Source organism: Ciconia boyciana, chromosome 5 (genome assembly GCF_034638445.1).
Source record: "Ciconia boyciana chromosome 5, ASM3463844v1, whole genome shotgun sequence".
NCBI classification, from domain to species: domain Eukaryota; kingdom Metazoa; phylum Chordata; class Aves; order Ciconiiformes; family Ciconiidae; genus Ciconia; species Ciconia boyciana.
In genome coordinates, this window is record NC_132938.1 from 1,934,506 (window position 1) to 2,205,894 (window position 271,389).

General features: G+C 51.2%; 9 protein-coding genes across 24 annotated transcripts; 4 read left to right on the forward strand and 5 right to left on the reverse strand.

Annotated features, from left to right (window-relative positions):
- Positions 1–1,162: 1,162 nt before the first annotated feature.
- SFXN5 (sideroflexin 5) lies at positions 1,163–105,014 on the reverse strand. Of its 8 annotated transcripts, none has more exons than XM_072862773.1 (15): positions 104,918–105,014; positions 92,769–92,837; positions 81,121–81,198; positions 64,696–64,722; positions 63,297–63,351; positions 61,305–61,330; positions 57,002–57,055; positions 54,292–54,348; positions 53,366–53,431; positions 38,883–38,973; positions 34,102–34,217; positions 31,920–32,005; positions 22,809–22,926; positions 22,640–22,710; positions 1,163–2,315 (listed from the first exon to the last, which is right to left on the reverse strand). In XM_072862773.1, exons 1-14 carry the CDS (start codon positions 104,972–104,974, stop codon positions 22,663–22,665), a joined length of 948 nt encoding a protein of 315 aa, XP_072718874.1. In that variant the 5' UTR covers positions 104,975–105,014; the 3' UTR covers positions 1,163–2,315; positions 22,640–22,662. The 8 variants fall into 8 exon arrangements, with proteins under 8 accessions (XP_072718874.1, XP_072718876.1, XP_072718873.1 ...); XM_072862775.1 differs by having other exon boundaries at positions 22,640–22,724; XM_072862776.1 differs by lacking the exons at positions 22,640–22,710; positions 104,918–105,014 and adding exons at positions 100,673–100,726; positions 101,413–101,507 and having other exon boundaries at positions 1,164–2,315.
- A 5,246-nt stretch (positions 105,015–110,260) lies between these two features.
- RAB11FIP5 (RAB11 family interacting protein 5) lies at positions 110,261–152,859 on the reverse strand. Of its 5 annotated transcripts, XM_072863263.1 has the most exons (7): positions 152,337–152,859; positions 136,064–136,503; positions 133,954–134,692; positions 121,865–123,715; positions 121,142–121,282; positions 115,085–115,274; positions 110,261–113,958 (listed from the first exon to the last, which is right to left on the reverse strand). In XM_072863263.1, exons 1-7 carry the CDS (start codon positions 152,720–152,722, stop codon positions 113,749–113,751), a joined length of 3,957 nt encoding a protein of 1,318 aa, XP_072719364.1. In that variant the 5' UTR covers positions 152,723–152,859; the 3' UTR covers positions 110,261–113,748. The 5 variants fall into 5 exon arrangements, 4 of the variants coding, with proteins under 4 accessions (XP_072719364.1, XP_072719363.1, XP_072719367.1 ...); XM_072863262.1 differs by having other exon boundaries at positions 121,142–123,715; XM_072863266.1 differs by lacking the exons at positions 121,142–121,282; positions 121,865–123,715.
- Positions 152,860–168,428: 15,569 nt separating this feature from the next.
- Positions 168,429–170,814, forward strand: LOC140652430 (uncharacterized). Its single transcript, XM_072863175.1, is given in 4 exon segments — positions 168,429–168,453; positions 168,456–168,680; positions 169,893–170,077; positions 170,581–170,814. Coding segments are annotated over 4 exon segments (669 nt in total).
- Positions 170,815–185,537: 14,723 nt separating this feature from the next.
- LOC140652319 (homeobox protein not2-like) lies at positions 185,538–186,781 on the forward strand. The gene is made up of 2 exons (XM_072862947.1): positions 185,538–185,738; positions 186,623–186,781. Exons 1-2 carry the CDS (start codon positions 185,607–185,609, stop codon positions 186,779–186,781), a joined length of 291 nt encoding a protein of 96 aa, XP_072719048.1. The 5' UTR covers positions 185,538–185,606.
- Positions 186,782–190,125: 3,344 nt separating this feature from the next.
- Positions 190,126–198,300, forward strand: SMYD5 (SMYD family member 5). The gene is made up of 13 exons (XM_072861131.1): positions 190,126–190,277; positions 190,476–190,584; positions 191,292–191,431; positions 191,658–191,779; positions 192,504–192,573; positions 192,992–193,096; positions 193,562–193,624; positions 193,847–193,917; positions 194,217–194,323; positions 194,900–194,956; positions 195,809–195,903; positions 196,162–196,232; positions 196,820–198,300. Exons 1-13 carry the CDS (start codon positions 190,182–190,184, stop codon positions 196,956–196,958), a joined length of 1,245 nt encoding a protein of 414 aa, XP_072717232.1. The 5' UTR covers positions 190,126–190,181; the 3' UTR covers positions 196,959–198,300.
- Positions 198,301–198,656: 356 nt separating this feature from the next.
- Positions 198,657–202,885, reverse strand: PRADC1 (protease associated domain containing 1). 2 transcript variants are annotated; one of them, XM_072861132.1, is made up of 5 exons: positions 202,615–202,885; positions 200,905–201,005; positions 200,090–200,199; positions 199,490–199,657; positions 198,657–199,234 (listed from the first exon to the last, which is right to left on the reverse strand). In XM_072861132.1, the coding sequence occupies exons 1-5, from the start codon at positions 202,868–202,870 to the stop codon at positions 199,114–199,116; spliced, it is 756 nt and encodes a 251-aa protein (XP_072717233.1). In that variant the 5' UTR covers positions 202,871–202,885; the 3' UTR covers positions 198,657–199,113. The 2 variants fall into 2 exon arrangements, with proteins under 2 accessions (XP_072717233.1, XP_072717234.1); XM_072861133.1 differs by lacking the exon at positions 202,615–202,885 and adding an exon at positions 202,255–202,346 and having other exon boundaries at positions 198,666–199,234.
- CCT7 (chaperonin containing TCP1 subunit 7) lies at positions 202,704–215,822 on the forward strand. The gene is made up of 12 exons (XM_072861130.1): positions 202,704–202,832; positions 204,246–204,399; positions 205,828–205,934; positions 206,382–206,507; positions 207,165–207,217; positions 208,246–208,417; positions 209,989–210,153; positions 211,233–211,421; positions 212,027–212,124; positions 212,834–212,966; positions 214,097–214,303; positions 215,198–215,822. Exons 1-12 carry the CDS (start codon positions 202,827–202,829, stop codon positions 215,420–215,422), a joined length of 1,635 nt encoding a protein of 544 aa, XP_072717231.1. The 5' UTR covers positions 202,704–202,826; the 3' UTR covers positions 215,423–215,822.
- Positions 215,823–218,191: 2,369 nt separating this feature from the next.
- FBXO41 (F-box protein 41) lies at positions 218,192–237,921 on the reverse strand. Of its 4 annotated transcripts, none has more exons than XM_072862611.1 (13): positions 237,408–237,921; positions 234,181–235,109; positions 230,887–231,115; positions 230,456–230,535; positions 230,017–230,327; positions 229,623–229,864; positions 229,080–229,195; positions 228,672–228,824; positions 226,540–226,635; positions 225,388–225,506; positions 225,002–225,160; positions 223,775–223,855; positions 218,192–222,740 (listed from the first exon to the last, which is right to left on the reverse strand). In XM_072862611.1, exons 2-12 carry the CDS (start codon positions 234,900–234,902, stop codon positions 223,815–223,817), a joined length of 2,268 nt encoding a protein of 755 aa, XP_072718712.1. In that variant the 5' UTR covers positions 234,903–235,109; positions 237,408–237,921; the 3' UTR covers positions 218,192–222,740; positions 223,775–223,814. The 4 variants fall into 4 exon arrangements, with proteins under 4 accessions (XP_072718712.1, XP_072718711.1, XP_072718709.1 ...); XM_072862610.1 differs by having other exon boundaries at positions 218,193–222,740; positions 223,775–223,890; positions 230,905–231,115; XM_072862608.1 differs by having other exon boundaries at positions 218,193–222,740; positions 223,775–223,890.
- Positions 237,922–241,443: 3,522 nt separating this feature from the next.
- Positions 241,444–243,245, reverse strand: EGR4 (early growth response 4). Its single transcript, XM_072863057.1, has 2 exons — positions 243,107–243,245; positions 241,444–242,771 (listed from the first exon to the last, which is right to left on the reverse strand). The coding sequence occupies exons 1-2, from the start codon at positions 243,243–243,245 to the stop codon at positions 241,444–241,446; spliced, it is 1,467 nt and encodes a 488-aa protein (XP_072719158.1).
- Positions 243,246–271,389: the final 28,144 nt, after the last annotated feature.

The window sequence follows — 271,389 nt, forward strand, 5'->3', positions numbered from 1 at the left end:
TGTAACCGGACCCACTCTGTGTTTCCACCAGTGTCAGGGACTGGGAGCTGGCCCATCAACAGCAGCTATGGAGAGCCCAGAGCCGGCCTCTCCTCCCCTGCACGCTGGGGTGTAAATCCATAAAATTTATTTGTTTTGTGCAATTATTTCTGATTTACACCAGCGCGGGGACAGAATCAGTCTTCCTGAGCTGGCCTGACCGTTGCGTGACTCCAGTTCCTACTGGTCTGACTCCAGCGGGGAGCGAGAGCAGCCAAGGGTGGAGGAGCACGTGGCAGGGCTCAGGCCTCCCCATTTCAAGCATTGCAATAAAACCTTTTAATACATTCTGCGTCAGTGGCGATTTGGTTTCCCCTGTTCCCCCCACCCTCCCCAAAACCCCCGACAAACTGGCATTTGAAGGATGACAGCCTGTGCGTTCGGCTGTGTCCATCCCCACCGTGGCTCCATCCCTACAACGATTCCGGAGGCAGGTCTTGATGTTGGCATGGTCTTCTGCTGGTGACCATGTTCAAAATCTGCATGAACTCCTCAGGGAGTCACTCGGGGTTTACCCTGGGGTACAAGATACCAGAAAGCCAAATTACGGCCCCAAACCCATGTGAGGGCAGGATTCAGTGCAGTGCTGGGGAGACTTCCTCCACCTCACTTTGTGGAGTAGTTGGAGAGACAGACAGACGGACAGCCATCTCCAGAGGGCAGTTCACCCCTCTGAGGTTGCAGTCTCACGAAGCCATCAGCTTGGCACAGCTGCTAGGCAAAGCCGTCCTGCCCACTGCTTTCTGCTTTGGGTCTTCCTCTGCACTGGCACAAGGCTTTGCACAGTGTTGGCTTTGCTGTCTGAAAGCATTGGCAAAGATAGAGAAGAAAAGAAGAAGGAGAAGGAGAAGGAGAAGGAGAAGAAGGAGGAGGAGGAGGAGGAGAAGAAGAAGGAGAGGAGAGGAGAGGAGAGGAGAGGAGAGGAGAGGAGAGGAGAGGAGAGGAGAGGAGAGGAGAGGAGAGGAGAGGAGAGGAGAGGAGAGGAGAGGAGAAGAGAAGAGAAGAGAAGAGAAGAGAAGAGAAGAGAAGAGAAGAGAAGAGAAGAGAAGAGAAGAGAAGAGAAGAGAAGAGAAGAGAAGAGAAGAGAAGAGAAGAGAAGAGAAGAGAAGAGAAGAGAAGAGAAGAGAAGAGAAGAGAAGAGAAGAGAAGAGAAGAGAAGAGAAGAGAAGAGAAGAGAAGAGAAGAGGAGGAGAGTTCCAGTTGGAAGGGACCTACAACAATCATCTAGTCCAACTGCCTGACCACTTCAGGGCTGACCAAATGTTAAAGCATATTATGTCCTCAGACAACTAGCTCAGCAAAGTGTAGCTTAGCCAATTAATTTAGTTTAACCACCTTACTTTTAGAGGGTCTACGTTAGGTGGGACAAACCCCATCCTTCCTGTCCGTGCAAAGGACAAGAGCAGATCAATCGTATTTTTGCTATAAGATCCCTTCCGATTCAATGTGTGGGCACGTTGGCTTTCCAGTATCTTGAACCCTGGGCAAAAGCCCTTGCAGATACGCCCGCCGGTAGGGTCCTGTGACACAAAGTCTTGCAAGTGCAATGCACGGCAGGATGCCACCAGGACCGTCTGCAGAAGAAGGAGGGAGGGATGGAGGGCACGCAGGCTATGATCTTCGCTGTGCTAACGGAGCGTTGCACGTCGAACCATGGAAGGCTGCTTTTGCGCATGATCACTGGGGCAGGATTGGCATGAAATCAATACAGGACACTTATCAAACACCCTATCAAGTGCTTCACATTCATGCACCCGTTGATCTCTACGGAATTATTTTTGTGCAGCATCAGTGTGGAGATTTAATTCGCATTGAAAACAAAATTTGCTCGGTGAAGCCTACTTTCATGTAGTTAGGTATAACCACGTAAACACGCCGTTAAACATCCCTCCATGCAGTGCTATTAAGTTCTGAGATTATTCTTTAGCTAGTTCTCTAAAGTGTTTGAATGTAATTTTTTTTGTTGCTGTTCTTGTTGCTAATTTAAAACTTTTAATATTAATCTTTTTGACTGGTGTGAGGTGTCAGTTCTCTGCAAGTGTTAATTTACTCCCAGTTCGCCGGGAGCGGTAATACGTTACTATCGCTGAGCTCTATTATTTGTTTTCTCTTGTTGTTGTTTTCTTTTTCCCAGTCGGGATCTCAAGTTTCCCCCTTTCCCTCCCCAAATCTTCTGGGCTGAGATTGTCCGCTTCCACTTACAATCCTTTATTGTAGACTACAGTCTTACTGGTGGTGGCCATTGCGATTTCTGGCTCCAGCCGAGATGTCTCAATCTGTGAAATCAAAGAGGAGGCAAGATCAGAATCGGTATCGTGGTGTTGTGCTGCAGCAGGAGCTCGACAGATCAATAAATTAATGTGGAGAAGTATAATATGTAAATAATACAATGTCAATCATGCCTTTTCCGTGTCATTTTAATGTGCTTTACTCTGCTCAAGTCTCAAAACAACCCTGTTTGGATTGACTTATATTACATGAAATGATGCACGCTCGCTGCCTTGCAATAGTCAATGAATTATAGAGTGTCTCTGAGAATCAAATGGATCCCACCCATCATTTTCCAGCAGAGATCCCTTCCTTTTCCTGCAGCCAAGGTCCCTTTGCATGGTGCTAGAAGGAATCCAGTCCCCGAAGCTGCAGTTTGCACCCGCAGGGACCCGGCAAAGCCAAGGGCTGCCTGGTGACACGAGGGGACAGCACACCCTCATTTGTCTCCTGGACCAGGGCTCTATATCCTCCAACGAGGATCTACCTACTCCTTTCTCTGTCTCCATAAAATCTCCAGCCCTTTCCTAATTTTTTTTCCTTTCACCGGCTTCGCACGAAGCTTTCCCTTGCTCTGAAATCACTCCGAACCTTTGCATCCCTGGGAGGGATTCGTGGTGCACCCGCTTCCCGCGGCAAGCAAAGATCCCGCTCCCGGCCGGGACAGGGCACCTTGCAAGATCAGACTTTTAGAAATCCTATACATTGAATTGATGCTGTTGCTGACACAATGCTAGGAACCCACGTTAAAATCGAAATGCTTTTGAAAATGTTTAACCTAGTTAGACAAATTAGCAAAAATTTGTGCAAAACAATTTAGGTATTTAAAATATTCAATGTTTTTAAAAACTGGAAAAACTGTTCTTAGCTTTCAGCTGCAAAAACCCAACAAAATATAACATCAAAGCAATCTTAACATGAGGTGCAACATAACCCTTCAGCAAAGCTGTTAAACAGCTACTGAAGCATCATGGGAAATAGCACTTCATTTATTCAAATGCACATATGTCAGGTTTTTGCACCATATGTCATTCCAAGCTATTTACAGTAATAATTAAATCTTAATCAACGTTTAACCTCTGTAAAATGTTTGAAGGGATCTAATCACCCTTCAGACTGCACTAATGAAGGAGAAATATATAAACATAAAAAGAAAATGATGCATAGATAGCACACCAGAAAGAACAGTAATTGTAAAATTGTATTTCTTTTAAATATAATCAGCAAATTATGTAAAGTAAGCCAACGAGTATTTTAAGTGAAGACATCTTGGGTGTCAGAGGTGTGATCAGCTAATTTTGTACTGCTATCCATAACAGATGTAGCATATTTTCTTTTAGTGCCATTATTAGCAACTTCACCATTTCTTTCTGTGCTGAAACACAAAGTGAAGCATTGTGCCGGGAGAGTACCCAGCAAAGGTGCAGGAGAGGCGATTCTCACATACACCGGCACTGACGGGATCCATTTTGAGGGAGGATTAACTCCGATCTGCCTGGCTCTGACGCAGCTTTTCTTCCTATTGTTTTCTTATTTTCCTTCCAGAGACAGAAAGAAAAGCTCCGAGGTATCGGGGCTGGGCGGTTTCACCCACTGGTATGAAAATATCAAGGTGGGAAGCGCTTTAAAATGATGTGGAATTGGGTGGTCCAACCCTGGCCATCCATGCTGGTGTCAGTAGGGCTTGGGGACGTGGGGCAGCTCGGACAGAGCAAAACCCAACCTACTATAGGGATGTCTCCGCAGAAAGCTAATGGAGAGCCACCAACAGTCCCTTCCTCTCTAATGGGGGATGGAGAGGTAGGAGCTCCATGAAAAGCCACGTCTGCCTTGGTGGACCCCAGATTAGTGGTCTGAAAGCAAGACCTATGGGGAAACGTTGAGGATTTGGATGTGCCAAGTCTAGCAGAGAGACGTCCAAGGGAGGCATAGTGGTATTTGCTGTGCAAGAGGCTATGGCACAGAAGAAAGGAGTAATGTTTTGTTCACGCTCTCTTGGGACACAATTCAAAAAGCATCGAGTAAGATCCAAGCTGAACAGCAGGAAGAGTATCCTAGTGGGAAGGAGCAAAGTACTGCAACCAAATGCTTGGGGAAGGTGTGGTGTCTCTGTGGTGGGAAGTTTTCAGCACAAATTAGATGAAACCCATCAAGAATAGTTTAAGCAGAATTGAGCTTGTCTTGGTGGAAGGAGACAGATGAGATAACTGCTTGTAGGTGCTTTCGGCTTCCTTCCCATGGGTCCGGGAGGGAAACAGCCTCTTTTCCCTGTGTGGCTGAGCTCTTCATTCATGGCAAGGCTGCACACAAGGCTGTGAGATGGGATGGCTTTAGGAGGGACAGGATTGAGGTGTGATAGTTCAGAGACAGATTATGGCGTCTGAGCAGAAGGACAAGGGAATGAATGCCTAATGCAAGATGGACACATGGTCAGGGACTCCTCTGAAGAGCTTGCAGGAAGGTCACAGGCATTGGTTTGGAGCTGCATATTACTGAGCTCACTTAAGCCCATTTCTGAAGCCTGGGAAGACGTGAAATAAATTTTCTAGGGGGTGACTTGTTGCACTGGAGCAATCTCTGCAGATCCCCTTCTGGTTGCCTTTAATAAAGCAGATATTAAAAACTGCTCTAGAGCCTCAACTACAGGAGCTCCAAGGGATGCGTCTGCACCAAGGAGGCAGGTACAGGAGGACATACTCCACAGCAGCACTGGCAAAGCCATTCAGAAATACATCAGGAGTAACTTACTCCTCTCACTGGGAAATCAAATGCAGAAGAACAGGGAGAAGCATTTGGGTGGCAGGCTACAGATATTTAGGCAACATTAAGACACAGTCTTACTGTGTATCAGGTCAGTCTTTGAATACGTCAGGGGTTTTTGTCGGAAAGTGTAATTTCACCTATTTTGGTGTAGACTGCTACTCTAGCTGTTCAGCATCCTGGACCTGATCAGCCAACCTTCCACTGGACATGCCATTGTGAAATGGATCTGGAGACCACAGTTTCTTGTCAAGTTTCTTGTGTCTCAGCTTCAAAGACGACCCCCAGCAAGATCCTTCTTCATCATGGCCATGCTGGGAACCCCTCTAACAGGCAACCCTGTTGGGACTACACTGATGGGACCTGCCCCACTCCACACGGGGCAACTTTGTCCTTTCAAACTGAGTGCCCACCATGGGACTGGGTTTGAATTGTGTCCATCCTCTTCCTCCCAATGAGGTGGATCTACCTGTGCTGGAGGAAAGGATGGATCCCCTTCCTGGCTCTGGGATGACAGCACTGAGGTGCTTACGAGAAAAGGACCTTCAAAAATGAAGCCAGGAGAAAAGTCCAGGAGGGACGCAAGCTCACAACAGCACCGAGGGAACCGTGGTGTAAAAGCACCACTCCCAGAGAGAGCTACAAGGGGCTGGTTTGGGAAAAAAACACCAGGCTTTCAGGCTGATGGCTGCCTGAGCATCAGTGCAGCATTGACTGCTCAGGATCCTGACATACCAGCATAGGAGACACTATAACGAGGCAGCGGGAGAAGGGGGAATTGCTTCACCCCGCTGTGAGGCTACTGGAAGCTTTGCTATAGATGCAGGGAGATCCTTGCTGGGGACACGGCCAAGGTGCATCTCCAAACTCATCCAGAAACGTGGCCGGTGCTAGCCACAGCCCATCGTAACACCTGGGAGCTGGTGCAGCCTGAGGATGCTCCTCTTCCCTCTAGCAGATAGCCAAGCGCATGAGGAAAAAAGGGAAAAAAACCCAAGAAACGGTGTCCCCTGACCTTATTCAAGCAACTGTTTATAAACCAGCATCACCCAGGTAATGCAGGCAGGATGACAGCGCTGGCTTTTTAGCGGTGCTCCTGACCCAATGAAATCTATCCCTCCCAGGGAACAAAGCCACCATAAAGGGAATCGCCTCTCGCGGTGCCCACCGCGCGCCAGCTCTCTTCCCCCCGTCTCTGCCTTGCAGTGGAAGCCTCTCTCCTCTCATCAGCACAGACAAGGCTAATTGGGGTGATAAAGAACTGGCTCCGAGTGCTGGCGTGGGCTGGAGGAACAAATGGTGCGGTGGTCACAGCTGGTGCTGCGGAGACGGAGAGGGAGAGGGTGTGAGGCAGGCTCCCGGCGCCCAAAGTTTCGTCAGCCCATGTTGGATGCGGGGCGGCGAGGTGGGGGGTTGTGTGTGTTTTGCATTCGCTGCTGACACGGGTGTAGCGTACATGCGCGTCCGGTGAAGCAGAAGCAGGCAGAAAGCAGATGCTTTTTGTTTGGGGTTGATACTCATTTCTATCCCAGCTCGGCAAAAGGTGTAGAAAGGAATGTGCTCCTAAGAGTGCAGGGAGAGAGATAGGTCTAGGCTCGCTGCCAGAGATCCTGTAATGATATGGAAGGCAGCTAGGGGAGACAGGAGCAGATGGATTTGGCATACAGCTCATCACTCAGCCAAAAAAAGGGAGGGGGGGGGAGAAGAAGGAAGAAAGCAGCCAGTTTTGGTAGGGGGAGGGTCATGCGGACTGACGGATGCTGCACCAGGAGGAGGGGGAAGGGAGGATCAGGCTGGTCACCGCGTCTTCTGCTGCTGCCTCGGCAGTGCCAGCGAGGTGGCTCGGTGGTGGCCCTGGTTTGGAGCCCAGGAGGGCTCTCACGGCCCTTCCGGCAACCCTCTGCCATCTCCTCCTGGGCCATCAGACATCGGGGCAACGGCTAAGGGCAACGCCAAGCTAACCGAAGCTTGGTGAGGTGTACCAGCAAGGACTACGGTTAATAAATGGCACCATGAGGCACCGTGAAGGACCAGCAGCTGCTGCTTCCACGGTGGTGGGCTCTGTGCACAGCTAGACGGAGAGGTGGGGCACATCCAGCACCGCTAACAGATTCTGCTCTGTCCTCGGTGTTTGCAGACACGATGAAAAAAGATCATGTTTTTCCTTGGATAGATGAGCTACTGCTCATCAGCCACGCCATGATCACCAGGCACCTCTGCTTGTAGCTCTGTACAGGTCTACCAAGGCTTCCTTTCACCTTCAACCCATGGTCACCTAATGCAACTCTGCTGAGAAGCAGAACCTCATTAAATTTGGTTCAACATGCTTACTAGGGTTTTTGATGGTCTTGTTCCCACGGTAAGACTGCCTAAATGTTCTTCTTTCAGATATTTCAGATCTTCTTTTCTTCTTTTAATTGACAGTAGCTGAAAGAATGCTGATGGGGCCAAAATGACAAATCTGAACCTGTGCTTAATTTTATAAGGCTTTCCAAAATTGGAAAATGTATACTGAATGATTTAAAGACAGCACAATTTTTTCCTCCTCTGTTCAGATAAACTCTTTCCAAAGCTTTTCCCAGGCATCAAAAAATTAAAGTGCTCTCCATGGATCCACTTGCTAAGGAATAAGATGAGGAAATCTGTGTTTGCTAAGGAGCATCTCTTGGAAACGCTATGGACCTACGGCCAACTGAAGGTGACCTGACAGGTGAGAGAAAGTTTCAGGAAATGCCCTCTCTCACCCAAACCCCTTCTGGTTAAATCACAGAAGATGTTTTTCAAAAGATATCCAGCCTCTGGTTAAGGAGTCCAAGCAGCAGTGGAGCTACCAGACCTCTCAGTATCCCGCTTCAAAGAGCATCAGCCATCCACATGGTTTGCATTTTTCTAAATTCAGACTTCCAGCTTTGCATTTATCTATTTGCTGCACTAAGGAGCTCTACCGTGCCAGAAATTTTATTCCCATGAAAGTATTCAAAGATTATTAAATCACCTTAATTAAAATGTATAGATAAAACTCATGCTTCTTCTCTGCAAGGCAGATTATTGTGTGAAATACTGGTGTTAAAGCTTTTTTCTAACCACTTCCCAGTTTTTCTACATAGTTAAAAAAACTACCTACCCCAAAACTGGACACACTGGTTGAGAGATGGTCTCATGACTAACATACATGGTAACAAATAACTTCATAAATAATTGATACTCAGTTTGCTGGCTAAATCACAACGCTCGGGAAAACGATTTTGAGATAAACCTGAATTTTGTTAGGTTTTCCTTCAAATTAATAATAAAAATTGAACTTAAGAGTTGACTGGTACAGTTATCTTCATTTTTTGTGTCTCTCAAGTCTTTTAGACCTCCCTCTTTTAAAGAAATGTTCAGTTTTCATAAGAAAAAACACCATATCTAATCAAAATGCTTTCCTCAAAAACAAGGAAACAAGTTTTTCGATTCCGTTTCCATCCTTGATGCTGGCTAAGGTGTTAACAAAACTTAACCAGAGCCTGGAAAGCCACCGCTGCCACTTGCAGCCCAGCAGACAGGTGTCCCTCCATCCATCGCTGGTCACAACGTGTCCGAATCCGGCCCCACCTGGGGTGCGAGAGCCCCGTGGCTCAGTGGGAGCCCACTCACAGGTTTGACACCATCCACCTTTCCAAAAAAGTGCTGACTTTGGGGTTGGTATGGGGAGGGAGGGCTGGACCCCCCGAAATGCAGGGATCAAAGAGCTGTGCACCTGCTGGCACGGAGGCACCGAGCGCTTCCCCGGCGAGGGGTTAGAGCCTCCTTTCTCGCCATCCCTGCTTTGATCATCTCCTTTTGTCTGACACGCCAAGGTATGCAACTGCACCCGGGGACTGACATTCCCTAAGAGCCTTCGTGACGCTCCCCGGCCATGATGCTGCAAGGAGCAGGGCAGATCTGCTTTTCCAGCCGGGGCTGCGCCGAGGAAGCAGTCTGGCCGGTTGGGCAGAGCCTGTGCACGCTGCAAGCAGAGCGCCGTGAAGGCTGTGCATCCGCACGGCACGTCCACACAACCTGGGGTGTGCAACCGTGTGGTCCAGGGCAGAGAAGAAACCACCAAAAGATGTTCTGGGAAGGTAGCTGCTTTGGAAAGAGAAGACACTGAGGGCTGGGAGCTGCTGCACAAGCAAATAGATTAAACATCTCAGGTGCTCTAGACCCATCCATTTAGGAAAAAGATTAAAATTTGTCACGTACTCCTGCATCAAGACAATCACTACCATTAGTGCCTGGCTTATAATTCTAATGAAGTCATGGCACAGCCTCACCTAAGTGAGCAGAGCCTACAACTGTGGATACAACTAAACCCCTGATGCACCACGCCGGGCGAGCAGACATACTCACGGAGTAAGAGATTCCTCTCTTAGGTGCTTGGAAATAAAGCAAAGCCAGTAGCAGATAAGGACAGCTCAGGAATCAGCAGATAAGAACAAGCTCAGGAGTGAATTTGATTTATACTACCCTTTCACTGCCATATAAGTGGATTCACGTGTAATTCAGCATATATGCAAAGTAAGGAACTATCAGGCAGTCCAGGTAATTTGCAAAGTTTCTTGTTTGACTGCAAATCTGTAACTACTGCCATGTGTCTAGCAGGTGGGTAACCTGTTAAATCCCTGTAATGCAGTAGTTTTGTGGGGGATTTCACACAAACGGCTCTAAACTCAGAGCCCTGTTTCCAATAGTAAGTTTTTAGGGATATATCATTTCTCTGCAGGCAGTGAACCAGACTTACACTGAAGTGCAAGAAAGAAATGCATTGCCTCTGACAGGACCTGTGGCCAGCACATTTGCACCAAAGATGTATCTCAGCGCTACTGTCTAACCTGCAGTTGGACATACCTAGAACTGGCATTATAAAGGACCATAGCTTGAAATTAATTTTATCTCCATTTTCTCTCCCCTCCTTGAAACAATAAAAAGGAGGAAAGTTGGAATATTTGGCTGTTCTGGCTCTTGAGGGGTATCCATTTCAGAAGATTTTTCTGGTTTTTGCCATGGATGCTTTGACCACCAGCATCTACCTTCAGCTGTCTGTAGGACAGGGCAGAAAACAGAGGTTCTTCTCAGACCAGGCTGGAAAGGGTCTGAATGTGGCAGCACGCATACCCCGCTATGACATCTGTTAGATATAAAGTATGTCAGTGACGGTGTTAGTGCCACAAGCTATTCACACTCTATCACATCTGCTGACACCTCTGCACCGTCCCCTGAAAACGTCACTGCTTTTAGCAAAGCACGAAATGCAAAGTGTGAGCAGCACCTTGGGTGCCATCAGGTTTCTGTATCGAGACGAGTAGGAATATTCCTCGTGCTCAACAGATGTTTGGATAGAGATGTGCAATTGCTTTTGAGACAGCTACAAAGCTTAAGATGTTACTGCCCTCACCTTAAATGGGAACAATTGACCCTGCCCTGAAGCAGAGCAGGAGAGTTTGCAGGATTTAAGGTTTAAGAATTTAAGATTGCAAGTGACCCCCAGAGTTTGGGTCACTTATGGGACAGCAACTTCCACCACTTCATTGGTGGACTGGGCAGTGTTAGGTTAATGGTTGGACTTGATGATCTTCAAGGTCTTTTCCAACTAAATTATTCTATGATTCTATGATCAAGGGTGGGAGCTTCTAAGTTCAGCTTCAGGAGTTGCGAACTGGCGTATCACAGCTTCTCTAAAGAGAAATAATATGCATATCAAAAAACCCCCAACATTTTAATCAGATGGGAAGAAGGAAAACAGGGCATTTTAGGCTACTGCCCAACCAGGCTGGAGCAGAGCACGGCTGCCCACATGGCAATGAGCTCCCCTCGCCCAGCGGCACGTTTGTTTCCGGTGCTCTAGAAATGACTGATGATAACAGTGTCAGCAGGGATAATATATGAGAGCAGGCACCTAAGGCTGCAAGGTAGCTTCAACTGCTCAGCGTGTCCCTGCCTGTCCTGTAGCAGAGCAGTTCAACAACCGCGTTTCATTGCGGTGCTCCGGCCCCCCTGTTCATTCACTGCCCCAAACCAGTTCACCAGTAAAATACCAGCTCTAACCTTCCAGTTCCCCATGGGAATCCTTCTGGTGTCTCAAGACGACATCAGTGATGAACAGACATGGTGAGACGAATGAAAGCCACTCCTAGGAGCTGGGTTTGGCGAGCACTGGGCTCACACGGCTCTCAGACCCTCTCAAGTCTTTCAGCTTTATAAACTGATTGAAAGGTCAACCCCCCGCATGACACTGTCTCCAAGTCATTGCAAAATTGTGGGTTTGAGTCTTCTGGGAAAGAAGAGGGTCACCCAGAGCACCAGAAACCTCAAGTATTAAAATAAAAAAACAAGAAAGCAAATAAAGGCTTTGAAACCATAAGGTTTCAAATAGCAAGATCAAAAAAAAGTTCTGTCTGTCTTTCAGAGAAGAGAGACATTTCCAGTTCTCTCGAGCAATCCAGGAAGGCGAAGGGCTTTCCTTCCTTTCACGCAGTCACTGCTATCCAGGAGGTGCCAGCCTGTGTCCCCAGTGAGCACGGCACCCTGTTCTGCAACGCTTCGCAAGGGACCAAGGGGTAAGACACAAGTAAGACAAACTTACCACCCGTACAGAGAAATGTAGAAGCTCAGGCACGAGACTGAACAAAGAATCAAAGTGAAGTTGTGATGGAGAGAAGCTAAGACCATGGCATGATGTGTCTTCCATGAAGCGAAGAACCACGCAAAAGGCCTTTGCAGGAGCTAAGATGCCTTTTCTCCTTTACTCTGGAGAAGAAGGTCTGCTCATGTGTAGGAGATAAGTGCTCATGAGGTAAACTCTCAGTTTGCCACACTAAATTAATTTCTACAGGAGCTCTGGAGAGCTGGATGTCTTAGGCTGGTACCACAGCAGAAACACAGGTGTTCTGACCTCAGGTCACCCAGCCTCATGGGGTAAGGACCCTTCTTCAGGAGAGGACTTTCTCCCAAAACTGTTTGTGCACAGCATTCAGTCTATAGCGTGTAGGGCATAAGAAACTTCTTCCTGGTCTCAAGGAAGAAGCCTCACGTTACATGATGTAGACTTTGTTGGGGAACACTCAAGCCAACTGATGGATGGAAAAGTCATCAACCCACCTAAAATATGATCTTGAGAACCCCCAAAATTGCAGAGTTTAGGGTCACTGCTCCTTGCTGGAATGAAAGGCATTCACAAAAAGAGTTAGAGTCATCTCTCCTCATTTGGAAGAAAAAAATCCTACTTTTGAATATGGACATTATGAGTATCGCAAGTTTCCCTTTTGATGAAAATGAGCTGTTAGATCCATTCTGGTAAGGATCCCTCCAGCAATTCTGTCGAGGAAGAGAGCATTTGTTGCTATTTGGTGAGAACATCAAACCCAGCAATTCTCCTCTATTAAGAAGGAAGGGCATGATGAGTATTGCAGGATTTAGGGACGTCCTTGTTGCTTTAAAGAAGCTAAGCAAGTTGCTCAGGATCCCAACCTCCATCACATTTCCTTCTCTTGAAGGACCGACAGCCTCACTAGAAACAGGCTGCTAGATCCAAATGATTTAAAAAGCAATTACAGATAATTATATATACCTGTGCTTGGGAAATGTGATTAATAAGGCATTCTCTGCAGTAAGCAAGCATGCTTACAGCAGGCAAGTCTCGACAACTGGCCGCCTTCCTTAGCTCGTATCCTTAACGTCTCACTTGGAGTAGTCTGAGCTATGGCTGCTTCAGATGAGCTAAAACAACTGTCTCTGAGTATGCAGAAAAGGACATATCCAACGCTATGCAGAAAGAGAGGGGTAAGCCAGGCAACAGCCAGGGAAGAGCTGGGGACAAACCCGGTTGCACCAAATAAAGAGGCTGATGGCAACCAAGAAAGGGGACTGAGTTTTCAGGGTGGGCTGGCAGAAAGAGAGGAAAGGTCTTGGCTTTCAGGCCAAGAAGAAACCAGCAAAACCAAAGACCCGCAGGAGGGCTGTGCAGGGCAGGAGGAGACGGGGATGGCCGTCTCCCCGGCAAGCAGGGCAGGAATCCCTGGGGGAAGTGCTTCGGGAGGAGCCGCTCTGTTTATAGTAGGTGCTGCTGAAAGGTGTCCTGAAGAAAGACAGCAATTAACAGGCCTGGAAAAAAATGGCTTCTTTCCACAAAGTGCCTTTTAAGTATGTTTTTCGAGCCACTTTAAGGGTTAATGTTTAGCTGTTTATCCGGAGTTGTCGGATGTCAGCTCTTTCCTTTGACTCCTAATGGCTTATAGCCATCAGGAGGTGAAGACTCCTCAAAAGAGATGGTGTCAGGAATGTTTTTTTATGCCCACTAGCACCCACACACCTGCAGGAGCCTGTGCTTGCAGGATAGATAGTTTACATACTTGAACCTGTATCCCAGGGACAGAGATATAAACATGAAACCAGATCCCGTCTGACACCGCTGCTGAAGCCCCTGGGCAGTACAAAAGGGTCCTTTCTCCCACACCCACCTCGAATGACCACAAATAACAGTTCGGTTCAAGCCGTCGCTTCCCAGCAAGAACAGGCTCTGCTGGTCCAAGTTATGATTTTAGGGCCAGATCCTGTAAAGTTTTCAGCACCTTTGACTCCTGCGAACGCTGGTCGTGAAACAAAGGACCACTCTCACGAGCCGACTTCAAAAACCAGCTTGGTCACAAATCAAAGCCTCTCGGACAGGGAACGTGAGAACAAAGACACAGGCTCCAAATCAATCAGAGCACTGCTCACTCATGACCTTCCCCAGACGAGAGATGTCATTGAGCCTAGTAATTACACCGCGAGGTGCAAACAGGCTGAGCAGTTGTAAATCTAACCACCCCAACGTTTCCTAGGGGCTTGTAAAGAGTGATGGTGGAGCTGATGCCCCTGAAGACCAGATCTTTCCTCCTTCTATTGGAAAGAAGGACATTTGCTCCCAGAAGAAGTGACTGAGACCTCCCAGCCCACTGGGGAGCGAGGAGGCATGTGAAATGTTTTGATTTTGAGAAAGACACAGGGGGGGAAATCATGGAAAGGGGAGATGTCCTGATCCAGAAATGTTCTTTGCTTTGCGAAACTGGTTCCCTCTCTCCTGGTCATGTCTCAGGGGAGTGACCCCACAGCAAGAGGCGTTTCAGTTGTGCCAGGACATGAATCAAAAGGGCACGGTAATGAAGCATGCCATGAGTTTGGGAAATGGGAGGTGGCCCTGCGACAAGGCAGATGCTGCTTCTGTGAGATTACCACCCATGGGTTTGCAACTGGAACTGCCGCTGCATCCAGCTGGACGAGGGCAGAAGGAAATTACTGTGCCACAACATCTTCCCTATCCTCCTGCTACAGTCCCAGAAAAAGAACTTGAAAGAGCATCACACAGTAGTGATGAGGAGTTACAATACAATAATGAGAATTTGGGGTTTTTCATGACTTGGGGTGAACAAGAATGTCATAGTCACGTAGAATCTGGAACTTTTGGTTTGTTTGGTTTTTAGAAGCTCTCTGCAGAAACATCAAACACTGAATTGAAGCCCTCCCTGAAACAGGAAGGCGCTTGTGGCTGTTGGTTCAGCAACTCAGGCTAAAGCATCACTGGAAGCGGAGGAAAGGACTGCTAAGCCTGAAGTGTCCCCATGTGTTTAGGAATACCTTCACCTGGGAGATGTGCTCGAGAAGCGGGTTTAGAGCATGTGAGCCTGGCTATGTCCTTGCCTTGAATATGCCTGAGCTCCCCAAAAAGCTCTGCTGCCACTTTGACTTGGGAGTTTACAGCATGGAGGGTGGTCTGACCTTGCAAGCTCTAAAGCAAATACAGCTCTAGGCTTCTTTCTGTCTGTGTCACACTGGAGACGATGGCAGAGAGAGAGAAACTCAAGGGGGGAGCAGGAACCGGGGCAAGTCTCTGCACCCAAGAGCAAGTCATAGAATCATAGAATCGAATCACAGAATGGTTTGGGTTGGAAGGGACCTTAAAGATCATCTAGTTCCAACCCCCCTGACATGGGCACGGACATCTTCCACTAGATCAGGTTCCTCCTGACAGAAGAACCTGTGTAGGAGCCCTACGATGGGTTGGGAACAGTCCATGGGCATCTACAGAACACCGACAACTACTGTGATAGTTACTGATAACAGCTCATCCCTATCCTCTGGAGACACCCTTCCAGCTCCCGGCACATCTCTCTGCAAGCCCAAGCACAAGCACGAATCCAGCCAAATCATCTCAGGCCACCTAAATACTTCCAGTAATGCAGAGACTCCTCTGTGCTAGCGGGCTCCTGGGCAGCAGCTTTCCTGTGCAATGCAATTAGAAGGAAACTAAAAGTTGTTGAGGGAATCTGCAGCACAGGAAACAAGCTACTGTGATTTTTTTTTTTTCTCCTGGTTGCTTTGACAGGAAAGGTGTTCTGCAGATGCCAGGTTGCCGAGGGGGGTGAGGGGGGAGAGCAGTGAAGGTGTAAAGGGAAAGCCAAAGGTTAGGGCCAAGAGGGAAGTGGTGTGTGAAGTCTGGCTCCTCGGGAAACACACGCCGGGTCTGCAAACCCTGCCCCGACAGCTGGTGCAGGTGAAGGAAAACCTGAGCTAGGGGCTGAGAAGGGGGGCTAAGCCGGGAACACATCATCTTCTCTTCTGCTTGATGCTCTCAACCAGAGAGGGCTGGTGAGAGCAGGGAAGGAAGGGATACATCAGAGAAGCAGATGGTAAAAGCACTCCTGTCTCAAACCAAGGAAGACTGAAACCTTGAAAAAAAATTGGCTGGTTAGCCCCGAGTCAGGTTCAAGATCACTGCTCTTCTCTTAGCGTGCAGCCTCCGACCAACCTTCCCTGTTCGGCAGATTGCAGTTACTGTGCAGTCGCCTTCTGGAGATGTACAGGTGAGGATCCTGTTGTGCTGCATGACTAAGGTCCCATCTCTCTGCATGAGCTACCGAGACCAGGGCTGAAATCACGGCTGAGTACTGGGGACTGGTCCCACGGTCCTTTGAGCTGCTCTCGTGACTTCATGAAGATTCATGGCCAGGGCTGTGATTTGGTTTGGAGCAGGGAAGGATTTGTCACAAAAAGAGCTGGTGACAAACACTTTGGTCTCCAGACTTCAGGTCCATGCCCAGGCTGACAGCAAGGGTAAGCTCCATCAGAAGTACGGGAGGACAGATGTACCCTTCACTTTGTGTGCAAGAGTCTCAGACACTTAAAGCAAAGGCTAAAGAGATCTTTGCCTTTCCACTGCTCAGCGGAGGCATGGTCCCGTCGTGGTGCAGGAAGACACGCCTCTCCTGTAATGCAAGATTAAGGCCATGGTCCTCTCATGTCAAAACTCAGATCAAATAAGTCCTAAAGGTCATAAATCAAATTAACCTAGAGAGGTCCCAGACTAAAATTATCGCACCACAGCTTCCTGAATACTTGCAATGGGACAGGCAGGGCTACAGCTGTGTGAAACAACATGAACCAGAATCCAGTCTCAGGCTCGGGGGACAACCGGTATGGCACAGCTTGCATCCATACGGCCAAACTCTTCCCCCAAAGAGGGAGGCTCTATTCGTGGGAGCAGTCCCTGGGAGCGCTACCCTCCAGCATTAGCTGGGAAGCCAAAACTGTCCCAGGGAGGATGCAGGCAATTAACCAGGCTGGACACCATGGGCCAGTGAGACCCAGACTGTGCTCAGACCCTGCTGAGCTTACAAGTATAGACTTAGTTTATGATTTCCTTAGGCCATTATTTCTTATAAAAGATGGGCCAGTAACTTACATTTGAGTGCTGTGCAACTGTGTCCAGCCTTTATGTGTAGTCACGGCAGTTTCATTCTGCTGTTCCCCAAACGTCACCTCCTCTCCCATCACTTTCCCCTTCCAGGCGCAGGACTACGCTCTGAGAGGGGTCACTCATTTGTACTCCAACCTCTGACAGGAACGAGTCCATCCTTACCAAAGAATGCCAGATGCAAACCTAGTCAAGCACCATCGTTCATCTGAAGGCCAGAACAGGGCTCAATACATTTCCAAATACCACAGCTTTTCTCTCCAGCCCTACTTGAACCATATCAGTATTCAACCCCTCAATATCATATAAATCCTGGGGCTTTCTGCTCAAGTAAAAAGTTTCATGGGTGTTAAAGAAGCTCACACAGATCACCTCTCCATTTTAAGTTCATGTGGAAAATAAAGATACTCTTGCCTACATCAACAGTTACTTTGCCAGAAGAGAAACTGGATCAGTACATAGGAGAGGAACCTCAGATGAACCTCTTAATTCTTCAGAAGTCAACAATGGAGCATCGCCTGTGTGTCAGTACGAAACCAAAGCTTCAGGGCACAGCTTGAATCTTCTGCAGTCCTTGGGAGACACATACCACTGAGCTTCCGGCCTCCTGCCAGTTCTTAAGGACCTCATGCCACTTCTTTTCTAAGAGGAGTTCCTTCCAAGACCAACCTCCATCCCAAGGATAGACTTTGGCCAGCACACTCAGGTTACCAGACTCTCAGGAAACCGTTCCTCAGACCCAGAAGCAAAGAAATACCAGAGAACTTCTCACTTCTCAAACATTTTTCCCCATGGCAGCTGGCAAATCCTTTCCTTTGCTTCTCATCCAAGTTGGACAAAATTACTGCAGAGAATCCCTCCTGCTCCCCTCCCCCCGTGCAATGTAATCCCAAGGGAGAAATGGTTTCATGGGGACCCCCTGCTGTCTTGCATCTGATTTCCCTCCTAAGTATGGTATAGGGAAGCGTCTCGAGGGCTATGGCTGTGACCTCCATACAGCTCTTTTGTCAAGTGCCATTTCATTAAAAAATCAGCCTTTTAACTGTGGACACATTTCAACCTCACCAAATCTGCTAATTATTGACAGTTGGTGAAGAGGAGATTTCACTTGTTCCTCCTGTTAAACTGCATCTAATTAGTAATTACTGGTTCACTGTCATCTTTACTGCAATAATCCCACTGCACATTGGCTCATTAACCTTTTGCTTTTCTAAAGCAGCCTGCCAACAAGATGAAGGCTAAAACAGATTGGAAAACAATAGCTCAGCCTTGGATTTTAGGCTGTTTATTCCCCTTGTCCTGGAGATCCAAAAGGAAGATTATTTTTAAGAAAAGGCTTTCAGCTGAAATCAGCCTAATTCCAGAAGATGGCTTGTTTTGCCCTAACCAGCAACCAAGGTCCTTTAAACTTAACCCGGGGTGAGGGCATGTGTATTATAGCTAGTGGAAGGGTTTGCTCTGCCATCAGCTCTTGCTTCAGCACCATTTCTCACCTGGGTTTATCCTTCTTTATCAGCACGATCCAGCACACTGGGCATGGGATGAGGCAAGTTTCGGTGGGTTTTCAGCACCGTGGAAGTTCAACAGCATCCTCTTGGATGCTGAAAAATAAATGATCTGGACGAGCAGGGACCAAAGGGTGGAAAATCAGTGGAGCAACCCCATGGTTATTTCTTTTGCTGCTACACTGAATTTCATTTGCACAAGTCCCATTTTCAGTTTGGAACTGTCACAGCTGTTTCTATTGGCAGTGCATAGCTGAGTAGGAGTTGTCAGTGGGGATGCTGTAGGATAGGCGGCTAGAAAAGAGATTCCCCGGGGGGCATGGGAGGCAGTTGGAGGTTGTGGGCTAAATGCATTAACTAGATGTTTCTCCTAAACTTAACAGCAGTGAATTACTTATTGCATATTGATGCATTTAGGTACCGGAGTTAACACTATACTGTGATGAAAAGTGAATTTCTCAGCATCTTAAGCGTGCTTAGTCTCAAGGACCCATGTCTTTACGGCTGACACTAGGGTTTTATTTTTATAAGGTGATCTTCAAAACCATAACATCTAGAAACAAGCTGTCATTCTGGAGCATGATTGCATCATCGAAGTGGATTCCATCTGCACAAAATCAAGGAAGGTATGAGGTCTTAGCTAGCCTAAATACTGACCAAAGAGAAGATCTGGACGCATTATCCTTCCCAGGACATGAAGGTTGTTCAGCTCCAGAATTTTCATTTAGTTGATATTGGTGTTCCTGTATGCAACCAGAGCTGAATTCTGATTTCTCTTATGTTACTTTAAAACAGGTATAACTCTGAAGCAGCTACAGCTGATGTGTTAAGGTGGCTGCATTTATCTAGCACATCTATTAAATCTATTGCAAGGCTTCAATTCTGATTGAAAACTAATTGTAAGTTTGAGCCCCTTTAGAAGAGTGGATCAAAGGCGGCCAGTCAAGCTCCCATGCTAAAACAAGTGCTTAATAACACATCAGCTTCTGTGTTTGCTCTCTGACTAAAGAAAAAGGACTGTGAATGTGTGATTAAGGGCAGAATTTGGCTCATTTACAATTCCTGAATGGGTTGCTGCTCAGACCATAATCATATTTTTGGAACAGAACATGCCTATTACATCTTGTTGTTAATAATTTATTCCCTGGGTAGTGCTCATTACAACAGCATCGTCTCAGCCGTGTTATGTTCATAGCTGCTTCACCTACTGCAGTTATGGGAAAAAGCAAATACACACATGCATACATATATACACATGCATATACATATAGGGAGAGGTCAATGTTCGAACACTCAAAGTCTATTAACATAGTTACCTGACAAGTTCATGGACCAGTGATGCGTGATCAAGAAGTGACACATTTTGAGAAGGCTCTTTGCAAAGAAACTCAGATTTCCTATCCAAGACTGTGAAGAAATGGCTCTGGAGAGATTGTTTCAGATAAATCACTTGCTCTGCTCACTTGAGCATCCCCATAGTCACTGACCACTGAGAAAGTCTCAGGGACATTTCGCAGAATGGGAGGAACGCCCTTTAGACACACACTCCCACGCGTTTATAATTGAATGCAAACATAACTGGAAGACTGACCAGACCAGGCTGCCATGGAGAACTTGATTCCTTGGTGTCAATACATGTGAGGTCCAGCTATGCATGTGGAGCTAAGTCCAGCTGAGCGGAGCCGAGACCCCAGTAGGTAATGAGCTGTAATGGTTTCTCTTCATTGACATGAAGCATGGGCAGAGAGCACGTCATTCTGTTTGATCTACTAATCAGCGCTGATTCATGTTTACACTGCAGATAACATTTCATCTGCTTTTAGAAGGTCATTTTCAAAAGATGCTGTATGGTTTCGGCATTGCCTGATGCCTGCAATTTGAATAGCCCTTGAAGGAAGCCAGACCTTAATTTTCCTTGTGGGCTAGAATTCATTCAGCTGTTAGCATCAACACAATTTCTCAAGCTGCAATATCAGATACTATACATTATAAATTATCTGTCACCCATCAAGCTATAATACAAAAAAGCAAAAAGACCTTGTGAGCTTCATTTTTAGATAAAGAAACTAAGGCAATGAATAATTATTTTTGTAGAGCCTAAAGTGTTTACCTCTGAATGTCTCAGATTCTGGTACCAAAACTTTAGTTCCCACTGACCTTAGTAGGCACTTACTATTTCAGAGAAGCCCACACTAAGCGATGACTACAGAAAATACTGGAAATGTACAAAATGCTAAATTTCAAAACAGAATTGTAGGGTGAGTTTCCTGTCTATGTTGAAAGAATGGTTTGGTTTGGCCAACGCTATTAAACATGTGCGTCACCAGTGAAAAGGGAGAAAATACACAATGACTGCCACTTAAGGCTTGAGATGACACAAAGTCTGGGAAAGTGGTAAGTAATTAAGAGCCCAGGTCACTGATACAGAGGCCTCTAGATATGTGGAAAAGAAGTCAATGTGCAACATACTACGGTCAAACATAAAATTGCCTCTGGACACAAATAGTGTACCTATGGCATGGGGCACCATTTTGGGAGAATGGTGGCAATGTCACCTTTGGAGTAAATGAGGTCGGTGGTACCTCCCGTGGTCTCACTTCCCTGATTATCTTGAAAGGAGACCTCCCAGGAAAGGCCATGGCTACCTTCTGGTGGGTGAAGCTCCTGTCCATGGAAATAGGAGCATAAGGGATGCTCTGTGTCCAAGTCTCCTTCCAACAGGAACTTTGGACATACTCTGGGCATCTACCTTGAACGGGTGTGAGACCTGGAACTATTCCTCAGTCTTTCATAACCAAAACCTCTGAGCAGAACTTGGGATCACAGCAAAAAACTGACGGACAAGGAGCTAAGGTTGAGCTCATGCCAAAATGACTAACATGCTCTGTGGATGTATGAATTCAAGTAGAAGCAGGCAAATCACATTGCTCCTGCAACTGGTACTTGTGCAACTTCTTACTGGAAAACTGTGTCTGGTTCTTATGGAAGTGCTCCAAAAAGGATGTTGACTAATTAGAAAAAGTTTAAGGAAGAGCCATATGAATCATTAAAGCTTCAGAAAACATGCCTTTTAGCAAAAGACTCCAAGATTGAGATATATTCAGTTTCTTAAAGAGAAGATTAAGGGACAGTTTTATCTCAGCCTGTAAACAGCTAGAAGGACAACAAAAAATTTGTAACACGTTTTTCAGTCTAGCAGACAAGTGTACAACAAGATTCCCTGGCTAGAAGTTGTGGATAAACCCATCCAGGCCTAAAAAAATGAATTAACCAGTAGAGACTGCGATACCAATTTCTGATCAACTGTTCTAGTTGACATAAAAAGAACTTCAGCAAAGTCCTTTGCTGTTTGATAGAGGTTTTACCACTTGATAATAGGGACCCTCCCTGTAAATGTACAAATTTACAGTCTGCCAATCTATAAGCTCCAAACACTGAATGGTCAAAATTAATGACTTACAAAAAAGTACACCTTAGCAATTTGTTCAACTACCTTAGGTACGAGTGATTCCATTAGTCATTCTGCCTGTTCCCTTGACTAGTTTTCCTCTGTTCACCCCCAGGCTGTGTCTTCCCAGAGCCAGGCTAGATGATGGAAAGGCAGAAACCCTCAAAGAAGCTCTGGGAAAGTACATGCACATCAAATGTGTATCCCAGGCTCTCTCCTTAATGGACAAAGACTTGTTTTCACTATGTTAACACCAAGGAAACACCACTGTCATGGGAGAAGGTGAGCTGAACCATGTTCTCCCTCGTGCAGCTCAGCTCTGACTAAGTTCACATCCCCAGGCAAGACAGGACAAAGCCAGCTGGAGTCTCAGAGCAGAAGTCACCAGTCAGAAACACCAACATCCCTTGACTTGTGATCTGACCAGACCTGACTTGGGTATCACTAAAGAGAGACCAGACCTTCCATGCTAGCTGAGACACTCTCCTGACTGGCGATCAAGCAGGCAGAACATTATCCTCATACATTTATAAAAACGCCTTATTCCAACCTGGTTGTCCCCCTGATCGCTGGTGTTTTGAATACTATACAGTCTAAATGTCCTCCACATGGGAGAGGCCTGGAGCAGACCACCCCTGTGAGAGAACAACGGACGCGATGGAAGGGAGGAGGATCACACATGACCATCCCTTGCTTGTAAAAGGTACATTTGCCGGGTGGAACAAAGGTTCCTCTGTTCAGTTCTTCCTCTGTTCGCTTGGAAGGTACATCCCACCACATGATCCAAACACTGGTTAAAAGCATGGAAAAGCTGTGTGATATTAATCTACACTAGCATGCGCTAAGAGGAGGGACTATCATAACCATCACCTGGCCAGTGAATCTGCACTTGTTCAAGTGAAGAAGACAGCAACCGACTTCATCCAAAAATGGAGGAGGCCCTGCAGGAATGAGACTATTATCCAGGAAGGCAAAACAAGCAGTGGCATTGGTAAGCCCCTCTGAGATATCCCACTGCAGTGACCAGACATGTACTGACCTCGGACATCTGCGGGAAGAGACTGATGGCCAAGGGGAGGGCCAGGCCAAAGGCAGCGAGGCACACAAGGCTTTGGACTGGGAGAATCATCCGGGGACGGGACCTCAGGAGTGATGTTCTGGAAAGGAAAGGCTTCATTAGACCATTTCATAGACCAGGTGAGTGCATGCCATCATCAGAACAGACACTGGTGTTCACCCAGACCCACCGGTCTCCCTCTCCCTAACTGATCTAGGTTCCTTCTTAGTAGGTCATCATCAAGTTCACCCACAAAAGATCCCGAGTCCTGCACACTGTGCTTTTGCATCTGCTGGGGTTACACAGCCCACGCCAACCTAAGTGCTCACTTCTCCTCCATTAAAACAAGATCACCTCACACACGCTTCCCCCATTTCAAACCATCTCACACTGGAGTAAACGGCACACGAGGTGATCTGGCCGCTCGCAGGTGTCACCCGCATTGAGGCTTTGGAGACTACGTTGAGTGAGCAGAAGGAAATTAGGTTCTTGAGAGATATCGTGAACCTTGTCGGCCCTATCACGCAGTGGTACTGAAAAAGGCACTCGACTTTGTTAATGGGGTAATAAAGTAGTAAACTTGACAATACCTTAATTTGTTAAAAATCTAACATCTGCAGAGTGGGTGATAAGGATGTTTTAACACTCGCTGTCCCCAGGGGATATTTATGAGTTCAAGACTTGTTAACAGCAAACGCTTTAAGATACCTGCAAGGTCAGGTTCGGATAATGACCCATTAAGTGACCTTTCCGATGTAATTAACACCGAACGACAGGGACAACATTGAGCTGGTAGAAGGTGGCATGTTAAGTATATTCCCGGGTACAGGACCTCAGACAGTTTACAAATGTTAAGAGGGAAAATTTAATTCTTGAGGGGTTTGTTCTGGAGCTATTTACACCAAAAGGACACCTGCCACTCAACTTTTTTCTACCAATCTGAAACAACTGGGAATATAAACCAGCAACTTGATAGCGAGTTTCATGTGAATATTCAGTGTATATTAGCAATGTAGAGGGTCAGCAGATTCACTGCTGGGTCATCAGCTATGGCCTTAGTCCCAGCGTGCATCTCTCCTCTGTCCATCCTGATCTTGAGGATGCTGATGCCTCACGGTGTCCTGCCATCAAACGTGGGCAAAGATTTGCTAGTTAATGCCCTTGCACTGGGGTGACAGCACAGGAACTCTCTTTTGGTCAAGGAAGGTACAATCAGATTACACTAACCGCTAACATCACTGTGGTTACCATCACCGGGAATTTCAAAGGCATTTCTAATCCAATGCGCGCCATTCACAAGGTGCCCATCAAAGCCGAGACAAGCAACCCTTCCCACATCAGGGCATGCCGCTAGCCTGCTTTGGCACACGCACAGATGATCTGGCAGGCACATTTCCCCGTGCAGCCTGTGCCTGCAGCCAATGCAAGATAACAGATTACCTCAACCCCCATCTACTCCACGTTTACTGCAGGCTACAAACATGCACCTGATGAATTATAACGGAGCAGCTGATGTGTGGGAACTTGTTACCCTGCTGTACGTTGCCTGTGTGTCTGAACATTCAGACTCTTCACCCTTTGCTAGCGATGCTTGCTGAAAGCTGTCTTCATCTTGAGAAGGTTTGGGGGAAGTGGGGAAGGAAAACAAGATCCAGAGCCTTAACTCCTCCAATATCTCAGCTCCTCACTAATAAGCTATCAAGACAGAGTTGATCCTATCAATTTGTGCTGTGAAAGCCAAGCTTCTGTTCTCCAATATTTAGCTACTTTGTTTTGCATAGAGCACAATCTAACCTAGAAGACTCCTGCAGAAGTCCACAAGGATTTTGTCCAAGTCAGGAAAGCAGGTGACCTTGCTCCATGCTCTTTAACAAATACAACATTCAAGAATCGCCATCAATAAGCTGTGATAACTAGTTCCTGGGATGCAGAGGGGCAACTCCTGGAACTGATTTATTCTCCTGCTTAAGCTGTCGTGATCCATGAGAGCCCTCGCTGAGAAAATCATACGACCAGCATCCTTCAAGCCTCCCTGGAGTACAGTTTAGAACCAAGACATCACTGCTTATACCACCCCTGACATCTTAATTTGGAAGCTGCACCCTCTTTAATTACTACCCTGTTGGGGACCTTATAATCACCCAAGTAAAAACTCAACCAATTTAAAATGATCCCCAGTACAGCCCCCAGGTGTGATTTCCAGGAGTGCTTCAAACTCAGGCCAGTTCAAATTACAATGGCTAACCTCCTAATTAAGAAGAGTTATGGCTTGATTTAAAAAGGAGAGGGGCCTAATTAACACATGTAGTGTAATGTCTTAATTGGGATTCAGATTCTAAAATTTGTGTGGTTCAGAATAAATGACTCGTAATTAGTCAAGAGGTCCACTTTTCTTCTGTCCCTAGGATCTTTGCTCTCGACACAGCTCTCGGAAGAATATTAAGTTAAATATTGCATGCTGCATTTTGTTAGCTGTCAAATGCAATCAAAAACCCTCTTTTCACCCATTAGCCCCCCATCGGAAGTGAACGATTAGATGTTTCCAAAGGGTTTAACTGCAGAGTATTATAGCAGATTAAAAATAAATAATATTAATATCCATTTGTTGAAGAGCGAATTAGTTTACAACACTGTCCTGTGTGCTCTGCCAAGGGGTTTGATCAGAGAAGTGGAGGCCTGAACCTTTAGATCCCCCTGACAGCCCAACTTTGCCATTGGCATCTTCTGAAGCAGACTGCTATATTCACAAGAGCAAATAACATCTTCAGTAATTCTGCAAAAGTACTTGAAGCTATTTTCATACGAGAACAGTAGTTTTACAGTCTGTCACCACGTACACAAGACAGGACTGGCCCGGCTCTGGTGAACTAAACCTTGGTGCTCAAGATTAGACAACAAGGGATTGAAAAGTCTCCACCAAGAGAAGGTCTCACATTGGAAATCTGCAGGAAGACAATCATATGTATGTTTTATTGTTCCCAATTCTAGAAACCAAATTTTTGGCACCAATCATCTGCTTCACTAGTGTAAGTGATCCATGTTTATACCTCGACCTTTGGCCGGCAAGGAACAGGCATTTTTGCAATACTTCCCTCCTCCTCTCTCGTTATTTCTTCTTTTTTTTTTTTAAGATTTATTTCTTCACCCCCCTTCAAAATCCCCTAATGCCTGTTCTTTCTGCAATTTGCCTTCGTAAAATCTGCCTAGCAGATATTAAAAAGGCAGTAACACGCTGGGGAGCTTCTGGCTTACTGATCCTAGGTAGCGCTTACCGTTAATGGATATACCTAAACCAGCTAGACCTTACAGATAACATTTCAATATGTATGAGTGTGCATGTACGTAGGTATATACACAGACACACGCATACTTGTACAGACAGTACATCTGCTCCGCAGAGACAGTGTGTTGTAGATCTTGTAAATACACCTTCATTCAACTTTCATCACATTGTTCATTAGTGGTTTAAATTTTGCATAATTTGGCAGCTGCCTCTGGCGTTTTTCAAGAGGTACTGTAATTTATTCCATATGGAAGTCAGTTGCTGTACTAAAAAGGAGTTATCAGGTTCAGTGAACCAGAGCTGTATTTGTCTAGAAGGAGGTGTCAGATGCTAAACTAAATATGACAGGAGTTAACCAAAGTCTCCCAGCTGACAGATTCTGTGGGGTTTCTGTAGTGTTTGGTATAAACAGGTTCAAAGCTAATACATACTCGCAAGACGTCGAGGATGCCGGCAGGGTAAGAAAAGTGCTGGAGGCTTCAGCTCTGGCTATCCCAAGGCATCCCAGGCTCCTCAGAGCCCTGGGTTCAAAACACCCCTCTAATGTGCAAACAAACTTCGGGGTGGTTGTCCTATCTCGGATCCCAGTTCTGCTGAGAACCTCCCAGAGCCAGCATCGTACCACATCTTTGCTTCAGAGAGCCCGTCAGGTCTCTCTGCTATCTGCAGAGGGTGTTTCTGAGCTTTTCTCACTTTTTTGGGTCATTTTAGGAATGCTGAGCTCTTCTAGCAACCTCTTCTAGTAGCTCTGTCTGCTGTCCTGTCCAGCCAGGCCACGGCTGTCCTCGCCAAGGAGCATCTCCTGCTCTTGGCTTAGCCCCAGTGCCCCCTCCAGAGGACACAGCAGATGCAAACAGAGTGAGGCTGGGGGATTTTTGTGCTTGATTGACATAATTAAAGGAGCAGTTTCAATGTTTACTCTGGAAACAGCCACAGCAGTTTAAGGTGTCACTGCTGGCAGCTGTTTAGTTTAAACAAACTTCAGCAAGGGTTTAGCTGGACGGAGAGACTTTGCACTTCAGAGGAGGAAGAGCACCTGTAGGAAACGTTCTGCATGCACTGTCAGAAGGAGAATATCTCCAGCAAAAGGCCATGAACACGAGGTCCAGGAGGGCCTCCTACCTCACAAACATTTCTGCAGTGAAAAACATGGTTTAAGCTGAAGAAAACGCCTTTCTAGCACCACAAAACCATGGGCTGAGCCCTGGCTATCCATCAAGATAATCCATTTTTCATGGCCAGACTGACTTAGCTAAGCCAGAGCAGCTCTATAATGTTGATCCAGCCTGGGAGCGTCCTAATTTTATGAGCTTTACAGGAAAACAGCCCTGACAACTGCTGCGTGAGGATGCTGACATGCTGTGGCAGCTCTGTCATAAGATCAGGATGGTGTGGAGATGAAGTGGAGTGGAAAGAGTGTGGAAGTAGGTGTGGAAAGAGTAGAAACACTCCTCTTTCATGGACACAACTGTTCTGCTCCCTGCTTCTCTCTCAGCTCTTGCCCATTGCGAACAGGTCCAGCTTTCTCTCTCCTCCATAAAGACTACACAGTCAGCTCTAGGGCCTCCTCTTGTCTAGCCTGACATACATGAGCTCTTGGAGCCCATCCTCAGACCTTCTGCTGCACTTCAGACCCTCTGAGGTTGCTTGTATGTGATGCAAAGAGGCTTTAGGATAAGGAGATAAGAAGTGCTTATGTTCTTCTGTTCTTCAATCTCCACTGCCAGCTATTAGCTCAAAGTGTCCACAGCAGACATTGCTGGTGGACTGAACTGTGGTCTGCTTGTCCACCACTTGTCCAGACCACACGAACCAAGTACCACTGGATTTGGGCTCTCCCACCACAGAGCTCAGCCTACAGGGGAACCTGAGGCTGCACTTACACAGAGACCTGGATGGTCTACACATAGACCAGCTGCGTGATGGACTTCAACTCTGCAAGGAGTCAGAAGCTGGACAAAAACTACTGGAGAAGTCTTGGATGATGGCTGGGAGAAACCTGCACCATTTCCCAAATTTCATCGTAACTACCAGACAAAAGGATTCACGGAAGCATCTGAATAAAGAGAAATGTCTGAGGGACGAGAGTCCAACTTCATGCAGTGGATGTAGTTGTCCCCCCATCTCTGTGACATGGGGGTACTAATGAAGTTTCCATTGTCTGCTCCAAAGTCAGCTACATCTCATAGATGAGTCGTCTTCGTCTCATAGATGATGTGAAACCAATATTTTTCCATATTAAAGTTGCCAACATAGATATTATTTATAAAACTTAAATGAGAATACATCTGCACAAAATAACTGACACCGTGTTCCCCGCATGGCATATGTAGTCTCAAAATAAACATTGATTCTATATGTTAGCTGCTTCAACAGAGCGTCCAAGCAGCAGGAAATGCATGAAACATGGGGAAAGAATGGCGCGCTGCGGAGCTCAGCAGTGGGAGGTAACATTGAATTACTTGGAGAGCAGAGAAGGCGGCCCTGGGAGTTAAAATACACAGCAGGCAAAGAGACGAGAGAAGCCAAGAGAGCTGAAAAAAATGGCACAGGAGACGAGAGAGGCAGCTGGGGGAGTTAAAACATGCAGATGGAGAGATGGCTGAGAGAGAGGAAAGACCTGGATCCAAGTGGAAAGACGACGACCAGGAACTGGCCACTTAAAATAAACTTTTTGAATACCGAGATGAAAACAAGGGAGCGGGTTTTCTATGAATCCGAAAATTGCTGCTGGGAGCACGTAGCTTGCTCCTGGGGTGGTGTAACTCCCACCCAACTGCAGCACTGTCACCCACTTCCACCCGAACTTGAACGCGAGGCAGGAGAATCACTCTCCTCCTTCGCCACAACCCCAAATGCAAATGACTTAGTAGAGGATCCAGATTGCGACTTCTGATTCCAGATCTCCAGCCTCCAAATAATAAGCCGTCACTCTCGTCTTTCTCATTTATAGACACTGTAAGGATTTCTATAAATAAATTGATAATGCATGCCTTGATATGACTCCCATTAAAAACGCCCTAGTCTAACTAAAATTCTACTAAATTAAAAAAAGTTAAACTTTTCACCAAATGCTCCAAGTTTTTTTTCCAAAATGAGATTTCACCGCTGACTGTGTCCTTCAATAACCACTTCAAAAGATCTGTGAGTCGACACCTGGACTGCGAATCCCTCGGCTATGGAAAGGGACTCGGCTATGGAAAGGGAGGCTCTCCGTATCAGGGGGACGCTCCCATGTCCTACAGGGATACCACCTCTAGCTGCGTGGCCAAACCGCACCCTGCTCCCTACCCCTGCTGTTTCTTACTCACAGGTTTCCAGTAATCCAAAGATATTTGATGGAAAATGAAACAGTAGGCACAAAGCTCTAAGTAGAATTTAGGCAGGCAAAATCAGTGACCAGATATTTTTATATCTACAGAGTTTCATTTGGGGGTGGTGGGGAGGAAAGTATTCTCTTGCAAACCCAAATTAAGTCTTTCTATTAGTTAATATGATGACTTTTTGAAGACAACCTCCTGTATGCCTGCATTTGCTTGACAGATAAAATTAGTTTTGATAAGTCTTGCACAGAGCACAGGCGCATTTAGTAAAACTCATTATATCAGCACAAGAAGTTATGATGCCCCCAAGTGCGAAGCAAATTTTGCTATTAGTTTTATCTGAGCTTGTGAGTGCTTAGCAAGACCCATGATGGTCCTCAGTGTTTCCTGTTGACGACAATCATTTATAGACCAGATTTCGAGAAACTTAGAATTTTTGCACATAAAGATTTTTGACTGTTCATGTTGATAAGCAGAATAGCAAAGATCCTCTGAATTATACAGATAAAATAGTTTGCCCTCTGAGGTGATCTTTGCTGGATGAGCTAATCACCAAGGTATAGCTAGACTGGAACCCGTGCCCGTGTTAAGCCAGCGGTGACACACGCAGCCACTTCGATGCAAAGCCTCAGTGTGACAGAAAGGAGAAAAGAAAGAGCTCTGTGGTAAGAACATCACAAATCAGTGGCATTTCTGAAGTGTCTGGCATGTGGACAGATGAAAACAGAAGTCCTCTCGACTGACAACAGCAAAGCAGCTTTGATGGGATTATAAAGGCTAGAATCACGCGTCTGAATTTGCAGCAGGGAAGCTGCCAAGATGCTGGGGTACAAAGATAAGTGACAATCCCTGTTCTTCTTACACACGCTTTTGAGCAAGCCCTGAGTAAGGTACTCCAGAGTAAGACATGGTCACTCCTGAGCACCCCTCCTGCAGGTAGATCATGGGCTGGGGGACTGTGCGGGTGACACAGGGTCTTGGAGCAGGAAAGAGGCTGCAGAGCTTTGGCCAAGGAGGAGCATGAAGTGAAAATCAAATGTTTTGCATAAAATTAGGGGTATTGGAATCTACCCCTTGTCCTTATGTGTCTCCAGCAGCCATCTTCAAACAGTGGCTTGCAGCAAGTGTTTCCAAGACTGTGCCCTGTTGCAGGGAACCACCACAATCCCTTTGAAAAACAGAGGAAAACAGTGTATTTTGGCCAAAAAGGGCTGAAATAACTTATTTTAGAGTTCCCAAAACAGAATTTGTTGCTCTGTTTCTCCCCACACCCAGGCTATGGGAGGAACCAATCTTGGTGAGAGCCTCTAGGTGCTAGAGAGGTACCAGACTATATCTATATTTTTAAGTTAAGATGTTAAAAATCAGTCTCCAAATCTACAGAAGCAGCCCGACCCGTCCGTTAGGAGAGAAGATTGCCCAGGGGTGTTTCTACAAGGGTAAACAAGGCTAACCAAAGTTATGGGTCAATCCCTAATCGTACTAATTGCTATTTACTTTGTCAGTGGAGTGCTTTAGAGCAGCTATTATCAACAGATTTGTTTAAAGAATGCTTCCAGCTTGGCCGTCTGGACAAAGGTAGCAAGCCCTTTAGCACCCCCATCTTTCAATGCGCTAATCAGTCTCCAGAGGTTGGCAAGGTGATCCCCACCCCACGGATCATTCACACCGAATGAGCCACTGATGGGTGTCCTAAGGAGCCACAGGCACCCAACAGCTCCAAACAGGCTCACAGCATCTCTGGGCAGCAGAAAAAGCGGAGGTGTTGGAAAGCAAGGTGGGAGAACGGCCAATGGAAAGGGTGGTTTGGGGGTTTTTTGCTATTAAGAACTCTGATAGGAGACGTGTTTGGACGTGAAATTATAACCCTGCCCTTTCCTGCCCACTCTCCTAGCACTGATGCTCCACAGAGACATCTGACAGGAGAGATTCTGGCTTAAACAGTGATGGAAAGCAAATTTCTGCAAGATATGTGAAGCATGTATTCTTCTGCGGAAGTCCAAGCCACAGGACTTTATTGCAAGAAAGTACAAGTGAGTTCAAACAGGGCATAAGCAAGTCCAACAGCGGCCAAGGTGGCCTGGATGCAGCATGTGGTTAGCAAGTCCCTGCACTCCCCACCGTTGGCTGAACACGAGCCAAGACCTTTCGTCTGACCCCACGTGGCAGCTCTAATGTTTGCTAAATGGAGGACTGAAAACTTACAGACATTTTTCCACTGAATTCAGAGAGTTTTGGCTCACACTGACCCTACGGAATAGGGTTATTCAAACTGCTGAGGTCTCAGAAAGATGTATTAAAATAACCACATAAATATAACACTAACAGCCTACAACAATGGTCAAAAATGATGAAACATTAAAATTTTAATAAGCAAAAAAAGTCTTTGATGGACTAATGCTAAGAAATATCAACGAATAACACCTACTGAGGATCTTTTCTCCCTTCCCCTTGAACAGCCCCCTCTTCATATTACCCAACACTTACTTTTCCAGTATGGACATAATAATTGGAGGTAGAACCAGTATAGGCATTGGCAGGACCACTCTAGTCAGGGCCGTTTCTAGCAGTGCCTGAAAAGGAAAAACAAACAAACCAACCCAAGACATTTAAAACAAATCTCAGGATGTACCTGCGCTGAGCAATCAACGGGTGGGCAGAGGAATGGTTTGGCTGGCCTGTCTTGTGTTGCATATATGAATAAATGTATCGACACACACTTTCAACTTTGCTATCAGCTATTTGTATACAACCCATTTTTGCTCTGTTGCTACAAACGGCGGGCTGGAGCCCATACTTGGTCACAAATCCAGCGGAATAAACAGAGACAACTAATAACTTCCCGGATTTCACTTTATGTGACCAGAAGTGCTCAGACATCTCATCATATTCCTACACAAACATGTTAGTGCTGCCTGGGGCAAGAAAGAGAAGCAAAACAGCTGCCTGGAGGATGCTGTAAGGTGAAATATCTCAGTATGGGCTGAGCAGCAGCTTCAACCCTTCCTCTCTTAACTGAATTTAAATTTCAGTTATGTGCTGGGGGAATACAGCACCTTATTGCCTGCTCCAAGACTTGTTTCTATTTTTTAATCACTGGTGGTTTATTGCAAAGCATCGTAACACACAGGGCTCTCCTCTCCCAGGAAGACACCCAACTGCGGAGCTATGGTGGTGGTTTCTCCCCGGCAAGAATCACCAGGAAGCAGCAAACAGAACAGCTTGGCAGCATGATATATATAAATTACCCCGAGATAAGACCTAGAGAAGACCATGGGCGCTCGCTCTAGCAAGGTGTTTAAGCACCACTGTGTCTTCATTTACTTCTTCCAACCACCTTTGCCAGCACCTACCTGGGATGCTCCAAGCCCTGCAACCACGCGTGGGAGTTTGGCAGACCTAGGCAGAGGATACTATAGATTCTGGATGGAAACGCTGAAACTTGTGCATACGGACAGGCTTGGGAGCACTCACTCCTTCCAAATGGAGAAGGTCTCAGAGAGGTGCAGATGTGTTACACTAAGGATCTGCCAAATTTTACATGACAAAACCCAGTACTAAGCTATTTAGGAAGAAGCATCGGGATTAGATGGCAGCTGAGCAGAGGTTCTCAGAAGTCCCAAATTTGATGTTTAAACTCAACCTAAATCACACTTACAGTACCTTCACTTTTAATATTTCTTTCCTATGTTGTCTGTCTTCCCCTTGACCATTAGGATGGGGAGGGGAAGCTGGGTCCTAAAGTCAGTTAATGTAAGTGAAGAAAACTGGCTCAAATAAGTATCTCTGAGCCCTTCAACAGATTGTTTTAAACTCCCTGTTAAACAACAATATGGAGATGTATTAGAGATCTCCCATTTCTTGCCGAGGACTGTAAATCTGTACATTAATTGCTGTCTACGAAGTGCCTTAAGAGCCTTGGACAGAAGGAGCAAGAGAAATGCCAAGCATTATATTATTAACTCCTCTGCCTGGGCGTGTGCTTCGGTACATGCTTTACATTTCAGATTAAAGCCCACTTGGAAACAACATGCCTCAGACAGTTAGATGATGCTCAGAAGACAAAACTATGTAAGAAGGGAAGAAAAGGGAATAATTGCAGGTAGATAGCAGAGAGTAGAAGGTTACAGGGGAAAACAAACCAGGTGTTAGGACGAGGATAAAGACATCTGGCTACCCTCACAAAGCTTTGGTTGGCAACTGGTAATGCAGCTTTGACATGGCAAGGGTTAAAAAGCTACTCAGCTCAAAAATGAAGTCTTCCTCATTTAGAAAAAGGTGTAAGTTATCTTTGCTTCATATTCAACATGAACTGCTTACAAGTTTCCACAAAGAAATCCTAAGGCTGTGAATGTATCAGAGTAGTACAGGATCTTCCTGATGTCAACCTGCGCCCTTCCAAGCCATCCAGGTCAGCCACCGAATTTGCCTGCGTGACACGAGCCTGTGTCCGCCAGCACACTCAGTTTTGTGGCCATGCAACTGCATGCGTGGGTACAAAGCAGGCATTAAGTTTTGCCGCTTTGTTCTTCCTGCATGATGGGGAAAGCTCATCTGTTTCTAGCTCTTTCAAGTCATTGATTCCTACGGCTGTGGGATTCGTTGAGCCTGAAGGCTAGCTGTGTACGAGCTCACCCGAGTGTTGGCCAGGAACATCACAGGTACATACGTGTTTTGCAGCAATTCTGGAAGACCCGACAATGTTTCCGTTATTGTCCAAAACATCAATTCCTTCTTCCAGCTCTGTGTGCCTCATCAGGACAACATTGCAGATATTGGCACTAGCTGAGGATGAGAAAAGCATGATGATTAGCAACGCAGCCCTGGTCAATACCAAATGGCAGGCTTCTGTTTGCCGTGACAGCCCTTCAGCTTTGCTTGCATCAATCTGCCAAGAAGTTTCTGCAAGTCAAGGAGCCACTCTTACACCGAGACAAAGATGTAATTCTCCAGAGGAGAATAATAATCAAGATAATTTTCTTTTACTTGCAAAAGGATCTGCTGCCACAATCAGAAATGTATTCACGCAAAGAAACACCAGTATGTCCAGACGTTGGTGTTCGGACATGCTCCCAACTCCCATAGTTATTTTTCACCCAACATTTTGATCTAAGTCAAACATGTCCTTGCACTGGGCTACCAGTTGGTCTTGGCCAACCAGGCACTGCTGATTGACAGCTGCCTCTTCTGACGGTACATCCCAGAGCTGGTTTTAACTCCCCTTACTAAGCCAGCAGACAAACTCTTCTTAAATAATGGCTTTTAGCAGGTATGATGGAAATAAATACATTGCAAGGGATTAGACTGAGCTATGAAGGACAGCTTAGATCTGAGCTCTGGAAGAGGACAGAATTATTTTTTTTAAATCAATTAAGACAAGGTTGGGTTGTTTCCATGGACACGTATCCCATTAGCAGGGGTCCTGCTGACTATTTGTCCTTATTTCACATGTTTTAGCAGAAAAATGGCTCTGTGGACTTATTTTCTATTAGACACCTGCTTGTTTGCTTTAACAGTATTTTGCCAAACTGCGACACAAACCAGCAGCGCTTTGGAGGACTCTGGTTCCCAACATTCACATTTCCCAAATATCAGCCCTGCGTTCGCAGCGGAGGCAGAGGCAGCTCTGGGACCCTTTCTGACAACACCCCCCTTGCCCAGCCTGTGGCTTTCGTAGCCTTCTCGAAGTGACCCCAAATTCTGCTCCTCAAGTAACGTGTTAAGAGTTGGGGTTGAGGAACATCCTTCCCAGACTCAGCTCCTCTCCACGGCCCAAGCACTTTTTAATTTTTTCCAAAGAAAAGCTGCTAATTCCTATAAAAGTTTTGGTTTTGATAAACTGGCATTTTCCAGCAACCCCCCCACCACCACATTTTGTTGCAAACTTTCCAACCAGAACTAACACAAACCTACTGTTGCTGCAAGTACCACTGCTTCCAAAAATGTGTTTCTGTACTGCTTGATGGGTTAATATTCGCTAATTAATCTCAATTCATGTCATATAACAAATGTCTAATTTTTTGAGGGTGGTGGGTGGGTGAGCCCTATACGAATGCAGCTCTCTGCAATCAAGGATGATTTGTGGTGACAAATGCTCCTTACACTCGAGAATAAGAGGAACATACACACACGCACACTCTGTCTCTCTCTTTAATATTCAAACTACCGGACCACTCTTCCCATCTATCAAAATATCTGTGTTACCAGCCCTTCAGCTCCCGAATCCAAGATAAAAAAGAAAGCAGACATTTCATTTAAAGCAAGTTTAGCCCCTCTTTTTTTTTTTCTTTTTTAACACTCACATGTCCCATCCTTCTAGCTTTCAGTCAAGACTGAACAGATAAAAACACGCCAGCAGAGATGCTCTGGCCAAACCAGGATGCACCGGCACAAGGGTCTTGTGAGATTCATGACGGGGTGCCCAGACCTGAAGCTCCCACCACAGCTAGATGCTTCTCCAAGTCTCTGGATCCTATTAGGGCTTTGTTGACCAGGTCCCAGATTCAAAACCTGATTCCAGCCCAGTTTGTCTGAGACAAGCAACTATCTTAGTTGCTCCCGTCCTATTTCAGTAAAACACTGAGAAAGCAGAAAAAGCCGCTAATTATGGGTAAACTTGGATTTTATGGAAGTCTCAAATACAGGGGGGAATGAGAAATAAATAAATATATATGTAGACAATTGGATTTTCAGAATTTGGGGAAAAAAACGTGATAATACAGCCTGGAAACTACTTCTGTGAAAACACTTAGTGACATATTAGAAACTGGGTTCAGATACAAAAGCAATCCACTACCCCACTTCTATATGTGTATAAATATCCTTTCTAAACCAGGGTGCTCTCCACACACTAAATATGCCCTTGTGCACCACCTCATGCACCGTTTAAAAATTTTAACCCCACCCACAAAAAAAAAAGCCCAAGGAGAAGAAATCCTTCCTCATCCTCACCTCCCTTCCCTCCAACAGGTATCCTTCTACCAGCTTTAACTTCCTTCGGATCAGGTTTGGGATGCCACCTTTGGGGTTTTCTGTCATTTCTTTTTGCCACATACACCTCCAGTATAAAGCACACCATTGCCAGCGACACCCCTTACCTTCGTGACAGCTATCCACACCCAGTGCTTGGGAAGAAGCGGGTAAATTGGGTTCTTTGCAATAACTCTGGGCATTGATGTACTTCACCACCTACACCTCCAAGACAGGGTCAAGCCCCTTCTTGTTCAAAATTGGGAATCACAGCTCTCCAGAACACAGCGTAGACACACTCCTTCCCTTCTCCTGCACCGAAAACCTTCATGGAGAACGACTTCACCACCCGGACGTTGCTCTGGGGTGGCCAACATCAAGCATGAACCCCTCTTGCATCAAGCCAGCCACTGGGTATGCAGAGCCTTCGCCATTTCCATGAGCTCTTCCACCCAGGATGGTTTGCTGGATCCGTCCCCTGGGGCTGGGGAGGATTTTTCAGACAGCCTGTGATTTTCAGCCACTACAAAGTAGTAGAGGTGGAGGGTGAGGCCACAGCCTGACCTCCCGGCACCTTGCTCCAGTAGTGGATCAGACTGCACCAGCTACCTGGGTGCCTTCATGTCTGGCCACAGTCTGTGTTATGACAAGTGAGGTCTGGAGGCCCCTGCAGATACATCCCCATGCCCTGCCCTCGTCTCGGGGTCCCATGGTGAAAGTGGATTTGAAGGAGGAACCACTTAGGTTAAATACGCCCTACAGGCAGCATTTCTGCAGATATGGTTTAGTTTATTGGGCAAAGACAACTGTTACATGACCCAGAGAAGACAGACACAAGATGTGGAGCATCTCTGAGGGCAGTAAGACCCATAGACCAGTTTTCCCAGTGCCTACCCCAGCTTCCCAAGGCTTTACAAGGCTCTTTAACGACATCCCTGCTGGGACTCTGCCTTTCACCTGAGCAGTAGCTGCGCTTCCCCAAGTCTCTATCTCTCATGATCCCTTGGGATGAGAGACCATAACGCTTTGATGCATACCTCCACTTTTCCAGCTGCTATCAACCAGCACAGCTCAGCCACGGTCAGTGGGAGAGGGAGGCAAGGAAGGGCAAGGGGAAAACTGCTTAATGGTAGTGGAGCAAGAGCTTTACACCAGCGTCTGGCTTTTCATGAAGAAAAGGTGAAATTCTGCCCTTTTGCTGGGAGCTGGCGGTTCAAAAGCAATGGGAAGACGCATCTTAATTAAACAGTTTGTCCAGGTCTGCAAACCAATAACTCGCAGCTTTCAAAACCACAAAACAGCAATTAGTGGGAGGATTCCTGATGTCCTGGCACATAACGAAGCATGACAGTACACAAATAAAATAAGAACTAGAGAATTAATTACGGGCTAAACAATTTAATTATGGGTCCTCAATCAATGCCAACACAAGCATAACCTCTTTCTCCTTACACCTTGGTATGAAAATAGATTAAGCTGGCAGCAAAGACTTGCCACATGCATCTCTGACTCAAACCCAGCCTCAGAGCTGCCTCCCGGGTCCTGAGCTCACCTCTAGTGCCCTCCTGGTTATAAAAATCAAAAGAAAGCTGAAACCCTCTAAAAATATATACCAGGAAAGTTCCAGGAAAACAATAACAACGTCCACAGATTCCCTATATAGAAGAGAAGTGCTCAGAAAAAAGACTGACTGCAACCTACAGACCACAATCCCTCTTACCCCCTGCTCTGCAGACAGGGCAAGCAGCTGTTTTTCTGGCAGAAAAAAATTTTAAAAGCCCCAACAACCTGGGGCCTTTATAAATGCGCAAGCTTATGTAAAAATTACCCTTACACCACTGGCGATTTCTTCACGGCTAAAATAACTCATCATTTGCTGAACATTGTAACCACGGGCTTCAGCAAAGGCTGAGTCCAGCGTGTCCCTTCCCTCAAACACTGAGCAGTTAGCTGATAAACTGCAGAAAGGTTTATTTTATGCTCCAACAAGCCAGCAGCAGCCTTAATTCTTCACACACTTTGGTCTTTTTTTAATCAGTGGCTCTTACAAATCTGTATATTCAGAGTAGGAGCATTTAATTGCATTTTTATTGTAAAAAAAACCCTAATGCTACCGCTTATTTGAAGATTTGATTTGACATGATTCAAACCAGATCTTGCAAATTAAATGCTCTCGAATTTGGACGATCAAGGACCAGTCAACATCGACCATTTTTTAAACCACTTGAGAGTGGAAAGTGCAGCTTGATAAAGCCTCGTGAGCTGCCTCTGCCAGCAGCTTTGCGTCGTTTTCCTGCCGAAATGCTGCTTTGCACCATCCCGTCGCTGTCTGCACTGACTCAGCAACCCACCGCCGAGGGGACAAGGCAGCGACAGCGTAAAGCAGGAAGGCATGAGTTAGGCGTCCATCCCAGTGGCTTTTAGCCACCGGTAGGTTTACAGCCAACACTTTGAATATAGAGAAAAAGCATTATTTCTTACCGACAGCAGGGAATGGCACAAACCTCTGGATCAAGAGACGAGTGGCGGGGGTAAACTTGTTTGCTCTCTGAACCAGAACATTAAGGCCCACCTTTGAATAGAAAAAAAAAAAGAGAAGCAGAAACATTTCGCTACAAGGAGCAGGGCAGATGCCACAGCTTACGGACAGCAGCAGAGCTCTTCTGGGGGACAGATTGGGGTCTCTCCCCATGCAGAAGCGTTTGAGAACTACGCCCCACACACACTGCAGGCTTTAGCTGCGTTGGGTTCAACCCTTTACTCAATGAAGGGTTCAACCCAACCGTTGGGTTGAACACAACCATTGGGTTTAAATGAAGGGTTGAACCCAACCGTTGGGCTGAACCCAACCATTGGGCTGAACCCAACCATTGGGTTTAAACCTTTTCCAGCCAAAAGACAGGCTAGAAACAACTGCAGTGATGTTCAGTCCTTCTGGAAATGTCCCTAAGCTGCATTTTTACCCAGTTCACCGGCATTTTCCCCATCCAGCACAAAATCATTAGGGCTAGGAGTCATCACCCGGCTAGGAAAAAGCCAAATATCAGTGGTGGTGGTTGGCCCAAGACAATTCATTCCTCCTCCCAGGGTCTGTGCAAATTACACCACCCCACTCCATTGCAAACATTTGGGCTACAAAGGAGCTATTAATAGAAACAAGAAATAGCAGGCAGTTTATTATAACCATGGATCATTTTTTGGTTGCCTCCTCCAATGCTTGAATAATGCAGAGCTCTCCGCAGTTTTGCAGGGATCTAAGTCATTGCGTATGTTAATATAAACAGCACGGAGGAGAGTTGCTGCCTCGTCAGCCTCAGCGTGGTTGGATAGTAGTGATAGTCGGAGATTTTCCATCAAAATTTCTTTCAAGGAGAACTGGGGTTATTAATTAAACAAACCTATTCACGGGGAATGACTTCTGTCTTCAAATTACTCTCCCCTACAATATTTTCTCTTTTTCATCAAAAAAACCCCAATGCGCAAACAAAACCCAACAGCCCCAAACCCGGAATTTTAGGCCGAAAGTGGAAGTCTTTAGCAATGCCTGGCCAAAAAGTTTTCAGCCAAAAATGCAGCAAAATTAAAAAAAAAAATTCAGCCAAAGCCAAAAACCTGCCAGCAAATAGTGATTTGGGGGCTTTAAAAAAAAAAAAAAAAAAAAAAAGCAAAGCAAAGCAAAGCAAAGCAAAGCATGGGAGAACATATTTTGCAAGCTGCTACATTATACATGCATCCGCAGCGCATCTCGTCTTTTTGGAGGCTGAGAGGAAGATGTTGAGAAGCACAACTGCTGGGTAAGCCCTGCATAAGTAGGGTGCTGGTTTTCAAAACCCGTGGAGTGTTTCCAGAGCCCCACGAGGCTTTCACCAAGACCTCAAGCAGGAACCCTTCCTCCTCTCCTTGGCCACCGCGACTCTAGCACTGAGTCCAAGAGAGCCATGGTGGCTCTTCTTAGTCTGGGCAAGAATGAGGGTTTTGTCTTAATCTTCTTCCCCCTCAAAAATGACTGAATAATATTTTTTTTTTACATTTTCCAAGTACTGGGATGGGTATTTGCAAAATCTGAATGCTTCCAGAAACTGTAAAGCAGTTTAAAACAGGTGGCTTTAAGAGTAAAAGTAAGGCAGTCTTAAGCCTGGCTTTGCTGGTCCTGCCCCATGGATTCAGGTATTTATAGCCTGGATACAGTTCATCTGTGTAGATGACGAATTTTGTTGGGTTTGCAGCCTCTGCTTGTAGGTTTGATGGAAGGATTTGACCGTGAAGTGGAAGAGCAGCAGCTTTTGAAAAAGAAGAGATGAGTCTGGGAGAGACACCGCTGTGAGGCTAGTGGTAATAAAAGCATTTTACTTTCAGATTCAATTTGGTGCTGCAGATGAACTCGCTCCTCCACTTACAGCAACCACCCCGCTGTGAATATGAAATTAAATGTTGCTATAGATTTAAATCCAATCTCCCAAATTCCCAACATGAGGACTAGATTTAGAAAACTAATGAGGGTTTGTTTTTTACAGTTTTGAAATTGCTTTAGCCAATCTGTGAACTCTTTCCCGCAGGTCACAAAGTGGGATGAGGGTAAACAGGTCAAGGAGAGCATCCAACAACGAGCAGGTACTCCTCAATCTCAGACCACTGTAAGCAAAAGGGCCATCAACAATGAGAGCTTAATGAGTTTAATTCCTAGGGGATGGCCAAAGAACACTGACTATCGAGGCAAATTCATCACTAAGAAAACAACCACAGGAGTATTATCATCATCCTCACCCTGCCTACAGCCTGAGTCACAGATCTGGGATCTACAACACTGGTGCTGCACAAACACGTAACAGAGAGTCAGGTGGGATTCATCACACCAAGCGTGGTAGAATCATAGAATCATAGAATCATTTAGGTTGGAAAAGACCCTTAAGATCATCGAGTCCAACCGTTAACCTAACACTGCCAAGACCACCACTAAACCATGTCCCTAAGTGCCACATCTACACATCTTTTAAACACCTCCAGGGATGGGGACTCCACCACTCCCCTGGGCAGCCTCTTCCAATGCTTCACAACCCTTTCAATGGAGAAATTTTTCCTAATGTCCGATCTAAACCTCCCCCAGCACAACTTGAGGCTGCTTCCTCTCATCCTACGGGCTCCCTTTGCAGCCCAGCGCAGAGAAATGAGCCTTTTTAAGGGTTTTTATTCTCTTCCCGAGACAGACATTTATGGGTGCTCACGTGAAATGTCCCCAACAGTGCCCATTCATCCCTGGTGACTGTCAAAGGAGTCCAAGGCTGCAGCTCAGATATCTACGCTGGTGACATGCCAACTCAGGCAAGACAAGTGCTCCTCCTTGCAGCTGGGAGCTCTGGGCATGGATTTGCAGGACTGGTTTCAGTGCAGTACTGGTTTGAGTGCAGTACGGGTTTGGGATATTCCTGCACTGTGACCCAGATTAGGGGACGAATCCAGCTTTTTCAAACTGCCTGGTTTTTGGCAGTTTCCTTCTCCAGAGCACTTCCTCGATCCGGCTGACAGAGCATCCCGACAAGCCGGGGAAAGCCGGACACGGGGGATACATTACACCGCAACTGCTGCTAACATCCCGCAACACGAAACCGGGGCCGAACGCTGTCAACGGGAGAGCAACCTTACTCAGGGCTCTACTATGCCTCCGGCAGCACTCTGCCCTTCCTCCCTCCCTCTTCTTCAAGCGCCGAGAATTCCTGCTATTTATTTTGCTACCGGTTTTGTTTTCAGCATCAACAACATTATCTCAGCAGAAGGACAGAGTTTGCGGTGTTGCCGTACTTGAAGCCGTACCATCAGACACTGTCACAGAGTGCCTGTGTAATAATAAACCAAGATTTCTGTTTCCTTTTCTTTTCCTTCATGTCTTAAAAAGTTCTGACCTCATGTCCACTGAGACATGAATTTTAAAAGCACAGGAACTTTTTAAAAAATCCCTGCTTTTTTTTTTCCTTTATGACTGTGAAGATTTTTGAAGCCTGAGCGATGGCTTTTGAATGCCTGAAGTTGGCAATGACGGAGCCATTTGATAAAGGTCTAACCCTACACCTCTTAAACCAGTTCTACAGCAGTAAATACATCAGCAGTTCAAGAAGTTATTTCACTTAATTTTGAGAGGGAATATTTATAAAATAAAGGAATATTAGGAGTCCAGCGAGCAAGGTGGACATTGGTCGGTAGATGACGCCACCTAAATGTCGCTGAGCAGCTCTCCAGACTTCATTAACTGCGTTGGTGAGATCTCCACCGTTTTAAGGGATTCAACTTTCCCAGGTTCCAGTAGCATTGGGGCAACCCTGACCATTGCAGTTGGAGCTGGCTGCTCCAAGTGACCGAGAAAGTCAACTTGGAAGGAGGGACTGGCTCCAAAGCAGCTTATCCTTCAGCCCTCAAATCGCCAGATTGCTGAATGAGAACACTAATTGGATCTGATGAGTCCCATACAGCTGAACTAAAGAAAAGAGCATTAGGAGAAGGAAGGAAAAAAATCATTCATTAGGGCTGAGAGGTGAAGATGGAGGCAGAGATGGAAAACTGGGCTGTTTACCAACTGGAGCTTTACCAAGTCAAGGAGAACAGAATGGAGGAGTATAAGGGAAGGGAAAGCAGTAACAATCTGAGTGGAGAAGGAAGTTAGAGAGGAGCAAGAGTAAGGAAAGGAGGGAACTTGAGTGACACCCAAGATGACTGCAGAAGGCATGACCGCAGTATCACAGAATCGTACAGGTTGGAAAAGACCTTTAAGATCATCAAGTCCAACCGTAAACCTAACACTACCAAGACCACCACTACACCACGTCCCTAAGCACCTCATCCAAACGTCTTTTAAATACCTCCAGGGATGGGGACTCAACCACTTCCCTGGGAAGCCTGTTCCAATGCTTGACAACCCTTCCGGTGAAGTAAAATTTCCTAATATCCAGTCTAAACCTCCCCTGGCGCAACTGGAGGCCATTTCCTCTTGTCCTATGGCTTGTTACCTGGGAGAAGAGACCGACCCCCACCTCGCTACAGCCTCCTTTCAGGCAGCTGTAGAGAGCGATGAGGTCTCCCCTCAGCCTCCTTTTCTCCAGGCTGAACAACCCCAGGTCCCTCAGCCGCTCCCCATCAGCCTTGTGCTCCAGACCCTTCCCCAGCTCCGTTGCCCTTCTCTGGACACGCTCCAGCCCCTCAAGGTCTCTCTTGGAGTGAGGGGCCCAAACCTGAACACAGCATTCGAGGTGCGGCCTCAGCAGTGCCGAGTACAGGGGGACGATCACTGCCCCAGTCCCACTGGCCACGCTATTTTTGATACAAGCCAGGATGCCATTGGCTTTCTTGGCCACCTGGGCACACTGCTGGCTCATATTCAGCGGCTGTCAACCAACACCCCCGGGTCCTTCTCTGCTGGGCAGCTTTCCAGCCACTATTCCCCACAGCAGCCCCACAGCTGGATGCTTCCATGGAAGAAAATGGTGTAGTCTTGAGAAAGAAGCAAGATTGCAGGAAAGGTATGAGCAGGAAAAGAGGGGATTAATGCTGATAATGAAGCAAACTTGATTTGGCAGATGATGGAGAAAGGAGGATGGTGGGGGCCCATGCCCAAGACAAGAGGGTGTTGTTTCAACATTGAGTTTTCCATGCTTCTGGATCCTGTACAGAGGCAACTCCAGACCTGGACGCTGTGGGGCTGGGCTGGGGCAGAAGGAAAGGGCACGGATGAGAACAAATTTGCTGGATACAAAGACACACCAGTGAAACGAGAGAAAATGCCGCAGAGAAGCACAAGGAGTTTGGAAGGTGGCAGTCGGCGAGGACCCAGCGGTTGCCATGTACTCCTGAGCCCAGAGGCAGGGTGATGGGCACCGGGTGCCTCCGCAGAGCATACCACGTCTTTGCCTCCGCTACACCAAAGGCTCAACACTGTGCCTTTGGGAAATGGCTGCTACAGCTCCAACGATTTGAGGGCTCGATGGAGGAATCGCCAGGCTGGGTTTCCAGTCTGCGTGATCATACCCCTCTCTTCTGGTGTCTTCTGGCATCTGGACTTGGTATCTGTGAATCATTAGAGAAGAGGAGGTGCAGGAACGGGAGCTTTTGAGCACAGGTATCCAGATTTTAGAGCCGGGCACCGCTTCATTTAAAAACTTTAAGCAGCAAACAGAAGTTTATCACCAGCTCCTCCAATCTACTGTGATTTTCCTCCTGCTCCTGGCTCCCCGCAACGGTTCACCGAGGAGGAGGCGCCAGGCCATGCTCCATCCCCTCCCATCCCTCGCCCTACTTTGCACTGACTTCCTCCGGCTTCTAAGTGTTTCTTGACCATCCTAAGCAGCGGATAGTCCTGAGGGCAGTGGGTGGCCTCCCGCACCGTCTCACAAGCTGATTACGGGCATCACACCAAATTCGCAGGCTGTCAATGCAGCCGCTCCGCACGGCTCACAAACAATTATCAGGAAGAAGGAGCTGGGATTAGAAAAATCCACAGGGGCACCTCCACCTAGAGAGGAGAGTGAAAAATTGCATCTGTGTGTGTGTGCGAGTTAAGTGTGCGATGGGAGCGGGAAAGGAGGAACAACCCGTGGCCGGTGGCACCGACGGCATGGGAAGGAGCAGGGTTGCTGCCCCGGGGTGCTGCGTGCAAGGTTGCTCTCCCTTCCCGAAGTCGCACACAGCCAAGACTGAAAACGTGGTCCAGCAAGCTCCTGTCCTTCCTGAACATGGGGCGGGGGGGGGGGGAAATCAAGATCCTATTTGTTTATTGCTCATGAATTTTGTAAGTGTAATGAGCCAGACCAACTCTAATTCATCTAATTAAAGTTCTTGGATTCTCCTTCTAGCTTTGGTTAGACACCCTCAAGCATCGCCTGGCTTTATTTTAAAGGACAGAGCTGTAAATGTAACTTTTTCTTCTTCTCACTCCCCAGCACCAGAAGATTTTTAAACCTGCATATCAGAGCAAACGTATGCCTTGTAAACGGTATCAGCGATACAGTTCGCTGAGTTGTGGGAGTCAGGGCTGCAAGGGCAATACCTGCCCTTGCAGGTTGTGTCAAAGCCAGCTGTGACACAACCATTACAATGCCAGTATTATTTTACAGCGATAATCTCAGGCTTGAACAGTCTTCATCTCTCAGCTTTCTTAGGAGAAGGAAAATAAGATCTTTCTGCTGAAATCCTACGTGGTCGTGAGAATGTCTTGGATTGTAAGGGACGTTTTCAAGACAAAGTACATTCTGATTTTGCAAAATGCTAGCTTTTTGGGGGGGAAAATCCAGCTCGTTCAAAAATACCATTTTTGCAATGTCCATTTGTCCAGAAGCAGCTTCTGCTTTAATCTGATCTCTCAGACCCACACTGGGCTTTGCTGATTAGACTCCTACACAACTTTTTTTTTCTGATACAGCTAAATATAAAATTTAGGAGTTATAATTTTTGTGTAACCTTTGCACTCAACCAGTTCCAACTGTGGCTGAGATTCCTGCATGAATTATAATCTATGAACCCTGTGGGAATACAACCAAAAATCTCAAAGACAAATTACAGTTTTTCAAGAATTCAGAAGCTCTGCAGAAACCCTACAGTAACTACAGGAGCCCTCAAAAAGCTGTATTTTCTTGGAAATAACATCACCAAGACTTCTGTACAGGAGCAGGTTGCCCCAGGACGACTTAATAAGACCCCTGCATTGGAGAGGAGTGATTTCCCACTGTGAGAGCAGGACTTTGAGTCCTGGAGCATCTAGGTTTGAGTTTCTGCTCCGAAGAGCTTCCTACATCGGTCCCGACATGAAGTTATGTAGATTCTGCCTCCGTTTCCCAACAATGCAACAGAGCTGAGAACGAAGCCCAACCTCCCAGGGGCACCCCAAAGATCTGCAGGGGCTCCCATACAGCGTGCTGGAGGCTACTGCAGCACATACGCTACTCCATAGCGAGTGCTCTGCCCTTTGCTCCTGTCCAAGTGATCTAGTTGCATTTAACTTCAGCAGATTGTTGCTGGTTTCTTCTTTGAACTCCTGTGGTGGGCTTGTGGAGGCACTAGCCTTCAGTGGGCAGGTAGGCAAGAGCGGCTGGAGGGACTAACCTCCACCTTGGCTCTGCTGGTTGCAACCACAGGCTCACCTAAGCCATCTGTTTCTTTGCCCAAAGCCAAGAAGCAGTCATACACTCCATTTCTGCCCAGCCACTGTAGGGACAAGAGGGGTGACAAGCAGCTGAAGGGAGGCAACATCTCCAATTGCTGCAGCAGTTCGCTGGATGAAAATGTGTCCGAACCCACAAACCAAGATCAAGAGTGTCAGGGCTCCTAAAACTGATTTATACAAAACTCTATACTAGCAGGAATGACTTTTTCCCTTGCATTTTTCCAGGGAAAAGAAGTATCATGGGATACCTCAGCAAACCAGATTAGGTCATTAAAACTGTCTTGTTTCTCTTGTGCTGGTTTTGGCTGGGATAGAGTTAGTTTTCTTCATAGTAGCTAGTATGAGGCTATGTTTTGGATTTGTGCTGAGAATAATGTTGATAACACACCGATGTTTTAGCTGTTACTGAGCAGGGCTTACACTAAGTCAAGGACTTTTCAGCTTCTCATACTGCCCTGCCAGTAAGGAGGCTGGAGGTGCTGGGAGGGGGCACAGCCAGGACAGCTGACCCCAACTGCCCAAAGGAACATTCCAGACCATAGGACGTCATGTTCAGCGTATAAAGCTGGGGAAGAAGAAGGAAGGGGGGGACGTTCGGAGTGATGGCGTTTGTCTTCCCAAGTCACCGTTACGCATGATGGAGCCCTGCTGTCCTGGAGATGGCTGAACACCTGCCTGCCCATGGGAAGTGGTGAAGGAATGCCTTGCTCTGCTTTGCTTGTGTGCGCGGCTTTTGCTTTCCCTATTAAACTGTCTTTATCTCAACCCACGAGTTTTCTCACTTTTACTCTTCCGATTCTCTCCCCCATCCCACCGGGGGGGAGCGAGCGAGTGGCTGGGTGGGGCTTAGTTGCCGGCTGGGGTTAAACCACACCACTCTCCAGTTTTAGCCTAGTTTGTTTATATACATATTCAAGTTTAACTCCCTATACTTTCACAGTTTGTGAAAGCACCAGGTGCACACCATACAGTAAGCCAGAGCATCACTAAACCATACTGGCACTGGTTCCCTACCTCCACTGGCTTGTCTGGAGTCAGGATTTAGGGTCAGGAAGCAAGGAGGCACTTTTAAAATGAAAACACCTGGATCTGCCTGTGAAGAGATGCTTTAAACACCCTCCCGTACACCGCGACCAGGAGTGACTCCAAGGTGAGTCGTTAGCTGATAGCACCAAAGTTATTAATGGCATTAATCACCTGATTTTTTTAACCCAATGTTACTCAGTAAGGTAAGCCAAAAGGAAACATCCAGGTCCTGGGCAGGTACATTTTAAGTGTATAGATCACCACAAAATATACAGCCTGGCTGGCAGTCATGGTTACATGACATTGCATCTCTGTCTTTTATACAAAAGAAGACAAAACACCTACTTTTGTCAGAATTTAGCTCAGGTTGCTAAGTGAGAACAACGGATTTATTTGCCTCTGTACTGACAAGACCATAAATCCCAAACTTGCACTTAATAGAAACCTTCTGAGAAGTTACAAACCCGAGTATAATTGAAAGGGGAAGGAGGGAGCCTGTCTACTTTATTAATTGGGGAAAACCCCACCGTCCCTCCACTCAAGAGGTGCCTGATGTCATGCACGTGTTTTTGCTTCCCCTTTCATCGGGGGAGAATCGAACCCCTATCACAAGGGGGAAGATCAGTGCCATTGTGCCCAGGCAGTCACGACAGACATTCCCTGGTTAAGTTACATACACCTATATATGTAAAACACACTCTGTATGCCTGCCAAGCTTGCTGCGGTCTAATTAGAGCCCATCCTGTCAAGAGGGGAGGACAATGCCAGCAGTACCGATGTACGTGGCACCTCCGGGGTAACATGGAGTGGACAACAGATGGACAACGAGCTAATGACCTGGAGACCAAGCTGAGCGACAATACACTGCTTACTGGGAGACATCAGATACGTGGCCAAATGATACTGGCAGAAGAGAGAAACCCCTTTGAGAGTCTGCACGGGGTCTTCAGTATCACAAGGAGCAAGATTTGGAGCCGGTCTTGGCAGAACCTGAAGCTGTGACTGTGGAAATTAAAAACCTGATGTATAAAGCTCTCTGATCCACAGACTATGGAAACCAACAGCAATAACACCACTGCTGTGAAATGCTCCAAGGAGGGCATATGGAGAAACCCAACAATTCACCACCACGAGCTCCAGGTGAGGCAACCTCTGGGCTAACACCACCGGTCTCCAGTCTGCTGGTCTCAGCACCAGTGACAACCCAGAAACTAGAGAGCATCTGCTCACAGCCCTTGTCTGGATCTCATTTAATTTGCAAGCATTTAATTGCAGCCACAAGAATCACTTCTGACCTCAAACCGAAGTTACAGTCTAAGGCCATAGTAGTGAAGAGCTGAATTGGATGCAGAAGGAGTCAGCAATACAGTAGCAAATCGAGTTTGGATCTGAAACTGAGAAACCTCCTTATAAAATACGTATAAAACAGTTATTAACAATAAAATTGGTTTTGATTACATAGCTTTTTTAACCTTTTAAAAGTGTGACAAAATTAGCAAAGAGCAAGAGTGTGTGTGTGCGCGCGCGCGTCTGCTAGAAAGGGTTTCTGTATAATTACAAGCCCTCCGATCAGTATAGCTCTTGGCGCTAGAATACTGGGGGGGGGAACATTTAAAATATGCTTGGTCTTTCTCAAGTCTTTTTACTACTCTCTGCCTTTGTTTGCCTTGCTTAGGAAAACCAGCTGGTATTAATTGCACTTCGTACACCACCATCGTGAACAGGAGCCAGATATCAGAAAATAAGGCCTAATCACAGGAATCCACTCAATTGTTAAAAAAAAAAAAGAAAAAAATTACTGCTTAGCGTTCGGAAAAGCAGTAAAACGAGAGCAATCAAAAGAAAAGGCAGGAAAGAGGCTAGTGTATGGAGAATGTGATAAAAATAAACTACAATCACAGAAGGAGAAACAGAAATCTAGGTTACTTAACGGTAATCAGACTCTAAACATATTGTCCGCCGCAAGCAGAGCTCGGAGATGTCGCACGCTCGTGCGGAGCAGGTAGCCCAGGTCTCAGCATGTGCCCGGTGGCTGAGACGGTGCAGAAGTGTCATGTAAGAAGTTAGAGATGGAAGAGATCTGTTATCTCAGCCTTTTCACCTCTTTTCTTACACTCAAGTCTTAAAATTATCCCTTCTGATGTCTTTGCTAGCCTTACTTCAAGTGATTGCTTCTCTGGCAAAATTCTGGACCTGGCATAGCTTTCCTTGCCTGAAGCTATGCTGTGAATTGTGTTGAGCTGGGAGTAGGTGGGAAAAAAAGGAATATTGGGGGAAAAAAAATATTGAAATACTGAAAAATATTGGAAAAAAGAATATTGATGCCTCAAAAAACTCATCCTGAAGGGCTGCAAATCAGGAGTCCCAGATGTGGCACTGGATCCAAGAGAGATGTGTTGCCTCTCTGACAGCAATTCCTCTCTCTCTAAAATGGGAAAAGAATCAGGCTATTTGCAAAGATTTGCTAAGACTTCTAGTTTAATTGCAGGAAGTGTAAAGCCAAAATCTGCTCTTCTGTACGCATGAGAAAGCAATTTGTTTGTCCCTCTCGTTAGATAAAGACATGGAGGGTGAAGGCGATGGGAAGCACAATCACAAGTCAACTGATCTGTCATTTCATGAGCCTTCTCCCCACGTCGCTTGCCAACTGCAAACATGGAAGGGGCTCGCTTTAATTAATACCGGGTCTCAGCAGACCACTGGAGGCAGTGGCACTTGTTTTCAGGTCATCTGGTCCTAATAGGCTCACACTGGGAGGTGATTTGTTGCTAACTGACAGCAGAGATCAGTTAATGAGGGTTGAGGCCTTACAATCCAGCGTAATGAACCTCAGGGGTATTTCTATATTATTTGTCATCATCATTTAAAAAAAAAGCTGCTCGAGGAGATGCTGGTTATTAATCCAGGTATTTACAATATAAAAATCACTCCCTGCTCTGCAGGATTTTCTCTCGGCTGCTCTGCATCAGGAATTGAGCACCCAATAAGCGGTGCTACGGATTATCAGGACACAAGCTATTCTGCGGTAACACACACATCGGTAGCGTCCCCAACAGCTTGTCTACGCGAGGACATCGGTGCACAGCGACTTCATCTCATTTTCGCACACCCTAAGCGCCATAGCATGCTCCACTTTGGAAGCAGACCTCCTTCCAACATCAGGAAGGAGAAAATATCCATGAAGGCTTCCGCCCTTCCCCGCTCCCCCAGCTACATCAACGGATCTAAGGAAAGCTCCTGCCTCCCCGTAACAATATTCTGATTCTCAGAGCACCAAAGCTACAAAACCACTGCTATTACAGAGCTCGCGGTACTCTTTGCACATGCTAAGGGCATCCCAGTGGAAGCCCAGTCTGGTGGGGCCATCGTGGCACCTACTTACACAAGAAGGCAGCAACACCCTCTCAGCATCCGCACCACTGAAGGAAGATTTCCTCTTGCACAAGCTTGAAATGTTGTAACTACAGAATACTGTGGCATCATCTTTCCTCGTGGTGCTTTTAAAACTGTCCCTGCAATCGACAGCCGAGGTGCACAAGATAACCAGGCACTGGGGCTCCTGCTGGAGGTGCATCTACAAGTTATGTGGACAGATAAATCCCACCGTTGTTTCAGTTTCTGCATTTATTCAAAGGTTGTTTCTCTGCACAGACCACCAGCTCCTTCACCACCAGGGACTAAACGGTACAACTAACGGAGGTACAAACCACCACGGGATGAAGAGCTGATCTACCATCAGCAGACTGATGAGCCACGCACGCATCACCAGCGGTGACAGCCACTCTGCAGTAACAGCAGACCACTACTGGTTTGCTGTAATTTCTTTTATCTACAAGTCTTGGTGTGGTTTTCACACTGCTTCAGAGAACGAGTGTTTCTCACAGCACCACTGATGGTCACTTCTGCACTCCGAACCTATCTTTCTGCTTCAGCTCCTTTGTAGTCAGCCTAGGAGGAACCAGAGATTTAAGACCTGCATCAGCTGTCCCAACATGGACATCTCCGCTCGCCGCCCAAGTGGTATCCTTACCAAAGCCTGTCAGCTTCTTGGGGTGACAAAACTCTGCCAACATCACTTCTCCATGTCTCCTGCCCTCTATCTGCCCCTGTTGCCAAAATGGAGAGGAGCATTAATGCCAACACCATGGAACCAGTCACCATCCCTCTGCTGCAGCTGTGCTGGGAGTTGGAAGGCAGGTCATGAGCGGCAGCAGCACATCAAGCTGAAGAGCTTCACTTTACTAATTCACAAGGTGGAAAAAATTCTGAACTAAGAACCGAGGAGGACAGTCAAGCTCTCCCATGCTACACTGGGAAACAGCGGACAGAGAACAGCTGCTAACTGAAGTGTTGAGGTTGGTGGGATGGGGACTCAGATTGTTCTTCAGCTGCAAAAGCGTGGGGCTGGTGTGGACACATCTTCATGGGGTTATGAAGCATGGGAGCTCACACCAACGCAAGGTTGGTCTGCGTGCACAGTCTGGGTTAATTCTGCAGTGAAGGGATAATACAGGTGACACAGAGGAGCAGTACGGCAACCAGTGAGCAAGCCAAGCCAGCAATACGGAAAACTATCAAGCAGAAGCATATCCAATAAAATTGACAGTTTCCACTCAAAACTGCCAGGCATTTCACCAACTCTACGCCCTTTGCTACCACTGGTGCAAAGCTGTCTGGCAGCTGCAGGAGAACACAGAGATACGCTTTGGGCAGGCTTTCTGTTGTCCACTGTGGACGTGATGTGCCAAACTGCTCACTGCCAGTTCCCAGCCAGGAGCTCCTGCCTCCATAGTTCTCCTAACAATCCGCAGCCTGCTCCAGACAAACATTTTACCTTGTAAAGAAATCTAAACAAGTCCATGCAGCTCTTTCGTGAAGGTGAATTGGGGAACCTAGGTACAAATGGCATGGTGAGCAGGCCGAGTGCTGACCTCCCCCCACGGCACAGCCTGTTTGCAGAAAAAATGGATGCAGGAAAAAGGATGTCTGTGGCTTGAGAAAAAGGAAAAAAGTCTTGCCCAGAAGAAAAAAATACAAACTGCTGTGGGATCTTTAATGTTCCAGCAGAAAAGGTACAACCATATGTTTCAGAGGCTTATTTGAAAACCCAACGTAAGAAATAACTTCCGTAAGTTGCTCCTGAAAAATGTAGCTGCCTCCTTGGGAATTAGCTGACCCTGCTAAAGATGTCAGCTTGTGTTTCTGGGGAATCCGAGTATTAAAAATCTGATGACTGCACCACAAGACCACAACTTTAGCCACGTTAAAAGCTCCTCTCTTACAGATTACTTCAGATATGAGTTGAACGCCATGTCCAGCTTGAACACCCTCCATAGGTGAAAGATGTCATTTCGAGCACTGTGGTTCTTTCAAATCAAGGTGTTGACCCACCAGGAGAATATCTTCAAAAGCCTGCCTCTGTTCAGCATGGCAGCTGTCACACTATCACTCTGCAGCCTCAAGGCACTCTTTTAACTTGGACTAGGCTAATTCACCAGGAATTAATGCACGTGTGGATAATCTGAGTTCACCCAGCAGCAAAGCCACAGTGCAGAGACCCATGCAGTGCACGGTGCAGAACGTGCTGGAAGCCATCAGCGGTAGAAGTCTCCTTCTATTGAAAAGTTTGGGCATGCATGGACAGAGACACCTCACGGTTAAAATATTTTCTGGTTATGTAGACTGAATTCTGTCAATTAAAAGATAAACGTGCTTGGCAATTCAAACATCCCAAGAGCACTGCAGTAAGGGAGCAGTTACTTAGTAGTGAAATATATAGATATAAAGCGTTACCCACTGCTATTGAGACAGCACTTATGACAGCTCCCAAGTAGCCCTGGATGAACTTGGATGTCGGAGAAGGCTTTGGAAAGAAAAACAAAACATATTTTCAATAAACAAACTTCTGGTTATTAAAATGCAACTGAGCTTTTTTGTTTGTTTTGTTTTCATTTGTTTTAAACCAGAGACAGGTTTAATTTTGTCATATTGTTCTGTGACACATGGTCTGTCATCTAGCAGCGGCAAAAGCAAGGAAAATTGTAGCCTCATGAGCAAGGTTAAAGGGAATGGAAAATTAATTGGCATCAGAAAATTATAATAATAGCAGCTTAAAGGAAGTATGTGAATGAAATTCAGCAAATGGTGCAAAATTAGCATTCTTATACACTAGTGATGAATCCCAAACTATCCACGTTAAATATTTGTCTTTGAAATGTTATCTCAATGAGCTGGACAGTTTCCAACTCAGCTTCCTGTCTTGAGCTTCCCACATCCTGACATGGGATGAATGAAGGCTAAAGTGATGGAAGAGAGCAGGAACAGCCCCACCACTTCCCAGCACCACTGCTGGTAGCGCATATAAAGTCCTCGGGACACGGCAGTGTGATTATGAAGCCGCCTTCTGCTATCCAAAAACGCAGATACCATTTTGCTTTGTGCTCCTTTACATATCCAATTAAACCATTTCATACCAGTTAGAACTATATACTGGTTCAGCTCAAAGACCTTGAGCGTTACTTATGCGCCTCGAGTGATTTCGAGATCCTCATGCCATTTACAGCTGAGATTTAAAACGGAAGTCTACACAGGAGAATGGCCAATCTATAAATTCATCAGTGCCGACTCCAGAGTTTCTATTAACAGCGAAGAGACAAGACTTATGTTTCCGTGTCAAAACAGACCTAACGCGCTGCACACGCTGCATATGTTGGGTCTCCTCACCTTTGTCGCGTTGCGGTTTGCATAGTTGACGCAGGCATTGTGGCTCTGATTCAACCACTAAAGAGGAAACAAGAAGAGACAGGCATAAACATAACTTCACAAAAAAAAAAAAAAATCCATAAAGGTGGGAGTGCTGCGGGAAAACTCATCTCCCTTTGGACCTGCTCACAACTTGCCACCTCTTTTCAAAGGCTGATGCATGCCCTACACCTGATTTAATGCCCTTCAAAGTGAGGGACAGAAATCCTAAGGCACCCAGTACCCAGAGGGCAGCTCCGCATCCCTGTACACTTGACGTGCAACACTTCTCCTGGCCCAATCCACCTCCACACGACACCTCGGTGCTACTGGTCTTTATTTTTGTCAGCACCAAATCCATACTGCTGTCAAGACGTAGCAGTAAGCCCAGCAGGCATTTCGCCCGTCACTTATTAAGCTCCATGGTTCGCAAACAGAGGGTTGTAGGAGGCTTCAGCTGAGGAACAGGAGATGAGCGGATGTGCCATCTTACGGATACGGATGCCACTAAACTGGTATTTCTGTCCACAACTTTTTGAAGCAGCATTTGTCACCAAAGCAGCGTGGCAGCAGCAGGGGATGAGTAGCACCATGCTCCTGAAGGGGTTTCACCCACAGCAACTGCTGGCAATGTAAAGAAAATTATAATTTTCATGCCCAAAACATCATGTTCCCAGCTCAGAGCGTGTCAGAACTGGACTCCTCTCCAGCCGTGGCCAGAACTAAGAGGGAGGAGGAGGAGGAATGAAGTGAGGGTGAGGAGAGAGAGTGAAACGAGGCACTAAAACACGGGGATCAGCCCAGTCATTGCCTAGTTCACAGCCCAAGAGCACGTTTTTCCTGATGACCAGCTTTCTAGCCTGGAACTTTGGACCTAGCAAACCTTGCTTTTTTGTTTTCCTTAAATAATAATTTAAAAAAATAAATTACAAAGTCAGCTTGCCAATATGTGCTGGAAATCTGCCTCAATTTTCCAGATGTGGCTTTTTTTTTTTTAACCCCCTCAGCTCCTATCTACATTAGCAGGTCTACAGGACCAGGCTAGAGCTAACTTGAGACATGTACATTTTGGGCATCACCAACAACTGCTTCACTGTACAAGGCTGCTCCTATAGGACCCAGTGTTTGTTAATGCAGTAATACGCATTGTCCCTAAATCCTATGCTATTTACCCGGATAAATCTCCTTTTCAGAGATGTAGATATATTGCTCAGATATTGTCCTTAATCTAGAGTTTAAGCCTTCTCTAGTTTGAAGACATCCCCACTACCCATTTCTTGACTCCATCGTCTTCCCAGGTGGCCACCTGACACCCTCCTGGGCTTTTTGGGTAATGTCGTTCTAGGTTGCTGCTCCTCCTACTTGCATTTTTCAGAAAGGGGTGACCCATGTGCCCATCATGGTGGAGGGAAGAGTTTGAGAACCACTCGTCAAGCGGCAGCGGCCTAGACAGGCTAAGACTGCTGGACTTGCCTGCTACGACTCCCTCCTTGAGTGGGCTCGTTTTGGTTCTGCATTTGAAATATTCTTTCTAGTTTTAAAAGCATTATTCCATCCTTTTAAAGCCAAAAGTTTCTCCCAGCTATGCCGTGATGATGGGAATAGGAGTTCCTCATGTAAGCCATTCATGAGGCACCCAGCCCAAGCCAGCTATCCGGGCTGGCTCACTCCTCACTTGCGCGAGAGTAACTTCTCCAAAAGCCAACTCCTTCCATCGTAGATGTCTAAAAAGAGGTGAGGCAAGTTGCCTTCAAAAATATGAATGAGTCTAGATGTCTCCAGCCACTATCCCACTGCCAGGAGGTAAAGCCACATGGCACAACTTATAGCTAAAGACACCAAACCCCAAGTTACTGGCACGTACCAACATATTCTCGGTTCTGCAGACTTTCTAACATACTAGGCAGATCCCATTCTGCTTTGATATTTCTTAACTGCATAATTCTCTATCATCACTTACACTGTAGACAATAAAAAGACATTCACAACTAAAAATAAGTCTGAAAGTAACTTGGTTTTGCATTTCAGTTAGTGCTGAATTTATACTTAAGTGGGGTGTTTACTATGGATAAAATTCATACACGTGCACGCTTCCTCCCCGTACTCTTAATTCCCAGAATTTTAATGGGAAATAACACCAACACCTCCCTACACACACACTTTTTTCCCCCAAACCCCCTGTAGCGCGTTGAACGCAGAGGTCCTTGCCTTTGCAATGCACAACTATTCCCAAAATTCCTGGGCACGGGGCCTCCCCCTGCGCCCAGCCCTGCGCACAAGTTGCACTTCCAACTGGAATTCACCAAGGAAGATCCCAACTACTTGACAGGGTGTCTCAAAACAGCAGATGTGTGAGCTTAAGGGCCCACATTTGCATGGAATTATCCACTGTGCAATCATTCACACCTGTACAAAATGGGTCCAAAAAGCTGATTTTGAGATCCTGGGCTATTTTGCACCTCCCTTGCGATGGCATAAATAGCCGGGTGCTGGCAAGCGGACCCAATAGTTTGCTTGTAGCCCCTTCCAGACCTACCAAACCTTTCCCTAATTATATCCAGCCACATCATCTCCCCATTAATTAAAGCACTGCCAGCGCAGAAAAGCCATGTGCATCAGTTTGTCCTCTAGACACAAGTCAACCGCTGCTCTCCTTTCCATCACATTCTCCACCCGTTCAGACGAGTGTTACCTGCCAAAACACAGTGGATGCCAGCGTCTGGTTGGGCAAGAGAAGACCAACAACCTGCAAGAGAAGAGATTTTTCTCATTAGCAAATGCATTGCTGGTTTGCTCTCAGTGCTCTTCTAGGCATGCAAACAGCAAGCTTATTTCTAACGACTTAAATAAATCATCTTCATTTATGGCTTTATTTCATTATAGTTATTGAACTTCTCTTCAGCCTATTGTCTCTCAATTTTCCAGTGGTGAAACTGGGTAATATAGCTGCCTGTGAAAGCTTTGCATTTTTAATTATTGCTTGCAACACACCTTGAAAAGAGTCTGGCAGCAAATACTGTCCAAAGACTAGTTCATTAAAACATAATCAATTCTTTAATCCAGGTATTTCTGGAGGATAGCGCAAACATTGCATGAAGGCAAGAGTTCAAAGTTGTTACTATTGGCTGTGAAGGGGGTTTTCCGTATTTTGCTTTGGCACATTTGCTGTTTCAAGCACAAGAAAGAAATCCGGTTTGAACATCTGAAGACAGGAGTGCCACCTGGAAGCACATGTGCTCCTGTTTAGGAGCCTGAATTTTGTTTTAAGAGAAGAGAATTGTTGATGTGTCGTACTCCGAGCTGCGAAAACTCCTGCTTGGGTTATGAGCTCAGGCTGATGATCGCCGTCTCCCAGGGGCTTACAGCAGCTTGTCTCAGCACATCTGGCCAGGTGCTGCCTGCTGCTGCGCGAATGCGAGATGCCACAGGCTTTGCAAGGTCACCCATCGCAGGACCCAAGGCCTCACACACCTATGTTGCCTATACGGTCCTGAGAGCATCCTTGGGACGTCTCAATGTACCTCACAGGCACAGCCTCTGCAATTCTTTAAAGGCCCCATCTCTTACACAAAACGCAGCACTGCCAGGCTCCTTCCTACCTTGTTTTATGGCAATCTTTCCTCTTAAAGCATAAGAAGCTGAAAAAGAGGAAAGGGATGCAAAGCAAGGGGACTCTCAACAGTAAACCCAGCAAACACGGACAGGAAGATGAGTTCTTGGGTAAGAAACAGGTAAGATGAGATACTTCCTAACGTCACTGTCCTTTTCTCCCATCCTACACCTTAAATGTCTGATAGTTTCTGAAGAAGATGGGCTTCTTGTTGCAAAATCACACTTGCATCTTTGTTAGGAGTATAAAGACTGAACAACTCCTTTTAATTCCAAATACATTTATTTTCAGGACACTCATGTGAACTGAAACGTTTCTGAGGCATCTGAGCAAGAAGACAGTGAGTTCATTCCCACACTCAGACCATCTTCTGCACCATTTTCTTTAAGTTTATCCCTATAGAAGCTGAGAAGAAAGAAAACTTCCCTGTTAGAGCACGGCGAGCCTGCCGCAAGGAGGGATAAGCTAAAGCCATCTCTGCACATCTGCAGCAGCATCAGTTGAAGAGGAGGCAACTTCTACTCTTAAGGACGTAAGAGAGAAATAACAACAAACAAAAGGGTAATCGGGTTGGAAGGCCTGATTTCATTTACATCTTCTTTCCTTTCTCCTCCTCCTCCTCCAGCTTTTCCTCCTACAGCCTTTCGTGAAGTTACAGCTACTTTGTACGCTGGCCGAGCGCCAATCTGTGCAAGTTACACTAATTTACCGCTTCCATTCAATATGCAGATCTTGTCATTAATTACTCCGTTGCCGGTCTTAGCCAAACGAATTCAACAGGCGATGAACCTCCTCACCCCGGGACTGACTTACGCCCCTGAAGCCAGCGGGCTAATGAGGCTCCGGAGGAGGGAAGACTGCAGGCAGCTACTTACATTGTCAGCTGAAGCTGAGGGCCGAGAAAAATAAAAGAGGAAAATAAATAAATAAAAAAGAGCACCCAAAATCTGTATGACTGAAAGAGGCACGTTTAAATGCAAACTCTCCATATGTGCAAGAGTCTGTCAAGAAATGTACAGTTTCACTTTTAATTACTGTCAGGGGAAAAAATAACTAAGAAGGAAAACAAAATAAAAAAAGCTTCTAAACACTAGAAAAGTACCAGCTACAAAATTTAATTGCCTATCAGGTGTGAACGGCCCTTCATGGCCCCAAAGCCAGGGTTAAAGCCGCCGCTCGGACATCTGTCGGCTTTGAGCAGCCTCGCGGGGCGTTTGCATTACGAGCTCTCCTCTTGCAAGCCCCACGTCCTGCCTTGTGTGTCAGCGAGAGTCATCTGCGACCCCACATTAACACCCGTGTCTTCTCTATGCACTTCAAAACCTCAACAAGACCCCCCCATTTTTAAATGGCTGGGGAAAATAAGGTGCTTAAAGCTGTGGGTGGCAGCTGGGAACAGCAGCATGGCTTCTGCTCCATCTTCACTGCCCGAGTCTTAGGCTGAATTTCCTAAATGCGGATAAATCTTGTCCTTGGAGCCTTTCATCCTTGGGATGAAACACAAACCCAGGGTAAAAGGCTACAGCCCAGCAGCTGCCTTGCACATCTCACCCCTACAGCAAAGGGAGGTAATGCGAGCGGCTGGATTTGCTCCCTCCTGGATGGAAATCTAGGTGGGCAAACACAAACTCTCCCTACACTTACATATACTCCATCCCGTTCCCGCTCTGCCACTGCAACCGATTCTGGGGTTGAACCATAAACCTGAGCACGGAAAGGACAGAGGCTAAAAAGAAAAGCAAACGATTGCAACTCGGGGAAGAATAAACAGCCGCAGGATTTGGTTGTGTCAGGGGAGTAGCTGCTTCGGCCAGAAAAGAAACGATTATTTTCAGCAAGACCTTAATCTCTTTCACAATGAGCTAAACCATACTGAATTATTTTGCATTAGCTATAGGGGGAAAAAAAAAACCCAACACGTATATAGGCAGCATCGTGTATTGACTGATTGGCAGTAAACCTGTTAATACATAATCTGATCACGTTTCTGCCGGAATCTATGCAGGGTGTTTAACTGACCCCCAAACACCGGGACAATTAGCGCGGGTGCAACGGCACGCCGGCACGGCTTTGCGGGCAAGGACAGCCGCGCTCGCTCAGCCAGAGCCCACCGCAGGCACGCTAAGTCTCTCTTGAGGAAATCCCATCCCCCTATGTGAAATGCAAGACTCAAACTGTTTTTATGCTAGAGCAGGCTGCCAATTTTGTCACTAAATTTCACAGATCGATTGGCATAAATGTTACATTTTAATTTTAACATTTGAAACGTTTGGGTTTTTTTTTTTTTTTTTTTTTTTTTAAATGACAAGAGGTTCCAGTTTATCCTTTACAGCTAGTGAAATTGGGCTCATCTGACAGCTCTCGGCTCCTCTGACAGCTCTGGATTTGGGCCGATTTCATTGTCAATTTGATCGTTAACTCATTTTTGTTTAACCTTTTCTTTTAAAATGCCCCATACATAGTTACCACCAAACCCTTACGCACGACAACAAATAGTAACAGCCACGATGATTTCTGCTTTTAGAGGTGCTAGCAACCCCACTATCGCTGTTTGGGAAAGGCTCATTACCTTTAAGCAAGTACTATGCCACGGTCCACTGTGTTTAGGAAGATTAAATTTAGCCAATTTTGCTCCTTCAACCATTTTAATATGCGGGATCTAATAAGCTGAGCCAAGAGCTGGCAGCTAGGAGGACCAACTACCTTCTGGCACCAACTTTGGGCGATTTGGGGCAAAACTGTGTGCCTCAATTTCCCCATTCATAAAACAGAGTTAATTAATCATTCCTCTTCCTGAAGACGAGCTGAGCTTTCAGCATTAGGAAGACAGGCAGAATTCTCTCCCTTCTGGCTTTCGCTATCAAGAGCACCCAAATGCTTACAAATTTCACAATAACAAGTACAAACTAAAAACGCCCTTAGCAATCACCCCATGGAAAGCACTCGCTGTTTTAATTAATCAAGACGAGAGCGCACGACACTGGCCTCGCCGTGCTGTAGCTCGTCACGTTCGGGAAACAACTTGTAAAACATGCAAATGGAAAAAAAAAGTGTCCAAAGATGAAATCCAAGAGTTGCAGAAGTTGCAATTTTGCAGGCAATGAGCTCATCTTGGTCTTCCCTTTCCAGAAGGGAAAGATAAAGCTGAAGACATTGCAGGGGACTGGGCAAATGACGTTAAACAGATAAATAACCTTGAGCAGAACGTCCGTAGGGCAGGCTTTGCACGATGAAGCCCTTGCTAACGTGCGATGGGAAAGGCGGGAACCCTGTGTGAACGTGTTGCGAGGAGGTAAGGTGGAATTTGGAGAATTGTCTGTGAGTGCTAAAAAATGCATTTCTTGGTACTCACAAACAAAGTGGGGAGAGATGTTAAAATACTTACGATGGGTGTTCCAAAGGGAATGTAACCTATTAAAAAAAAAAAAAAAAAAAAGAGAGATGCATGCATTTAATACACAGTTTTGGGATGGAAAAAAACCACATCTAAGACATCTACCAGTTTAGGGTAGAAGCCACACCTGGCATGACGGGCTGCACTCATTTCCACCAGCTCCATACCACCACAGGGACATCTGTGGACCTACACCTGATGCACCAAGCATCAACTAGAGCAGCCTCCTGATTTTTGCCCAGTCTCCTTCCCATCCTCTATTTGCTTTTCTTGGGTTGCGGTCTAAGAGTTTCCCTGAAACTGATAACATCTAGACCCTAAAGCTTACTTCAGTAAACCCAGTCTGTGCCAGTACATGGGATTAGCGCTTCAGAGGGCATCGTGTTGTTGAGCTGGGCTAGGCAGCCAGCAAAAACTCAAATCAGCAGAAGCGAAGGGATGACAGCTCAGACCAGGAGCTGCTCGGTCCGGACCAGGAGGAGCTGGATGCTGCCGTGGTGGTGCTAACTGAGCTGACCTAGTGGCTTGCTGCCATGGAAAGGGGGAGATATTGCCCCCCTTCCTGGGCTCAGTCACGCAATCTGTTCCCTCCCTCGTGCCAGCTCTGTTGCTCATCAGACCCTCCCACAACCTACCCTCGCTAACCCAGAAGAAAACTCTCCAGGTTTCTGTGCCCATTCCCCTCTTGTTGAGCCTGGTCCCACCAGGACAGCATGCTGAAGACGCTCATGAAGCCATCTAACAAGCTGCAGAGCCCATGCCAGTTCAGGAGCAGGACCATGCCACCATTGGTGGGACCTCCCTCTTTCACCATCTGTTTTATCAACCTCTCGACTAGTGATTTTATACCAGGAAAGCTCATTTATTTCTAGGTCAGTAGAAAAAGGAACAGGGTATACACTGAAGAAAGTATATTTGCATCATGGAGAAGAGAGGGACTATTTTAATCATAGGTGTAAGTTAAAGCTCTCTAATATAGAGATAAGCCTTTACCCCAAATCTTATTGAGCGCCACAAAAATCAAATGCTTCACATTTTTCCCCTGCTAAGTCTGCCAATTTTTGTGCTAATTATAATTCATCTCTATGACTTCCACTAGAAGGTCTCAGAGCATTTTACCAATATTACTGAATTAAGCCTCATGGATCCAATTTACAGTTGGAAAGGGCAAAGACCTGAGAGGAAGAAAAATTTTTAAAAAAATACAGAACAAGGCAGCAAAGCAGTGGGTCCTGACTTTTCTCCCCACCACTTCACCCTCAACATCATCCTTCTTCAAAGAACCGGAGAACAAAACCCACCAACCCTGTTATTTTTCCCCTGTGCCCAGTATTCAGGTGAAGATGTTCCCCCAAAAAATATGGAGAAGGTTTTATGTATTTAAATAGGTCCTCTGAGAAAGGACCGAGGCTGCACTTGCATCCTCAAGAGAGCTGCTATTCAACCCACAGCAGAGGTAGCTGTGGACCTGTGCATGGCAGAGGGACACCACAAAATGGGAAGGAGGAGGTGACAATTTAATAATTAAGCAGCCCAGTTAAGCCATGGACAAGTTGATCCTTCCTGGGCTCCCAATGCCATGGCTATTAGGTACCACTGCAAATGGAAAAATAGGGCTCATCCCATCCTCTCCTGGAGAGTAAAACCCTGAGCTGCTCTCTGGGCATCAAGCTTCACTGTTTACTACAAAATTAAAATGCCCATTATAGTGACAGATACTTCAAAAATGCCAGAAAAGATATTAGCTTGAGTCCACGTTAAAACATCTGAAAGAAAGGAAAATATTAAGCACTAGATCTCACGTAGGCATTTAGGATCCTAATTCTCCCTGATTGCAAAGGGATTTAGGCATCTGAATTACTTTCCGATCTTGGTCTAAATGTTGACAAGATGCAATTCAAAAATAGGAGGGAAAAAAAAAACCCCAAACGTTTTGTACAAATTCCCAGAAAAAAATTAATGATTGATCGGGACATACTATACCTGACATTCGGAAAGGCATGAAGATGGTCTCGTTTGTATCGGGATGGATGATGGCCTGTAAAACGGTCAGCAAACAGACACAGTGAAGGCACAGCAACAGTTGGCAAGGCGCAGCGATTCACTCAGCCTCTACGAACAGCACCTCCAACCAGAGAGCACCGGAGGACTACGTGCGTCTCAGCACCCTCCTTGCTTTTGCAGCTCCGACCAAAAGCAGTTATTGTTCGGTAGCCTCCCCAAAACCTCCTTCTACCCCTGCTTTCCCCTCTCCTTAAATAATTTCGCATAAGTTAATAATTTAGAAGTAAATAATTTAACCTGCAATATAAAAAGTGGCTCTGTCTTGGTACTATAATGTCCCCAAAGGCCACCCACCACTGCACCTTAACCCCGGGATGGGGGGAAATGTAGATTTAGAAGGGGAAAAGGGAAACCTATTTTCTGTCCCTGCCCATTTTCAGCATCTCCACCGAAGTGCAGCTTAATGTCCTGGCTGAAACTCTGCCCTATGACAGACAAAAAGCGCTCGCTGTGGCAGAGGGATGGGGAGGGCAGGACCACCTGCTCGGGAGGGAATGAGGGTGTAAATCACTTTATGCTGCTCGTGAAGTGGATGGGTCACAGGAGACGCCCTGTAAGGACTTGTGTGGCTTAGTCACGGCAGACGGATTCAGACCAAGGAACATCTTCCCCATCTACAGGTACGCCTGCACAAGCTGGCTTGGCACATTGTAGGAAACCTGAAATGCTGCTTCAGGATCCGGCTGAGTTGGGGTAAAAACGTGCAGGCATGGCCCACTCCGGTTGAGACCATAAGGGTCACCCAAATAAAATCCCCTCACATGCCATGGGATTTGGATTTGCCAGATAATTCAACCTTTATGTGTATCCACAGCTTCTCAGCCAACGCGGGCGGCTGTGGACAGCCCAACCTCCACGGAAATCCTAAATCTGTTTTACCGATAAGCAGACAACAAAGCTCCCTTGGCTTATTTTTACCTAATTTTACAATGAGCCCAGGAGGTTTCACTGGCATTAACTGGCTGGGGATGAAAAATCAATCCCCAAGTGATCCAGGATTGCAAAGGAGGAAGGTACGACACAGTTACAAGCCTTACCAAAGAACTGTCAAACTATTTTCAAAAGACTGGAGACAAGAAATCTCTTGACTAGACAGGAAGGAGAAAATGAAGACATCAAAATATATAAATACAAAAAAAAAAAAAAAAATCAGACTCTTTCTCTGGTGGCAACAGTGTTCTCTGCATTTACATTTCTGTGGCAAGACAAAACAGCAACTGGCAAAGTCAATAACGGAGAAGAGGACAGCATCACTTACAAAAAGGAAAAAAGCAGCAATAGTTGCAAACAATAATGAAATATAAAAAAAGTGTATTACCTGCTTTATTTTTTGAGCTCCCCACAGCTAGAAAAATAAAAGAGAACATTGCATTTAAATAAACGAGCAGTGTAGTTTTATACCAAACCCCAAATATTCATCTTTTAGCTGCTGTAGTAAACGAACACGGGGACTGCTTTAAAACAGACTCTTTTTCTGCATCCTTCCAGGATGTATTTAAAGATCCTTTACACACACCGAGCTCCTTCAAATCGGTGTGGCCAGTAAGACCAGCGAGGCAGAGAAGATATTCTGTCTTATATTGAATGGTAAGAAAGAATAACAACAGCCAGACTTCACGCTCTGCTATAAGCTTTACAAATCGAGAATTATCTCAGTAACTCTGCCGCACGTAGATCTCAAGGTAAATTTAGCACAGCCTCTCCTTGGACGAGCTTCCTGCGGAAATCGAGGCTTGCTGGGGAACAAAGGTGGAGCAAGCCCTGCAGGGAAAGACAAGAAGTATCTCTTCAAATAAAACCTGGATTCAGAATAAACCACCACTAGTTTTCATTTTTCACAAGGCAAACACACCGGAAAATGCTCGTGAAGAGGTAAAATCTCATTTAAAACTCTCACGAGCGCCTACTGTTATTTACTGACTGTAATTCAGCAGCATCAAAAAACCGCAAATCTGGCTCAGACAGCGGAGATCTACGAGCACCGAGGAAGAAACATCATCCGTGAGGTGCAGGTAGAGCTAATGAGTAGGTGCACAACATCAAGAGATAGTTTGCTCCCTGCTTATTAAAGCCAGAGGGCTTTCCTCTATGAATTATACCTAAATGTAAATTATAATGTTAAAAAAAAAAAATAATAATCCCCATTTTGATGTATATAATTCTAGAGAAGGATGATAAAACAGGACTCCTGTAAAATATCACGACAGATCAATTGCTTTTACTATTAAGAACTGTTCTGTTCAGCTCAAGTCTGGCTTCAACTTCCAGGCACCGGCTTGTGTTACACCTCTGTCTGACAGCCTCCAGTCTATTTTTGTTCTTCACGCAGGTACTCGGAGCTGCTAAAGCCACCCTTTAACCTTCGCTTAAAGAAAAAAAAATACAAAATTCATCCGAGCCAGGAGACTGGCTGTTTCGTTGGCAAGGCACGTTTGCCAATCTTTTAACCACCCTCGTGGCTCTCTTGCATCTTTCCAATTTGTCAACATCCTCTTGAATTGAGGACGCCAGAAACCAGACAAATTATTCCAACAACAATTGTACCACTGCCAAACCAAGGGTAGGCTAACCTGATGAGTTCTGCTCTTGTTGATAAATCCAAAGACGGCGATAGCTCTTTTTGCTTGGAGAGCTCACGATTACCCACCAGAATACCTACCCAAGCACCGTGTGCGTATTCTGCAATACAGGCATTCATGCTTAAGATTTTATCATTATTACGGTATAAATTAAGCCTCATTCTGCCATTCTTCTTCACCCAAGGTTTACTGCCTTCCCCAAATAGAAATCCATTAAAATACTGTTGGAATAAGGTAATTACTCTATTATAAATAACATAAGTTGACCCACTGATACCAGCAACCCCAGTATTTCACTCCAAATTCAGCTCTCACTCCAGAACTGAAGCTCCGTGATGAACTCCGCTGCGTGCGATGAGTTACTGGGATATCTAAATGTCACAGGCTGATGCATATATCCACAGGGCTCTTTCTTGAGGAAAACTTCCCCTTTTAAGGAAAATCATTATTCCCCATTTTATAGTTGAAAAACAGAGGTTGAGGGACACAAAGAGACAATCTTTGCGGTTGGCAGAGACAAGATGTGTCTCCCCTCACCAATCCTAAAATCCAAAGGGTGGGAGGCTGCACGCCCAGCTACCAGGGCTGTTCTGTCCCTGCCTGCCCACCAGCTCGAGAACTTCCATGGGGTGAAAGTGGAAGTCCTCGAGCTGCAGGTCACTACCCAAAGAATCCCAGTAACCCTGTGGCTGCCCAGGTCTTGGATATCTTAGATGCGAAACGAAACCACAGGATTTTCCTCTCCAACTGCAAGCACCAAGACTAGCAAAAAGGAAGAGGGATGGTTTCTGAGCCAGCGCTATGGCTTTTTTGGTCAAATTATCTAATTTCATTAATTGATCCCAATATTTATGCATTTTCCTGCTGCAGTGCAAATATTGTTAGAACATGCGATTTCATTACTTCTCAGAAAGAGACTTTACAAGATGCACCTGATGAGTCACCTAAAGATTCTGCCAGCTCATTTTCACTTTTTTATCCTCTAATTCATTTTCTGTCTGCAGCATTTTTCAATAGCTCCAGTACTCTGACGAGTCTTGCCAGCTGGGGGGCTCGTTTCTGAGACCAAGTCTCTCTTTTTGCTGGAGATTTCATTCACCCTCTCTCCGGCCATCTTCGAGAAGCAGCCAGATTTTGATCTCATTTACGCTAGCGTGAATCCAAAGCATCTTCGCTGGAGCACGTGGAATGACTCCAGATTCGTGCTCACTTTATGTTAGATTTAGGTCCATGTTCTCTAAATATAGTCAGCCTATACTGGGTGGGTCTGCTGTAATAGATTATCTTCCTTTACATCAGCTTTGCTGTATATTACTGCCTCAAAGCTACCTAAGGGTTTTGCCACCATTCAGATTTGGGTGCAAGAACCAAACCTGCTCATACATGGGTTTACACCAAAGCAGCCCGGAGGGCAAGGGGGCAGGAGTGTTGGAGCACTCTTAACATATTTCACTATCTGCCCAGCAACCTGAGCGGGCAGCGATGGACAAGTTTCTCCAGCCTGTGCCCATTGCAACCTTCCACCAGGACAGATCAGGCTCTGCTTCATGGAGATGTCCTTCACGGTCGTGGAGGAATCGGCTGCAGGACCATTCACAAGTGCTCCCAGCACCAGCATTTCAGGACATTGGACTCATGGATGAGATTTCCATCCATCGTTCCCATTGTCCCATCTGGTTTTTCTACAATTTTTCGAGGAAGAGATACCACTTTGCTCACCACCTACAGCAGATAGCTTTAAAACCCTGAACTCAGGAACTGAAGTCAGTTATACAGAAATATTACGTGCTTATGACATTTAAGGAAGGGTATCAAAGACTGCCACAACCTAAAGAGAACCAAAGCTGCAGTAAGGAGCTAGAGACTGGAATAACTCTTGGGGAATGATCTTTGGTTGACAGGACATTCATTAGCATTCCTTATTTAGCAGCAGAATCGCAGCTTAGAGATAGCTTTCAAAAAAAAGCATTTATTTAAAGAATATATCCAGTCCGTATCTATTAGCTAACACCTGCCACTATCAAAACAGTACAAAGGGTACCAGTTATTCTTAAGAGACTAACTTCCCTCCTATTAAATACAGTAAGATTTCATGGTCCTGGACTCAAAGATGGGCTTTTCTTTTTCCCCCTCTGCACAAAGTTTCACCTAGATTAGAAAACCATGTTTACAAATTGTTCACCCTTGTTTACAGCTGGCTCCAACGCCGCTAAAACAAGCGGCCAGCTCCACCTTACACAAGTGTAGTCGGCTGTATCCAGACCACCTACTACATTGCTGAAGTTGGCCTCGGGTGCCTAAGGTCAGGAGAGCACCGACAGATTCACACCACCTACTCCCTTGCGTTGCCAGCAACCACCTCCCTACAGTCAATGGAGACGCAAAGGCAGATTTGATGTTGGGAATCTGTAATAGATGCTCTAACGCTTCCCTCTCTTGACTGTACGAGCCAACAGGATCCGAGTCCCTTGCACGATACAGTAGTAGACATTGAAATGATCTTAAACCCACGGGTGCGTGCTCTGGATATGCCATGTCAGGAATAACTCTACGGAGAAAAGCCCTTACTGATTAATCGCACGTTAATCATGCATAATGACAAGGCACAGTTACTTTCAAAGAGCTAATGAGGAGTCACATGGTAGATGAGCCCTACGTGTAAAAGAAAACACATCAGTTTAAGCTCTGCAAAGACTAAGTGGTCTACCTGTGTTAGACTTTGCACCAGCATCACTCTTAACAGTTTGCAAAATTCCCCGAGTAAAGACAAGGTCGAAGAGGGAATTCTCAGAAGAATGAGTATTTTCAGTTCATTTATTTCATCTGTCCAGCCAAGCGGAGACAGAGTTCCATCTCAAAATCTGCTCGTCCCCTTCCTACTCCATCAGGGAGGTTCTCACCCTTTCACGAGACCCCACTTGCACCCATGAAATCTTGATTTTAATAACGTAACAGCCTGGAGTTTGCACCCCATCAGAAACTGCCAGTAGTTTCACACTCCGGGAGTTGCAAGGTTTATTAAAGCAAAGCTCGGATTACCTATCCCACACTGAATTCCAAATGTCAGGTGTCAAGAGCAGAACATATGATGTGGCAAAGCTCATTCTGAAGAAGAAGAGCAAGCTGCTTTCACATGTGTGGCCATTCAGAGGGACAGCCTCCAAAACCAGATCCCAATTGTTTAAATGATACGAAACCGGAGGAAAAAAATAAAAAAAAAAAAAAGAAAAAATAAAATCTTGCTCAAAAGGCGTAACTTACTGTGCTTGGAAAATTCACTGAGGAACACCTCGGATCAGCAACAGGGATCTGGCATTGCATTAGTGTCAGGTGATAATGATGACTCTGAACAAGTTTTAATTCCATTCTAGATCCCTTAACTGGTAGTCAAATGGCCAGAGTAAGCCACCAGAGGTGGGACTCATTCCATCTAACAGAGGTCTACAACATAATAAATACCTACTGCAGCAAATTCTCTGGATCTCCTTTATGTCAGTGGGCAAAAACAAGCAGTTCGACTCATCACAACTAGATGACCAGGACAGGCTGGACAACCTGCACTCCAGCAGTGCTTTCTTCTCTCCGTTGACTTTAAGATGGGACCTACGTGATTAGTTCTGGCTCAAATTTCTTCACTATGAGGGTGGTGAGGCACTGGAGCAGGTTGCCCAGAGAAGTTGCGGATGCCCCGTTCCTGGAAATGTTCAAGGCCAGGTTGGACGGGGCTTTGAGCAACCTGATCGAGTGGCAGGTGTCCCTGCCCATGGCAGGGGGTTGGACTGGATGATCTTTGAAGGTCCCTTCCAACCCAAACCCTTCTGTGATTCTATGAAATTGGGTTTGGCTCAGGATGTAAAGACATCCCAAAGCATCAAGCACCTACAGCTTGTACAGACTTCAGCATGGCTTGCAAAGATACGGTTTCTTTGGATTCCAATGGGAATTTGATGAAAGTGGAAGATTTTATGTTAGAACATTTAGGAATCACAGACTTAAGCACTACACCTTTTCCAAAGAGATCTCCCATAAATCTAGCTGAGCAGATCTGGTCCTTCCCCAGGGCCACCAGCTTGAACCAGAAGCACTCATCAGCAGCTCCACCACACCCTGTCAGCAGGGTTAGCTCATATTAATCTTCATTATAAGGTTAAACGTACTGGAAAAGTGGCACAATCACTTTTGCCAGCAGTACCGTGGGACACTTCCATTTGAAACTGCTCCTCGTGGCCCTTTTGGCAGGAAGGTAGAGTCTGCAGCAAGTGCAGCTAGAGAAGAACATCCATCCATGGCTTCACCGCTGAAGGCCCACTTGCTGAAATAGGAGGTCCATCTCGCACAGCAGGTGCTTCTCACTGGTATTATTTCACTTTTATTTCACTATGCTTCTGAGATTTTTTATTGTTTTTAAGTTTACACAGTCATGGACAAAGATCTCGCAAGTGCCCACTGCATTGCACTCTCCAACACATCATCCTCTTACAGCACCACATTTTTCCCTCCTACCTTCCTAGTTACTAAAGGCATTTACGGTGGTCTGTCCACTCCGGGCAGCATCCCCAGAACCTCTCAGCAGGTAACATGAAAACAAATAAGCATCTATTTTTAGTATTTCACTAAAACTAAACACCAGTGCCAAACTCAAAGCAGTTTGGTGCAGCCCGACAGAGCTACCACGCATTCTGCTTCACTCTCCACCCGTACTTTCTCCCCCAGGAGTGCGATCACTCATGCTTTGCGTGGCTTTCTCCCACTTCTCTCCAGCTTCAGTCCCAAAATCCCACTTCTTGAAAAGTGATATTTAACATAGAGACAAATGCACATCACAAGCTCCAGCCAAAGCATTCAGTTAGGGCTGAATGCTTTTAGCAAGATTTATAGATTTACAATGGTGGAATCCTAGTCCTTTTGATTCCACATTTAATGTCACCTGAATGTCTGTAAACCTGGCTGATGTGCCTAACCCTACCTGCTAATATATATGGAATCTGATGTCTGGCTTTACTAATAAACATGGAAAACAAGGTAACATAAACCACTATCTACACTTGCTCCTTAGTAGGAAATCTCACCGATGGACCTTTTACAACCCTTCTCCTAATAATCTTTACATTAAAAAGGTTTTAGCTCTAAGGAGGTAAAGCTCAAATGACCCAATGCATGGGATAAATCACAAAGGGTATCTATACATTTTCTGCCCCGCACCTGGCACTGAAATAAGTCAGCAGAAGAGGCACCAGAAGCCACTGCTCTTCTTGGATGCCACTGGAAAACTCCTTCCCTGTCCTAAGCACCGCTGAGTCACAGCGCCACGAGCTGCTGCCCATCTGCAGAACCATAAAGCCTGCGAACAAATCCACATGTTGAAGAGCATCAGCTAAGATACCTGCCTGCACCGCAGCACGGCAAGGCAAGCGCCTCGGCGTTGGGAACCAGGTTGGAAACCACGAGCAATTCCAGTGCAATACACAGATTTACACAGATACAAAACCAAGTGTAGGTGGAAACAGAATCAAGTCCTGACTGATAAAAAAAGATAGCACTTAAATAACACTTTGCAGCTTCGCAGCACTCAATAAACATTAACTAATTAATCCTCACAGCATTCTACTGGAAAGACTTAAGCAGAGTAAGAAGCACTCACAGAAAACCATTACTTCCGCCAGGGCTGCAGAAGGACCTAGGTGCCATTACATGGTTTAAAGGACAGCTTTGGAAGCCAGGCTTACTAATCCAACTAGGTTGCTCTAGATCAGACTTGTTTCAGCTTATTTTAGCCATACGGAGCTTGCGAATCTAATTTGATTTGTAATCTAGATGTGAAGTTAGATAAACTCTCTTAATCCTCAAATGATGAGATGAAGCAAAGCCGGTTTGTAACTGAGTAAGAGCATCAACAGCAGCATTTAGCATGGTTTCTTTAAGGTGCATTAGCCTACCACACTTCTGCCCAAGCTCCCTAGGTGCCTTCTGTCCCCTGACAGTCTGGAAATGATGCCTAAAACGTTTGGCCCATCTTAGACCATCTTAGTGTCACAAAGAATATTTAGACTGCAGAAAACAGAAGGTCCAAGTTCAGCCCCTGGACCAGCAAACAGGCTACTCTCTCGCAAAGAAAAGGAAGCAGCAGGACAACCGATATATCTACGTTTTATCGTATCCTGCAAGAGACCAGAGAGAAAAAAAAGTACAGTTTACTGCAAATGGACCTCTTCGCTCTTCATCAACACTGTTAAGAAAAGCTATTATTCTCCAAAAGGGATGCTGTTTAGACTCTGATAGATTCATTGTTCTCTGCTGTGTCTGGGACAGCATGAGCGGCTCTTCCCGCTGCTAACATGATTGAAGGAAGAACACAGTAATAAATATATGCCCATTAAGCTGGTGAGCCTCTTTTCACTTCACTGATACTAATGGGGAAGAAATGAAACAGTTTCAAAACAGCAAGTTGCCAAAACTGCATTTGGAAAGGCTGAAGAGTGAGAAGTCACAACTGACACCACAGTTCATGCTCCGCCAACGCTCGCAGGAAGGGGCTGGCTGGAGAATAGCAAGTGTCTGTCTCCAAGGGACAATTTCGAAAAGCTGCATTTTTCCTCTCACTACAGATCATTCAGTTTGGGTTTATTTTTAATTATTTTTTTTTCCCTCCAACGACCCCCTTATGCTGAAGGGGTGAAGCTTTCAGGGTGGAGTTTCTAAGGGTACAAAATCGGGTAATAGAGCTGTCTCGCTGCTATCTGGTTTTCTAACAGATAGATATTCAAGCATCTTAACATGCATGTATAAGTAAACATACAGTCAAAGGAGCAGACAGATTTCCAACAGTAAATCCAGGGACCTATGTTGGACTAGATGACCTCCTGAGGTCCCCTCCAGCCTGAATTAGCCTACGATCCTACAGCAGACAAAGAGGAAGATTCAGATGGATCAAAAACCTAAACACCTGGTGTCTCGGAGCTACAAGGATTTTAGTCAGCAAAAGATCCCCAGCTCAAGATGTTTAGTCTTGGTCTTATGAAACCTGGATTAATTTCCTACCTCCATCACAGACTTATCTCATCTGCAGCAGCTCAAGCTGGTATATGTTTATAGTACCACAGCCCCACCATCCCTCCCCATCCTAGGCGTGCATTCCATCCCCTACATTGTACAGACAACGTAGAGCAGAGAAAAAATATAGGGAGCTGCTCAAGTCAAAAAATGAAGCATTTTGGGAGTGGGGGAAGGGAGTTTTAGTATTTATTAAGATCAGCTCTCTGAACCAGCTGTGCCAGCGCAAGCCAGCAAGGAGGTGGGAACACATGGCCGGGAGGAGAGGAGGCAGAGACATGGCAGGGCTGACTTAGATCAGCTCACGCTGCCATGGCATCACACTTTCCCTTGCAATATTCTGGGCACAGAACAAATTTGTACCAGTTCACATATAAAGTTCAGGGAATGATAAATTTAATAGGTACCATCTTTACTGTGGGTGCACATTTAAGGACAGCCTCACCTCCGTAAGACTAAGGGCTGCATATGTACGAGGGTTGCATTTAGTTAATTATACAAGTTTTTAAACCTCTTATTGACCCCACGCTGGCATTAAAAAATAAAAACCTTGCACAGAAAAAGCATCATTCACTCTTGCAAGTCCTCATTCAAGGCACTCGAAGTGCCCTCAGACACTTCTGCTATTCTGTGGCTCTTTACCTCTCTCTGCTGGCAGGACCACAGGGAGAAGCCAGGGTGCCAGCCTGAGATGAGGACCAAAGGGACAGAGGGGAGGTAGAAGAGGACAGTGAACCTTCATCGCCGTATTTCTTAGACTGTATTCTACTTCCTGTTTAGATACTAAGTTTTTAGGACGGAGTGGTGTGAATCTACAAATGGAGCAAATCAGGGCTCTGATCCTAACTTGCTCATCAGCCGAATATCGCTCCAAATATTGAACAGCAGCAGCCTAGGCTGCTGCTGTTCAATATTTGGAGCGATATTCGGCTGATGAGCAGTGATACTAGGCAGTGATATTAAGCTGAGAGCAGCTATTTCTACCCCATTTTCAAAGGCAAAAATGATTCAGCGCACAACAGAAAGGACACGTTTTGCTGGGCCTGCCAGCAGCGTAGTTCAAGCATGGAATTACTGCAGGGAATTCTAGCAAAGAAAATAAAAATATAAGGCATTTTGGGGGAAGAGCTGAAAGACAAGAGCAGCCTGAAGTTCATAATGAAATCTCCCCAGCACTGACACCTTACTGAAGTCCTTCCAAGGCAGATCTTCAGTGCCTGAACATCTTTGTCCACATCTGATGTTCATCGATGTTTAAGAGGGCTTTTCTGGCATGCACATTTCTGCAGCACTGAGCACAAAAATCGCACAGTAAAAAGCAGCTGTGTCGTAAAACGGGAGTGATTTAAATCTCTCTGTATCTGATAGCCGCCGAGTGCTGCTTCTCTTAACTTTTACCACTGCTGACATGCCAGCATCAATCTGTTCCTCCAATCTGTGCTGGTCTGTTGGACAGGTTGGGAAAGGGACTCACACACACAGAGGACACAGATGCAATCCTACAAATTAGTGAAAGAAGCCTGAGGATAAAGGACAAAAGCCACATCATTATGCCCTGCAGTTGGTACAGCCTTTTGGTTTGAGGCTAAACCTCAGCACCGACCCTCCCGAGCTAGAGAAAACGTCTGCTTTTAAGCAAGCTGGCTCTTCATCCTTGTTTATCAGGCCACTATTTTACCACCCCTGTTTTTATAGGAGAAAGTATTCCCTCAAATGAAACCTTTTTACTCCAGCAGAGATTCCCTCCAGGAGGCAGTTTGGGGAATTGCCTGCCCTGTTTAGAATTGGATATGTTACAGTCTATACCTTCTGCTGCAAATTGGCTCCCAGTGCACTTGTGTGTGTCATTTTCACCTACCCACTCGCAGATCGCACCAGCCACCGGAGCTTCGTGTGAAGGGCCGGATTCTGCCAACCCCGGGAGCCGCCGGCGGAAGCCGTCATTAAAAACGGCTTGCAGCAGTGGGCTTTTTAACACATCTCTCTCTTGCCACGGAGCGGTCTGTAAGGAATGCAAGCTAAAAAGGTTGCTTAAGTATAAGGAGAGACCACTTAAATGAGGAGGACAAAGTGCAAAGAACATACGAGACGAAGAAACCCTCATAGAGGGGCAATAATTCAGCAATACCTACGGAGCTGGAAAAGACAAGACATAAATGACAACTGAACCAGTATCTCCCATCAACATGAATCCTACACATTTCCTTTTTTTCCCCCTTCTAGCGATCCTACTGCTTTTTAGCTTCCTCCAGGACCAGGAGATGAAATGGGATACATGCTATCAGATGACACGCCGGCACTTCAAATGCATTTACCCTCTGCAGAAGGAGCCAAACGAAGGGCATCGATGGATGCGGTCACCAAATGGAACCGAGCAATAGGAAGTTTACTAAACTCACCAGTTCTCTTGAAGCTTTCACAGCAAAAATTTGTACTTCTAAACCATTATAAGAAACAACTGTTTCTTCCATCAAACACTTCTGGATCCGTGGAGTTCAATCACCCAACGCAGAGACATGCAACCACCCAAAATCCCCCACCAAGAGACCAAACCTCCCCAAAGCCTACAGGCAGTTTGTTCTCCAAGCGTGTTCTCCAATCCTGTTGAAATATCTAACCTAAATGACCAAGAGGACAGAAATACACCCCAAATGGTTGCATTACCAATAATACCTTTTTATTTAGAGACAAATTATGAAATCGTAAGAGCTTGTCAGAGAGGGGGCTTAATTACAGTGCAGAGTATTTCCACTACACAGAATGTTTTCGGTTGGTGGGATTTTAATAAGTGGAATGTGAAACACTCAGCTTCACAGCTAATAAAAAAACAAGTCTGGCTCTTAAATAGTCAAAGAAAAAGTTGGGTAAATAAGCTAAGCTGAAGAAGTGGAGACTGGAGCATGTCTTCTTGCTCCAATACACAGCAGTGAATAAATACTTATCAAGCAGCTATTCATCCTCTGTTTTGCTGAGTACATAATTGATAGACCTATGATAAAAATCATGGTTTTAAAACATTTTTCTAATGTAGGAAAAAACCCTATAGTTTCCCTCAATAAAAAGCTATCAGCAGTCTAGCAGCTATTGGCAGTTAAGAGATCAATTCTTCATTTTTGCTAATGACGCCCAAGAAATAGGTTTTTACCACCTTGAGTTAATGGTCATTCTCCCAAGCGGTGAAATCACTCCAGTTCAAGAGCAAGTACAAGAGCTACTGGATGAGTGTGAGAGACCTGAAAGTGGAAGAGATGTAGGTGTTGGCAGTGTTGGTGTCCATGAATCATCTCATAGAGAGCAAGTGGAGCGAAGCAGCATTTATTCTGGAAACTGGCTTAGAGATGGTCATGGGGAACTGGAGCAACGTACGATTACAGCTCCTCAGAGTTTTTTTCTTTAGATGATTATGGCTCTTCAGAGGTTTTTTTTTTCTTTAGTTAGTCCATAATTGTTCCATTTCAGCTCATTTTGAAAAATCTGCTCTGAAAATGCAGAAGAGAAAGACTCACTCTACAAGAACCCTGTCAAGAAGATAACTGTGGAGGAGATACTTGACGTTACATAGCTTTAGGCTTTTTATTTTCCATTTTTCATGTGGTGAAACCATTTCAGCAAGTGATATAGATTGTGCTGAGCTGTTGTTATGCTTTCAGCTACTGCCTGCCATCCTTCATGAGAACCACGAATTTCTGAATGAGGGGAAAAAAAAAAAAAGGAATTTGAACACTGTTAAACGCGCCATACCACAAAAGTGGATCAGTCAGGAGATCAGTGAAACAACTCTGTCAAAACAACTTGTCTTCTTGATCTCAAAGCTGATATTTGGGGGGGGCGGTGGGGTGTGTCTTAGAAAGCTAATGCATTAAAACTCTGCCCAAACTGTTATTTTTAAAGGCTTCTAAGGTGATCATGATTTTAATTCTCATTATGAAGCCTAGAAGACCATTCAGGCATCTCTTCTATGCACGTGCTATACCCAATCCATGCCTGAAGAGCCTGCTACAAGGGTAGCAATTGCATCTCTAAGGGGCTCTAGCAACCAAACCTGAATCAGCTCTTAAACAAAGAGGATAAAGCTGAGTGCTTCCCTCTTGAGCACCACACGAAGTTCTACTCAGCCTTTTTGATGAGTAATAATAGTGAATTAGCATCTCTCAGACACAATTGCCTTACCGCGTCAGATGAGCCAAGTCACTACTCCAGTATACACTTATTACCCACAGTGAATGCGAGGCGATTAGCTCTGTTCACAGTCAAAGAGGGATTTAAAAAAAAAAAAAAAAAATCAGCCAAAAATCAAATTACCTCTCATCTGCTGGTCTTCTGCCAGCATGTGGCAATTTCATCAGTGCATCAGAGGTGTGTGTGACACTCAGTTATCAGCTACGTAAAACATCAGACGGCTCAGTCTTTTATTCCAACATCAACCCATGCACGCGAGCCACAAAGTGGGCACCTCTCCAGAGCTGCATTGAATCCCTTTCCCGAATTTGCACTACAACAACTGCAAATTGTGAATGCCTTGTAGCCAGAGTCCATCTTGCAGATAGTGGTGCACAGAAAAGCCATAAAACCGGTAAAACTTAGCTTGAGTAAAGCAAAAATGTATTCTCCAGGCATCTTTGATTCACCGGTAGAAAATTTGGGGTGATATCTATGCAAGTGAGATGCTTCCCCTCCCCCAAAGCAATCAACCGGCACATCGTATGTTCTGCAAATGCACCAGTAATTAATGAGACACTTACAGCTGTACATATCTGGCACACTCGTATTTAATTCAGCACTGGCAAGCTTGCCAGCTACCCAGACCTCTCCACACGCTCCCCTCCACCTTCCCCTCTGCCCTCAGAGTTAGAAAACAACCGATGCTCAGAGTGCAAGTTTCGTGGCATACACCAAGAGCTGCATCCAGCCCTACGTCCTCCATGCAGAGACAGCAACCACAGCCCTGTTTCCATCAGATTTACTGCTAGATCTTCCTCTCCGTCTCAGAGAGGGAAAGGAGAGTATTTGGCTAATCAATATGAGAAGTACCCAACGCCTGATGCCACCACAACCTCAGCATTCAATGAAACCCCGTCTTCATACAGATCATCTGGGCCTTGTAGTTCTTTGGCAGAAATGGTCATCATTGGCAAAGCTGAAAATTCAGCATTATTTTGGGACTGCAGCACAGCAGTAAACACAAAGGCGGAATGATACCACGTGAGCTGCATGACAAGAAGATGCCCCAGGGAATGGAAACAACTAATGCCAATAAAAGACTACAAAGATCACCTTTGATGCAAAGAGAAAAGCACGTAAGAATATCCACGTGTGCAATGATTAATTGCAGTTTTCAATGCCACAGCTTAAAACTGTGAAGTAATGCCCTCCTACAGGAGAAATTTGTTTCTAAATTAGTGGCTCTGCTTGAGAGGATATTCACCCATTTGGCAATAATGATGCTCTCACAAGAGATAGTCAACAACCACATTTTGAAGATTTTCACCTGCTTCACCGCAACCATATGCAGGCAAGTAGTTTATTCAAGTCCACTCACGAGCACACTTGGGAGAAGAGCATTCAGACTAAAGGGACTCAGGGTTTTCAGGTGTCCCTCAAGGAATATCACCATCATGGCCCAAGAGCTGGCCAGCCCAGCATGCCACGCTGGGAAGCTCCCAGTTAACCCAGTCAGAAGTTCCCATTCACCTTCACCCAGATGGATCGCAAGAGTGCCAAACAGCATTTGGTGCTTTTATTGCCCAATTTACCCCTGCTAGTTCAACTTCCCATTCCATTACAACCAGCCAGCTCCAGGAGTGAAGAAGGACCTGCTGGCTTCATGGATCCTTTCTCCAGGTTGACAAGGCAGCTTCGGCCACTGCATAATTGTGGTTGCTCCCATCCCGCTGCAGCCCGAGCACACCAATTGCCATCTGCTTTCAGGTCCCTTCCATCTTTACCCTTTTTAGAGGGGTTGCAGTATCATGGGTGAACATTCAAGTCTCACAGCCTTGGTGGGATCTACCCAGGCCTTACTCACCTCTCTCTGTGGTCTGGTTTAATTAATGCAGCAAAGCATAGTTAAATACAATAACAAGCACATGCTGCAATTCCACCCCAGGCTCCTCCTGGGAGAGCTACTTTATCCTACAGTCAGCAAAACTACATAAACCCCTCTAACATAATTCACACTGTGATCAAAGTGAACCGTGTCAAGATTTTACTACAAAAAATATTATTTTTTACACTGATGTGCTAACATTTCCCTAGGAAAGGCATTTTTGGCATCATTTTCTCTCTCCTCCTCCGCCCCATACCTTTATTTAACACTCGAAACCCTCCAACTTGCATAACAAGGTTCACCTCCTGCATACGTTGTCATGACTAAGGGAAACAAGAAGCGCGATACTTTTGTTTGTTCTCTCTCAGTGCAATTCTGAATGAACTCTGGGTATATCCTAGGTTTGTCACTACGCAAACCCAAAATGTAGGTCAAAAGTCTGCGTGGTTTGCCACAGCGAATGACTTGTATTTCATCTGCCTGAAGGCAGATGGGAACTGAGTCATCTGCTGCTGCATCATTCTTTGCTTTTCTCCTTTCCTCAACCCCGGTTTCTTTTTTCTTACCATCACATTATGGTTGAAAGAATGCAGTGACATCAAAAGACCAGGAGAGCAATGCCTCGTACCGCACATCACACAGGGAGGGGATATTTCCCGTTTATTGTTTGTTGAAGCCATGCCTCTTTCCCAACACAGCACCTACCACACAAGTAGCCACTTTCGAAAGTGAATGCAAATCTCAATTTTCTTCATTTACCTGCTATACTTGTCTTTCATGAGAAGAAATTATCACAGGTGAACAGGAAAAAAAAAAGGGGGGGGGTTATTTGACCTACAGGGTATGGAGAAGAGCGCGCTACCATTTCCATCACTGTTACTTGGGAGGTGCACCGGTCCTTTGGCACGGCCACTTCTTAGAGGTCCTGAAGCGGGTCTGCCAAGCAATTCATGCTGTTCTTTATACTACATTAAATTACACAGGACTGAATTCTTTTGTGCTAGATGCACAAACACGCACCGCAAAACAAGCCCCTCTGTCGGTGTTATGGTCGAGTGTCCACACACGGACAGATAAGGAAAAGAGTTCAAGATAACACTCACAGGAAAAAATCAGTGATTTTTGTTTCACGCTACTGATTTGGAGGTAAAAGGCTCAAAAAGCAGTCTAGCCCCTCTGCAATACTCCTCTCTGCTTTCACAAGTTTTATGCGTTCATATAGATGAATATCAGACACAAGTCCAGAAAACAGGACTGACAGGGTCTTGGAGAGATCACCCAGCCCATCCCAAAGCAGAATCAAGTTCTACCAAAAATCACCCTTTTCTCAGCAACTGCCGAAACTCTGTGAAGACCTTCACATCAGTGGGGTTCCCACAATCTCCTTCAGCTTCCAACCCAACAGTAAGAACATCACCCAGCAAAAAGGACCACTACTGATGGTATCATCTACAACATGAGGACATCCAGGGGGTTATATGTAGCCCAAACAACATTTATTTCAGTGAAGGAATGGCAATTATTATAACCAACAGGAACACAGTAGGAGAGGGGGCTGATGCATCACAGTTGCTAGTACAAGAACCTACAGGACTGATAGCAAGGTTTCCTTCAGCTAAAAAAAGAAAATTTCTTTTTTTTTTTTTTTAGTTTCACAAGCACGTTTTGCAAGGGAAAGGAAAGCAATAGCGTTGGCCAAAGGTAATTGATAACTCTGCAAGTCAGAAACCCCAAACTTTCTACTTATTCTAAATAAAAAACTTGTATGCTTGTACTGCAAGCCCCTTGCTATGACCTGTTCAGCAACATTTATAACGTGGGAACTTCAGAACAACCCAAATTCACTATAACACGCAGGCAGTTGAGCTGCAAGGGACCGGAAGCAACACTGCAGAAGTCAGCACTCAACTGAACAGAGCCGGTACAGGATTTTACCAATAGAAACACCAAAAAAGCCCTACAGTAGTGCATTTGACTGTAGACACAGCCTAAAACACCACCTCCTTCCCCCTCCTTTAGACTTTAGCAGGAAGAAGTAGAAATTTAACAAAAGGTTTTTTCCTCTTACCTCTTTGTTGGTGACTCCCGGCGGCAAAGTCCCATGCTTGTAATCCTCCAACAACTGCACAGCTTCCTTCAGACGGCTCTGCAAATAAAACAGTAGCGTGGTCTGCAACATTTGTCCTGCACTGAATTGTTTTATTGAAGGCAACGAATTTAAGTTATAGAATTATATCTTCTGTCATGCAAACCTTATGATGGATCCTTTTACCCATGTGATATTAAAAAAAAAAAAAAAAGAATGCATGGACACTTGTTTTGCTGGTTGGCACAGCCCTGCGCTTTTGTATCTAACTACAGAAGTGGTATAGAGGAAGAAACGATAGAGAAAATACAACACCCCCCCCGCAATGCATCTATAGAAGACATCATAAAAACTTGAGAGTCTTCAGTGTGGTACCAGAGATTTGATAAATCTCAGAGATGAATGAGTTCTCGCTTAAAGTTAGAAAATAGTTTAAGACAAAAAGGATACATTTAGGTGCAACGTAGAATACCCATCTCAGATATTGGTATCACTCCATGCCAACTCTCAGACTGGAATCTCCCAGTGATGTCTACAGGGAAACCCCTGAGATTGAAGACCTGTCTTTGCCCCCACACCCTCTCCCAGTGCAGGTACTGGGGAGGTATAGCGGAAGGGAAGAGCAAGGTAGAAGCCTGCACATATTAAGCATCACCACTATCGCTCAGTGCCCACTAAAAAGTTACAGGGCGGCAAGTTTTAGCCCCATCTCAGCAGAGCCATATAAAGAAGAGCAGCTCCGCTGGACCTAGCGTTTAGCGGCACGCAAGGTGACCCAACAGCACCGCTTTGTAACTGCGCATTGAAGTTCAAGTCAGTTAATTTAGCTGAAATACCATGACATTTTCATAGACTTCAGGCGGATCTCAGAGTGTCACTACGCTGAACCACTGACCTGTGCTGCTTTTTTACGGTGCCTGTTACACACTCGTTCAGACAGGGTTTTTGCAACTGATTACGTTCTCTCTAAAAATACTAAAGTCAGTCATCAGTGCAGTTAAAGTTAGAATCCGACTATCACTAGTGATTCAAATACTTGCATGTGTAAATAAAGATCTTCCTCACATTGTGATAAAAGAGAAGAATAAATTCACTTCATGTGTTCAAGAGATCACAAGAGCACTAAGCCATGCTACCAGCCTGTCAGAATCATCAGCTTACTCCCAGAAGAGTTACTCACATATATAGAAATATAAAAAAGCATTCTGCAGTTGAAGCAGTCAAAGTTTATACATACATATAATACTTTCAAGAACTATATATAAAATAATTTCAAGAAATATATATATAGTGTGTATATATATACACACACTATATTATATAGAATGTGTGTATATATACACTTTATATATATAATATATAAACATTTCTTGAAATAAAAAAAGCACAGGGCAGAAGTAGACAGGTAGAAAGATTCTTTGACTAGTCCAAGCTAAAGAGGAACAAGGCAGGATACACAGAGCGGCTTCGGTGGGGTTAAATCTGCTTATCCAAGCCTGCAGAAAGCACCAGATCACCGAGTAATGGCTCCTAAATATTTGAAGCCAAACAAATCACTCAGCTAAACGTTTTCAGAAGCCTCCTGCGGGTTATCTGTCATCCAGATGAGTAACACTGACTTCAGTTTGACATTTCTGCACTAGCTCTGTTGTTTTGGCAGCTTTTATAATATTACTGCCGGAGGACATTTCATAAATACAGAATATTTTGTCTAAAATAATATGCAGTGTGATGGTGGCTCATCTAAAGCCCTGTGGTTTTAGTATAATCGTGTCAAGGCTCCTCGTCGTCACTGCAAGCTCCGCTCTCACAACCCTCCTGTAAATAAGGCGAGCGTCCCTGAGCTCATTACGAGCTCGCATCCATGGGATCGGTGGCAGGGAAACTAGTTTTCTCTCTTTCATGCAAACATCAAAGAGTACTTTGTTGTTTCCTTGGAAGCGCCAGCAGTTACGCCAACCTGAAAGCAGCAATTAATGAATGACTATTGTCCTTAAAACATTCAACACACAGGACATGGAATAGTGGCAATTCCTTCACTTTGCAGAGCAAGCGGGTTGGGATCAGATCCATGACCATTTTTACACTGGCTGAGTTCACATCATCAGTGCCCCATTATTTCCAGCCCTGGTATTTTATGTATTTTATATATTCTCACATTGATTAGCAGCTACTCAGCAGAAGTGGAGTCTGTACAAAGACGCCAGATGAGGTTTAGCATCAGACAGGAACGAACGCTGCAAAAATCGATATATTCTTGGCAAAATGTGGGCTCAGACATGGGGCTTGCTTGTGTTGGGTGCTAATGCCAAGGTCAGTGCTACCAGCCCGAAGTTCATGGCCCTGTGTCACTACACACATGTAACAAGTGATAATTTTTTTGTTTTCTGCCATATTTCTGGGTGTGTTGCCCTGAAATTGGCTCCCTCTTTGACTCAGCCTGTCTCATGCTCCATGCCTGACACACCGCTGCAGAAAGAACTGCCGATCATTCTTCTTGCACTCTGCTAAGCCACTTGGCTTGGGACTTCCCAGAGCTGCTCTGGATTTCTCTTACGAGATGGGACTCAGATCCACTCGCAGATTTTGGCATCATCCTCAACTGCTGGCACGTTCATTCCCCATCCCGAAGGGGACTAGGCTATGTTGAGAGCATGAAGGATCTCAAGGAAAGATGGTCAAGGCCAAAACTGGACTATATTTTAGTGCTAAGTGTGAGCACTTTCTTTTGCTCTTCTGTTCCCATTTTATTGGGCAATTAGGAAGACCAGAAAACTATATTAATCAGTTTTTACAGATTTTACAAAGAGTATCGAAGATGAAGGATGTTTGAGTGGGTTCAAGAATCTTCCCCCCCTTCTTCAAAGGCTAGGCCATCACCCATTCACCTAAAAAGCTGGCTGTGGAAACACTGTGCCTTACCCCCAAAATCAGAGAATGACTTCATATAGAAAAGCTTTCATTACTGGTTCAGAAAAAACATCCACCCAACTCAAACTTTCTCCAACAGTGGCCACAAGCAGGCGCACAGGGAAAAGCAAGAAGGCGGCAAGCAGAAATAATGTCTCCCCTAAGCACCTTCCCAGCCTCCCACTGCTTTCAGCCAAGGCAGGTGAGGTTTCTGTGGATTTAGTGATCTTCAGTGGATTTCTCTTCCACCTGCTTGCTTGAACCAAAACTGACATCATCCAAGAAGACATAACAGACAAGCTGTATATAGCAACAAAACTTTGTGTCTTAGCCCCCCTCCCTTATGTATACATATGCTAAATCTGTCTTAAAATTTAAACTTATCTTAATAAAAAATAATATGCAAGTGATAGAGTGAATACGTGGTCCTCTCCTGCAAGGAGCTTGCATTCTTTAGGAGCATAAGTAAGTACATCCTGAACGCTTCAATGGATAAGGCCAGTCACTGGTCAAACTTTTCCACATCTATCCAATATCCCAGACAGAGAAATGAGTCCTTGTTATTTCAGCCAAGTCCTCTGGACATTGGACAAAAAGGAAGCATTATGAATTACGATGATATTTTCTGGTGATGCAGCACTAGGTGATGCACTGTTCCTCCAGAAGGGCTGAAGATCTCATACAGAAGAAAAGCTGACCTTGAGAAACAGGCACATGGGATGAAATCCAACAGCACGGACTCATGGCCATGCTCTTCTGGGCAGGCTCAAATTTCTGCAAGACCCTCAGGGCTCTGTAGCTGGAATGACCAACTACAAGAAAGACCAGTTAAGGGTGTTGGTTGATCACCGGAAAACTATGAAGCACTGCAGGCATGAGAAACAAATAGGATTTTTAGGCTGCTTCAGACATTTCCAACCTGTGAAGAAAGTAATCATACAATATCACAACAGGACTTGAGTTTCTTGACGTTGTTCTTGATAGCTCCTTGCCCGATCAGCCTCATGTTTGTTTAAAAATATTGTATTAGGAAAAAGCTATTACCTTGCGTGAGTATCAATAAAACATAATTGTATATCATTTTAGATAGCCCAATAATCCAGAGGTGAAAAGCCAGACAGCTGAATGACTAATGACTGCAGATCCAGGGAAGACAACCCTTCTTGCCTCCAAAGCTAGAAAATAACCCAGGAGTGCCAGCACAACATTCTGGAGAGCCATTTGTGCTCATTATTGGTATGTGTTTTTGTCACTGAAATTACCTACACTGTGTGTCTTGCAAATTATCTACACAGAACAGCATGTAACTCTGAATGAAAAACTGGAAGTAATAGATGAATGGGTCTGTGTTCTATTTTTTTCTCCTTCTCTTGAGGAAATCTTAGTAGTTACTATAACAACCCTGGCCAGATCCCATCTTGTTTAGTATGGTAACAAACAGAAAACAAAAAAGCCCGATTTTGCTTTTAAAATTTCAGTCTTCATGAATTTCCTCTTTCAGCTCCATGGGGAGAGAGGGGAACTTTCGCAAAGAAAAGAGTCCTAGACCAACACTGCTGATGGTTCCCGAGGTTGACAAAAGAGTGGTACAGAAAGCGAACAAAAGCATTAAACTCAAGGACCACATAAAGAAGACGCCTTTCACATGGCTTGGAGGTGTTCAGGTAGTTTTAGCGAATGACCCACAGCCTCAAAATTTCGTTAGTGAAAGTGCACAGTTGCCTTTTATCCCTTCTAGAAAAGTCAAGCACGCTCTTTTAACCAGAGCCTCCAAAAAATAGGAAGTAGCTTTACAGCGTGCAACAGCTCCAAATGCCAACCAGCTCCACTCCCTGGCTTTTAGCACGATACAGCATTATTATGATAGTTGATAATGTCTAAGATTACACCTCATTTCCATTTTAACAGGGAAAAAAGAGGTCTGCCTACAAGGTTGTGCTACTGTTTCAATATTTATTGTTGCTTGATTTCTCTACTGCTATCTGTAGGAAGAAGTGTCACTTGAGTTTTTACAGCATCACTTCAAAAAAAAAAAAATGCAACCACAGTTTTTACTAGTATGTATCATTTCTTTCATACCCCTTTTCTCATAAAAACTAGAGCACTTCTAGTGGTGGATGATGGGGTCTCAGCTCTCACAATAGGGTGCTAGACAGACCATCTGCGCCCGGAGGATGTTCTTACAAACCTAAGCCCAGAAGCAGTGCCAGGGATCTACCGTGCTCAGCGATTCAGAAGCACAAACTCCACACTTGGTGCTCCACCACAGCAGCCTAAGCCACATCCACCTGGGAAACACCACCCAACAACAAGAAGTCTTTGGGAAAAGGCTCAATCATTGCCTTGTGCTGAACACAGCTGGAAAACACCCAGTTTTTGAACTACAGCTCGGTTCACTAAGCCCGTAAGAGGTATGCAACGGGCTACCACTGATCCGTGAGCCTGGGTTTTATGGTTATGGCTGTGCTATTAAACAAATTGGAGCCCAGGCATGAGCCTGCATCAGCATGATCTCTGGCATAGTTTTGATTCAGACCATCCAGTCCTCTGCCAAGTGATTCCCAGTCACAGTTTGGGAGTTACCACAGGCCAGGACAGCTGCCAGCAGGCACTTTTTGGAGAGGAAGAGCGCTCAGCTGCATGGCACAAGCCACGTCAGCTGGCTGCACAGCCAAAAACCCCTACCTGACTCAGTTTGGATGAACCAGCTTAGATTTAACCCCTAGGTTTTAGTGCAAAGAGCTAATGTTCTGCCCTGACTCAGGCCAACAGGCATTGACTCAGAAGGTCATTGCCTGGAGTACACCTGCAGGACTACATCAGCCGAATGTTTCAGTCTTTGTAGAAAGAGTTGCTGAAGGATCATGTTATTAGGGGCTTAGTTTGGCATGCCAACGAAAGGAGGAGAAAGAACAAACCCAGAGATGCCAGCAGGACAGTAGCCCACATCACGCTGAGCTGATGGCCACCTCCAGGAATCCTTCGTTGGCACCCCGAGTCCCTCATGGCCATCACTCTAGCACCCTGGCAGGATTAAGGACAACTGCGTTGGGTCCCATAGATGACTGCACACATGTACATGCGTCAGACACCTCCATCCAGCACGTAAGCTCTTGTACTGATTTTTCACCTTGTCCTCCTTGCTCAAGGGCACACTGTTTCTGTCTGAAAGATCTGTGCCTTGTCTTCTCTTGGATCTCAACTGATGCCTACACATGGCTTAGAGCTGCCTCCAGAAACCCATATGTGCACATACAGACCGTAATAACAGTCATTATGCCAGTAGCACTACAACATTACTGTTACAGAATCAACAGAAAGAAAGTCGAGTTTTGCATTCGAGGCTTTTCAGAGAAAACCCACTGATGGGACAGGGCACGCTGGAACAGTCTGCATCTCACTCTGCTCATACGGGGCTGGTATTGGGGTTTCGAGGCCGCATTACCCAGTGATGATCCGCTGTGTGCCTGCGAGTTTCACTGGTTTCAGGTTCGGACCAATGATGACTTACTGGCACGTGATCCAGAGCAAGAGTCTTCTGGCCACCAGCACCACAAATTCAACGTGGGACAGGGAAATCCAGCTGTGCTCTGCCATCAGCAACTCAACAGTTTCCGATTTTGTCTCACTACTCTACGGATGATACATACGGCAGACTTGACTCCAGCTGGCCCTATTGTATTGGATCTACAGTGACAGACAACAGGAGCCAGAAACTTTTTGTTCAAGTAGAGCCAGCAGATGTGACACTGAATAAACACAGACAGTCAATCTGCTGAGTAAGAAGGTATCGTTCATATAAATAACATACATCTAATCCTGCTTCCATTTTAAACCCAAATATGGGAACGCAAGATGCTCAGCGCTCTGCAGATTTATGCTTTAAACAATGAGATAAAGCAAAAGCAGATAACACACAGCCCCTCTGAGCTCAGTTTAATTCTTATTTCACTTTTGCTTTGAATTATTATCAGATCCACAGCTTTCTCCATGAAGAGCTTCCCACAGAGCGTTAACAGTCTGTCCAGACTGATGTCAGATGGGATAAGTTAGCCTTATCAAAATATCTGCTGGTCCCTACTGCTTCTCCCGATGGACCTTAATTACAGAGCAATTAAAAGTATTATTCTAATCATTTTAACCTCACACATTTTGAAAATAGGCATTACACCCACTGAGGGGTTTCTCATGGTCTCAGCGACAGGACTTGTTGGGCTTGACCTCTAAAATTACACATTTCCTGCTTCTTGGAAAAGTTTGCAAATTTGCAGCTGCCAAAAAAATTATTTCATTAGAAAGCCAGTAATTATATGAATTAGCACACAAGAAAACCTCCTCTTTAGAGGTTACGTGTCAATATTGACACAAGGTCGGTGCCTTGTTTCAGTATCATATGCACTCAGAAAGCAAGTAAAATTGGTAGGTAAGTTGGATACAGGTAATTATCCTACCAGAACCCACTAAAGATAAAACTGGAGCAACTGGCTTCCAACCGCCCCTGCCACGTGCCTCGCACAAGCACACGCTTTCTTTTTGACAGTTTACAGACGGCAAAGTTTGGCTACAACATAATCCAGTACTCAGTATGCATCCCTTGAGGATTAATGCTTAAGAACCTCTAAAAGACAAGGAAGTTTTTAATTGTGTTAAGAATTTGCTTTACTGAAAAAAACAAATGAGTAAGAGAGGACTGTCACTGAGACTAATTACACTTGATATCACTGTGCTTGGTTCGCCCCACTCAGAGGGATCACTGCATCCTTCCTCAAAACACAGCCACCAGTAGGATGCAATGATGTAACACAGGAATTAAAAAAAAGGATGTAGGAAAAAAAAATATTATTACATTTCCCAGCATTTTCCATGGGATTAACCTCCATTCTCATTACAGCCTCATTTATCTACTTTTTTTTCATTTGCTAGAGAGCTTCTCCAAGACAAACAGCAATTTATTTGTTCCCCGAGAACCCCGGGCCTGAAAGATGCAGCCATCTGTCAGCGGGAAGGAGCTCTCCGTAAACGGCTGCTTTCTCATCAAACCCTTTCTACATCTTAATTTGCCACCTAAATTATTAAATGAAACCAAACAGCCTTTAGTTACACATATATACAAAGTATTTTAAAGCGCAAGATCAGATACACAGAGCACAGCAAGCAGGTCAATCAAGAAAGCAGCTTTTGTGCTCCGAGAAGTGCTTCCCATGACCCCAGGTGTTCATATCTGTTTTGCCAAGAGACTTCTCTAAGGAAAGAGAGCTCATGTAGACTTCACAAAACGCACGGCAGAAGGACTATTGAAGTATCACTATCATATAGTTCAAACTTCCAAAGAAAACGGGTGGAGGGCATTTCCTTTTTGGACAGCCACCAAGCCATTCCTGAAGACCATGAAGCCTAGATCTATGCTTATTAGACCCCATAGAAGGACTTGTTGAGGTTCAGCTTGGGGTCCAGAATTGCTTGAGGCACTCAGATCTTGACAGCTGTCTCCAGGATAAAAATGGGCCACTTGGATTTTGCTCTTTTTTCCCTAGGTCTCACTTTCTTAGAAGAACCTCATCAAAAGGCATCTGGAAAAATCGTTACACCAGCTGGCCACTCCGTACCCCCAGTCTTACCAACCCCTTCAAAAAACTTCTCACGATTTGAAAAGGAGACAAAGGGAAGGTAGAAAAGCATGCAGCTGAGCCACAGGACGGATCATCTCAAAGTTCAGAGCAGGTACCCAACTCACAGAGAGCTTACCCAAAAGTCTAGACACCCTCTATATTCAATGGAGCATGACAAGCAAGATAATTGCCCTCAAGGGCAGAAGAGATTCAGCCCTTAAAAAAGTAAGAAATTCACAAAGGAGGGAAAAAGTGAGCCTTTCAGGAACCTCAAATACCTGTTCTGGAACCAGAACTGCTTGTTGCTGAAGGTAACAAAACGGGTAGACAGAATTACAGGTTTTGGGTACACAGTGAAACCAGACTCAGTTATAGTGCTCAATTTTAATGGTTTCATTATAATACCATAACCATAGTGTGAAAGTGCTTACCCCATCCCAAACGTGAGCACAGTGCATTCTCCTTAAACCTGTTCTGTCACTGCAAAAAGTAGAATCACTAAATCAATCAAGTTCACTCATATCCCCCCACTTTGGAGATACACAAGAAATAGGTTTGAGAATTTTGTCTTTTTTTCTGTATTAGTGCCATTGTAAAAAACAATAGTTTGGTCTTGCATTATGCACAGTGGGTTACCCAGCTTAAAAAAAATAAACTACATACACACACACACTATAGGCTTAAATGGAGATCTGAGAAAGGTGAGGATTATTAGAACATGGAAACTTTCCTGACGGAAGAGAAATTTTAACTAAACAGAACTGGATGGATGATCTCTTCCCAACAAAATTTTCCTCCAAAAAGAGGAAAGCAAAACAAGCTGAGGCGTAACAAAATCCACCGAAAAGATGAGCAGAATCACCTGTTTCTTGTGTCCTACCAGAAGCAGTTCTCTCCCGAGTGACTTCAACTCAGGACCTCCTGGTGCAGCTGCCTGGAGCCCAGGACCCGTGTTCATCCTTGAATATCCCAAGCACATCCTGTCCTGGACATCATGCCCCAGAGCAGTAGGCTGGAAAGCACACGCTTATGGAAACCTACCAAATACCAACTCTGCAAAGCTTTCTAGTGCAAATTAGCCTGATCAGAGAGGGGCGTTTCAATGTTTGTCTGGATCCATATATTTCTGAGCCTCGGTTTCCTCACTGTCTTTAGGTGTTTAATTAGCATTCTCAGTGCATGACAAAAATGGCCAAAGACAGTCTCCCTTCTCCAGCATCCCATTCCGTTTTGCATGCGAAGTATCCTCTCCTTCCCTCCAAAAATTATCATTAGGTAGTGAAGGCCCTTCACATCCATTTATGCATTTCAGAATCAAAATTATGAAAATATACAAAGAGAGCTCACAAACTACATACAACAGCCTCTGCATCACCACAAATGGGGTTGTTCAGCCTGGAGAAAAGGAGGCTGAGGGGAGACCTCATCGCTCTCTACAACTGCCTGAAAGGAGGGTGTAGAGAGGTGGGGGTCGGTCTCTTCTCCCAGGTAACAAGTGATAGGACAGGAGGAAATGGCCTCGAGTTGTGCCAGGGGAGGTTTAGGCTGGATATTAGGAAATTTTACTTCACCGAAAGGGTTGTCCAGCATTGGAACAGGCTGCCCAGGGAAGTGGTGGAGTCGCCATCCCTGGAGGTATTTAAAAGCCGTTTGGATGAGGTGCTTAGGGACATGGTGTAGTGGTGGGCTTGGTAGTGTTAGGTTTACGGTTGACTCGATGATCTTAAAGGTCTTTTCCAACCTGTACGATTCTGTGATTTCTGTGAAATGTACACTGGAGGATTCCCTACACTGTCAAACACTCTCCTTCAATACGCACTGCGTTGCACTTAACACTAAATCTCTGCTAAGGTAAGAGCAGCACCAAGCCTTTAATGTGTAGTATCATTTTTATTCTGGCGTACATGCTTACATCCTCTTTAAATAGCAGCTCTAGCATGTGCAAAGTGCACTGCATCCTCAGGTAATACTGTGATTTTCATTCCCTTTTACCATGAGACAATGATGGCTAACAGTCTCTTTGGAATTACGACATTCTTTTGCTAGCAGGTTACCTCTCCAGGCTGAGCTCCATATCAAGGTTGGTGGCTTTTGAAAATTAATCTCAGACTTGACCTGAACCAGTGCTTTTACAAGGGAAAGTATAATCTTCAATGTAATGGTGTAAGAACAGCTGCTTTATTGTCTGCGGTTCTCTTGGGCACACATCCAAAAGGTACTCAAAATGAATGGCACGATACATCTTAGCCTTATGTTTTTGAAAAAAGCAAGCTGATTTTGAAGGAAAAGATTATTTAAAGTTGCATCGGGTCTTTTTCCCTCCCTGCCATCTCAGTGTGTAAGGAACTGGACTCAGTTGACCACCAGCTACAGTGAGCAGTTCAGCTTCCTATGTTTTCAGAATTGTTTGCACATATATTTTAATCTTATGCTACTCCACCTCAAAAAAAAAAAATTAAAAAAGAAAAGAAAAACGAAAAGGCAAGTGCCCTTCACTGAAAGCAAATTCCTAAGTTTTCTGGCAGACAGGCAGCATTTAAGATCACCAGTAGAAATATTTATTCTAAAGGATTCCCCACAAGTATTAGTTCAGTATTTTATGAAAGCAGGGAAATGCAGTAATGCTGGACAACACCAAATGAAACAGAAATGGGCCAGAAACCCAAAAGCCTGGGATAATAACTAGGAAAAGGTCTTCCTGAGTGCAGCCACTGAAAAACCGCGGTGCAAGCCCACCCAGCTCATACTGCAGCTCTTTTCCTCCACGAAGCATTAATTGCTCTCTCATCTACTCACCTGCATTTTTTTCTTGCAGGAATTTTCCTTCTGAGTAGAAGGCATCACTGGCAAGTTTGACTGAAACCAGTTCAGGGTCTCACCAATTACTAGAGGGAGATGGGAGATTGACTGGTGTGGATTCACTGATGTCTAACAAAAAGCAAGTTTCTGCTATGGATTTAACAGAGCTCAGTTGGGCAATAGATCAACTGTGAGACACAAATCCACTGGAAATCTGGCTTCATTACTTCTGCTGTTCACAGAAGAAACTGTTTTTAATCCAAACCTGTCTAATAAACAATACTTTCAGAAAACAAGGTGTGTATACATTACCTCAGTAACAAAGAGAGTGCGCGGATCAATGATGTCCAAGAAGTGCCTGAATCTGCCATAAAATGAAGTCTGGAAGACAGGAAAAAAAAAAACAAAACGTGTTCAGTTAGAAATTGCTTTTCACCTGCTGCAGAGAAAGGTTTTATTTCCTCTGCAGAACTAAGTAGCAACTAAAAAGAAAGAATATAGAAGCTATTCACTGGTAATTTATAATAGAAAGTCTGAAAGGAAAAGATGAGGACTTGGACCCTGCTAATAGGATTGTTGCTATTAACAGGATACCAATATAAATGCTTTAATAAAAAGATACTGTCAAGCTGATAAAATATCCTTTACTTTTTCTCCCATAAAAGACATGTTGCCTGCTTAACCCTCCTTATGGGACTCCTGGGAGATGTCTCAGGCCACAAAAACCCAACGGCGCCGCTCCAGACCTCCCACACCGAGCGATGCTGTCGAAGGAATTCCCACCCTGCAATGTCTTTAACACCGTCCCTACGCTGCTTGTCCTCATTCCCACTAGCACCCATCTCATGGGACCAGCGGCACCACAGGGTTCCTGATTTTGGGGAGAGACTAGTGTGAAGAAACTCCTGCACCCATACACTGCTGGAAAAAAACAGGTATGTGAAATTTTATTTTCAAATGCTCTAAAAAGAGTTTAAAGTCTCAGCAAGGGAAAGAGACGTTTTCTCCTTGATGGGAAGAATGAGAAAGGTAAAAGATGAGACGAAGTACAAACCCAGTTTTGTATCTTACATTTATTGCAGAATTGTCCAGGCACTAAAATAGGCCTGGGTTTCATTGTGCCAGTCCCTACAGAAACACAGAGCAGGAGATGGATTGTGAACCTTAACATATGTAAAAGAAACCATAACTTTATGGTTTGGGCTTGTTTGCAGTTGCACGTTTGGAAAAATCCAATCTAAACATGCGTGCATAGAGATAATGCTGTGCAAAAGCTGGTGAAGGTGCCTTCATCTGGAGCAGCAAAAGTGTCTGAAGGACCAGAAAGGGATCCAGAGAACTGGGAAGAGAGTCTGAAAGAAAGGGGAAGGTGTCTGTGAAATAGGCTTGAAAGATCATGGGCAGCTCCAAAGGAAAGGAGAACAGTTTTGACTCAGTATTTAGAAAAAAAATTACAAATAAAAATTGAATTTAGGCAAGCCCAAAGCACCGGACCATGAAATATTGATATATTAAGAGCACTCAGGATATATGTACATCATCACGCAAACATCACTCTGGATTCTTTCATCTGGATGCAGATGGAGGCTGAATGCCAGAGCTGCCGTAGTGCAGCCTAAACTCTCATGTGGGCATCGGCAGAGCCAAATGGACACGGGGCAGCCCGGTCCAGCGGCTGCTCTCTCTCCCGTGGCTTCTCCCTAGCAGAATTCGCACCAGGAATTTGCAGCCCATCGCAGATGCAGAAAGGACACAGGTCACGGACCTCCAGGTGCCCTTGACTATTGGGACCCCTTTGCCCTGGGTGCTCCAAAGCCACGCGCAGGCAAATCTCTTCTTGCGTTTGTAATGCAGAAGAGTGCTATAAATAAAGGACTGGAATATGGATAAAGCAGTGAGAATGGCATTTAATCACAGCCTGGCATAATTTTATGAAACATGCTGGTTCTTCTCGGCCGAGTCCATCGAGCACAGAGAAATACCAATAATACTGCCTACTTATTCAGGCAGAACTCCCTCTCTAATGGCAGTTTCCAGCAACACTGCTGTCCACCACCTCGCGTTGCAACACCCCATTCTCAGCTGCTTACAAAACTCTCTGCTGTTATTTTTCCATGTTCTGTACTAAAAAAAGAAAAACCCACAACTAAACAAAATAGCTTCACATAACTTCAGAAAAAAAAGCCCAGTGGTTTTTAATTAGCATTGATTTAATTAACACTAATTCTGGTACTTTCTAGCTTTTGCGAGCTTGACATTTTGCTGCCTTACTTTTATTTTCAGTATAAAGATCTCTGCAGATGCCACTGTCCTCCACATCACTACTGCCCGATGCCTGCCAGTGGTGCAGGGAGTGACATGACTAATGCATGACTCACTTGGTCCCTCGTCACATCATCCTGAGCGCTCCCACGTACCATCGTCCCTCTCCCACTGCCCATCCTTCTGCACTTGCTCGACGCTGAACAGCAATAAGAGAATTCAGAGCAGTTTTAAGTACATGGTTTAAACAAGAACAAAAGAGGGGGATTTTTAAATTTAAGTGGTCTCAACTTCTCCACTGCCTTCACCGTTGTGATGGGCATTTCACAGTGAGAAAAACAAAATTAAATCAAATTAAATAGAACATCGGTATTTCACACCCACTTTACAAAGGTAAAAATGACAGTACAAGGCACAAGGAAGGGGGAATGAGACCATAAGTTCAAATGTGCATTATGTAAATGTTATTTTAGAAGTACAGATTTAAATTTGCAAAGCTGCAGAGGCTCTCAGGAAGCTGGTGTCATAGCCCAGGGTCATTGTTCATTTGGCTCAGCACTGCTCTCCTGCTCTCGCCTGGTGCAACCTCAGCGATGCCCAGCTAAGAACACGTTTCAGCAGCTCAAACCCATCCTGCCGCAATCCCGTTCCCACACCCCCTCCTCCTCTCCAGCGCTGACACTCACCCAACGCTGCAACCGTCTGATCAGGGAGCTAGGAGTGCCAAAAGTCTCCTCCTTAAAGGAGGGATTCATTTTCAGGTGGTGGTGTTGCCTGAACCCGTTCCTTCTGCGGTCAGACAAGCCCCAGGGCAAGGGCCGGACCATTCGAGCGGGGTCAGGACAACAGCCCTCACTCAAGCTCCCATGGAACTGCACAGTAAGGTCCAGAGCAAAAACCATAAAAATAAAAAAGCTATTTATACTCTGCAGAGCTGCTGACCATTCCTTCAAGTGCTTACAGCCAACATTCATATCCTTAAGTACACATACACATAAAACCAACCAGAAATGCTGCAACCCAGTAAGGGAAGAAGTGCTTTTCCAGGCTCATTAGACTTAAAAGATCTGTAGGAAAAAGTCTTGGGGCTTTCTGAAGCCTTTCTTCAAGAAGCAAAATTGCTTTATACTCCTAGCCTTCTTCCTGGAAAAAAAAAAGTCTGAATACACAGGCTAGGCTAGGAACCAAGAAAATTAACACGGACAAATAGCAGACACTGTGCTATGGACTTGCTAGGAGATGATGGCCAAAGTGTCCTTTTCTCAGATACCATAAGGCACTTCATGGTGCAAGGTCACCTAGGGCCAACTGCTTGTCTGCTGGCAGACAGGACTATTTCAGTGCTTGCTTCTTTCATCCCCACTTGTAAAAAAAAATAAAGAAATCACCCTCTTGCTACTGCTACTTCAAAGAAAGGACAACAGGAAGGCAGATGTACTTCTTGCCTAGGCCCAAACACAAGGCAGAAGGCAGTTCTCAAGAACGTCTCTGACCATCAGGGATGCACAAAGAGACCAGGCAGGGAGACTTGAGCTCGAGTCTGTCCTCCCTCCCCTAAGGCAGGCAACAAGACCCAACTCATCGGCTGTGGTTTCCACTTTCTTTTTGCATTACCATGAGCTCTCCACAATGCAATTACATGAACGTGCTTTTCCTTGTCGCTCTTACTATGAGCCTCTGGGAAGCGAAAACCACTCTTAAGTCTCCCACGAAGGGGATTCTGGTGCTCAACCACCACCCAACCTTTCCAGCAGAAGGGCTATTGCCACCCTGGGGCTCAATCTCCGTCACAGCGATTGACACCAAACTCTGCCTGCTCTCTTTCCCAGTTCCCAAGAAACAGGATGAGCTGCAATCCCATAACAGTGAGTTATCCTTTAACACATCCTGATCAGCTCTGCACGCTCACGGGTCGGCTCAACAACATCCCTCATCACCACCATGGGACAGCACAGCAGAAGACAAGCCATTAACAAACTTCTCACTCTGCTGCCTCTAGTCCAAGTTCCTTCAAACAAGGCAACTGCATTAAACCTCATTCACTCCCACGTCCAGGCCAAGATTTTAAAGAGAGCAGCTTTGTTAATCAAGCAACTGGGGAAAAAAAAAACCAAAACGCATTCTAATTGGTAAAAAAGCACTTTTCCCATCCAGCTTCTCCCCCTCATGCACATGCAAGCTGGGCTCGCTCGCAATCAAAAAACCTAGGGGGAAAAGAAGTGAATAAAGCTCAGCCTTGGACAGGGGAGAGCAATGTCAAAGTGAGATGAGTGGCAGAGTGGGATGGGTAGAAGTCCCCAGTTCTACATCTAAAACACCTTGAAGTCAATTCACGGTGCCCCACCTTGTTTCATGAAAAAAACAGCCCAAAAAAGTAGAGGAGTACGAGTTTAAACAAGTTTTGGTTGTTGCTTTTTAAACTCTGATGAATGAGAACCTCATTTCTCCACAACAAAAGCTCTCTTTCTGTGGTCTCTCCGAGAACCACATAAAATGGAACCAAATTCAAAACAAGAGCAAAGTTGTCTTCTTGAGGCTGCATCTAAACATCACCACTGCGTATTTCACTGCTCAGCCCTCCTAAGCAGCAGTGTATTTACCACCACTGTACATCCCCTGAGCAAAAAATACCCGTTGTTTCTACTGCTGTCGAGCCATGGGACTTTGTGTTTTTCCCTTTTAGATGACTACGGAAAGCTGCTTCACTGCTAGACCTTGCTGGTTGCCTTTCCATCATCCAGGTCAGTTCCTGCTTCCCGGGTTTAGTCTCTTGACTAGAAGCCATCAGAGTTTTTTTAATTAAAGATTGGTATTTGTTTTCACAGAGCTGCATGCAAAACAAAAGGCAAAAGAAAACCCCAAATCCTAATCATTCAGAAATTTAGGGGCAAATTAAATCAGATCCCACTGTTACACCGCAACTGCAATTCAAGACGCCTTCATGAACAGAACCACAAAACTGAACTCACAGAACAGATCAGGATTTTCCTCTCCAATCCTGATTTAAATACTTTCCTGCAAATACCGAGTTTCTACAGGATAAGTAGGAAATCAATAGCCAAAATACAACAGACTGTTTTGCAGACTGACGACAGACAAGAAGCCTTCAAGAAGGGCTTATTTGGCTCTAACGAACTAAAAAAATGGGTTCCCACAGTGGGGCTACAAGGAGTCGACCCAGAGACCCCCTGAACACCTTTATTTTCATTTACGCACTGACACTTTACACTCGGGCTTCACTGAGCACTGCAGCGCTTTGTGTGATGGGAGTATGGTGTTTAACGGTGAATACAAGTGATGAGAAATAAGTAAATAAGAACATAACAAAATTCTTTCAGCTTAAAATACATTCAACTCCCAAATTATTTTCCAAGACCAAATGAATCCATTGCACGTTACTGGTTATCTTTGAGCACTCCAAAGCACCAGGTAAAGCCAAGTGATCGAGCAGGCACTGACCTGATCTTCTCAATTTTCCTGCAGGACCTTTTGGCTCTGCTAAGAGGAATGGAGAAACCCCTATGAAGAAGCTAATTGAAAACTACTGGAAGAAATAAATTCAGAAATATGTTACAGAGACATTTTCCTTACTCCTTTCTCTTTATATTAAAAAAAAATATATTTAAAATTTGGTGTTAATCTAGATCAGACCAGACGCTGCCATGTCATCTTGGGGTTTCTACAGCAAAGAGATGCCCCACTGAAAGTGTCAGGAAAACAAGAGACTGACCTCAGGTGAAGCACAATATTGTAGTTTCTAGTTTTTATACTTTTCTTCTGTAACTGCCTGAAGTTCTGCCATTGCTAACAAGCGTTTACTTTCCTGGGTTATAGCTGCTTTCTTTTTAAGCTCTGTTAGTTAAAGGGCTTTAGGATAAACAAAGCAGCCAGCGCTCTTGTACGTAACAGAATTCTCTGAGCAAAGCGGTGCTACAACAAACTCCTGGGGTGCAGGACAAGCAGGGAAAGGCCAGGCATTGTGGCAAGTACTTGCCCACGGTCCATATTGTAAATCCTTATACTTAGGGAACCACTTTCTGCAGGTCCTCACGATGGATCATCCTGTTATTCCTGCAACTCAGACAGCCAAGGCACTGCTCAGCCCTTCTCCCACCAACTACTGCCTTGTCTCAGGCTCTGGCAAAGACATCCTCATTCGTTAATTCATTATTACAAATTCTAAGAAGAGGGAATTTGATTTTATTGGCCTTTTAGATGCCATTTCAGTGCTAAAACAGTGTTACTTGCTGTTCCAGTGTGTCTTCTTTTGCTGTACATCACACATGAACTGCTTTCTTTTCCCATACCTACTTCTGACCCTTTTCCTCCATCCCTTCTCCATCACTCCATGCCCACTATCATCTCACAGGGGGAAACCAAGGTATTTCCACCTCCCTCCAAGGTCTGAACTGGACACACCAACTCTGCACCCATCCAGCAAACCAAGAGTTGTTAGGACAAGTGAACGGGATGAGAGGATCAAGCCCTGGGGCACAGAACAGCCAGGCACTGTTCAGTGCACCAGCACAGCAGCAGCCCTGCGGCACACTGCAGTCAACCAAAACCAGATTTAAGTGAAAATCCAGGCTGGTTCCTTTTTAACAGGATCATTTCCAGCTCTGGCCGTCATACTCATGCAAGGGATGGAGCTTGCAAGACACCCAGAAGTTTAACATTCAGCTCCCAAATATCCATCCGTGGTCTTTGTCACCATTTTATTCCTGTAACTTCTGTTGTAGTAAACAGTTATCTGGAAGAAAACTGAATAACACAAATTTCCTGTGATTAATCGCGGCTATTTTGGGACCACTTCTCACCAGCCTGCAAGCAAGATGAAGTTCTGCAAAGCAGCTGGGAATATTAATTCCCTTTCATGGCACAGGAGTTCATAGCGAGCACAGGACTACATCACAGCTCCAGGTCATTTAAGCGGCTGTGCTGCGGGCCATGCAAGATCCAGCTGACTCCGACATAAGAACCAGAAGGAAACCACTCCTTGCAGGCTCAAGAAATTTGGAGAAGGGCAGTGAGTGACAGGTAAGTGACCATTAGCAAGCACTTGCTTATCACCTTAAAGAGGGAAAGTATTCCTCATGAGTATATGCTGGGCAGCCCTGGCAATAACAGGGATATGCACAACTTTACCAATTTAATTACAGTGTGATTTTAAAAAGAATTTAATTAAGCCAGAGCAAAAGGCATGCAGACTTGGGGGGGTTTTTTGAGCTAAAAATCAGGCTTACATCAGCTTTAAATTAATTAGGAAGAGATTTAAGCTAAACCAAACAAAATTAAGAAAATTCAAGCCACTGAGCAATGGGACTCTGGCAAGGTACGGCCAGACAGCAGAGCTGTGTAATTGCACACACGCTTGCAGTCCACCCCAATTACAAGTTTAGGCTAAAGCTACGGACTCTCAGCCCTTCAATATTTTCAATTTGACTTTACAATATTAAAGGGCCAAGAGTGTGTATAGGAGTAGCTCCTGCACCTCAGTAACTTTGGTTACCTGCAGTGACAGATCTGCTCATGAACACAGATAGGACAAGACATGGAAACCTTTCACGGGCATCGCATGGAGCAGCAGGGGCTTACATCTTGTAGCACAAGACGCAAACAAACAAACTCCTTCTTTAAAACCCAATCCTGGCTGATAGAGATGTAAAAAAGCCAAGGGATGGCTTTTTTGGCAGGTTCTGTGCAGTTAACAGATAAACATCAAACCCAAAGGTGTCTGTATTTCCTCTTCTCCTCTGCAATTCGTTTTTAAGCATGTGTTTGCAGGACCCAATAGATGGCATAGGATAAACAGGGTCAGCCCATCTTCAGGGCTGAGAAAGCCACGTTCGGCGACAGCAAACGCCATTTAGCATATGCCAACCTCATCTCAAGCAGCTTGTACGTGCTGGGCTGGACCTGCACATACACAAGAGCTAAAGCAATTGCAAACCAACCTTAAACATCCTTCTGCAGCCTTTTAAGACAATCCCTTCTCCATAACGATGACCCTTTAGAAGAGAGGAGTTTTCATGCATTTTTTGAAGTGAAAAATAACATTACACTGAGCAGCATGAGTAGGAACTTCTGTGTTAACTTTACGCTGTTACAATACAGCTCTGGTTCCTTCCGCTGCCTGTACCAGGGCTTTCAGCAATCACAGTATGCAAGCAGCAAGCCATTACGCTCCTGAGAGGCATATCTAATCAACAGCGTCTTTATCTGTGTGTTATTGCAAGGGTTATCTTGGACACAGGAGGCACGTGGTTTTGCTAAGGGGGGTAACAAACCCTGATTGTGCTTTAAGCTTACCAGATTAAAGTATACAAAGAGCAGGAGATAATGATTTTTAGCCCTAATGTCCTTATAAGACATTTCTGAGATTAGCATGTGTTGAGTTCCAACATTTAAAATATCTGCAAGGTCAAGCTCTGACAACAGCATATCTCTAACGATGCTGTTAATATCGCAGTCATAGAAATGGCACGTTTGGCCAACAGAATAAAATACCCTCAGCACATCCTGTACTCCATGATCGTACGTACACGCAGAGCTGTTCAAGGGATAAAAGATGTTTACGGTTCTGGTTTGGGTTTATTCCCCTTTCTTTCCCTCTCCTTCCCCTGAAGGATCTAAGATCTGTGATTATTTTTTTTTTATTATTTCCTACTTAGCAAAGAGGACAAGGCATGCTCACGAGTTCTGCTTGTTGAGATGACTTCAGCCGTGAAGGAAGCCAGCTCTCTTCTTGTTCGGTTTCCCCCGTACTTGCAGTCCTCCTGCACTGGCTGAGACAACCTCGTGTTACTTTTTAGAGGGCTGACCCCAATAAAAACACCAGAGTTTAACTGGTGCTATCTTTCTCCAGCAGTTAACACCCCTGGTTAGCAAACAACCGCACCCACACCTTATTTAGACCCTTGCTGGAAAGGTTTCCTCAGCTCTTCTGATAGAAAAAAAAAATGCATCTATTTTGCCCAGGGTAAATGCCTGGGATACAGGCAAAGACCCCAGAGCACTGGGAATGCACATTTAGTGCTCTGGCTCTAGTAGAGGGAGCGCTTACCGAATCCTTAAAGGAAAAAAAAAAAAAAAAGGAGTATGCCTAACAAATTAGAACTACTCGTCAGAAAATTAAGTCCCTATCACACATTCTCAAGCTTAACGTCCTCATTTCTTCTTTTACCTAAAAATAGCTTGCTTCCATCGGGAGGCAGAGGCTCTTCCCAGCAAAGAAATAAAAAATTTTTTAAAAAATAAAAAGTGACTCGACAAAATGCCACTTGCCCGAAGATCAAGAAAAACAAGTGAACTGCAAAACAGGGGATGGGAAAAGGGGAATTTAATAACCTCAGAGGTGGTGCTGGGGATGGATGTCTCCCGCCTGCTGTCCTAAATTCTGCTCAGCCGCTTTCCGGGGACTCTGGGGTCGCGGCGGGGGAAGGAAACCACCGTGTCTCCTCTGAACCAAATCCCCAGGCAGCCGAGTCTGCTCTCCAAGGTTTTTGTTCCTAACACACAACTTTTCCTTGTTTTCCCCCACAGGGACAAAGATGCTTAGCACAGCTCCCTGCATCTCTCCCAGCCCCAGTTTTAGTCAAATCTCCCCTTAAATAGCCCCAGACCTGCTCCCAGCCAGCGTTTCAGAGGAAAAGTAAATGCTGTCATCACACAGGGCTACGTCTAGAATTTAAACAACCACCCGAAGCGTCACTAATCCTTTCCAAAACAAGTAAGGCATCCTTTGTCAGCTGGACCACTAAAGCTGAGATCTTATAAACAGATAAAATCCCGCAGCAACAGGCCACCGAAAGAATGGGAAAGGCTGCGGAGGAAACGCGCTGACAGCTGATAGAAAAGGATCATGGCGTTTAAGGTGCACCGATCCCTCAGGCTTGCGTAGGCGTTCTTCCCCAGCACCATCCCACAGCCCCGGAGACTGAAGTTTGGTAGCAAACACCAAGGTCAAGATGGGGGAAATAAATAACCAGAACTGTCTGACCCAGAGATGAAGGACCTCGGCTCTGCCAGGTCGTGCGATGGGAGCGGGCACGTGGCTGCAGTGCTGACGGGGCAGGCTGCTGCGTCCCAACGCGAGCAGAGCCGACCGCAGGATCCGACCGGGTGCCCTAACCCCCAGCAACACTCAACCCTCTCTTGCTCTGTGACCCCACAACGCTGCCGGATCCCAAACTGGGCTGTCCAGCCGCGCTTCGTACGTGGGCAGACGGAGCAGGAGAAAACAGGGGAGCGTGGGGCAAGAGCTGGCAGGACACCAGCACCACGACCCATCCCTCAGCTCCCACCAGACCTCCACGCTGCTTTGCAGAAATTTTTACAGGAAAGGAATAAAACCACTATGAAAGAGAAGGAGAATGATTTCCAATGCTCAGTGTGGCCCTCTGGCAAAGCACCCCTGAACCATCCAGCCCAAGGGTGTTTTTGCTGACGGGCAGCCCTCACCGGGTTTACACCGCAGCCCGGCTCATCTCCCAGGAGTGGCAGCGAGGACAGAGGACTTCTCCGCTCAAACGCGCATGCAATCATTAACATCCTGCCATACCCCTCGAAACATTTTCTAAATGTTGCTACAAGTGACAGTCGCTCCTTAATGAACAGAACGCACCGATTCTGTGCCTGACTCGCTGCCAAGTGTGCCTCGAATCATCTGTGGTGTCTAGAAGGGAGTAGCGTCTCCTCCTCCTCCTCCTCTCCTTATTAAAAAGCTCCGTCTCCCCAGCCTGAGCATCCCTCGGCTCGCGCAGCCGAGCAGGCTCCCGGCGCAGGGAAGTCACCCCTTCCTTGCTGCGGGGGATCTGTCGCTCTGAGGAGGTCCCATCACGACCTCCCGAAGAGGGATAAAGCGGCGGGGGAAGAGGCACGTCGATCCACCACCCGAGAGCTGGCTCCCGACAGGAAATCAGCAACTGGACTTCTCAGCAACCCAAACGGGTGGCTTCGGTCAAGCCAAGCTCTACGAGCTGCAATTAGCAAGTCAGGCGGTTGGCAAATAGCGGTCCCGTACAGATTTTGTGTGGATGGTAGGAAGAGAGTCTCCTTGGAGATTGCCCCAATGGGGGGGGGGGGGTGGACACCCCTATTAATGAGCAGACTCCTGCTGCTCATTCTTGATTTCGTAATTGCAATGGCTCATTCCTCTCCAGAGGTGTCTTACGCAGCTCGAGAGCAACTGAAGGAGGTTTTATGAACTTTGCCAGCCGTATCAGAAGTCTGACACGGCTCCACGAGAACAAAGAGGGGTCTTTGGCCACCATGCCATAGCGGGGACCCCGCAGAGCGCTTGTGAACAGAGGCTGTGGAAGGCGGCAGCAGGGAGAAGCTGCTCTGACCCCTGCACCAGCTCTCCTCGCCCGGGGACAACTGCTGCGGGCCGCAGGCCTTCCTCGCCATTCCCCAGACACCGGGTACCGAGGACGGGGCAGCTCTGGTGCCGCTTCCTCACCTCAGGCGTCGTCCCAAACCACGTTTCCTCGGCGGCCACCTCACACACCCCACACGACGCCATTTTGTGAGCGTCAACCCCTGCCCAGCCATCACCCCGACCCCGCGGAGGCAGCCGAGCGGACATGTGAACCCGCAGCCCAGACAGCCCGTTGTGAGGCGGCCAAAGCGCCCACCCGGGAGCGGCCCTGGCTCCCACAACCACTCCGTCCTCCCCACGGCCCGGGGCCCTGCCCTGGGGACCCCGCTCCCTCCCGGCACAGCTCCTCACCTCCCCGCAACCTTGGGCTCGCCGCAACCCTCGTCGGGGCAGGGCCCAGCCCTCGCACCGTCCCACGGGGGAGGAAGGACGAGGCCGCGCCGTGCGCTGGCACCCAGGATCCCCACCCAGCCCCGCTGCCCCGGGCGGCGGCCACGGGGCTCGAACCCGCGGCCCACACGCTTCACACCGCGCCCCCCCCCACCCCAGCCCCGAGCCACAGGGGCACGGCGGGACGCGCCAATCACCGCCCGCCGCGGGAGCCGCCGCGGGGCGGGGGGCGGTGGCTCTGAGTGACAGCCGCGCGGCCCAACGGCAGGGGGGCTGCGCACCAATCAGCGCGCCGCCCTGGGGGTGGGCGGGGGAGGGGGAGAGGAGCGGGGCGAGGGGGTCTCTCCTCACGGGGGGGGGGAAGCAGCTCCCGCCGCCGCTCCCTGTCCCCCCCTCCCGCCGCCCCCTCGCCCGCCGGCGGCGGCGGTACCTGCTCGAAGCGGGGTTTCCCCAGCTGGAACGGGGGATAGTCCGCCGGTTCCGCCATCCCCTTCGCGCGCCGCAAGCGCCACTTTAAACAACCTCCCCCGCCGCCGGGCCCGCCCCTTGCGGCGCCGCCGCGTTGATTGGCCGCGGCCCACCGCAGCTCCCGCACGGCACGCCGGGAGATGGAGTCCGCCGCCTCCCGGCGCCTCACGGGAGGTGGAGTCCGAGCGGCGGGAGAGAGGGGTCCGCTGGGACCGGGCGGCCACCGGGGCGGCGCGGGGCAGCATGGGAAGTGGAGTCCGCAGCGGGGCGAGGCCCGCGGCACGACGGGTAACGTGGTTTGGCGGGAAGCTGAGGGGAGCCCCAGGAGGGAGAGGGGGCTCTCCTCAGGTCGGGGGGAGCTTGTACGAGGTGCCCCCGCCCTGTCTGCGGCGGGGCTGAGCCCTGGGCTGGCTCCCCCTGCCCAGGCTGGCACCGCGACCGTGCCTTTGAGGGGAGCGTGAGGCCCTGAGGGAGCGGCCAAAGGGTTGGGGTGGAGCGGGGCCTCCCTACTGCTCCCGCACAGTAGTCCCGCACGGCATCAGGGCTCTGCGAGGGCCATGCACAGCATATATGAGTCTTCCCCCTGCCTCTGTTGCCACTTCTGCCTGCTGTCCTCCTTTTTGTGAAATCCCCGTTGAATTTAGCAACTAACAGAGATATCTGAGGCAACCGGCCGCACCCAGATGACAGAGCTCTGTTCTTCCTGCCCTAAAAGCACGTACACCTCGTGGCGCACGTTTCTGACTTCACGAGGGACTCGCTCCAAAATGTTCTTTCTTGAACACAAACACCGTTTTCTCAGCGACACCAGCCCGGCAGCCGGAATATGGGTGGTGATAGAGGGTGCACAGGAATGTGATGTGGAAAGCATACGTTTGCCTTAATTCCGAAATTGTTTGAGCAAATAATAACACATAGAAAGGTGAAAGCCCAAGCGCTTCTGAAAAAAAAACCCTCAAATTTCATAATTTCCTTGTGGAAATACATACTCTTACTTCGATGGGAGCCTAACAATTGCTATTGACCTTTAAAATACACGATTAAAAATAAAGAATAGGAAGCCTGGAAATAAGAAGTTTACTTTGATGCAGACTTATTTGTCCTCTTCCTCAGTGTGGAGATTTGTGGAGATAAAGGCAAGGTCATGCAGGGCTGGGGGCAGAAGGGGTGCGTATGAAGCGATCTCCAGAATCCTCATCTCTAGATTAGTGGAATGAGAAGTGTCTGGCCCTTCAAACGCTGGTGCAATTGTGCGGAGGATTAGGATCAATTCTCCGAGGAAGAGCAAAGGGCCAGCAAATAGACTGGAGATGGGGATGAAGCAGGGATGGCAGTCCGGGTGTAAGAGGAAGGCTTGGCACCGCAGAAGTAAAGGCAACAGATTACAGAGCAGGTCAGAAACAGATTTTCCATGTAAGGAGGAATTACCCAATATACCTGAAAAAAAACCCCAAAACCTTAATTTTTGCTATGCAGGGAAAAACATGAACATCAGAACGTTTTGCTGTGGGGATGTTGCTGTTCTGCTTCATGGATGTGGTGCTGATTTTTCTTCCGCTCTCTTTCCATCTGCAAAACCAAGTTCTGTTTTTAGGCTAATTCACCACTGATCCCCTTCACTGAATCTCAAATCTCCTGCAGCTTCGGATAGAAAAGGGAAAGAGAAGGGGCCCGGCGCAGAGCCTGCCACAAGGACGATACCTCCGGTCATGTCCGAAGCACGCACCCCATCGCAGCTGGCCGTCACCCAGGCACGGAGCTTGTGCCGTCCCCCGAGCCTCGTGCTGTCTTGCTGTCACTCTGCTGTGTCTCAGACTGCCCGCTGCATTACGGCCTCGGCCCCTTGGCCATGTTTTCTTGAAGGGAAGTCCCGTGGTATCACTCAGGTTATATGGGAAGAGGTGAACTGTGCTTTACCGGAGCTGTAACCTGCCGTGGGAGCAGACGCTGTAACACACAGCCCGAGGCAGCATGCCAAAGCACACGTACCTACCCCTTGCACTGGCACGAGGAAGGAGCTTCTACCAGAACAGAGAAGTGACATTTTCTCATTTTTTGTTCCTTTTCCCTTAGAGATACTGTTAAAATCAAGTTGTTCCTTCCTGCGCTGCACCAACCTGCTCCCTCAGAGTTACAGGCTGCTGGCAGCCAGCATCACCTCTCCTTTTGCCCTCTCCTTGCGTTCTTGTGTGCAAGCATGAAAACCCGACTCTCCTTGGGAACAGATAGATGATGAGCAAAGATCTGGTCCCACAACAAATCCTGCTTACCAGAGTGTACCCACTGCTGTCCTTGTACCCTGTCCTCAGAGTTAATGGTTTGCTTACTTTAATTAAAGCTGTCTGCAGTGCAGACTGGGGAGCGCTTGCTGCCTGCTGCTCCAGCTGTGCGACCACGGCAGGGTTTTACACGGCTTAAACCTCCTTCTGACCACCCAGCACAACCATGGCTCTTGCAGCTACATTTTACCGCTGCCCTTCTTATCCCTCCGCTTGTGATATGATGTCAGTCTTGATCTTGAAGAACAGCGTGTCATTAAGGTTTGCTTTCCTCTAGGCAGGGTCTAACACTGCCTGGAGCCCTAACGCTGTCTTAAAAGGAAAAATAAAATCATTTTGCCATGACTAATGCTTTACAAGGCAACTCTTCCTTTTCTAAAGGTTTCATCCTATACTTCACAACGCAGCAAAACCTCTCAAATAAATATGGATGATAACCCAAATCTCTGCGTCTCTACACAAGGGAAATCCCCCTCCCTCCCATTACAGCTAGAGCCAGATAATTGATACAATCCCTAATGTTGACACACTAAATGTTTTGTAACAACAGAGGGGAGAGAATCTGTTTATCTAAAACCACATTTGGAGTGACATAAGACTATCAGTTTTTTGGTTAAATACCAGAAAGAATATCAATTCTTTGGCTGATATCAATCTAACCAGATCCATTTAGACTGACAACTCGCATTTCCCTGGTTTGGGGAAGGAGGGGGGGGGGGGGTTTGCTTCCCCAAATCAACGAGTGTTAACTCAACACTGATGTTTCTTCCCATTTTGGTGGGGGGAGGAACAAGCCCCCCAGGCATCGAGCAAACGCCTCTAGAAACCGAGGGAGATTTGGGGGTCTCAGACAGCCACCCCACACGTGGCAGCTGGGTGCAGGGCTGGGCTGCCTGCTGGCTCGGGGAGAAAGACACAGGAACATTTCTTGTCGGCTTCCATCTGTAAAACCAGATTTTAAGAAAACTTGCGGCGGGCAGCAAAACTCAAGATTTGAACAACAAACCCAGCCAGTTCTCCCTGCAGGGACAGGAATTATTTGCACCAGTCCCAAGCCTGTGCTTAAGCTTTCAAGCAGGCAGAGACACCCGATATAATCACGTACGGCAGTTTTAGCAGGACTAAGGTCTTAAAATCCTTCTTTTTTTTTTTTCCTGACTTGATGGATTCCAGTTCCCCCCAGCCTCCCAGCAACTGCTGCTCTGCTCTGCCCCCTGTGCCTCTGCAGCCAGGGGAAGCCCACGCTAGCCCAGTCATTTCAGGCTGTCCTTTCTTAGGATAGTCTTTCGGAGGGTCACAGTTCAGCGCCCTGATCCTGCGAAGCAGCGTGCCGAATGTTTCCCCCCGCCCCGAGCCCATCCAGGCTCTCGGAGCTAACATGATCCCCCCCAGACAGGTGCTGAGCTTGATAACGGGCTGCGATCCAGCTGGATGAAAAATAAACCGGGATTAGAGCTAAGGAAACTCTTCTGTTGGAGCAGCAAAGTCATTTACCAAAGCTTAAGGGGAGTTAATTTTTTTGAAGGAAAAGGCATGAATGAAGAAAGAAGCAGGCCTTGAGAAGGAAAACAGCTGAGCGGTAAAACAGGTGGGTGGGATTAGGGCAGAGGAGCTGGAGGTGAAGGTCTCGGCTGGGGATCAGTCCCGTGCCAAGCAAGGTCTGCTGCACGCAGGAGGAGAAACACAAGTGCTTTATGCCCACAAAGAGTGGGTAAAAGCTGCCTGTTCCTGTGAGCAGAGGCACCGAGGAAGCCGGGTTTCCTCACCAGGCACCCTGAGGCTGAAGTCTCCGATGTCTACCACGCAAAACGAGCTCTCCTTTCTTCTTCCACCAGCACGCTGTGGTGGGGTGCGCTCTCCTCTGCTCAGCCGCTGATTTTCCACAAATCCTCAGCAATGCAGTAATAACCTTGACCCTCCTGCTACGCCGGGGCAAAGTCAACGGTGAGCACTAAGGGAGCTGCAGGCAGATCCGATCCCCCAGGGCAGCGTGGCCACCCGAGCCGAGCTCCTGCTCAGCACACAACACGATTGTAAGGCACCCACAAGAAGGCTAAGAGGAGCTCACACCCCCTCGGGTGCACCCATCAACTGAGGCGGGGGCAATATTCGGAGAGGAACTCAAGGTAGCCCTGCAGCACTACCACCCCCCGCACGGCAGCGGGTGCTCGGGGACTGTTAATGATGCTGGAAAAGCTGCCGGAGAAGTTGGACACCGTCATCCTACTTCAGAAAATAAACAGATAAATGTCACTCACGGTCTAAGTGCTATCGGCACAGACGCTGTTGTCAATAAATCAGAAGTATCTAGGAACAGCTTGAACAACTTTTATTTTTTTTTAAAGTGCTTAAAACGTAAATAACAAGCTCTTTATAAACATCAGTTGCAACTATTAAAACATGAAACACACAGAACCCACTTCCTGCGTACATGAAGTACAGGGAAATCAACAACTCCGAAAACCCCGATGCTTCTCTCTCCCATTTTGGGATGTTTTTCCACCCCACGTTTATGACACAAAACACACAGCGGTTTCTTCACAGACAAGTCGTAAGGCTGAGTCTACGTGACGCTTCAGTATCCACGTCCCTTCAGGTTTGTTCCAGTTTAAGGATATACCTTGGCGGTTCTTCTGGCCCATGACTCTGGGCCAGAAGGGCCAGTCAAGGCAAAAAGAAATCACTTGGCCAGAGTTTTTTAAAAGCAAGAAACCCAGTTGTGGGCTGACAACAAAAGCAGAGCACAGCTGTGAGCAACAGCACCCTGCGGAAGACCTTGTGAAACAGCTTGAGCGTGGAAAAAGACAGACCCGGAGACAAAAATACAGGGTAATTGTTATGGCCATGTTTAGAACGGAACCAGTGAAAAGCTGCTGCTGGCCCATCAAAACCCTTTCGTCTGCTCAGATCAGCAAAGTGACAGACCTCGGAGTGTTACCCTGCACGCTGACCAGAAATGCTGCTCGCCTCCCTGTTTTTGCAACTAAATCACTAAATATGGAGATCTGGGACATGAGAACGTTTCCCCTGCTTCTTTTTCTCATCCCCCCCCTCCACGAGAACACACCTAGGTCCTCAAAACAATTTCCCTCTGGTAACTTAGAGGTTTTAACAAAAACATTATACAGACTCTGGCTTCAGTGCTGTTGTGTGGCGTAGGCAAGCTCGCTTGCTCTTATGCGGAGAGTAAAAACTGCATGGTGGGGGAAAAAAGCCCACATTTGCAGGACAGCAGGGTGGAGAAACAGAGAGTAAAGACAGAAGCATCTTTAAGATGGCCTTTTCCAAAGCACAAGTCGTCATTTGTAGATAACTCTGGACTTCTAAACGCTCCGGGACAGACACAAAACACCAGGGCAGCCTTGGCTGTCGTCACCGCTTGTTTTTTGCCGTAGCCCCCCGTCTCACGTGCGATGCCAAGGTACCCATGCCGTGCCCCCACCTCGGCCTTTGGAGATGCTCTGCTATCACAAAGTCAAGGCGAGAACATTTTTAGCCCTGCTTGCTCCAGCCTCCTCCAAGATGGCACGGGCTCCTGCAGTGGAAGGCAGTTCAGGGTCTGTGTTGCACCGCTGCAACCGAGGCAGGACATGGGAGGAAGCACGTATTGCTGAAAAGGCTGTACACCCGATACAGCCTGCTGTAGCTCTGAGATTAACTTGAATATATAAAGTGCAAAACATTCAAGCTTTGGAGAGAAAAAAATGGCAGAGCTGACTAAGGCAGAGGGGGGATTAGGGAGGCAGTGAAATGCGATGGAAGAGGAGGGGGAGAAGGCAGGGAGGAGGGGCAGCAAGATCCTTATAAACATTGGCACTTGTGTGTGGGGAGCACCTACAACGCCGATCGCTGACAGGGGAGAAGCCCCAGGAAGCAGCTATTTTTCAGGGAGCGGAGAGCCAGTGTGAGATTTCGGCTCTACACCTCCCCCTTACTAATGCCCGCCCGATGTAAGCCTTCACCCCTCAGCACCCCTGCCTGTCGGCGGGGCTGCCCTTCTCCTGGCCCTCCTTCCCACGCCGTGCTGCACTTCTGACACTGGGACTGCTTTCTAGCTGTCCACAACTCCTCCCTGCCCGCTTTCAGGTAAAAGGGAGAACTTCTCCACGAGAGACAGGCACTCAGAAAGGGACTCTAGTTCTCAGGCCACGGGATCTCTCGATTATACAGGCAGAGAGAGGTTTCTGGTACTTTCTAAAATGGGAGAAACACCTTCCCTCAGACCCTCACGTCTTACACCAGAAACAAAGTCCCCGCACCTGAGACACACAGAGGGAGGAGGAACATGAAGATGCAGGTAGAGAAGTGCACAAACCCCAGATTACTTTCTACGAGGGGCAAAGGCAGGTAGGAACGAAAGGCTCGTAGCCGGTATCTTCCCAGGTAACAAATCCTCCTTCTCCTACGACGGTCTACAGGCTAGATATGACCAAACGTTGTCAATGACAGCAACACCAAATCTCCTTTTCAGCTGATACGTCTTACTCCGACAGCCTACTTCTCCGACCTCAGACTGCGAGCATGACTCAATACTGTCTTTATCCAGCTGTATTTTGTCTTGGAACATTTGGCCTGCTCTTCCCCCAATGTCATCTCTTAAAACCTCTACCTCCCACGTCACACGAGCTGCCTGTGCAGCGCTCCTGCCAAAGACCAAAAGCAACCTGCACGCAGGAGTGGGAAGGCTCTGCTGTCTGCGTTTAAAAACAACCCTAGTTCAGATTAGCAGGCAAACAGAAGAGAAAGCTGCCCAAGACGGGTTGCGCTGAACTGAGAACTGGATTTCAGAGCCTGTTTTGGTAGGAAACTGCTATTGTCCTATTGCAAAAGGCACGATTTTTCTAAGTCATGGTATACATTGAAGCAAGTAAGGAGAAAAGAATATGAAGGTTTTAAAAGAATCCAGTAACTTTGGGAGATGTACAGGAGAGAGAAGATGCCTTGCATGTCAGGACAGCTCAAGTCCCACGCTAACTGACCCTCCACCTGCACGGGTGCCTTCTCTAGCCAAAATCCTGGCACAACGAGAGGGAGCAACTTTCTTTCTATACCCTTCCACAGCATCTCCAAATCAAAAGCTGCGCTGTACTCCGGTGCGGCCAGGAGCATCGCTCACCAGCCTCAGGCTAACGTCATCTACGGTTGTTAAACCACATAAATCAGAGGCCTTTAGACAGTCACTCAACAGTTAGCAGCAAGAGGCATTCAACCCCTGAGAAAGCTGGCCTACAACGCCTAAGGGTGGGCCCAAGCAGCCAGAGACCTGACGCTGGCGTGTAGATGCGATACAATTCAAGCGGTGTTTGGTACTAATACTGGCTTGAAGGGGGCTACGACGATTACTGAGTTGCTAGCTTTGACACAGAGTGTTTGATGGATGCCTGGATGTCATGCGTAGAGGTGGCTGGGTGGTCAGACATCCTTCTCTGCACACAAGCTTCAGTCCCGATGGCATTTTCCTGTTGCATGGAGAAAGATGATGCAAAGTCAATGGTGGGGGGGGTGGCTGCCAGTGGAAAGCAATTCCTGTGGAGGCAGGAAAGGGGGAGTGTAATACTGAGTAGAAAATTCAGCTGTGGTTTATATGCACAGGAGTCCCCCTCAGGGCACACTGGTGCCAGCCAGCCCGGTGATGGGTTGGGTGGCGTGCGAGAAGACCTCCTGCAGTACGGATGGTGCACGAACCATCACTGGCCCTTCTCCCATATTGCAAGTTCAGTTTTGAGCTGGGTAACTGAGGCAGCGTGAAGACTCTGCATGCACACAGCGAAGGAATCGACACTGCTCACAGGCAGGCAGTGATGTCGGCTTGAGTCCTTTATGGCCTCCAACTCCGGTGCTGTCGCTTTGTGTAGCATCTCCCAATACGGTCAGGTACTGGCACAACTTGGAGCTGGCTCTTCAGACGGAGACCCTTCATTTGGGGGTACAACATATGGGGCAGGAAGGGAAAGAGGCATCCAACAGCAGCCCCTTCCCCTAGCTGCCCTGCTGAGCAGGCTCAGCGGACAGTAACATGCTGGTAGATCCTTACTGAGTTTAAGCATCCCCGATGTCATCAACCAATTTAACACCATCCATAGCCAGGGTATGCCACTTCAGAGAAAAGAGATGTGGAAGAGTGTGGGCAGAAGAGCAGCAGTAACAGGATGAAGACATGGGCGAGGTGGTTGCTTTCCAGCCCTCCAATGTCCCTGGACCACAAAGCATTGGCAGGATGAGTGCCTGAGAAGAGGCCACTTGGTCACAACAACAGGAACCTAAGGAGGCATCTGCCTCGTGGAGTGCTCTGCTCCTCCCCATAGGGTGGATGACAGCCCACCACCCTATAGTTCCCTGGAGCCAGAGCTGGGATAAGCTTGGGCTGGGAAGGAGGAGATAACCTTTCCTGCTAAACTCTGCGAACGGAAGCCACTGGAGCCCTCTGGTAAGAGGAGGGGGGAGTGCCGGGATGTTTGCAGCGTGTTTATTGGAGAAGTGCTCTAGGCAAGTGATGCTGGTCTCTGGGGAGAGGTTACTTGGTCTTGCTTTCCCCCAGCGGGATCTGGAGGAGTGTGGGAGACTGTTCCATGATGCGCACCAGCAGCTGGTCAATGTAGTTCTCCAGTTCATGGATGTGCTCCTCCTTCTTGCTCAGCTCCTTCTCTCTCTGCAGCAAGAGCTGGATAAGTTCATCGTGGGTCAAGTGATAATACTTGGCTGACTGGTCCAGTGTGGTGGGATCCTGTGGTAGAAACCAAGAGGAACATTCAGTGAGTCAAATGAAAACCGCTGCTCCCTTTAGCGTTTGCAAGGTGCAGCAACAACCAAAGCAATCAGTATTTCCTATGTCTGTCTTCTTTCCAAATCTGACCTGATGAGCCTGAGACATTGTGTGGCTATCACGTCATGTCTCTGTAGACCAGCTTTCCCACGTGCCGTGCAGTCACCCCAGAAATACTGGGGACAGAACAACTGCCCAGACATCCAGGACAATGCAGCCCTCTCCATACAGCTAGAGGTGACTGCTGAGCACTTCCACCAGCTGAGTGAATCATTTAACAGGGTTCCCCCAAAGACTGTGTCAAACCTCTTTCCCCCAACAGTTAGAAGCTAAGGGCATGGGCCCATTAGCCTGGCATAATGAGGCCTGGCATTAGCTACTCCCCCTCTCTGGGGCTTCCCCCCTCCCCAGTCCTCCAGCAGCAGGCCTGGATGATGGCAGGAGAAGAGAATTAAGAGCTGAGAGACCCCTCAGGAGCTCCCAGAGGACGAGAGCCCTGGAGGAGTGCACTCAGGTGAACCCCAGCAGCAGCATTTTACATGTCGAGTCAGGGAGGCAAACAGAGCAGCAGCAGACAAAGGGAAGGAGAAGGCAACCCCGTGAGACTGTGCCCTCAGATATACCACACAGGTATTTTGCTTGCCTCAACATGCCAGCATTTAAAATACAGCCAGGCAAGCAGCATTTGAACAAGGCTCCAGGAAGCACCTTCCCTCTGCCTCTGTCGGAGAAAAAACCCTTCAGGCCTTTAATCAGGCAGCTATTACATCCTCTGCCTTTCATGTCTTGTGGATAACCAGGCGTTTGCTCACACACTGTACAATAAAAACCCCAACCCAAAGCAAGCAATGGGAGAAGAACGATGGTGTGAGAAGGTCCAGAGGCCAGGTCATGGAGGAAGGGAGGCCAGTGGGAGGCTGGGCAACCAGGATCAAGGAAGTCAGGGTTAATACACATGGATCCACTCACACTGTGGCAGGACCCCGTTCTACCTCGTCCAACACCAGTTTTCTGCACCTCTGTCACCAACTATAGAACGTCTCAAGCAGGTGGGAACACAGCTCTCACCTCAGTGGTAGGTTCCTACCTTTAACTTCTTTGAGTCTGTTTTCTCCGGGTGAGAGGATGGGGCCACAGGCTGGACGCTGCTCGTGGTGACTGTCTTCAGCTTCTCCAGACCATTGCTCAGAGCGGTCGTCAGGCTAGACCTGTGCTGCTGTTTCTTCTCGCTGGAGACCTCTTGCACCGCAGCGCTGATGGGTTTCACTGGGTGAGGACTAAGGAGAACAAGGAGGTTGGACAGTTAACACCCTGCTGAGCTGGGGAGTGACGCTGCTGGCTTTCCCTATGGTTTTTATGGGGATGGGACCCACTTATCAAATTTAGTCAGCTCCACACAGCTAAATCCTCTGTGCCTGTGTTGCTCAAAGCTCACCTGCTCCCAGAAGAGAGAGGAGAGCCAGCATCCTGCAGAGCAGACAGCCCACAGTGCTCTCCGGCACTGCTTCCACCCAGAGATGAGATAAGGAGCCCCAGGGCATGTGTTCGGCCAAGATACAGAACAGGTCCCCGTGCCCACACCTATGCTGTTCGGTCCACGCCGAGAGGGCTGTGGGTCGAAAATGCCGGCTTCCAGGTGTTGGCACAGCTGGGGGAAATTTAACCCAGGTCCAATGTAATTAGGGGCTGCTACAGCCACTGCCCAGAGGGGCATTTTGCTGCCCAGGAGCCCTCAGATTAGTGTCTCGGATTACCACTGATGCTTCAGGGATGCTCCTGCACCACTGTGCATCAGTTCCTGCCCTGCCTCAGCCCAAGAGCTGGGCTCTACCTGCCTGGAAGACAGCACAGAATTTGTGCCCCTCCACTAGCCAAAAGAGAGGGCAAGGAGATGGTGTCTGAATGCACCTTCTCGGTCACTGAAGGGGGAATTACATTTTCATTTATTTTTCCCTCACTCTTCACCCAAAAGATAGTTTCTGGGGTTAAACAAAGCAAGTTTGCTTTCCAGCGTGATGGAAAGAGAAGTGACCTGATGCTGCCTTCCTGCAAGGAACAGGCAGACCTGTGCACCATGCTCAGGATGAAAAGATCATAAAATCTACCCGGGAGCTCTGCAAAGCCTCTGCACGCATCAGATGCAGCACCCAGCCTGCAAAGGGTGATAATCCCAACTGCTGTGTGTCCAAACAACGCTGCAGGGGAAGGGCGATGTCTTGCTCGCAGGAGCTGTCAAGCAAGGCGGGCAAGCGCCGCCTCTCTTTACAAATGAGGACCTCAGGGTGTTGGTAGGACAGGTTGTAGAAGGAGGAATAACACCCACAGTCACCGTGTGAGCTGTTAGCTGGGCTGGGAGAGACCCCTCTCAACTCCAGCTTGTGCTGTAACCACTCAACCGTGCTTTATTTCCGTTTCGAAAGCAGAGCAGGTGGCTTTCAACCCTCCTCCAGGTCAGAGATGATGGGTGAGGCTGGGGCAAAGGTGGCATCACGTCAGGCATCAGGTGGATGGCCCAAGTCCTCAAGGCTGGTGTCCTCATGCCCTTGTCACTGGTGACGGGATCAGGATGTACCAAGCAATCACCCCGTTGTGAATCACACCACATCTAAAGTCCTCTTCAACCACGATGATGCCTCCTGTCATCCATTTGCTAGGAGAGGACAGCAATGGTAGCCACTGACCAGCTCCAACAAGCCAAAGGATCAACACCCCTTGTCAGAGCTGTCCAAGCACGTGGACAGAGCCAAGGGTTCCCAGACAGCTTGAAAGGATGGAGAGGGATCCCACAAATCTGAGTGGGAGTCCACTGACAGCGCCAGGGGTTGGAGAAGTCACCATTCTGCACGTCATTCTCGAGCACTCTCCACCCTGGACTAAACCCTTCACCAGCAGAGCTGCAAACACCATGATACCACACTACAAGCGGTCCAGCAGTTGTCTGTTTGTTATGATGTAAGATGGGGTGAGGGTGAACCTGACCGGAGGCCGTCCACAGATCCTAAAAAATTGCTCATTCCGAAGACCTTTAAAAAACAGAAGTCATGACTTCACTTGCTTGAACTGCCGCTAACCTCCTTCCTAGCCGAAAATGAGTGTGGTTCACTGCAGGATCTGGGGAAGACAGCTCTACTACCATCGTAGGACTTCTACCGTTCCTCAAAACAAAGTGTCTGGGAAGGAGAGGCTGGCTGGGGAGCCAGCAGGACTGCTCATCATAGCCAGATCTGAAGATAAGCAGCCCCAAACGCCACCATCGCCTCATGAATCCCCACAGCCAGCGCCAAGAGTAAGACCAGAGTATGGATGCAGAAGCAGGAGACTGACACCCCTAAACAAGAGGTCTGCAGGGCACTGGCTGGCCGTCACGAACACTCAAACCTCTGAAGGGGACCTCTTTTGGACCAAACTTACCAAGACCACTCTACAGAACAGCCTTGGTATGCCAGTGGGATACCAAGCAACAGCCTTGGGATGCCAGTGGGATAGCTTGGATGCATTTTGAAAGCAGGGGGACATTTCCCTGGTTGCAGGCAGCTTTCAGCCCCATTGCCAGTGGGAACACATTAATTTCTGCAGATCTGGAAAAGGTATTAAAAAAAAAAAAATCATTATCCCATTTTTTCCCACTGAGATGGTAGTGGGTGCAGGGCTCCTGCTGAGCAAAGTAAGGGCTCTGCCCCCTTGGCTTGTCACTCTGAGAGGTTCCGAAAGCAGGAGACATTCCTCCACCTGCGTCCTGCCCCGGGGTGGTTGGCACCGGGTACTTCCAGGGGAGCAGAGGTTGCTTCATGCCTCATAGCCACGTCTGAAGTCCTGATGGATCTGCCAAGAAGTTGGACCTGTTTCCATCCGCCGGCTGATGAATGTGAACTTGAGAGCAGAATTAGTTGCTCACACCAACAGCCTGCCTAATCCAGTACTGCATCTCCGAGTGGACGTAAGTCTACAATAAAGCTTAACACATTCAAGATGAAACATCTCAGGATGACAGTGGCACAGCCCTGGCCCGTCTCTCTGAGCAAGCCTTGCTGTGTCACAGCACAGCTTTCAGCGATGCTCCCGAGGTCGTTGCTGAGCACAGTGAAAAACTGGGGAGATTCGCCTACAGCAACTTGGAAATTAAGTCTTTATCAACCCATTAAAATGCTTCTCACAGAGAAGAAGACAACAAATCCAAGGAAATCAGTCTCTCGTGGTTAAGCTGCTGTGCCTGCAGCAGCACACAGCACCTGAGGGCCAGACCTCTGTGGAGAAAGGGTCTACGGGAGGAAAGGGAATGACTGAACTTGGGTTCAGCAACTCTTCTCCCAGGTCTATTTGTGGACATGGCAAGCCACTCTCCAAGCTCCAAGGGCTCCACAAGGTACACATTCAGATCACAAAGACTGGCACGTGATTTAACCTGAAAACTCATTTTCAGAAGAGGATGATTCTGCTGCATTCCTGACATTGGGAAGGCACAAAGCAGCGTGTGCCAATACCACCTCGGCACCTGTGACGTCCCCAATGCTGTCCCCTACAAGTGCCATGACATGCTGCAAGTCACACATCTGAATTCCCGATCGATGGGTACAGCTGCACAACTGCTGGGCTCCTCCAACACAGTGGAGTCCCCAGAGCACTGTTCATGGACTGTCCTTTAGGTCCCACCTGTACCAGGGGACGTGACCAGAGACACCTTCCCAGGGGTGAAGGCACCATCCCGCCCTTCCCCAAAGAGCAGAAAGGGGAGCCTCCATACACTTGAGCATTGCAACTGATGCTCCAAGCACCCACCTTACCCCAGTGGCAACAGTTTTGTGGTGAGAGCCCTCCCTCGCTGCAGGAGAGCAAGGAAGGATCTGCAAATGCAATCCCAACACATACCTCTTCTGGACTCTGCCCAGCTGCATCTTCAAATCTGGCACACAAGAAGCTGTTCCAGGAGGGCACAACCTCCCAGCTCACCGTCACCAGGCGGTGCCCCAGCCAGACTAGGCAGGAGGTGCTGGTGTCACTCAGATATACAGGTCTACCACTTGACTTGCCATCTTGAACAAGATGACCAGCAGAGAGCCGCTCTGGCCACCTGGGAAGAGACAGGGGTCCCCACACCCAGTTTCCATCCCTCCCAAGGAGGGCACATAACCCCAGCACACCAGACTCTCAATAATCCACACCAGGTACTAGCTCCTTCTTTATCTGATGGAAGAGAAAGACACTTTTGACCCAGCTAAGCCTTAATGCCTCTTCTAAGTTTGAACTCTTTCCTTATTCCTTCCACCTTTTTTCAACCCTATCTTTTCTTTGTCTGTGTGCCACTGATCAGCCTAATAGGAGATAATTCTAGGAAAGGCAAGCATCACCACAGGGACCTGGAAAACTGCCTTTCCACCTTGCCTCTCTCCCTCCATGACAATTAGTCATATCTCCCCAACCTTATAAAGTAGTGCAGATCCTCAGAGACTTCCACAGAGACCTCAGTAATTCTTCAAACCTTCTTGAATCACAGCAACAAGTATCCAAAACATCCACGTTTTACAGGTAGAGAAACCAGAGCAGAGATGTTCAAAGACTTCCCAGACGTGTCTCATGACAGAAGCCAGCACTCACATGACGACCAGCTCTTAGGTCCAAGCCCACTTTCCTCCCACGAGCCAGTCAGCCCTTGGATGGATGCACAGTCAAGCCCGAAGATGACTGTGAGCACATACTATTGACAAAGAGAGCCCTGTGACTATGCTTCTCATTGCCTGATTTTACCCTTTGGGGTTGCAGGACACTTCTCTTTCCATGAAACATAACAAACCACCAAAATTCAGGAGGTTTCTGTATACCTGCTATCTGCAAATTGTGAACAAGGTTATTTGTTGGAGGATGAATAATCCAATTAAGAATGATTTGAGGACCTGGCCTCGATAAAGAAGAAGAAGAAAAAAAAAATCAGCTAACAGACCCAGCTCTTGCTGGTCTTTACTCCTGAGGTCATCTTGCACATCAAACGCATGCTCGAACCAAGGAGGGATCCTCATGCAGAAGGGCTGGAGCTCAGCTAAGTTCTGCTGTCCCCATCCTCCTGCCCTCTCCCCAGGGCCATGACCAATATTATTCTTGGGCCAGACGGGATTTTATCATTTCAGTGCCCTCATGAAGCTCCATTTGCCTTCTGTCGCAGAAGTGAGACTGATCAAATAAATCACTGCTAGAAGACCCAGGTCCCCATGTAAACCATAAGAGCTTGATCCTTGATACTCTGGGTGGACAGAGCCCATGACATGGACAATCCTCTCCTGCCCAGGCAGACCAGGGGAAGGTGTACCAAGAAAACGAGATGAACTGAAGGACACAGAGCAAGACTCCATGCCCTAAACCCAGCATCTTTCTCTGCTTCACGGTATTTCTACAAGCCCAAGACTGACCTGGGAGGAGGAACAGCCCCTTCTTTCCTCTTGAGGCACCGCCATGGTACCCCACCCCCCCCAACCCCCCCGATCCTCAAGGCTAAGTCCCACTTGCTTCATAACCAACGGGCATCTCGGCAGGAGGGAGGGGAGAATGGCTTTTTGCCACCACCCTGGTGAAACTACTTTTTTTTTTTTTTTGGCTATGGAGAGAAGAAGGTTTTTAGTACCTGATGGTCATTTAAAAAGGAAAGAAACCAAAGCTGAATTAATGAAAAGGGAAGGGGCAGTAGCTGTGCACATGCCATGAAGGAACTCATGAGAGCATTAATGGCTGGAAACTCTCCTGGCAGACATCGAAAAGGCACCTATTTTGCAAGCACAGGGAAGATGATGGAGCCAAAATTAGCATCGAGTGAAATGCGGATGCAATTCTGCTAAATTTTTCCCTGGGGCAGGTCTTGGATGCATCAAACCGTTTGCCCTAACCTAGGGCAAACACAGGACACCAGTGGCCATTCCCCACCGTGATCCGAGAGCGCCAAGGCTTCAAGCTGTACAAGCTGGACTCTCTGGGACCATGGGAAGGTGAGGGGAGAGAGGACCTGCAGCAATGCATGGAGCGGCCTCCTTGGAGTCAGCGCAGCCGTGAGCTGCTGACACTGAGCCGGGGTCCACTTATCGGCCCCCTGATAAGAGCAGAAGGGAGACAGGGTTCACCTCTACCAAATACACACCCTTCGCCTTCCCCGGAGAGTGCTCACCTGGTCGTCTGCTGGAAAAAGGGCTTCTCAGCTGGCTGTGTCTCCCTGGGCAAAACCACGAGCGCTGAAGCTTGTGTGTCACCGGACTGCGGCAAAGGGCAGGGCTGGGCGGCTGCGCGGCTGGTCGCGGCAGGGACCCCGCTGCTCGCGGGGCACGCAACAGGGGAAGGGAAATCAAACTGTTTAGGGTTAGTTGCAGCCACAAGGAAAGGGGTGGAGAAGGCCAAGGGCTGGCTGTCATGCAGGAAAGGAGGCTTGCCCAGGGGGTCCCCGGGAAGGTTAGTGGGCTGGAAGCCTTGCCCGAGGGCTTCCTCGTGGAGGTTGGTGAAGCTGAAGCCTCCCTGACCAAGCCTTTCGGGCAGCACAGCTTGAACAGGGAGGGGGTCTGGTGGCTTCTCCACAAAGGGATTGCTTGGGGCATTTGGGCTGAGTTCCGGAGCAAAGGGATTTCTCGGGGCTGAAGTGTCCTGCTCACGTCTCTCCTCTGCCCTATCTGGCTTCCAGAAATCAGCCTTCTTGAAGTCTATCCTGCTGTCTGCCGAGCATCGGCGCCACGGCCCCTCGGGCTCGCTGGCGGGGGATCTGCCCTGCTCTGCCTCCCGGGGAGGGCCGGCCACTGCCACAGGGGGACAAGGCTCAGGCTGGCCTTCCGCTCGCCCGTGCTGCCCCTCACCATCACCCCACGCCAGCTCCGGCTGGGGTGGACTCTCCCCATGCGCTAACCTTTGGGGTTGCGCCGCTGGGCTGAGACCCGCGGGGTGACCGGCTGCCCCCTGCTCTTCCAGAGCCGTCCAGAAGATTTCCGTCTGGCCCAGGTCTAGCTTGGAAGGTGGGTTTAGTCCTGACATACTGAGCTCCTCAGGGAACGGCTCCTGTTCGGAGGCCATCTCCCACTCGGCACCATCTGCGGCTCCCATCAGAGGAGATAAACCTGGCTGGCTCCAGCTCTCCTTAGCACCCGACTGGCCTAATTCATCTAGGGAGGACTTCGATGGGCAAGTCTCGAACTGCTCAGCTGCATCCGTCTCATTCATCTCCGACCAGTCCTCCCCCAAAGAGGTGTCCCCTTTTGCCAGCTTGCTAGCTCTCGCCTCCAAATTAGCTGCTGAGTCTGCAGCAGCAGATTCGGCATCCTCGGAGACCGGGAGCTCACTCCCGGCTTCAGCTATGTCCACTCCCAGTGTGGGTGGGCTGGGAGATGCTGGGACAGAGGGCTCGCTGCTCAGATGGCTCCTCGGCAGCTCCACGTCTGCCTTCGGGCCCTCCGCATCTTCCCATCGCTCCTCGCTGCCTCGCTGCCGGTCGCAAGCATCCTCCTCCTCGCCGTCCCCTCCGCTACCCATGCCTGCGAACCACCTCGGAGGTTTGGGGGGCGGCACGGCCGAGCTGGCCCCAGTCTCCTCCTTCTCTTGGGTACCTGTCCATGGAGAGAGAACGACGTGCCTCTCACGAATGTCGGAGCTGAGTTTTACACGGCTTTCGCTGGCCTCGAGCCGCATGCTAGCCTGGAGCCGATAGACTGAAGTCCGTATGTCAAATGCTTCCTCCTCGCTACCAGCGCCCTGGGGCTCCATCCCTGGCTCACGGGCCACGGGGAACCGTCGTGCTGCCACATCTGCGAGCACACGCGGGGGCACGGCCACCATGTTGCTGCCTGGCAGGGTTTCGGAGATGGGCTCGGGGGCAAAGGTGCTTCTGGGCAACACACAAGCGGCGGCGCGAGATCCGCTCTTCGCTTCAAAGGCACCTTCGCTGAGGAAGGCTGGCCGCGGGCCGAACGCACTCTCCCGACCCACGCGCTCCTGCTCAGCCACACTTTGGGTGCTCTCTGACGGGTCAGGAGCAGTTTCGGTGGCTATGGTCATCCATCCATTTGTCCCTGCACTAGAGGGTTCCTCCTCATTATTGTCCCCTTCCTCCCTGGCACTATTTTCAGCAGTTAGTGGCGTTGAAGCCTCTTTTTCCCCTGGATTTCCCGATGCAAACGCGGCTGTCCAAACCGTAGGCGTGCTGCTTTTCCTCCTCCCTCCCATCGACCCTGCAGACACAGGGCTCAGCACATCCTCTATCACGGTCGCTTCCTGAGTTGTGCTCACCAAGTTTGCCCCCACATCTAAACTGGAGAAATTTGTCCAAGACCGTAGAGTTGCAGGCATTTCACTGCCAATTTGTGAATCAGCCTTTTCATACACCTTTGTCCCCTTCTCGCGAGCCGGCTCGGCTGATCTTTCTGTTGGGCTGGCTGCATCGGGATCATCAATGAAAGCCATGCCCTCCGCCGCCAGCGAAGCAAAGAAGTTTTCCTTCTTCAGTTCTGGTTTGAGCCTGCTGGTCGCAAAGGCATCGAAGGTATCGTCCCACTCCGAGAGGGGAGGAGGGACAGCGGGTTTCTCGTCTGGAGGAGGAAGGTCTCCTTGTGATGGGGGAGTAGTTTCTGGAACGGGGACACAAACGCTTTTGGCTGGAGACTCCCTCTCTGGGTCTTTATGTCTTAGGGAGGCAGAGGGACTGCAATCCTCAGAGAAATAAAAGCTCCCAGCGACCTCTGTTGAAGCATGCGGCCCAGACGGGAAACTAGAGAAAAAGTGAGCAGGTGAAGGAGAATTTAGTACCTGGTCAGCGAGGAGGTCCTCAAAGAAGGGATTGCTCTGCAGGGAGTTGAGGAATGGGTTGGTAGGGGACAAGCATCCGGACTGACTGTCTCCAATAGCGGGAGAGAGGTTAGCGCTTGGCATGCTAGCGAGATGGGCTACAGCGGCAGGAGGAAACTGGGCAGGGGAGCAGGGAGGAAAATGAGAAGGAGCATCTGAGCTGGTTTCTACCTGAGGAGACACTTCCAGGCTGTGGAGGGAAGACAAAACAGTCCTCCTGGTTAATGCTGTGACAGTGCTGTAAGCATACACCACACACACTACAAACGCTTCGGTTCAAAGCAATGCAATGATCAAATACATACTCGTCTCTCTTGTTAGGCAGAGCAATGATTATGGAGTCAAGGCGTGGAAAGGGCATGCACAACAAAAAGGAAAGGGCAGCCCTTCTTCTAGAAGAGTCCTCCAAATCTTCCCTTTCTGCCTTAGCAAGCCCTAATACTCAGGAGCCCGAGAGGTTTTTCCCACCTCCTGTGGCCCAAGGTCTCGGCTCATTTTTTTTGTCCCAACACTGGTGCGTACCCAGGACAGGCTGCGCACAAGGAGCCGGGCTGGGCTCTTGGATCAGGATTACTTGAGCCAGTAAGAGCACGCAGGAGTGAGTCTTTTCCAGTTTACCCCAGTGCCTTGTTACTTGTTTGGCAACGTATCAGGACGACAGCGGCCGCAGTGCTCCCACTCACGCAGGAGGGAAGGTAGAGCAGCCACGGGCAGCCAAGGAACAAGAGCTGAGCAGGAGGGAGCATGTGGCCAGGATGTGGCCCTGGCTCCGCTCTTGACTCTGCCCAGCCTCTCCGCACACCCTTCGTCACGTCACTTCTGACCTGAGGTCCCGAGATGCCTGAACCCCCACGGGGGACCCCAAGGAGGAAGGGATTCAGCACAGCTCAAATTCAGACTGTCAGTCTCCTTCTACACCTCGCTCCGAGTCAGGCGGCCAGTTCTTTGCTGCCTTTTCAAGAGGGACTACGCTGACCTTTCTTTGGGATTTCATTGACCTTTGGGAACTCCTCCAGCAATGAGCATCACCACCCCTGAGGAAGACTTGCCAGGCCGGGGCTGGCCGTCTTGGAGGTTTTCACGTCACGAAGGGTGCGGTGTGGACCCCCCGCGCCCCAGCTTCTGCTCCGACTGCCACGCTCCCTCCTCCTGAGCCCCTGTCCCCTTGACTCACCCCTGCCAGGAGCAATCCCGTCCCCAGGATGGGGGCATCCTGTACCGGCACATGCGGCTGTACTGCCCCGTAACCGAGCCGGCGGGATTAATTCCTTCTGCGTCGGCCACGACAGCCGAGCTTCAAAGAGACCCCGGTCTTGGTTTGGGAGAAATATGGACATTCACCAGCCAGCACTAGGCATATCAAAGTTTAACGAGGAATTAATAAAGTCATTGCTTTGCCAATATGCATGGGGTATGTCCAGCCCTGTGGCTACATCACGGTATTACCCTGCCTCACCCCAGCTGCTGGTAGGGATCACAGGCGGCGCTGGAAGATCGTGGTCAAATGGCAAAGTTGCCTGGGCAACTATTTTCATCTGTTATTACGGGTGCACGAAAAGCCTTAGACACATTTTAAAGCGCAAAAATGCCATCTTGAGGCAAAAGTTAACGATGTGTGAAGGTGCAGTCAGCATCGGTTGCTTTTAAAGCAGGCAGAGTTACGTGCCAGCAGCACACCCTGGACCACGAGTGATGCACAGACAGGCAGGAGCCCATGCACACTGCAGCAGCGGGGTAGGACCCACTTCTCCCCACTCCTGGCAGCTTCAAAGCCCTCCTCACGCATCATCTTCTAAGCAGCTACCTTGGAAAGGTGCCTATTTATGCAATCAATGCCACCAAAGTGCCCCCGTCCCAGTTTTTAGGTAGGTAACACACACAGCAAGCGGCCGAGTGCAACAGGCTCAACTCCAGCACCCATCAGACGCTACGCCAGATACCAATTAGCAGAACCAGGAATTCAGGCACCAAAAAAAGCCTCGAAACCTTCATTTCCACTCAAACCTGCAGCTCACTTGGTGCTGCGGGCAGAGACGGCTCATGGGTGCCCTCTCCTGCTGTCACTAAGCAGCAGTGGTGGCCATGGCACAGGTGCCCACCCCGTCCCCACACAGCCCGGCCATGCTCCGCCGTGTCTCTGCGTCCTCTCCCCGCTCGGTGTGTAGCAGGGTGGAAAACCCGTGGCGGGCAGCCGGGCGTGCACCTCCGCAGAAGATAACTCTGAGCAGCCCAACTCTCCTTGGGTGTTTCAAGCTCTCAGCGAGCACAGAAAACCTCCAGGAGAAGCGATGGGAGAAGCGGATGGTGATGGACCTTTAGGCACAAACCACCCCAGAGACACCGGCAGCTGCTCTCTGCTTGGGAACCAACCTCTCCGGGCACGCTGTGACCTGGGCATCGGCGTGTGGTTGGGGTGCTCTGCATCCAAACAAGCACAAGGCCCACTCCGGACCATCCACAGGGCAGCCTCGCTGTTCTGTAAAAGACCATCCACGAGGCAGCAGCGGCGCAGCACGACAGCATTTGCACAAGGAGACAGGGCAGCCCACCCCTCCGTCACGGCTATTTGGTGTTTGCCATCCCGAAGGTCTCAAGGCTCTGGCTTGTATTGACAGAGTCCTTCAATTCTTCTGGTTTTCTGAATGCAGAAGGTGCAAATACCTGCAGCTGCTGGGTGGCTCCATGCTCCTGTTTCCTGCCACTTGCTGCAAATTGACCTTTTTCCCTAATCACCCTCAAATTTAAGCTCTCCAGAAGAGGAGCACAGCTGCCCATGACCCAAGGTCCAGCTGGGTGAGTTCACAAGATTCACAAATGGGTTTTATCTGTGGTGGAACAGGGCAAAACACGGCAAATTTTCCTTTCCAGCTGGAAAGGGAAGGTGGCGAGGTCCAACCTGAAACACCAGGATCTCAGGGTGGCTGCAAACGGCACACACTGCTGCCCTACCTCTGCTTGCTCCTGCGACTGCTCCTTCTTGCTGGCACTTGCTTTGATGTTTTGGTCCAGATTAAGATCCCTCATTCATGATTCTGCTTAAACAGCATTTACTGCTGAGTAAGAGCAACCAAGGCCTGATCCAGCCAGCTCTGCTGGGCTCTAGCACTAAATGGCTACAGAGCATTAATCAGCTTCAGACTCCTAATGAGTGCTCGCTGCTAACGACCTTCACAGCTGCCAGAAGGCTGAGTGGTTGAAGTTCCTTCCCCAGGGAATGGCTGATGCCAGAGTAGCCCCTTGCCCAGGCAGACACGATGGGCAGTGCCCCAGGTTGCACTGATCCCCACCCGCACAGGTGGAGGAACAGCTTCAAGGTCCTTCAAACCCACCCAAGGTCCTTCCTTCCCCAAGTCATGATGGGGCTCACAGGGTGCTGGACCTGCTGAGAAAGAGCAGCTCTTGGCCACGCCAGCGAGCTGGTCCCAGCCCCAAGCGGCTGCCTGCATGGTCTGGGCCACCAGAAATCGGGAAGGTGCTTTCAGCAAGGCCCCGACTGCCCCACGCTGTCGTGACCGACACATCGGTGTCAGGATGCTGCAAAGTGAAGGCTGCACTTCACCTGGGGAACAAGGTGGGTGAACGTGAATCTTTTCCTGGAGGGAAGCAAGCTAGAAGCAATGCAGCCTCTGCCTCTGGCACAAGAGGACCCAAATGTCTCCCCTGCCGGGCAGCGGTCCCATATTGTCCTCCCCCAGCATGTACAGCCTGAGCCAAGCTAAAGATGTAAGACAGAACTTAAATCCATCTTTTTTTGTGGGATTACAGTTTTCCTCCTCCAAAACCCCCTACTGAAGTTTCCTTTCCACTGCCCATCCCCATTCCTGCTGGGACCCACCGGGGCTTGCTCAGGGGCTGCATAAACTGCTCTCAGCCGCAAACCCCAGCAGAGCCTGCGTCTTTCCCCTGGGTTTTCAAAGCACCAATTGCACCGTCACCGCTCAACCCTTTTCCTTGGGAAAAGCATCCCCTGTTTTGGTTACCAGCCCAGCGCTGGCAGCAGACCTGCTCTCCCCATGAATAACCCACCCCACAAAAAGCCCTGTTTCCCCTCTCTGATGAAGGATGCTGGAAGTGCTCAGCGAAACAAGGAGCCGAGGATGGCGTATTCCTCTAGAGGGAAACCTCCGCTTGCAGCAGCCTGATTGAAGATCTTTGCTGCATTGAAGCGCTGACTCACCCTCCTCCTCCCATACCCCAGCACACAACTCCGCCAGCCAAAATAAATAGCGGGTACCTTTCTGCCCTCATTTATTTGTTTGGCAGCACTTCACAGACGCGTTTTAGCCTCTCAGCAGAAATAAAAAAAAAAGAAGAAAATAAAATATTGCTGAGCAACCCCCTGATGGAAAGTCTATTTGAAACAGCTTGTTCAATGCAGGGAGATTTTTTTCCTTACAGATCACAGCCTGAATTTCAGGCTGAAGGCAGCCGCCCCAGCTCCGCAGTCACAGAGCACCGTCCCCAGCCATCGCAGCCCATCTGCAAGAGGGTGGGTAACTCTGCACGGTGAAGATAAAGAAAACAGCACGTGCACTGACAAAGCAGGGGTTTAGGGAGGGCAGGGCTCAAATCCAGCCTTAAAGCGTCAAGGTTAAGAGCTGTGCTGAAGTTCAAGTGGAAAATCCCTCCTAGGAGGGCTGGATCCAGGGGAGTGCCATGACCCTTCCACTCACAAGCTGCTTTTTGCACCTTTTCCCCGCAGACAAGCATGCAGCCGGGGCTTGCTGCGAGTGAGCCAGGGAGGGTGGAAAACCCGCAGGACCAGGGTGCTGGAGGCCCCGGCAGTGGCTTCAAAGCCTGGCAGGGATCAGAAATTTCCTCCCACCGGTGTGAGCAAGGCTGGCACAGCAGGATTTGTGCAGAAAGGGGTTGAGAAGAGATGGGTACGGCAGCCCGGGACATTTTTGTACAGGGTGGGAACCCAAGTGGGAAGGAGTCAGAGAATATATGCAAATGCTGCTTTTAAATAGCAATTTTGGAGGTGAGAGCAAGGGGTTTAGCTATCTGTGAAATAACCACTTTGCTTTCCCCTTGGTCCTCACCTGCCCATCATTCCAATTAAAACGGACAAGTCTTGCTTTATAGATTTGCCCCAAAACCACAGGAATTAAAAAAAAAAATAGCAGAGAGAGGATCTGGGCAGTAGGAGCCCAGGTAGATGGAAAGTGCTAACCCCAACACTCACTTTTAGGGGTGGGAGCGGGGCTGTGCTCTACCTGGACAGCTACAAAGCAGATTTGTCTCACCAGGGCTGAGCTGGTGCCAGCTTAGGATCCGATTCACCATCCTGCTTCACGTCCATCCCTGGGAAATGCAGGCTCAGGAGGCAAAAGGAAGGCAGAGGCATTTTAAGAGCCATTTCTCACCCTTGCAGGCTCCCCGCACCCCTCATGCCAGAGGGAAAACGTCCAGCTCCATCCCTGATCATTTTTACCCTGTGACTGATCCTATGCAGGCGTGCAGTTTTGCAGCTCGCGTGGATACAAGACCTGTGCCAGAGATGTGACCCCGACGGCTCCTGCGATGGCCTCATCCGCAGTATTGCCGTTATCCATGACGCCCTGGTTCTCACGACACGGTGCTCCTCTTCATCAAACTCTGCAGCCTCCCAGGTTCTGCTCTGAAAGTCCCCGTTAACGGTGCTTTGGAGGGGGCTGTCACACGCATCGGTGTTCAGTCCTACTGACAAGCTCACCTGGTCCACCTGCGCCGCTCCACACTGCCAGCCTGTCCGAGGACCGTGCTCCAATCATTCAAAACCTTCTTCCCATTTCCAGCATTTAGGAAATGTACTTTTTAGGAGTACATGATGAAGAGTGAGGAATTCAAGTCAATATTTGGCCTCACTGCTGGATGTAAGGGTATGGACTAGGGAAAGAGGAGTGACAACCAAGGTGGGGAGTGATTTTACATTTTCTCCCCGTGAAAGCAGCCACAGAGGGAAAGGGCTTTGACCTGCAAATGGCACTAATGCAATTATTTTTACAAGAGAGAGCACAATTTCTCTTTTTTCCTATTGCCAAGCATGAGATGCAGCCTCGTTTTATCACCCCGATTCACACTGCAGGAAGCAGGACCTGTGGAGCTCTGATAACACTGTAGGAAACCCTGAAAATAGTTAAACCAATTGTTTTAGCCCCAGGCCTTGCCTCAAATAAACCTGCTGAGCTTCCTCCTTACATACAACCCTTGACCACACCACCTTAAAAACAAGAACCCCCAAACAGTCTTTTATTCAGGTCTCCAAAGAGCAAACACTATCTTCCTACTGCTTCCATTCAAACCAGTATCAAAGCCCAGTAGCCGCCACGGATTAGCAAAGCCAGGGCAGAAAGGCACAGCCTTTGGGACCTGCTTCCCCATCAAGAGCCAGCGAACAAACATGTAAATGAGGGCTGAAGGCAGAAATGTCCAGCCCTCTCCCTGGGTAAGAGAGTGGGCAGGTTTGCAGCTCGCAGGGCAGCGCCAGCTCGTGTGGGCTTGCCGATGGCTCGGCAGAAACCGCCTGTAACAGAACAGAAAACCTTTTATAAAGCTGAAGTTAAAACCAGCTGAAAGTCAGTGGCTTCCTTATTTCAGAAAGGGTGTGGTTTTGCAAGAGCAAGTGGTTAAAGACAAGCTGTGCCAAGCTTGTCTTAGCTGCAGGCTAATTTAAGCCTTAACTGTAAAGCACCTTTCTAATTACAGACCTTTTAACTAATTACAGGTTGAGTTTTTTGGTCTTGCAAAGGTGACTGCTTTTGATGCTCTCTCCCCACGTTCAGCTTGGGATGAAACTTGACCTATCCACGGTGGGCAAAAAGGTGAGAAGATGCTGCTTGCTCAGCTGATAGGAGCCACAAAGCTGAAGTTTCCAGAATCAGGAGAGCGGGAGGGAAAAAATCCTTTCTGCAGATATGTCAAAGACTTAAAACTGCTCGATTCAGAGGCTGGTTCTCTCTACAAAGCAAAGGTTAATTCGTCTTCAGCTCTAGAAGTTACACTGGTAACTGAGTAGCTCCTGCAGATGCAGATGGACATCCATAAAACACCCACAGATAAGCACTGCTAATTTTTCAGTCGCACGCTTGAGAGACCATACGCATTTGATTATCACAATACAGATGGCACCAGACCATACGTGCAACCTGACGCCATCAAGACCTAATAAGCTCTTCAACAGCTTTGACTTGAATCAGTGGCATGGTCCACAAGGTTGTTCAGTGTAAGGAAGGAGAATAAAATCAGAAAAGTTAGAGTTCTGTATAATTAGAGTAAGTAGTGATTGTTGTAATTAATAGTCAGAAAAAAAATGAAGAACCAGGAAAGCCAGACTAGAGACAGTCCATCTCCCTGTGATGATGGAAAGGCCATTTTCGCATCAAATGAGACTCGGTCACCATCTCCCACGGCCCAGCCTGGGCCACATGCTAGGACAAATGCTTCTTGTAATGTTCCTCATCTACCCTGGTCCCCAAAGCCCCAGCCGCTGGGCTTCCTCCTCCCAGCCAGGCAGCTCTCTTCAACATCCTCCATAGGAGACTTCTCCTAATGACTACCTTAAATCTCCCATGCTACAGTTTAAGATCATTACTTCCCATTTTCAAATTGCAAACTGCAATTAAAGCCCATTCAGATGCTTATAAACACCCCAAAAGGGGCCCCTGTGAATTTGTTCCCTCCAGCCCTGCTGCTTCAAAGCAATTCCTATTTTTGGGAGAGAAAACCCCAGCCGGAGGAGCTGCTGTCGCATGGCTCATCCAAGTTTCTCCTTACAAGACAGCCGTCTGTGGATGGGGTCCTCGGCATGCCACGGCAAACCGACTCTAAGCAAAGCTTAGCTTCAGCTTAGCTTGAAATTAAACTGTGAGCACTGAAGTAGATAGGAAAAAAAAAAAGCACACCGAGTGAAAACCCTCTGGGAGAGGAGTAACGCTGGGAATGGGTCCAGCAGCTGTCATTTAAAAAAAGGCAGAGGGTTGTTAGAAACCAGCAGTGTTTAAGGGCACCTCTGCACTCACGGCAATTATCCGCTGGGTTGGATGCTACAGGCATTCGGGACCCGATTTACAGCCGGATCGGACATCCTTGCCTTGAAGGCAGCAGCGTCCATCAGAGGAGTGGAGCAGGCATGGCTTACACGTCAGGTTGTAACGCACAGCCTGCATCTGCCTCCTTCCTAGAACTGCAAAGCAGGAGGAAAACTGCATGTTTCTCACCCGTTTATCGAGGAAAAGGCTCCAGAGGGAGATGCAGAGGGCATCTCCCATCCCATCACCATAGGCTCACAGTACTTCGCTGGCTGGCTCAGGCAGCTTGTGGAGTCACTGCCTGAATACAGTAGGGTTTTTTATGGGTTTATTTTTCATACGGTATCTTTTCTATTCTAGGACTTAAATCAAACAGCAGGTTTATTATCACAAAATGAAAAAAAAAAAAAAATTAAAAGTACAATCTTGAGTGGTAATATTCTGTCCTTCCTCAATCACAGCATTCAGAGACCACAGTCCTTTAGTCTCATCCAGAAACAAACTTTGCACTGGGATGTGACACCAAATAACTACCAGGGTTTCAAGTCTCCTGGAAATGAAAGACCCGTACGTAGGAATGCAGCCACAGCAGTCCCAGGACCTCGCGTTCATCTCTCCTGCTGCCAGAGCTGCTCGAGGACGGAGAGCCCACATTCTGCCTGGTCCTTCCCTTCCCCATCGCCTCCCCTGTGTGAGCCAGCCTTTGCTCCCCAACAAAAGGCTTTGGGGGAAAGAGCTCCGTGCCCTGCAAGATGGGGTATTCGTGACTCAGGAGAGCAGCTCCCCGCCTGCCTCGGTGTCCCCAGCTCTGCTCGAGCAGCTGGGAGTGCTGGCAGCGGGCAGGACCGAGCCTTACCAGCCCTTACGGCTCCTCTCCCATCCTCGCGCCGACAGCACACGCTCCTCTCAAGGGACCGCGTGTGGCACGCAGGACAAGGACACGTGGCCTTCGGTCCTTGGGAAGGGGGGTGGCAGCACGTTCTGGCCTCCCATGGGCCTTAAAGACCAGTACGAGTGCAACACCTTCTGGTGGGGTGAGAAGAGGAGGACTTTTGGGGCTGCCCCTGTTCTGAAGCCGCGCTGAGCGATGTGCTCACCCCCTTCACTTACGTCTGAGCAGCACTTTAAAAGCAGTTTAACCCGTGTGGAATCTGGTTAGGTTGAATAAACCATGAGTGCCCTCCTCATTAAAGGAGGCTTAGACTGAATTAAAATCCTCCTGCTTAACAAATTAGGTTAAAGTCAGCCCAGATTAGAAAATCCCTATAATAAATCAACCCTCTAGATTCAACCAGCTCTCGACTGCTAGTTATTTTCTCTGGCTGCTTTTAACCTCGTTTTTTCCCTTTCACTGAGCAACGATAACACCACACCAGGCTCTTGATCGACCTCTGGACCCCCAGCTCAGCTGCCGGGGGCTACAGGGATGGACGTGGGTGACACACTGTCGCGATAAAGCCCGCAGAGAAACAGCACGAACGCCGCATTTTGTGCGCCACAAATACAGTGCTGAGGATTTGGAGGGATGAATCATCACACAAAGCGAGAACAATTAGAGATTCATAATCAGGAGGAGGGAAGGCTGGAGTGGGATGGGAAGAGGAAAGAGCAGGGCTGGGATTAGTTACTTCAGAAATATTAATAATATCTCAAGTCACCAAAATACTGCACCCCCAGGCCAGACCAGTGACGTAGAGGGGGTGATGTTAATAAAAAAACCATCATTACATGTCACCATGTCCTGCATCCTACACTGACTGCCAGGGAAGCTCTTTTAGCTAATTAAAGGATAACGATCCTTTACTTCGAGGCCACAGAAACACTTGGCATGACCACACTGAGCCTCATCTCTGCAGAGGGAAACATCTCCCTCTCCATGAAGGGGACCCCTCCCTTCCCCAATCGGGAAACACGGCCCGGGAGGGCAAATGGAGTTGGTTTGTGGCAGAAGCCAGGGGAGGATCCAGGAAAAATCACCCTCCCTTTGAGACATTTAAGACCAAGGAAGAATTTCCCCCACTATCATCTTGTCTGAGCAATGGGGACTGGTCCTCTGCTGATGCTGGAGAGCATTTAACAGCGCAGCCGTTGAAGACAGGAGGCTGGGGCAGCTAGTTAATGGCCTAGACGTCAACGCACCCGTTTCACTGACCTGGGTTTCTGAGAGGACTCTTTGGGCTCCTTTGAACCGAACCAGCCGCTGGTTTTATTCCTCTCATCTCCCCCTGCCGTCGCGTGGACGGACGAGCCGTGGGAGGGTCCCACTTTCTCCCCCTGGCCTTTGCTCCCCATGTCACTCTTGTTGCCCCCGTGGTGGAAGAGGCCGCCCTTCGCTTTCTTGTCTTCCTTCCTCATTTCCTCAGGTTGTTTGTCCTTTGTCATTTCCGTGGAGAAGACCATGGGTGCTGCAGCTTGAGTCGGCTTGTTCTCTAGGCGACTGTTTTCTTCCATCTTGGCTCTGCCCAGATGGTTACTGAGAGTGACGGCTTTCGTGGAGACCTTGAGCTCTTCTTGCAAGGCTAAGCTGGGAGGAGATGGTATGAACCTGGGCTCGTCTCTCTGCTGTGTCCTCTCAAAGTTGCTGACGCCCCAAGGCACCTCGTGGGAGTCGGGATGGAGGGGAGCGAAGCCGAAGCCCTCCTCCTGCCGTCTGGGGACGTTGGGCACAGACAGCGGCGCGGAGCTCTGCGGGACAGACACGGGGCTCTTTGGTGGAGGCTCGTTGCTGTAAACGTGGCTCCCGTTGATGCAGAGGGAAGACCGGGACACGGGATCGTTCTTTGGCTTCAGGCTTTGGATTGCTTTGGGCTCCAGGACCGGGCTGACTTGGGAGACATCGTCACTGAACGCTCTCTTGTGGGTCAGCTTTGGAGATGGCAAGTAGTCTTTCACTGGGGGGAAATAAAACACAAAACAGAGGTGAGGCCATCTGAGTAACAGGCACAGGTATGACAAGCATCCTTATCTTCTACTTGCAAACACTAAAGAGATCTGTGAAATCATACCAGCTTTCTCCCTCGCAGGCTCTACCAGATTAAATTACTAGAAATGCAAAGCACGGGTCACAAGTATGTGGCGATACAGGCTATACGATGTTCTCCCCAAGCACATCACCTCCCACTGCAGGATCCCGAGAAGAGTCTCTGTAAGATGACAAACCCTTTGACTGAGAGGATCTGAGATCAATAATAAATGCAAGAAACTACCCAGAAGCTACTTAAAGGGCTTATGCTTCCATGTGATTTAAGAGTTTGCATTGAATAAAAGACGACGAGCCTCTGAGCTCCGCTCCGACAGGCCAAGCTGCTGCTTTGCGTGATACAAGCCAGGAGGGTCCAGTGCCTGCTTCTCCCTCCCGCTGCCTGACCCTGTGGCCATTGCTAACGCTCAGCAGATTCTTGGGGTTACGTGGAGAGCCCGGTGAGAAGGACTGCCTGGACGTTAGGTGACACGCAGCTGCTCTCCCCTCCTAGCCGGAGATGCTGTCTCCTTCACCACGATGCGAGGATGATGGGGCCAGACTGGTGCTCCCGCTCGCTCTCCAGCCGTGCACGGGAATGTCACCCAGCAGAAACCAAGAGGCATCACGCGGGCGGCTTCACCAGCATGGTGAGAAGCAGCACATACCCAGGGACTCCCACCCAATATGGGAATTTGCTGTCTCCAGCCAATTAAACCATTAATTATATATTTTGTTTTCAAGGGACGGCAAGAATTAATTCATTACAAGAGCCTTTTTTGTTTGCAAATAGCCACTCTCCGAGCGCCAAGAGCTCAGATTGCTTTAATCACCAGGAACCGGTCACTGTTTCAGCTTTGCCTCCAAGCCGGAGGCGTCTCATTAGACAGCCGGGCAGCAGCACGGTGCAGCAGCAACGTGCTCTGCTTCTCCCAGCCCTCTCCCAGGGGTTTACTGCTACGAGTCAGTGTTAGCGACCCGCTTTTAGGGGGCAGAGAAGAAACGGTCCTAAAGAACCCTCATAGCCTGCAAGCTCGTGGTGCGCTGCAGGGAGCACGTGCAGCATCAACGTAAAGTCAGGCTGTTCATATACAGGCTCAGCAGGAAAAAAACATCTTAGACGTCTCCCCCCGTTCTGGCAACCACGTTACTGCCACACACAGAAGGTCTCGGAGGGTTTGTGCAGAACGCCGCTTCTTAGGTAAGCAATTAGTTAACAGATTTGCAGGAAAGCCTCAACAGTCCCTTACAAAGAAAAGAAGGGGAAAAAAAGGGGGAGGGATTAAAACCGTTATCCTCTTACCAGAGCGCTCCGTGGACAGACTGCTGTGTCTGCTTGGGGATTTGGTTACCTCAGGAACATTTGCGGCCAAGCCCAAGCTGGCAGAAGAGATAGTGCTGTCGGATCCCAGGGAGGTGTTGGATTGCGTCAGGGACGACTTGCGCAGCTTGTTCTTCAAGAAGAAGCCCTTGACTTTGGACTTCTTGCCCCCAATATCGTAGTCATCCTCCATGTCGAGGGCACCCATGCTGCTGGGGATGATGGCAGAGGCCGACTCCAAGTCATATTTCTTCTTGCCTTTCACCTTGTCCTTCAGCTTGCCAAAGGGTGACCGTGGCTTGTCCTTCATGGACAGGTCAAACATGCTGGCCGTGAGGTTGTTGCGCGTAAACTGGATGCTCACCAGGATCTCACCACGCTCCTTCTCCTTCTTCCCAGGCTTGGAGTGTAGCTTGTGCCACCTGGAGCCAGAGAGGAAAGAAGAGGAAAGGCCCCTCCGTCATTTCCAAGAGCCATGAGCCAGGAAGACCTCAGGGAGCATATTGCTGGGTGGAAGCTAGCACAAGAACCCCAGAAGTCACCTAAGACCTGAGTCAGAGACACGCAAACGCCAAGCACAGAGGTGTCGCACAGGACCAGACCCCTCCCTGAACCGCAGCGGTTTTGTAAGAGCTCTGTCTCCATCCCTGTCCTAATACTAAATACTGTCCTTCCACTAAATAACCTGGCAAACACCATCTTGCTCACCCTGGCATCAGATACCACTGTGTATTTCAGGGGAAAGTTACTGGTGGCCACATTTTTGTATGGTCAGTTGATACGTTGCTGTGAGCCTGTGTTTAAAAAAAAAGACGATGTTTTGTGCTTGCATTTTAAATATTCAAAAGCCAGTGACTCAGAACAAATCCTTTCAAGTCAGAGACAGTACCGTAATGGCAAAGGCACTCAACAACATTCATTAAAATAACTTTACGCTAGATCTTCCATGCCTCACCCTAATTAAAGATGCTGAAGTTTGCCTAGAAATGTGCTTGCATCAAGCATTTAGAGGATGCTGCCTCCCGGGAGCCCTTTACGGGCAGGAGGAGCTGCCATGCAGCACCTACCCTATCCAATCCAACCCTACTTTACCATACCCGTCCCAGGTTACTGGATTTTTGGGAAATATCTGCATTCCCACAGCCGGCCGATGGCAATCTCCAGCCTGCGGTACAGCTTTGGGATCTGCGATGACCTGATGTGATGGTGGAGGATGCAGCACACCTATACATCCATCACCTTCCCCTCCTCCGAATCTCTCAATTCTGCTGAAATGTCTGTAAGATTTCAGGCAGCCAGAAGCCTGAGCTGAGAAGGGAAAAGGACTTTATTTTAACACCCCTCGCACCAGTTGCCAAGGCCCAGCACCACGCCGTGGGGCTGGTGAGAGCTCCCAAAGGAAATATTGGCCACATCCACCAGCACAAAAGCTTAATCTGACTCCACAGCAGGTTACTGGGGGACGCTCCCCGCTACCCTGTCCCAGACAAAACCCGTAACGCAGACTTTGCTCCGTAGCTTTGCACACAGAGATGGAAGGAGCATGGGAAAAGCCTCCAAAACGTTCACTGCACAAGGGGAAAAACCTCCCGACCTCCATTTAGGGCCCAATCCTTCCTCAGAGAATAACCTGTGCACTCACAGGGCACGGAGCTACCCCTGGTATGCGATGGGAGAGGGGTCTTGCCTCCTGCCAGCTGGAATGAACGGTGGGTGAGAGGACACCAAAGCAAGAGATGCTCAGAGGCACCTTCTAGTTCTCTACTTCACCATGGTACCACGTTCAGGTGGGGCACATGAAACACAGGCCATGAGGAAACTGTTTCTTCCCCAAAACTGCTGTCGACCCAGTGGTCCTTCACTCCCTTCTCCTCCCGTGAGATGCCCCGTCTTTCTGCCCCAGTTCCAGGCACCGCTTCCCGGGGCGGCTGCAGCAGGATGAGTGGGTCTCCAGCACAGCCGCTGCCCCGGCAGTTCTGATCCCTCCCGGATCAAAGTATTAAAATTCCCCTTAACAAGGCACAAGGAAATTTGTAGGTTCAGGGCTATTTCTCCATGACATGCTTCATGGGTGAAACACACAGCAATGGGAGGTGGAAGAAATTTCTAGACCTGGGTTAACAATATCTGAATGATTTCCCAGAAAATAAAAATCCCAGTGGTGTTTTACATCCACTTGAAAAGTGAAGTCACTGAAAAAAAAGGGAAGGAAAATGTGAAGGGATGGAGATGGGTGTGACCACGCTGAAATCACCAGGGCGAGGAGAAAACTTGAATCGCGTCCTCCAGAAGTTTCTGAATTACTGCTGGGGAAGTTATCGCATCTCGGAGGAAGGGAGGAGCTGGAAAGCCTGAGGAGCCTACGCTGTACCTTGGGAAGGGGGCACAAAACCCCTAACTCCCTGCTGGGATGCCAGGATAAATAAAAGGAGTGTACAGCTGGATGTACCCAGGTCCTTCACCATCCAGTTCTGCTGCCACCGAAGTGCAGGAGGGACAGTGCCTGGGACTTTGCTGGACACAGATGCGGGGTTAAATCCCCAGCGAACCCATTCCTGTTCCTACCACTTGCTTATGCCACCCCCATACGATGCCCACTGCAAAATTTTCAGTATCCAGGCTTCAAGCTTGAAAATATCCAGGCATGCAGAAAAAAAAACATGAAAAAAAGCAGCATTAACCCCTTACAGCAAGTCATCGGCTGCAAAGAGACACCCCGACAGGCTGATCCGCTGGCAGGGAGCAGGAGCAGGCGAGTCAGGCAAACTCTTCCCGTAGGAGCGGTGAGGAAAAGGCTGCTTGGAACAGGCTGTGGCCACAGCACATCAAATACTACGTTGCTCAGTTTGATGCAAGACCTGGAAGAAGTTCAAGCAGGAAGGGCTGCAGCAGCCTGCCAGCTGGGAGAGGAGAGATTTGGGGGCTGAATCATTTAGCAGGAAGAAAAAAAAAAAAAAAAACTCTTGCAAGTAGTTTTTATATCTTATGTCATCTCATGGAAAAAAAAAAAAATAGAGAGAAAATCTGGGTGGATTAACATAAGGAAAGGCACGAGCTTCTGAGGACGATGAGATGTAACAGCCCGTAAGAGCCCTGCACTGGCTCAACTCACATGGATACGCTCTCAGCATCTCCCGTCCCATCACTTACAATGCTGCGGTCATTAAAATTAATCTGGGTGCTCGGCGGCGATGCCTTTGAAAGAACAAACCTTAAAACCTGATCTGCTTCAAAAAGCGTCCGTTCAAGGAAAAACCTCTGCTTATGCTGGTGCTGGATTAAGGAGCTATTTTTGGTTCCCAAAACCTAATCAGCAGTCAGCAAGCAGTTGGGACTACACCTCAAACAGGGAACAGAGCTATTTTTAGGCCGAGTTCTAAGTTTATGGCACAAGATGAGTGTTTGGGAGGATTAAGTTGTTCCATGTTGGATTTTTCTCTTTTTTTATGAATCAGTTCCAGTGGAAACAGGAGGTGCAAACAGTGCCTCGCCCGGGATGCGGCAGGAGAGCGGGACTGGGGGGGGTTTCAAGTCCCAGCCCAGCTAAACACAGACTCCTGCAGCATCTTTTCACTATTAACCCCATCCCATGCCCCTTGGTTTCCCACATTTCTTCCACGAGCTGCCCTCAGAGGTAAGTCCTGGGTGGGGAGTTTCTGGATTGGGGCCACGCAAGCCCAAGCCTCGGAGGGGGACATGATCTCTTTTATGGGACTAGATGATACGCCTGGAAAAACAAACCAGCTTCTGCCCGTACAAACCCTTTTCCAGGTCTGAAATAGCAGCTGTGGGCTTCACAGCTCAGGCTCAGACCAATCGCTCTGAATTTAACTGGGTTATATTAATCAGGCTGCGGAAGAGGTGCTGGCACCGAGGAGCGTGGGGAGATCGAGGAAGCCGTGCCAAGCATGACGAGCACTGGAGACTGAGGACTGCAAGGACCCGCTTCTTGGAGGTGTTTTGGAGGCCTCTCTTGAGGCTGGTGCCACCAGCTTGGGTCCAACTCCTCGCTGCACAGGACATCCAGGACAAGCCACCCATCTCTGGCCACCTACTCCCAGGCTGCTGTTATTAGCAAGGTTTGGAGGCGTCACAGCCTGACATAGACTTTGTGAGTTAAAAAAACATTAAATTAAACAGGCTGTCTAGTCCCGGTGCCAGAGCTGGTAGCGATGGAGAGCAGGATTGCTCTAGCTAAGGAGACATGCTTGGTGCCCGAGTCTGTGCTCCTTCCCTTGCTCCCTACAACTGGAAACTGGTCTCCCCCTTGAACACGGAGCAGAGGATGAAACCTGCAGCTTCCCAACCCTCCTGGTCATGTATCAACGCCCTTCAGCTCCGTGGAGAACTGCCCCTTTCCACACATCAGCTACTGCCCACCTCCAAAGCAAGGCGGTGCTTCTGCTGAGACACCTTGGTCCTGGCCATATGGAGAGCCAGGCTAGCTCAGAGACATCTCCAAAGCAACACGTCCAGGGAATGCAGCTCGAGCCAGCTTGAAGACGCGAGCTGCAAGTTCAGGCAATTAGCTTTTGCTAAAAAAAAAAAAAAAACCAACAACAAAAACTATATTCTTCCCTCTTACACCCCACGGGTCCAGCGCCTCTATGCATCGGGTGCCTGCTTGCAGCATTGCACCACGCTGGGTGCACATCCTCCCAAAGGCAAAAGGCTTCTCCCGGCATCACCCCGGGATCTGCCCTCCGTGGATGCTGCGGCAGGCGGGCACCCAGGCCCTGGGGATCTCTGCAGGGGGAAGGAAGCAGCAAGCCGCCCCAGCACACAGGGACGGGAGAGGAAACCTCAAACAGAAAACACCCTGCAGATGCCCTGGAAAGGGGAAGCAACTGGAGGCCCCTGCGAGCTCTTGGGCAGCTCCTGGGAAGCGAGACGTGCTCCAGGGGTTTGCAAGCTCACATCCCATCGCAGTAACACTGCTTGTGAGCACTGACGTACGCCGGAGGGCTCCCCAGCCCCCCTGCACGGCTGTGCGCGCTCATTTAGGTCACCGTGTTTAATCAGCACATCCAAACTGCCTCCAGACAGTTTCAGTAAAACCTTTCCTGTGCAAAGGCTCCTCTCTCCTCTCATTCGCCTCCACCGAGAGTCAAGGAGAACGGCGAGCCACGCAGCACGGCTGCCAAAAGGCAGGTTTGGGAGGAAAGGCAGAAAGCGCCCGGCATCTATTTTTACATTTGCTGTTGCCAGGATCAATTGGAGCAGCAAGGGAGGTACGGAGAGCAGAACACAAAGCGCTGCTGTATCTCCAGGCCCCCAAAAAACACGTGCTTTCCCTCATCCTCCCGCAGCATCCCATACCGGAAAGCCAGCTAGTGCTGAGCAAAGGGAAAAAACACCCTGGCATGGAAACAAGAGCGTAGGAGCTGTTTGTTAAGGAGGGAAAGCAACCCCACGGAGGATGCTGACAGGATGGATTTGCTCGGGGTCAGCGCCTGGTTCGTGTCCTCCCCCCTCTTCTGCTCTTTGTCTGCCCTTGGGCTGCAGGTGACCATTTATGGGGGGCACGGGGAGCCCCCGCTCCTAGAAACCTTGCGTTGGGTATCCGAGCTACAGGGGGAAAATGCTTGGGCGGTATTTTCTCCCCATCGATGAGAAAACTCGTTTGGCTTTGAGACACCTGGTCTGCGTGGGCTGCCCCAGCACCTCCTAGGATGGGAAAACAAGCTGCTGGGATGACCAGGAGGACACAGAGCCAACCCTTAATAGAAAGGCAACGCTGACCGTGATCCGAGGCTTTTGTCACCTTGTGCCTTCCACGTCCCCCCCCGCCCGATCAAGCAACTCCTTCAGCACAAAACCAAACACAAAGCCGAAGCCCCCAACCTGTCAGCAGCTTCACAGGTTGGCATCCCGAAGCCCTGGGGTGATCCAAGCCCAGCAACACCAGGACGAGATCAGGTGAGCAGGGCAGCGCACGCAACACGGCCCTTAGAGATGCCACATGCATCATCAGGGCACCATCCTGCCCTACTTTCAGGGAGGACGTGGGTCCTTCCAAGGAGGACCACCTTTGCTCTCCCATGGGTCCGGTTTGGGTCCCCAAGAGATCCCCATCCATCCTCCAGCTCAGCTGGACCTACCTCGCCCCAACAGACCTGTCCAACGCACCCCGGGTACCTTCAGCAATGGTTCTTCAGTTTCGTTCTTGGACTGGTCCCAGTGCTTTACCAGCGGCGAGTTCAAGAGAGCTTCCTTGGGTGGTTAAGTCCCTTAGTGACTCGTGGTGTCCATGGATGCACATGGGGAAGGATGCACAGCTGGAGCATTTCTGGAGCACTTCTAGAGCACTTCAGCCATCAGGTGCTTCCCAAAAGCCTCCCAAAACCACTCAGCGTTGTCAGGGTGGTCGAGGTTCGCCTCAAACTGAGCAGAAATGCTCCTGCCCCGCACAATTCAGCTGCCCGAGCTGCAGTACGGAGCAAGAGACGGGCCAACGCGGAGCCAATGCTTCTTCCCTGACCGCACCAGCCTGTCATTTACTGCTGATTCATCCCTGCAACAAGGTCAGCCTGGCTTACGAGAAGAGCCCCAAGTCTTTAATTAAAGACTATTTGGGCCCCTACACTGACGGAGTGCAGGAAAGGCAATCCAGGGAAAACACGAATGTTAGCAGAAGGGGCACGGCTCCTCCTGGCATGACCCCCCCTCGATGGGCACAGCACGGACAGCAAAGAGGCATTTCGGTGAGACAAGGGCTGAAGCAGCCCTGTAGAAATACGCACATCGCATCGGGCCAGGAGGAAGCTCACCTACTCAAGAAGGGAAGCGTAGGGTGGAAAACAACCCAACCCTGGGGAGTTTTGTGCTTTTTGTCTGGCTTCGTGTTTTTGATACAGCTTCCCCCGCCGGTGCTGGGAAGCTTTTCTGCAGCGTAGGTTCGTTTCGTGTTGGTTTTGGCTGGCCTATTTTGCAAGGTGATCCCTGTAAGCTGCTAAAAGCACAGATGGAAAATAAACACAGGCTGATTCCCCCACGGATGGGGAAGAAAGGGCTCGAGTGGCTGAGGTGGGAAGAAGTTCATCTCTCCAAACGTTCCTCTGAGAAGTGCTCGAAAACAAACTTGAACAAACCAACCCCCCACAGCTCGTTAGATAATTCAGCTCACTGCTAATGAAGCAACTCAACCCTGCTCCTCTAATGGGTTCCAGCTTTGACACAACCAACTCAGCTGCTGAAGAGAGTGCTGGCTAAATGGGATGTCAGAAACAAAGAGCAGGAGCCGTGTGTGGTGAGGGGTGCAAGAGGATGGAGGTACGGACTCAGTGCTGGTGCTCCAAGCGATGTATTACCGCAGCCAACATGGAAGCATGGGACAACCAGGAACCCGCATGAGAAAATCCCACCACCAACTCACACCCACGCTGGGACAGAGAAGCTGTCCATGCTCTGCCATATCCACGCCCTGCTGAAGGGCTCATCTCACGACTCGCAGGCCAGGAACAGAGATATTGTCACTCCAGTGGGTCTCAATGGCAGGGAACAGCCTGCAAACCTGCAAGGCGTGATGAAAAGCAGGAAAAAAACCCAGCCCTGCTTGTGTCCACAGCTCACTGGCAGGCCTGGTGCAACACCCAGGCTGTGCTACGGAGCTGGTGCTCCAGGCACATATCCTGCAGCACCTCAGTGCTCCATGCACATATCCTGCAGCACCTCAGTGCTCCATGCACAAGGTCCATCCCAGCAAGGTCCTGAGCATCCTCACTCCTGCATCCCTGCCAGAACGGTGCCCCACAGGATCCTGCCGCCTGGCACCTCCCCTTAGCTATGGGGGGACTGGGGTGGCCCACACCTGCGGAGCCCCCAGACAGGCTGTTTCTTGACCCCGTACACAGAGGAGACAGAGGATGGCTGCCCAGCCACGCCACTGCCCCCAAATCTGCCCCTACGGCCTCTGTGCTGGCTGGCAGAGGCGAGCAGGGGTGTGTGATGGCATGGAGGGGGACAGTTTTAGGAGCAGGGTAGCTCTTCTCCATCCCTGGTGTCTATCAGCCACCAGGACAGTGCTGGCATGAGAGCAAGGACGGGTAACTTAATCCCAAATCAATTTAGGCTAAGAAGATTTCCCCTCTCTAGCACAGGATGGACAGGTAGGAGAGGAAAGGAGGAAAGATTTAAGGAGCTGTAAAACGGAGCATGAAACATTTATGAATGGAGATAGTAATAGCAGGAGACAGAAAGTGATCTCTTCAGCTATATTTATCCGCTTACACTCCAGAACACCCAAGGTTTGCGTCCTCCAAGTTGCAAACAAGCCAATAAACCACGTTTGTGGTCACCGAATGACCTGAACTGCCGGGCCAGTGCTGCCTGGACATAGTGAGACTGGGGGACGAGGTCCCCGTGTGAGGATGGGAGAGGAGGCAGCGCTGGTGATCTGCTGACCCAATGCACAAGACACCAAGGGCACAAAGAAAAGTTAAAAAAAAAAAAAAAAAAAAAAAAACAGCCCCGAGCTGACTTTGCAGGATTGCAAAGCACGACCGACAGCGAGGAGCTGCTCCGCAGGTTCCCCCAGTGCGCCTGCTTCTGGGGAGCTACTTCATGCACAACTCAACGTGCATGGGATGGGCAGGAAAAACACTTTTGCTGTAAATCCTTTCCCGCTTCCAAATGGGAAGAGCATCACGGCAGGGCTTGCGTGGAGAACCTAGTACCTAGAGGCAACGCAAGGCTTGGGAACGCAGAGCCTGTCCTCCAAAGGGGAAACCAATCCCAAGGGCTTCACGCAGCTTAATACACCAGCTACACCCGCTTCGGCAAGAGGTCACGCACTGATTGTTCATTCATCGCATCAACAGACGCTGCAACCCGCTCTCGGGCATGAGTCACGCATGTGAAAAAGGGGGAAAAAGGGAAAAAGGAACGAATCTTAAACCCAGCAGCGGGTTGCTCTAATTACACACCCCTTTACCCTCGGTGGACTTGCCAGCAGAGACCCACGTGCTGGAAACACAGAGCTGGGGAGGCCGTGGGATGCTGCTCCGGGGATGGGGCTCCCAAACCCCCAGCCTGGGCTGAAAAGGCCGTCCCATTGGAAACCCAAACCCCGTGTCCCCAGCCAAGCTTCTGACAAAGAAAGCAAATTCCCATGGCAGTTATTTGCACACCTTTGCCGAGCACAGGCTCCAACAAGCCCCGGGGCAGGAAGAGAGGCAGCAGCAAAGGTTTTAAAGCCATTTTCACTCGACAGACTGCATGCAGAAAGGATGCAAGGTCTTTTTTGGACTCCAATTGTCAAGAAAGCCCCGTGCAGCAGCCGTGCAGAGGTAGCAGCCCGTGCCAGCACACCTGCAACAGAACAGCGTCCAGAGCAAGAGGATTTCAACAGGCGAGACGACACCAGAGCACCCAGAGCCTACAGGGTTACTTGGGACAAGGAGGCTGTTTTCCCTTTGCACAGGCGCCTACATAAGTGCATTCACGAGTCAGCTACAGCGGACAGGCAGAATAACCCTGTCTAGACTCTGCCCTGGCAACAGCCCCGGCACGGACACACTCTCTGCCCCAACAGATGCTCTCCCTCCGGGACAGTGACAAAGAAGGGGGGTGTCTCCAGCAGACCCCTGAGTTGTGACACATCGCTCCAAGGGACCATGCTGCCGGGGTGCAGCTGAGGGTGCCCGCAGATGCTCTCCTCTGGGGCAATGGTACAATCGAGCAGATTCCCCCAGGAACCACGAAGAGCATCACCCAAAAACTCCTCTCCTGCTGCGGACGCTGCCTTTGAGCCATCCAGCTCAACCCAGCGTGACAACACGGCACCTTGGAGGGCGAGAAGAGCGGTGAGCAGAGCCCACCCTGCCTTCCTGGTCACCAAAGAGGAAGGACTGGCACAAAATATTTTGCCAGACTCTGTAGGGAAGGGAGGGAGTCACCTTGGAAAGATGAACCAAGGTGGCGAGGTTCCCGAAGCACGACGTGAGCGCTAGCTGAACTTGGCATATGCAATAGCACCAGCTCCACCCGCGTCTGGAGTTTTGTACCAACAGGTTCGAGGTGTTTTCTGGGCTGGCTGCGGGTTTTTCTGCAGCTGCTAAGGGAAAAAGACAGCTGGAGGCAGTTAGGGCTCTGCAGATTAGCGTGAAACAGAGAAAGAAGCCTGAATCTGCAGCTTTTTGGTTTTTAAGATGATGGAGGGTGACAGGCCAGCGCTGTCAGCCACTGACAGTCCAAACCCAACATGCCAGAGTTGCAAAGTTGGGATCAAACTCCTCAAACATCTTTTAAAAACAACCAAAGCAGAGCCTTCCCAGAGCAGAACAGAGCGAGGGCCTTAAACCTCTTAAACCGACCTCAGCAACTGGGTGAAAACAGGGTTAACTGAGCAGGTAGAAGCAAAATTAAGCCCTGCCACCATTTCATAAGCAGCGTCACCATCATCTCAGCGCCTCAGTGCCTTCCCTGTGGGCTCCCAGCTAGGGGCAAATGCTTGCCCAGGACAAGCTGGACACCAAGGTCCCTATCCCAAGGCCTGGCTGCCTCCTGCCCAGCCTTTCCTCCCTCCTGCCCAGCCTTTCCTCCAGCAGCGCAGAGAGCATCTCGACCTGAGTTTTGGCAGACTAACCCTCTCCTCCCCCTGCTCGGGCAGCATTTCGACACAGCAGGGCGTTTCCTGGCTTGGCTGAGATGCAATAACCCCTCAGAGCTGCCTTTCCAGCCCCAAAACAAGGATTTCATCACAGCCCAGGGCGTCCAAAGAGCTCACCGCTGCTCTTAGCCATGCCGGAGACCTTCGCCAGCCTTGCCGGGCGCCTCCGATCACGGCCCCTGGGGAAGAGGGCTCTCTTTGCCCTCGTATTAAAACTTTCCATCCCAAAACTATCACGGAGCGGCTATTTCCTCTCCGCCCAGCTCCAAGGTCTCTTCCTCTCCTAGGCTTAAGGACAGATGTGCAAAGGACACGGCTGCAGCAATTTGGCCTCGGCTCACGCCTGATAGGGAGCAGAAAGTGAGCTCTGACCCTGGGTGTGAAAATCTCCCCTAGGAGATGCAGCCAGAAGCCAAGGCCACAGTGGGAACAGCAACGAGCGCAAACCACCGCATCCGAGAGATGCCACAGCCAAGAGCCCGCAGGCCACAGAGTGTGCTCTGCTGCTAATGATCTCCACTGATTTTAATTTAACGAGGGAGGGCGACGGCCACAAGCACGCCATGGGCTGACAGCAGTCCAGAAGGGTTGGCGGTGGAGATGAGAGGGGGTCCGTGCCTGGGGGAAACACAAGGACAGTGGCACAGAAAGCATGTTACCCATCCGCTCTCATCACAGCAAGGAGGGGATTTGATGGGTACAACCAGCAAGGGGAAAGGAAAAGTGCCTGATGTGGGGCTTAGCTCAGGAAGGACCAACAGACAGGGAGCCCTGGCAGGGATTCGGGGACTGTCCCTTGGCTCCAAGGATGCTTCTCGCCCCTCCGAGGTTCCCACGCTGCTTTGCTGCTGAGTGGACAGGGTGATGATGTGAACTCCCGGAGGGCTTCTCGGTCACCCCAGAGCCAAAGCAAATTCAGAGCAATGTCCACCTGAGCCACCTTCATCTCAGTCTGTTCCTTCCCCCCCAGCCATGCTGCTTCTCCCTCCCCGTGCCAAGCCACGCAGCTGCAGGCAGCGATGGGGCTGACAAGCTCCTTCTCCAACCGGCTCTGCCAGCCATCTTGGCTCGGCTCCGCGACATCTTCCCCGCAAGCCCAAGGAAATCCCCATCTCTTTTCCACTGAGCCTTGCCCCAGACCTGAGCTCCATCAAGACATGGAGGAGAGAAGCCCCGGTGGCCTCAAGGACTTCAGCTGGAAAAGTTTAGCACCCAGAGGAAAGGTTTTGTACCCCGAGTAGCTTCTTTGCTGATGGAGAGCAAGAAGGAGAGTGTCTCGTTCCTGCTCCCAGGGCGGAGACGCTGTGGCTGCCCAGGCGAAGGGCTGCACACAAGCCCAGACCCCTCCAAGCAACCAGCCCCTCCACAGCTGGGGAGGGATGGGAACGAGTAAAGGGAACTGCAGCAGGGAGGGCTTTGGGGAATTTGGAGCTGGGGTAATTTTGCACGGGTAACAACTCTGCAAGACAAGTTCCCTGTTGCAGAGACACCAAAGGCCGCTCGCTGCTGTTGCTCCTTGTCCGAGGCAGCAGCCAGCAAGCAACTGCAAGTCACTGCAGGAAAACACCAGAGCCAGGAACCACGACTCCTCTGCTACACTTACTGTCCCCTTACCCACAGGATCCCAGTGCTGCCAAGCCCTGAATTTTGCTCTCCGGAGACCAAGCTCCGGCAGTCCGGTGTTTGCACGGCCAGCAGAGCTTCACCCTGGAAGGCTCACGGCTTTAACCTTTCCCATTTGCGAGGGGCTCGGAGGTCTTAGGGAAAGAAAGCAAATGAAAATGAGATTTCAAAGGGGGAGAAAGGAGGTAATGACAATTATGTTTTTTCTTTACCCAGCCCAGGAAACCTTGGGTGCCCGCTACCCCTCCCCACCATCGGCCTCACAGCCAATGGAGCAAAATCAAGGTCCTTTCAGGCCCCCAAGCAGTGAGGTCCAAGGTCCAACCCCGCAGGAGTTCCTGTGCACCTCCTGTCCTCCCCAACACCAAGCCCCCGCCATACCACCCACCCAACAGACCACATTGGCCAAGGGGAAAACACAGCCTGACGGGTGTCGGATCGAAGCTCTCATCTCGCTGGAGCCTTTTCCACCCTCCCCAGATGCTGCGTTGATGGGGATGGAGGTGGAGGTAACGCTCCCCGGCTCACTGCCACACCGCAGGGAAGGCAGGATGAGCCCCCGCAGGGGACTGCAACGGCATTTCCTGGATGTCAGGAAGCAGAAGCAATAGCTGCCTCGTGAGTACAGAAAAAAACCCTCTCCTCCTGGGCTGAGCCCTCGTTTTGGAGGGACTGACCACACCACTCTTTACCTGCCGAACTACCACGTCTCCCCCCGTGCCTGTGCCGAGCCGGCAGCGCTCGAGGACCCACCAGCAGACTGTTACAGTCGGACACGGTGATGGTCACCATGCCGGTATACAAGCACTTTTATTGCACAGCCTCATCCTACCAGCAGCACCGGGCTTTGGGCTCCCAAAAAATGAGGCAGGACAGAGAGCTGCAGCGACCAGGTCATGGGAGAGGGAGAGGTGAGGACCAGGAACATCTTGCCTAGGCAGGGCCACGGCAAAGGGTTTTCCTAATGCAAAGGTACTGCGTCCAGAGACGCACATCAGGCTCAACAGGGCAGTAAAAGGCATGCATGAAAAATAAAAGCACTACACGGCTCAAGTGGGAAGGGAGAAATGATGCTCGGCACTGTTGCTTTGCTTGCCAATCCCAGGCCTTGGAGCTGGCTGAGCGTGGGACAAGCCTCGGGATGCCCAAAAAGGCCAAATCCAAGAGTTGATTTTCTTGCAGGCAAAACGACCGAGACGTTCGGCTGAACAAGGCAGCTCATAAACACCCCTGGACGCCGGCTGACGGCTTGTTCCTGGAGAAGAGTCCAAGTTTGACGGAAGGTTTTCCATCAAGCTGAAAACAAGTATAAAAATCATTGCCGGTAAAGTTTCCTTTCAACAAAAATCAGCAGGAAAATGAGAGCAAGGTCAACACGCTGACAATCAAGGCCTTTTTTTAAGCGGGGTCCCATTCCAGCTGGCAGCAGTTTTATGCCCAAGAGCAAGGACCACAGATGGGGTCCATAAAAACCAGCGTATGGCAGAGGCTCAACTTATACATCCCTCGCTCGGGGGCCGCTGGTTATCTCCGCTGCACAGGCCTGGGTGTGCTATGCGGTGCAGTCCCGGAGAGGGGGAGCCTTGTCTTTGTTTTGCTATTTTTTAATCTGGGACTAAAATTTCCTCGTAAACAAAGTCGTTTGCAATGGGACTGAACCAGACGTCAAAGTTGGTTGGAAGCTTACGCGGCTCGCAGAGCGAGACCCCCGAGGCTTCCCCCAACCCTTCTCCCACCAGCTGGACAGGCTCCAGCACTTGGGACCCCCCTCCAAAACAAGGTGCAGCCCCTTCCACGCTGCGGACCTGCCACCCACCCTCGAGACACCTTCCAGCTCAGGGGCTTGAGCAAACGGAGATGCTCGGGACGCAGGGCAAGAGCTCTCCGTCACGTTTTCTGTGCTCACTTCCATCACCGGGGGCCACGGGCGAAGATAAAGAGCCTTAAAAGCTCTTGTGATCCTGAACGGCGCAAGGGGAAGTTAATTTTCCTTATGCAAGAGAAGCTACAGGAAGGGAGGGAGACGGACAGCAAAGATCCTGGGGATCTCCTGCCTCACAGCCCAGATCCCCTCCTTGGGCTGCAGTAACGGTGCGGCCAGGGTGACCGGCAGCCATAACAGGCAGCACGGGGTTCAGCCGCGGTGGACGTTGCACCCATGGGATTAACAGCCCCTGACGTCGAGACCTTTGAGATGAAACCACAGGCTCAGCCTCCCGAAACCTTCACAGGACTGTCACAGGGCCCCCTGCTTTGCGCAGCTTCATAAACTTCTGCTAACAGGAGCGTGGCTTTCCTCGAGACACGGCTCCCACCCCGGCTCCCGGCGCAGGGCTCGCTACCCAAACCGCAAAGAGGACGGAAAGTTATTTCACATCCTCCCATGCCAAAACAACACGTCTCTCCTGGCATGCCCAAAAGGCCACGGATCGGCTCGCTTGCTCTGAAGTCTGCGCACGATGCTGGTTTGAATTAGGCCTGAAGAATTCAGATGCAGCTCCTCCGCCGCCGCCCATTCTCCAGGCAGCGCTAATAAAAGCAAAATAAACACCGGGGGGGAAACACTCAGACACTAACTCCGGGGTTAGTCACTTTTCCTCTGTGCCCACGCTCCCATTTTAGGGCAAGCAGGAGTCTCCACGGGCTGCAGATGCAAACGAGCCGCGTTTCTCCACAGGAAAAGTTTTTCCGACTATTTTTCACACTAATCCTGCTCTCTGGGAGCGAGGCTGCGCCGTCTGCCAAGCCCTGGCGCTCCCTCCACTGCCTCCCCGGCCGTGCCCTGGGTAGGGGAGTGAGGGAGGCTCCTCTCCAAGCCTGCAGCTTCGGGCAGCGAGCCAGCCAAATTCCCAGGGTCCGGGGAGCCAGCGAGCAGCGGGGACGCTCCCGGAGGTGCACAGCAGCCCAGCCAGGTCTGCGTGGAGCAAAGCTCAAAAAACTTCTTCCCTAAAGGAATTTCATCCACATTCCTGTGTTTCTCTGCTTGGCAAAGGCTAGAAAACATTATTATTGTTTTAAACCCTTCTGGGGGAAGGAGGAAGAACAGCAAATCCCCCCCACGCAGGGATTTATGCTGGAGGGAACACAGGGCTAGGGTTCGGTCCCCTGAACTGGGGGACCCTCCTGCAGCAGCACCACAACAAACCAGGTCGTGTCGACAGCCCCACCGAGCTGGTGGTGGCTGCAACGCCGCCGCAGCCCTCGGAAGGACAAACCACCGCGAGTATCTGTGCCACGGCTTCCCAGGAGTGGCAGACCCCGGGGGGACCCTCCCGGGATGCGGAGAGACCTCGTGGCACCCTGTCCCCCCGGGATCCCCTGCCCAGGGGGAGGAAGGATCCCGTGATGCCTTGTCCTGCACCACTCCCTTCCTGGGGGCTGGAGGGACCCCGAGACACCCCATCCTCCACAACACCCTTCCTGGAGCACACATGACGACCTATCCCCCGTGATGCCCTTCCCAGAGCATCCACGGGTCCTGCGATACCCTGTATCCTGTGATGCCCTTCCTGAGTCATACACGGAGCCCATGCCACCCCATCCTCTGTGACACCCTTCCCGAGTCATACACGGAGCCCATGCCACCCCATCCTCTGTGACACCCTTCCCAGGGCACCCATGGACCCTGCGATGCCCCGTCGTCCCCCATGACACCCTTCTTGGGGCATGCACAGCCCCTGTGATGGTGGATGACCTCCCACAACGCCCTTCCTGGGGCGCGCACGGTCCCCATGATTCCCTGTCCCTCCCCGGGGTACGCAGGGACCCTACGATGCCCTACGTCTTGCAAAGCCCTTTCCCTGGGGCACGCATGGACCTTACCACACCCTATCTCCTGCAGTGCCCTTCCTGGGGCACACACGGACCCCACGGCACCCCATCCACTGCGATGCCCTTCCTGGGGCTCACACGGACCCGTGACACCCATCCTGGGGCACGCAGGGACCCCGTGACGCCCATCCCGGAGGCCTCCCCTGCTCTGCCCCCATGGGCGTCGGGCGATGCCCGGCGGGACTCACTCACCGCTCGTCGGGCGCACGACCCTGCTGCAGGGCGGGCTCCAGGGGCACCAGGGCCTGGCCCAGGAAGCGGTCCATGCCCACCAGGGCCCGGTGCATGACGGTGAGCACCAGGCCAGCCCGGGCCGGGCCCGCCGGGGCACCCAGCTCGGGGGGCAGCTCGAAGGTGCACTCCTCCCGCCATTCGGGGTTGCCGGTGCTCTTCTCGGCCACCGTCGTGCTGTACTTCTCGCGGCCCAGCTGGATGATGGTGTAGGCGTCGCTGGTGCCCGGCTTGCCGCCGCCCTTGCACCGCAGCCCGCGGGCCTGCACCACCGTCACCTGGACGTGGGTGGGCAGCCAGGCCGGAGACCCCTCAGCGGGAAGTGCGGCCGCCCGCAGCAGCGCCATGGCGGGACGCTGAGGAGGCGCCGGGCCGGGCTGAACCGGACAGAACCGGACCGGACCGGGCCAGGCCGGACCGGGCCGGGCCTCGCTCCGCCGCCGCCGCCGCCGCTGCCGCAGCCGGGCCGCAGCGCGAGCGCCACCGGCCGCCCCGCCCCACCGCAAGCCCCGCCCCCGCCCGGCTCTAACCCCGCCCCCTCCCCGCCCCAAACCCCGCGCAGCTCTAACCCCGCCCCCGCGCCCTGCCGTAGCACCGCCCCTCAGCCCCGCGGCCACGCCCCACTCCGCCCCCGGCGACGCCCCTCCCCCCCGGACCGGCGGCGTCGACGGGGGGCGGTGCGCGGCGGCGCGTGCAGGGGCGGGGCACCGGGGGCGTGCACCGGGCGGGCGGGGCGGGGTGTGCAACGGGAGGGGCGTGTAACGGGGGGGGCGTGTACGGGGGGGGCGTGTAACGGGAGGGGTGTGTAACGGGGGGGCGTGTAACGGGGGCGTGTAACGGGGGGCGTGTAACGGGGAGCGTGTAACGGGGATGGGATTGTAACGGGGGCGTGTAACGGGGGGCGTGTAACGGGGGGCGTGTAACGGGGATGGGATTGTAACGGGGGTGTGTAACGGGAGGGGTGTGTAACGGGAGGGCGTGTAACGGGGGGCGTGTAACGGGGGACGTGTAACGGGGGGCGTGTAACGGGGGCGTGTAACGGGGATGGGATTGTAACGGGGGCGTGTAACGGGAGGGGCGTGTAACGGGGGGGCGTGTAACGGGGATGGGATTGTAACGGGGGCGTGTAACGGGGATGGGCGTGTAACGGGAGGGGTGTGCAACGGGAGGGCGTGTAACGGGAGGGGCGTGTAACGGGGGGGCGTGTAACGGGAGGGGCGTGTAACGGGGATGGGCGTGTAACGGGGATGGGATTGTAACGGGGGCGTGTAACGGGGGCGTGTAACGGGGATGGGCGTGTAACGGGGGCGTGTAACGGGGGCGTGTAACGGGGGCGTGTAAGGGGGCGTGTAACGGGGGCGTGTAACGAGGATGGGCGTGTAACGGGGATGGGATTGTAACGGGGGACGTGTAACGGGAGGGGCGTGTAACGGGATGGGCGTGTAACGGGGATGGGATTGTAACGGGGGACGTGTAACGGGGGCGTGTAACGGGGATGGGCGTGTAACGGGGGCGTGTAACGGGGGCGTGTAACGGGGGACGTGTAACGGGGATGGGCGTGTAACGGGGATGGGCGTGTAACGGGAGGGCGTGTAACGGGGGCGTATAACGGGGGCGTGTAACGGGGGCGTGTAACGGGGATGGGCGTGTAACGGGGGCGTGTAACGGGGGCGTGTAACGGGGATGGGCGTGTAACGGGAGGGGTGTGCAACGGGAGGGGCGTGTAACGGGAGGGGCGTGTAACGGGAGGGGCGTGTAACGGGGGCGTGTAACGGGGGCGTGTAACGGGGATGGGCGTGTAACGGGGGCGTGTAACGGGGGCGTATAACGGGGGGCGTGTAACGGGGGTGTGTAACGGGGATGGGCGTGTAACGGGGGCGTGTAACGGGGGCGTGTAACGGGGATGGGATTGTAACGGGGGCGTGTAACGGGAGGGGCGTGTAACGGGGTGTGTAACGGGGGCGTGTAACGGGGGCGTGTAACGGGGATGGGCGTGTAACGGGAGGGGCGTGTAACGAGGATGGGCGTGTAACGGGGGGGCGTGTAACGGGGATGGGCGTGTAACGGGGGGGCGTGTAACGGGGGCGTGTAACGGGGATGAGCGTGTAACGGGGGGCGTGTAACGGGGATGGGCGTGTAACGGGGATGGGATTGTAACGGGGGCGTGTAACAGGGGGGCGTGTAACGGGGATGGGCGTGTAACGGGGATGGGATTGTAACGGGGGCGTGTAACGGGGGCGTGTAACGGGAGGACGTGTAACGGGAGGCGTGTAACGGGGGCGTGTAACGGGAGGGGCGTGTAACGGGGGCGTGTAACGGGAGGACGTGTAACGGGGGGCGTGTAACGGGGGCGTGTAACGGGAGGGGTGTGTAACGGGGGCGTGTAACGGGGATGGGCGTGTAACGGGGGTGTGTAACGGGGGCGTGTAACGGGGGCGTGTAACGGGGATGGGCGTGTAACGGGGGCGTGTAACGGGGGCGTATAACGGGGGCGTGTAACGGGGGCGTGTAACGGGGATGGGCGTGTAACGGGGGCGTGTAACGGGGGGCGTGTAACGGGGATGGGATTGTAACGGGGGCGTGTAACGGGAGGGGCGTGTAACGGGGGTGTGTAACGGGGGGCGTGTAACGGGGGCGTGTAACGGGGATGGGCGTGTAACGGGGGGCGTGTAACGGGGATGGGCGTGTAACGGGGGCGTGTAACGGGGATGGGCGTGTAACGGGAGGCGTGTAACGAGGATGGGCGTGTAACGGGGGGGGCGTGTAACGGGGATGGGCGTGTAACGGGGGCGTGTAACGGGGGCGTGTAACGGGGATGGGCGTGTAACGGGGGCGTGTAACGGGGATGGGCGTGTAACGGGGATGGGATTGTAACGGGGGCGTGTAACGGGGATGGGCGTGTAACGGGAGGGCGTGTAACGGGGATGGGATTGTAACGGGGGCGTGTAACGGGAGGGGCATGTAACGGGGGCGTGTAACGGGGGCGTGTAACGGGGATGGGATTGTAACGGGGGCGTGTAACGGGGGCGTGTAACGGGAGGACGTGTAACAGGAGGGGCGTGTAACGGGGGCGTGTAACAGGGAGGGGCGTGTAACGGGGGCGTGTAACGGGAGGACGTGTAACAGGGGGCGTGTAACAGGGGGCGTGTAACGGGAGGGGTGTGTAACGGGGGGCGTGTAACGGGGATGGGCGTGTAACAGGGGGTGTGTAACAGGGGGCGTGTAACGGGGGCGTGTAACGGGGATGGGCGTGTAACGGGGGCGTGTAACGGGGGCGTATAACGGGGGGCGTGTAACGGGGCGTGTAACGGGGATGGGCGTGTAACGGGGGCGTGTAACGGGGGCGTGTAACGGGGATGGGATTGTAACGGGGGCGTGTAACGGGAGGGGCGTGTAACGGGGGCGTGTAACGGGGGCGTGTAACGGGGATGGGATTGTAACGGGGGGGGTGTGTAACGGGGGGCGTGTAACGGGTGGGCGTGTAACGGGGATGGGCGTGTAACGGGGATGGGCGTGTAACGGGGGGGGCGTGTAACGGGGGGGGCGTGTAACGGCACCGCAGGGTGGAGCACGCGCCGCACGGTGCACCGGGCCGCGTACCGGGCCGTTCCTGCACCGGGCCGCACACCGGGCGGGGTGTGGAGCCTGGACACGTCGCAGGCTGGGGTCACCACGAGTGTCGCGACATGTCCCCCGCGCCAGGGCGAGCCTGAAAGAGGGGCGACACGTTTGTGTGCCCCGACATCCCGCTGCACCCGCCCCGGGCCCCTCCGTTACCGGCGTTTCCCGTGCTCTTCCCTGTTACCCCCTCCCAAGATGCGCGTGTGTGCAAGCGTGTGCAAGCGTGTGCAAGCACCTGCATGGATGTGCATGCGTGTGCAAAGCATCTGCAAGCACCTGCATGGATGTGCATGCGTGTGCAAGCATGTGCATGGATGTGCATGCGTGTGCAAAGCATCTGCAAGCATGTGCATGGATGTGCATGTATGTGCAAGCATGTGCATGCACTTGCATGGATGTGCATGTGTGTGCAAGCGTGTGCAAGCACCTGCATGGATGTGCATGGGTGCGCAAAGCATGTGCATGCACTTGCATGGATGTGCATGCGTGTGCAAGCATGTGCATGCACTTGCATGGATGTGCATGCGTGTGCAAGCATGTGCAAGCACCTGCATCGATGTGCATGTGTGTGCAAGCATGTGCATGGACTTGCATGGATGTGCATGTGTGTGCAAGCGTGTGCAAGCACCTGCATGGATGTGCATGCGTGTGCAAAGCATCTGCAAGCACCTGCATGGATGTGCATGCGTGTGCAAGCGTGTGCAAGCACCTGCATGGATGTGCATGCGTGTGCAAGCATGTGCAAGCACCTGCAGGGATGTGCATGTGTGTGCATACATGTGCTCGCACATGCGTGGATACGCATGCTGGTGCTTGCACATCCACTCGAGTGTATGCACGTACTTGCACACGCAAACGTGAGCGTGCACGTGCGCGCCCCATTTCCCGCGGGAGCACCCCCTGCGCCCCGGCACGACCCCTGCCAGGGCCTTCGCAGCGTGCCCGCGCCACCGGCCGCTGGCAACCCGCTTCGCCCGTGGACACGTGCGCACGGGCGCAGATTCCCGCCATCCATGCATTATAATAATCCATAAATCTCGCCATAATCCAATAATCCCGCCATCCCCCTGGGATTATTCCCGGGGACGACGGTGCCATCCAGCCATGCACAACCTTTCCCGAGCGTCGCTCGAAACGTCCAGCGGCGTTTCCCACGCAGCAGCCGGGCAGGGGGACAGCAGCGTCCCCAACGGGGCCCAAGTCCTAATAAGCAATTAAAAACCTCTCCGCTGACCCTAATAACTCCATTGCACGACCAAACCCGACGTTCCCCGGCCCCTCAAGCAAGGTCACGCCAAAAAGCCGTGCCGGGCTGCGCCGGGCTTGGTCCCGGCATTGTGGGTGCTCACGGTTGGGTTATGACGGGGCGATCTGGGCCCTGGGGCTTTGATGTCATCGCGATAAGGGGCATTCGGGGCCACCTCGGTTAATAGGACGGGGCTGGCCTGCTCTGCTCTATCGCTCCCATCTCCGGCATCGAACCAGCGGCAATTTTTTTTTTTCGCCTCCTTCTGCTTCGTGTCCCCTCCCCGGGGGGCCGGGGCCGCCCGTTCCGCTCGGCCGCGGGGACGCAGGGTGCCCTGACGGGTTACGGGGCGTTGCGCGGGTGCGACGGCCCCTTTGGGATCCCTGCGTCCCCTCTGGAATTTGCTACGTCCCCTCTGAGGTGGCTGTGTCCCCTTTGATGTCCCCTTTGGGGGGTGCAATGTCCCCTTTGGGGTTGCTACGGCCCCTTTGGGATTGGCTGTGTCCCCTTTGGGATCCCTGTGTCCCCTTTGGGATTTGCTATGTCCCCTTTGGGGTTGCTGTGTCCCTTTTGATGTCCCCTGTGGGGGTGCGACGTCCCTTTTGGGGGTGCAATGTCCCTTTTGGGGTTGCTACGGCCCCTTTGGGGTTTGCTGCGTCCCCTCTGGGATCCCTGTGTCCCGTTTGGGGTTGCTGTGTCCCCTTTGACGTCCCCTTTGGGGGGTACAATGTCCCTTTTGGGGGTGCAATGTCCCCTTTGGGGTTGCTACGGCCCCTTTGGGATTGGCTGCGTCCCCTCTGGGATCCCTGTGTCCCCACTGAGGTTGCTGTGTCCCCTCTGGGGTGGCTGTGTCCCCTTTGACGTCCTCTTTGGGGGTGCAACATCCCCTTTGGGGTTTGCTGTGTCCCCTCTGGGATCCCTGTGTCCCGTTTGGGGTTGCTGTGTCCCCTTTGGGGTTGCTGTGTCCCCTTTGATGTCCCCTTTGGGGGTACGACGTCCCTTTTGGGGGTGCAATGTCCCCTTTGGGGTTGCTATGGCCCCTTTGGGATTGGCTGCGTCCCCTCTGGGATCCCTGTGTCCCCACTGAGGTTGCTGTGTCCCCTCTGGGATCCCTGTGTCCCCTTTGGGATTTGCTATGTCCCCTTTGGGGTTGCTGTGTCCCTTTTGATGTCCCCTGTGGGGGTGCAACGTCCCTTTTGGGGGTGCTATGGCCCCTTTGGGGTTTGCTACGGCCCCTCTGGGGTTGCTGTGTCCCCTTTGGGGTTGCTGTGTCCCCTTTGACGTCCCCTTTGGGGGTACAACATCCCTTTTGGGGGTGCTATGGCCCCTTTGGGGTTGCTACGGCCCCTTTGGGATTGGCTGTGTCCCCTTTGGGATCCCTGTGTCCCCTCTGGGGTTGCTGTGTCCCCTTTGGGTGGCTGTGTCCCCTTTGGCGTTGCCATGTCCCCTTTGGGGTTTGCTGCGTCCCCTCTGGGGTTGCTGTGTCCCCTTTGGGGTTGCTGTGTCCCCTTTGATGTCCCCTTTGGGGGGTACAATGTCCCTTTTGGGGGTGCAATGTCCCCTTTGGGGTTGCTACGGCCCCTTTGGGATTGGCTGCATCCCCTCTGGGATCCCTGTGTCCCCACTGAGGTTGCTGTGTCCCCTTTGGGATCCCTGTGTCCCCTCTGGGGTTGCTGTGTCCCCTCTGGGATCCCTGTGTCCCCTTTGACGTCCCCTTTGGGGGTGCAACATCCCCTTTGGGGTTTGCTGTGTCCCCTCTGGGATCCCTGTGTCCCCTCTGGGGTTGCTGTGTCCCCTTTGGGTGGCTGTGTCCCCTTTGGCGTTGCCATGTCCCCTTTGGGGTTTGCTACGTCCCCTCTGGGGTTGCTGTGCCCCCTTTGGGGTTACTGTGTCCCCTTTGATGTCCCCTTTGGGGGGTACAATGTCCCTTTTGGGGGTGCTATGGCCCCTTTGGGGTTGCTACGGCCCCTTTGGGATTGGCTGCGTCCCCTCTGGGATCCCTGTGTCCCCTCTGGGGTTGCTGTGTCCCCTTTGGGGTGGCTGTGTCCCCTTTGACATCCTCTTTGGGGGTGCAACATCCCCTTTGGGATTGGCTGTGTCCCCTCTGGGATCCCTGTGTCCCCACTGAGGTTGCTGTGTCCCCTCTGGGGTGGCTGTGTCCCCTTTGACGTCCCCTTTGGGGGTGCAACATCCCCTTTGGGGTTTGCTGTGTCCCCTTTGGGATCCCTGTGTCCCCTCTGGGGTGGCTGTGTCCCCTCTGGGGTCGCTGCCTCCCCTTTCCATGCTTTTGGGGGCTCACACCGCTCCTGCTCGCCCCAAACAGCTGCTAACGAGACCGAAGCCGCGGAGTGCAGGAATAGCCGCCGTCTGCCCCAAAAAGCCTCTTGGCCAGTGCATAAACTGGGGGAAATAGGGTGAAAAAACCCCTCAGCAACCCGTATTTTTCCGGGCGGGATGCGCTGCCCCGGCCGTATTCAAATCTCACATTAAAATATGCTGCAAATAGGGGAAAAAAAAGCTACACGGGGAATTTCTTATCGCCCCCGAGACGAACCAAAATCCAATTATCCCTCCAGTCCGGTGCCCGGCCCTGCTCCGCTGGCCGCCTCTTATCCCTCCTCAGCATCTGCTTTTTATTTTGCCTTCTTTTGATTGTTTTTCCCCTTTTTTTTTTGCCTTTCTGATTATCTCTCTTCTCGCTGCATCTCCTCCTCTCCGCTGCTTTCTGTCCTTGCCCCCGTAATTACAGGGTTTTTTTCTGCCTCCCTTCACCTTCCCTGCCCTGCTCTGCTTCCCAGCTCTTATTCAGTCATCTCTTTGATTTTTACCACCACCTTTGCATTTTAGGCATAAAAAGCGTTTTTTAATTACCCCTGAAATCAATGATTTTCTTTTTTTTTTATGGTTTTCTTGAATTGTGGGGAATTAGCGGCAGCGCGGGGCCGTGTCATGGTCTTACGGGCGCCCGTGTCACCGTCCTCAGCGAGCCTGGGCTGGGTTAAATTCTGCTTTAACTTTTGCTTTAACTTTAAGTTTTGCTTTAATTTTTGCTTTTATTTTTGCTTCAACTTCAGTATTTCCTTCAACTTTAAGTTTTGCTTCAACTTTAAGTTTTGCTTCAACTTTAATATTTTCTTCAACTTTAATTTTTGCTTCAAGTTTTGCTTCAACTTTAATATTTGCTTTAACCTTAATTTTTCCTTCAACTTTCATTTTTCCTTCCTCTTTAATTTTTGCTTTACCTTTCATTTTTGCTTCAACTTTAATTTTTGTTTCCTCCTGCTCCGTGGCAGCCACGCATCTTCCCCAGCCCGCTCCTAAACGTCGTTGCAATGGCATCCTCGACCAGGGTCTCGTCTAACCCAGCTGCCTTGCCGGCGAGGAGCTGAAAAACAACTCTAATTATCCCATTTTGCTTTTTTCCCTCCTGCTTTTGGTGCAAAATACCGCTCTCCATCGTGACGGCTCGGTGCTGCTCACCCCCAGGAGCTCCCCAGCCTGGAGCTGACCCTTCCCTCCTCAGGGACGGGAAATGCACCTCGGTGGGCTCGCAAAGAAATTGCATTTCCATGAGAGCGAAGGAAAACGCTGCCGGAAAGTCCTGCATGACGGGGTGCTGAGCCGGGCTTTGCTTTGGGCTGGCAGCGGGTGCTGGGCTCATCTCCCCAGGGGCTCGTTTGCCCTTTGCGTTGGTTTTACGATGGGTGCTGAGACCCAGGGTGGGAGCAACCGCACCGGCGCCCGCCCAAATGATGAAGGATGAGCCAGAGTTGGGGATGCGTCACCCCAAACCTCCGCGCCGGCGGTGCACGTCCCTGCGAATATCCACGCCACCATCAAAACGTCCCCCAAACATCCCCTAATTTGAGGAGGGACACATGGGCCAGGACTGACAGCAGCACCCGAACCTCCCCAAGGCTCCAATTTTTTGGGGGGACAAGCTGCAAAATGCTCCCCGAAAATGTTTTGCAAAGGGGATGGTGGGTCCGTGCCGGCGATTTCCCCCTGCAAAATCCCGGCTGGCAGCGCAGGGATGCCCGGGAATGGAGGGAGGGAGAGGAGGGGGCTGGAGCCAAGACAAATAAAGAGTTCAAATGGGAAACGATTAAAACTAAACTAAACTAAAATAAATCGAAAGCGGGGGAGATAAGACGCGGGCGCCCTCGCTGCCTATTTAACATTCATTGGATTGAATAATCAGGCCTCATTATCTCAAATTGTCTGCATATTTGCCCTCAAAATGCTAATTTGAAAGTTGGCTGCAAGCGCCGTCTGCCTATTTTGACTAAAATATTATTTTGCTTTATTGTGCGTTGTTTGTAGCTCCGGGGGCATTTCCCCTTGCAAACCGAAAGGGAAATAGAAAAAAAAAAAGGCAAAAAAGAAGAAAAAAACCCCCACCATTTATCAAAGGCTGGCCGGGGAGGAGAGCGGCGCCCTGTTTTGCGTAGAAATGGCATTTTTAGGCCTTCCAGTAAAATTAGAGGCGTTATCAGTTTCTTTTCGGGGATGGACAGTTTATCGTTCATCTCGGGAAGGAAAATAGGAGAAATAATTTGCTTTTATTCTGATTGTTTGGCGGAGCGGGGAGGGATGGAGGCTGCCGCTCCCCGCGGGTGTCCCCCCCCCCTCCCCTTTCCCCATCTCCTTGCCCCCATCACCCCTTCGCCTCCATCCCCGCTTCGGGGGGCAAAATCAAAGTTCTGGGCTTTATCCGCTGGATCCCACATGGAAAATCAACCATCGGCTCCATTTGATCTCTGGGCGGGATTCAGAGCATCAATCTATTTATGTTATTACCCTTTCTAAAAGTCAATCAATAGATAATAAGGTGGGAATAATGTCCAGGAGTTAAAAACCCCCATTCACGGCCGAGGATTAGGGTTATTGAAGGGCAATTGCTTCGAAATCGTTTCAATCCGGCGTTAGCGATGCCGCGATTCACTCGCTGGCTTACCCACAAGGCTGCCGGCCGCCCCCAAATGACACATTTCTCATGCAAACCCCACGCTGGCCCCCCCCAAAGCTGTTTGCACAGCAAACTGCAATTGTATCGGAGATTAACGGGGCTCTGCGGGGTTGCGGGGGAGGCCAGCGAGCCTTGTTGACAAATAAAGGTGGAAATCCGTCGCCATCAATTCTGCGGGTGCCTCTGGATTTGGCAATGACACTGCTTTTGACTTTCCCGGCTGGGCAGATGGACGGGGGGTTTTGACTCGCTCCCAGATTTTGGGGGCAGATGGTAGCGCAAAAAGGGGGGGGACCCGCAGAGATGCTGGTGGCCCCAGGGATGCTGCAAACCTCCTGCACCGGGTCCAGCCTGGGGTAAATCGGAGGAAAGCCGCCGTCACGGGGCACGTTTGGCCCCGCTGCCCCATAACCAACGCGTGGAGAAGCACAAACCTCAACCTTCCCGTAGGCCCTGGTTGATGCTGCCCCATGGGATGGTGGGGATGGGCACGGCCTTACGGTTCTGCCCAGGGATGTGCCCTTTTAGGGCTGATTAACAGGTTTTTGGGGCTGGTTGGAGCCCACACGTGTTCTCCCAGTTAGCGATGGGCTGAATTTGGCCGGCTCGCCGTGGGGTCAGCCAGCAAGTGGGATGCTGCTGAAGTCACGCAGCTTGGACCGAGCTCCGGAGCAGATTTCAGCCCCTAGAAAGAGCCGTGGTCTGGGGCACAGCAGGGCAGGGGTGCTGTCCTTGCTCTGCCCTTGGTTTGCTTGCACGCGTGGTGGGGCTGTGCTTGGCTTTCTCCTGGAGATTGTCCTCATCATCACCCAAAAGCTCAGCCAGAGCCAATGGTGGCACCTGTGCATGGAGAGGAGACAGGTTGTCACCCTCCACTGGGACCCCCTTTACCCACGCAGTGTCTCGGGAGAAACCTCCTGGCCCTGGTGTGTCCCAGCCCCGATGTGTCACATCCCTGGTGTGTCCCAGCCCCGGTGTGTCCCATCTCGGCATGTACAAGCCTGGTATCTCCCAGCCCCCGTGTGTCCCATCCCAGTGTGTCACAGCCCAGGGTGTCCCATCCTGGTGTGTCACAGTCCTGGTGTGTTCCAGCCCAGTGTGTCCCTTCCCAGTATGTCTCATCCCATCTGTCCCATCCCGGTGTCCCCCAGCCCGAAGTGTCCAAGCCTGGTACGTCGCAGGGCCGGTGTTGCAGCCCCGCTGTGTCCCATCCCTGGTGTGTCCCTATCCCAGTGTGTCCCATCCCGCTGTCCCACCCCAGTGTGTGCCCTAGCCTGCTGAACCCTAGCCCAGTGTCCCCCACCCCACTGTCCCACCCCACTGTCCCCAACCCCTCTGTCCCCCAGCCCGATGTATCCCACCCTGCTGTCCCCCATGCTGCTGTCCTTCCCCACTGTCCCCAGCGCGCTGCCTCACCCCGCTGTCCCCCAGCCTAGTGTCCCCAAACCTGCTGCCCCCCACCCTGCTGTCCCCAGCCCTGCTGTCCCCCAGCCTGATGTGTCCCACCCTGCTGTCCCACCCCACTGGTGCCCACCCCGCTGTCCCCACCCCAGTGTCCCACCCCCCTGTCCCCCAAAACCACTGTGTCCCATCCCGCTGTCCCACCCTGCGGTCCCCCCCCACTGTCCCCTAGCCTTCTGTCCCCAGCCCACTGTCCCCAACCCTGCTGTCCCCCTCCCTGCTGTCCCTCACCCAGCTGTCCCCAACCCCGCTGTCCCCCAGCCCGATGTGTCCCACCCTGCTGTCCCCCACAGTGCTGTCCCCCCCGCTGTCACCCAGCCTTCTGTCCCCCACCCCGCTGTCCCCACCCTGCTGTCCCCCAGCCCAGTCTCCCCAACCCCGCTGTCCCACCCTGCTGTCCCCCCCGCTGTCCCTCCCCGCTGTCCCCACCCCGCTATCCCCCACCCCACTTCCCCCTCCTCCCCCCGCTGTCCCCCCGCTGTCCCCCAGCCCAGTGTCCCCAAACCTGCTGTCCCCTCCCCGCTGTCCCCTCCCCGCTGTCCCCAGCCGGGGCCCAGCGCGGGCGGGCAGTGGCCTCTGGCGGTCGCCGGGGGAAGGGCCCGGCCGGGAGCCGGTGGCCGGGACCCCCCGGGACCCCCGGGGCACCTCCCGGCTGAGCCCGATCCCCAGTAACTGGGAGCCCGCTGCCTGGGGGTGCTTCCTAACCGGGGTGCCCGGTACCCGGGCTCTCTGATGAGTCCCACACCAAGCAGGGCCGACCCGAACCGGCATCCCCGCTAATTAGCAGCCCGCTAATTGGGATGGTCGCTGACCGGGACCCTCTTCAACCGGCAGCCTGCTGACGGGAGCTGTGCTAACTGGGATGCCTGTTAACTGCGACCCCTGCTACATGGGATGCTCATTAACTGGGATCCCCACTAACTGGCAGACTTGCTAACTGGGACCCCACTGACCGGGATCCCCGCTAACTGGGATCCTCACTACCTGAGATGCTTACTAACTGGGATGCCTGCTACTGGGATGCTCACCCACGGGGATGCTCACCCACTGGGATCCTCACCACTGGGAGCTTCACCCACTGGGATCCTCACCCACGGGGATGCTCACCCACAGGGATCCTCACCCACTGGGAGCCTCACCCACTGGGATCCTCACCCACTGGGATCCTCACCCACTGGGATCCTCACCCACTGGGAGCTTCACCCACTGGGATCCTCACCCACTGGGATCCCCACCCACTGGGATCCTCACCCCCTGGGACCCTGCTAATCGGGATACTCGCTCACTGGGATGCCCACCAACTGGGATGCCTGCTAACTGGTATACCCACTAACAGTGGTGCTTGCTAACTGGGGTCCCTGCTAACTGGGATGCTCTGGGCTCCGTGGGGGTCAGAGATGCTCAGCACTTCGGGGGCCTTCGGGAATCGGTCCCAGATGCTCCGATTTTGCCAGAAGTGGCTGCTTTACCACCAAAAAAGAGCTCTGGTCGAGAGTGGGGCCAAAGCAGGGTGACCAGGACAGGGCAGGATTTGTCCTTAGCCACGAAGCCCACGAGCCACAGCTCTAAAAAGCCATGAAACAGAAATAAGAAAGATTATGGGGAAAAAAACCCAACCCCACCAGTTTTCCTTCAGGTGCAGGGCAAGGTGCAAAACCTTTAAAGAAGAGCTATCCCTCCTGCTTCAGTTCCCTATCCCGCTTGTCTGCTGGAGGGGGGGACGCAGCCCAGCCCCGGGGGAGACCCGTCCCAGCCCCGAGTCACCCCGATCTGCTGCAGGACTGCCACGCTTTGGGGCATGGCGTATTTTGTGCTATATCATACACCTATGGATGTTATTATCTGCAGAAACTCCTCTGTTGAAGCTCTCAACCTCCAAGAGCTCCCGGGCAAGGAGTTTCCCAAGTCAATCACTCTCAGGGTTTAAAAAAATAATTTTTTTTCTTTATTTTTTCCTGCCTTTGCACCTGCAAACAGTCCCCGGCGGTGGCAGTGACCTGTGCACGTATGAATCCTGCTTGAGAAAACCTCCCTAGAGCTGGGTCAAGTCTATCGAGAGAAGAAGCGGAGCTGCATATCTTACGATGCTTAAGGCAGGGCTTCACTCTGCGTCCCAAATCCGGGCGACAAGACCTTTAATAACACCAAAGGAAGAGTGGATTTAATTGGGGGGGGGGATGTGGGATTCAGATAAAATGATCCGGGAGGGACCGAGGGTCAGGCCTGGATTCTCCTCAGCCACTTGATGGCAGAGGGTGTCCAAACACTTTGCTTTATTCCAATAATTTCATCTGAATTGGTAGAAAATACCCCTTTTCCCTGCAAATTGTGGGTGTCCGCAGCCCCCCACCCCAGCCCCCAGCACAGGACCGGCACGGCGTATCGGCAAGTGGACGCACAGGGATTTTGTGGGCGAAGGGCTCCGAGAGCTGGGATGGACGGACGGACACCGGCCAGACGGGGGGATGCTGCAGGACAGGGGATGGACACAAGACCAAGGGGGGGCCCTGGGGCTCCGGGGTCACCCCTGAGGCTGTGCGGGGACAGGGGGGTGACCCTGAAAGCCCCACTCCTCTGCAGACGGACAATCCACACCCTGCCCAGACAGCCCGGCCACCGGCTAATGAGCAGCATTGTTATTAATTAGCTCAGGAGCTGGAGCCTTGGGGCAATTTTGCCCCAAAATTAGGCAGGAGCCATCCCTGGGTTCACAGCTCTGTTCTGGATCCGGACCTGGTGAAAGGAGGCACTCGGTTTGTGGGCGGCCAACCCCCCAATTCCAGCCCTCCGTGCTCTTTGCTTGCACTGTATCACCCCCCAAAAATTACTAACCCCCCCAATCCCTCCAAGACAGGATTTTCCCACCTGGCTGTCCCAAAGCACCGCTGGGTACCGATATCCCCATTTCTGGCCCCGTATCACCTGGATCCCAACCCCGTGGATGCCATGGGGTGCTGGGCACCCCTGGTCTTGGGATCACCCCGCTGTGTGGGGGTGCCGGGGGGGTGTTTGTTGAGCTTCATCAAAGAGAAGGAGAGGAAAAAGGAAATAAAAAAAAGGGAAAGCACCTCCTAACCAAACATGCCCAAGCCCACCGAGCCGGGGCAAGGGCCTCCTGCCTTTTTATTTCGGCCTTTTCAAGACCGTAATTAAGAACTAATAACGCCAAATCTGCCGCCCTTTCATCTCTGCCCCCCCCCCCGGGCCTTTATTTACCCCCACCGCAGTGGCTGTGGGGCGATGTCCCCCGTGATGAGCCGGGGAGCGTGGCATCGTCGCCGGCACGGTGTCCACCGTGGGCTTTTTATGGCTTTTTAATCTCAAGACACTCCTGGGGAGCCTTCACCTGCCGGTACCGGGCTCGGATGTACCCCGGGACCGTAGAGCTGGGGGGGTCCCTGTCCCCATCCCCATCCCCGAGGTGGCCACGCAGCTGCAGGGCGGAGGATGCTCCCCACCGGGGCAGAGCCCCGTAATGACTTTCTCAGCACCGGAGCAATCCTTGGGGTGTTGGGTTTTTTTTTTCCGCCAGCTTGGGGGGCTGCACACGCGTGTGCTGGGTCCCGGGGACCTCGTGAAAGCCGAGCGAGGGAGGCTGCTGCTGTGCAGATGTGGGCCCCGGCCCCCCGACTCCCCCGCGCCCCATTTCCTCCCCAATAAACCCCCGAGCCCCGGTGGAGTCCTTTGACCGGGGCTTGCTCCCCTGCCGCGCTGGGCCCGAGGTGTGACTTTTCCCAGCTCATTAGGAAAAGCTGCTCGATTTTAAGAATCTCAGACCCTAATGACCATCTGAATCCCATCAGCCGAGAGGGGCGAGCTGGGGGTGCAGGGACAACCCCCTGCCTCTGCCACTGCCTCTCAGAGCATCCCTGGTCCTGTCCCTTCACCTCACTGGCTCGGGGTACAGCTGTGACCCCCCCAAAGAGCAGCTGTGCAGTGGGGTGTGTGCCATCGTGATGGACTCAGAGTGCCAAGGGGGATCCCGAGCCCCCCATGGGGACTTTGGTGGCCTTGGGGTGACACTGGCTGTTCTGTGGCGTCCCCTGGGCGCCTGGATCCTCCTGCCTGAATATTTCAGAGGCAAAGCCACCTGGGGGGGGCACGGGGGTCTCCACTCCAGGGGCAGGGGGACACTGGGGGTCTCCACTCCAGGGGAGGGGGACATGGGGGGACACCTCAGTCGAGGGCAGGGGGACATCCCCATGGAGGGCAGGGGGCATTGGGGGTCTCCACTCTGGGGCAAGGCGACATGGGGGCTTTCCACTCTAGGGGCAGGGGGACATGGGGGGACATCCCCATCGAGGGCAGGGGGACATGGGGGTCTCCACTCCAGGGAAGGGGGACATGGGGGGACACCGCGGTCGAGGGCAGGGTGATACGGGGGACACGACATCCCCATCGAGGACAGGGGGACATGGGGGTCTCCACTCCAGGGGAGGGGGGACATCCCCATCGAGGGCAGGGTGACACGGGGTATCTCCACTCCAGGGGAGGGGGGACGGGGGGGGACACCTCGGTCGAGGGCAGGGTGACATGGCGGGGGGGGACAGCCCCACCGAGGGCCGGGGGACACGGAGGGGACACGGGACCCCTGCCCCGCCGCCCCCGGGCAGGGCCCAGGGCGATGCCGCCGGTCCCCGCCCGCCCCATCCCGCCCCGTCCCCTCCGCCCCCGCGGTCTCCTCGGGACGGACGGGAGCCCCGCGGGGGCCGGTCCGTATAAAGGCGGGCGGCGCGGCCCCGAGCACAGCCCCGCCATGCCGGCCCCGGCCCCGCCGCCCCCGCCCGGCCCGGCCAGGCCTTCACCATCGCCGCGCTGCTGGGCCGCGCCTCCCCCCCGGCCCCGTCGCCGCCGCCGCCGCCGCCGCCGCTCCGGGGCCCCCCCCCGGCTCCCGGCCCCGCCGCCGCCGCCCGGCTCCTGCCGCCGCCGCCGCCCGCCGCCCCCCGGCCGCTCTGCGCCGCCTGCTGCGGGGTCCCGCCCGGCTGGGCCGCCCGGCTGGGGGCAACAGGTACCGCCGCCCCCCGGAGACCCCGCACCGGGACCCCCCCTCCGGCTCTGCCGTGGGGACACCCCCAAATGGGGACCTCGGTCCGGCTGCCCAAGGGGGGACCCCTCCGAAGGGGATCTCTTCCAGGGGACCCGCGTCCACCTCTCCCCCGGGGACATCTCCAAATGGGGATCTCCGTCCAGCTCTTCAAGGGGGGACCCCTGCCCAGCTCTCCAAATGGGGGACCCCTCCGAAGGGGATCTCTTCCAGGGGGACCCTTGTCCACCTCTCCCAGGGAACCTCTCCCAAAGGGACCTCTCCCAGGGGGACCCTTGTCCACCTCTCCCATGGGGACCTCTTTCCATCTCTTCGAGGGGGAAACCCTCGGCTACCTCTCCCACAGGACCCCTCTCAAGGGGACTTCTTCCAGGGAGGGTCCTGTCCACTTCTCCCATGGAGACGACTCCAAATGGGGACCTGAATCCACCCCTCCCATGGGGACAGATCCAAATGGTGATCTCTTTCCGCCTCCCCAAGGGGACCCCCTCGAAAGGGGTTGTCTCCCAAGGAGGACCTGAATCCACCTCTCCCATGGGGACATCTCCAAATGGGGATCGCCTTTCCCCTCTCCAAGAGGGGACCCCTCCAAAGGGGATCTCTTCCAGGGGGACACATGCCCACCTCTCTTGAGATACCCCCAAATGGGGGACCTCCTTTCATCTCTCCAAGGGGGGGCCCTTGGCCACCTCTCCAAATGGGGGACCTCTCTCCCAAGGGGACCTTTTCCAGGGGGATGACCCCTGTCCACATCTCCCATTCGGATGTCTCCAAATAGGGGACCTCCTCTGCCTCCTCCCAGGGGCATCTCTCCAACAAGGACCCTCTTCTGCCCCTCCAAATGGGACCATCTGGCCTGTCTCAGGGGGACATCTCCAAATGGGGGAGTTCCTTCTACCTCTTCATGGGGACCCCCTCCAAAGGGATTCTCTACAAGAGGGACCTGTATTCACCTCTCCAAGGAGATCCTCTCTAAATGGAGGACCCTCTCCCACCTCTTCAAATAGGGGACTCCCTCCAAAGAGACCCCTTCTGCCTCTCCAAAGGGGACACCTCCAAATGGGAAGATCCTTTCTCCCTCTCCAAGAAAGAACCTTCCAAGGGGAGAACCCCACTCTTGGAGGCCTCCAAGGCCTCCTCTCCACCCTGACCTCCCCCCCTCTCTCTCTCCTCCAGGCTTCCTGATCTCCAAGTGCTGCTTCCCCATCTTCAAAGCCAAGACCGGCAAGGCCAAGCGAGTCCGGACCATCTTCACCAGTGACCAGCTGGCCCGGCTGGAGAAGGAGTTTGCACGGCAGCAGTACATGGTGGGCACGGAGAGGTGCCTGCTCGCCTCCTCCCTGCACCTCACTGAAGAGCAGGTGAGCCCCACCATGCTCCATCTCCACCTGCCCCCACCAGCAGGTCCAGGGAGGCTCCCAAACCTGTGTGCCGATGGGTGGGACCTGGGCTGTGTCCCTCCGCCTGGGGCAGGAGCCCTGTGGGGTAGTAACTGCAGACAGTTTATTAAAAGGGTGGAGGATTACAGATGGGGAAACTGAGTCGCAAAGTGGCTCTCCTAGGGCCCCATGGAGGGGTTGAACTTGTGTCCATCTTAAGGCTGGACCTTTTCCACCACTGGCAGGTCCCAGCTCACCAATGCAGGCTCAGCTCCTGGGTTACAGGGGACAGTTTTCCATCTTGCTAGGGACAGAGCGTGGCAGGGGACCTCTGTCCTGGCCAGCCAGGGGGTGTCTGGGGCTGTGGGCACCTAAGGGTTTGTGGAGTGTCTGGGCACTGCCTGAGCCATGGGGGTTTAGCAGACCATGACCCCATGGTCCATGGAGAAACCAGGTTTGAAAGCCGAGCTTTACCTCTTCCTAAGGTGAAAGTCTGGTTCCAAAATCGGAGGATCAAGTGGAGGAAACAAAGCCTGGAACAGCAACAAGCCAAACTGGCCAAAATGGGTTTGGCCACCCCGCAGAGGAGCCCCGACTCGCAGAGCCACCACGGTGAGGACAAGGACTTCCCAGCAGAGTCGGAGGATGGCCAGGAGGACACGGCCTCCTCCCCGGGCTCAGGGACAGCACCTGCAGAGACTGTGGCAAAGAGCTGCTGAATCGCCCCTTCGGGCTGCTTCTCCGTCTGTATTATATGAATGTATCATAGCTGGCAATGAGCCTATCTAATATATACAGGGCACCGATTATTTTTGCAGTGCGAAAATAAATTATTTATGCAACTCTTGGGCTCATCTTTGCAGGAGGAGGAGGAGGAACACATGCCTGCAGTGGCAGCAAGTGTTCAGTGGGGGCTTGTTCATGGGAGCAAGCCCTGGAGGACCGGGGGAGTAGGGGCCACCCGCACACCCCACCCACAATCAGCCCCATAGCCAGGCTCATCCCAAAGGCGCTGGGTGCTCAGGTACCTCCTTGTGCTCTAAAATAGCTCAGGACCTTCACAGAGCCCAGGTCCCTGTGGAGGACCTCCATCTCATGGTCCATCCATCTCCACCTTCCTTCCTGCCAGCAGCACCTTCACCATAAAGCCCTGCTCTGCCCGCGGCTCACACATGCCGACCCAGTGACGGCATCCTGCTCTCCAGGGCGTTCGGAGCCAGGAAAGTTGGGAAAACCAGGGAAAACATACCTGGAGAGCAGAGCTGGCGGTGGCTTTGTGAGCTGGACACCTGGGGTGCCAACATAGCTGGGCGAGGATTAGGCAGGTTTTAATTTGAATTGCTTGGCCCTGCTTAGGCAGATGTAGAGGTTTCAAATCCAGCAGGTTTGGGCTGGACGCTGGCCTGAGGATGAGCCAAGCGTGGGCTCCGTGGGGAGCTGGGGAGCAAGCGAGTACCAATGGCCCTGGACCTCCTAGATAAGAGCAGCAATGGGGAGATCTGGGGCTCGCCTGGGCAGCACCAGCTCCTGCTGACTGTTATTTTCTCCGTGTCTGCTCTGGGCTTGGGGCTGGAGGAAGATGGGACCCAGGTGGAGGGTTTATTTGGGCAGATGTGAAACCTAATGCAAGGAGAGGGGACAGTGCAAAGAGAAGAGGGGACAATTAAGAAGGGGATGGCGCAAAGAGAAGGGGACAGTGCAAGAAGGGGGACGATGCAAGGAGAGGGGATGAGGCAAAGAGAAGGGGACAGTGCAAGGAGGGGGGACAGTGCGAGGAGAAGATGATGCCAGAAGAGGAGACAACGCCAGAAGGGGATGGTGCATGGAGAGGGGGAATGATGCCAGGAGAGGGGAACGGTGCAAGGAGAAGGGGACAGTGCAAGGAGAGAGGGACAGTGCAAGAAGAAGGGGACAATATGAGAAGGGGACGATGCAAGGAAAAGGGGAACGATGCAAGGAAAAGGGGACGATGCAAGAAGGGGACAGTGCAAGGAGAGAGGGACAGTGCAAGAAGAAGGGGATGGTGCCAGGAGAAGGGGACGATGTGACGGAAGCTGCCCTTTGTTCCGGCTGTTTTCAGAGCTGGGATTAGCCGGTGAGTCTCAAAGAGCCCAAACTGTGCTAATGTCTTCACATGTCTGCTGAGAGCCCAGGCTGCGCCGGCGGGTTTAACCCGCTAATCTCGCATGCCGGTGGGTTTATTGCAATCATCCCTGAGACAACAGGGCTTATGGGGGATGTTTTAATATCGCCCGGCCGGGGGCCGAGCTGATGGCGAGAGTTAAGTTGTTCTCAGGACACCCTTAATCCCCTGGGAGATGGCAGCGCTCCGCCTCGGGCAGGATTGGGCCTTTCGGCGGTGCCGGGCTCCTCCGGGGCAGGCAGCGGGGGACCGGTCCCCACTCCAGGGGATGCTCCTGCAGGGTCTGCCCAGCTCAGAACCCTCTGCATCCGACAGGGAAATGACTTTAATTAAAACTGCTGGGCTTGCTTGAGTTTTTCAAACGGTGACTTCTATATGAGACGAATTAAACCACATCCATCCCTCTGGCACGTCGGGCTTCGGGAGGGAGCCTTTTCTCATGGCGGTTGATGATCCTTGAGGGGGTGGCCGGTCCCTGGGGGTGCACAAGGCTCAGGACATCTGGGTCCCCTTTCCTACCTGCCACGGGACAGCCAGGTGCCGGGGAAGGCCACCCCCTGCCTTCCTCCCACCCAGTGATTCACCTGTTTGCAGGCTTCTTTGGGTGGGGAAGGGATCGTGTCTGCAGGACAAAGCAGCCGATTACTGCTCCAGTGGCGATGAGAAAAGCCAAACACCCGGGTCTGACCCTGATAATGGGATGGAGTTGATGGTTTTCAGAAAAGCTGGATTCAGCTGGGTTATTTTATGCCCTGCCAAGCCCCCACTGGCCCTGGCATCCCAGAAAGGGGGTAGAAATGCAGTTTTCTTCTCCCATCGGAGACATCTCCCTCCCTGGTCCAGGAGCAGGTCTTGCAGCTGAGCCCAACTCCCGGCAGCTCGACCGGGGCACATGGATTGGGATCAAACACGGGCACAGCGATTTGGCACCGTGGAAAATAAGGGAGAGAGATGCTCCAAGAGCTTGGCAAGGTCTTGGGCTGGATCAACCCACCCGGGACAGAGCCTTGGCTGCTCTCATGCCCCAGGAAAGCCTGTGCAGAATGACAGCATTTTGGCTGCGTGTCCTTACCCAAACCCCACACACATCCCAAAAACCCCGCTAGTCCCTTCCCAACCCTGCGTATCACATTGCTTTCTTAAAGACACTGTTTTTTTCACCTATCTGCAAAAACCGAGTTGACTTTCGGTGGCAGATAATTATAAGGAAGTGAGAATTAAGCAGCCTTATTAAGAGGATAAAGGTTATCTGCTAAAGATGCAGTGCTGAGCCCTCCCCAGCAAATCTCTGCTCTGTAGATAAGTAGGCGGCTTGTAGGAGGACAGGTAGGTTGTGAGATGGGTGGGTGGATGTATTAGGGTGGACTATTTGCCCAGAAGAACAGCCTGGTCTGCGTGTGGATAGATGGACGGGTGGATGATGGGGGATGAACGCAGGGTGCTGGCGAATAGGTGCAAATGGGTGGCTGGGTAAATGAGATGGGATGGGAGGTGGATGGAGAGATAGGAGAAGGGATAACCGGGTGGAGCTGTAGCATACGGCTCCTGCATGTCCCCCTCCCCGCTGTCCTTCCTGCCAGGATTATTCCTGCTGAGCACATGGCGACGGACACGATTTGTTTGCATGAGTCACGTTTACTCAGGACGGTAGAAGTTTGCAGGACGGGGCGTTTGGATGCTGGAGTGGCAGGACCCCTCTCCAGCCCCCCAGTCCCCGTCACCCAGCCGCTTTCCCAGGCGCCTTTTGCATCCCTTCCCCAAGCCGGCAGCCCCCTTCCCCTCGGCTGATTGCTCCCTCACGCTCTCTTTTTGGGGGGTTTTGCTAAATGGGATTACCATGTGCCGAGGACAGGCCGAGCAACCTGCTGGCAGCGGAGGTTCAAGGCAAAGCCCGACCCGAGCCGGGATGCGGGGCGCCGGGGTCAGCCGTGCATGTTTCCAGGCTCCGTCTCATCGTGTAATCTTGTTAAATGGTCAGGGAGCATTTCCCCCTGCTTCTCCCTCCCCTTTAATTCCCGATTGAAACATCAAATAAGCTTCCCGAGGCTGCTGGGCAGCTCCGATGGCTCCACGCTGCTTGGTTTCAGTGGAAATAAAAAAAAAAGACATCATGAGCAATGGGAGGAAACGCTACGACATCCCAACTTTTGCAGTCTTTCTGGGATAAATTTGCCCCAAGTTGCCTTGCTCAGCCAAAGAGCAAAGGCACCGATTCTTTGCATTAAACTCTCAGCTGGGAAGTAGCTCCCAGGTGCATGAAAATAAGGGTGAAACGGGGTGACCTGCCTGGAAATGCAGCAGGGAAAACAGACGACTAAGGAGACTCCTCATATGGGGTGAGCATTGCAGTGGCCAAAATCTCTGTGTTTAAAAATCCCGGGTTTAAAAGGTATTTATCCTGCAACAAGAAACACAGGGCTGTGGACCAGGACCATGCACCGAGTGCTGTCGGAGCGAGAGCGAGCAAGATGCGTAGGGCTGCGCAGGGTGGTTCGGGGTCTGTCAAGGGAACACCATCAGCTCTGCTCTGGGTTTGCTCTTAAATAGCTGCGGGTGCTCACCCCACCGGCTCCCCTGCTCCCTGCTGCTTCCTCGCCTCTCATCCCAGTCTCAAAAATGGAAAGACTGGGAGAAAATCCCTCCCCGGCTCTGCTCCCAGCCACGCACGTGGCAGGGCCTGCCAGAAACCAGTTTGCTTCGTTTCGGTGAGACAAACTGTTGGGAAAAAGAGAAAAAAATGATGAAAATTGTACCATCTCCCCCTTTGCAAATGGTTTGTGGCACCAACTCCCTCGGCCCTGTGGCGCTGCTGCCCTGGTGTAGTCTAACAGCTTGCGGGATAATACTGGCACGGTTGGGCTGGGCTTTCACTGGGGGTGTACCGGGGGCCCTGGCACCAAATAAAATCACCTCTGCGACAGCGTGATTTTATTTTAAAAAGTTGATTAAAACACTAAATCAAGTAAGCCCTGACGGTATGGGATGAATAAGGGGATCTCGCCGGCAGCTGCAGGACTGGCAGTCAGATAAAGTGCTCCCCTGCTCTGCTAAAACCTCCTCCTGGGACTTAGGCTGTGATGCTCTTGTGCCTCAGTTTCCCCAGCTGCAAGAGCTGGGTAAATACAGCCTTGGACACGCGTGGTATCAGCTCGACCCGTGCTTATCCAGGCCGGGTCTGATCCCGCTCCCACTCAGCACCCCGAGCCGGATCCGTCCCCTGCTCTGCCTCATCCTTCCCCCACTCCATCTCTATTGATTTAATAAGATGGAGAGGAATTAACGGAGCCGGAGCATTGGAATAATGAAAGATGAACAAAGGGGCAGCGCTAGCAAAGATGCTGCCAGCTTTTAATGATGAGGCCGGGCAGATCCCCTGCTAGCTGTCCCTTTGGAGTGGCGATTAAGAACATACTGTTATTGTTAAGGCAGAGAGATAAATCCCTGCACCGTTTCTGATGTGATCAGCCGGGGCTTCTCCCTACAATTTGTGATCCTATTGTGGACGGTGTTTGCCCTGGGCAAGGAGAGTCTGGGAACCACTTATGAACCATCCTTTGGTCATTAGCCTCCTCATTAGGAGAGAACAATGTGGGAGAAAAAAGATAATTGAAGGGAGCAGCGGGCTGATGGCGCACTCAGGCCAGTACCAGGGCTGCCTCAGTGCTTAGTTTGTTTCTAATTCCCAATTAATTTTATAAATGCATGGTTTGGGGATGCTCCCGATACCCGCAATCACAGTCCCTGTGAACACCGCGGTGTTCAGGTCTGTGCTTGACGGGAGGACCACGGAGCATCCTCCGAGGCCTTGCGGGAGGGTATTAGCTTATTTTGGGGGGGGGCACCCAGACTTTGCTGTCAGCTGGGTGTCACCCCGTCGTGGACTCAACCCACGCTGTATTTGGAGGGATCCCAGGCAGGCGGATGGGTCCCCCAGCCCCCGGGGAGGGTGAGGGTGGTGGGATGCAGCAGGTCCCGCTCCCTCATTTCACATCTGGCTGAGATATGAGGCCAGATGTGACACTGAGGGCTGTGACACCGAAGAACAGCCCCGCTTGGATGAGGGACAACATCTTCCCACCCGAGGCCGGGGCAGGATCCAGCCCTGCTGAGCCACATTGCAGGCGTGGGCTTAATTCAGATCTTGCCTGGAAATATCAGCCTGGGTGATAAATCACAGGCAAGCCCCCAGGCTATGGGGGGAGAGGTGTTCTGCCCCACAAGCTTGGCAATGGAGTAATAAGAGGAGCAGGTCTTGTCCCCATCCCCAGGGACACCCTGCCCTGGCTGGGTGCAGGGCTCCGTGCCCTGGGGAGGAGGGGAAAGAGCCGCAATTCCTCAGGATGCTCGATATTATCAAGTGCTAATGAGACCTGGATGGGGCTGAGGTGCTTTGCAGGCCATTATCCCAAATTAACCTGACAATGCAGCCGGGGCCGGTGTCTGAAGGGCGGCTGGGGTGTGTATTGGCCGTCTGGGGCTGGGGGGACAGAAGGACGCTGCCCTCCGCCTTGCCCCCCTGCGCCAGCTCCCCTCTGCCCGCACCCCTGAGCTGAAAGCAAGGGCCCCGCGTTTTCAGGGTTCGTTTTTCCATCGCATGAACGTGTTGAATCGGTTCCCCGAGAGGTTTGCCAAGCCAGGGCTGGAGTAAGGTGATAGGGATGGAGAGGAGAGGGGAGCAGGGCTATCTCCTCCACAGACTGGTGTTTGGTGTATCCTTCTTGGAGGAAAGTTCCCAAATCCTCATGTCCATCCCACGCTGCTGCTTGCACAGGGCTTTTGCAGCCCGTCCAGTGCCTGGGCAGTGGATCAAACTGGGGAGCACTCGGCCGAAAAGTAACCGTGATCCCAGAAGAAGCATTTCCCCGGAGCCGGTGGCCGTCCCTGTGCCGGGCTCTCGCAGGAGGGGACGTATGGGGCTGGCAGTGCTCTTGCCACCTGCAACCGGGGCTGCCATTGCTGTATAACGCCCTCAAAGCGCAGACAGTGTCGTGCCATGGCTCCTGTCCTCACCCCAGTTTGGGTCTGTCAATGGGACCCTGCAAGGTGCCGAGGATCCAGAAGGCAAAGCGAACAGTGGCCGGATCCTGCTGCAAACAGGAGACAGGGGGTTTGCCAAGAGCAGGCGACACCAGCACCCTGTTCTGCAGCTCCCAGCACCTCGTTGAAGGTGGCAAAGCCGAGGCAGGGCGGCACCCCGGCACCCGGCACTGCTGGGTGCTCCCGCAGCAGAGAGCACGCACGGTAATTATTGTTAGCCTGAGTAATTGCTTTTTTCTAGACTGTATGATGAAGGAATGAACATGCATTCGTTATCCTCCGGGGAGAAGCCCCATGCTCCTCTTTTCGCAACGAAGATGAATCCCCGTTCCTCTCTCCCTGCAGGATTCAGTGGGATCTGGCTTGGGAAGGGGCAAATCACCAGCTCCAGGAGCCATGGGATTTGGGGACATTCCTCATTGCCTTTTTATTATTGGATTATGGATTAGTTTTTATTATTACTATGGATCATCACAGGAGAAATGGCTGCAAAAAATCTGACACAAGGCTAAAAGCTAAAGTTAGTGTTCAGAATCCCGTTTTTAAGCCGATTTTTATATTTTTAAGAGTAAAAGGCATGAGTTCATGATTTCAGACTCCTTAGGTTGGCGGTCCTGGGCTAGTTATCCTAATGAGCGCAAGCACACGCCTGTCTAATCGGCAACAGGAGCTCTGGGATCCATCTTCTCCCTAATAGGATGCGACTGAAAGGATGCTCTCGCTCGAGAAGATGTTTTCCCACTTGCAGAAGGCCTCGCGCCCCGGATTACAGATGCACAAAATCCCCATCACGTTTTCGCGTGTGCTTGCTGTGGGTTTGGGGAAATTTCCGCCACTTCTTTCGCCCGCTGGGATGGTTTTGCGGCTTGGAGAGGGATGGAAATGGAACCAGGCTCTCCCCACCGACGGAGGCGAGGTGTGAAATTTCTCACGGGCAAACAAGTGAGAGCTGCGGGGTGCCCAGAAAAAGGGGGACAGAAAAGATGAAGGGGGGGGGAGAGTGGAGGAGGAGAGAAAGCAGCAGCCAGAGAGAAACAAAAATCCCCAAAGCAGCAACCTGGTTTGAAGAGTGGGGCGTTTTCTATGAGGGGATTGTAAAATGCACTCTCTCTTTCCCCTTTGCAGGGGGGAATAAGGGCCCCCACTCTATCTGATAGTCATTAGCATCAATTAGCCCCGTTTGAAGTAGGCAACATCTTTGTCTCTTTGCAAAAAAAAGAAAATAAAAAAACCTTTCAGGGAGCCCATAATAACATCTGGAGCAAGGAGAGGCTGAACTCAAGTTCCCCACTTTCATCTCTTGTCGAGGTACTTGGAATGTTAATGCAGCCTCATTCTTTAATGGAGTTATCAGGAAATGCTTTTCACCTCCTTCCCTTTGCTCAGGGGCGATGTTTACAAAGGGCTGGGGGCTTTTTTGGTTGTTGTTTTGTTGTTGGGATTTTTTTTTTTTTGTTACCCCCCTAAGAAACTCCCCCTCCCCTTTTATTTTCTACGCTCTTGAAAAACAAAACTGGAATAAAATTAAAAAAAAAAACCAAACAAACAACAAACCACCAAAAAACCCCACCACCACTGAAAAACAAAAAAGGATCAGGGTCCATCCTTTCATCTCCCCTGCCCAGCTCCTGCAAAAGCCTCCTTTGCTGGAGCAGATGGGGTGGGGATGGAGCCGGTGGTTCAAGCGGGCCCGAGCCCTGCCTGGCTGCTGGGTGCTATATTTCCCAAGTCATTACCAGCGAGTGAAAATTTCCAGCTTTCGACCCGAAATGCATTAGCTGAGCACACAGTACTAATGGGAAACAGGACGCGTCATTAGGCAGCGAATTTGGCCAAGCGGGAGAAGCCGATGGGAAAAGTCAGCCGGTGGTTTTGCCCATGGCTCGTCCCTCCGGCTCGCTGTCCATCCGTCTGTCTGTCCTTCCCGCCAGCAGCGTCGCACCGTAACCCCTTGCTCTGCGACAGCTCGCCCGTCCCAACGACTGCAACATCAACTGCTCCGTGACTAACCCCAGCACCTCCGACATCTCTTTCCACGGGAAACTATATCCAAATTACAGTGGCAGTCGCGACTTTATTATAAAGAGGAAAAAGAATTAAGAGATTTAACAGGCTTTTAATAAAACAACCCCCAAACTTATATAACGTACCCATATTTTAATCCACACAACCTCTGTGCAAGCAAAGCCAGAAGCTGTGAATCTCTGTGGATTTTTTTTCTTGATGGAGGCTTTTTTTTTGCGGGGGGGGGAGGCTTCGGCGCTTGCCCAGCTTTGAACGTGTGATTTCAATTAAGCACATAGTTACAGAGCGGCAGGATTGGGGCTGGCTGTTTGGATAAGGAGCAATAAAGCGGCAGCTGTATTTATTCACTTATTTTGAAGCTGCTGTGGAAGACAGGATGCTAAATGGGAGAAAAAAAAGTGTTTTCAAGGCAAACTTGAGGGACTCTTTTGTCTCCTGCGGGCATCCTCTTCCCCGAGGTTCCCGTAGCCATCACCAGGGTGCTTCCTCGTGAGCGGGATAATCCTGCCCATGCATTCCCATAATTTCCATTTGCTTTGAAATGCTCAAAAATATAGAGATGCTTGTTTATAACGAGGTCTATTTCTATGGCTTGGGCAGTGAAAAGAAACTTTAAATGGCACGAATCCCTGATTTAAGGCAGGATTTACAGGATATGGACAGCTAGCCCGCATACACAGAGACGTTTAATACCAGGTTATTAAGCCACGGGGGATTTTTGCTCCGTGTTTATTAACCTGCAGACTCCGGTCCGGGGATTTCTCCGTGTTTGCGTACACCAGAGCGAATTTTCAGTGCGAATTTGGTGCTTGCAAGAGATGTGAGGAGGAACGTTCGTGTGCGCGCAGGGCTGCAAATCCCCGGCGCCGTGGTCGCTGAGTACGCTCACGTCTGGGCGAGGTGTCCGTGCCATCCGCAGTTCTCCATCGCACCCTGCGTCTGCGCTTGGCTCCGGGGGTATCACGCGGGCACGTCACCCACACCAGACGAACAGTTCAATTTCCACAGCGCAGTCATCTTTTAGCTTGTACGAGCTCCTGATGTGTTTTTCCCATATCCCTGCTATACGTACACCCTCCGACACACCCAGGCGGGTACACACAGACACATTCCCCTTGGCAGGGCGGCAGGACGGGCTCGCACAGCCGGGCCCGGGGTACGTCCGTGCCAGTGGGCAGCGGGGAGGGGTGGGCTGGCCTGGGGAGCGTGGCCAGGGGCACAGTGTGGGTGCACCTGTGAGGCCTGGGCAGAAAGCGTGGGTGTTAGAGGAGGTTTGGGTGTCAAGTGGGGTCAGAGTGGGGAGCTGTAGGTGTCCATGTGGGTGTCCGTGGGGGTACCAGCAAGGTTGTGGGAGGGAAGGTGTAGTCGGCCGTGAGGAAGGGAGGAGGTGTCTGTGGCGGAAGGAGCGAGCGCCCACGTGGGTGTCCGTCTGGAGTGGGTGTTGGTGTGGGTGTCCATCTGGAGCGGGTGTTGGTGTGGGTGTCCATGGAGTAGAAGCAGGTGTTGTGTGGGTGTCTGTGGGGAAGCAACTGGTGTCACTGTGGGTGTCCGTGGGGAGGGAATGGGTGTCAGTGCGACTATGGGGAAGGAGCAGGTGTTGGCTGGGGCTCCGTGGGGAAGAGCAGCGGGTGCCTGTGGGAGGAAGACGTGGGTGCGCGGGTAGGTGCCAGCGGCAGAGCTGGCAGGGAAGGCGGGGAGTCCGTGGGGGTGTCGGTGGGGAAGAAGGGGTGTCCGTGTGGAAGAAGGGGAGTCCGTGGGGGTGTCGGTGGGGAAGAAGGGGTGCCGGTGGGGAAGAAGGGGTGTCCGTGGGGGTGTCGGTGGGGAAGAAGGGGTGTCCGTGTGGAAGAAGGGGAGTCCGTGGGGGTGTCGGTGGGGAAGAAGGGGTGCCGGTGGGGAAGAAGGGGTGTCCGTGGGGGTGTCGGTGGGGAAGAAGGGGTGCCGGTGGGGAAGAAGGGGTGTCCGTGGGGGTGCCGGTGGGGAAGAAGGGGAGTCCGTGGGGGTGTCGGTGGGGAAGAAGGGGTGTCTGTGGGGTGTCGGTGGGGAAGAAGGGGTGTCGGTGGGGAAGAAGGGGAGTCCGTGGGGGTGTCGGTGGGGAAGAAGGGGTGTCCGTGTGGAAGAAGGGGAGTCCGTGGGGGTGTCGGTGGGGAAGAAGGGGTGTCTGTGGGGTGTCGGTGGGGAAGAAGGGGTGCCGGTGGGGAAGAAGGGGTGTCCGTGGGGGTGTCGGTGGGGAAGAAGGGGTGCCGGTGGGGAAGAAGGGGTGTCCGTGGGGGTGCCGGTGGGGAAGAAGGGGTGTCTGTGGGGTGTCGGTGGGGAAGAAGGGGTGTCGGTGGGGAAGAAGGGGAGTCCGTGGGGGTGTCGGTGGGGAAGAAGGGGTGTCTGTGGGGTGTCGGTGGGGAAGAAGGGGTGCCGGTGGGGAAGAAGGGGAGTCCGTGGGGGTGTCAGTGGGGAAGAAGGGGTGCCGGTGGGGAAGAAGGGGTGTCCGTGGGGGTGCCGGTGGGGAAGAAGGAGTCCGTGGGGGTGTCGGTGGGGAAGAAGGGGTGTCTGTGGGGTGTCGGTGGGGAAGGAGGGGAGTCCGTGGGGGTGTCGGTGGGGAAGAAGGGGTGTCTGTGGGGTGTCGGTGGGGAAGAAGGGGTGCCGGTGGGGAAGAAGGGGAGTCCGTGGGGGTGTCGGTGGGGAAGAAGGGGTGTCCGTGGGGGTGCCGCCGCGGGCCAGCGGGGGTGGGGGCAGCCCCCCGCCGCCCCCGCCGCCGCTTTGCATAGGAGCGCGGCTCATCCCAGCCCACCGCGCCCTCCATATAAGCCGGCGGGGCCGGCGGCCGCCACACCGGCCCGGCCATGCTGCGGAGCCCGCCGCGCCCCGGGGCCGACCCGCCGCCCCCCAAGACCCCCTTCCACATCGAAGCGCTCCTCGCCCGGGAGCCGCCGCGCCGCGGCCCCGCCGCCGCCGTCGCCGCCTCCTCCGCCTCCGCCCCGCCGCCCCCGCGCTGGCCCGCGGCGGGACCGGGCCCCGGAGCGGGGCCGGGGCCGGGGCCGCTGCCGGGCGGCTGGGGCTGGGGCTGGGGCTGGGGCTGCGCCGCGGCCGGGCGGGGCGGTGCAGGTGAGCGGGGAGGGGGGGGGGGTCCCGTCCGCCACGGGTGGGGGGTGAGCGGGGGCGGGCGTGGGAGCGTGTCCGGGGGTGCTGTGCAGGGGCGGGGGTGCGGGCACCACAGCACTGGAAAATCAGGGGGTTTGGGTCACCCCAAAATCGCCTTTTTTCCCCCCTACGGCTGTAGTTTCGTTTCCTGCAGCCTCTCGAGCAACCCCGAAGTGGGGAGCTGGGCTGGGGCTGTGGGAAGTGAAGGAGGGGGAGAGAGGAATTTCTTAAGAATCGTTTTTTCCCCTCTGTAGTGATCGCTAATTAATACGAGCCGCTTGCCCCCAACAATTAATGACTGGGTGAAGCGATACCCTAATGACACGAGTTACATCCTTCAGCCTTGACTTCAGTTTCAGGTCAGGGACAGTCCCCCCATGTGTCCCCACCTGCATTTTAAAGGCTGGTTCGCACACGCTGGCATTTCTTTCTCTGTTCATGTACTGGAAAGGCACGCCAATGCCTGTGTTTTCATCACACCTCCAAAAACCTGCTGTAATTTCCCAAAGCCTCATCCCCAAAAGTAGTTTCACCACCATGCCAGCACCCCTCTGCTGTTGTGTGGGGTCCCCTCTTCTCCCCAGGCTGCCCTCCGCCATCTGGAACTTTGCTCTCCCTGCAATTTTGCACTCGCAGCACCCGGCCCCAAAAACTGTTCGTATTTTTAGTGCAAAAGCACCTAAGGAAAGAGGTTTTTGTTGGTGATCCCTGGGTACGATTTACACGGTGGTGACGGATGATACTGGCTAACCCAGCGGGCCCTCTGTATTTTCATTGAGGGGTCCTGTAACTCTCTATAAGCAAAACGACTCATTTGTTTTAATGAAGTACCTCTATTCAGAATATTTTTCTTGAAATTAAGTCTCTCTTTAGCATTCAGAGCCTGATCTCGTTGTTGCCCAGGCAAAACCTGCAGCCAAGCACATATTTTACTTGTATAAGGAACTCTTGATGTGATCCTGACAGCTACAATATGAGATACCAAAAGTATTTGCCACTCTTGATCTTTTTTTCAACTACTTAGCATAACTATTTAATCTATTATTTCTTTTACGAGACAGTATCTGCATAGTTGTGTGTTAATCGATGTATTATATCAAATATACAGGTATGAAAATATAGTCAAACAATTTGCAAAGCTATTTCCACAAAGTATTTCATGTTTGAAATTACTCTTGCTATTATCCCAGTATTAAAATAGCAAAAATGTGACAGGCAAAATTATTTTAATGATGAAAATAGTTGTAAGTGCAGTTACGGCTGTTAAGCTGTCAGGTCTCCAGCCCACAAATCCTTAAAACACGCGCAGAACTTACACCCGACTAATGAAATGGAGTAGGTCAAGGTGCCCGTTTGTGCCTGGAGAACATGACAACATCAGTCATTAAAGGAGAGAGAAGTAGCGGGTGTGAATCGGCATCATTATTTCCAGACAAATTAAAGAAACTTGGCTTGCCACAATCTTATCGCACCAGTCCAACGTCCCTCGTGGGTGCTGTTGCTGTACCCCGGTGACAGTGTGCAATGACGCCGGCTGAGGGGGACCTCAGCGGGCTGTGGAATCCCACCTCTGCTCAAAGTAGAGCTGATCTCGGACAGATCGCATTGCCCAGACTTCAGAACAGCAATGGTGAGGAGCATTAATGGCCTGGTACTGCAGATGCGTGCTGCATACAATGCTTTCCACCCAGGAAAGTCCCGTGGGCTGGACTAGTGGGTTCTATCTTAAAGTTAAGCCTGGGTGTTGGCAGGACAGAAGCCGTGGTACCATCAGACATATCTCAGTGCTGGCTTTATCTGGTTCCTTCACGATTGTACTTTGATATTTGGAGATCTCGTGGCACCCAGCGGTCCCGCCTGTGCGGGCAGGTCCCACTGCCTGGAGTCTTTCTGGGGCTCAGAAGAGGAGCAGAGTCCCCAGTCCAGCAGCTTTTGGTGTTGAGCAGGAGGGGCTCGATTGTCCCCCTGGTGCTTCATGGTCAAATGTGCAAAGTCTACGCTAACGTTCCTGTGCATGTCGTAACTCCAGCATCTTGGATGCAGAAGGGTTTTTTGCCTTGACGGCTGCAGGGCCCCTTTCCTCAGCCCTTGACTGTGGTTTCCACCCTGCAGTCCTCCTGGCAGTGAGATCTGGCTCCTGCGAAGGTCCTTCAGGAGGACAGAGCTGGCTGGGACGAGCCCCGTGGCTCCTGGGGATGGTCGGGGGTAGCAGTCACAGGCTCTTTTTGTACATCGAGATGTGTGTGAATCTCGGTCCATGCTGGCAGGATGAGGGCTCTGGAAATGAGAGACAGCACTGCTCTTAGGCTGGTGCCGGCTGGTCCTGTGGCAGTGCTGGTGTTGTATTGTATGTTAATTAGGTAATTATGGTTATCATCAGGCCACAACTAGATAGGAGACTGAGACCAGATCCACTTGTTAGTCCTGCTAATGCCTCCGCACACAAGGAACTTTATGGATTGTTCAACCTCCTGAGACCAAAGGACTAAGGTCCAGGATGAGGACCTGCATGAGGGCGGGTGACTCTTGTCTTCGTCAGGCCACTCTGCCAGCTTCAGTATCTTCTCCTGGACACTGGCTGACAACGAGTGCCAAGGGAAGGATAAAAACAGGGGCCAGCATGGGGTAAACTCCCCCAACCTTTAGACATTTGTGATTAGGGGCTTTTGGAGACGGAGAGGGGATTTTTTTGCGTTCAGCAGCTCTTGATGGACTTCATTATTCTGTTACAAAGGTCCTGTACAGATGCAGGTCAAACCCTGCTCACCTCATCAAGTGCTGACTTCTTTGGGTCTGCCTGCATGTCCAGGACTGTCCTAGGTTGTAGTAGAATAGGTTGGAAGGGACTTCAAAAGATCATCTGGTCCAACCTTTTGTCGGAAAGGGAGCCGAGATGAGATGATCTAGGTAGGGACAGGGTAGGGACATCCCTGCTTTTCCTTTTCGGTCCTACTTTCTCCCAGTCCCCTTCAGTGCACAGGGCAGCTGCGTTTGGATTTCAGCTACAGCTGAAGCAAGCTGGGCTTGGCACTTCAACAGGGCTGGAGGAATGGCCTCAAACATGCAGACCCCTTCAATCGCTGCTTCTTTCTTGCAGGTTTGGAATTGTCTCACTACGTAGGGGCCAGCTCGCTGGGCCCTGCTGTGCCTTGGAGGTCTGGGGGACCCTGCAAGATGAAGAGGGTCCGCACCGTCTTCAAACCAGAGCAGCTGGAGCGGCTGGAGCAAGAGTTCCTCAAGCAGCAGTACATGGTGGGCACGGAGCGAGTAGACCTGGCTGCAACTCTGCATCTCACAGAGACTCAGGTAAGAAATGGGGGAGCTGGGGATGGCAGCATAGATCCTGGGTCTGGGTTTGGTCCGTGGTGATTTGATTTCCCTGCTGTGAAGTGCAGTGGGAGGAGGACATGATGCAAAGTGACCCGTGGGACTCCCTGCTGCAAGATGACGTTGCAGCCACATGCCTGGAGGGATGCAAGATAGGTTTAGATGGTTTATGAATAAGAACATCCTTTTCTTAATCTATGAGGTGGAACAAAAAGCATTTGGGAGCACAAACCTGTTTGCTTTAGAGTTCAAGCTGGGTTGGACTAATGTATCTACATTGTTATGATCCTCTGCATTAAGTGTCCTTTTGTGATACTGGATCGACATTTTTTTTCTGCTCTTCCCAGTAAGTTTCTGCCCCTCCGACTGCAAGCTGCTTATTTATTGTGGAAAGGAGGAGCCACGTGATCTTCCGTGGTGGGATCCAAATTCAGCTGGGGAAAGGGAGAGCAAAGCAAGGGTGGTCCTGGGGGGGACAGGGAGGGTGTGAACAGCACGGGGAGCAGGGGCAGGGGGTAGGTGGGTGTCTCGCCATGCCCTCTGGCAGCCGTAGTCCTGGGGATGGGTTCAGTGGCTTGTGGGAGCTAGGGGAGGTGCTTCCTTCACTCCTCCGGCCAGAACCTCCTCTGTGCAGCTGCATCCCCCGCTCCCCTGGTCCTTCCTCCCAGCACCACTCTGCCCTCCGTAGTGTCACCTCCTTCTGCTCTCATGCGCTGTGCCCCGAGCAGAGAAGGGGCATGTCCCCCTCTTTAAGGAACTCTGCTTTTTGGGGACATCTGCCTCGGAAGCACGTGGCAGTGGCCCCCATTGGAAAGGGGCTCCTGGAGACCTTGGATGAAGCTGTTGTGCCATTTTCTTGCTAGGTGAAAGTCTGGTTCCAGAACCGGAGGATCAAATGGAGAAAGCAGAGCATGGAGCAGAAGGCGGCAAAGCTGTCACAGTTTGGGGTGATACAGCCTGCCACCGCGGACTCGACGGACATCAAGGACCACGAGGAGGACACCGTGGACGTTGAGCTTTGAACAGCTGTTGAGATTCAGCTGTTGTTTTTCGAGCCGTGTCTGCTTGATGGAGATACTGGGGATGCGGGCATGCCTGTGCTTCTTTGGTCCAAGCGAGACATTACGCTCTCGATCTGAGAGTTGGAGCTACAGGACTGAACTGCAGCTGGCTGGGAGGAACCCCACAAATATTGTTTGGCTGCTGTTTGGTAGCCATGTGCTGTAATTCCTGGGGCTTCATCACCAGGCCGGTTGTCCTTGATGGTGCCGTAGCTGTGGCAAGGCATGTGATCTCCTGTTTGCTCTTGAAGCACCAGGACACAACAAACAGTTTCCAGCAGAGAGGCTGGGGTGACAATCAGATGGTGCCTCTGATGGCTGTGAGCATAAGGGCATTTGAACACGGGGTCACTCGCATTGCGTGTGGCTGTGTGCTCCGAAGAGGGAGACCTGTGCTGGGAGGAGAATCAACCTTGATTGATGTTCCTGGTCAACTGACTCCCATGCTTAGATAACAATGAAAAAAAAAAAAAGGAAAATTGGAAAGCCCTTTGCTCCCACCCGCAGACTTATCATTACTCTTGCAATAAGATGAACAGGGTCTGATCCCGCCCTGGAACACAAGTGCCTCCTCTTGTCCTGTGCCTTGATGTTCTTGTGCCTTTGTTTTGGCTTCCCAAACCCGGAGGGCAGAAGCCGGTGGGTGTCTCTGCCTTCTGGCATGGCCTTACTTTGCCAAGGTGTGCGTATGCTGCTGCAGCAGGGAATGAGGCACTTGGGCTGGCCGAGGTGTGGGGATCGAGGCTGTTATAAAAAGGCAGCTTTCCAACACCTCTGGTGCTTCAGACAACCCCCTGCCCCTCGTCCAGATGTGCCGATTCTGGCCCAGACGGCTGTTGCTCTGTTCTCTCCTCATTATACATCCAGGTGCAATGGGAAACGGCACCTGGAGCGTTCGGCGAGCACATCTGTAACCACCCGATGCAGTTAGCAGTTGTATTTCTGGTGGGTGGGAGGGCTTTGAGGGGTCAGGACTAAGCACTCGACCCTCCCCGTCTGTGTGTTAGCAGCGAAGTGCTCCTAGGCCAGGCTGTCAGCGCTCAGGCTGTCACCTGGCCTTCCTAGATCTGCCCGGGGTACCAGGCACCATGTCCCGTCAGCTCAGGATAATTTATTGTGTCTCTTTCTGACCCAGAACACTGTATATCACTTTACTCTTATATTGTTATTTATAGAAATAACTTTTTTTTTCCTTAATAAGTGTCACTTATTTATTTGCTTTGCTTCTTAATAAAAATTTAGTGTATTTTAAAAAGGACTGGCTGGGGGGAGGCAGGGTTGGGCAGCTCCTTGGTTTCTGAGCAGGCAGCGATGCCTCAGTGGCTTCTTGCCCCACAGCTGCCAGGGATGGGTTACTGATCCTTTTGTGGCATTTCTGAGAAAATGGAGTGAAAAAAAAAAAAAGATAAAAGAAACAGCACCTTTTCCTCCTTCTAATAAGACCTCTGTTGTCAAAAAGGAATAGCTGCTTTCTAACAGCAGAAGTCACTAAAGGGTGATTTCTTGAAAGGGGGATTTCTTCTCGCACGGTTTCATTCCTGACGTGCCAATACAAATATGAAAGCAGGTTTTTTTTCCCCACGCTTGTGTATTTGCTGGTAAACGTGTGCACTCGTCTCAAGCTTGAACATTTGGCATGGGGCAGGAACAGCTTTCACACAGATCAGCTGAAAACCTTTAAGTGTCAAAAAATCGGAAGGAAAACACATTTCCAACTACTCTCTTTTTAATTTTCAATTGAAATTATTAACCCCCCCCCCCCCAAACAATGTATTTTATCCTTCCCAAAAGTTTGCGTTTGAGAGTTTTTTTCTTAATAAGCTGGTTTGGACTAAATAAATGCTAAAAAAAGCGGTTTTTAAAAACTGATTGATGATCCTGTATCGTGGGTGAAAGTAGATAACATGAGTTATCTCTGGGCCAGTTCCTGCAGAGATAGAAATACATTTATAGTATGAAACATAACGTCTGGTGAACACGGGGTGCTCAGGTTTGGGTTGCTGCTCCCGAAGAACAAGGATTTCCATCTGCAGATGTGGCCAAACCTTCGGCGCAGCCCCCGCTCTGCCAGGCTGATGCTTCAGCAAACTGAAGTCCAGGAGAAGGTTCCCCTCATGCTCTGCAAAACACAGAAGCAAATTAAAACACAGAAGCAAATTCAAATTAATGTTGTGGGCACCAGGGCTCTTTCAGAGACATGAAGGACGCTTTGAAGTGTTGCTGGCCAGGCCATGACTCAACGCCCTGCCACTTAGCACCGAAACCTTAGGAAAACAGGACATGTAATGCTGTTATTACAATAATGGCTAGTCTTCCTACTATTAGTATGAAGAGGAATTTGAAATAGGAGTCATAAGGTAATAAGGAGTCATAACTCATTGCTCCACCCGTGTCTAGGCCCTGAGATGGGCGTTGCGTGGTGGAGCAGTGCCTTGCACGGCCCGCTGCTGGGTTCACCGGGGCCAGACCCCAAAATACAGATGGGGAAGGTGTCCCAGGCAGTTTGTCTGTCCCTCGTCGCCGGCCGGGTGGCCGGGGAGATGTCCCACTCTGCAGCCACGCTCCCGCGTGGGCTGCTGGCCTGGGCCCGGAGGTGGCAGGATCCAGCCGGCCCCACAGCGCAGCGTTACCGGCCGATGTCGTGTCCCCGCCACGGGCCGACAGTGACATCTAGTGACTCCAAAACACCCCAAAACGCCCCGAATATGAAAATCGTCCCATATTCCCAAACCTGCTGCAGCCTCCTGGTTGATGGAAGAGCGGGACTGAGTCTGAACGGATGCTAGCAGCGCCGGTGTGAATTAGGAAATACAACTAAACACGCGTTTATCGTGGATTTTATTTGCAGACAGCTTAGCAGGAGGTAGCGAGGGCGCAGAGGCCACGTTAGCGTGAAGTTTTTTTTGGGGGAAAGCTGGGCCAGTTTTGGGTGCACAGGGGGAGCTGGCCGATGTCTCCCCGCCATGTGAGGGGGTACCTTGCGTTCCCGCCTGAGAGGAATATGAAGGCTATTCCCCTCCCCGACTGTACGGTTAAAAAAGAATAATAATTAATAGGGGAGAGGCAGCAGAACTCCCGTCTGGTTTCCGCGTGGCTGTGGAAGCGCCCCAGCCCCGTTTCGGGGCTTTTTGGCGGTGTTTTTGGAAGGTGGCCGTGGGCTGCGGGGAGGGCTAAGATGGCGGACAGCCCCCGCCCGCCTTGGGGCTGAGGGGGGTGATGGCGGGCGCGGACCCCCCGGGGGGGGGCCGGCAGCCATCTTCATGCGGGGCGACGGGTGAGGGGGGCGGAGGAGGAGGAGGAGGAAGAGGAAGAGGCGCTGCCCGCCCTCGGCGGGTCAGAGCGGGGAAGTCGCCGCCCGAAGATGGCCGCCGCGGCGGGGGACGTGTGCGGCGCCGTGCCGAGGGGCCGCGCCGGGGCCGGGGCTGCGGCGGAGGCGCGGTTCATCAGCAGCGCCAAGGTGAGCCCGGCGGTCCCGGCTGGTCCCCCGCTGCGGGGGTCCCTCCCGTCCCTCACGCTGCGGCAGAGCCAATTTTGTGGGGGAAAAGAGGGTAAATACCCGGCAGCTTCCCCTCAGGCTGGGCGGGGGGCTACCCTCAGCTCACGGGTGGGTTTCGGCTTCGGGTGCGTGCTCTGACCCACGCCTCTCCCTCGGCAGGGGAAAGGCTTGTTCGCCACCAAGAACATCCGCAAAGGTGAAACCGTCTTCGTGGAGAGGCCGGTGGTATCGTCCCAGTTCCTCTGGAACGCCTTGTACAACTACCGAGGTGAGCAGCTGGCGGTGGTGGCATGTCCCCGTCACCTGCCCCGGTGAGGTGACCGCGGGGTCCCGAAGGAGCTGCCCAGTTTTCAAGGAAAGGGTTTGAGTTTGTCTTAGCACCACTGGGAAGGTGGCCCTGCTGCCATTTCTGCCTCTGCGCTAAATGAACCGTTGACAAGTTGAAAACGTTGGGGTCATTTGAGGGATGGTGACTTCCATCAACCCTGGAGGACAGCACCACGTGCCACCATCGGGCACCATCTGCATGGGAACCCCAATTTTTCAGTGGCGTGGGTCCTATCCTGATCTCACCACAGCAGGGTACAGCCTGCAAAGGTGCCAGTGCTCTCTGGAGGCATCAGAACAGAAAACAAGGGTTGTAAGATCAGGATTTTAAACTTTTTTGTCCTACCTAGACCTTGCTGTCTGCTGAGCTCTGCGACGGGTCAGTGACATGGGGATGCTTGCCATCGTGTGGCCCTTAAACAATCCCTAGCGTTACAGGGCAGTAGATGAGGGCTGGGGGGGTTTAAATTGCAGCAGAAATGGTCTTTCCTATGGAGGGAGTGGTAAGAGGCCGGTGCCTCCAGCTCGGAGATGGTCCTCTCTGATGGTGTTGGTACCAGTCGCGCCGTCTTGCCCTGGGCTCTGGCCCCTTTCCTTTTCGAAGGCTGTGGTCTCACTGTGGCATCCATCTGTTTTGTCTCCCCGCAGCCTGCGATCACTGCCTGCGGGCTCTGGAGACGGCAGAGGAAAATGCCCAGCGGCTGCTGGGGAAGAGCTCCCTGGTGCTGCCTCACCCGGAGCAGTGCAGCATCCGGAAAGACCTGCACCAGCAGTGTCCCCGGTGCCAGGTACGGGGCTGCTGGGAGGGACCGTGGTCTTGTTGGGGTCACTGACTCCTTTACAGCATCTAGCCAGGCACTTGCGCTGCCCCGAGATGGGCGTCTTCCTTTCCCTTCTGCATCGCGATGGCTAAAGAGCTGGGGCTCAGATGGTCAGGGAGGGGACACAGCTGGGCCTAGGACCCCCTTTTCCTGCTGCTGTAGCCAATGCTGGGCGCTGTGCCCCTCGCTCTAGGTGATGTACTGCAGCGCTGAATGCAGGCAGGCCGCTTTGGAGCAGTACCACCAGGTCCTCTGCCTTGGCCCATCCCGTGATGACCCCACGCACCCCCTCAACAAGCTGCAGGAGGCATGGAGGTAGGGGACCGACCTGCCTGTTGCTCCATGGGCAGAGGAGGTGGCTCTCCTGGGCTGGGTGACGCTGCCTGGGACCAGGGCTGGCTGAGGACTGTCCTTGCTTTGCATCCCTGCATGGGGTGGCTGGAGGGTGGTGGTGGCCATGGGACACTGCCCAGCTCTATCTGCTGGTTGGGCAGCAGGTGATTTTGTGTTGGCAGTGCAAGGGTTTGGACACATGGCTGAGCAGTTCTTATTTTTCTCCCAGTAAAGAGCTACAAAGCACTGAGCTGCGCATCCCTCGCTCCTGCAATTTTGTAGTGCTCCTGCAGATCTCCACCCTCTGGGAGATCCTCCTCATGGCACCCCTGCGGGCACATAAATTGCTGTCCCTGCTTGCAGATGACAAAATGGGCACAGAGGGGAGAAACAACATCCCTGACCCGGAGGTCATCGCAAACTACAGCACTCGCTGCAATCCTGGGCTTTGCATGGGAGCCAGGCTCTAGTTTAGCAGGATGGTAGGGGATTATTTGTATGCTCAGAGCAGGCAGCTGGGCACAGGCTTCTCCTCGCCCCGGGCGGTGCTGGATCCTCATGCAGCGATACTGCACTGGCCGCTTTGGTGTGACGGATGAGTGCGGGCCTGACCACATGGATGGCAGCTGCCTCTGCCTCCCTCCAGCTTTTTACTTCCATACCAGCACAGATCTGCTCATCTCTTTTCTTCATTCTTATCCCCCAGAAACATGCATTATCCACCGGAGACTTCCAGCATCATGTTGATGGCCCGGATGGTCGCCACCGTCAAACAGGTACGTCTGCAGTTTGGAGCTACAGCTGCCGGTGTGTGGTTTCCTCATCCCGTTGTGGCTGTTGTTCCCAAGGACTGATTTCTTCTGTGTTGACTGGTGAGGTCCTGCTTGAATAGATTTCAGCGTCTAGTGGTCCCTGGTCATGGAGACAGCAGGCAGGAAAGGAGTTTCCTATGTCCTGAGACAGCAGGTCTTTTTTTCTGTACCAAAATAGTCAGAGCCTTTGGCTCTGTTTCTTCATCCTGGCTTTCTCAGCATTTATTCTGAAAATAAACTGCCACCATGCAACTGCTTCTGGTGGTTCTTGATAGCAGGCTGTGTACCTCTGAGCTCAGCGGGGCTTGTCCTCTCCTCCCTCTCTCCTGGCTGGGGAGGAAAGCGGTGTTGGTGCAATGCCTTTGCTTGATTCCTTTGTCAGGCTAAAGACAAGGAGTGGTGGATAAAGACCTTTTCCCAGTTCTGCAATAAGACAGCGAATGAAGAAGAGGAGATTGTGCACAAGCTGCTGGGGGACAAATTTAAGGTAAGAGCCTGGCAGTGCTTGGATGTGTTGAATTCCCGAGCCTGCCCTCAAGCCCACGGGTGCAGGGGCCCTATTACAGCTGGGATGGGAGACACTGGATCCCAGGCTCAAAGTGGGGGCACAAAGCCCCCCATTAGGGGCTGGCTGACCTGACAGAGAGGAAGTGGGTTGCTTAGAGGGCTTTGGGCTTGTGATGCTTCAGTGGGACACGCTGCTCGTTCCTGTGGTGGAGATGCTTCTGCTGTGGGATGGGACAGGGTGATATTTAGCTACTGAGTTGGTGGCTTTTGCTGCTAAAATGAGTGGCTTTTGCTGCAGCCACTGAGGGCAGCAGCCTCCAGCCTTGCGGAGAAGGATGAGGAGCCTGACTCCTGAGCCTTCTAGCCTGTGCTGGGCTCAGCCGTTACCTGGGTCTGACTCCCAGTGGTGTCTCCCCGCCCTGATGGTGTTCCCATGTCCCGCCAGGGCCAGCTGGAGCTGCTGCGGTTGCTCTTCACCGAAGCCCTTTACGATGAACATCTCAGCAGGGTGAGTTGAGCCACCTCCTGACTAGCCCAGGAGCGTGGTGGGACCCTCCGCTTGGCACCAGCCCCCCTGGGTCATGTCTGCCCCGAAGGCCAGGGCTTCCCCTGGAACTCTACCCATTCCTTGCTTCCCCCAAAGCTCCCTGTGGGATTTGAGGCACTTGCAGAGTGGGGTGCTGCCACAGGCTGGCCTGGGCTTAGCTGTTTTCTCATCTCCCTTCTGCAGTGGTTCACTCCAGAAGGCTTTCGATCCCTCTTTGCCCTCGTTGGGACCAATGGCCAAGGCATAGGAACAAGGTAATGGGGCTTTCTGGGTGCTTCTTGCAGGGCAGCAGAGATGTGGCATGGAGGGAATGTACAGTCTGTGAATCCACGCTGGCCTGAGTAATGGCTGGGTTCAGACATAAAAGAGGGGGATGGAGAGGCAAACTTAAAAGCAGTTCTTCATCTTGGCTGTGTCCAGCCCTTTTGCATCACTCTGACAGACCTTGGCCACTCAGAGCCACCGAGTTTAACCCTTAGATACCCCCTGCGAGGTCCCACTGTGTGCTGACAGCACTGCGGGACTGTAACGGTGTCCTTCTGCTTCCTGCCAGCTCTCTGAGCCAGTGGGTGCACGCTTGTGATGCGCTGGATCTCCCCATGCTGCAGCGAGAGGAGCTGGACGCCTTCATCGACCAGCTCTACAAGGACATCGAGAAGGGTGAGGCTCTGAAGTGACCGTGGGCAGTGTCAAGCAGTGCTGTTTGCAGGACCTGGTGGAGTTTCTGCTGCTGGAGACTTCCCAGGATTCAGGGACTAGGAGGGTTTCCTGCTGGGGACTGGGAGATCCCACTTCTCCTGGTCCATGCGAGCCATGCCTGCTGCCTTTGGCTTGCTACGTGGATAGGGCAAGTCCAAGTTTGTGGGCAGGACCACCTGCGGCAGGCTGGGATGGCTGGAGGGCTGATCTGGAGGGATCCTGTGCAGAAAAGTCCCATCTACACTAAATGTTCAAAGACCCATTTCTCACTTTTTTGACTGATGCAGCTGTGTGAGCACAGGGACAGGCCAGGGAGCGCACACTTGAAGTGGGGGGGCAAATCTTCATGTCCTCCATCCCCTCCCAGTGGGGAGGGAAGGGTTCTTTGGAAACCACCCTCCAACACCCGGCCCCCAAAGCAACGCTGGCTGGGTGTGTTCAGCGTTGATGGATGTCCCTTCGTGCTCACGCTGAGCTGCCTGTGTGGAAGAGCCAGAATGGCCCATGCAAAGCTCTAACCCCCTCTGTGTCCTGCAGAGTCAGGAGAGTTCCTCAACTGCGAGGGATCAGGTCTCTACGTGCTCCAGAGCTGCTGTAAGTAACACAAGGACTGGAGGAAAACTGGTGGTGAGGAGGGAGATGTCCTGGGCTAGACTGGCTCACCTCTTCCTAAAAGTCTCTGGAGAAAGGGGTTCATGCTTCCCATCCCTGGGATGGGATGTGACGGGTGCTGCCCTGGGGCCTGGCTGCTCTCTCGGGGTCTCCTGGCATCTCGCCTAGCTATGAAATGGTCAGTCCTGGCTTGGATGGACTTGGATGCGATGTAGTCTCCGGGAGCCACGTATGCAGTTAGCAAAGAGACTGTCTCCAACCTTGTCTGAGCAAAACAGAGCTGAACAAACTGTTAAGGGAGAGAGCCTTTCTTGGCTGGTCCATGGGGACATAGGAGAGGATGTCCCAGCACCCGGAGCTGTCTTCTTTCACCCCTAAGCATTAACGGCAAAGCGGGGACGAGCAAGGCCTGGGGACTGGCTGCTGGGAGAGCTGGGAAAAAGTGCTGCCCTGTGCATCCTTCCCTCAGCACCTCGAGGCAGAGATGCTGCTATGCATCCCTGGGCTTGAACCAGGACGGCTCGCTCTCTCTGAGTGGTTTTTGTGGGTCTAAAGGAGAGCCCTGACCCTGCACCCTGCTCCGGCTGGACCGCATAGTCCCCAGTGTGAGTGAAGAGTGTCATGCTGGTGTCCCCGAGGCAGATGGGATGGCCGCAGCATTGTGCCGCCTTATCCTTAGCCAGGCCGTGGCCCTCCCAGTTGGAGGCACTGGCTCCCACGCACCCGGGCCACACAGAAGGGCAGGCACAAGCCCCGTGGGCTGTGTGGGATCTCTGACCCTGCCTTCCCCTCCCTCTGGAGACACGTCATACCTGCGTCCTGTCTTCCCCGTAGGTAACCACAGCTGCATCCCCAATGCCGAGACATCCTTCCCGGACAACAACTTCCTCCTGCATCTGACGGCTCTGGAGGACATCGAAGCAGGAGAGGTGAGACAGCGGGGTGCGGATGAACCTGGGATGGCATCACGTCTTGGCAGAGGGTCCCTGTGTCCCCTACATCCCCCGCAGACCCCAGCCCCGTACTTCCTGTCTCTTGCGTTGTCCTGGCAGAGGAATTAATGCCTCATCCCCTTTAGGGGCTGCCAGACCTCACGTTCCTGCCTGTCTCTGAGAGGAACCGGTACAAATTGTGCCGCTTTGGGTTCGTGGGAAGTGGCTCTCAGCCCAGTTTCTCTTTGCTCACAGGAAATCTGCATCAGTTATTTAGACTGCTGTCAGAGGGAGCGGAGCAGACACAGCCGCAACAAGATACTCAGGTAGGGGCTGCTCGGAGGAACCTGGGGGGGGACACGGCACCCCTTTGCACCCCCCGCCAGTCAGCCCGGGCTGCATCCCCACCTCGGGGCCCTGTGCATGCCCTGGTGTGTGGCTGTGCACGGGCTGGTGTGTAAGGCGGCATGCTCATGGCAGGGTGTGCACACAGCGTGTGGTGCTTCGAGCTCCTTGCAGTCCCTTCTTATGTGTTGTAGCTGCAGGGACCGAGGATTTGGGCTCCCCCTCTCTCTCTGCAGGCTTGCACCACTCTGCAGTTCAGTCCTGCAGACCCTTGCTGTCCCCACCCACCTTCCTTTTCCTTCCCCACCCTGCAGGGGTAGGGGTTCCTGTGGATGGTCACCATCCCCATGTCCCGTCACCCCCGCAGGGCTGAGAAGTCCCACTCTCCACCCAGACAACCTCCACCCCCCCTGAGCCCAGCATGATCGAGCCCGCAAACTCCTCCAGGTTTAACACAGTTAGCCCCTTCCTGGCTGCTCTGTCCCCGACCCCCTGCCCACCAGCAGCGTTGAGGTTGTGCCTGTCTCAAGGCCGTCACTCTTTCTCCTTCTTCCTTCCCTTCTTCCAGGGAGAACTACTTGTTTACCTGCTCGTGTCCCAAGTGCCTAGCGCAAGCCGACGATGCCGATGTGACGTCGGACGAAGAAGAGGAGGGTGAAGGGGAGACGGATGATGCTGAGCTGGAGGATGAGATGACTGATGTTTGATCCTGGCCCCGGGCAAGAGGAGAAGGGAAGGGACGGGGGATTCCTCCGAGTGGCAGCAGCTTTAATACTAGAAACAGGGTTGTGTTGTGGGGTCGGGTGGGAGGCCGCGTTGCCAGTGGCGGGCGCGGAGGTCTGGCGGAGTGGGGCAGCGGGGGAGCCGGAGGCAGGCCCTGCTCCCGCCTGTCCTTGTTGTGCGCTGTGCGTGTGCATGTGTGTGCGTGCGTCAGGCCGTTCCCGTCCTCCCTGCGAGGACAGGCTGTGAGCCGCTGGCCCCCTGCCGCGTCCCGGTCCCCGGAGGGGCCAGCTGGTGCTTGCAGGGGAGGCTGGGGGAGAGCAGGATCCGGCCAGCCCCTGGGACATCACGATGGTCACCTTGTGGCCACCTGCGAGGCTGCTCTGCCGTGTCTGTGCCGGCTATGGACACGGAGGAGCATGTCCTTTCCTACCCCGCAGGGACGAGGGGAACGCGTGTGCGTGTGTGTACGTGTGTTTGTGCACGAGGGGTACTATTTAATGTCTATATTAGCACTATCTACACACCAAGGAGCTGGGGTCCTTATATATACTCCATTCCATGCCTTGGCTCGGTGAGCAGCAAGGGGCAAAACGATTTTGCAGGTGGGACAGAGACACCTTATGGATGGCTCAGATGCCCGAGTCCCTGCGTCAGCCCTGTCCTTTACGCAATGCAAAGCCCCGTGCAGCGATTGCCAGGCTTTTCGGGGAGGGGGAACAGCCAGGCTGCTGCTAGCCCAGAGCTGCCACGGGCTACGGTGTTGCATAAGCAAAGTCACCATCCAAAACCCAAAAGACATTTTGGGTTTTGCAGAGAGCGAGCCGTCCCTCTGGGCCTCCTGTCTGCGGGCTGCTTCAGGAGCAGGATGCGCCCGAGCGGGAGCCGCCGTGCCTGGGGACGCAGCGTGGTGCTATGTGCTTCCCCGCACTGAGCGGCCCCGCGTGGAGACGTCACCGTTGTCCTCAGTCCCATGCTGCTGGCCACCGATGAGGCCACACCGCTGTGCGTGGTGTCCCTCTCTGTGGACCATGCGGCCAGAGGGAGAAGACGGCTCCAAGCAACGGGCAGGCAGCAGGTTGGGGATGCGCCTGGGGCTTTTTCCTCCCCTCTTGGATTTTGGGGAGCTGTTATCCTGCCACCGCTTCCTTTTTGCCTGCAGCAGCTGGATTGCGGGACCGAGGGCGATGCTGTAGATGGGCACCTCTGACACTACCATCACCGCCAGCCCTGCACCTCGCTGCTTGTCCCCAGCCGTCCCGGGGCCGTGTCCCCTTCAGTGTTCATAATAAACCGAGACTGGTGAGAAGCGGGGCCGTGTTGTTTATACTGGTAAACTGGAGGGTGGTGAGTGCAGAGTCGAGGGTTACGATCCAGGGGCTGGTCCCAGTGGGGACAGGGAGGTCTGGGGATGAGGGAATAGACACCCACTGAGGTCTGGGCTCTGGGTCTGTGACCGGCCTGCCCTTGGGGACAGATGCCGGTGGCAATGCTGTCCCCTGAGGCTGTTTCTGCCCCGCTGCATGACTGATCCACGCTGCACAGGGGTCTGATATGAGCCCTGCCCTGGCTGCAGGAGGCACCTTGGGAAGTTTACTAGGAAAAATGTCATTAGGGGACAAGATTTGTTCCTTCATCCCCTGGCTGATGAAAAAAAGAGAAACTCCCCTTTCTCTAAAACTTGTTCAGACTTCTTTAGCTCAGACAAAAATATACAGATGTTGGGCAAGCCCTGCTAGTACAGACCAGGCCTGTATCTCGTTCTCCCTCCCATCCCTGTCAGACCTCGTCCGTGTAATCCTGCATCCCTCTAAATCAGCAGCACAAATTACCGGTGGTATCTTACACATCGTTAAGATGTTTCTCAGGGAAGTGCTGGCCTGCTCTGGGCCATCACCTCCCTCCCAGAAAGTCACTACAAAGGGTGCTCGGTGCCAGGCTCAAGGTTCCCACTGCGGGTGCCGGTGTTTGCCGTTCAGCCCCGCGCCGGTGGCAGCAGCAGGATTTCCTCGTTGCTGAATCGGGCGAGGCTGGGCGGTGGGATCTCTGGAGCGTGTTGTGGACCCTCTTCTCAAACCTGGTCCCTGGGGCAAGCTTCTGGGATCCACCGAGAAGTCCTCGATCCGCCGCAGCCTCCTGCTGCTACCAGAAGGTCCACGGGGGCTGCATCATTTCGTACGTGGGGATGCTGGTGACGTTGACGGGAATGGAGATGATGGCCCAGGGGAGCCCGTGCTGCTCCAGGGAGCGTCTGATCATGTACCTGGAAGGATAAAGAGGTGACGGGCATGCCCGAGTTGGGAGAGCAGAGCCCAGCCGTGAACATAAACCACAAACCAGCTCAAAGAGAAACTGCGGATGAATTATGACTGAATCCACTAAAAATCTGGTTCGCCAAGCCTGGGTGGGATATGCTGATCACTGGGACTTCCCTGTTTTGTGGGGACAAGGCTGTCGCTTGGCCCTTCCCATGAGAAGTTCCACACCTGGGGAAGAGGAGATGTCTCAAGGCACCTACCCGTCCCTGCCCAGCAGGAAGAGCGCGGGGATGTCGGCTGTCCGCCTGGGGCTGTCCTGGATCATCTCGATGTAGAAGCTGTCGTTATCGTAGGCGTTATCTGCGATGATCACCGCCCGTCCGCCATGCTCCTGGATCACATGCGTCTTCGACAGGAACGAGCAACCCCTGGGCCAGAGCGCGACAAATCTTTGGTGGCCGCAGGCAGATCCTTGGCAGGTATGAAACCTGCAAGTGCCAGAGCTTGCCTGGAAATGCCCAAACCAGGGACTGTCTCCCTGGCCCCGTGCCTCCCCCAAACCCTGCTCCTCTTTGAGTCTGTATTTTAAGTGCAGGCTGCCCCCACTCTGCCACTTCCTCCTAAGAAAAAATAAAATAAAATAGGGCTTTTTCCAACTTAGCGCAGGCTGTTTTCTAAGAGACATGACATTAAATGCTCTGTGGTAGGACCACCCTCACGTTTTCCTCGTATATAAGTCACGGGAAGAAGCCAGAGCTGACCGTAAAATGTGGCCATGGCACTGTCACCCTCTGTGCCGTGGGCAGCTCCCCTCCTGCCCGAGGGTCCCCCCCAAACAGCTCCTGTGATGCCAGACGTACCCCCTCTCCACCAAGGCAATCTGGTCCTGGATGAAGACGCCATTATTCAGCTCTCCGCAGGCTTCGGGGGGATCCGCCGGGACCAGGTGGATCTGGTCGTACCTTGTGTTCTCCAAGAAGGAGACAGGCAGGGGTGAGGAGGGGGGGATCGGGCTGCTTCCCCTCCCCAGCCCCACCGCGGCCGTCCCCGCTGTCCCTGCTCACCCCCATGCAGGATGTGCTTTTGGGGAGATTTAGGGCTCTCAGGTGCAGGGATGCTGGTTGCCCCTTTCCAGCCTCTGCAGAGCAATCCTGACCTCACTCAACAGCTTGCCTAGATTGTGGTGTGACCATGGGGAGGGGAAACTGAGGCACGGCACCGTCCATCCATACAAGTGCTCCTGGGGAACATGTGCAGAGCCAGAAAGCGTCTTTTCCTCCGGTCCTCGATGTTTCCTAGCAGATCTGCTCCTGCATCCCCATCCCGACCCTGGGTTTACTCAGGAAAAGGTCTCACATCTGTAGACCAGTTGGTTTATCTCTGCTGTTCCCCATGGGAGCCCGACCAGCCCTCCTGGGACATGGCTGTGCCTGTCTGAGCCCTTGGAGGAGGAAAGAGTGGGGCATGTGCTCCCTGAACACACGCGGGGCCAAACTCCCCCTCCGAAAGCCTGCTGAGGCCGAAGGCAGGGACCAGCGTGTGCCTCCTTCCTAAGGGAAGGCTCACGGAAGAGCCGTTAGCTCTATTTTTATAAAAGCCTTCAAACCACCAGGCCCCGCAGTGGAGAAATATTAGGACGGAGAGACCCAAGACAAATTGAGTTCTTAATACTTACAAACACGCCACCAAAATCCTTGGCTGGAGTGGCGGTGAAGATGTAGCGGATGTCTCCAGGGCTCAGCACTTGGAAATACAAATATTCGTGGATGCGTAAACCTGGGTGTGCATGGAGAGAGGTGAGAGGCAGAGAAAACGAAAGGGAAAATTCCTGAAAAAAGGGAAAATACCCAGCTACGGCTCCTGAACTGCACCACGCTGAAGGGAATACACCTTTTGGTGATGCCAGCTCCCGGCTGGGCCCCGGGGCCGAGGAGCCAAAAGGCCGGGTTCAGCCTGGGGTGCTGCGAGGGGAGATGCACCAGCACTCAGGAGACGGGGGAAAGGCACCGGGACTGGGGTGCACCAGGGGAAGGGGAAAGTGCGGCTGGACCACGGAGGGGATAGGGGTGACATGCACCCGGACTGGGGTGCAGGGATGGGAAATGCACTTGGACTGAGGCACCCTGAAAAGAAATGCACCCGGGATGGGGCGCTGGGGGGGGGGAAATGCAGTGGGGCCAGGGTGCACCAAGGGGAAATGCGCCTGGATGGGGGTGTGGGAGGGGAAATGCAATGGAGATGGGGTGCAGGGATGGGAAATGCATTCAGATTGGGGTGCAGGGGGTGAAACGCACCCGGATCGCGGTGCACGGAGGGGAAATGCAACGGAGACAGGGTGCAGCGAGGGGACATGCACCTGAATTGCGGTGCACGGAGGGGAAATGCACGCAGATTGGGGTGCAGGAGGGAAAATGCACCCAGAACGAGGTGCTGGGTGGGGAAATGCAATTAGGTCGGGGTGCACCGAGGGGAAATGCACCTGGATCGCGGTGCACGGAGGGGAAATGCACCGGGATCGGGATGTAGGAGGGGAAATGCAATAGGGCCGGCGTGCAGGAGGGGAAATGCACCCGGATCGGGATGTAGGAGGGGAAATGCAATAGGGCCGGCGTGCAGGAGGGGAAATGCACCCGGATCGGGATGTAGGAGGGGAAATGCAGCCAGAACGAGGTGCTGGGTGGCGAAATGCAATTAGGTCGGGGTGCACCGAGGGGAAATGCACTTGGATCGCGGTGCACGGAGGGGAAATGCAATGGGGCCGGGCTGCAGGAGGGGAAATGCACCCAGATTGGGGTGCAGGAGAGGAAATGCAGCCAGAACGAGGTGCTGGGTGGCGAAATGCAATTAGGTCGGGGTGCACCGAGGGGAAATGCACCCGGATCGGGATGCAGGAGAGGAAATGCAATGGGGCCGGCGTGCAGGACGGGAAGTGCACCCGGATCGGGGTGCACCGAGGGGAAAGGCAGCCGGGCCGGGGTGCACGGCGGGGAAAGGCAGCCGGGCTGGGCGGGCCGCTCGCACTCACCGCGGGCCGGGCAGGAGCAGAGGCAGAGGCAGAGCCAGAGCGAGCGGCGGAGCATGGCTGCGCCCAGCGCCGCCAGCCGCCCCGCCCCTCCCTCTCCCGCCCATTGGCGGCGCCCGCGGCACGCGCCTTCCTATTGGTCGGCGCCGCCATCAATCTCCTGAGAGACCAAGGAAGGCCGGCGCGGAGGCCTGCGCGGCCTCGGCTGCGCCTTCGGTCCCTGTCAGCTCGGTGACCCGTCCCGGGGCGGCGGGGCTTCGGTGTCCCCTCGCCGGCCCTGCCAAATAAAGCTCCATCCACCAGCTCTGCTCGCTCCCGGCCGTGTGCCCGCTCCATCCCCTGACAAATAGTGAGCCGCCTTACCGGGCCTCGCTGCCTCTCTATGGCTATTCGGGAAGGAAGGGCACCTCGCTGGGGCCGCTCTCTCCGGCCGTACCATAGAGCGCGGCCGGAAGCGGTCGCCTAGCAACGCGCGCTTCCCCTCCCGCCCCGGGGAAGCTTCTCGGCGGGCGCGGTGCATTGTGGGGTGCGGCCTGTGTGAGGCGGGGGGAGCCGGAGCGAGGAGCGCCGCCGGGATGATGGTGAGTGCCATCCGCCGCCATCCTCGCTGGCGCCGCATCCCGCTGCCCGGGGGCGGCCTGCTCGGCCTCCGCCACCCTCCAGGGGCCCTGTTTGGCGGAGTCGTGGCGGGGCCGGTGCGCTTTCGGGGGAGCGGGGATGGCGGAGGCCGGCCTGCCGTAAAGGCCTGCCGCTACCCGCGGCGTGAGGGGGCACGTCGGGCCCCGGTTCCCGCCGGGTTCCTGGGCCCGGTCGGGAGGGGAGACCGGGTGGGAGCGGTGCGTGCTGGGAGGTGTAGTCGTGCAGCCCGGTGCGTGGCCCTCCCAGAGCCCCGGCCCGCGTCCTCCGCCCCGGCCCCTTGGCTGCGGCCCCCTCAGCCGCACCGCTCAGCTCCTCCCCCGGCTGCGGGTCCCCTTCGACTCCGGCGTTCCCCAGCTCTGAGCCCCGTTGCTGTTGCTCAGGAGCAGGCAGGCTGCGGCACAAGGGCGCTGTGTCTGCCTCTACCCTGATTTTCTCGGGGATGCAAGGGTTTCTTTTCTGTTGAGATTTCTGCTCTGGTCGGTGTGGAAGAACTCGGTACGTTTTCTTCCGCAAGATCTTTACAGGACTTGGGGAGGCTTGGCTGTGACCCTCATACCCCTCTTCTACTCACACATCAGACCCTCAGCACCAGCCTTGCCGCTTTAGCGCGACAGTTGTAATACAATTTTGCTCTCTGCCCGCAGGTGGCTGTTTAAAACTGGGTGCCTCATAAACTTTGGCTGCGTTTTGGACTTTGTTTGAGCTTTGCCTGTAAGGCATGTTTGCTTTCTGAAAAAGGCTGGTGCGCTCTCAGAGCAGTGAGAAACCCTTGTCTGCTGCGGCCACTGATATCCTCTGAGCTGTCTCCAACATGGTTTACTGTCAGGTGTAATCACTTAAATTGTGTTTGTCTGCCACGTTCTCTCTGTGAAAGCATCTTTCAGCAGTTGCCATTCTTGGGGCAGCTTGGACTCTGATTGTGTGACAGGGGACGAGCTGTTGTGCCCATTCTGCTGACCATCTTGCTGGCACTATAATAAAAAATCACTGATCCAGTCACAGCACTCATGCAGTTCCCCGCTGTCTCAGTAATTACTGCACGTACTGTCTTCCAGTCTAGCTTCAAACTCAGAACTTCACTGAACTACGCTGTATGGAGGAAGATGGCTTTCGGGGACAGTTAACGGTGTGGTCCCAGGGCATGCACTGGAGGCAGCTGGGTGAATTCCAGTTACACTGTGGGAGCAGTGGGAGATGGAAAGCAGTTAGCTCATGTGAAGGCAGAGGAATTTTAAGGAGGCTGCAGGTTTTGGTCTTGGCCTTTTTGTGTGATGGGCTGTGTGAGGAGTTAGGTCCAGGTTGTCCGCAGGCTGTTGGGATTGGAGTAACGGCTCTGCTGTGGGTTCTCTCTGCAGCCAACACCGGTTATCCTGCTGAAGGAGGGGACGGACACCTCGCAGGGGATCCCCCAGCTCGTCAGCAATATCAATGCCTGCCAGGTTATTGCAGAAGCTGTGCGCACTACCCTGGGACCTCGGGGCATGGACAAGCTCATTGTGGATGACCGGGGTAAGCACTGGGCAGTGGCCTCTCACAGCCGTGTAGAAAAGTGACTTGGAAATAATCTCCAAGTGCAGATATTTATTCATATCTTCATATCAATTAAAACCAGCATCTGCATATATGCAGACTTCAGCTTCCTCACCCCATACTGAACTTAACTCTCGCAGTAGAGGTTCAGCTTCTGTCTCGATGTTCAGTTTAACACCTTGACTCTGGCCTCCGCTGTTGAAGAGAAGATAATTGTCAGACCTACCTGAGGAACCTGTTTGCTGCTTACTAGCCTGAGTTAAGGCAGCTGTGGTCTTTGTTGTGAGGTTGGGTAGATCCAGGGTTAGTGGGACTCGATATGAGAAGGTCCGTACCAGAAAGGAGAAACAGTGTGTCTTGAACCTGGGCTTCAGCCATCCCTGACCATCTCTATTTATTTGTTAAACGAGGCTCATAATTTGTGTGGAGTTAATCAGCACTTGCTGTGGCTGAGCGTGAGGTCAGTGGATGTTACTGCGTTTATTTTTTTTGTGGTGTGATTTAGGGATGAGACTTCCCCCCACCCCTGCCTCTGAAAAGCCTTGTATGAAGTCACCAAACAAATGTATTGTTTGTCATTTTTTATTGCTGGTACTGAAGGGTGGGGTGGAAGGTCTTAGTATTGTAAATAGTTTTTACAAATAGGAACTATAATAACTTTAATTAAAAGGATAATTGGATTTAAATTTACCTAGTAACTACTGTGATTGATTTCTAGTCTCTTTCTTCATGTTTGTGTCAGACTAGAATATCTGGTTTTATCCATCTGGGGGGGCTATTGCAAAGCAAGAGGGAAATGAATTCAAAGCCCCTATTAATTAACTCTTCACACAAGAGTTGTTCTGTACTCAGACTAAATTCACTTAAATCTGCTCCAAAAATGGACTAAAAAGATGCTGTTGATACAGAATGGAGGCACCTGCCGAGACACCCTCTGTGAAACAGCTGTTCTGGGCTCCCCGTCTCCGTAGGGGTGACCCCTTCACTTTCCCTTTCAACCAATTTATAGTTGTGTATCTGGCTGTAGGAGTGTGTTAAAATATCGTGGTGATCGCATCTCAAATCACATAGGAGAAAAAAAACCCAGTCATTTGGCTGAAGAAAAATGACTTTCAAGTGGAAATTTGGGATGAGAGCCTGTGGTTGTTTAGACATGACAGAATTCACAATGGTGCAGGACCAGGGCTTGATTGGGGAACGCTGTAGCGTAAGAACAGGTTGGGGACGTGTTTGACTTGAAAGGTGAACTGGTGAAGCACAGTGAGACTGGCTGGTCTGAAGTTCCTGTTGTATTAACGTCTCTCTGAGGTCTGAAAAGCTCCCTTGGGTGTTGGGGTGCCCTTTCAGAGTGACCAGGGCTTTACTCACAGCAGTCGAGCTTGACTTCTTTTTGTACATCAATCCTAGGCAAAGCCACTATCTCTAATGATGGTGCCACCATCCTGAAGCTCCTTGACGTTGTCCATCCGGCTGCGAAGACGTTAGTGGACATCGCCAAATCTCAAGATGCAGAGGTAGGAGGGTAGCCTGGCTGCGCTCAGAAGCATAACGTGCAGCAGCAAGCTCGCTCCCATCAGCGGTTGTGTGGACTTTGTGTTAACAGGTGGGAATTGCTCATGGAGTGCTGGCATTTATTCTGGTTTCTTTATGGATGCCTTCTCTTTTGTGATCGCTTTCAAAGCTTTTAGACTGTTTCAGCCACATCTGATGGGTGGTTTGGAAACTTCAAAGATACAAAGTTCACATTTCATGAACGTAGGTGACTGGGAAAGGAGACTTCGCCCTCAAACGGGATGTAGTCTGAACCTAGCCCTTAATCACTAAAGAATCCAGATGCATATCTGTGAGCAGAGAAAACTATGAAATCTGATTTCCTGTGGAAGCCCTTGCGTGATTTTGAAGCTGCCGTCACAGCGGCTCTGCAGTGTATGGATGACACAGAGTGTTTCCTCTCCGTGCAGGTTGGTGATGGTACCACATCTGTAACTCTGCTCGCTGCTGAGTTCCTGAAACAAGTGAAGCCCTACGTGGAGGAAGGCCTCCATCCTCAAATCATCATCCGTGCCTTCCGCACAGCAACGCAGCTGGTAAGGCAGTGAGTGCTGCTTATAGCCGAGGGAAGGCTTGGCTGCTGCTGCAGATCTGAGGGGTGTATGTATGAGAGTGTCTGGGGAGAAGAGTTCTGTGCCAAAAAGGAGAAATAACACGCTTCCAGGCAAAAGTCAGTAATGAATGGGTGTGGGGGGTGACAGTAGCGATCTCATGATGTCTTACTGCAAACATCAGCTGCCTTTTCTGGTGTCAGTGAGCTGTTATTACCAGCTAGTACCTCTTAAGCGCTATTGCTTCGTTTTTGTTCCAAGGAAGAGTAAGTGGGAAAATTCATTTCCCATTCTCCTGATTGCTGTTACTCCTTGGTAAACCTTGCATCTCATGAAGGACACCAGTCCCGTTAACCTGAACCTTATCTGGAGGTTAACTCCTTTGAAAGCCCTTTGGTTTCCCAGATCTCTGCTGAAAACAGTGGAGCAGCTCTGAGCCTCTTCCCGATCCTCTTAAAGTTAGGTTCGTGTGTTTCTTAGAATTACTGTGCTGGAAGGGGTGGAATAGCTTAACTGCTTGGAACTTCAGTGACGCTGAAGTAGGGAATAAAAGGTAACATAAAATACAAAGAGAAGAGTTGGAGGTCTGATCAGCTTACGAGCATGAATCATTCATCCAGCTGTTGGCTTGTGTTTTGACAGGCTGTAAACAAGATCAAAGACATTGCTGTTGCAGTGAAGAAAGAAGATAAAGAGTAAGTTTCCCTTACAGATGACCTGGTTGTGTAGCTGGGCTTCAGTTTGCTAGTGTGAGGGCGTTTCTGACTTCTGCTGTGGCTCTGGTGGAGGTCTCGAGGTCAGGCCGAACTGCTGTGGCCCCACACCTGGGTTATTCTTGAGCCTTCGGAGTTTCCTGCTCCTCCGGGGGAGATGCTGTGCTCTCACTTGGGCTGCAGCAAAGTATGTAGGCCAGTGTCTTCCAGTGCACGTGGAGGAAGCTAGGTACCAAAATAAGTGGCCTGATTTCTTTTTTCCAGTGGTGGTGGAGACTTGCAGCTTTTGCTGCAATCAGTGGCAGTGTTAAATGCTCAGCGCTTCTCTGAAAATCAGATCCCTTTTTAGCTGTTGAATACATGAAGGTAGATAGCTAACAGCAGTAAGGAAATGATCCCTTCAAATGAGGTGAGAATACTAGAGTTCGCTTTCTCCCTGAATTTTAAGCTCTTGTCTGCTTGATCTGGCCTTACCTAATACCTGCAGCAGAACTTCAAGTTGAACTGTGTAACCATCTTCAATAAACCGAAAGGAGTTGTATCCTTTCTGCTGTCCCGTGGTGCAAAATACAGTAGTTCTCATGGTCAGCAGTAGCTTGGGTGATAGAGCCTGGGAGTTGGATCCGTATTTCCCTGCTGTCCCTTGTATCATGCACTCTGTTATAGCATACATTACCTGAGTTAATACTTTAGAGATTGTGCCACCTTTAGGGGGTTTCAGGAACTTCTTCCTGCCTTTGGGTGAAGGAGAGGATGCTGAGCCCTGCTTTTTTGCTCAGGCTTCTGGTGTCTAAAATCCAACCGACCTGGTCAGTGCTAGTCTGATGCTCGGGCTCTACAAGGGAGCATTGTGCTGTGACATCTGTGTGCCTTGCTTTCCCCGTCGGTAGAAGGGAGCTGATCTTTTCCTCTATCAGCATGGATTAATCACGCCATACATGGTGTTTTGTGAGCTCGTGAAAATCGGCAAGTGAACAAGACCTTGTTTTTTCTTTCTTTCTTTCTTTCAGTGAGCAGAGAAGCCTGCTGGAGAAGTGTGCAGCCACAGCCCTGAGCTCTAAGCTGATCTCTCAGAGCAAGGAGTTTTTCTCCAAGATGGTCGTAGATGCTGTCATGATGTTAGACGACTTACTACAACTCAAAATGATTGGAATAAAGAAGGTGCAAGGAGGTGCTTTGGAAGTAAGTTCTGTCGGAGCCTGTCCTGAAAGGATAGGAGACAGCGATCACGGCTCCGTTGATGGGTTGACTCTAGCAGAAATGCAGCCCAGCTTGATAAGGCCTGTTGGGGAATTACCAAAGCAAACCAAAGCTGTTGAAAAAGCTTAGTGAGTAGGGCTGGATTTCTTTTCTCTAGGTAGAGAATCTGTTTTGTTAAGCCAGATACACTCTTATCTTGCTGCCCTCTGCAGCAAATGTTGTTACTGATACAAATTCCATTTATATCTCTGCAAATAATGAAATATTTTTGTGGGAAGTCTTTGTTGCTTCTGGAACCAAAAGCCATACAGTCCTGGTTGTATGCACGAGTACCAGGTTGGGAAAAATGTGAAGAAAACGTTGTGAAGGAGCTGATCTAGTGGTGGGCAGGGCAGATGGGCTGTGTGGTTTATACCACACTGCTGGAATACCTGTCGTGTACGGGACTGCACCCGGTATGGGGCAGGGAGTTGTTCTTGGGCTGTGGGACAGCTGGTGTGTCCGTGCTCTCTCCTGCCTGTATCCTGGGTAGGTTTGGCCCGTCGCTTGGGACCCTTCTGCTGAAAAGTAAAGCCCTCCACAGTCTCTGTGAATTATTATTCTGTGGCTGTTACTGTCTGTAAACACTCTGCATGAGCGTTTTCATTGAGAAGAGACATAATTACCCCATTATCTTGCTCAGACAACAAATTTAGTGAATTAGGAATGTTTCAGCATCTGTTTTTGTGGTGTCTGGGCCTGCTGGTATTGTGAGGCTTGCAGAAATTGGTCTCCTGGGGAGGGTGGTGTCTCCCATTCTGGATAAAAGCGGCTCTCCCTACTCCGTATTGTTTGGCCTTTGTATTCTTCTGTCAGACTCCTTGGAGACCTGTATGAGGATGGGGCAAATAATTTAGCGCACTCCTTTTCAGGGTTGGCTTGTGAGAGATCCTGGGTCATCTCACCCTGTCAGCTAGAGCAGAGAAAATCTGTGCTTGTCCTAGCTTAGGAGGGACAAGGACCTTCTGGGCTTCAGTGGCTGGGCAGAGCCAAGTCTGCAGTGCATGGTTAAATACTCACGGAGTAGGAGATCTAGATGCTGATTTCTCTCCCAGCCATGAAGTCAGGATCACTTCAGGGGGCAGTGTTGGGCAGGGCAGTCCTGCTGCAAAACAATCCCAGAGGTGGTGATGGAGCTTGGAAAAACAAACCAGGGCAACAAAACCCCTGCCTGTGGGGCTGTGGATGAGAAGTATCTATCTTCAAAGGGTAGAAATGGGAAAGACATCAGAGAGAGCAGATTGCTCCATCCCTTGATCTTCAGATTGTATAGAGCGTCGTTTGCTGTGGTGTCTTGAGGGGTAGAAAGGAAGTGATAGAAGCTGGTTTTGTGAACAGAGAGAAGAAAATATTTGCTGCTTATTTTCTCTAAAAGTGGGTTAATCAAAGGAGACAGCTGTTGGTGAGCGCTTTGTAAATGAGGACTCTGAAAGCAGGGAGTTTCCTGTGGGAGTTATTAACCCTGTTGAGAAAACCTTGGGAAGCTGAGCCTAACACAAATCCCTGTCTTCAAGGACTCTCAGCTGGTGGCCGGAGTTGCCTTTAAGAAGACATTCTCTTACGCTGGGTTTGAAATGCAACCCAAGAAGTATCAGTCTCCCAAGATTGCCTTGCTGAATGTGGAGCTGGAGCTCAAAGCCGAGAAGGACAATGCTGAAGTCAGAGTAAACACGGTGGAGGTAAGAGCCGAAAGGGGAGCCTCTCCCGCTTCCTGATGCCCACAAGATGTTGTGGCTGCTTGAGAGCCAGTGGCATAAATGGGATTGCCTTCTGTATGTCCTTCCTCCCCTGAAAATACCCGGGTATGGCAGACTTTGAATTACAGCAGGTTTAGGGCATGTTTCTGTTCAGTCATGGTGCCTCAGCCATGCCATGATAAGTCACCAGCTGTGTGGTGACTTCTTTACACCTAAAAAGTGGCCTTCCAGGGGAAGCTTATTAAGCAGTGCTTTAAATGCTGGAAAAACCTCTTTGTATTTAAGCAAACGAGGTAGCCATTTGGACAGTAGTTCTCTTTCTGTCTTGTTAAAACACCTTTGTGAAACACGGTCATTCTCTGACACCTTCTTGGAAAGTACCACAATGTTGCATACGTTTGGTTCCTGCATAATTGTGGTATCTAAAGATCTCCGGGCGCTTTGCTTTGGGGTCTTGGCCCCACTGTGATCTTAGTAATTGTTTCCTTAAAGTTCCCCTCTCTGCCGTCGTGAACACGATGGTCTTTTCTGTTGCAGTTGGCTGCTGTGTGTGGTGTTGCTGTGGGCTGTTGTAAGCTTTCCCAGCTGTCTGTGGCTGTGTTTCGCTGACAGCTAGAGCACAACAGGTTTGTGAAGCCTCAGCACACTGGTAGAGCATGAGGTTTCTCAGGATCTGTGTTTTTCCTCTGTGAGAGATACTGTAAGTCTCTCCACCCCAACATCCATGCACAGTTCTGTAAACACCTCTCAGACATCAGTCTAATCCCTTCTTCCTCCTTGTGCTCTCTCTCTTGAGCTGTCGCTGCCTCACTGTCAGTTCATCCAGCCCCTTTATTGACTCAGTTCTGCTGCTGGAAGCGTTTTAACAGACATGGCTCTTTGGCATAAAATGGAGTGACCTAAAATCACCTATGAGTCTTGGAAAGCAGTTGTCTGCCAGCGCTGCAGCGTCACTGCTGCCTTGTGTTTTAGAAGAGCTCTTCCTTTGCAGGCGCTGTGGGATGGCGTTTGCGACCCTTTGTAATGCGAGTGCTTGTCCCTTTCTCTCTCGTCCCTCCTAGGATTACCAGGCCATTGTGGATGCTGAGTGGAACATCTTGTATGACAAGCTAGACAAAATCCACAAGTCGGGAGCCAAAGTTGTCCTGTCCAAACTTCCTATCGGTGATGTGGCTACTCAGTACTTTGCGGATAGAGACATGTTTTGTGCTGGCCGTGTCCCAGAAGAAGACCTCAAGCGAACTATGATGGTGAGCTGCCTTGTTTCAGAATAAAGACTTTTGATTTAGTTTTAACAGTGCTGAGCTGGTCATTCTCAAAACAGGGCAGCAATCGGTGACGGAACACGCTGTTCCTTACAAAGATTTAAAATTAAAATCACGGGGTTTTTTTGCCAATGTGGTTATTAGGTAAAGTTGCCATATACTGACAAAACTATTCCTTGATGGAATGAATAATCGCACTCTAATTGCATCTGCACTGCTTTTTGTTTCTCTGATGCTGTTACATATTAGGGTCTGTACATTGCATTGGTAGAGGTTTATTTTCCCTAGTTCTTGCCTGTTCCATCGTGAGTGGTTTTTTTTCCTAAGCTTTCTTTGTGTAGCTGCTGGACTCTACATCCTGTGAGTCAGCACTTAGAAGAAGCATAATCTTACTTTGCTGTTGAGGATTGTTTCTGATGTTGGTAGCCTGCCTAGATGCATGAGATGGGAGGAAAGTAGAAGGGTTTTTTCCTGAATCTGGCCTGCCGGGTGGTTTCGCATCATCCACTCTGAAGAGCGGGAGCCTGCTGGGCAAATTCGTCTTGTTTGTCAGGGTTGGTAATGCTGTGCTTTATCTCCTTTCCGTGCAGGCCTGCGGTGGTTCCATTCAGACTAGTGTCAATGCCCTGTCGGATGATGTTCTGGGCCGATGCGAACTCTTTGAGGAGACTCAGATTGGAGGAGAGAGGTAAAGACAACAGCTGTGAACCTGTAGTCCTGTGTAAGCACTCTAATGTTAGTTTGAAAAGTTAGGGTCTGAGCATTAGCAGGTTTGAGCATCTCTCGCGGTGCTGGTGTGAAAACAAGATTGTGTTATTGCTGGTCTTTATGAGGCTGAGGGAGGGGGCAGGAGTAAGTTTTAATCTAAATCTTACCTCTTTTATATGCTTTTAAAAATATGCATTTATTCCCCAATGCCTTGTAGAAAGCATAGTGGTATTCTTTCATTCGTAACTTAAAAGCAGCGCCTTTTGGGGTTGATTGTGACACTCATCTGATATCCCACAGCGACACTTTGCTATCAGCGCAAGTGAAGCCGGGTACTACATAATGGGCTTCTTTCCGTCTCTAGAGAAGTCCTCTTTGGGGCTGTCTGCTAACATCTGCTCTGTTCCTGCCAAGTGAAAATGAGAGCACCGGTTTAGTGCCAAGCCCTAGCAACAGGAAGAGAGTGGATCTTCCTGGGTCAGCTTGCATTTCACTTGTCCTCTGCCTGGCTCTGCTCCTCCGTAGCTCCAGATCTGATGGGGCACTGCGTAGGGTGAAACAGCTTCAGTCACGCGTCTGGCTTGTAAAGAACTTCTCGGTTCCCATACCGTCACATCGGTGCAAAGCCCCTTCAGCAGCAGCACTGCTTCTCCGTCACTTTAACCTTTCTTGTGTTGTGCCATTGGCAGGTATAACTTCTTCACAGGCTGCCCGAAGGCAAAGACTTGCACGATAATCCTGCGAGGGGGTGCGGAGCAGTTCATGGAAGAGACGGAACGGTCCCTGCACGATGCCATCATGATAGTCAGGAGAGCAATCAAGGTAAGGACCAGTGGAGATACCTCCCTGCTGGGTTGGCATTGGGGTTGTCGATTGGGCCTGGCACAGCTGTAACTCCTTCTAGGAACCTTTTCACACACCAGCATTTGGCTGAGGTCTCTGTGGAGAGACTGGGAGCTCTCAGCTGGTAGAGTGGAGCGCGCAGACGGGCAGCATCTGATTGATTAACTCAAGTGCTGTTCCGTGGCCAAAGCAGCGTTGTTCTCTGCAGTGTTGCCAACTGCTTTTCAGGCACGCCTGGCTTTTGCCTTCTCTTCAGTACAGTCGTAACTTGTGCTTGCTGGGTTGTGGTGTGTTCTGTAAACACCTCCATCCTAAACGGAACACGAGATTTTGGGTGCGTCGGGTAGATCTTCCATAGCTTTGAATAGCAGGGTTGATCTCATGTGCGTGTCAGCGCCTGCTAAAGCCACTTGTTCCCTCTCTTGGTGACCAGTCTGAGGGATAACTGGCTGTGAAGGTAGGCTGGGAGCACCAAGAGAGAAGCCTGAGGCATGTGTGAACGTGAGCTCTGCTTGTGGAGATGCTGGTCCTGTGTGATAGATGCTGCCTAGCTGTGGGTGTTTCTGGGTTATGCATAATAACGTGTTAATGTGGTGTTTTCTGGTTAAAAACAGCTTTGAGGCTGAGTGCCCTGAGGGGATGGGAAGAAGCTTGTCAAGATTTTTTTGAACTGTTTTGCTTTTAGAAAGAACATCCTGATCTCCCTACTGAAACAAATAGGGAGGGCGAAAAAATAGCAGAACTTGGCTGCGAAGTGCTGCTGCAAATATCTTTAATTTTGAATGCTTTACTAAAGTGAGGGAAACTTGCCCAGCACAAGGGAGCTGTGGTCTGCCATCCCTCCCCTGGTACAGCGTCCCCAAACCACTCCTTTATCTTGTGCACAGCTGGAAAGAGCTGCCGGTAGCTGCCACTGGAGGTTCTTGGCCTGTGTCTGAAGCTCCCAGCAAAGCTGGCAGGCGCTCCCAGGGCTGGCAGCAGCCTGGGCTATAGATTCCCCTGGGCCTGGTGTGTCTGCATCACCCTGACGTGCAACACTTGCAGGAAAGGAGGCTTTCCTGCTCTCCCCATTCCCGGAACGAGAGTGAGAGTTTCCCCTCTTCTTTCAGAACGACTCAGTTGTTGCCGGCGGCGGTGCAATAGAGATGGAGCTTTCCAAATACCTCCGGGACTATTCCAGGACCATTCCAGGCAAGCAGCAGCTGCTGATAGGTGCTTACGCGAAAGCCCTCGAGATCATTCCCCGCCAGCTCTGCGACAACGCTGGCTTTGATGCCACCAACATACTGAACAAGCTCCGAGCCAAGCACGCGCAGGTGGGTGCCCACCTTTGAACCCAGGGCTGTTAGGGACAACCAGCAGTGTGTGTGATTTCTTTCTTTCCTTTTTTCCCCCCCTCCCCTTGAGCCTGACTGATCCGGTGTAGTTCAGCTAAGCCCACGTTAGGCTTGCGTCCTCTTTGATTAAATGCAGTGTTTTGGTTTCAGATCAAGTGTGGGCTTGGTGCAGGTTTCTATAAAAGGAAATGATCTGTTTTCCCTTTGATCACAGTTGTCGGGTGACTTCTAGAGCTGGGAGTCTTGATTTGCTTTTTAAAAATGCATCATTTGTCAGGAGGGGAGGCTTCTATATTAAACATTGAAGTAATTAGAGTATAGAAATTGGCCGAGCCCCGTGTTTTCCAGAGGAGCTGCAGACTGAAGGTCCTGATCGCTCGCGATCATTTCAGGCCTTGCGGAGCGTGCGCGCGCAGTCCTAACTCGGGCAGTTCGAGGTTGCCCCTTTGTTTCTCTCGGAAGCAGCTGCAGCTTTGTGGGGTCACTCCCGCCACGTTTCATCCTGCTGATGATTGTGGGGTTAGGGGGAATGCCCCGAAATGAGCGCCTGTATCTTGGGCCACAAAAACTGGGGCTGTGGGAAAGGGGGAGAGACAGCAGTGGAGTACAAGTCAGTCCTGCAAATCTTCTACAGCTTCCTTCTCAAGTGGAGCACACCTCCTGTTTTATGAGGCTTCGCTCGCACTGTTTGCTGACAATAAAGGCTTTTTGTTTTTTGTTTTCTTCGTGTTTCCCTCAAATATTCTTCCTTCATACAGCAGGGTCCAGTCTCTGCCTCTCCCTGAATGTTCACGTCTTTGCTTCCCAGCGCACTGGCCCCGAAGTCCTGACCAGCCCAATAACAAGACTCTCTTCCCTCTTCTCTCCCACCAGGGAGGTATGTGGTACGGCGTGGACGTGAACAACGAAGACATCGCCGATAACTTCGAGGCCTGCGTGTGGGAGCCGGCCATCGTGCGCATCAACGCGCTGACGGCAGCCTCCGAGGCCGCCTGCCTCATCGTCTCTGTGGACGAAACCATCAAGAACCCCCGCTCCACCGTGGACGCTGCGCCCAGCGGACGGGGCCGGGGGCGAGGCAGACCCCACAACCACTGAGACCCCGCTCCCCCTCGGCGTCCTGATGGGGGCTGGCGCTCTCCTCCGATGTCCAAAGTGAAAAAGCATTGATTTCTAGCTTAATTAACGGGCTGTTTACCAGATGGTCATTTTGAGGGCTTACAGGCAACCACTGGCCTTGTTTAATTAGAGTCAAATCTTGGCCTCGGCAGCGGCAACCTCCCGTGAGATGCCCTGCCCCGACATTTCCTACGCAGCACTGATCCCCTTAGGCTCGCCTCGGCCTTCCGCTTGGAAGCCGCGCTGAGCGGAGCCCTCTTCAACGCTGGCAGGTAGTGCAGCGAGTGTGGGGTTTGTTCGTATTTATACTCTTTTTTTTTTTTTTCTTTCTGCTGGAGGTTTTGAACCCAGGCTCAAACACAATAAAAAGATGACCTTGTTCAGTTGCAAACTGGGGTGTTCCTCTGTTCTCTGCTGCTGGCTTTGTTCCGCAGGGTGGTAGCTCATGGTTAGAGTTAAAAGGTTAACCTTTCAAACTGGTTTTTGCCCCGTTTAAAGGCAGGCCCTGTGCTGGGAAGCAGGACCGACTCGGGGCACGCCCCAGTTCCCCGTGCTTCCAAGACAGATCGCCTCTGCGCTTGTTATCTCTCTTGGAGCTCTTTGGTATTGCTCAGTGACATTTTGCTTGCTTTTGCTTTAAAAAGCAAGCAGAAATGTCATTTACATCTTGCCTTTTGCTTTGTGGAAGGTGGTTCAGGGCAGCAGCTGTGTCTGACATCTCCAGCCCTGGCGAGGGGCTATGGGGAGAGGATGTGTGGGGCTGGTGGTGCTTTGGGGATGGATCCTGGCTCTTGGGGCATCTCCGGCAGGAAAATTCTCTTGGGGAGCCTTGGGTCTGGTAGCTTGAAAGTGTTAATGGAAGACAGTGGAAGAAATTTGGTATCCATCTGGTATTATTAAGCCTTTGAGATCTCGTTTAATTAGGCAAGTTGATGGTCCATTACCCCACAGAATGTGTTACTTCAGCCCGGTTCGTAAAGCTCTGCCACGCAACAGCCAGTACGGGCCCCGCTAGAGGCGTAGAGGCATCCGGTGCATCCCTTACCGTGACCCTCGCGGCCGTTCATCTCGCCTGAAGCGCGTTCGGCAGCGTGTGAGCGGTTGCGCTGAAAAGGGAGCGCAGTTACGGTTTTCCTGTAAAACCCTCTCGGCGTTTTTTAGCGGTGGCATTTAAAGCTGAACGTTCCCAAGGGAAAACAGCTCTGCAGCCTGGGAGGGGTAAACGCAGAGCTCGGGGGGGGCTGATCCCGTGTCCCTCTGTGCAGGCAGCCGGTGGGTTGCCCGTCGCAGATGGCAGATCCTCGGGGCTGAGGGTGTTTTCCCTCCAGCGGCAGGGAGCCAGAGGAACGTTTTTCTTCCTGCCTGTCTCATGGCAGCGTGGTCCTGTCTCCCTGCACCCTGGGCTGCCTCACCCTGGCCAGCCTGGCGCAGGGCTGGGAAGCTGGGTTTCCAGCTCTCGCTGTGATACTCTCCAACCTGTAAAGCTGTTTCCCACCTCTGCGGGGCTGTAGTCTGGGAACCGGGAATCCTCCAGCCACCTGGGCTGTTTTCTCCACCAAAAATTAACACCCCCCTTTCCTTTTCCTTTTTTTTTTTTCTTTCAGTACTGTTCAGAAATCATTGTTCGTCAGTGAACTGGCACAAAAACATTCAAACTCCACTTTTCCCTCTGCAGTGGTCTAAGATCAGCCCCCTCCGTGGCCAAAGGGGCTGGCAGTCGTGGCTCGCTCGGCCCCGCTGTGGGCTGTAAGCCCTCCCTTCGCCTGCCGCTGCCTCTGGGCTCTCCGGCACCATCTTGCGCTGCCAAATGCTTTGTCTCTGTGCCCCACGGGGCTGGACCAACAGAGAGCGTGAGCCCCGAAACCCCCGTGCGTGCAGGGAGAGGGAGGTAGGAGGAGGGATACTTCCAGTAAGCCCCCAAACAGCAACTGGTTTCACTGGTTTGGTGCTGGAGCTGGCCAGCACTGGCCTGGGTTCAGTGTGGCCCCCCAGGGGAGTGAAAACCCCACCTCAATCTCAAGAGTCTTTATTCGACACTGAATCATAAAATAGCTCTTTACACACCTTTTTTTTTTTTTTATGTTTTTTTGCTGTAATTCTTTAAATACACAGTTTACACTCGGCAAAGTTTCAAAGCAACAACATCAAAGTGCGTCTACAGGTGATAGTACCAACCAAAGTGCTAAGAACATGGTCCCCCACGGCCGACGGGCAGCACCCGCCGCCTCGCCCGCTCTCCCCGGCCGGTGTTGGACCCTGCTGCCAACAAAACCACCCGGAGCCTCCCCCTGACGCCTCCCCACCTCCGGCTGCACCCCAATCTCGGCTGCACCCCCCTCCCCGCCGCTCCCCCCTCCTCCAGGTCAGCATCCTCCGGCAGATTTCGCATTGAGGACCCGGTTTAGCATCAAGGGACCGGGGGGCGGGAGAGGGGGGGGAAAGGGATGTTTGGTTCTCCAGACACTGGCACATCGCTGCGAAAGACTAAAATAGACCTAAATTTATATAGATTTAAAAAAATAACTTAGGAGGCAAACTCGCTACCTTTTGGGGGGGGGGTTTGCTGTACAGGGCCCCTCGGAAATCGCTCACCGGGGCTGAGCTTGCACCAGAGCAAACGCCGCCGTGAAGTGCTTTAGGGAAACGATTGCGATTCCTGTATATATATATATATATATATTTCTCTCCCCGCGGGGAGCGCGTCCTCTGATTATCTCTAAGCAAGTGTGCGTTACCGCGCTCGCTTCCCCAAAGCCATCCCGCCCTCCCGCACCATTGCACCCGCTTGTCCCCGGCCCCAGCTCGCCTCGTGTCGTCCCCCCCCTCCTCCACGGGGCTCAATCCCGAGGCTGGATCAGAAAAATCTCATTTTTCCTGCTTTTGGGCAGTTTTCCCTCCTCTCCTCGCTGCTGCGCACCAGGGGAGGATGTGCAGAAGCTGTTCCTCGGGGCAGGAGGGACGGTTTCACCTGCCGCGGGGATTATTTTGCCTCCCACCGATGGGGAAGGTCGTGCATCGCCACCTCTCACTTGCAACAACACCCTGCCATGCTTCGGTCACAGCAAACCATCTCCAGCTGCTAAAACCTCCCTGCTCCCTGTTTTTTTTTTTTTTCCCTGGTTTTTTTTTTTCCCCCGTTTTTTTTTTTTTTAAAGCATTTTGTCATTTGGCACCGATTCCCAAATGCTTTTGCTCCACCCCAACCTGCAGGTTTTCAACCCAAAATGAGAAGCTCAAGCGATGCACCAGTTCCTGGGGTGGGCTCCTCTACGAGCTGAGAGAAAATGTTGTTCAACTGCTTTAAGAGCCTTTATCAACACTTTTCATGGGTTTTTTTTGTTCTGTTTTAACCAAATTCAGAGCCTTTTGGAGGATCCAAACAAGCTGTCCAAGACCCAGCTGTGGCTGCGCCTTGGGTGGCAGCTGGGACCACGACACACGGCAAGAGCTGGGATATTTCTTCTTGCCTTTTTTGCTTGATAAAGACATTTTAAAACCTCCTTGGACAGAACCAACCTGGGGGGTTCCCTCTTTCCTGGAGACCTTACACCCCTGGACCCCCCAAGCTGGGGGCGCAGGGATGAAGGCAGGAGGAGGCAGCCGGTCCCCGGAGCATCCCCGGCTCCTGGGGGCTCGGAGTGATGGCTGACGAGCAAAATCCAACACACGAGGGAGACAGAAAAACATGGATTTGGGATAAATTTGGCCCCCGAGCTGGCTTTGCTGGTGTTGTTCCTCTTGAGATCCCTGACCGGCACCCAAATGCAAGAGAAGAGGAATGTCATGAGCGTTGGCCACGGGAAAACTTTGGGCAAACTCACTAGAAAAGGAATAAATCCCCCCAAAACTGGTCCCAGGGAACCAGGTCTGGCAGGAACCGGCAGCACCGTCCATCCAGCCCCTGACAGATCTGGTCATCACCACGACCCCGAGCGAAAGCTGCTCGCCGCTGATGCTCATCCCGGGTTGGGTGGCTGCACCCTGGTTTTTGCTGGGGATTGTCATCGCAGAGCCCCTCTGGGGCTTCTCTAGGGTCTAGTATGGGGTTGAGCTCACGTTGCAGCAGTCCCTTCCCTACCAGCACCCGAATACACCGCGTGATTTCAAGGCTTTCCAGGAGGATTTGGTATTTCTCTGCATCATCTCCATCATTTCCAGAGGAAATGAGGCTGAAACCGTACAACCGACGCGGTGAATCCTATGGCCACGGGCAGCATCGCCTGAGCATCCCGTAGGGATGGGGGTGGGCAATGGGGGTTTGTGGGGGAGCCAAGGGGGCCACGCGCCGGCGGGATGGGGAGGGAAAGCAGCTGGGAAACCATCAATATGACATCTCAGTGGAAGAAATGCAGAGCCGTTAATGAGCTCGTTGCCATTAACAACCTGGGCAATTAGGAGCCACCGGGAGGGCCAGGGAGACACAGGGCTCTCATTACCACCAAGCCTGTGTCACTGTGCCAGCCACCTTCATCCCCAGCCGAGGAAGAGGAGGAGGAAGGGACCTGTCTAAGCCCAGGCAAAATGGGGAAAAAAACCCCACTTTCCCTCTTCTAATCCTTGAACCTGCTGAAGGTCTTGTGTCATCGCAGGATTTTTGTAAAAACGTGGCTTTGCTAAGCCAGAAGTTGGACTTTTTGGGAATGCCCCATGGGGAGGCGGATGGTTTGGTCTGGTCTCGGCAACACACCGAAGCACCAAATTTGGGTGAGGTTGTCCTGCCGCGCCAAAACCCTCGCGGCAGTGGGGGGACGGGGACGTCACACACCCACCCACGCTCCACACCACCACGGCCACCAGCAGACACAGCCACCGACGGCACCAGCAGCCACTCCGGCCTCGCTGGCGAGCATAGAAGGTTTCTCCAAGAGTCCGCAACATCTCCCCCTGCTTTCCATCACCCCGTCTTCACCTTCCCCATGGCCCGGAGGAGCCGGGCGAGGGGCCGGGCACGGGCTAGCAGCAAACCCGGAGCAGCCACCTTCAGTCTTCGAACACGACTCTCCAACATGATAGTTTTTAAGCATAGAGTGTATAAACATGCTGAGTATATAATTTTCCTTTAAAATTTTTTTTTCCTTCTTTTCTTTATAGAAATAAATACTTACTTTGTTTTTTTAAGGGAATTTCGCAAGTCTCTGCGCTGTTTTGAATGGTGACATCTCCTCTGGGGCCACGCTCGTGGGATGGTGGCCGAGTGGTCCCCGGGGGGTTGTAGCTTTGCTGGGTGGTTTTTTTTGCTGGTCGGGGCATCCCTTGCTCCTCTTGCCCCTGGATTATGCGTGTCCCAGCCTCCCCGGGATGGAGGTAAACCCACAGTGGGTATGGCGGGGAGCTCGACCCCGGTGACAGGGAGCTCGCCCAATGCTGCCCATGGGGGCATGGTGGGACGCAGTAGTTTCTCGCAGGCTTTTTTTTTGGGCTCCCACATTTTGTGCATACGGGGAACAGCCTTCTCCTGGAAAGCTGCAGTCAGTGGGGGAATGGAGGTGCTTCAAATGGGGCTTATGGCCAAAAAACCCTACCCTGCTTCAGAGGAGACAGCGTAGACAGGACGAGGGGTGGATGAAATGGTCTCCTGAGGTGCCTTCTGGGGTTGGAGACCCAGGCTGCCTCCAGCCCACCACCAGCTTCAGCGATTTGGAATAGGTTTTATTTTCTCTCGGGATCCCCGTGGGCTGTCAGCATGCTGGGAGCCCTCGGCTGAGGTCTGCAGCTCTCGTGACGTGGATGAGGAAGGTGGTACCAGGATGGGTCTGCAGCCTTCTCCCTCCTGGGGGGACGTTCCATGGCAGCCCATCACCCTGGGAGGGCTGGAGGAAGGGGAGATGCCCAGGGAAGGGCTGTCTCCTTGCAGCCGTGCTGGCCAACAGGCACTGAAACCTCCAACGATGGTCCAGAGAAGAGGACAACCCCCTGAAATCTGCTTTTTCCAGTTGGCTCCTCTCAGCTTAGCATGTCAGTGCCAAGCACACCTGGCTGGGGCTCGGGGTGACAGCGGGCTGTGGTTAAGACCGGCATGTCCCTGCTGCTGGCAGTGCTGTGATGGGTGCTCCCCATGGCGTGGGCACCTCCTGGCACCTTCTCCTCAGGGTGGAGGATGGAGACGCCTGACCCTGCTGGATGCCTTTCAAAAGCCTTTTCCTTTGGAAAAAGAAGGGTATTTTGGGGGGGATGATGTCCTTGCAGGCAGAAGACAGCCAGAAGAAAAAAGCAGAATTAAAAAAACAGCTGTGGCCATAGATAAGGGATCTACCAGGGCAGTTGGGTTGGTGCTTTCACCAGCAGCTTTGGATTTCAGGACACTTTGGCCAGGGTTTCTCCTTCAGGCTGCTCGGGAAGGCAATGAGATGGCAAACGTGGGTGTCCCATGCCAGTCCCTCTCTCCGCATGGGACAACTCGCTCCGGAGGAAGCCTGGGCGGGTGGTGGATGTTGGTGGGGACAGAAGCATGACCCGTGTTTCCTGGTGGACGAGGATTTTGGAGATGGTTTATTGCCTTGGCAGGAAGGTTTGGGTGGAGAGGAGGTGAGGCTGGAAACCTCTGGAAGAGCGACCATCTCTCCTGGTGTCCTCTGGCTCCTACAGCCCCCAAGATGCAGCTCTGCCATCAGGGCTTGCGCTGTTGTGGCTGCTGGTTTCTGGACTGTATTTACCCAGGTTTGGGTGCCCCTCTGTTAAACAAATGAAATGAAAACGAGCAGAAACCCTGCCAGAATGCTGGGCACCTTTTCCTCTGGAGGAACAGCCCCTTCCCACCCCACCTCCACCAGCCCACGGAGAGGACGGGGACGGTCCAGGCGTGACGCAGCAGTGCTGAGCCCAGCAAAGAGCCCACAGGGATGGGCTGAGCCATCCTCAGCTCCCACACCATCAAATGGCCAACACCCCCCCAGAAAGAGAGTTCGAAGAAAAAGACATTCCCCAAACAAGGATCCTTGGCAACGAGCAGCTGCGGGGGGGTTCGAAGCCTCCTGGGAAAGAGCGTAGCCCTGCCTCTTCGGGCAGCCGAAAAATTTCCTTAAGTAGCACCTTCTCGCCCGCGAGCTGGCCCCGGGGACGAGTGCCGGCTGCCAGTCACTAAGGCCTGCAAGAGTTTGGGTTTTTTTGTGCATGGGCCAGCGTCTCCGTGCTCCAGGTCCAGCAACGGATGAGCGGCGGACGGTGGGTTTGGTTTCGCGGGGCCTCTGGCTCCGCCAGGCAGAGGAGGGAATGTGCTTTGTGGTTCCCTGAAGGTCTAACAGCCTCCTTCCACTTTGATGTGTAAAATCTTGGAGAAGCCGGGTCTCTTCCTCAGGGCCTGGAAGAGGAGCAGAGAGCATGGTCGGTGCAGGACCTGGCAGTCTTGCTGCCCCACAGGCTGAGCAGGAGAGAGGAGAGGACATCTCGAATCCCCACCATGGGAAGGGGTCCACCCTGGTCCCATCCCCACCACTGCATCCCACGGGGATTTGGCTTCCTTGCAGGACTGGCTCTGCCTCTTAATCCCATGCCCTTGGAGCTAGCGCTGGATTTGGTTTCTGCTTGGTTAAAACCACTGTTTCCGGAGGACAGTAGTAGTTTGGAGCAGATGACATCAACATTTGCAAAGCACGGCAGTGGGCAGCCACGCAAGGAAAACCCTTCCGAAATGGCTCTTCTCTGAAGGGCTCTGAAGGGGTGGACATGGGTCTGTCTTGCTGCCCACTGTTGTTCCCATGCCAGGGCTTGGCGGTGGAGCAGGAACCGCATGAGCCATCTGACCCCATCCGACTGCACTGGTGGGCCTCCGTCCCTAAGTCCTGCTTTGCGTCTCACAGGAGTTTCACCTTACACCCCCATGGGAGCCCAACCCGCTGCATGATGAAGTCAACGAGAGGATGAAGTGAAATGGAGGCACCTATTTTTCCCCTTGGACACGGATGGAGGTGTCTGCCTTGGAGACCCTGAACAGATCAAGGACAGCCCAAGCCCTGCTGAGCATCACGAGCTAAGCAAGGCCTGCAACTCGGCCTAACTAAAATTAACCCTATTTCTGCTTTCACAGGTAGATTTTAAACCACTTCACAGTGTTCGGCAAGAAAGCGGCCCTGCGAAGGAGGCAACAGCCCTTTTCTGTCCCCGGGGAAAAGACCCACAGAGAAGCAGTCCTGGTTAAAGCAACGGGAAGGAATCACAGCATGTTAGATCTTGTTCAGCCCTTGGGGCACGTGTGTCTGAAGCCTTCAGGATGTCCCTAGTAAGCTAAAAGGTTCTCTACTGAGGAACTTCAGTGATGGGCAAGAATTTGTCCTCAGCACCCATGGGGACACAAGACTGGTGACAGATGGGTGACCTGGGAATGGCATCTTTTACCTGGAGTTTGTTCACCATTTCTTCAAACATCTTCTTGGCTTCAGGGCTGTGGGGCTCCTTGAAGTAGTCCACAATGCCCACCTGCACGACGATGGACTTCAGGTTCCGGCACACACCTGGAGGCAGAGATACTGCCTGGCCTCGCCATACCTGGTGGGGACATAGCCTCCCCACAGCCAGGATGGACCCTAAAACCCATCCAGTGCTCCTCAAAGCCTTATGCATTTGGGGAAACCTCACCCTGAAGATGGAGGAGACCTGCTCTTGGTGACCAAGACCTCTGACGTAGACCTCCATGATCTACAAGATGGTTCCCAGTTGTCCCATCCCAATTCAGCAGTCCTACCACTTCCTTGAGAAACCCTTACTCTTCCACCCAGAGGGGTGGGTTCCCAGGAAGTCCAACCACAGTCACATGGGCCATGACATGTCTGGAGAAAAGGAGGCTCAGGGGAGACCTTATTGCTCTCTACAACTACCTGAAAGGAGGTTGTAGAGAGGTGGGGGTCCGTCTCTTCTCCCAGGTAACAAGTGATAGGACAAGTGAGAGGAAATGGCCTCCAGTTGCGTCAGGGGAGGTTTAGACTGGATATTAGGAAATTTTACTTCACTGAAAGGGTTGTCAAGCATTGGAACAGGCTGCCCAGGGAAGTGGTTGAGTCGCCATCCCTGGAAGTATTTAAAAGCCGTTTGGATGAGGTGCTTAGGGACATGGTGTAGTGGTGGGCTTGGTAGTGTTAGGTTTACGGTTGGACTCGATGATCTTAAAGGTCTTTTCCGACCTATACGATTCTGTGATTCTGTGACTACCAGGAACGGCACCTCAAACAGACCCTCCTGCTGGCTGCAGACCTCTCCCCCCGCAGACCTCCTGTCCTGGCAAGTGGCTTCAGTAAATGGCATGACTCCAAACTCAGATACCCCAGGGTGAACCTCAGGTGTGCCACACACATTGAGGCCTCAATTACACTGAGGGGAGCATGGAGGGAGTGTCTCCATCCTCCCTATGGCCCAAGGCAAGATCAGTTCTTAACCCATCCTTGGCAGAGGGTTGTTGGATCCCCTCTTAGGAACCTTCCACCATGGAGCTCCCAGCACCTTCCAGTGTTGGCAGCGGGTTCCTGTGGGTGGGGCTGGAAGGCAGGGTCTGGTTCATGGATCTGGATATCTGGTGGCCTTTTGGTCAATGGACGATGCTATGCGCTCCCCCCTGCCATTGCTACTCACTGTTGAAGTGCAGCAGGGCTTTGGGGGTGACCGGCGTGGAGGTCAGCACTAGCATCTCCAGCCCCTTCAGCCCCTCTCGACACACCTCCGCCGCAACCTCCTGGTTGATCTCTGCCACGTGGTCCAGCTCCAGGACCTGAAGCCGCATGCAGTTTCGGGCTGGAAGGACAGAGGACCCGCCATCAGCACCCCACGGGGAAGGGATGAGGACAGCCGATGGGAATGGGGTGGTAGGAGGGATGGCGGGCAGCAAGGAGGGGCAGGGTGCACCCATGGTCCTTGGGGTGGGTTTCTCCATTGAGATCCCCGTGGGGCATCTCCTAGGGGTATAACCTGCCTCCAGCAAGGTCCCCTTCTCCTTGTCCCATCAGAGGAGACCTGCCTACCTAAGGACGCCAGTCCCTGGACGCCGCAGCCTGCTCCTCCAACGCCGAGCGCCCGCAGGTGCGGCCAGCACCGGCCAATCATCTGAAGGCAGCGGTTGCTGAAACGTGTCGGCTGCTGGCTGGGGATATGAAGAAGAAAGAGCTGGGGAGGGCTGGCAGAAAAACTCACCCACCCTGCCCCTCCGTGAGCGCTCCTGCAAGTGGCGTGGGATTGGGACCTCTCCCACCCCACCAACCCGGGGGTTGCCGCGCTGTAAGGAGGTGTCTCCATAGCAGACGTCTCCATCCACACCCTGGGCTGTGCTGCAACCAGGACAGGGCAGGTCCATGCACTCAATGGAGTCCCTCTGCCCCAAACCCTCCACCTCTGGAGATCCGAATCAGGCCCTGAACTCTGTTGCTTGCAGTGATCAAATCAGTAGCAGGAGCTTGGACCTCTAGCTCAGGTGGAGAAGCCTACATGCCATGTGGTGTTTCCTCCAGGGAAGAAACAAGCCATCAGGGACTTGACCTCTAGCTTCTCCCTGCTAAGAGACATCCCGCTCCGTACATGACATTGCAACAAACCTCCCAGGACAAGAAGAAATGCCCAGGAGGCAGCCCCACGCCATGGAGGTGAAGAGCCAAGTGACCTGCTCTGTGAGCCATGAACTCCTGAGCGCCCAGACGTTGCAGGGCAGAGATCCACCAGCATCTTCACGCCCCCCCAAATGCTTTTCCAAAGTGAGAGCAACTGCAGTCATCTCCCTAAGCAGCAACTTGACACCCTTTTAAAAACATCCAGGCCCTTCAGGGCTGCTGTTATATGAGCAGCGAGGAGCTCAGACAAGCGTTTGATGTTCAGCATCGCCTACCAGACCCATCACGGCTCCCCTTTCATCTCTGGTGGTCTCCATCTCTGGCGGATGCTGGTGTTAGCAGCCTCCCCAGAAACATTCCTGGCTCAGCAGGGAGGTGCCTACACCCAACAGCTCCCAGCCTTCACAGGGAGGGATGGGGCTGAGCTCCCAGTCCCCCAAACTGGCCTCCAGGATTGCTGCTCATCCCACGAGGACCCTCCCCCCAAGCAAATCTGGATCTGGCACCCAATTTCTTTCCAGCCCAGTGGTGCCCCTCACGCTCAGCCTGACCTCCTCCTAGCACGACTCTTACCATGGATGCAGAGGCGCGACCTGGAGGGAGATGATGTCCCTGCAACCTGCTCCAAGGGCCCAGATGACTTCATGACCCACGGGGTCTGTAGAGCTCCTGGAACAACACAGAGGACACGTGGTGGCCCCCACCAGCAGTGATGCTACGCCGGGGGCTGTGTCTGCAGCCTCCATGCTGCTACATCTCTCTGCACCTGGAGGTACAAATCTGATCATTATTTATAACCCACGATCTGCCCATGAACCAGATAGTCCCAACACCAACCCATGCAGGAAGGCTGAAGGCATTTCTAGCTGGAATTGTGCCTACGGATGTGCAATGTCAAGAAAAATGGAAGAAGGTGAGGTTGAAGGTGAGATTGAAGATGAGTTTGGAGGTAAGGCTGAAGGTAAAGGCTGAAGGTGAGGTTGGTGGTTGAAGGTGAGGTTGATGGTTGAAGGTGAGGTTGAAGGTGAAGGCAGAAGTCTTCCAGATGCAAAAGTGGCAAGTGATTGAACAGAGACTGCCAGGCCGTGTACCCTTGCAGAGCAAATATAATGTCCCTGCAGATCCCATTGGGTTGGTTTCACTTGCCACCTGCCCAGCTGGATGGGGAAGGTGCCAGGAGGTGGTAAAGATGTTTCAGCTGATGGGCGGTAATTTCCAGCCAAGGGAAGTGGCTGCTCCATGGCCTCTGTACCAGCTCTGCGGTTGTGCTATCACATCTGTAGGTGGCTGTTGGCCAAATGTCGCTGCAGAGGTTTGCTGTGGGCTCCTCCTTGGTGTTTTTGGAGGTATCAAAACAGACCTCATGGGATGCTGCTGGATTCATGCAGGGGCATAGTAGACGTGTAGGTTTATCATGAGTCCTGGCACTGACCGCGCGCAGCCATGCTGCCTGCCACCCAACTTTTGTGCCACTGGCTCAGAGGAGCTTTCGCTGATGCTGTTGGCTCCCTGTACTGAGTCAACAGAGGAGAGACATCAGAGAGCGTTGTCCTGATGTTACCAGCCCTGATAGAGGCCCCTGCCTGCTTCACCGGACTGGGCTCCCTCCCAAAGACCAAGGCCGCACTTCCTAACTCTAAATGACCTACTTCAAAACTTCAGGCAAGCCTAAAAATAAGTGATGGGTGTTATCTTGAGCGTTTCACACATCTCCACTGAAGATGCCTGCCAAGAGCCCCTTGCGAGCGCGGCGGGTTAATTAGAGCATGAGTCAGAGTCACAGGTTAGCAATGTGCCAGGAGCGCTTGGGCTTGCTCTAACGTCCTTGGAAGGGCCGATGGAGGAGTCTTTGGGTTAAACCCAGCAGCACTGGGCTGCCTCATGGTGTGGGATCCCCAGATCAGAGCTGTGTCTGAGCTTGCTTGGTCCAACATGGAGGAGCTGGCTGCGTGTGCTTTCCCACCTGAAGGCTTCTCCATCCTGGGCTGGATGAGGACACGCATTGGCTGCAGGTGAAATGGATGCAGAGGCTGAAGTGGTCGTCTGCAGGGTGCAGCGGAGCAAGGATCATCCTCCTTGAGAGTGTAGGAAAGCTAAATCCTATCTTCACGGGAGGCAAAGCCTCTTCAGAAGGTGGCCAAGACCAAGGAGCAGTCAGTGATCTCCAGGACCTACACCATCATGGGCCTTGTGTCCTTGCTCTTGGGCAAGTTCTCCAAGTTGGGTCTTAGCAATCCCGTGGCGGAGCTGTTCCTCCCTCCCAGGACAGAGTTAGAAGCCTTTGTCAGGGGGTGACAGTCAGGTGGGACCTCACTGGGCCTTGGTGTTGGTGCACCTCTTCTTCACCTTTCTCTAACATAAAGCAGTGTCCCCATACCAAGACCCTCATCACACCTCCAGCTGGGGTGAGATCAGTAACAGGACGGTGGGAATGGAGCTGGAAGGGAAGCGTCTGCATGGGAACACGCCAGAAGAAGATGAGAGTTGCAAGGACAGCTTGCACTGGGGACACTGGGGCTGCTGCTGGGCTGGGGACAGGGAAAGGTGGGTCGTTCGCACCTGGCCAGGTGGGCTGCGTTCTGACAGGGAATGGGGATGGGCATCAGAGGAGTCCCAGCACATCCCGTGGATGTTCCCAGCCTTCTCCCAGCCAGGGAACCACATGGTCCCCGTGGGCACGGGGGAATGCTGGTGGCCATCCTTACCGGTACGTGACGGCCTGCAGGGCCCGGCAGTAGCAGCTGGCCAGCCAGAGCGAGCGGTCCGTCAGCACGTTGGGGCAGTGCGAGATGCGGAGGATGAGCAGGTTGCTGCCCGTTGCCTTCAGCAGGGACTCCAGCCCGGCTTCCAGGCAGCCCCTGCCAGGGATAGAGGGAGGGTCAGGCATGGGTGCCCACACTCACGCTCCCCACGGCCACCCCGGGACCACTCCAAGAGGGTGACATGTCCCATGGGGATCCGTGGCTCCAGGACACCCAAAACCCACAGCAGGAGCCGGCGTGCGATGAACGTCCGTCAGTAGAAACGGGACATTGAGGCTCACGGAGCATCGTCACCCTGAGGACTGGTGGCTCCGGCTGTGGGAGGAGGGTGCCCAGGACATGGGGACTCACCGTGTGCTCTTCATGTAGTCCTCCTTGCTCTCCTTCTTCCCTCGCTGGCGTGGCTTGAGGTTTTGGAGGGTGAGGGAGTGCATCTGGGTGCACCACTGAGACAGCATGGCCAGGAACTGGGGGACAGGGGCGGCCATCACTGAGGGGGATGCCCTCAGCATGCCCCACGCCACCCATCCTTCGCTGTCTTTGGGCAGATCTGTGCACACACACGCACACACACAGAGGCATTTCTGCATGCACACACACACGCCATAAATATGTGAAAATGCACATACGAGATCACGCAAGAGTGCGTGCAACAAAATCACGGGTGTGACCACAAAAGCACGTGAAAACGCGTGCACCTGTGAGCTCACGCCCACAAGCGTGCACGTGTGAACGTGCAACGCATCCAGCCGCTGGCGTAAGCACACAGCTGTGTGCAGCCATGTTCCCATGACCATAATGGCATGACGATCAACACAAGCGAGATGGCTGCACAGCTTCACCTTTCTTCCAGAAAGGTCTCTCCCCGGGCAGTGCCATCCCCATCCCTGGTACCTTGGAGGACACCCTGGCGTTCTCCAGCAGCACCCGCGTCCACACGGCCGGGTGCCGGGCCACGAACTTCCAGTCCTTGCACACCTCAGCTGCCCGCAGCAGGGTCTTGGTGTCCAGGTAGGTGAAGATGCAGAAAAGAGCCGCCCGCATCTTGAGAATCTCGGGGCTGATCACCTCGCTGGAGTGGCCTGGGCTGCCCCTCTCCAGCCGGCCCACCTTGCCCGTGGCCCCCTCGGTCCTGGCTGTGGGACACCCACCATCAGTTGCCACTGGCGGCCAGGGAGGATGGTGGGGAAGGGCAGAGCTCCTCGCAGAGCCGAGGAGCCATCCCTGTCCCCCACCTTCCAGCCTCCCTGTCCTCCCACCCCACCAGAAGAGCCCGGCGCGGTCTCACCCGTCAGCCGGCAGCTGCCGGCGGGTCGGGATGCGGCAGATCCGGGTGCGTCCGGCTCCCAGCCCTCGGCCTCCGACTCGGTGGTGCGGGAGCCCACATCGGAGACGTCGCCCTCCTCGCCCTCGGTGCTGTTGCGGTAGGGCCGGCGGTGCCAGTTTTGGATAGCTTGCCGGCGCAGCCCCGAGCCGCGGGCGCCATCCCGTGCCGGGTAAGGATGCCCATCGGCGGTGTCATCGGTGGGGCACGGCTCCGCGCTGTCGCTGTCGTAGCAGCCCGAGCTCTGTGACACGGCTTTTGCCCGGCTTGAGGCCCTGGGGGACAGGGATGCCCAACCTCAGTGCTCGCCAGGGTGTGCATCCCCTTCCCGTCAGCCCCTCGCCCACCAAAAAATGAGCATCTCATTAAAATCCCAAACAGGTAGCACGGACAGGGAACTCACCCGGTGCTGGAGGAGGAGCGCTGGTTGGACACACCGTAAGGACCATGCACGGCCGCCCCCGGCCCCGGGTGCCGGTCTCTCTGCAGGGAGACGGGACAAGAGGAGCCAACGTGGCGAAACCCAAAATGTGGGTGGTGCAGCTGAAGGAGATGACCCTGATAACCCACCCCGTGCCAGCTGCGTTTTGGGGTGAGGCTATACCCAAGTGGGATGCAGAGGAGCATCTCCAGCATCGCCCCAGCGCCTTGCCCACACTCATCATGGAAACACAGATGCACCGAGAAGCAACTTCTCTTTGGGATCCCCCCACCCGGGATTACCCATTTCCCCATGGGAACGGGATAGGGGTCCCTACACCTTCCCGCTCAACCCTTTGCAGCCATCAGAGAAGCCGCATGGGCACATGCCCGAAGCCACTGGGGTGCCCGTGCCTGTGCCCGCGGAGGTACCGGTCGGCCGGTGGCCTTGGCCCCCGGCGTGCCACAGCGTCCCAGGCTGCCGTTTGGGGTGGTGCCGCAGCTGCTGCTGATGATCTGGAGCTGCTTCTCAGCCCGGTCCGCCCGGTCCAGCAGCTCCTCGATGAAGTGCTGGAGGCGGACCTTGGCGTTGGCCTCGCGGGCGGCTGTCTCCTTCAGGAACTGGTCGATCTGCAGCACCTCCCTGTGTGGAGGGACCGGTGGGTGACACCCCAACCCTTTCCCACCCGTCCCTGTTAAGCACCTCAATCCCTGTCTGCGAGCTGGGTTGGGGGATCAAAGATGCTCGTCTGGACAGGTCTATCATCAGCCTGATTGGCGTCTGTGCCAGCCCAGATGGCTCCCGGGCATGGTTCGGGGCAGAGCAGGGACCAAGGGATGCTCTCGGCATGCAGAGTGGATGTGGCCACCTCGTTTTTGGGGGGATGACATCCCCAGCACCTTTGCTGGGATGTACATCGCTCCCAGGACTGGAGTCAGGCCCCTGAGTGTGATGGAGTGGAGGGAGGAGGATGATGATGGTGCGGCAGGATGATGGAGGAGGATGGCAGTGGTACCCTGCCTCATTCGGGGCAGACTTAAAGGAAAGACCTTAAGGGCAGCCTGAAGTCCTTAAACCCTGCTGCCTGAAGTCCTTAAACCCTGCTCAGCCCCGTACCCCATTAAGCCCAGTGGTTGCAGGGCCCTGGCTCCCTCGTTAACACATTAATTAGCAGGCGCTGGGGAGCTTTGAGCCTGCGGATGGGCAGGGTTCGCCTTGCTGAGGCACTGAGGTGTCGTCCCCAAAACGTGGCCAGCTCTGGGGTTGGAGCATGCCAGCAGCTCAGCGACCCGAGGCGTCCCCATCCCGCCCCGCACACACGCTGACCTCATCCGCTTCCCAAAAACATAGGCATGTACACGCACGCACACGCAGCTGTCACACTCCCGTGAGCACACACGTCCCAAAAAACACCCGTGGCCATCGCACCCCTTCAAATGCATGTGCCCCGTGAACGCACACGTGTACACCCGGGCACACACACACTCACAGCAGTCGTGCACACCCACGAGTGCACTGCACGCACGCGCAGAGCCACCCTTACGTGCACAAGCACCATGAAAACACAAATGCGGACGTACACCCCGACACACACGCATGGCCAGACACAACTGGCGCACATGCACAGGCAGCATCATGGGCACACACCCCCCCAAGACACACGTACAGCTGCTCTCACGCACACCCAGCACCGATCACACCCGCACCGTCGATGGTGTGCACGCACACGTGGCACAACCGCTCTCACACCTTCACTCAGCATCCATGAACCCCTGAGGATGCACAAACACAGCTCTGCACGTCTGTCTTGTGCACACCCGACCGTGCACACCCGACCGTGCACACCCGGCCACACCGATCTGCACAGGAGCGCGGAAGAAAAGGAGGGAGCAGCCCTTAGCGACATAATTCCCATTGCTGGTTATTAATTGCCATTTAATTACCAATTATTTGTCCCCCAACCTGCCATTTGCAGGGTGAGCCTGGGATCTCCCTGGTAATGATTTGGGAAGGCTCCTGGTGAGGGGCCCCAGGAGATTTGGAAGGCAAATGGGGTGCTGGCACGGGGGGTGTAAGGTGATGCTGATGGTTGTCACCTGCATCTCTCTCATCCCCATGGACTGGGTGGAAAAACACCCCCCCGGCAAAGCAAACGGAGCCCAGGAGCAAAAAGCCTCCCATGGGGACAATGGCCTCGTGGTGTCTGGGAGCTGGCAGGGCTGGGAAATGTCCCGGGTGATGTTTTGTTCTTAGGGAAGGGTGAAACTGGCTTTGCCGATGAAAATGATTTCCGATGATTTCCCCACATCTAGGAAAAAAACCATCTCTTTTCATCAGCTCTCTCTGCAACCCAGCAAGTCATTTTGTCACTCTGGCTGGAGCAGTTTGGGGACCAATGGGGACAGTCAAGGGGCAGGAGGGTTTCTCTAAGGAAAGGGAGGTCCAGGAGGTAGTTCTGGGCATAAAACCAGGTTCTTAGGTGGTAACCGTGTCTAGGCTCCACCACAGACCAAACAAGACGCGTTTGACCCATCGGTCACCCTCTGTCCGCCCTGTCTTACATGTCTCCAGGCCCTGCTCCAGACTTGTCCACTCTGGTGCCCTCGTCCTGCCACCACACACCCCTAAGATGCTGCTGGACAACACCCACGAGGCAGCTGATGGCAGCCCCCAAACCTCCCTATTGCCTGTCCCATACACGTGCATCCAAACCAAGAGGTGTTGCCCTTACCCAGCCCCAGCATCATCCCACTCCTCACCCCAGGACCATCCCCACCATCAGCAAATCCTGTGAACCTTGTTTCTGAGCCATAGCCATTATTTTGGAGTCAAAGTCATTAATGAACATGCTGACGATGGCGGGGATTAAGACAAGTCCTTGAGGAATCCCACCAGTGCTCCCAACCCAGCACAACCATGACTGTTCCCCACTAACCTGCTCCTCACTGACTTTCTGGACCCCGTAGTGGCCTCCAGCTTTGCTAAGAAACTCCTGAGGAACAAGGTCTAGTTTTCTTGAGGCACACCAATGGTCAAAATGACCCAGCGCTTGACTGGAGGGAAACTCAGGAGCAGCGCTGGGGTGGGAAGGGGGTGTTGAGTGGGGTACATGGGATGAAAATGAGGATGACAGTGCCACGGTCCTAACAGCAAATGGAAGTCATACTGCTTGGGCTATCCCACCCTCCTTCTGGGAGAAAAAAACCCGAATTAGGCATAGCCAAGGTGGTCCCTCTCATGTTTATGACCATGGGACAGGTCAATGGGATTGCTCAGGTTGTATAGGGCCAGACGATTCATCTGTGGAACCAGAGGGGATGACCCAGCCCTGGTTTTGGGGACACCCTTTGGTACTAGAGACGGGCTGCAGCAACATGGCCACCACCACGTTCCTTGGCAGGACAGCAGGACGGCCATGTGCATCCCCAGCCTGGCCGTGTCCTGGGGACACCGGTGGCTCTGGAAGGTCTGGCATGACATGACCCAGCTTGGTCACAGACATGGGGAGGCTCAGGTCTGTGTGGATGCCGCCTGCATGGGAGAAGATGCAAAACCTGATGAGGGATGATGCTAATGGGCATTGCCAAGGGGATTGTGCCCTAGCACTTGGTCTGAGGGTTTGGTGATGGTGTTGGGCTCCTCAGGGCTTGCCACCAGGCACCGATTCCCCCTGACCCTGCAGCCAGGAGAGGGGGCAAAGGACTCACTGTTGCTTGCGGGTGAGCTCCTGCTCCTTCTGCACCAGGTCCTGCTTGAGGGAGGCCAGCATCTCCACGCTGACGTCTACCTGCCGGGACAGTTCAGATGCCCGGTCCTCCAGCTCCTGCTTCTCCCGGCTGAGCCGCAGGCTCTCCTGCTTGGCCTTCTCCAGCTCTGAGCTCTTGCGGTCCAGCTCCACCTGGAGCCGGCCCACCTGCGAGGCGATCTTCTGCTCCACCTCCTCCGTCAGCTTCTCCAGCCGCTTGTCCACCTCCAGCTTCTCAAAGGCGCGGATCTTCAGGCGGGCCAAGCCTTCCTCGTAGGCAGTGTCCATAGTGGCTGGCGGCACGGGGGCCGGCGCCACGGCTTTGCCCCGGGTGAAGATCTCTGTCAGAGGGATCTCGATCTCGTGGACATAGCGGGGCGAGGGGGAAGAGGACGGGGCCGGCTCCAGCTCCTCCGCAGGGACGAGGTCACAGGAGAAGCGCTGGTCCTTGCCTTGGAAGGAGGTGCTCTCGAAGTAGTCCCGCCGGGCGGCTGGCGTCAGCAGGGCCCCGTCGGCGGCCAGGGGGAAGACGGCGGCATCGCAGATGCTGTTGGTCTTGGAGAGGACGTAGAGGGTCTCATAGGTGTGGTTGTACTCCAGGTGCGCCCGCAGCGAGGAGAGGCTGCGGAAGCGCTTGTGCTCCCCGCACCGCGGACACCGGTAGGGTAGGTCCAGCGAGGCCATCCCTCAGCTACGCGCCCGGATGCAGGGGAACCGCATGACCCCGCTCATGGCGTGGAATGGATGGACCGGTGGCACATGGGATGGGCTGGGGAGCCCTGGGTGGTGGGGCTACAGCTCCGCTGGGGCATGGCGGGGTGAGAGCCCTGGGACGGAAGCAGGGGGTCCAGCAATTCTCAGGGAGATGTCAGCATCGGCCGGTGTTGGGTGCTGGAAGAGATAGGGGGGTTAGTGATACAGGGACAGCAGGTCCCCAGACGTCCCTCCTTGGTCCTTCTTCTCGGTTCCCCCTCTGCCTCCATGCTCCCCTCCCGTGTTTCTCCCACTCATGCACAACCCTTGGGAGGATGCACAATGCTCGAGAAGGTGCACAACCCTTGGGAATATGCCCGACCCTTGGAAATGAAGCCCTTGGGAAGACCCACAATCCTTGGGAAGATCCACAACCCTTGGAAAGATCCACAACCCTTGGAAAGGTGCACGACCCTTGGAAAGGTGTGCAACCCTTGGGAAGATCCATAACCATTGGGAGGTCCCCCACCCCTTGGGAAGGCGCACAACCGTTGGGAAGGTGCACAACCATTTGGGAGGAGTACAGCCATCAGGAAGGTGGACAACCCGTGGGAAATCTCTCTCCATCTACCCAGAGCTTGCCACAGAGGGGTGACCCATATGCTTTCTTGCCCAACCACCATGCAATGAGCCCCTGCAGTGCCAGGGGTCTCCAGGCACCGGGAGCATCCCTGTGTCTGATGCTGGGGCCGGGTGCTGGGAGCCACCTCCTCCAAGCAAAGGGTGACCCAGTCCTGCTAAATTAGCCTGTGCAGCCTCGCAGCAGGATTAGTTACTTCTCCAGCCCCTCACCACAGCCATTGGGTTTCATCGCTGATCCCCTCCGGGGCTCTGGGACCCCCCATGCTGTGCTGTCCTGGTGATACAGAGGACCCGGTGGCTTCCCACGCCTGGGCAAGTGAGGGTCCCTGTGGGGACCTGGTTTATCCCCCACTCACAAAACCCTCCAAGACATCAGCGGGGGAGAAAACCCCACCCTTGTGAAATGGGATAAGCCAGCAAAAATCCAGCCTGGGAGGTCACCATGGTCTCCTCCAGCCTGGGAGGCACAAGCACACATGGGGGTGCATTGCTGCAGTGTTTTCACCCCAAAGCACCGAGGGCACCCATGGGTGGGAGCGTCTCTCGCTCATCCTTCTGTAATATCCCACAACAGGGTCTTCCCACCACCCTAAAACCTCTCCGAGCCCCTCTGCACCCCCCAACCGCCAGCCTTGGTGAGCGCTAAACCACCACCGAACCCTCCATCCATGCTCATCCCCAGGGCAGCATCCCCCGCGGCTCAGCACCCCCCTGGGAGGGCACAACCAGGCCACGAGGTTTGGGAAACCATTTTTTGGGAAAAAATGAGTAAAGGCAAGAAATCCATGCAAAAAAAAAAAAAAAAAAAGATCTGCTGGGGGGATTTCTGGAACTGCCTGGCTGTGTTTTGGGGTCGTTACAAAACGCACCCTCACACCTTAACCCCGCCTGGGCGACCACCGGCACCAGCCCCGCCGAAACCTGGCAAACACAAAGCACCGACGGCAACTTCGGTTGCTGCCGATGGGATGAGAAAGCGCTTTTCCACCGTAGGGATGGGGCCACAGCATCGTGCCACGGATATCTCAGGCCTGGATCCCTGCCCGCGTCTCCCGGGGTACCCGATCAGCCTCGGTCTGTATTTCCCAGCCATAAGCCAAGGCAGGATCCAGCCCAGGCGGGTCCGAATGCACACATCACCCGGTCCCTCTCCTGGGCAGGTCCTACCCTGACCACAAAACATCTCCTCCCTCGCACCCCCCCCTAACAACAACCAGGATTTAAGGAAATTATTAGCGGAGTCATTACTACTGCAGCCACGCTAATAAAGCCCACAGGCATCCGGAGTCGGGAAATGCTCCCGGCCACCGGGAGATTGCAGCAGCGGGTGAAACCCATCCTCGGGCTGCTTCGGTGCCACTACCTGCGATTCATCATGGATCCTTTCTTCGCATTGTTTAACATTTTTCCTCCCCCCCCCCAAAAAAAAAAAAAAAAAAAATTACCAGCAGGCAGCTCCACTGCCTGGTTGGAGAGGGAAGGGGGGGATGGAGAAGAGGGGTGGCGGTGGCGGATGCTGCCGGGGCGGTGGATGCTGCCGGTGCCGTGTGCCCGCTGGTCCCCATCCTTCCCCGGCTGAGGCTGCGATGGCAGTGGGGTGGGAAGGAGCAGGGTGGGGGCACCGCGGTGGGCGAGGGTGGCTGGGGTTGAGGCACCGAGGGCTTGTGGGAGGTGGGCATGAAAAGCCAGGGTGCATCTAGCCCCCCAGCACCTGGAGCAAGGAGCAGTGGGTCCCTCCTCTTGGCAGTGGCTTTGTCCCCGCTGCCTCCCCCTGTTCCCTGGGGGGCCCTGGGCGAGGAGCAGCCTGGGCACAAGCCACCGCCTCCCAGCACAGCATCCCGCTTCGCCCCATACCTGCTTCTCGCTGCCGACCTCCCGCGCTTGGCTCCTCCGGCGAGGACAGCATCTCTCCCGCTTCCCCAGCCGGCCACCACCGTCCCCACCGAGCGGAGCGAGCTGGGGGGCTGCGGGGTGGGGGACAGAGCACGCACACCCGCTCCGGTGCACAAAGAAGGCGGCTGCTGAGCGGCTCAGGGCTTTGTCGGGGAGGAGGGATGCCGGGCAGGAGGGATGCAGCCCGGGAAGGAGGCAGGAGCTGCAGGAAGCATCCGGCTCCCTGCGGCCAGCACCTCCATGCCAGCCAGGCCCTGGGGAAGGAGGGAGGGTGGTGGCTGCGGGAGGAGGAGGAAGGGGGCAGAGGCCGAAGGCCCCGGTGGGGTGGCGGGAGGAGGGTGAGGGCTGCTGGGCACCCTGGGGACGGCGGGTCCCCGGGGTGCTGCGGGGCTCAGGGGGGGCCGTGCATGGCGAAGGCAGGGGAGAGGGAGGGAGGGAGGGATGGAGGGAAGGAGGGAGGGCGAGCGCTAGCAACCGCCTCCTCCTCCTTTGCAGCCTGAGCCCGGACTGTTTCTCTCTGCTGCTTTCCTCCTTCACAGCTCCCTCTGCCTGTCTCCCCACGAACACCGCGGGCCCTCCGCTGGGCCTTGCTGCCATGCGGCAGCCGCCGGCCTCATCCTGCATCTCCCCTGCCCCCCAGTCCCCCCCCTTGCCCCCACCAGTGAAGCCCCTGCCCCTGGCAGGCTCCCGGCTGGGATCACCCCGGAGCATCCCCGCGGGGGGGCCAGCCGGCGTGGGGAGTGTGGCCGAGCCCCGGCACCTGCATCGCTCCTTCCCCATCCCGGGCTGGACCCACAGTTGCAAGGACCCTGGCTTGGTCCTGAGACAGTCCCTGAGCACCCCAGCTTGGTCCTGTTCTGGTCCCTAAGCAGCCTGGCTTAATCTCCGGCTTGGTCCTGACTGAGTCCCTGAGCACCCTGGCTTGTTCCCCAACTGGTTCCCAAGCACCCCAGCTTGGTCCCTGGCTTGGTCTTGATCTAGTCCCCGATCACCCTGGCTTAATCCCTGGTTGGTCCTGATTGAGTCCCTGAGCACCCTGGCTTGGTCCCCAAATGGTCCCCAAGCACCCCAGCTTGGTCCCTGGCTTGGTCCTGATCTGGTCCCTGATCACCCTGGCTTGGTACCCGGCTTGGTCCTGATCTGGTCCCTGAGCACCCTGGCTTGGTCCCCAGATGGTCCCCAAACACCCCGGCTTGGTCCCTGGCTTGGTCCTGATCTGGTCCCCGATCACCCTGGCTTGGTCCCTGGCTTGGTCCTGATCCAGCCCCCGAGCACCTCAGCTTGGTCCCCAGCACTGAAGGCATCCAGCACTGACGTCTTCTTGTCTGTGATGTGGACACGGGGGAAGACGGCAGAGTTGGGACCAGGATGCTGCCGGCCTGGGGGTGAATGGTTGTCCCCACCCCTGAGTAACCCCAGGTTTTGGCATGCAACTGCTCCTCCTCTCCTAAAAACACAAGCACGCGTGCTCAGTCCCATCCCACCCCAGAAGCAGCTGCACCCAGCTCCCGTGGTGGGTGCCCTGCTCCCTCCCGGCCTCCCTCGGCAGCGCCGGCCAGGGGAGCAGAGGGCGAAGGCTCAAGCCTGGGTGCCTTCGCAGAGCTTTCAGACTCGGCATCAATAATAGATGCACTTTCGGAGGGGTATTAATAAAGGTCTCATGCATCATGCATGGCCAGCGGCGTGGAGGAAAGCAGGGCTGTTTACTGCCCGGCGAGAGCTGACGTCCTGCGGAGAGGTGCCCAAAAGACGCCTCTTCCTGAAGGAAACCTGGGTGCTGATGTCCTTATTAACAAGGGGTGTCCTCCACGAGAAAGGGTTTTTCCTGGTGTCTGGGGTCATCTGCATCCCACAGAGCGGTCCTCGCTCGGGATCAGGCTCTCACACACGTGAGATGGTTTGGCTGCTGGGGCCAGCAGTGCTTGGGGCTAGTGGGTGCCCACCCAAGGGGCACGAGCACCCTTGGGTGCCATGAGAGGTGTGAGCTCTTAGGGACAGGTCCGAGGGGACATTTAGGATTTCCCCCTCAACCAGATTTCCTTCTGGCCCCTTCTGCCATCCCATCCCTGCTAGCAGTCCTCAGGGACCCCACGTCCCCTGCCCAGCTTCCCACCCCATCTCCACAGGGTCCTCCCACCCCATGGTCACCCCATGGCAAGCTTGGTGCCGGGCAGTGGATTTTGCTGGGATAATGGTGTAACTGGGGTTTAGCCCCAGGATGCTCCAGCCCACGTCGGCAAAGGGCTGGGGGACATGAGGGGACCTGGGGAAGGAGACCTCCCTCCTCCCTAACACAGTTGGGGGGCAGATCCCTCCTCTCCAGGACTGGTGGATGGGACAAAATCTGGAGAGAGCAGATTTGCAGCCATGCTCAGCACCCCTTCCCTGCCTCAGTTTACCCCTCCACAAGAAAAGGCCGATAATCCCCAAAACGCCTGAGCACTGATGGCGATCGCCGAGCCCCTAGCCAGGGACACGCTACCCCGTCCCCGCCGCCCAGCTCCCTCCGTTCCCACAGGCACCTTCTCCTCCCAATTAATTAAAACCAAAGACCAGCATGCCCCATCCGAGTGAGCATCTCCTGTTAGAAGGATGAGATTTTGGGGGATATATGGTTTTGGCTGATTTTTAACTGCTGGAGGAGGGAAGCTCTGCTACCAGCAGCACCTTCCAGGCTGCAAAATCTCCCTGAGCCATCCGGCTGCTGGCTGGTCCAGGGAGAAGGGAAACGGCATTTCTCGGCCATCTAAAACGCCGAAAGGGAGGGAGCAAACAGCCCCCGCCGGCTTTGCAGGGGCCGCATCCTGCCTGCCTGCCTCTGCCTGATGGTGCCTGGATCTTCTCCAGCCCTGGGGATGTGCCAGGTTGAAGATGGGGAGCGGAGCTGTATTCCACCCCGTTTCTTGCGGGTGAAGCCTGCCAGGATGCGTGGGGCATCCACACCCCATGGGGAACCAGGAGCCCAGGGTGGGGGCTCTGGGGTCCCCACAGCGGACCCCGCGGCTCTGGATCCAAGTAGGGCAGATCCCTCCAGGGCTCGGCCCCATCGGAATAAACCCAGAGCCACGTCCCCCTTTCAGAGGGGGACCCACCGGCAGGGAGCGGGGATCCCTTCCTCGCTCTGTCCTGGGACAAGACCCAAATCCCGGGATGAGCCGCCCACCCTGGGGATTTGGGGATGCTCAGGAGGAGGGTCGCCAACCCATCCGCTGCACTGATTGATTTTCCTCTCCCTGCTAATTATTTAAGCACCTTTTTCCCCATACGCGGCAGCTAGAGGTCAAAATCGCCACAGAAATACCACTGGCGTCGGCTCCTATACGGGATTGAAAGGCAGAGAGCAACCCCAGCAAGGTCTTAGATTAGCTCAAACCTTTAATTAGAAAAATAGACACAATTTTCTAATATTCCTGATAGATTTTTTTTTTTTTTTTTACAAACAGGAAAATAATAATAATAATGACATCACCTTTCCAAAGGGACTGTTACGCACCAGTTGCCAGAGCCCGGCGGCATCTCTCTCCTTCGGGAGAAAGGACCGGTGCAGCCGCAGCCCCTGACCGTGCCGGCCGGTAAATAACCGGTCGGGAGCTTCTTGTAAAGTGCTGGCAGGGGAAATCACAGTCAGGTCGCTACAAACACAGGATGTCCGTGCGTTTGGGTATATAAAAAACACCCCATCTCGGTGGGGATTTCTTTCTGTACATTGTTTTTTTTTTTTTCCCCTCCTTGGAAGAGGAGCTATAAAAATGACTCAGTCCCTGCAGTTTGGAGATGGCTCCAGGTGGCCGGAGCTGCCACATCGCTCCTCCGCAGCCAGCGGTCCAGCGCCGCGGCATCGCCTCTGCCTCCTGCGTGCCCCTCTCCTCCCTGGCACGGCCCGATCTGCCGTCATCTTCTCCAGGGCCACCCCAGGAGGATATTCCCACCCCGGCTCTCCCGTGAGATGCTCAGGGGACCTTGGGAAACGCCGTCTTCCAGCGCTCAGGTTGGGCCTTCACAGTGTCCCGAAGGAGAGACCCACCGAGAAGAAACCCAAACCTTTGAGCTTCTCCTCCGTCCGGGCTTTCTGCTTCAGGTGGACCTTGCTGTGGCGCTTCTTCTCGTCGCTCCTGGCGAAGCGACGGCCGCAAGTGTCGCAGGAGAAGGGCTTCTCGCCGGTGTGGGTGCGGATGTGGGTGGTGAGGTGGTCACTGCGGCTGAAGTTCCTCAGGCAGATGCGGCACTGGAAGGGTTTGTGGCCCGTATGGATGCGGAGGTGCCTGTTGAGCTCATCTGAGCGGGCGAAGCTCCGGATGCAGTTCTCCACCGGGCAGGCGAAAGCCTTCTCGTGGGGTTTCGGGCAGAAGCATTTGGAAGAGCACTTGGTCCGGCGGGTCTTCTTCTTGGGCTCAGCCAAGGCAGGAGGGTTGGTGGGCAGCAGGGAAGGGATGGAGGAAGAGGTGGGGTGGCCCAAAAAGTCCGTGGAGGGGACAGAGGGTGAGGGGTGAGGATGGAGGAGCTCGGCAGAGCTCATCAGACCCGGCAGGACTTCAGACTGGGCCAAGGAGGCATCGAACTCGGGCATTAACGGAGGAGGGAGGTTATGGATCTTGGTGTCGGCAAAGTCTCCGCGGGCCGGGAAGTTTTCTGGCTCGCAGCCGAAGCCCAGATGGGTGCTGAAGCAGGCAGCATCCTCTGCCAGGCTGCCGAGCTCCGACTGGCAGCTGACGGACAAGACGCTCTCCATCTTGGAGCCCAGTGGGTGGAACAGCCCCTGGCTGCTCTCCCCAGCCGGGAAGGCTTCAGGAGAATGATAGCCGGTGGGCAAGTAGGCCTGATGCTGGGTGACAGGCTCCCACTGGGCGCAGGAGGCTTTAAACTTGTCCAGGGGTGGGGAACCAGAGGGCAGCTTGATGTCCTGCTTGCTGTCCAGGAGCTTGGGCTGGAAGAAGCACTGCGAGGTGTTTCCTAAGGTGGGTTGTGCCTGGAGGGGTTGAGCACCCTCCGCCGTGGGGAAGCCGCCGTAGCCCTGCTCCGGGAAGGGGGCTTGGGTGGATCCGTTCATTTCGGGCTGGCAGGAGGCATAAAGGTCCAGCTGGCTCTGAGCCACCTCGGGACAGGGGTAAAGAGCATCCAGGTGCCTTTGGTGGCCCTCGGAGGAGGCGAAGGGGGAGATGCCCAGGATCCCCGACATCAGGTTGAAGAGAGATTCCTGGTCCTGGGGATGATCCGGTACCGCCTTGATGAAGAAGCTGCCGGTGTAGCTGAGCGAAGGGGAAGGCTGGCTGCCCAGGAGGGAGTAATCCACCGCCCCGCCGCTCATCGGGGTGCCCAGCAGCTCACCTGGGGACACGGAGGGGACGGCGGTTAGAGGGATGGAGGGATGCGGAGATGGGGGGGGCGGGATACAGGGGAACAGCGGGAGGCTGATGTTGCGTCACTGTGAGGTCCCCGTCCTAGCCGGGTCCCCGGGACCACACAGGGAGCCCTGGGCATCACCCCCCTTCCCCAGCAGGACCCCCAGGACCCCCACCCTGGGCTAGCGGGGAACTGTTGGACCCAGAGCCAGGGGCTGGGAGCAGGCTGGGGGCAGAGGAGGGGGAGATGCCCCATTCCCGGCTGGAGCCATCACTCCCAGCAGAGTCCCTCATCCCTGCCCGGCTCCCCCCTGCCCTTACCTCCGAGGAAATCGGCCTCTGCCAGAAGTTGCTGTTCAGGCTGCCCCAAGCCCTGCAGGTCTCCGCTTTTCATCTCGCAGCTCTCCTCGTACTTGGAGTAAAGCGGGTCCGAGCAGGAGAAATCCATAACGTTGAGCATTTCCCCTGGAGGCACGGCCGGAGCGGCGGGGCCGGGCTGGGGCGAGCGGGGGGGATGCTCAGGGCGAGTGGGGGATGCTCAGGGCGAGGCGGGGGGATGCTCAGGGCGAGCCGGGGGGATGCTGCAGCGTGCCCGGCCTGAGCCGGGGGATGCTCGGGGTAGGTGCCGGGGACCGTCTGGGGGATGCTCCGGGGTGCTTGGGGCAATCCGGGGGGTGCTCGGGCTGGGGGCCGGCAGCGATCCGGGGGGTGCTGTATCCCGGGGGGGGTGGGCAGGTCCCGGGGGGAGGCGGCGCAGGCAGGGGCAGGCAGGGGCAGGCAGGGGCCGGCAGCAGCGGCAGCCCGTGCGGACGCCCGGCTCTCCCTCCCCGCCGCCCCCTTTATAGCTGCAGCGGGGCTGCTCCGACCTTCCGCCGCAGCCATTTCTGGAGTCCCCAGTGAGGCTGCCGTGACGTAAATGCCCATATATGGACTCAGGATGTAGGCTAGGGAGTCCCAATAAGGAAATCTCTCCCGTGACGCGCTGCCCCCTCCCTCCCCTCCCCCCTTCTCCTCCCCCTTTTCTCTCCCTCTGTGTTGTTTTTTTTTTTTTGTTTTAAATTTTCCCTTCCATCTCTCTCTTTTTAACTAATAATCGCGATATTTTTAACAGATCGCTGCAGGGCCCGCGGCTGCTGCCCTGTGTGTGCACAGCATCCCCCCCCCCCTCCGCAATCCTGCCCGCATCCCCTCATCACACCTTCTGCACCAACACACCCATGCACACGCATCTGCACACACACGCGTGTGCAAGCACAAGCGTGTGCACGCAGCCTTTGCTTTCCTCCAGGCTCAGCTTTGCCCCTGCAGTTCCCACGGCTGGGGGGGGGATGCTGGGCACCCCTCTGGATCCGGCCCTTGCTCCGCAGCAATGCACTGGGGCTTTGGCTCCCCTCCCAACGTGGGCTGCTGTTCTTCCAGATTTACATCTCCCCAGGCTCTTATTCGCCTTATGCTATTTTTTCCCTGTGAATGCCTTTTGTTGCTCTTGTTCCTTCTAGAAGCGTGAAAGGTGCTGGGTTTGCTATTCCCCCCCCCCCCCCCTTCTTTCTGTGCCTGATTTTGCAATACTTTCTGCTGGCATTTCGTATTTGCTTTGATTTGGAGCCGTGAAGTGGATGCCGGCTCCTCCTGCGATCGAGCAAGCGGCCAAAAAGAGAAGGCAAACGCTGCGGCCAGCTCCCTCGCCGCGTTTCAGTCATCCGAGTTCATGGCTCCCACCCAGGCCGGCGTGCGATAGGCATGGATTTGGGCTGGGAGAGGGCAGATCCATACTGCAAATCCCACCGACTCGTCGAAGGGGCATGTTTTAAGAGAGGACTCAACACAAGCAGTGATCTGGAAGGATCCTGGCAGTGCTTCCACCCCCGCCACAGTGCTCTGAGCATCCTCCCGACCCCTCCGGCCCCTGCGGTGGGGTGAAGTCTCCAGTGAAGCAAGGCTGGAGGCTGTTGCTTTCCCTGCTTAGTTTTTTTGAGATTTCCACATTTCCAACATCGATTCGGAGCTGATCCTAGATGAGCGGCGATGCTTTGGGGAGCGGATTGCAACCGGCATCCAGCCCAGGCAGTTTGGATGGGGAGGGGAAGGTTTTCTCTGGGCGATCTGGCTGTTGGGTTCAAAGTCCACTATAAAACACATCTATAAAAATATTTACAGGTACAAACCCGCCGTTCCTGAGCGCAAGGCGGCCAGTGAGAAGGTTAGCTCTGCAACGGGGTCTGCAGGAGAAAGCTGTGGTATGCAAAGGAGCTAGAAATGAGGAGGGGACCTCTCCCTGGCCTCCCTACCTGCATGTTTTCCCTGCCTCCATGTGCTTACAGCCCTTGCTGGTGGGCTGGGTCCGTTGGGGATGTGCAGCAGGGCCCGCATCCTTGTCCACGGGGCCAAGTGATGCTCGAGCCGGGGCGCACCGGCTGAAGCGGGGCCCTGCTCCGGTGCTATTCCTGGCTCCAGCAATGACTCACTGCGTTACCTTGGGCAAATCACTCTGAAATGTGTCTAGCAGCGCTTCCCCACGTTGGGGGCAGGCTGTTCATCGTTGCCTCTGCAAAATGCACCGAGATCGCTGGCAAAGAGGTGCAAAGAAGCATTAAGCCCGGCTGGTGATTCAGGGAGTGTCAGGGAATGAGCTGTAAGGTTCAGGTTGGAAGTAAAAGAGGGGATGGAAAGAGATCCAGAAAATTATCAGAGTGTGGAAATGGTGAGTGGGATCCAATTATTCACCGATTCTCATCTCACAGGAGCTGGGGGGAGCCCAGTGCAATGGCCAGAAAGTGGGTTTCAGGCAAACCAAAGACAATACTTAGCCCTGCAGTGCTCGATGAAACGAACTGAGCGCTTCAGGACATCATGGAGCCCAAGATGATAAACAGGTTCAAAATAGTCCTGTGGCTACTAAACACAACCCCAGCTGGCTGCTTAGGGGATCTGCTGCATGCTGGTGGGATATGACCAAGGGATGGACCTCGGGATCCTTCACCTCTCCTTGGCTGCGTTAGATGGACCCATCAGACCTCGGTCGCTCTTATTTTATTTGGCTGTGCCACATTTTAACTGGGAGGTCAGGCTTTAGGATGTGTAGGGCCTCCAGTCTCTGAGCTGGAGTCCAGATCCTCACTCTTGCCTGCTGCCGTGCACATGCACATCCCTGGGACAACTGCTGCCAGGACAAGCAGCTCTCCTTTTCTCCTGGAGATGGAAAAAACTGTCCCACATTTTATATGATGCCAGCCTGATGTGCCATGGGAAGGTCCCCTGCTACTGTCACGGGGCAGAAGCAGCTCTTGTAAACCTCTCTTCATCCTCAGAGATGATCCTAAAATAGTGGCGACATTTCAGTTCCCCAGACAAGAAAATAAAAACAATTATCGCATGGTTTATATATGCCTCGTCTGCCTGGGAGAGCGCTGCTGACCATACAGGGGTGGCTGTATAGGTACTGTCTAATGTGCCCTCTTCCTCTGGATGAATGCTTTTTTCTTTTAAGCCTGAGATAAATAGAGACCCACTTATATTAAAAAAAACAGACTACAGTGACCCTCTTGGATGGCAGTTTCCATGGGAGGAGCGTGGCTGTGTTAGCTCCGACCGTGGAGGTGACACCACGCATGAGGTAATGGGAAAACGTGACCATGACTAAAGCCAAGCTCCGGGACCAGGTGCTGGCACAGCGTTTCCCTTCCCAGAAGGGGCACTTGGCTGGCGAGGAGGCGGGATAGCCTTCCTGGGGTGAAACGTGTCGTCATAAAAATACAGGGAGGAAATCCGTGCAGCGGCCAGGTCCCCCCCGCTGCACGCAGGCACCCCGGGGAGGTACCAGAGCTCAGGCTCTGCCCCGGTTTATGCGTCCTCCCTCTCTTTCTCTGGTCCTTGAGATGCTGTGGGAAGATTTGCTTAAGGTCTTTAAGAGCTGAAGCGGTTTGGAAAGCCGCTGTGGCAGCCCTGTGTGTGTCTGCGGGCCATCTCGCAGCAAAGGTTCACCCAAGCAGAAGGGCTTCAAGCTCCTGCTCCCTCTGTGCACCCTCTGCGCAGTGGGAGCATCCTTGGGGCAGCAAATGATGACCCCAAAGGAAGGAGCAGTTTTTCTCCAGTGATGCTAGGGCCTGAAAAGTGTCTCTGAGCATTCTGGCAGCGCACAGGTTGCTCAGCCCCAAGCTCGCCCCCAAGCTCGCCCAGGACTGCAGCCCTCCAAGCGTGCCGCAGCGCGCAGGCTGCCAGCCCGGGACTCCCCCAGTCACCTGCCATCTGGAACCGGCTGGCACAAGCCACCATCCCCAGGCATTTGCCCGCCTCCGCCAGCCAGGGCGAGCGCTTGCTTGGCAAGCTCCTCGCTGGCTCATGCTGATCCACCCAGATGTTTCCCCTGCAGAGCCGGGAGCCAGCTTGGTCCCAGGGGTCATCTTTCTCCTGATCGTCCCACCACACTGCATGCAATCTATTGCAATGGCACATCAGCCTTCCTTTCCCTCCAGTTTCCCAGTCTGTGCTCCCAGTTAGGGTTATAGCATGGAAATCAAGCCTTAATTCTTGGCTTTGACCCCTGTTTCTCCCCTAGCTTTCATCTCTAGGGGCTTGGTCTGGGGTCTTCCCTACAGTCTGGGAAGATTTTGGCAGGGGGTTGGATGCTCCTGGGACTCCCAGCCCTGTTTAAGGGAGAAGCTGGCATGGAAAGGAGGCAAATCATCCTCTTCCTCCTGCCTTGCCTTGCCACAAGCCAGCAAGGAGCGGGGGGAAGGTCTGGGGAGCACCTTCCCCACCGCAGCATGCAGGCTGGGCAAGAGGAGGCAGCCCTGGAGACGAAGGCAAGGGCAGAGACGGGCAGCACTGATCTGAGGCTGGAACTCATTTTTCCAAAGGGATGGGCTGAGTATTGGTTCATGGCAATACTACTTTGGCAGCCAAACTTGGTCCTGTGTGCCCAAAGCCGACAGATATCTAGGGAAAAGTGTAATTTCCACGTGTCTTCTCCAAGCCCCAAGTATTCATGGCTCATGTATCTTCTGCATTTGACCTGATGCCCTATATTTAATAGTCCTCAGTGGATTTTCCCACTGATTCCTTTATGAACCCTTAGCATCCCCTGCGCCGTGAGACGAGCTAAGTTTTAGGTGAAGAAATCTCTCTTTCTGTTTGTTTGGAGCGTGCCCATCGCCTCCATGCTTGCAGCTTCAGAAGAGCCTCTGAGCAAATGGGTGTGCGTGCAATAAATCTGCCGGCTGCTCACACGGGACAACGAATTCCCTCCACCTGGTGATGAAAACCTCTCTGTGGTGATGGGTATAGCTGGGAAATTCCCTGCTGGTAACGCTAACCCCTTCCAAGGGCTTCTCTCACGGGCAAGAAAGTGGCTCTGTTGACTCTGAGCCGCTGGTCCTCAATATTCAAGAAGATGCGTCTGTGATTCAAAAGTGTTTTTCTCCTGGAAGGCAGGGAAAAGACAACAACCCTGCAGCACTGCCTGCCTCCCCTTGCTCCCCAGCATTTCCATCCCTTCTGGCCAATGGTGTCCCTTAGATTTTCTGCTTCTTGTTCAGGTTTGCTCTGCAGCTGGGGCTGAGCAGCAGATGGAATTGGGTATTTTAAAGAAATCCTCCTGGAAGTTGCTTTCCCCCATGGTGTTACGGGCAGGGACAGAGGTGGGCACCCAAAGGAGGAGCTGCCCTACGAGCACCTATGGCTCGCAAGCTGCCGGTACCACCCCGTGCTCCATGGGAATCCCTGAATTACCTTTTGTGACTCCCATCTTCTGGGTGCACAGCATCTCCTTTAAATCACCCCCACCAAAAAACACACCAAAAGCCAACCACAAAGCCCAGATTCTTTATAAACCACCCCAAACCTCCCTCCACCAGGCCTCTGAGATGAAGAAGGGAGCGGCATCCCAAAATCTTGAAGCTGGCAGCGGACTGCACGGGGGAGCGGATGGCACGATGTGACGGAGCAGCGATTCCTCCTGGGATGGCCACTGGAGATGGCATGTCGGTGGGTCACAGACCAGCCGCTGGATCTCATCTCTTTGCCCTCTATCTCCCCCTCCAATTGCTTCAACCATCTCCCCTTCCAGGAAAACTTCTAGAATACATCGCTCTCCATTTCCATGGCAACTGGCACGCGACCAGCGGTGCCGTCTCCGGCGCGTACCTATTCCTGGCGCCGGGGAGAGGATGCTCATGTGACAGAGGAGACAACCCAGAGAGGTCGAGAAGGAGATCACCACCACCTCCCGGTCGTGCTGCCAGCCCTGGGGCAGCGGCGAATGGATGCTCTGAGGACCTTTGCCGAAGAGCATCTTTCCTCAGGCATGCCCAGGCAGCCTCAGCAGATTTAAACAGCATGTGAGCCTCTATGAAATGCCTGCCAAAAGGGGCTTTTTTTTTTTTTTTTTTAATTACCGGGCACGAGGGAGGAATCGCTGGCTGGAATTTCAGAGCCTGGGCACAGCGGGAGGTCGGGGTGGATGGCTATCTCGCTCCAGGTTTTATGTTGCTGCTCATCACCATATTGTTCGGGTGCTCAGCTAACAACGGCTCTTCCTGCCCTTAAAATTTATGGATCGCTTCTCCTGCATCCTTGCTTTTTTTACCGCAAGCAGCTGAGCTTTGGGGTAAAACCCCTCAAATTTGGCTGCTACCTGCAGTTTAGCCAAGGGGAATTACAGCCTGGCAGCGACTGCATATGGGGACGGCAGAGCTTGCCAAAGCGGAGAGGTCGCTGCAGTGCCTGCGATCGCATCGCCTCCTAAAAATAGGCTATAGTCAGAAATAATCTCATCTCCTGCTCCCCCCTGCCCCCCGAATAATAAAATCAAACCCAATACTAAAGGCAAAGTGCTAATGCTGTGAGCTCTCGGAGAAGCCGGCGGAGAGCAGAAGTGGTATTTCTATTCTCGCCTTCATCACGCGTCCTAATCACAATATTTTTAGCATGTGCTATTGCGTGCATTGGTCAGGGGCAGGAAGATTAATTGGGCTTAGTATAAGCATGGGGCTGAGGATGGGGCTGTCAGGAACACAATGATTTGGCTGTAATAAAGTAATAAAGCAGGAGGGGACAATTTTCTCAACTTCTTTCCACATTCACATTTTTTTCTAAGAGTCCGTCTGCCTTGGTGTATTGACTGGGATCTGCAAACATTTCCAAGCAAGCTTGCCTTCCAGTTTGAATGAAATGATTCACTGAGCCCCAAATAAGTCTCTCTCCACTCATTCTCACACTGGTTTTAATCACCTCTAAAAAAAATTACGTATATTTTTAAATAAAGCATTCTTTAAACCCAATTATTGGACTGTTTTATTTAGAAAAAGCCTGAAGCAAAACATTTTGACTTTTATTTTTTAGTTTCCAGGGGGCTTTGTACAGGAGCTCGGGCTCTGAAACGAGCCCCGAGCATCACTAGGCTCTATCCTCATTAGGCTGCAGGACATCTCAATCCCCATCGCAGATGAAAACCAAGAGGGTTGTTTGTCTTCTCTAGGCCCCTTCTGCTTGGCTCGCTGCGGTCCCGCAGCCCGGGCAGGTTTCGTCAGGGCAAGCGGAGGCTTGCACTGCACCCAGCAGCCTGGGGGCTCCGGCTTCGCAAGCGATACGGCGGAGGTGTGCTGGGGATGCGTGGCCCGAATGAGACGCAAACAAACGTTGGCCTCTTTACCGCCAGTGTCGTCAATCCGAAAGAGAGCTGCCTTGCAATCAGATAAAGGCGTTCATTAACAAACCATTAGAATAAAATCCCTTTCGAGAAGGACAGGTAAGAAAAGCTAAGCTGGCTGGAGAGGGAGGAGCGTGTTTCCTTGCCCAGGGAAAGGAAGAAAGCCTTGAGGTTGCTTCGCCTCCACCCATCCCTCCCTTCCCGGGCAGCTGGCTGGTTTCGAGACCCAGTTTCCCAATGCCCACAGGGATAACTGGGAACTGGGGTTGACCCTGGGAAGGGGCAGGGGGCTTCCTCAAGAGACTCAGAGTTAAAAGGGCTGGTTTTGTACCCCCCGGCGTGGACTAAGTGAATTGACCAAGGATGTTGCAGAGATTGAAGGTAAATCCATGCTCCCTGCAGCCCACGTTACTTTTCTAACCACCTGCTGCAAATAGCGCCCATGAACCATGCTCAATTACTTACCCCTCTGATTGCAAAGAGGGGAACACACACACCTGGCCCAGTGCCTGCTCGGAGATGAATTTATCCGACAGCTTTTCATTTGTGAGCGTTATTTGCTTCCTTGACCAGCTCACTGCTCCTTTTCAGGAAAGTTTCCAAGAATCTGGAGAGACATCCTCCAGAATCATTAATCAGAGCAGCATGAAGATTTATTAACTTTCCTCTCCATGAAATAAAACCATCAGCCTCTGAAGTCAGCTTTCTATGCCATCAATTCTTCCTCCCAAGTAAATTTAAAGGCTGTCACCGTCAGCTGCTAACGAAGGCAAATCCATCTATCAAGCTCTGATTTGTTGCTTGTGGTTACAGTATCGTGATCTCGACTCACATCCAAAATACAAGAGTGAAATGATAGCAGTCCTTTTTTTTGCCACTAGTATTAATTATGTTAATAAAACTTAATGATATTCATGCCAAAGGTTGGAAGTGTGTGGAAATTCATGGAACTCTGCAAATTAACTGCTCTGGTCTCTCGGCATATAATTAGGAAAACTATTAAATATAATATGGTATGTAAATTAATACAAGTTATATCTATTATATAGTTCAGCTACCAGGGAAGCAGAATTTGCCATCTCACTTGCAGGAATCAGGCTGCCCGACCCAGGCATAAATGAGAACAGTGTCCCTATAAAATGTATATGCTAGAGTGCATTTTTTGCCCCAAAATACCATGGGACAATGCTGATTTTACCTAATCTTCAACATGTCTTAAGCTGCATTTTGCAGCCAATTGCTACAGATTGCCAGAACCTGGAAGGGCATACCAAGGGAATACGAGTGCAGATGGATGCCCCCTGGTACCTTCCTATAGGCATCCATCAGTGGCCACTGTCAAGGGGACAAAGTACGTGGCTAGATTGGTCTTTGGCTTGACTCAAAGCAACCAACCCTACGCTCCTGCTCCAGAACATCATCCCATTGCTACGGTGCAGGAGTAAGAAAACCTTCCTGGGTTGTTTCGTGACAGTCCAGCATCTCGTGCTAAGGTTGCACGCTTGGCAGCATCTGGACTTTGGTGCATCATCCAGCTTGGCAATGTGTTTGCGTCCTGTTTTGTTCCTGAGAAGAGGATAATTCTCCAAGGTTTGTCCTTCAGGGAACAACATGGACTACTGTGGCTAAGGTGTACCAGAGTGTGCCGAGGGGAATAAATTGTCTGCATTGCATCTTGCTGTATTCACGCTCAAACAAACATCTGGGTCAACGCTGTTTCTGCATGAGTCCAGTATGGGAAAGAGTCGATGCGTCCTCTCTCGATCAGGCTTGGAGCAGAGCCTGGGGCACAGGGTGCAGGCCAGAGCATCTCCTTCTACAGGAACCTGGAAATTCATGGGTGCAGAGCACAGATGAGAACACCGTGCCAGTGGCTGGCCCATGCTTTCTGGGCCATACGTTACCTTTTTACTAGGATCAACTGGATCTGGGAACAGATCATTAAATAATGTGGTGAGGAAGCCATATTCGAGCATTAATCTGAGCTGGAAAGTGAGGACCAGGGGTTGAAACTTTCCTATAAAGATATGAATCATCACGATGCCACACATCAGTGAGAGTATTTACTCATATTCATGCCTTTGATTTCAGCTCCTCTCTGAAGTTAACAAAAGGGTCTTTTCATTCCTTTGGATCTGCTGGAAGAGGGATTCAATTCCCTTGGTATTGAAGACATTCAATGCTGAATGTCCCACCTCGATGCAGGAGCCTGCAGGATGAGGAGGACCTCATGGAGAGCTTCTTGCAAGGTGACTCATGTCCTGGACTCTGGATATTGTGCCTGCCCACTGGTTGTGCTCCTGATGGATCTCCCCTGACTCCCTGGCTTGCATCCAGCTTTGCCTCCATTCCCTGCTCATTCCCCTCGTCTGGAAGAAGGGCTTCACATTTGTCAGCAGCGGGGTGGGGAGATGGACAGATGGAAGAAGACAGCAGCTGTCAGTCCTGTGCACTCATACATTTACAGCAGTAAATACTCCTGCTGCCTCTGTCAAGAAACTGCAGGGAACAGAGTGGTCCATTGAACGGTGGCCCCAGGACACTCCTTACCCTGCTGGTTCAGACAATGAACAAATCTCCTCTTGTCTTAACTCTCTGCTTTAGCTTTCCGCTCTCTCCTGGCCCCCAAGCCTTCTCCAATGCTCGCCCTGTTCCCATCATCCCCTGAAGCTGGTGATGCCAGCTGGGACTAGTTGATGGCAGCTCATTTGCGTGGAAGTCCATCTCAGTTAACGACTACAGCCGTTAGCATCAATTACGCAGTTTACATCCAGCTATAAATAAGCGCAGTAGTTGAGAAATTACTAGCGATCTAAAATTGGGATGTAACACGGTGGTTTGCAGGCAGTCACTAACAGAGTGTGCCATTCACAAAGCGCGCAGGTGGTCTTGGAGCAGGGACACCCCGCGTGCAGTCTATGGGATGTGTCCAACCATCCCAAACAACTCACCCAATGCTGTGGGCTCTGTGGCTGCCCTTATTCTCGCAGCCCCAATGCATCCGGCACGGGACCAAACATCACTCTGCTATGGGACAGGTTTGGAGCATCTAGGACTCTCCTCTCTTTGCAGAAGACTTGGCCAAGAGCTGCAAAGAATTAAATAAATCCTACAAGAAAGTGTTAGTAGAAAACAACGGCGTGCCTCCTTGCTTGGTGCCCAGAGCTCTGCCGGAGGGAGGCAGTGGGAATCCTGTGTTACTCCAAATGGATGGAGCAGGGCTTGGCCCACTCTGGCTCACTGACAAATACAAATAAATATAACTGGCATGAAGCATAAACTGCCTGCCAGGACAGTGCAACGTCTCCATAGAAACCCCTGACAAGAGAACCTGACGCTAATTTAACGCCGGCAAGAATAATGCTGTAGCCTGTTGATGTTGTAAACTTCCTCGTTTGAGCTCTCTCTTTTTTTTTTTTTGAAGGAAAGTGGGATGTAATCGCTGGAGAGGATGCCGGGTGCAAGGCAAGGGACGGACACGGTGTCTCTGGTGTTGTGACAGCTAGTGATGACAGATGCATGCTCAGCTCGCACCGATTTCTCCTTCACTGCTCCAGTTCACAACTAAAAATAAGCAGAAGAAGGAGCTGAGTCTGCTTCAAGGAATTGTGGGGCAATAGATAAATAAAAATAAAAAGCGCTGTTCCTGAGTGGAGGCATTTCTAAAGCTAGATCACCTCCTTCAGTGCTGGTCCTTTAAACCTCTGCCCAGGAAAAAAATCACCAAATCAATGATTTCCAGTGAAAAATAAACATTTCTTTCCCATACGGCCAGGAAAAATACCCAGAGATGAGGATGCAGTCAGAACTGAGGACCCAAAGCGTTCAGGAAACACAAAGGTGACTCCCCAGACTGCTAGATCTGCATATAGAGATAAAGTTTTGATTTCTTCTTTTTTAAAATTTGCTTTCTGCTTTCGTGTCTCAAGGGAGGGCTCACAGTTGTCTCCGACCGCTGTGATTGCAAGAATCTAGGTTAGAAAGTACCTACGCGCCTAACCGAGGTTATATTTTAACTGGGAAATCCTCTGGAAGTCCTGAGTCCGGTCTCTCCCACTCTCTGGGTCCATCCCAGCTCCTTGTCAAGGCGAACCCTGGGCAGGCACTGACCCACCCCTCTTCTCCCCTTCATCCCCTGGGCCTGGGCACGCCAGAAAGGACACTGAGCTGCGGTGAGCTCTGACTACTCAGTTTAGGTGCTGGCAAGGATCAGGATCCCATGATAACAAAAAATCTCCAGCGAGTTCTGTTGCAAATTCGGGCACTTTGAATTGTCACCTGGAATCAGCAGCTTCTCCTACCAGCTGAAGAGCGAGATGTGACCTCCCATTTAATTGCCCAAAGTTAGCTGGGGTGCATCCCTCTCCCAGCAGGTCAGGACCCGACTCCCTCTGCAACCTTTCAGTCTCTGCTAATTAGACTGGCTTTATTTTGTGTCTTTATCATGCCTCAGCTCCCTGATGGGAAGAGACCTGGTTATACATCATCCCTCCATCCCTCCCCTCCATGACCTGGTCGCCTATAGAGAGGAAATGCACATAGGTGCTCTATGGCCATGAGGTTACCCGGTGCGGCTGGCTGAGGCTCGGGGACTCCAGAGATGACTTGCATGCCACACATTAGTGAATTAAACACGCATGGGAACTCGGGCACCGAGGCCAGCTGGTTAATAAACTCCTTACCCTTCAAAACAGGGGGATTTCCTGCAAGCTGCCTCCTGGGAACGGTCCCTGGCCCAGCTCCCACCCTGTGCTAACTCAGAGAGGGGCCAAACCCAGGAAGATTTATTTGATTGTTGTTTCCTGTGTTAATAAAAGCAAGCAGGAGGAAAGAGCAGAGCTACCGCCCCGCGCTGCCTTTGAGACCAGGCTGGGAAATGTAACTGCTTAGCGTAACGCAGAGAGGATGGAGCGATTGCCAGGTGGCCCCAGAGGCTGGGGGTGGATTTGCCATCGTAACAGTAACGGCCCGATGCAGAGGAATGTTGTGAGATTTAATTCATTAATGCTTGAGAAGTGTTTTAGAAGGGACTATGAGGTGAAAATCCTCTGCCCGAGGTCATCCACGCAGGCAGTCACCTGCAGAGCTGTAACTACAAGGACTTGAGGAGTGAGAGCTGGCTTCTGTAGGAACCTGCTGGTGGGAATTCCGCTGTTGGCTTCAAGGGTGCCAACATTTCTGGTAGGTTTCCGCCCTACCTCGGACTTTATCCACAGAGACTTTTGATGCTGTATACAGTTTTGTTTGTTTCATGACTGGACTGAATTTTCCTTTCCTCCTCTCCGAATGAAACAAATAAAGCCGATTTCTCAGGAAACACCTATTTCTTGATTTGTCCTAGGCATAATCTAGCTGTCTTTAGTGTCTGAATATGATCACAAGTATTTACTCTTAGCTCTGAAACGCAACCAGTGTTGGTATAGAATGTGCTAATATTCTCTATTTTAACTTCCATGTGACATTTTCCTCTTTCTTTTCCCCCTCTTTTTAGACTTCAGATTCAGTTAGTGATAGTAAAAGCTCTAAAATCCACAAAGCACTGGAAGCTCAAAGGTTTCAGAGGAAGAGACGTCCGTTGTTTCCAGGAGATGAAATGAGGCCATGTTTTGTTGGCGCTGCTGTGACTTTCCCGTGGTGAAACGCTTTGAAGGTTCATTGCATCAGAAACGGTGGTTCGGCACTTTCTCCTCCTTCTCTTCGGTGACTATAACCTCTCATTGCTCCAGCTTCCTCTGCAGTCATGGAATAAGGTGATTAATAATATTTGATACTTTTCTGATGTGTTAAAATACCGCGCTGTTTTGCAAATGTCAGGCTCTTGCCTGAACTGAGCCTGGAATGTTTCTTTCCGACTGTCAGGTTTCACTTCCCCTTTGTCATGTTTAAGTTCATGAAAAACAGGCATTACATTTCGATTTCCATTGAATCACAGGGCCAAGCCAGTCACTGGAGCCAACCAATTGACGCTAACCGAGGAGCTGACTCATGAAATTGGCTGGTGTTGAATTACTCTTCCAGAGAAGACTGAAAGCTGAGGCTTTAACTCCCAAGCGACGTTCAAAATCCTATCGTGCACTTTGCCAGAATGTCCCTATTTGCTTTTCATTATTATCCTCAGCACTTGTTAGATCAGGGTAATTTGGAAGGAAAATTGGGCAATGTGTACATTAAGTGCTTCCAATCCTCTTATTCCACCACTCACAGAGATACTTCCTCCAGCAATGCACTATCTGCCTACAGCATGGACACCACAGGACCTTGGAGAACAGATTGTCCCAAACTGGGAATGCCAGAAATAAGGTTGCCTATGCGGTCCTTTGCAGGGTGACACCAGACTATGTCAAAACTGCAGGAGCATGGTGCAGCATGCCTTGAGGTCCTGGTCCCAAAATGGTCTACGTCAAGGGTGAGGCTCCGGTGAGGCGTACCTCCTTTCTACCTCATGCACCCGAGCTGTTTGCTCCTAGAGAAGGACTGAGCTGCCCAAATGTCAGCATCTGGAGTCATCTGAGGTGTCTTCTGATACGTCCAGAAAAGACGGACGGTCTGCAGAAGACCTGTGGCCTCCTGGAGTAGCCGGTGGAGCTCAGGCAGGGCACCCTGTCAGGACACCAAATGCCAAGGTTTAAGCTCCTGATTCCTGCCCCAGTCTCTTCTATTACCTACTCCATTTCTGCCCAGCTCATCTTCCCTCTCTTTCCTTTCTCCCCATCTCCTTTCCTCCCTACTCCTTTGGTCCTCCTGTATGAGAGACACATACCTCACCCCACCGTGGTGCCTTGGGAAGAGGCAGACTCCTGCTATTCATGTCCGCTCTTGCCCTTATCATACTGGGCACTGGCCAAGAAAGTTCTCCCCAGCTCCTCTATTCCTAACATATGTCCCATGTGCCGCAGGAGCAGGCAGCAGAGCATGTGCTGTTCACATTTAGGAGCTGTGGAGGGCTGAGATAGACTCATCCATGTTCACAGAACATGCCTGCAAAGTTGCCATAAATCTCATTGAATACAAGGAAAAAAACCCAGGATTTTCAAAGGTGAAATAAGCATGTTCAGGTGGATTTTCCTGGGACAGGTATCTCCTTGATCATTTTATAACACTCCAAAACATTTTCTAATCTGGCAAAACAACGTATTTTTCTCCTCCCCTCATTCCTGAAAACCACAGAACTGTTTCATCTGAAACTTTACACAAAATCTCAGCTGGGGAGAGACATTTGTCCCAGAAAATTCTTGTCCAAACAATTACAGTTTGGCAAAAGTTCTGAGCAACTGAAAGCGGGAGTTGGAAATGGGAAAAGTCAGGCTGCCTTAATGAACAGAGCGGCTGGAGCAAGAGGAACCAGCAACGGACTGTATATGCTATCTACAGCAACAGTTTCTTTAGCTTTGCATCCATGAAACAAACTTCATTTTAAACATTTGGCTTCCATACCGGCAAGACTGTCCTTGGCAAAATGTTATAACACAAGTGCGCTTACTACTCACCTTGTGCGGAGTCTTGCCTCTTACTTAGGGAGGATTGCGCTGCCCCAAGGTCAAAAACATGGACATTTTGGCCTTTATGATTGAACTCTGTTTCAGCAGTGAATGAACCCAAAAAGCAGGTGTCTTCTCTTTCTGAGGAAGTGGGGTTCCACTGTCTTTTAGAAGTCTGTGGTTAGCCATGGCAGGCTTTGTTTTGCAATAGCAAAGCCTGAACTTGGGTTGCATGGATTTTCAAAAGAGCTTCTAAAATTTTAGTAGAGTGGATGACACATGTATAAGCCAAGGGCATCTTGCTTCACAGATGGAAAGATACAGAAACCATGCTGATAAAATTACTGAAAACTGTAACACACCCACAACGCACAGGCTACCATATTTTTTCTTGCATGCAAATTCCAGGTGATACTGTAGCCAAAAGTGGCAACTAGAAAAGCAACCTGAGGGGATGCAATTCCTTCATATAACTTTGCATCCAAGAATAATGATGTGTGTCAGTTCTGTGGATATGTGCTGAACCAGCCAGAATGATTCAGAATGGTTGGCAAAACGGAAGCGTTAGTCACTGTGAAAGATCAAGAAGTTAGTGTTGGCATATCGTGGGCATGTCAAGGAGAAACGAAAACCAAATAGGGAAAAGGGTAATGTAATGGAAGAGAAGCTGAGAAGGAGATGGAGGTGGAAAGGGTAACTTCTCAAATAAAGAATACTCTGGAAGATGAGAGTAGTGTCAGTACAGGCAGGTCATGGATGGGACAGGGTGGTAGCCTGTGTCTCAGCTCTGAGGAAGAGTATATCTAACAAAGGCAAGCTGGCAAAGAGGAATGTGTCTTCCTCAACACGTCAGTGCCCTCCGATGGGTTACCCTGCATCCCCAGCACAGCATTTCCAAATCTAAATCCATGAGCAGGCACTGCCCTCTTAGATCTGACAGTTCTGCAGGCAACTGCAGAGCACCAAACCCTCTGCATCAGATGCTGAAGCAGACCCAAAACTAGCCTCACCTGTGCCAAGATCTCCCACCTCTTCTTTCCCGCTGCAGGCTGTAGCTTGGTGTGCTGGTTTTGGCTGGGACGGAGTTAATTTTCTTCACAGTAGCTAGTATGAGGCTATGTTTTGGATCTGTGCTGGAAACAGCGTTGATAATACAGGGATGTTTTAGTTACTGCTGAGCAGTGCTGACACAGAGTCAAGGCCTTTTCTGCCTCTCACCCCACCCCACCAGCCAGTGGGCTGGGGGAGGCACAAGGAGTTGGGAGGGGACACAGCCGGGACAGCTGACCCCAACTGCCCAAAGGGCTGTTCCATACCATATGACGTCATGCTCAGTATATAAAGCTGGGGAAGAAGGAAGGGGGGGACGTTCGGAGCGATGGCGTTTGTCTTCCCAAGTCACCGTTAGGCGTGATGGAGCCCTGCTTTCCTGGAGATGGCTGAACACCTGCCTGCCCATGGGAAGGGGTGAAGGAATTCCTTGCTTTGCTTTGCTTGTGTGCACGGCTTTTGCTTTACCTATTAAGCTGTCTTTATCTCAACCCACGAGTTTTCTCACTTTTACTCTTCCGATTCTCTCCCCCATCCCATCGGGGGGGAGCGAGTGAGCGGCTGGGTGGGGCTTAGTTGCCGGCTGGGGTTAAACCACGACACTTGGGCTGAATGCCTGTTCCAACTTGGGATGAGCCGTTGGCGGTGTCTACTGAGGAGGCTGGTGGCTGTCTATTTGGCCTCATGCTCTGCTTGGAGAGCATGAACTGGAGCATGGTCCTTCCCAAAGGTGCAGAGGCTCTCTTTCTGGAGAGGGGCTGGACCCATGCCTAACACTCAGCATAGACAAACGTGTGGGAGAGAGAGAGAGTGGGGCACAAACTATTGCTTGACTTCTTTGCCTGACAGGTAACTCAAGTTAACTTCAGGTTGAACTTGAGTATAATACGGGAAAGCCAGGCCTCCACACATGGTAAGCTTTGCCTGCAAAGTGTGATGAACCATGTAAGTGAACAAGGTAGGCAGTGATAAGTAGAACCAGTGAAGCCTGATGTCCTACAGAGCTGTAGCTCTTAATTGGGTCCCCTGGTGTCTCGAAAGGCTCTGCAGACTCTATAAAAATCCTTCCATGCTTGGGACATTCACAACATTTGGTTGAAGCTGCCCAATGGCTATCAGCCAGTTATTACTTTATTCATTTAAAATTAGGAAGATGAACAGACAGATGGATGCATGCATAGTCACCTAAGCCTTGTTTCCAAGAAAGTCAGGCTTATAGATGTCTGAGATAGCTCAAGGCATTAGGATGGACATCTTACACCTCTGAAGTGTTGATTCATAAACCCCCACACTAGGAGTGACCTGCCAGACAAAAGTCAACATCATGCTTTCTTGGTAACAGGCTCTGACAATGCGTGTGTGTGTGAAATACCAGCCTGGCAACATCCGAACAGGCATGAAAGGGAATAAAATGCACTTTTAAAATCAATCACCTTTTTAGATTTGTTTCTATATTGAAAGGAGCGGGGGAGAACACGAAAAGGTTGAAGTAGCACAGTCAAAGTGATTCACCAGGAAAGTGAGGGTCAATAGGTGGGGATGGGCTATACATTTAATCTCTGTGCTGGGATTTCAGGGATATAAATGAGTAGATGACGACCCTCTGCAACGTAAGTGGATGTGTGACTGCTCCTAAGGCTGCATTGTGGGTTTTCATTTTGTTTTTGCAACTAAAAATTACAGCTTAAAACCTAAGAAAGAACACACTGTAGATATTTGGTTCAGCAAAAGAATCTGCAGAGGGCAGCTACAAACTTGTTTTTTCAAATAAGTAGATGAAGTTCTATGCTGGTATAAACAGGCTCTATGTCTCTGGTCCCACATACACCTGATCTGCTAAGATGGTATAAAGAAGAACACAGCAAATATAAGCACCCACTTTAGGGCATGCGAAACCCTCCCTAGGCTCCATTGCCTGATCTCCATTGAGTACATGGGAGCCTGGATGCCTGTCCTACAAGCAGGCACCCATGCGTAGACAAGTAAAATGGGGTCATCTCGTGTGCCTGTTTTCTTTCAGCTTAGAGCAAATGACTTGGAGTCGTGTTTCTGTAGCTTGAAGTCCAAGGGGAACCATTTCTTTGTTGGACTACAGCCAGGACCCAAATAATAATATCAATGGTAATAACAAAAAAAAAAAAAAAAAAAAAAAAGAAGACTGATCCAGATAACACCACATATTGCGATTTCTAAGTCATCGCAGGGAGTCCAGGGACTGAAAATGAGGATTTACAGGACTTGGCTTCAAATGCATAGCAGTTACAGGGAACTGATTGTCTAAGCACCTGCCTCAGGGCCAGTTGCATTTTTCTTGCCCACTCAGGAGGACAGTAGTGGGGAGGAAGGTTATCTGTAACTCAGGGATGTGTATGGAGAGACCCCACTCTCTTTGTGGGTTGCTTACAGATTTATTCCCCAGCACTTCTTCCCAGTTGCCAGCACTGTCTTTAGACACAGACAAAGTAGGTGGTTACCTAGAGCAGCAGAAGCTGAGCTGCGAGCAAGACGAAGAGAATTCTGAACGTCACAGCAGCAACCACAGCTCTGCCCAACTTACACTGGCTTAAGACAGCAGAGAGTCCCCCCAGAGACCGCTGGATCTGAAGTCTGAATGAAGTAGTGCTGGCAAGAGGTGGCCCAAACCCTCCTGCCTGCTCATCTGACCTTGCTCCATGCCTGCGTCTCTGCACACCACGGAGGGGAACCAGTTTGTTCAGAGCAAACTGAATTTTGCCTGCAGCGCTGCGAAGCCTGTAGCCAGCTCTGCCAACTTCTCTGCCTGTGGAATGAGGGAGTGATGATAGAGATATTCGATGTGAATTCCCACCTGCCTCACACGGCTGGTTTGGGCTTTAATTAATACTTACAAACTGCTTAAAAAGCCACATATAGGAGCTGTTATGTAAGCACAAGTTATTATTATTAAAAAAAACATTACGAGCGAGTTATTAGACTGATAGATGGAATTATCAGCGGAATTATATTTTTATCAATCATCTTTCATTTCGTTTCATCTCATCTTTCTTTTATCACCCTTCAGCTCTAGGCTGGCAGTCCTAACACCATCTAAACGGACAGCGTATTGAACGTTGCATCACCGGATGGCTCTCAATGGCACAGATGAGTAAGCGAGCTCTTCCCAGGCAGCGAAAAAAACTAACCAGAATCCATCTGTGGGTTGAAACGGGCACAAATGATTTAGAACCGACGATAGCTGAGACCTGAATATCATTTCCCTCACCGAGGCTGGCTCTCAGCTTAGGCAAAGCAAGTGGCTGCCACCCTCACGGGGAACTGTGGGCTGTGAGAAGGAAACCTGCCAATGGGAAACATTTACTATTCCCCAGCAGTAATTGTTCTTCATTAGAACTGGCAAACTGCTGTGACGGCAAAGGCTAATTTTCTCTCTTATCTTCTCGAGATGTTGGGAAGTTAATGGCACTATCACATAAACTCTCCTTCCAGAGAGCTAGTGATCGGCGCATGCCTTCAAGGCAGGCTTCTGTACGATGGGAAGCAGCACAGAGGAGGCTCCAAGTCCTCGTGCTCCGCTCTATCCTCCACGAGAACCTGTTGTCTCCAATGCACGGGTGACCTGTCGCAAAGAGGAGCTGGGGGCAGAGTTTGTGAGGATGATTAGGAAGAGCTCACAACTGCTCTCACGATGGGAACTGCAGAAGAAGCTACTTCCAGTAGGTCGGTGGTGAAGCAAAGGTTCACGGGACTTTTCAACAGCCAAAGCCCCCAAAGAGACGACTGTCCCCACCACAGTGCAGTTTTGGCAATTACTTCTTGTCTCAGTCTTTGGTGGGTAACTCTGTATAGCAAAGATCTCCTTCCTGCACTTGGACAGTGCCTAGCACTTTGTTCCTGGCTGGGACTTTTAAAATGACAAGGCATAAATGGTTCTTTTTATTATTAGATTTCCCCAGAGTGATTCTGCATCCAGAATCTGAAAAGTTTTGGGGGTATATATATCTAGATTAAAAAAACAAGGAGGCCCACGTAGAAAACATGTACTGATAACATAATCCTAATTTCTGTTCAAGGAAATCCTGTTTCCTTCTTGACCATACTGGGAATGACCAGCTGGGACAACTGGATCCTATAAAACACATACTGGGGACTAGACTGCCTTCCTACTATTCTCCCCCTGCCCAACCATCCCATCTGTCAAAACTTTCATAGATCTGTTATTTGCTACACGTTTTCTTTTAATTGCTACATTTAATTTATGATGCTATTACATTCTAAAATAAATAACCTGCTTGGCAGCAGGTATTCCTAAAATAATCAAGTTCATTAATATGATTAAGAGCAAAATCTTTTGCTGCTTCTGCTATTCAATATTCAACTGGAGAATCAGCACTTAAATAGACAGTTTCTCATGTAGGTCTCTTATTTTTACAAAGTATAAAAATCCAGTTAATTTTAAAGGCTTCTATCCAAAAATAGTACTGTACTTTAATAGTAAAGTAATAAAAAAAAATATCTTCCATGAAGTAAGAAAGAAACAAAATGTTAAGCATTGTAAGTTCCCAGACATTCGTTGCATGACTAATACTGTAATGGTGATTTTTAGACCGGTCAGAAACCAAGAAATAAGGATGCTATATAACATCAAACTATGAGAAGATGATGATCGTGCAGTTAACATGGGGTGATGGTTTATGATTCGTAGGATTTTGGTTACCGTGCTAAATTTATATCCGTAATTTGCTTAAATTAAAATTGCTCAGTCTGGTTACAGCCTTTTCTTAGCCAAGTCTGAAAATGAACCACAGTTGCATGCTATTAGTCTTACTTTGGAGGTTTATAATTATAACATAAGTAACTTAAGGACGATCAGATGGTGAAAACTGAGGTAGTCTCCCATTACCCCTGAAGAGTATTTGGGGAATAGAGGTCAAGTCTTGTGCAAATTCAAGGCCTCTCTTCTTTCTCGTGAGAGTCGAAGGCTAGGCACCCATTGCTGTGGGTTCGATAAAATAAACTATTATTTTCTTGAACGTTTATCATTAAATCATCTTCTAGCTATACTCGCAGACAAGGGCCATGCTGTACCACGCGCTGCACAGACACAGAAATAAAAAGGACAGTCTCCGTCTCGCAAAGGCTACGGTCTAAGGATAAGGCAAGATATAACAGATGGAAACAGACAGATGGAGGAAAGCAAGGAAACAATGATACAATGTCAGCCAGCATGACGGGAAGTCAGCTCAGCACCCCAGTAGTCTGTTAGGCAGCTTTCTGCAGGAATTGCAGCAAAATGCTGGGAGTAGCATGGGAAAGAGCACGAAGGTGCTTGTCTGCACGCTAGCACGGAGGTAACGAAGGCTGGCACCGCTGGCAGAGCGAGCTGGCTTCCTGCTGCTGCTGAAAGGCGAAGGATGCGCTGAGAGTAAGTAAAAAAGGCCTTGAAAATGAAGAGCAAGCCTTTGAGTTGAAGGCAACAGAGAGGAGGGAGCCAGGGGATGCAGGACTCAGAAGCAAAATGTTAGGTTTTGCAGCTGCCCCTTGGGTACGTACAGGGGGGGTACAGGCTGTGAAGTCCAGAGAAGGGCATAAGGCAGCATTTGGGATGGGAGATGGCTGGGTGTGGGTGACTGCATCTCAGAGCCTTCAGGTGGAAAGAGTCGGAGACATTTAGACAGCTTGAGTGAAGGGACCAAGAGGAAGACCCAAGTCAAAGGTGAGGCCCAAATGAAAGGTCTGAGTGACAGCCTGCTAAGAAAAGTAGAGGAGTGCTGGCAGAAGCCATTCGGAGCTTGAACTGACATCCGTAATATGAGGATACTAAACACAGGCTGGGCTTCTGCTCCAGACTGAGGAGGGCAGGCGGAGTAAAGGGCAGGACCTGCGAGTCGGTGAAACAGAGGCAGCACCTGGGTTTGTGCCTAGGAGATTCTCCCAGAGGAGATGTAACAAGGAGACCATACAGCATATAGAGCCCTGTGAGACCTACACAGAGAGCCTGGGAGCGAGAAGAGAAATATTCTCCAAAGTCCATACTGAAGGATCCACTGGAGAAATAGGAAGATACCAGAGAAGGACAAGACTTCCAGAAGATCAGTGTAACTTCTGGAATTGATTGACAGGTCAGGGAAGGTGAGGATGAAGTATTGGTTTTGAGAATTTAACTTTAAAGAAGTCACGAGGGACTCTGGAATGGGCATTTCTTAGGTATTGAAAGGGATGAACACTGGAAGAATCCAAGATAGGTTTGGTATGTATCCTAGGAGGTATTCAGAACTTTACTGGACAAGGTCCTGAGAAACCTGATCTAGTTGGATCTGCTAAGTCTCCCCTGAACTACTCTATAAATCTGCGGCAGCAATTGTTCAGTGTGGTCAATGAGCTTAGATGTGGAGAGAGAAGGCAAGGTGGGGCAGGAGTGGAGGTGGCAAATGGGTTTCAGAGTGAAAGCTTTTGGAGATGCCAGAACCTAAAGCATCATTGTACTGTGAGGAGAAATCAGCAGTCAAGAATGAGGGTGTAAGGAGAGAGTAGGGGATGGGATGAAAGCGAGTGCAAAGGAGACAGCGTGAGATATTTGAGGCAATTGTGGGGACGATCAAGAAGCTCCTGCGTTGATGACCATGGAGGAGAAGAACGAAAGGCAGATTGAGAGCAGGGAAGCACAGAGGTAGGGAAGGGTGACAATACGTCTTGTCCATAAACTCTTGGAAGTATTAGGTAAGATCCTGTCGTGGGACAGAAGCAGAGCAAAGAAGAAAGGGAACCTCAAGGAGTGAACAGTTAAGAGTCTAACAGTGTATTAGCCAGGTAGCAGAACTCGAGATTGAGTGAATCCACTCAGAAGAATGAATATATAATGGATGAAGTCACCCTTGCTCTTCAGTGTTGCGATTCATCAGACCAAAGATAGACTTTCATAGCACAGATACCTCCATTTGAGCAAGTCACCCTGGATTCCCTTTCAAGTCAACACAGAAGAACAGAAACTTTGAGGGCATGCTTCATCTCATCCTAAAATAGAGATCTAAAACAGATCAGCTGACTCATGCCCTAAAAGAGTATGATTTTTCCCCACAGATTATAAAGGGAGCTTACACACCTGAGTTCAGATTAGAAATCTGTACTGTAGGAATACAACTTTAGATAACTGCCATGCTGCCTATCCACCCCAAACACTCTGCAGTCTGAACAAGGGCGAAGAGAACTGGTATTAGGGATGAGCTAAGACTGGGCAACTTGCAGCGGGAAAGAAGGGCAGAAGAGTCAAGGGTGAAGAGTGAAGACAAGATAGAGGTGAGATGGCTGAGCACAGAAGACAATTAATCAATACTGGTCATCTGGACGTCATGGAAAAACTGACTATTGGTTTATGGTCAATGCTGAAAGAGAGCAGGTTGCTTCAGAAAACGTCATCAGAGAAAACATGTCTGGAGAGTATTGAGTGAGTGGCTCCTCTCAAGAGTGTGAAAGTTGACTCAGAGTTGCAAGTACAGGACTGGGGCTCCTGAAAGAGGAGCATGCAAACATGTGAACACCTGCATCTGAATGAGGTGTCTAAGCTCCCTTTACAGCCAATAAAAAATCTGAGGATCAATTCTGTTGCCCAAACATAGGCATCGAGTGCTACTTGAGACGCCCAGCGGTATCACATCTCCATTTCCATAAGGGCACAGGTCTCCCGTAGGTCTGGTGTCGGATTTACCAGCTCTACACGGATGTCTTGGGCACTCTCCTACATCTCAGGTGGCACTAGATATCTGCGGGTAGGCAACAAGAGTTGAGCCCAGTGAAGTGTAGGAGTGATTCAACTGACCCCACAGTAGATACCTACATTTTGGCAGTTGAACGCCTCAGGAATCACTGAAAGCTGCTATTGCAGAAGGGCGAGGGCCTTCCCCCCACCAGCTCCAGGCAGGTGTGGAAGTACTGAGACTGAACTAGGTGCAATTTTTAGGCAACTGGATCCCATCCTGCATTGCCACTAATTGCAGAGGGGTTTAAACACACAATTCACATGTAGAAACCTCTGTGTAGAGACTTAAACTCAGATTTTTTTTTTTATCCTGTCAGCTGAAGTCCACCCTTGGTCTGTAATTCAGATACCCCGGATGCCAACACATGAGGGCATTGGTGTGGTGGATGGACTCGAGAGTATGCTACTGAAGAAGACAGATGGAAAACTTAAATAGACTCCTCAATATTTCAAGCATAAAATAGATGTCTTGGCTTCCACAGGCACAGCCTCAGAACCCTGAAGCTACTGCAGATTTTATCAGGGAGATTGGTCTGAAGAACTAGGTAGCCCTGGCACGACCAGGTCCGAAGTGTCTAAAAGCCACCAGTACAATTAGCAGAAATGAACGTATTTCTGGCAGCCCCGTGCAGCACAGAAAGCAAGGTCTGAATGGGTGAGGGAGTGCAAACGATTCCGCTGTCAGAGCAGAAGCACGCTGATGGGACAGGCAGAAAGTGTACTGCAGGAGCTATTCTGAACCTGTGGGTAAACTCCAGTTTCCAGCACTGCCAGTTTGTCATTTTTCATCCCCACTAAATTCACTTATTTATTTTCTTGTTTAAACTTAGCACATAACTCAAAGAACGTAACGTTTTAGCTTGCCAAGTGTTTTATTCAGGCAGCTGATTTACCAATTCAAAGGCTACTCCCTACAGACTCCTACCAGAAATGTAAGCGTTCAGTCGTAAACCTCTGATTTAATTAAAGAAAGACTTAGACCTCCAAACATTATCGCAGCTGGAAAATCCATAATTAGTTGTACATTCTTCTGAAGGAGCTTTCCCCTGATTTGCCTGAAACCTGGGGAAGGGCTCCATACATCTATCATAATTTCCTACCACTTTCAGCTCAGGCATTAGAGACGCTGTGTGGGCAGATTTAATAGTTTTTTTCTCTCGCTTCCTGGTGAGGAGAAGGATTGCATAAGATGTGAGTCAAGACACCAGTCCTGAATCTGTGACTGCGATACTTGCAGAAGCTGCACTGTCTGCTTGTCGGTTGGGATGTCAGTAAACAGCACTCTTTGCAGCAGCGATATCAGCCTACTTTGGGTCACTGGAGAAAGGTTGACTAAAATGTTCTCCTTCTGCTTGAAATTGGGGACTCAGCATTACCCCCTCTTCCGAAGGAAGGCATTGGGGTTCCTTTTCTCATCCCAGCTTACCCTTTCACACTCCTAACTGCATCCTAAGCTTTCTGACCCCTAAGATAAAGCTTTCTTTGGTGATGAGTGCTCTTGATCGCTCTCTTAGGGTCCCTGTTTATTCCCAGTACTCTCTTTGAGGTTGTTTTTCACCGAGGTCCAGAGCCTTTCAACACAGGGTTTTCCCTCCTGTATATGGAATAAAATTTTAAACAACTCACGCACCACTGACAGAAAGAATTTTCAAGCTTTCTCCATGTTCAGGTCCTCAAAACTTGGGCCTATTTAACCTAATTTTGTGCATCTTACCAGAGAACCTAACTTAGGTGTTTAGTTATCCTAGGCACCTTCTGGAGTCACTGGAAGGAACCACGTACCCTCGGAGAGTGGATCTTAGGCATGTTGAATTGTTTTTTTAAGATGAGGGTGGTGAGACGCTGGACCAGGTTGCCCAGAGAAGCTGTGGATGCCCCATCCCTGGAAGTCTTCAAGGTCAGGTTGGATGAGGCTTTGAGCAACCTGGTCTAGTTGAAGATGTCCCTGCCCATGGCAGGGGGGTTGGAACTAGATGATCTTCAAAGGTCCCTTCCAACCCAAACCCTTCTGTGATCCTATACCTCGTTAGGGACTGTGAGGCAATCATCGTCCCAACTTAAACACCCCAGTTAGGTGCCTGAGGTTTGGTGGAGTGATGCTGGGCCCAAGTTCCTCAGATCATTTTATCACATCCCTGGAAGCGTTCAAGGCCAGGCTGGACGGGGCTTTGAGCAACCTGGTCTAGTGGAAGGTGTCCCTGCCCACGGCAGGGGAGTTGGAAGTAGACGATCTTTAAGGTCCCTTTCAACCCAAACCATTCTATGATTCTATGATCTCATTAAACAGTTTTCTCGGTTTAATCCTGATTTGCTCTTTTGAGATTGGAAACGGCAGTTAAGCCCAGATTCTGTTTATCCCTCAATCTGATTTAGACGGAATCAGCTAATAAACCCTCCTGCTTCCTCCGACAGTATTTCAGTAATTATGGCAGATTGTTAGTGCTACCACAGACAGCGAGGAGAAAAATCTTTTTCCAGCTTTCCTCAAAGACATGTTGACCTACGCCGGTTCTGTTCTACCCCTTCCAGCTCCTATTTCCCCAGCCTAGTAAACCACGGCACGTAGCACAGCCGCCCCATTCATACATTTATCTCCATCTTCCCCGAGCAGCGCTGAGTCTTTGGTGCCTGTGCTCTAGTCATGAGCTCTAACTCATTATTATCATCGTTATCCTAATACCTGGTTTCATGTCCTGCATCCGCAGTTTGAACTCCTTCACTTGCACTAATACATACACATTTCAGCTCTTCTTTTAACGGAGCACTCCCACTGTCCTTTCACTAATTGAATCACCTACCTAATCAGTCTTCTCACGTATGAGCACTCTCTTTCTCCTTGCTGCCCACCCTTCTGCCCACTGACATGCTTTATCTTCATTTACTTGCTTTTCCCCTCGCTTTTTTTTTTTACCAAGACTAGATGTAGAGATTACCTGGGTCTCTCCCACTAAACCACGTACATTTTTTCAATCACAAACCAGGAAAAGACAGAGTGGAGCTGGATCCGTCAGGTGTGTTCTTGAGACACCTGATACTGAAATACACCAACACTAAAATAGCTGAGATTGTTCAGAACAGCTGAAGAATCCTGTTGACCAGCTCCCAATAATTATAAATTTCCAATTACCTCAGCGCATCCAAATCCGACAGCCTGAAAACTCAATTAGATCTTCAGAAAAATCCTTGAAAAACAGTTTAGTTTAGTATTTTGCCGGCGTGCCAAGAGGTCGGTTAAAACGTGCAGTAGCTGAGGATATCATGACCATTCGTAGATCACTTTATCCTCTCAGGCTGCCTGGCACCATCAGTTGTGGTAAGGGACAGAGACTCTTAATTAACAGGTCATAATATTCACAGTACTGCATATCTGCTTTTATTAAACACTGCCACTGAGGCCACATCCAGACTCCTCTGCCGCCCGGGTGCTTTTGTGCTAGATAGAAAGAATCCCCACGTCAAAAACTTTGCAATTAACATGTCATTGGCACAAGCCAGGACCCGATTTTTAAATATTCCTTTTTCCAAGATATCGGCAGTCGTGAGGGACACCTGCATTTTATATTCTCCTCTGGAATTAGCACATTAATCAATCGCTGCATTTTAACACATTATATTTCACCTTTAAAAGCCCTTGGGCTTTACAGAGTTTTGGGGGAAGCCGAACCAGGCAGGGCTGGTCAGACCCGGCTCTCTCTGAAAATCTTCCACAGCGATGGCCTTTTTTAAAATGCCTCTCCGATTTTCATTTCAAGTGACATTTTATTGGAAAGGACTTTAGCATATTACATCTCAGACTGACTAAGTCTCTGGATATTGTTAGAAAATTAATAAAGAATGTGAACAGCTTCCTGTATGATGTGTAAGCGATAAACGTTCAGAAAACCCTTCCTCCTCCCCTCCCTGCCTGTGAATTGCTCTTCTAAAAATAAAGGGAATGACAGAATTTCTGTATTGTATGAAGAGGAGCCCTTCAGTCATTTGCAGCAGAGAAAAGCAAATGGCAAGCTTTCTCACAGATGACATTTGGAACTGTTATTAGCGCTACAATGTTCGGGCTAAATTCTGCTCTCCCTTGCACCGCTGTAATTAGGGGAAAATGGCACTGAAATCGAACAGGCTATTCTCAGGGAAAGCAAGCATGGAATCTCTGCTTCTCACAGCGGTGTTTACTTTTTTATTGCTGCCTCTTCTCTTCCTCACCCAGTCACCGCAGGCACACACCCCGATATGTGTTATTTTCTTAAGCCTCACTCGTAAATTATTAGGTGATGATTTTGGGGAATGTGTATAAACAGGGACTAGGATAGGCTGAGACCAGCAAATTTAATTGCATTTGTAATAGGGGATGGGCTCGGATATAAAGCTGCATTTTCTTGTCAGCATTTTAATTATTTTAAGGAATGTTTGCCTTGACGTACTTTAGTGTTCGGATTTATCTAGCGCTGAAAAAATAACACCCAATTCTCTGCAGAATCAACGCAGACAAAAATGAACATACACTGCCTTTTGGGAGATGTTACGTTGGATACATGGCAGATAACTGCTATGAGGAGAATAAATAACTCAGGAGATAGAAAATGTTATGGAGGCGTCTTTATTTTTCAGGCTACTTCAGCTTCCCTCTGCTTAGTAGAGAATGAAAACTGGTGCCGTTATTTATTGTCTTATACACAGAGAAGTGGACAGTCTGGAGCTATAT

Bases quoted from the DNA above. Each gene is read 5' to 3' on its own strand.
- SFXN5 (XM_072862771.1), bottom strand. From the start codon at position 104,974: ATGGCGGAACCGGCGGACTATCCCCCGTTCCAGCTGGGGAAACCCCGC. The intron at 57,056-61,304 runs GTAAGTATTTTA...CTTCTCTTGCAG, and splicing joins TTCCCTTTGGAACACCCATC to GTTGTTGGTCTTCTCTTGCC. The intron at 54,349-57,001 runs GTAACACTCGTC...TTTCCTCTTTAG, and splicing joins CATCCACTGTGTTTTGGCAG to TGGTTGAATCAGAGCCACAA.
- RAB11FIP5 (XM_072863262.1), bottom strand. From the start codon at position 152,722: ATGGCGCTGCTGCGGGCGGCCGCACTTCCCGCTGAGGGGTCTCCGGCC. The intron at 123,716-133,953 runs GTCAGTGAAACG...CTTTTTCTCTAG, and splicing joins GAGTCCTCTCAGAAACCCAG to TTTCCCGTCTGGGCCGCATG. The intron at 113,959-115,084 runs GTAGGAACCTAC...TTTCTACCACAG, and splicing joins CAGACTCAAAGAAGTTAAAG to GATCCCACCACACTGGACCA.
- LOC140652319 (XM_072862947.1), top strand. From the start codon at position 185,607: ATGAAGAGGGTCCGCACCGTCTTCAAACCAGAGCAGCTGGAGCGGCTG. The intron at 185,739-186,622 runs GTAAGAAATGGG...TTTTCTTGCTAG, and splicing joins TGCATCTCACAGAGACTCAG to GTGAAAGTCTGGTTCCAGAA.
- SMYD5 (XM_072861131.1), top strand. From the start codon at position 190,182: ATGGCCGCCGCGGCGGGGGACGTGTGCGGCGCCGTGCCGAGGGGCCGC. The intron at 191,780-192,503 runs GTAGGGGACCGA...CTTATCCCCCAG, and splicing joins AAGCTGCAGGAGGCATGGAG to AAACATGCATTATCCACCGG. The intron at 196,233-196,819 runs GTAGGGGCTGCT...CCCTTCTTCCAG, and splicing joins AGCCGCAACAAGATACTCAG to GGAGAACTACTTGTTTACCT.
- CCT7 (XM_072861130.1), top strand. The intron at 205,935-206,381 runs GTAGGAGGGTAG...CTCTCCGTGCAG, and splicing joins CCAAATCTCAAGATGCAGAG to GTTGGTGATGGTACCACATC. The intron at 212,967-214,096 runs GTAAGGACCAGT...CTCTTCTTTCAG, and splicing joins TAGTCAGGAGAGCAATCAAG to AACGACTCAGTTGTTGCCGG.
- PRADC1 (XM_072861132.1), bottom strand. From the start codon at position 202,870: ATGCGGCGCCAGCGAGGATGGCGGCGGATGGCACTCACCATCATCCCG. The intron at 201,006-202,614 runs GTAAGGCGGCTC...ATGCACACCCAG, and splicing joins TAGAGAGGCAGCGAGGCCCG to GTTTACGCATCCACGAATAT. The intron at 200,200-200,904 runs GTAAGTATTAAG...TCCTTCTTGGAG, and splicing joins AGGATTTTGGTGGCGTGTTT to AACACAAGGTACGACCAGAT.
- FBXO41 (XM_072862608.1), bottom strand. From the start codon at position 234,902: ATGGCCTCGCTGGACCTACCCTACCGGTGTCCGCGGTGCGGGGAGCAC. The intron at 230,536-230,886 runs GCACGGGCACCC...GTCTCCCTGCAG, and splicing joins CGGTACCTCCGCGGGCACAG to AGAGACCGGCACCCGGGGCC. The intron at 229,865-230,016 runs GTGAGACCGCGC...GGTGTCCCACAG, and splicing joins CGGCAGCTGCCGGCTGACGG to CCAGGACCGAGGGGGCCACG.
- EGR4 (XM_072863057.1), bottom strand. From the start codon at position 243,245: ATGCTCAACGTTATGGATTTCTCCTGCTCGGACCCGCTTTACTCCAAG. The intron at 242,772-243,106 runs GTAAGGGCAGGG...CCGTGTCCCCAG, and splicing joins AGAGGCCGATTTCCTCGGAG to GTGAGCTGCTGGGCACCCCG.